The 225412-nt window shown below is 40.8% G+C and overlaps 13 protein-coding genes and 1 long non-coding RNA gene across 18 annotated transcripts; 5 read left to right on the plus strand and 9 right to left on the minus strand.

Annotated features, from left to right (window-relative positions):
• Nucleotides 1-5803: 5803 nt before the first annotated feature.
• On the plus strand, nucleotides 5804-14295 carry LOC113157311 (mediator of RNA polymerase II transcription subunit 15-like). The gene is made up of 11 exons (XM_026352734.1): nucleotides 5804-5976; nucleotides 7794-7881; nucleotides 8000-8051; nucleotides 9613-9636; nucleotides 9798-10004; nucleotides 10138-10207; nucleotides 11739-11826; nucleotides 11970-12021; nucleotides 12677-12700; nucleotides 12828-12992; nucleotides 14186-14295. The coding sequence occupies exons 1-11, from the start codon at nucleotides 5909-5911 to the stop codon at nucleotides 14293-14295; spliced, it is 948 nt and encodes a 315-aa protein (XP_026208519.1). The 5' UTR covers nucleotides 5804-5908.
• A 3363-nt stretch (nucleotides 14296-17658) lies between these two features.
• med15 (mediator complex subunit 15) lies at nucleotides 17659-31854 on the plus strand. 4 transcript variants are annotated; one of them, XM_026362649.1, is made up of 18 exons: nucleotides 17659-17834; nucleotides 19601-19688; nucleotides 19799-19850; nucleotides 21731-21754; nucleotides 21914-22078; nucleotides 22304-22524; nucleotides 23455-23919; nucleotides 24800-24922; nucleotides 26378-26539; nucleotides 27354-27472; nucleotides 27881-28008; nucleotides 28180-28314; nucleotides 28718-28781; nucleotides 28882-28948; nucleotides 29040-29197; nucleotides 29535-29701; nucleotides 29793-29891; nucleotides 30221-31854. In XM_026362649.1, the coding sequence occupies exons 1-18, from the start codon at nucleotides 17767-17769 to the stop codon at nucleotides 30355-30357; spliced, it is 2442 nt and encodes an 813-aa protein (XP_026218434.1). In that variant the 5' UTR covers nucleotides 17659-17766; the 3' UTR covers nucleotides 30358-31854. The 4 variants fall into 4 exon arrangements, with proteins under 4 accessions (XP_026218434.1, XP_026218443.1, XP_026218452.1 ...); XM_026362658.1 differs by having other exon boundaries at nucleotides 24803-24922; XM_026362667.1 differs by lacking the exon at nucleotides 21914-22078.
• Nucleotides 31855-32070: 216 nt separating this feature from the next.
• Nucleotides 32071-37140, minus strand: thoc6 (THO complex 6). Its single transcript, XM_026367282.1, has 13 exons — nucleotides 37013-37140; nucleotides 35495-35586; nucleotides 35329-35393; nucleotides 35006-35109; nucleotides 34709-34746; nucleotides 34543-34591; nucleotides 34047-34118; nucleotides 33659-33761; nucleotides 33522-33571; nucleotides 33235-33297; nucleotides 32770-32880; nucleotides 32423-32551; nucleotides 32071-32275 (listed from the first exon to the last, which is right to left on the minus strand). Exons 1-13 carry the CDS (start codon nucleotides 37025-37027, stop codon nucleotides 32195-32197), a joined length of 972 nt encoding a protein of 323 aa, XP_026223067.1. The 5' UTR covers nucleotides 37028-37140; the 3' UTR covers nucleotides 32071-32194.
• Nucleotides 37141-41477: 4337 nt separating this feature from the next.
• Nucleotides 41478-66153, plus strand: si:dkey-89b17.4 (zinc finger protein 646). The gene is made up of 5 exons (XM_026355648.1): nucleotides 41478-41660; nucleotides 49601-52393; nucleotides 52752-53834; nucleotides 54986-55848; nucleotides 62451-66153. Exons 2-5 carry the CDS (start codon nucleotides 49824-49826, stop codon nucleotides 62870-62872), a joined length of 4938 nt encoding a protein of 1645 aa, XP_026211433.1. The 5' UTR covers nucleotides 41478-41660; nucleotides 49601-49823; the 3' UTR covers nucleotides 62873-66153.
• A 4343-nt stretch (nucleotides 66154-70496) lies between these two features.
• On the minus strand, nucleotides 70497-116977 carry stx1b (syntaxin 1B). The gene is made up of 10 exons (XM_026355554.1): nucleotides 116513-116977; nucleotides 92963-93037; nucleotides 91121-91220; nucleotides 85297-85371; nucleotides 81569-81642; nucleotides 79788-79896; nucleotides 78515-78588; nucleotides 77125-77262; nucleotides 76911-77021; nucleotides 70497-76809 (listed from the first exon to the last, which is right to left on the minus strand). Exons 1-10 carry the CDS (start codon nucleotides 116540-116542, stop codon nucleotides 76729-76731), a joined length of 867 nt encoding a protein of 288 aa, XP_026211339.1. The 5' UTR covers nucleotides 116543-116977; the 3' UTR covers nucleotides 70497-76728.
• Nucleotides 116978-122316: 5339 nt separating this feature from the next.
• Nucleotides 122317-126380, minus strand: prf1.3 (perforin 1.3). The gene is given in 9 exon segments (XM_033326100.1): nucleotides 122317-122429; nucleotides 122431-122593; nucleotides 122796-123166; nucleotides 123615-124113; nucleotides 124347-124483; nucleotides 124697-124789; nucleotides 125287-125328; nucleotides 125523-125769; nucleotides 126318-126380. Coding segments are annotated over 8 exon segments (1656 nt in total). The 5' UTR covers nucleotides 125763-125769; nucleotides 126318-126380; the 3' UTR covers nucleotides 122317-122318.
• A 12380-nt stretch (nucleotides 126381-138760) lies between these two features.
• On the plus strand, nucleotides 138761-159596 carry si:dkeyp-113d7.10. Its single transcript, XM_026355379.1, has 5 exons — nucleotides 138761-139766; nucleotides 149824-150141; nucleotides 150361-150726; nucleotides 152752-152999; nucleotides 153085-159596. The coding sequence occupies exons 1-5, from the start codon at nucleotides 139379-139381 to the stop codon at nucleotides 153328-153330; spliced, it is 1566 nt and encodes a 521-aa protein (XP_026211164.1). The 5' UTR covers nucleotides 138761-139378; the 3' UTR covers nucleotides 153331-159596.
• A 1507-nt stretch (nucleotides 159597-161103) lies between these two features.
• Nucleotides 161104-171145, plus strand: si:dkeyp-113d7.1 (COG5048 and zf-H2C2_2 domain-containing protein). 2 transcript variants are annotated; one of them, XM_026355364.1, is made up of 3 exons: nucleotides 161104-161223; nucleotides 164439-165150; nucleotides 167674-171145. In XM_026355364.1, exons 2-3 carry the CDS (start codon nucleotides 164680-164682, stop codon nucleotides 168814-168816), a joined length of 1614 nt encoding a protein of 537 aa, XP_026211149.1. In that variant the 5' UTR covers nucleotides 161104-161223; nucleotides 164439-164679; the 3' UTR covers nucleotides 168817-171145. The 2 variants fall into 2 exon arrangements, with proteins under 2 accessions (XP_026211149.1, XP_026211141.1); XM_026355356.1 differs by lacking the exon at nucleotides 161104-161223 and adding an exon at nucleotides 161238-161404.
• A 761-nt stretch (nucleotides 171146-171906) lies between these two features.
• Nucleotides 171907-175515, minus strand: LOC113158983 (keratin, type I cytoskeletal 13-like). The gene is made up of 8 exons (XM_026355417.1): nucleotides 174952-175515; nucleotides 174054-174136; nucleotides 173369-173525; nucleotides 173100-173261; nucleotides 172894-173019; nucleotides 172631-172705; nucleotides 172384-172529; nucleotides 171907-172253 (listed from the first exon to the last, which is right to left on the minus strand). The coding sequence occupies exons 1-8, from the start codon at nucleotides 175453-175455 to the stop codon at nucleotides 172160-172162; spliced, it is 1347 nt and encodes a 448-aa protein (XP_026211202.1). The 5' UTR covers nucleotides 175456-175515; the 3' UTR covers nucleotides 171907-172159.
• Nucleotides 175516-181354: 5839 nt separating this feature from the next.
• Nucleotides 181355-184625, minus strand: LOC113159007 (keratin, type I cytoskeletal 13-like). The gene is made up of 8 exons (XM_026355460.1): nucleotides 184113-184625; nucleotides 183816-183898; nucleotides 183001-183157; nucleotides 182680-182841; nucleotides 182469-182594; nucleotides 182235-182309; nucleotides 181992-182140; nucleotides 181355-181549 (listed from the first exon to the last, which is right to left on the minus strand). The coding sequence occupies exons 1-8, from the start codon at nucleotides 184548-184550 to the stop codon at nucleotides 181423-181425; spliced, it is 1317 nt and encodes a 438-aa protein (XP_026211245.1). The 5' UTR covers nucleotides 184551-184625; the 3' UTR covers nucleotides 181355-181422.
• A 6629-nt stretch (nucleotides 184626-191254) lies between these two features.
• On the minus strand, nucleotides 191255-194348 carry LOC113159050 (keratin, type I cytoskeletal 13-like). The gene is made up of 7 exons (XM_026355527.1): nucleotides 193956-194348; nucleotides 193125-193207; nucleotides 192832-192988; nucleotides 192522-192683; nucleotides 192210-192335; nucleotides 191699-191919; nucleotides 191255-191440 (listed from the first exon to the last, which is right to left on the minus strand). The coding sequence occupies exons 1-7, from the start codon at nucleotides 194316-194318 to the stop codon at nucleotides 191332-191334; spliced, it is 1221 nt and encodes a 406-aa protein (XP_026211312.1). The 5' UTR covers nucleotides 194319-194348; the 3' UTR covers nucleotides 191255-191331.
• Nucleotides 194349-201847: 7499 nt separating this feature from the next.
• LOC113159040 (keratin, type I cytoskeletal 13-like) lies at nucleotides 201848-204603 on the minus strand. The gene is made up of 7 exons (XM_026355514.1): nucleotides 204162-204603; nucleotides 203538-203620; nucleotides 203142-203298; nucleotides 202845-203006; nucleotides 202507-202632; nucleotides 202193-202413; nucleotides 201848-202021 (listed from the first exon to the last, which is right to left on the minus strand). The coding sequence occupies exons 1-7, from the start codon at nucleotides 204558-204560 to the stop codon at nucleotides 201922-201924; spliced, it is 1248 nt and encodes a 415-aa protein (XP_026211299.1). The 5' UTR covers nucleotides 204561-204603; the 3' UTR covers nucleotides 201848-201921.
• Nucleotides 204604-210119: 5516 nt separating this feature from the next.
• On the minus strand, nucleotides 210120-213648 carry LOC113158965 (keratin, type I cytoskeletal 13-like). The gene is made up of 7 exons (XM_026355394.1): nucleotides 213082-213648; nucleotides 212213-212295; nucleotides 211690-211846; nucleotides 211276-211437; nucleotides 210921-211046; nucleotides 210608-210831; nucleotides 210120-210392 (listed from the first exon to the last, which is right to left on the minus strand). The coding sequence occupies exons 1-7, from the start codon at nucleotides 213565-213567 to the stop codon at nucleotides 210197-210199; spliced, it is 1434 nt and encodes a 477-aa protein (XP_026211179.1). The 5' UTR covers nucleotides 213568-213648; the 3' UTR covers nucleotides 210120-210196.
• Nucleotides 213649-220855: 7207 nt separating this feature from the next.
• Nucleotides 220856-223884, minus strand: LOC113159123. Its single transcript, XR_003298602.1, has 3 exons — nucleotides 223587-223884; nucleotides 221433-221651; nucleotides 220856-221131 (listed from the first exon to the last, which is right to left on the minus strand). It is a non-coding gene; the product is annotated as an uncharacterized LOC113159123 (long non-coding RNA).
• Between the last annotated feature and the right edge of the window lie 1528 nt (nucleotides 223885-225412).

The following is a 225412-nucleotide window of genomic DNA, read 5'->3' on the forward strand; positions in this document are numbered from 1 at the left end:
GGCACTGTCGCTGTTGCTGCCGCGCGTTTCATTTCACCGCACAGAGAGGAACTTGCTGTGATCTTCATGATGCCGCTGATGAGGACTGGCGTCAACTTCCGCGTTGGAGCAGGGTAGCCTGAGAAGGCGGGGACTAAAACCCCGAATAAATTCCCACACTTGACTCCTGAGGCTGTGCGTAAAGTATCCACTGCAGGAAGACTTTCCACCTCCAGAAACTCAGTGACAAGATTTTGAAAGCAGTGTTTCTCTGGATGAACGACTTAGAGTGATGCTTCACGGTGTCTGTATTTATTTGATGCTATGTTTTATTTCTCAGTCTCCTGCAGTAAAACTCCGTTGATCCGTGCGTAAAACCTACGGGAGTCTTTTGCTTATAAGCTCTTTTTGAAAGCTAAACTCTGTTGAATAAAATGGTGATAATAACTCGGTGGTAGTAATAAAAAAATCTATATTTGATTGATAATTTCACGAGTTTTCCAGACAAGCTGCATTTGTAGTTTCATTGTTTTTCTCTTCAAATCATTCTTGTACTGAGGTTTGACAGTTGGACATGAAAAATAAAAACCATGAAAACCATGAAAAGTTTCATACCTTTATGTTTATTAACATTTTATAATATATCTTTTACTGAAAGTCACAACGTCAACAAGAAACACATGTGACCCACATGAGTCGTGTGTGTCCTGTCTTCACATAAGTCTGCAGGGTTATCAATAAGCGCACCTTCAAACCCCGCTTGGTTCATTTCTCTGTTGAAGACACTGCGGTGGATAAAGTCTGTTTCCCTTTCGTTCCTCCTGCTCTGAGCTGTGACTGTGTCTTCATGTGCTTTTCCGTCTTGAACCTCTAGGAGGAGATACAGCCTCCACAGTCCACACACACCAAACGCTCCGTGATCCCACTCTGTTAGTCTGCTCCGTTGCTTTGGAATATCGCTCTCAGTAGTCCAGTGACTGGTACCACAACAAGCCTCTCTCTGCCGTAGTAGACCACGACGAGCAGCCCTTGGGCTTCGTCAAAGTTTAATTGTACACGAAAGCGGCGACAAAGTGTCGGGAGAAGCAACAGCGTCTGAGAAAGAATCATCTTGAGCAAGCTATAGATCGATGATAATCGTCCGAATCAGTAGATGTTCTACATGAATGGTCAGTTCACAGCCACTTTTATGCTCAACTTTTCGATTAAGGGCTTATCATGAAATGTATGGTTCCACCCTTTAATAACCATATCTGAGGAATTCGGCTCATGAGAACACTTACTAGCCTCCATAATATCTCTGGAACAATAGCTGATGTCAATGTACTGCATCTTATTCCCACGACAAAATCAACTTCAACATCAAATCAATGTTACAGCCGGTAAACATCCACAGAAAACGAGACAAGAATCAGTAGAAACTGTCAACAAACGACGAAAAGCCACTGACTCACAATCTTTCCGGGACCAAAACGGAAAGATTTGGAACCGACTTGAGAGTAAATCAAAGTGTGGACGCTGACAGAGGCAGCAGTTTGTCCGTGCGCACCGACACTAGCTGCTGGCTCTGACATATGTTGCTGCTGCGGCCGCGAGTTTCATTTCTCTGGACAGAGAGGAGCTTGCTGTGATCTTCATGATGCCGCTGCTGAGGACTGGTGTCAACTTCCGCGTTGGATCAGTGCAGCATGACAAGGCGGAGGCGAAAACCTGGACTAAATCCCCACACTTGACTCCTGAGGCTGTGCGTAAAGGATCAACTCCACCAGTAGAGGACAAGAGGAGCATGAAGACTTTCCACCTCCAGAAACTCAGTGACAAGATTTTCAAAGCAGTCTTTCTGTGGATGAACGACTTAGAGTGATGCTTCATGGTGTTAGTATTTATTTGAAGCTACGTTTTATTTCTCAGTCTCCTTCAGCAAACCTCTGTTGATCCGTGCGTAAAACCTTCCGGACTATTTTGCGTAAAAGTTCTTTCTGAAACCTAAACTCTGTAGAAAGTAAAATGATGATAATAACTCGGTGGTAGCTAATAAAAAGTCTATATTTAATTCATAAATTCAAAAGTTTTCCCGAAAAACTGCATTTGTAGTTTCATTGTTTTTCTCTTCAATCATTCTTGTACTGAGGTTTGACAGTTGGACATGAAAAATAAAAACCATGAAAACCATGAAAAGTTTCATACCTATATGTTTATTAACATTTTATAATATGATCTTTTACTGAAAGTCACAACGTCAACAAGAAACACATGTGACCCACATGAGTCGTGTGTGTCCTGTCTTCACATAAGTCTGCAGGGTTATCAATAAGCGCACCTTCAAACCCAGATTGGTTCATTTCTCTGTTGAAGAGTCTACGACCCATTAAGTCTGTTTCCCTCTCGTTCCTCCTGCTCTCAGCTGTGACTGTTTCGTCAAATAACACACGTCGTTTTCACGTGTGTGCTTTTCCTTCTTGGACCTGTGAGAGGAGATACAGCCTCCACAGTCCACACACACCAACCGCACTCTGTTAGTCGGCTCCGTTGCTTTGGAATAGCACTCTCAGTAGTCCAGTGACTGATAGCACAACAAGCCTCTCTCTGCCGTAGTAGAACACGACCAGCGGCCCTTGAGCGTGGCCAAGGTCCAACAGTAATCGAAAGGAGAGGAAAAGACTCCGGAGAAGCAAGAGTGTCTGTGAAACAACCATTCTGGGCAACGGATAGGTCCCTGACAAACATCCAAGCTGGAAGCTTTTCCAAATGAATGCTCACTTCACAGTCACTCTTATATATGCTCAGCTCCCGAACTTTATGGTTCCGCCCTCTAATAACCACACCTGCGCAACGACGCTAGCTGCTGGCACTGTCGCTGTTGCTGCCGCGCGTTTCATTTCACCGCACAGAGAGGAACTTGCTGTGATCTTCATGATGCCGCTGATGAGGACTGGCGTCAACTTCCGCGTTGGAGCAGGGTAGCCTGAGAAGGCGGGGACTAAAACCCCGAATAAATTCCCACACTTGACTCCTGAGGCTGTGCGTAAAGTATCCACTGCAGGAAGACTTTCCACCTCCAGAAACTCAGTGACAAGATTTTGAAAGCAGTGTTTCTCTGGATGAACGACTTAGAGTGATGCTTCAGGGTGTCTGTATTATTTGATGCTATGTTTTTTATTTCTCAGTCTCCTGCAGTAAAACTCCGTGATCCGTGCGTAAAACCTACGGAGTCTTTTGCTTATAAGCTCTTGTTGAAAGCTAAACTCTGTTGAATAAAATGGTGATAATAACTCGGTGGTAGTAATAAAAAAAATCTATATTTGATTGATAATTTCACGAGTTTTCCAGACAAACTACATTTGTAGTTTCATTGTTTTTCTCTTCATATCTCTGAGATATGTTGCTGCTGCGGCCGCGCGTTTCATTTCTCTGGACAGAGAGGAGCTTGCTGTGATCTTCATGATGCCGCTGCTGAGGACTGGTGTCAACTTCCGCGTTGGATCAGTGCAGCATGACAAGGCGGAGGCCAAAACCTGGACTAAATCCCCACACTTGACTCCTGAGGCTGTGCGTAAAGGATCAACTCCACCAGTAGAGGACAAGAGGGGCATGAAGACTTCCAACTCCAGAAACTCAGTGACAAGATTTTCAAAGCAGTCTTTCTGTGGATGAACGACTTAGAGTGATGCTTCATGGTGTTAGTATTTATTTGAAGCTACGTTTTATTTCTCAGTCTCCTTCAGCAAACCTCTGTTGATCCGTGCGTAAAACCTTCCGGACTATTTTGCGTAAAAGTTCTTTCTCAAACCTAAACTCTGTAGAAAGTAAAATGATGATAATAACTCGGTGGTAGCTAATAAAAAGTCTATATTTAATTCATAAATTCAAAAGTTTTCCCGAAAAAATGCATTTGTAGTTTCATTGTTTTTCTCTTCAAATCATTCTTGTACTGAAGTTTGACAGTTGGACATGAAAAATAAAAACCATGAAAACCATGAAAAGTTTCATACCTATATGTTTATTAACATTTTATAATATAATCATGTACTGAAAGTCACAACGTCAACATGAAACACATGTGACCCACATGAGTCGTGTGTGTCCTGTCTTCACATAAGTCTGCAGGGTTATCAATAAGCGCACCTTCAAACCCCGCTTGGTTCATTTCTCTGTTGAAGACACTGCGGTGGATAAAGTCTGTTTCCCTTTCGTTCCTCCTGCTCTGAGCTGTGACTGTGTCTTCATGTGCTTTTCCGTCTTGAACCTCTAGGAGGAGATACAGCCTCCACAGTCCACACACACCAAACGCTCCATGATCCCACTCTGTTAGTCTGCTCCGTTGCTTTGGAATATCGCTCTCAGTAGTCCAGTGACTGATAGCACAACAAGCCTCTCTCTGCCGTAGTAGACCACGACGAGCGGCCCTTGGGCTTCGTCAAAGTTTAATTGTACACGAAAGCGGCGACAAAGTGTCGGGAGAAGCAACAGCGTCTGAGAAAGAATCATCTTGAGCAAGCTATAGATCGATGATAATCGTCGAATCAGTAGATGTTCTACATGAATGGTCAGTTCACAGCCACTTTTATGCTCAACTTTTCGATTAAGGGCTTATCATGAAATGTATGGTTCCACCCTTTAATAACCATATCTGAGGAATTCGGCTCATGAGAACACTTACTAGCCTCCATAATATCTCTGGAACAATAGCTGATGTCAATGTACTGCATCTTATTCCCACGACAAAATCTACTTCAACATCAAATCAATGTTACAGCCGGTAAACATCCACAGAAAACGAGACAAGAATCAGTAGAAACTGTCAACAAACGACGAAAAGCCACTGACTCACAATCTTTCCGGGACCAAAACGAAAAGATTTGGAATCGACTTGAGAGTAAATCAAAGTGTGGACGCTGACAGAGGCAGCAGTTTGTCCGTGCGCACCGACACTAGCTGCTGGCTCTGTCGCTGCTGCGGCCGCGCGTTTCATTTCACCGCACAGAGAGGAGCTTGCTGTGATCTTCATGATGCCGCTGCTGAGGACTGGTGTCAATTTCCGCGTTGGAGCAGGGTAGCCTGAGAAGGCGGGGACTAAAACCCTGCATTGATTTGGGCATCAGGGCAACTGAATTACTGTTGAAAAACGATTTATTTTAATACTGTTGAACTTGATAACATCAGTGTGCAAGTCTGGTCCAGATTTGTTCCAAATGTGACTCATAAATAATCTTTTTGCAGAAATCTAAAACCCTTAGCTACACGAGCTTTAAAATGAGAACATATTTAGTGGGATTTGTTTTTCACATTTATAGTCTATACTGCCTATAGACTGTGTCTGGCAGCTCCCTTCCTGTCTAGATGTTAGAGGATGTAGTGTATTGCTAGGTTGTCTGCATGATCCACAAACCTTTCTGTCCTGTAGCTGCTTCAATTCCTCTTTCCACTTTGTGCTTAGCTTGTCTGTACAGTCTCAATGGGGAGTTAAATAAACTATCATTATCACAGTGTGCAAATACTCTGTTACAAGTCCTACAATGGAAAGTAAAATAATTAAAAATGGAGTGAAAGTACTAAACTTGAAAGCACTCATAATGGGGAAAGAGAGGCACATTACTTAAACTATAGTGTGGATGCAGGACTCCTTCAGCAAAGTAACTAGGAAGGTGCCAAATTAAAACAATGGAGTTTAATATATTTCACCGTGAGTCGTAGTTTTGTCGTTTTGTATTTAATGTTTTGCACAGGTCAAAGCAGAAATAAAAGCTCTTTGAATTGTGCTGCAGCTGCTACAAACAGTCCGTCCAGCAGGAGGCGGTAGTGTTTCACAACACTCCTCCATCCACCCACTCACAGCGCAGCCGCCATTATCCCGAGAGCGGAACAAGGAAGAACGGAAAAACATTAAACCGCTTCAAAAACACTCCTCCAGAAAGAAATAGTCTCAGAGATGGAGGTTCCCGGACCGGACAGCGACTGGAGGAGCCCCCAGTTCCGACAGAAAGTCGTGGCCCAGATGTGAGACATTTTCTAGTAATTTGGTTGTGTTTTGAGTTAGTTAAGTCTCTGTTTCTCTCCTACATCCCTGAGCTAAGCTAACGTTAGCTCTGCTGAATAGAGCGTTACGTCAAAAACGTGCTAAAACATAGGATGAATTAAAACTACGTAGTAATAACAAGATAGACTGAGTCTCCCAAACCACACAGCTTCATTTAAGATCGGCTCGGGTCTGGTCTTTATTCGGCCTAAATAAAATTAACAATAAAATAATGATAATCGTATGGGAAATCCTATAAGATTTCATTATAGGCATTATCAGCTGCGTATGTTCTTTGTTACTTCATTTAGTGTGAGTTACTGTTTCTTCAGTCAACATGACTGTGGACATTGTATAACGTTAATGACTCGACACTAATATGTAAGAGTTAGCATAAAGATTTTTATAGTGATAATCTTAGTCTAAAAGTGAGAAAATCTGACTTACAGCTTAAAGAGAGATATGTTTTAAATGTAAAGTTGTAGAATAAAGTCAGTGCTACAGCTGCTACATTTTTTCATGATCACAACATAAACTGTACCTAATGGTAATATACAAGACATTTCTGTCTGTAAAATAGTGACAGACTGTTACAGATACTTAGTTACTAGTAACAAGTGCTGGATTAAGTAATAGTGGACCATCAAAAGTAGTGGTATCAAAAACAAAAAGACATCTCCAGCAATTTATCATCTAAACTAAAAAAAAAAAAATTCCATTTACTACCCAATCAGTGTTAAACATGAAGGTGTTGCAATGATCTCTTTTTTCCAGAAATGCAAGTATGGATCGTTTTTAATTGATCATGTATGCCCTTCCTTAAAACACATGTTCATGTTCAGTAAACACATAATTTGAGTTGTCATTTGGCTTTTTCCTCCACAGTGATGCTGACATGTCGATTTTGAAGTAAACATTAATTAAAAATGGCCAAACAAAAACGGCTCTACTAAGAAAATTGTCAATGTATACTTGTCTTTAGAAACCCAGATAATTCTCAGTATTAAGAGAGTATTGGCCAAAAAGTTAAAGATCTCTTTAGGAGATGGACACTGTCTCCAGAGACATGCTGCAACTGGAAGAAAAGGTTGCAGTGCAGAGGGGCCAAGATGCACAAACTGTGCAATGTTTATATGACTTGAAGTCTTGTCGACTGATTAGTCCAGGTTTGAGGTATTTGGATCCAAGCAAACAAAAGTAAAGCTTAACATGCAAAAATGATTTGACCCCATTATTCTGTGCTCAGATATTCGTATAATATATACGAATTAATTGCTATTTTTTGTGTTTTGGGATCAGTTTGCAGCCATTTGATTGAATAAAACTAACTATAAAATACATAAGATGGTACGTGTTTACTTTGTCTTGGTAGTGTATACTTAAAGTACCAAATAAATCCATTTTGGAGAAACGTTGACTATCTTATCACTTTAGTAGTACTTAATAATTGTACTCTGGTCTGGTACTTATGAAAACTGGCTAATTGCTAAACTGCATTTACAAAGTTTTACTTATAGGACATAATTTAGTAATTTATTTTAATATCTTAGCAGATCAGCCACAGCACTACAGCTCCTTGATGGTTTTAATGTTGTGGTGGTCAGTGTTGAGCATTTATACTTGTCATTTTCTCATTAGAGAGTGACTCTTTGTTAAAAAACAATTGAAACATAATCAACAGCGTATCTTGATACATGTTCAATGTTCATTATGTGAGAATGTGAAAAAAGATGCGACGTGTTATTTGATGATGTTTCTTTCTAAAAGTAATGAATGTGATTAATGTGTTTCCTTCCAGTGAAGAGGCGATGAGAAAGGCAGGAACCGCACACACAAAGTCAAGCACAGACATGGAGAATCATGTTTATGTCAGAGCTAAGACCAGAGTAAGTACTAGTACTAACATTTAATACTTTAGTCTTTTAAAGTATTCATTGTAATAAACTGCAAAATAACAATGTTTTTGATTCTTATTTTTATTCATTTATTTATTTATTGTTTCAGGAGGAGTATCTATCTCTGGTGGCAAGGCTGATCATACACTTCAGAGACATCCGTAAGTGTTTGAAAGTAGACCCAAAAAAATGAACACTAGTGATTCCTGTGTTGCCTTTGTTCTGTTTACTGACCACAGCACGATGCTAATGATTTGTTATATTGGAGTTCAGCTGACTTAGTTTTGAGTAGTGATGCTGTAGGGTAATTCAGAGGTGCCCACCCTTTTTCAGCATGCAAGCTACGTATAAAATGACCAAGTCCAAATGATTTACCTACTATAAAAATGCAAAACATATATTTATTTATAACAGTATTCTTTATTTGTACAATATATGTTGATGTATCTTGCATTACTGCATGAACCCATATTGTGCAATACAACCCTGTACATTTTTTGTCATTACCTTACTCTGATGACCTGCACTGAATTGAATCAGCCAGGGATGCATAGCCTGGACAGTAGCTGCTGATAGCCAGCCTCAAGCACACTTCCAAATAGTCATGGTGGAACCGTATTTGGACTTAATAATCTTCTTGTGGGAAAAGGCTGACTCACATAAATAAGTGGAGCCGAATAATGCAGCCAAGGAGGTAACACATTCCCTCATGTTGGGGTACTTTTCCTCTGTAAGTCCCAGAACTGTCCATGAGCCCTGGACTTAAGCTGAATGTCAGCTTGTAGTGTCAAAATCTCATCCTCCACTCAGGTGAAACAGTGTTTAAATTTTTGATGCCAGTGAATCAACCTCAGCATAATCCCGAAAGGGGTAATACATAAATGTAGTGACTGGCTCCAGGAAAACAAAGTCTTGAAAGCGTTTGTCAAACTCTGACAAACCATTCTCAATCTGCTCTGTGTTGCGTGCACCGTCAAGTTGCACGCATGTCTTCCCTTGCGTCTCCACCTCTGACGCGAGGTTCTTGAAGTTTGCCAAATCATGGCGCTACAGCTTTGAGGAGAGATGCTGCATGTTCCATTTGAAAGAATTAACTGAGCTGATGATATTGATCACATTTTTGTCTTTTCCTTGCAGCTCTACGTTAAGATCATTCAACATGTTGGTCAGATCATTTAAAAATGCTAAGTCTAGCAGCCACTGATTGTCATTTAGTTGGTTGTATTCTGCATGTTTAGCTACACGGAAAAACTCCTTAATCTCCGGATAGAGCCATGCGATCTACCCACACTACCTTTGCGATCGACTGGTAGATTGCGATCAACGTATTGGGCGCCCCTGGTCTAATTCATTAACATGGACGGTTTTGAAGGTTAGTTCTTTTATCTGTTCTTGAAGGAACTGCGTAGTGGGGTTAGCCAAGTGGACACTATGATCTTGGTGTAACTCTCTTAGTCATTATTGTGCTGTGTGTACTGGTGCTTGTTAGTCCACAAAGAGAGTGAAAGATCTTAGGCTCGTACTATAGTAGAGTAGTACATGTGTTTCAAGATGGCTTTGTTTACAAATGACACTTATGTCACATAAAAATGTATATGTTATTGTTATCAGTGAAGGTGTGGAACATCTCTAGTTAAATAGTATTTTGATATGTACTGGGATGGGAAAATAATGAAAAAGAGTTTAGTGGAAATGTAATTCTAACTTCTGGCTCATTTACAGACAAGAAGGCCCTTGGAGCTCCAAGTAAGTAGACGTCTTTCTCTTTCATTTACTTTCTTTTGTTTAATTTCTTTCTTTGGTTCTGTCCTCTGCTGGACCTGTCACTACCAGACTCATAGTGTTCATGATTTCTGCTGTGCATGTTGGAGCTGCGTAATGTTGTCTGTTGTCTACCCTTCTGCTAGATCCCATGAATGCCTTGACTAACCTGACATGGGTTGGAGGGGGCCCAGGCGCCATTGGCATGGGGTCCGCAGGCTCAGCAGCAGCAGTTTCAAGTACAGCAGCAGCTTCAGGTACAGCAGCAGCTGAGGATGCAGCAGCAGCAACACCACCAGAACCAGCAGCTTCAGCAGCAGCACCAAAATCAGCAGCAGCACACAACACAACTGGTACACAACAATGCTAACATAATTATGTGTTGAATATAATATTATTCATTATAGCACAGACTCATAGTGTTCATGATTTCTGCCGTGCATGTTGGAGCTGCGTAATATTGTCTGTTGTCTACCCTTCCGCTAGATCCCATGAATGAGCTGAATAACCTGACCTGGAGAGGCCCCGAGTTCCGACAAAAAATCGTGGCCGAGATGTGAGACATTTTCTAGTAATTTGGTTGTGTTTTGAGTTAGTTAAGTCTCTGTTTCTGTTGCTCTCCTACATCTCGGAGCTAAGCTAACGTTAGCTCTGCTGAATAGAGCGTCACGTTAAAAAAAACGTGATAAAACATAGGATGAATTAAAACTACGTAGTAATAACAAGATAGACTGAGTCTCCAAAACCACACAGCTTAATTTAAGATCGGCTCGAGTCTGATATTAATTCGGCCTAAATAAAATTAACAACAAAGTGACAAAAATCATATGGGAAATCCTATCAAATTTCATTAGGCATTATTAGCTGCATGTGTTCTTTGTTACTTCATTTAGTGTGAGTTACTGTTTCTTCTGTCAACATGACTGTGGTCATTGTATAACGTTAATGACTCGACACTAATATGTAAGAGTTAGCATAAGGATTTCTATAATGATGATCTGAGTTCGTCTAAAAGTTTAAATGTAAAGTTGCAGCATCACCTTTTTTCATGATCACAACATAAACCGTACCTAATGGTAATATACAAGAAATTTCTGTCTATAAAATAGTGACAGACTGTTACAGATACTTAGTTACTAGTTACAAGTGCTGGATTAAGTAATAGTGGACCATCAAAAGTAGTGGTAGCAAAAACAAAAAGTCATCTCTAACAACTTATCATCTAGACTTAAAAAAAAAAAGACTACCATTTACTACCCAATCAGTGTTAAACATGAAGGTGTTGCAGTATCTCTTTTTTCCAGAAATGCAAGTATGGATTGTTTTTAATTGATCATTAATGCCCTTCTTTAAAACACAGGTTCATGTTCATCAAACACATAATTTGAGTTGTCATTTGGCTTTTTCCTCCACAGTGATGGTGACATGTCGATTTTGAAGTAAACATGAATAAAAAAATGGCCAAACAAAAACGGCTCTAATAAGAAAATTGTCAATGTATACTTGTCTTTAGAAACCCAGATAATTCTCAGTATTAAGAGAGTATTGGCCAAAAAGTTAAAGATCTCTTTAGGAGGTGGACACTGTCTCCAGAGACATGCTGCAACTGGAAGAAAGAAAGAAAGAAAGAAAGAAAGAAAGAAAGAAAGAAAGAAAGAAAGAAAGAAAGAAAGAAAGAAAGAAAGAAAAGGTTGCAGTGCAGTGGACTGGAAGTCTTGTCAGCTGATTAGTCCAGGCTTGAGGTATTTGGATCCAAGCAAACAAAAGTGAAGCTTAACATGCAAAAATGATTTGACCCCATTATTCTGTATGAATTATTGTTATTTTTTGTGTTTTGAGATCAATTTGCAGCCATTTGATTGAATAAAACTAACTATATGATACATAAGATTGTACATGTTTACTTTGTTTTGCTAAAACAAAAAGTACCAAATAGTTCATTTTAGAATAATGTTGACTATATTATCACTTTAGTACAGTGCTTCTCAATTATTTCCTGGTACGCCCCCCCTCAGGAAGACCTAAGCATTCGCGCGATGATGTTTCTTTCTAAAAGTAATGAATGTGATTCATGTGTTTCCTTCCAGTGAAGAGGCGATGAGAAAGGCAGGAACCGCACACACAAAGTCAAGCACAGACATGGAGAATCATGTTTATGTCAAAGCTAAGACCAGAGTAAGTACTAGTACTAACATTTAATACTTTAGTCTTTTAAAGTATTCATTGTAATAAACTGCAAAATAACAATGTTTTTTTGTAGTGGTAAAATGTTTCATAAAGATCCTTATTTTTATTCATTTATTTATTTATTGTTTCAGGAGGAGTATCTATCTCTGGTGGCAAGGCTGATCATACACTTCAGAGACATCCGTAAGTGTTTGACAGTAGACCCAAAAAAATGAACACTAGTGATTCCTGTGTTGCCTTTGTTCTGTTTACTGACCACAGCACGATGCTAATGATTTGTTATATTGGAGTTCAGCTGACTTAGTTTTGAGTAGTGATGCTATAGGGTCTAATTCATTATTCTTGGACGGTTTTGAAGGTTAGTTCTTTTATCTGTTCTTGAAGGAACTGCGTAGTGGGGTTAGCCAAGTGGACACTATGATCTTGGTGTAACTCTCTTAGTCATTATTGTGCTGTGTGTACTGGTGCTTGTTAGTCCACACAGAGAGTGAAAGATCTGAGGCTCGTACTATAGTAGAGTAGTACATGTGTTTCTGTAGTGTAGATTGAAAGGGTCAAATCTCCAGCAACACTTTTGGAATGGAGAACAACTTTATTATAAGACTGCTTGTTTTGGCTCATGGCCTTTATCAGGGTCTCTTTCTGTAGTGTAGAGTCAGAAGCCAAGATGGCCTTGTTTACAAATGACACTTATGTCACATAAAAACGTATATGTTATTGTTATCAGGGAAGGTGTGGCACATCTCTAGTTAAATAGTATTTTGATATGTACTAGGATGGGAAAATGATTCAAAAGAGTTCAGTGGAAATGTAATTCTAACTTCTGACTCATTTACAGACAGGAAGGCCCTTAAAGCTCCAGGTAAGTAGACATCTTTCTCTTTCATTCACCTTCTTTCTTGCCAATGGCGCCTGGGTTCCAGAGCTTCTCTTTAGACCAATTTTAGCTGTACACTGGGTCAGTCTTTCATCTTCTTCTTGCTCTGCAGTTGGTGGTCCAGGTCAGATGCCGATGCAACAAATTGTACAGGCACAACAGCAGCAGCCGCAGCCCATGCAGTTCCAGCCGTTCCAGCAGGTTCAGCAGCAGCAGTTTTCAGGTACAGCAGCAGCTGAGGATGCAGCAGCAGCAACACCACCAGAATCAGCAGCTCCAGCAGCAGCACCAGAACCAGCAGCAGCAGGCCCAAAATCAGCAGCAGCAGAACCCGGTACACAACAATGCTAACATAATTATGTGTTGAATACAATATTATACATTATACTTCAGTGCATCTATTGAACATCCTCATCTGAACTAGGCTGACTGGGAGCCAATGTTTCCAGTTACCTGAAGCACCAGCTTTGTCATTTGGGTCATTGGTTGTGCTATGTGTATGACAGGTACAATACATGAATAACTAATGGGACCAGTTTCAGATCATCTCAGGTTCAGATTTTTATCAAGTACCAAAAAAAGAGGAATTCAATTTATTTTAATTTAATTTATTTATATAGTGCCAAATCACTGCAGAATCATTTCAAGGCATTTCATATAATAATGTCAAAACCCTATAAAATTATACAAAGAGAATCCAACAATCCCCCAAGCAAGCACTGGGCAACACCTGCAGCAGACCCAGGTTGGGATGAGTGGACAGCAGAGAGAGAGAAGAGGATAGTAGGCAATAACGCAGCTTTGAATTAACTTTGAATCACCACACTACTCCATCCCCTCAACAGTGTAAGATAACTTTGGAGAGAAGTTCATTGAGTTTGTCTGTCTGGACATTTCTTTCTGAGGCATCTTTATGTTGTCTCAGTTTGTCACTCCACAGTGGCACATTTGCTTGTCAGAACAGCTGGTCTGAGATCACTGCAGTTGTTTAGATAAGGCAATCAGCAGAAGTAAATGGATACAGGTCAGTGACAGATGTTTGTGCTCAACCAAAAATGCTCAAAAAACACAGCAGAGATGGTTCAGAGGGTTTGTTCTGCCTATAATCACACATCTGGGATGGCTATAGCACTCTCCTAATCAGAATAGAATTTGGTAAGTGGCAGTTTCATTGGGTAGCAAAATTCATGCTTATACTGTATTTTATATAGGAATCTCTATTAATTACAGGGCTTTCTGTTTTTGCCCTAATTTCTTATGGTGTCGTCATGTTTCAGTTTAATGTTTCAAAGAGTGGATGGCTATGTAGCAACAAGTCCAGCCAATTTAATACAAATACTAGATACGATGTATAGTAGAAAGAACGATCACCTGGGCTCATTGGATTTCAGTCCTTCTACTCAATGTGATATGATGTATGCTACATGCATGTTCATAAATCAAGACACTGTGTGTTCCCTTTCTCTTCAGATGCACCAGACAAGGATTCAGCAGCAACAGATGGCGCAGCCGCAATTTCAGCAACAGCAGGCTCAGGCTCAAGAATTTCCACCTCCGGAGACTCAGTGACAAGATTTTGAAAGCAGTCTTTCTGTGGATGAACGACTTAGAGTGATGTATCACGGTGTTTGTATTTATTCCTGTTATGTTTTTTTTTCTTCCATTTTCTAAAATTTACTTTAATTTTCATTGTCATGGTTTCCATTGTATGTACATGTATAAACAGGAAGGAAATGTTAGAAAACTTACAAAGAGTTATTCTTTTACATTAGTTTCTTTCATGAACCTGCCATTTGTTATAACTTAAAGTGACCCTTGTGAAACTTGCCTTTGCCCTTGTGAGATAGTGCACCTGACACAACTGTCATCCGTTAAGTATTTAGTTACAAACGTTAAACCCCCCCCCCCCCCATAAGAAAAACTGTATGTGTTATATTTTCCATATAACTTTCAAACCAGGAATCTACTTTACTCAACAATAGTCTGCAATCTGTAGTTTCAAACGCTTTTTATAAAAAACACCAACTGAACACACTGAATTATTTTTAATTGGTTATTTCTTTCACCATGGTCATTGTTGTATATGTAGTTGTTCTGTTTTCTCTGAATCCATATTGATGTTCACTCAGTAATTTATATTTACCTATGACATTTCCCAGGTATTGATCAAACATTTTGTACACTGTATACTTCTTCCAACAAAGAGATTGGATTTGATCCATCTTGACCGGTTTGAGTAGATGTAAAGAACTAGTCTAGTCTAAATATGGATGATGTATCATTGTTTCCTGTTATGTGAAGTAATGTTTATAGTCACTAACCAAGCTAGCTGGCAGGATTTATGTGCCAGCATGTTAGCATCAAAGCTCTGGACTAGATTCTTGGGGAAAGAGAAGTCTGTCTCCCTCTTGTTCCCTCTTACTTTACATTCACTCACAAACCCATCAGATCTCAATAGGGAAAATAATCAAGCTGGATATTCAGTTCAATTCAGTTCAGTTCAATTTTATTTGTATGGTGCTTTTAACAATTGTAATTGTCACAAAGCAGCTTTGAACAACCAAAGAAACTATTGAAGTTTACATGAACAGTGAATGTGTATGAATCATAATAATCAGATTGTCCCTGATGAACAAACCGAGGGCGACAGTGACAAGGAAAAACTCCCTGAGGAGGCAACAGGAAGAAACCTTGAGAGGAACCAGACTCAACAGGGAACCCATCCTCATATGGGTGATTATATACTTTGTGTTAGGCAGCAGGCAGCTCAGTATAATAGTTAATGTCTTTAAGTTAATGTGAAGTCCAGTTAGTTATTGGAGGCTCTGGTAGACTTGTAGGAAAATCCAGTGCTGGACTATTGAGCGTTGAGTCAAGACCTCAGAGAAACAGCTGTCAACATCAGCCGAGGCCAGGACCGTCGTCATGGTAGCGTGGAACCAACCCCAGTCACCAGACGTATCCCACTGAGACCCCACGGGGAATCCAGGTGAGGAGATCTCCGACCAAGAGCGGGGCACCAGGACAAGTCAGACAGGTCCAGAGGGCAGAGGGTGGAACGACGTGTAGCTCGACAGAGACAGGAAGAGAGAAAAAGAGAGAGAGAAAAGAAGAGGGGAGAAAAGAAGAGGAGAGATGGACTGGGTGATGTGTTAGGAACACAAGGTTGCCACATCGTTTGATGGAAATTAAAAATATCAAACCTACAGAGGGCTGAATTCAACGACACCCTGAAAATCAAATTGGAAAATGATGCAGCAACTCAAAATGGTGCTCAGTAGTTTGTATGGCCCCCATATACTCACATGTATGCCTGACAACACTGAGCATGCTCCTTATGAAATGATAGATGGTGTGTTCTGGGCATCACTGAGCTCCTGGACAGTCTGAGGTACAACCTGGCAGCATTGGATGGACCCAAACATAATGTCCCGAAGGTGTTCTATTGGATTTAGATCAGGCGAGCGTGGAGGTCAGTCATTGGTATCACTTCCTTTATGGGCATTGTTGTCACCAGGAACAACCCAAAACCCACTGGACGAGTGTAGGGTCTGACAGTGGGTCCAAAGATTTCACCTTGAGACCTAATGGCACTCACTTACACTTGTCCTTCAGATACGTTTTGAGATGGTTTAAAATTGTCACTGCAAGAATACAAAAAGATGACCTAAAGCAGGAAAAATGTGTTTTACTGGTCATTTATTTAAAGTGGTAAGCAGGACTGGATGGTTCATGCACAGCATAAAGTAGGAAAAAACACACTGACTCATTCTAATGAATGAGCCACTTTTATTTTGCTTGTTGTGACTGTCTGTCACTGGAATACTGAGGGAGATATTCAACAGCAAAGGAGCAGAATAACACTGTGGGATCAATAAGCAGTAGGTCTGTGCAGACTGTGGGTCCTATGCTTCCTCCAACAGCTTCAAATAGAAATCATAATAAAGGCTGCTGCTACCATATGATGGCAATGGAAATGGAAGATGGAAATCTAAAACCCTTAGCTACACAAGCTTTAAAATGAGAACATATTCAGTGGGATTTGTTTTTCACATTTATGGTCTAAATAGCAAACTTTCAAAGTTAAAAGAACATGTAAAGGTCTTTTACACATGTACATAATTTTATTGTAAAATATTGGACGCAGGATGTAAACACCTAATAGTATTTAAAAGTGACAATGCAGAGATTAAATGACACTGACTGCAACTGGTAAGTAACTAAATGGATTAACAGTGGAAAAAGTAACAGTGGAAGCTGGAAGAAGTGAGCGTGTGTGTGTGTGTGTGTGTGTGTGTGTGTGTGTGTGTGTGTGTGTGTGTGTGTGTGTGTGTGTGTGTGTGTGTGTGTGGCAGCTCCCTTTATCTAGATGCTAGATGGATGTAGTGTATTTCTACATACCATAACATAAAAGCAGTAATGAAGAATGATAACCTACATTACTTAAACTATATTATAGATGCAGGACTCCTTCAGCAAAGTAACTAGGAAGGTGCCAAATTAAAGATAAGATAAGATAAGATAAGATAAAGCTTTATTGTCATTGTACAGTGACACTTGGTACAACAGTACAACGAAATTGCAAACTGTCCCACATTGGTGCAAGGAGAGAGTAGAAGACAACATAATAATAATAAAACAGCTTACAATTACCTTTCATACAAAAAGTATTTAAATATATATACATATATATATATGTACACAATTATATATACAAATATACACATGCACACCAGCTGTATATACAGAATATACATTCTACATTCAAGTCTACATTAAAACAATGGAGTTTAATATATTTCACCGTGAGTCGTAGTTTTGTCGTTTTGTATTTAATGTTTTGCACAGGTCAAAGCAGAAATAAAAGCTCTTTGAATTGTGCTGCAGCTGCTACAAACAGTCCGTCCAGCAGGAGGCGGTAGTGTTTCACAACACTCCTCCATCCACCCACTCACAGCGCAGCCGCCATTATCCCGAGAGCGGAACAAGGAAGAACGGAAAAACATTAAACCGCTTCAAAAACACTCCTCCAGAAAGAAATAGTCTCAGAGATGGAGGTTCCCGGACCGGACAGCGACTGGAGGAGCCCCCAGTTCCGACAGAAAGTCGTGGCCCAGATGTGAGACATTTTCTAGTAATTTGGTTGTGTTTTGAGTTAGTTAAGTCTCTGTTTCTCTCCTACATCCCTGAGCTAAGCTAACGTTAGCTCTGCTGAATAGAGCGTTACGTCAAAAACGTGCTAAAACATAGGATGAATTAAAACTACGTAGTAATAACAAGGTAGACTGAGTCTCCAAAACCACACAGCTTCATTTAAGATCGGCTCGGGTCTGGTCTTTATTCGGCCTCAATAAAATTAACAATAAAATAATGATAATCGTATGGGAAATCCTATAAGATTTCATTATAGGCATTATCAGCTGCGTATGTTCTTTGTTACTTCATTTAGTGTGAGTTACTGTTTCTTCAGCCAACATGACTGTGGACATTGTATAACGTTAATGACTCGACACTAATATGTAAGAGTTAGCATAAAGATTTTTATAGTGATAATCTTAGTCTAAAAGTGAGAAAATCTGACTTACAGCTTAAAGAGAGATATGTTTTAAATGTAAAGTTGTAGAATAAAGTCAGTGCTACAGCTGCTACATTTTTTCATGATCACAACATAAACTGTACCTAATGGTAATATACAAGACATTTCTGTCTGTAAAATAGTGACAGACTGTTACAGATACTTAGTTACTAGTAACAAGTGCTGGATTAAGTAATAGTGGAGCATCAAAAGTAGTGGTAGCAAAAACAAAAAGTCATCTCTAACAACTTATCATCTAGACTTAAAAAAGTATGGATTGTTTTTAATTGATCATTAATGCCCTTCTTTAAAACACAGGTTCATGTTCATCAAACACATAATTTGAGTTGTCATTTGGCTTTTTCCTCCACAGTGATAGTGGCATGTCGATTTTGAAGTAAACATTAATTAAAAATGGCCAAACAAAAACGGCTCTAATAAGAAAATTGTCAATGTATACTTGTCTTTAGAAATCCAGATAATTCTCAGTATTAAGAGAGTATTGGCCAAAAAGTTAAAGATCTCTTTGGGAGGTGGACACTGTCTCCAGATACATGCTGCAACTGGAAGAAAGAAAGAAAGAAAGAAAGAAAGAAAGAAAGAAAGAAAGAAAGAAAGAAAGAAAGAAAAGGTTGCAGTGCAGTGGACTGGAAGTCTTGTCAACTGATTAGTCCAGGTTTAAGGTATTTGGATCCAGGGAAACAAAAGTAAAGCTTAACATGCAAACGCGATTTGACCCCATTATTCTGTGCTCAGATATGCTTAAAAACGAATTATTGCTATTTTTTGTGTTTTGGGATCAGTTTGCAGCCATTTGATTGAATAATATAAAATACATAAGATTGTACATGTTTACTTTGTCTTGGTAGTGTATACTTAAAGTACCAAATAAATCCATTTTAGAGAAATGTTGACTGTCTTATCACTTTAGTAGTACTTAATAATTGTACTCAGGTGTGGTACTTACGAAAACTGGCTAATTGCTAAACTGCATTTACAAAGTTTTACTTATAGGACATAATTTAGTCATTTATTTTAATATCTTAGACAAACGCAGATCGGCCTCAGCACTACAGCTCCTTGATGGTTTTAATGTTGTGGTGGTCAGTGTTCAGCATTTATACTTGTCACATTTTCTCATTAAAGAGTGACTCTTTGTTAAAAAACAATTGAAACATATTCAACAGCGTATCTTGATACATGTTCAATGTTCATTATATGAGAATGTGAAAAAAGATGCAACGTGTTATTTGATGGTGTTTCTTTCTATAAGATGAATGAATGAATGTGATTCATGTGTTTCCTTCCAGTGAAGAGGCGATGAGAAAGGCAGGAACCGCACACACAAAGTCAAGCACAGACATGGAGAATCATGTTTATGTCAAAGCTAAGACCAGAGTAAGTACTAGTACTAACATTTAATACTTTAGAAGTCTTTTAAAGTGTTTATTATAATAAACTGTGTATCAGTTACATACTTATTGTTATTTATTCATTTATTGTTGCAGGAGGAGTATCTATCTCTGGTGGCAAGGCTGATCATACACTTCAGAGACATCCGTAAGTGTTTGAAAGTAGACCCAAAAAAAATAACACTAGTGATTCCTGTGTTGCCTTTGTTCTGTTTACTGACCACAGCACGTTACTAATGATTTCTTAGTCCACACAGAGAGTGAAAGATCTGAGGCTCGTACTATAGCAGAGTAGTACATGTGTTTCTGTAGTGTAGATTGAAAGCGTCAAATCTCCAGCCACACCTTTGGAATGGAGAACAACTTTATTATACGACTGACGTGTTTTGGTTTATGGCCTTTATTGGGGTCTCTTTGTGTAGTGTAGAGTCAGAAGCCAAGATGGCTTTGTTTACAAATGACACTTATGTCACATAAAAACGTATATTTTATTGTTATCAAGGAAGGTATGATACACTTCTAATTAAATAGTATTTTTATATGTACTAGGATGGGGAAATAATTATAATAATAATACATTTATTCATAGAGCACTTTTCTAAACATATGTTAGAAAGTGCTTCACAAAAGAGACAAAATCACATGTAGCCCAACAAGATCAACTTGAGCAAGCGCTAGGCAAACAGTGGAGAGGAAAAACTCACCCTAGAGGAAGAAACCTCCAGCAGAACCAGGCTCAAGTTAAACGGCCATCTGCCGTCTACTGAATCAGCTGATCTTATTTCCTCGGGTAAGCTGTTCCAGAGTTAAGGGGCTCTAACTGAAAAGGCTCTGACACCTCCAGTTTTCATTGTAACATCAGGGACATACAGAAGATTTCTACCAGAGGAACTCGGGCTATATGCAGGCTCATAAGGCTTTAAAAGCTGGGATATATAGCTCTGAGAAAGGCAATGCAGGGCTTTAAAAGTTATTAATAAAATCTTAAAATTAACCCTGAAACATACTGGCAGCCAGTGTAGGAAGGTAGTTAAGAGTGAACAATCTGGAGCCGATTAATAGATTTCTGGCTGAGACAGGTGAACAGACTGTTGCAATAGTTAAGGCATGAGGAAATAAATGCATGTAAGATTACTTCAGTGTCATGAAATGAAACAATTGAATGTATTTTGGAGATATTTCTAAGGTGATAAAAACATACCTGAACAAGCTTTGTGACATGAGTCTCAAAGTTGAGTTTACTATCAAACCAAACACCAAGACTTTTTGCAGTGGGCTTAGAATTATCTAACCCCACTGCAGGAGAGAATCTGTGCAGGGCAAAATGTGTGTCTATATGTTGTGGACTGATAACAAGTATTTGTGTTTTGTCAAAATTCAGCTGCAGGAAATTTTGAGCCATCCAGCTTTTTATCTCATTTATACACTCATGTAAGGAACTCAGTCCTCCATGGTCAAAGATTTTAAAGGGGCAGTACAGCTGAGTGTCATCAAACACTGTGTTTACGAATAATATGTCCCAAAGGGAGCATACACAAAGAGAACAAGATTGGCCCCAGCATTGAACCTTGTGGGACTCCAAATTTCACAGGAGAAAAAGATAACTTGCAGTTATTAACGGTAACACAAAATGATCTGTTGGACAGGTATGAAGAGAACCAGCCGAGTGCTTTAGCCGATCCAACAAAATGTGGTGGTCTACTGTATCAAAAGCAGTACTAACGTCAGAGGCCAATAAAATGTCATTAGTTACCATCGGTAGGGCGGTCTGTACTGTGATGTTTGCGTAAAACCAGATTGTAATTCATCATGTAGCACCTTGGTTCTGGAGAAGCGTTGTCTCATTTCACTATGTATTGCTTCAGCTATATGTGGTTGGAATGACAATAAAGCTTCTTTACTTGACTTGACTTGATCCAAAATGTTATAGTTGTCTGCAGCTAGAAATAAGTGTTTAAAAATGATTGGAAAATTATGATTAAAAAGAGTTCAGTGCAAGTGTAATTATAACTTCTGACTTTTTTACAGACAAGAAGGCCCTTGGAGCTCCAGGTAAGTAGACTTCTTTCTCTTTCATTCACTTTCTTTTTTTTTTTCTTTGCTCGGTTCTGTCCTCTGCTGGACCTGTCACTACCAGACTCATAGTGTTCATGATTTCTGCCGTGCATGTTGGAGCTGCGTAATATTGTCTGTTGTCTACCCTTCTGCTAGATCCCATGAATGCCCTGACTAACCTGACAGGGGTTGGAGGGGGCCCAGGCGCCATTGGCATGGGGCCTCGCCCCACTGGTGCGCCAGTGGGTGGCATGGGGGCCATAGGGCCGATGCAGATAGGCCAGCATGCCATGGCTGGGGTGGCTGGAAACCCACAAGCCAGTGAGTGTGTTTCCTCCGTGTGGTGTGTGTGCTGTAAAGGAACATCTTCAGAGTGTTCAGTAGACGCTGGCTGCATCTAAACAGTGTATTTTGTCATCAGAGCTGGTCTTATTTTCGGTCTCCGCTTTGGCACGTTGTTTGTGTTGTGTGAGGTTCCAGAGCTTCTCTTTAGACTAATTTTAGCTGTACACTGGGTCAGTCTTTCATCTTCTTCTTGTTCTGCAGTTGGTGGTCCAGGTCAGATGCCGATGCAACAAATTGTACAGGCACAACCGCAGCAGCCGCAGCCCATGCAGTTCCAGCCGTTCCAGCAGGTTCAGCAGCAGCAGTTTCAGGTACAGCAGCAGCTGAGGATGCAGCAGCAGCAACACCACCAGAATCAGCAGCTCCAGCAGCAGCACCAGAACCAGCAGCAGCAGGCCCAAAATCAGCAGCAGCAGAACCCGGTACACAACAATGCTAACATAATTATGTGTTGAATACAATATTATACATTATACTTCAGTGCATCTATTGAACATCCTCATCTGAACTATGCTGACTGGGAGCCAATGTTTCTAGTTACCTGAAGCACCAGCTTTGTCATTTGGGCCATTGGTTGTGCTATGTGTATGACAGGTACCATGCATGAATAACAAATGGGACCAGTATCGGATCATCTAAGGTTCAGATTTTTATCAAGTACCAAAAAAAGAGGAATTCAATTCATCTTAATTTAATTTATTTATATAGTGCCAAATCACTGCAGCATCATTTCAATGCATTTCATATAATAATGTCAAAACCCTATAAAATTATACAAAGAGGATCCAACAATCCCCCAAGCAAGCACTGGGCAACACCTGCAGCAGACCCAGGTTGGGATGAGTGGAGAGCAGAGAGAGAAGAGGATAGTAGGCAATAACGCAGCTTTGAATTAACTTTGAATCACCACACTACTCCATCCCCTCAACAGTGTAAGATAACTTTGAAGAGAAGTTCACTGACTCACTGATTTCTTACTGAGCCATCTTTATGTTGTCTCAGTTTGTCACTCCACAGTGGCACATTTGCTTGTCAGAACAGCTGGTCTGAGATCACTGCAGTTGTTTTAGATCTGGGATGGCTATAGCACTCTCCTAGTCAGTTTAAGTATAGCTTAAGTATAATATTCAGAGAGTGGGTGGCTATGTAGCAACAAATCCAGCCAAATTAAAACAAATACTAGAGTCAAAAAATTTGAAAACACTCTTATAAAATGCACTTGTATGTATTTGTATAGTATGAAGAACGATCACCTGGGCTCATTGGATTTCAGTCCTTCTACCCAATGTGATATGATGTATGCTACATGTATGTTCATAAATCAAGACACTGTGTGTTCCCTTTCTCTTCAGATGCACCAGACAAGGATTCAGCAGCAACAGATGGCGCAGCTGCAATTTCAGCAACAGCAGGCTCAGGCTCAAGCGCAGGCCCAAGCGCAGGCTCAAGCCCAAGCCCAAGCTCAAGCCCAGGCCCAGGCCCAGGCCCAAGCTCAGGCTCAGGCTCAGGCTCAGGCCCAAGCCCAAGCTCAAGCTCAAGCCCAAGCCCAAGCTCAAGCCCAAGCTCAAGCCCAAGCTCAAGCCCAGGCTCAGGCACAGGCACAGGCTCAGGCTCAGGCCCAGGCCCAGGCCATTCAGCACATGGTTCAGCAGCAGGCTCAGGCTCAGCCAGGTCAGATGCCTCCACACTCACAGCAGCAGCAGCCTGGCATGGTGCCTCAGTCTCTGCCTGGACAGATGACGTCTGCTCAGCATGTTTCCATCAACTCACTTAGTCAGCAACAGCAACAGCACCAGCTCAAACTCCAGGCCTTCCAGGTGAGATTGAGGAGGTTGCTGCAGAACAGTGGCATACCTATTGCACCTTAACTTCATGAAACCTTGTAAAATCTTTTTCATATCAGGCCTATCCGTTTCATTTTGTTAAACTCTTCAGTGTTCAGTGTTCAGAGTGATTCTTTAGTTCCGTCTGACCGATAGGAGTTATACACCAGTCTGCACCACATTAATGCCACCTGCCTAATACTGCACACAGCCACCTTTAGATTGCCAAAACAACAATGACCTGTTGAGGCATGGACTCCAAGAGGCCAAGGCAACACTTTGAACTCCTTTCTATTCTTGTCTAAACATTACTGAACAATTGTTATGCTGTCACAGGGCACATTATTAGAAAAGAGGCCACTGCCATCCAGGAATTCAGTTACTTAGTCTACAACAATGTTTAGGTAGGTAGGTGAAGCATGTCAAAGTAAAATCCACATGAATGCGAGAGCTCAAGGTTTTCCGACAGAACATTACCCAAAGCATCACACTTCGTCAGCTGGCTTGTCTTCTTCATATAGTGCTGTCTGGGGCCACCTCTTCCCCAAGTAAAAATGGTTCACTTGTTAAAATTGTGCCCATCATATTGGCCCCCATGTTAACCGTATTAAGTGGATCCAGTGTCAGGACTGATAAAGTAAAAGGAGAAATAGTGCTTCTTTAGTCCCTTTCTTTAGTGGTTAGAAAACACAACATAGGGTTACAGTTCCAACTTACAGTCTTGCTTATCTATTCTTCTGCTTGCATGCTTTGGTGTGTGTGTGTGTGTGTGTGTGTGTGTGTGTGTGTGTGTGTGTGTGTGTGTGTGTGTGTGTGTGTGTGTGTGTGTGTGTGTGTGTGTGTGTGTGTGTGTGTGTGTGTGTGTGCGCGAAAGCAGGCCCGTGCAGCCTTGCAGCAGCAGCAGGCACAGCAAGCAGCGCAGCAAGCCCAGCAGGCAGCAGCACAGGCACAGCTCAACGCAGCTGCAGCCGCAGCCGCAGCCACTGGACCTGGTCAGGTGAGACTGGTGCCACTGCAAGCGTAGGTGCTTTATGTGTAAAAGCTCAAAATCCAATCACATGATTCTGAGGCAATGGAGTAAAGGTCTGGACTCTGGTTGTCATGCTCCCTGAACCACTCTTGTACCATTTTAGCCAGTCATATTGGAATATGTCTGTGACATTACGGAGGAAAAAACCCATTGATGGAATAACCTGGTCATTCAGTATATTCAGGTAGTCAGCTGATGTCATTCTTTGGACATAGTGTCGCTTTTCTTAACCTGATCCCATCAATCTGGAACGGGGTAAATCTGCACTCATTAGACCACATGACAGTTCATAACCCATTTTTAGTAGTTTCAACAATCTCCTTAGATGTTTTCTTTGCTGGATGCCAATAATTTGAAGATTAACATGTTTTCCACGACCACAGAATATGTCTTCAGACATGGTTGTTTAAGAAATGAGAAGCTCCTCACTGCCTCAGTAAGGGTTAAATAACTTGTTGCCAGCTGAAAAATAATTATCCATCTAGTAATTATCCAGTGGGAGGTTCTTACCTATTTGATTAGTTAAATCCAGCTGGTGACATTTTTTTTGGGAAGGGCAGTGTTTGGGCAACTTTGAAATCAAAAGTCCAATCAAAAGAAAATGAGTGCATTAAAGTTTATTTATTGTTATGACTAGAATTTGGGTTACATTTTATTTATTTAATGTTGTCTGTTTTAAAGACAGTTTATTACAGTGTTGTTTATCATGCTGTTAGTACTATGTTATTTTGTTGTGAAATGTTCTGTTATGCACTTGTGCACTAAATATATTTAGAATGTAGCCTGTTTGAAAAAGCAAAAACAGTTGCCAGTATGATTATTTTGTCCATATTAGAAGTATATGCATTCTAAATTTAAGTTTGTGTTTCACAAAATTGCTGTCAATGCATAATGACTGGCCAAGAGTTTTAATGTAAACAAACAAAAGGGTCTTTGGTGCAGATATTTACAGGACATTTATATTCCTATATTAGAGTTTATTATTCCCAATGATAACTTCACAGTGAAGACGGTGAATCTACACATGTGTATTTCCTTACATGTTTAGTAATCATGGCTGAAGTAAATGTTGCATTCCTCTTGGTATTGATTTTATGGTTAGGCTTGGGTTTAAGCTGGCACATAATCACAGTGAAACAGTTGCATAGCGTTAACTCTTAAGTGTGAGTAGTCATACTCTGCTCCTCTAGATTTAGACTATTACAACTTCAACCACACAACAGTCACAGTACCAACTGCATTTCCAACCACACAAGTACAAGTTCAGGGTGATCAGGAAGCTAGGCATTTTGTATCTGTCCTCCAATCTGGAGCTGACATCTGTCTGTGTGTGTATGTGTGTGTGTGCGCGCTGCAGTGTCCGTCTGCCTCCTCTCTGCTCACCTGTCCTGTTATGTCTCTGTTATGTGTCATCTTCTGAAGTTGGTTCGTCCTGGGATGCAGATTCCTCCCCGGCTGCCTCGAGCCACCCTCAACCCCTCCATCCCTTCTCCAAATGCTGCAGCTGCTGCTGCCACCGCTGCTGCTGCCGCTGCCGCTGCTGCTGCTGCTGCTGCAGTGGGAGGACAGACAATGACACCACAGGTATTTATTCCTAGTATAAGCCTTGATCTCTGGCATGTCAGTGTCCCTGTCTTGTCCACACTGTGCTTCTGTCTGTCAATGTTCAGTGTCTTCACTTTATTATGTGCTGCTGCTTAAACCTTTTTAAGGTCCGACACACGACTAAGACAAAAAAATGATCTGTGTGTGTGAGTGATCATAAAACATTTGAATAAAGCCTGAGCTAAATATCACCAAACACTTAGAAATATAGTTAAACTCTCTATAAACTTTGTCCTCCGACTCTGTTAAGCTGTTAAGATCCAGATGAGAGAGGTGAGCAGCTAATCAACAGATGACTCACTCACTTTGAATTAGTACAGCGAAGGAACAAGATAAAGAAGCAGAAGTGCTTGTGCTTTGCAATTTCTTGCCCAAGGTTTCATCTGTCAAGCTACACGCAGCAGCTTCCATATTATTGCTAGAGGTTATAGTGCTCTGGCATTCAACTATTTAGAGAATTAATTAGTCTGTTGAGTCTCACCCCATATCGTTCCAGAAGAGAATTTCTTTATTCTCTAGTAAAACAAACAGGACATTTTTAGGTTTGGACCCTTTCCTGCACAAAACAAAATATTAGATCACCTTGTCCTGTGGGGTATTGGAATGCACATTGCATGCATATTTACTGAATAAAGTTACACAGTCCTAATGATTAATTAAGAAAATAAATAGCAGATAAGTTGATGTTATAGCCAGTTGCAATCCATATTGGCCCGACATGACTTATCCATGTTAAACAAATCCCCTTGTGATTGGCTAATTTGCCTTCTCTTCCGTCTAATCCCCTCCACAGGTACAGCAGCACACAATGATGTCGTCGCCATCACCGGTGCAGGTCCAGACGCCACATACGATGCCTCCTCCACCACAGCCTTCACCACAGCCCCCCAGTTCACAGCCAAACTCAGCCAGGTATGACAGGAGTTCACGTTTGAATGGTTCTAATCTTCAGAGCTTCAATTGAAACAAACCGCCAACACCAGCTGTGTCTTAGCTCTGCTTGCAGTGCAGGTTCATGTGCTGCATGTTTCTTTGAACTTTAATTCAAATTAACTTTTCTTTCCTCATACCATATGATCCGTCTCACAATCCTTATTCTGAATGGTAGTGCCCGCCCTCTGGATGACAGTTTAGAAATCCTTAAAGTGGAATAGAAAGTATTAGAATGATGCCTGATTTATTTGTATTTCATTAGGGACAAATCCCAACGCCACATTCTATTCTGGAGATAAATCCTCTGTGATACAGCGCTGCTGGTTCCACATGGCGAGTATGTGGTTAAGCATGTATTATTCTTATGTTTCCTGCTTCTTATCTTAGCTCGGGTCCCACTCCATCTCCAGGGGGTTTCCAGCCCAGCCCGTCCCCTCAGCCTTCACAGAGCCCCGCCAGCGTCAGAACCCCACAAAACTATGGAGTCCCCTCCCCTGGACCTCTCAATACTCCAGGTACATGCACAAAAATAGAGCAACGACAAATGCAATAGCAACACACAATTTAAACAGACATAGTAGGGTGGTATATGTAAGGGAAGAGTGGGGGTCAAACAAAAAATAATCACCTGAAAATCTTTGGTTCTAGACTCTTTATTTCAGTTTAGCTGTCATTTCCTGTCGCAGGTAACCCCAGCTCAGTAATGAGTCCGGCCGGAGCAACATCTTTAGAGGACCAGCAGTACATGGAGAAGCTCAAACAGCTCTCCAAATACATCGAACCTCTCCGCAGGATGATCAACAAGATCGACAAAAATGAAGGTCATTATTAGAGCTGACGTGATTAGATGATTAACAGAAAATGTATGATTAGTTGTAAAACTGCTGTTTTCTCTAGTAAAACGTCAGACTTCAGTTTTTTGGTGTTGGACTGAAAACAAGACATTTAAAGAAGTCTCCTTGGACTATTTGAAGTTATAATGGGCACAATTTCTTCAAGTTTCAGGCACTTAATAGACAGAAGAATTGATAATTGTCAGATTATTCAATATATAGAAGCAGCAGTTAGCAACCTGCAGTTCCATGTCTCTGTTACGTCTTTTTAGTAAAGACATAAAATATTTTTAAATTTCCCTTTTTGCTCTTTAGAATAGAATAGAATGGCCTTTATTGTCATTGTACATCATGTATACAACAAAAGTGGATTTTCTTTTTCTGTTAACAGACAGAAAGAAGGATCTTAGTAAGATGAAGAGTCTGCTCAACATCCTGACGGATCCAAACACCAGGTAAAAGACTGAGTTGTAGTCAGTTTTACCTCGCTGTAGTCAGCTCAGTGATTCACGGTGAACTCCTCTGTAATTGTCTCCTGTGTCCTCTGTCCTGCAGATGTCCTCTGAAGACTCTGCAGAAATGTGAAATCGCTTTAGAGAAACTGAAGAATGACATGGCTGTAGTAAGAACCTCTGCTTCTTTTGCCATTTGAAACTACAATTTTGTTTGTTTTGATATCATATTTCATCCTGAGTTTGCCCGTGCTGTTTCAGCCAACACCCCCGCCCCCTCCAGTAGCCACCAAACAGCAGTATCTGTGTCAGCCGCTGCTGGATGCTGTCATGGCCAACATCCGCTCTCCAGTCTTCAATCACTCTCTGTACCGAACCTTTGCTCCCGCCATGACTGCCATCCACGGACCTCCCATCACGTAGGTCACATTCAGAGTCAAAGAGAGGCTCAGTTCATCATATAGTCATAGAGCAACTAGCTGTTGAATGCTTTAAAGGTCATGTTTAAAGCCGTTGGCAGCACAAACTGTCTGTTCCCCTCTACTGTATTGGGTGAAGTAAAGCAGATTTGACAAAGTAGAAAAATAACATCTGAAAAATAAGAAAGCTAGCATTCTTTACTGAAGGAATATCTTTACACAGGAGTTAATGCAGCATTAATGTGAGGTAGTTTTGTCATTAAACATTCTGAGGTCACGTGAAACAGTGAACAGCTGTTTAAAGAACAGTAGTGATTGATGTATGCTTCCTCTTCAGGGGTCCCAACATCTCTGGTCGGAAGAGGAACCACGAAGAGGACGAGCGACACACCATCCCCAACATCCTGCAGGGGGAGGTGGCTCGCCTCGATGTCAAGTTCCTGGTCAATCTGGATCCTTCCTACTGCAGCAACAATGGCACCGTGCACCTCGTCTGCAAACTTGGTGAGAGTGGAGACTGACTGAGCCTAAATGAGTTCCACTAATACGACCAAGTAGGATGTTTAACCTTGTTGTGTGTTCATTTTGTTGTCAGATGATAAAAACCTCCCCAGTGTTCCACCTCTGCAGCTCAGTGTTCCTGCTGACTATCCTGATCAGAGTCCTTACTGGGCCGACGATGGAGAGCAGTACGGTGAGGCAACAGCACAGGCGGCTGTAGACAAACATTGTTGTTTCTGGTTATATACTTATGTAAGAGAGGGGAGAAGAAGGGATCCATGTGTATATCATATTGTTATAGTCAGATTTAAGAAAAAATAAATCATAGCACAACAATAACAATAAATTAAGAAAATAGAAAATATATGAAGTTCATATTAGATATAAAGTAAAGAATTAAAATGATTATATCAGACAATCAGTGTCTCAGACTGTAGCTATTAAATGAACAGACACAGTGAATGTCTGACACTGGAATCTGCCGAACCCGTTTTGATTGCTTCTCCCTGTCTGTCTTATCAGGTGCGAACAGTTTCCTGCAGACGGTCCACAGGAACATGACGTCCAAACTGCTGCAGCTGCCAGACAAACACTCAGTGACAGAGCTGCTCAACACCTGGGCTCAGAGCGTCCGCCAGGCCTGTCTGTCTGCAGCCTGAAGCATCGCTCCCTCCTCACCTGATATCACCTGCTGCAGCCATACTAACTTTATCCTTACTAACACCCACTCTGACACACGCTCCCACTACTAGAACTTTTTCAAGGACTGAATGAACCTCTTGTTTCCTATAAGAACCACATCAAAGCTGCCTGGAACCTCCTTAATGTCCTAAGGAACCTTCCCTAACAAGCTCATCAACAACCGAAATAAACTTCCTCAAGAACTTTTAAAAACCCTCTCGACACACTCAAGACTGTCAACACCTTTAAAGAGCTTGAGAATGTCTGCGGACCTTCTTCACTTAAAATTTGGGATGCACCTTAACCTCCTGAAGGACACAAATAACCTCCGCATTTATATCTAGAACCATTTAAAGGACTCCTCTTACCTCAGCACCACTTACAACCACTATATAAAAACCTAGAATCTCCTCTAGGTTTTCTAAATCTCACTATTTCACACCAAGAATCAAGGATTAAAGGAGCATTATTTACCCCAAGAATGGCTTTAGGATTCCTAAGATCACTTCAGACACCTCCAGAACAAAAAGGCCTCCCTCTGCCTTCAAATTAAAGCTCCCTGTGGAGTTCTGTTTACCTTCACTGTCTCATCAACAACTGAGTAGATTTTCTTTTTCATTAAACATTTTAAATCCAGGAATATTTAGATCGACTTGCTTGCTGTAGTTTTCTCCTGTCTTTGTTGCATTGCTGTGTGTTTATAGATCAGTGGAGAATGTGAAACCATCAACAGCCATGTGCCACAAAACAGGAACCCTCTTATTCAGAAAAACTGCTTCAAGGTAAAACTAAGGTTAAACTCCAGAGGGAACCTTTAAAAGTACCTGGATATGGTTTTCATCCATATATTTTAGAGCTGTTTTAACTGCCACTAATAATGTGCTGGTACTTCGCCCATGACTGCCAGTAAGTCATGGCATCAGTCTGATGTCGTGTAGTGGGATCCTCATATTCCTCTTGGATTCTGGGTGAATTAGGACTTTTGCAATTCACTTGTTTACACCTGGAAACCATCGATCTTCAAGCATGCTTTCCAGTTTTTGTCAGCTGCTGTTATTAGTCAGTGTTTCTCTGTACCCACTAGCTCTAGCTGATTTCAACAGGTCATTAGTCAGAACCACGAGTTTTACAGTTTGCTTGTAGCTAATATTTATACATGCATGTGTCTGCAGTAGCAGGTTGGTTTAAAGCGCACAGACAGAACACACAAAGGGAAAGTATTAACAGACCAATATGGAAACTGCTCAACTGTCATTTATCCCAATATATATTCTGCTTCCTCAGTTCATTATTTAGTGGGAATAAGTTTCTGTTTGAGATGTCATTTCTGTTTCATATTACAGAAGAGCGCTAATGTGCAGACAAACTCTAAAACTTGTACACTTTGGTTTTCAAAGTGAAAGTATATTATTATTATTATTATTATTGTTTATTTTATTTTTTGCTGTGATAAATAAAATTTCTGTTCAACTGTTTAGAGTCAGTTTTTACTGTTCAGCCACTGAGCCGTTACACTGATGGACACATTAAAAACAAATATACAGAAATTTTACACAGTATCAACATCCAGAATGAATCCTTAAAAATGATTTGTTATAAATTCTGTTATAATTTAAAAGCTGACCCTAAAAGCTGGTAAGTGGATTTTAGTGATTAGATTATCTTATAAAAAAATAAGACTTTGTGTAAAACCAGATAAAAATAGTTTATTATCTTCAGAATTAATGGTACAAAAGCCGCCAAAACACATGCTGAGCTTCAAGTTTCAGACACACACACATTCACACATGACACCACTTCACCCGCTGTGTGTGTTCAGAAGCTGAGTGAAAACGCTCTGTACGACAGGTTGGTGAACACGTCGATGTGATCGCTGCTGCCTCCCACTGTCAGCACCTGCACAGACAGAACACGCATTTACTTTGAAGTGAGCCAGATGAATTTGACTTCAACACCACAGCCTGAACAAAACGGGCTCAGCTGTCTGCCCAATCTCGGGATGTGTGCCTCAGAGTGGATATGGTGCTGCGTTTAAAGTCTTACCCGGTGCTCGGTGCTGTTGGTGTTGAGCTGCAGGGTGTTGAGGCTCTGTGGTGTACAGGGGATCTCAGCTTTGACCTCTCCACCCAGCAGACAGTGAGACACAAATGGACCTTCACCTACAGCTAGGATCTACAACAGGAGGGGGGAACAAAGACGGGTCAACACTAATATACAATAAATTGTTTATGCTCTTGAATCTTCACCTTTACATAGTTTAAAAGATGAGACCAGTTTACACACAGTGAAAAGTTCTGCTGTGTCTTTACGTGTGTTTAAAAAGGGTTTACGAGTTGTAATTGAGTCTTGACGTTGGTACAACACGAACGTCGGCACACTCAGTATCTCACCATGTCCTGGTAGAAGGCGGCCTGTCTCTGACAACCTGTCAGAGGAAAGACGGAAGTCGGAGACAGAGAGCGGAGATGCCACAGAGACAGAGATGGACCTCCACCGCAGAGCTGTAGGAAATAATAAACACTTATTTCATAGTGATATTAAGTCAATATCAGTTCAGCAGGAACAGCCAAGACAAAACATTGGCTGCATAACTGTCAATAAAATATTTTCTTTTTACCAGGAGCACCTGAATGCACCATAATCACATTGCTGTTATTTTTCTTTTCCAAAATTACATTTTGTGACTATATCAGCAAGTGTGAGGAACTGCATAGTCTCCATCAAAGCCTCCATCCACCTGCACGGTTATATTAATAATAATGGTAAAAGTAGTTGCGTGACGTTTAGAAACTGAGGGAACAAATACAAAACAAGGAAGATCTGACCAAAGATATATTCAGTGTCTGTTTTCTTACCATCCAGTCAGAGTCTGTGGTCACACAACTGATCCATTTCCCGTACTGAGGCCGTGCACAGTCCTGCAACACAGCAGACAGTAACTACAGGTGAGCTGCACATACAGAGGCATCTCAGTGTATTTATTTGAGTAATTACACTCAGAAGTACTTATGTGTATTATTACACTGCTGGTTTCAGGTCAGAAATACGATTTACTTCCCTTTTAACTTTCAAATACTTCTTGCAAATGAAGGATAAAGTAAACACACTGTCAAACATCTCCTGTGTTTTTTAGTCGTCCCACCTCGTACTTGTAGACCTCGATGCAGTGAACCGACTGTCCCGTCCTGCTGTCTGTGCGACAGGAGAGAAACAGCGTTATTTGAACCATTTATTGTTGTGTTTTCTGATGGTCTGGTCAACATGTCCTCCGTCACTCACCCCAGATCCTCACAGCTCCGTCCTCGCCCCCTGACAGGATCTCTCCCTCCCTCTCTCGCACAGTGATGCAGTGAATATAGTCAGAGTGGCCGTGAAGGACCGACTGAGCAGAAACATGAGGTGATTAACAAATAAATCCACAAAATGTTGCCTCGATGTTAAATTACTTTTTTCAGACAGGAGCAGGGTCACGATTTCTGTAAAACATGTTCTAGTTTCCAGTAACATCATATAACTTTATAACTAAGAACTAAGTCTATTGAACTAAGAAATGTTTAATAAGACATCGAAACAGCTCTCAACATGATTTTGAAAATGTCTGTTCTCCAAAATGTCTGAAACATTAAAGGGCAGCAGAGGTAAACCCGTCCTGTTAAATGTGACAGACCTTGAAGGCTCCATGTTCCAGGTCCATGATGTGGATGTTGTTGTCTCCTCCACCGACTACAAGACTGTTGTCCTGAAACATAGAAACAGAGAAAAAGAAAGCAGAATGAACCAATTATTATCAATTAGATAGCAAATTAACCCATTCTTGAATTTATTGAATGTATTATAATGAATGTAATAGATAATATAGATATCTATAATGAATATATTATATAAATCAGTTTTGGAACTCGACATTTACACTACTGAAGGACTCACAGGCTTATCAAAATCTGGATGATAAAAAAAAAAACTTTTTTGTAAGTTTTTGTATTGTTGGAATCAGCTGTTAACGTAGTGTAGTTTTAGAGACTAAAGCACTTTAATGTTAACTCTAACATGTACTTTATACACACTGTACAATGGTTAATTAAAGTTCATAACACAGTAACTGTTAGTTGCAGCCCTGCTTCAGATCAGTATATAATGTGTCTGTTGTTTGTATCTCTACGCACTCTGGGGTTTATGATCATTGAGTTGATCTCTGGGATCTCCAGACTGGATCTGTAAAAAACAAAAGACGCACAAATAAACAGTAGGGGCAATAAGTGGTGGTGTTCTCCACGACAGATAAAAAGCAAACAGCAACTAAGACAAATCATGATGTGTGCTCTTTCTCACTTGTAGTTTGGTCTTCTTGTCCACAAAGGTTTGGCGTTCTGAGAAAACAAAAAGCCAAATACAGATATCAGACAAAGAACGACAGTGGAGCTTTTTGAACTAGATGCACAGAGCACAGCATCAGCATCAGTCTACGTGTGCTACATGTGTTTTGTAGTAATGAGTAGTGTCTTTGGTTTATATTTAAAGGATGGATTCACATATTTTCAGGGCTGTTTTAAAACCCGCAGGTTCAAACAGGTGCTTTTGTTGACCTGAAAAAAAAAAAAAGAAGTTGTCCTTTACAGTGATCTGTACCTTCTTGATGAGTTCAGTCCAGCTCCAGGCGCTGATTTCTCCATTTCCTGCACTCAGGAGGTGACAGTCAGTGGAGAGGAGTGAGAAGATCGGACCCTCATGAGCTACAGAGTAGAAGAGTAGACAAGGAGTGTTAACCTCAGGTTCTGGGCTGCTGGTTGGATAAAACAAGTCATTTCAAGATTTCGACTTGGGCTTTAAGAAACTAGAATGGGTTTTTCAAAACTATTTTTGGACATTTTAACAGCCCAGCTGCTCACAAAAAGCTGCATTTGTTTAAATGCTGGGTTACAGGACAGAGAAAGATTAACTTCATGACATACCAGTGAACAATAAAACAGGTTTCTGACTCAGGTTGGTCGCATCTGGACTCAGAGCTGCAGACAGGCTGGAACAGTTGAAAACGATCATTAATAATTACACATTAGTTACACATTACACCTTCACTCTGATAATTTGTTGTTCTGTGAGGGGGTTTTTCAGCCTGACCTGAATATTGCAATCTCTCCGTAGTTGTTTCCAGCTGCCAGGAATCGACCACAAGGAGAAAAACTCTGAGAGAAAACAGACATGTGGAGGAGCTGCGGACAAAAAAACAACATTAGGTTTTTAACATGATTTTATTACACTGGATCAAAAGTTACATTGTCACTCACTGCATTTACATAGAGGTCCTGTGCTGACGCTGATTACAAGAAGCATCAGAGAAGACATATGGGAGGGAAACCTGTCACTTTATCTGACTGACAGGAACAAACCCGCTGCGTAAAGTTATGGTACCCTCTAAAAATGAGACAGCTAAGGTCGATAGATAAACATATAAAATACCAACAACAATATAAACATATATGTATATATTTATATATATAAGTATACATATAAATATTATAGTGTCATTACTGATCCTACCATCAGATGGTGCCAAAGTAAAACAGATCAAACGCTGTCTTTACAGAAAAGGTTCAGTGTTTCTCAAACCCTTCAACTCATTCATACAACACATCCATCCTGACATCTATTAATATTGATATATCCACACACATAGACATGTGATTAGTCAATGTATGAAATTAAAATGAACTGTTTTGATAATCAATGAAGCTTGAATTCCTGCTTTTACACTGATGCACTAAACATTTATATACAAATGATTTGTACATAAAATAGGATTTGGAGTCAAAGCATGATTTCATATGGCCATGATACGAGAAATCAGTAGATACTGATGATAGATAATGATTGTGGCTGATACTGATATGCTAACTGAAAACTCGTTTTTTTTAAATTAACAACTGATGTGGTAGCTACACCAATCAATCTCGACCGTGTCAATTTATCTGTTTAGCTCCATAATACTGCAATAAATTATCATGCAGCCATTATTCAGTGATCCATCACAGTGATCATCACGTGTGCTTCAAATATTGTCAAAGATACATTATAATCAAGAGGTAATGTGACAGTTTCCCAAAGCTGATCAATAAAGTATGACATTATTAATGAGATACAGGCTGTTCAAATCCAACAAGAATAAGAGTCCATTTTCTAATTTAAAACATCCATACACTTATACACAAAATCCCCATTATGGTCTGCTAACTTATTACACCCCAACCCGAATTAACCAGGAGATTCACTTTAACAACAACATTTGAAGGAACGTTTTATAAAACATGAACACATCTACTAATAAGCAGTAAAACCCAAATGAGGCAGAACTATAAACGGAGTTTGGCTGAAGTCTCTCTAGTCCGCTGAAGGCGATATCAGACAGCAAAAATAGATTTTCAAACGACAAAACGTCATGCTTGTTCATTTTCTGTACTTTACCTTTAAATAATTATTACAAATATATGATTTGCTAACGTCAGTGGTCACATTTTAGATAACAACGCAACACAAAGCACGAACTAGCCAAGAGCTACAACAGATTTTAACCTAACATGTTTCTAAGTTTCTTTAATACACTTAAGAACCGACATATTATATATAGATGATAAACTTTACCTCAACGGGACCCATTCTGCTGAATACAAACACACAAAACTGCCCTAAGTGAAGTGGAAATAAACGAATTAAACTAGTATAAACGCGAACGATGCAAAGAGGGAAAACATAGAATAAAGACGACGAAATATGACGTATTGCCCAGCGCAAAGGATTCTGGGACATGTTGTACTGGATGTACGTAGCTTTTAGGAGTTTTGGTCATGGAAATAGCTCACATTTTAAATTACAATTGAAAAAAGAAACAAATACTACATTAAATAAAAATGACATTAATATGTTATCATAATCTGGATCTGTTGTGTGCTTGTTTTGGTAGCCCCTGGCATACAAGGGGTTTATTATGTCAACAACAAGTCAACAAGTCAAGAAGCTTTATTGTCATTCCAACCACATATAGCTGAAGCAGTACATAGTGAAATGAGACAACGTTTCTCCACAACCATGGTGCTAAATAAGACATGGAGCTGAGGACTACTAAGTAGTCCTAGCCACATAAAGTGCATCCTGTGCAACCTAGTGCAAACAGTGCAGTAACACAAAGAGAAAGTGCAGACAGACGTCTGAAGACAGAACACAAAACACAAAAACAGCAGCGAACCAGTAGCTGAAATGTACAATGTACATCTGATGTACTGTAAAAACGATGATGGAAATTATGTGCAAGAACAGCAAGATCAAATGATTTGTGCAAAATAAAGACATGTAAACATAATAACTGATCCAAAAACACCACCACCAACAACAACAACATAATTAAACTAAAGTTATTCATTAATACAAAAAATATTTTAAAACATTAAAAGTCAATAGGCTAAATTAACAATGCTGCTACTACACTTGAAGAGGATGTGAGACAGATGGATTCCTTCGAGACATAACATCGAAACAATGAGTAGCTCAGTTTCCAACATCGACAAGTATGACATGATCACAACTAGAGATCAACGAGGTACAACACAGATGCTACAGCATGGGACACCCGGGACAACAGGTCAAGAGGGGAATATCATTACCCACACATTCCAAGATTGACCAGACTTACCAATCTGTGCACCGCCTGGATTTACTACACATAGTTCCTGGAATGCAATTAGTACTGGAATACAAGTTCAACAGGACTCTAAGAGTCTTCGTCAGAAATCCAATGGGGCTGTGGAAAACAACCCTAGAAGGACAAGTTGCCTTCAAGTGTGGGATTTACCAAGGAAATGACCAGTTCCCACTGCTGTCTGCATAGGCCTAAACCCCATCAGCCAGGTCATCAACAAGACTGGCTACAGATACTGTCTAAAGAATTGATAATAAGCTGTCCAACGGAAGAGGTAGAAGCCACTGACATCAAATCAAGGAAGTTTCTTACAATGAATGGAGGGTACCCTGAGACTGTACACTAAGCATAAGGAAGAGGGCTGAGGCCTAGTGAGCATTAGAGCCACAATTCAGGACGAAGCAACAAAGATCCATGAGTACAACAGGAATATGGCTCCAACTGATGAACTGATGATGCCTAGTGAATACCTTAAGCAGCAGAAACCCAAGAAGGAATAGGGGCAAAAACAGGAACCATCGTGGAAGGAGAAACCCCACAATGGCATCTCCACCAGCAGGTAGAAGAAGTCGCTGATATTGAAAATCCTATTAATGGCTGAAATGAGCTGGATTGAAAGACAGTGTAGAGGCACTAATCATGGCAGCACAGGAACAAGCTCTATGTGCAAGGTCAGTAGAGGCTGGGGTCTATCATACCAGAGAAGATTTTATGTGTAGGCTGTGCAAAGATGCCCCTGAGACAATCCAGCACATAACAGCAGGGTACAAGATGCTAGCATGCAGAGTGTACATGGAACACGATAACTAAGTGGCCTAGTGTATAGGCATAGTGTACAGGAACATTTGTGCAGAGTATGGGCTGTAAGTCCCAAGGTCAAAATGAAATACACCCCTCCTGAGATCCTGTGTGACATCCAGATAGCGACTGACAAACCACTAATGGCTAACAAACCGGATGTAGTAGTGGTGGACAAACAAAGAAGGCCATAGTGAAAGATGAAGAAATCCCAAGTAAAGGTAAAAATTAGGAAAAAAAAAACAAGGCCTGAGAGAAGAGCTAAAGAAGATGTGGAAGATGAAATCAACAGTGGTCTGTGTGGTAAATGGAACACTCAGGACAGTGGCCTAAAAACTGGGAGAGTGTCCCCAGCAGATTCCAGGAAGCACATCCGAGATGTCTGTCCAGAAGGGTGTACAGATACTGCACAGGACCCTCAGGCTCCCAGGCCTCTGGTATAGGACCCGAGCTTGAAGCCCAAAGATGTAATGTGTTAAAACAAAAGGATGTAACATTGTTTGATGGAAATAAAAATGATCAAACTACAGAGGAACTTTAAAAATCAAAGCCAGAAATTATGTGAGGTTGGTCCATTTTGCTGAAATTTTTTTGCAGCAATTCAAAATGGTAGGGGGGGAGGCAGCATAGAGCAGAAGGATGCTCGACAAACTGGTGCAAAAAGACTACACAGTGACTGGAATAAGATTGGACTCACTGGAGACTGGGGTGGTGAGACGCACACGGATAAAGATAGAGAGATCCTAGAATACACAGACCCATCCCTACACAATATCCTGATAGACCAGAGAAGTAGCTGCAGTGGACGACTCACCTCACTGTGTTGCAGAACTAAACAGTACGGCCGTCAGGCTCTACAACACCCTAGCCAGATGATTGCTCACCACTTTTACTATCTTTCTGTCTACAAGACTACCCGAATTTCCTTTCAGGGATTAATAAAGTTTATCTTATTTTACCTTATTTCAAATGTTATAATTTTATACACTCGTCTGATGTTATGAATCATGTAATTCAATATTTTCAGTTATTATGATCTGGACACAAATCATAGAAAAGAAAAGTATGTATTGCATTTTTTAAATCAGATTTTCTCATTTGATATGACAAAAAAACACTGTGTGCATGTAGTCAGTACTAACTGAGTCACATTTACTGAAAATAATAATGTTTAACACACTAATTAAAATTCTCAAATCCACAGTAGTACATTTGATAATGCATTTATTTGGGCCTGCTTTGATATGGTGTCCAAAAGGGATTACATTTTTAATGGTTGGTTGTATTCTGAAGCAGATTTACTATCATCGGTTTTACCCTCACAAGCATGCCATATTTTAAGGCAACTCAGCCAAATATCCTTTGGAACATATAAATATTTTTACTGATTTTGTCATAATGCCACAAGAATTAATAGTAGACGAAGTTTCAGATTTAGAAAATAGCTGTGGTTTCCTACTATGTAACATTTATAATATGTATACAAACATTTAATAAATTGTTATGGGCTAACCCTATTAAACTAAAAGGGGCTCAATAAGATGAGTTTTTGTTAATACATGAATTCACTAACATTAAGTAATTTATTACATATTTGTATGCTGTGGTGTAATATATTATATTCTGTTTTAGTACCTGTGATGAACTTGTTACTGGATTTATTACATTTTGAAACCAGACAGTGATGGCCTTTTGTGGGACAAACAGAATGTTTCAAATGTGATTAACTATTGAGAAAAAGAGTGATGCACAGCTTGATGTTAAGTCAAAATTAAATATCCACTGTAAACTCAAGAATTACACAGACATTTACAACAGTCACCACACTGATTCTATCTGCAGCTAATGATTATGTATGGTTTTATGCTGCTTTACTGGGAATAGTAAAGCATAATACTGAGACAAATGTTTGGTGTCAGAGCTGATCCTGAGGTTTGCATGAAGCATTGCATTAGCACACGAGGAGTGACATTAAGTCACACAAAATATGTAACCAAGCTACATGTTGGTAAAGAGAACTGAAGTCAACCTGGTGTAGAAAATACAAAGTGTAGAAAACTGTTTACATCTCTGCAACACTTATACAGAATACACCACTGTGACAGAGGCAGTAGGGTGGAGGTGTGCAAACACTGCACTCCAGGATTAATTCATTAATTAAAAAGTAAAGGATTGATTTGGATAATTGTTAGTTCCCTCTAGAAAAAGTACTCAAGCCGTGGGTATAGACCCTAAATGTAGGTGCCCTTTTACAGTGAACCCCTCTAATTCTCTCAAAGGATGCACATATGTTTCTGTTGTTATGTTACTTGGTAAAATGACCTCGGAGTGTCATATACCCATGATCATCCAGCTCGGCTTGGTTTGGATCGGCTCGGATATTCCCAGCGGCTGAGAGGCCGAGCTGCAATAAGTCCACCGGTTTGTCTCCAAACTGCGTCGAAATGGACATACATGGCATGAACGAGCACTGCAAGATATAACGTAAGACCAGTGCGCTCCTACAGAAGCTAAAAACTGATGTTAGAAGAAAAAACGGTGTGTTTATAAAGCTGGTGAAATTTTATTCTGCGCATGACGACGCGTAAAAATGTGCGCTCCGGCTCCGCACGGCTAGCAGCGGCAGCGGCAGGAAGTATGCTATCGAAGCCGCGGTAGGGGGAAAACAGCCAAGAACCAAAAGTCGGTGGTTTAATAGGAGGAGGAGGAAAATAACAATGCCTAATTCGTGAAAGTTGCACATTTTGCATCTTCGTGCCGTGCATCGTTCACCCTGCGGGCGCAGAGGCCAATTGAGGGGTAAGTGTGAAGCGTAAAACGGATGAAAAACCAGCTTTTCCATCAGCGGGGGCCGCGGTGTGTTTGTCGAGATCTTTGTGTAGCTCCGGGCTAGCCTCAGGTTGCTAGGGTTAGCTGCTTTGCGAGCTCCTGCAGTGGCGGCAATATCCACCCGGCGTAGCCTTCATTATTTGCTTGTAGAAATTAAAACCCAGCATTTGTTTAGGTCGCTCTGTGTTTCAGTAGTTTGTGTGTTTGTCGTTTTGAACTTCCGTTTTACCCCTTTCATCGCAGGGGGTTGCTAACTAGCCAGGCGCTAGCGCTAACGCTAGCTCGGCCGTGCATTTCTACCTGCCTGTATTTACCTCGTTTCTTCAAAGTGCAAATTTTAATAAAAGTCTGGAATCGTCCAGGTTGCACGGTCTGTTATTTTTGCATCGTGTTTTTCGTGAACAGGACTTTGGTCACTACACTGTTGAAGCTTGGGTGCCAGGTGGTTGTGTTTTGTGGGGCTAAAACGCGAGGTTAGCCTGTTAGCATGGGGAAAATGGCTTGCTGCTCGAAAGCCATTTTCCGATGGAAACGGGGTCTCAGTGAAAGTGGGCTTATGGCTGTAGGTGTTGTCCCCGCTCTGCTGGGAGCATCATGTCGGAGATACATGATTAATACTGTAGCATTTTCTGCGGCTGACTCCTCCGTGGTCTCCTCTCCAGGCGCTCGGGCTCACTCCCCCGATTACATTGGGGAGTCGACTGAAGGAAATGTCCGCCGTGTGTCGGTGGTGAAGATACCCCGCTTTGTCCCGATAAATTCACGCTGGGGCTGAACCCGACCGAGAAAAGACGGGCCAAGGTCAGGGAGCCCTGCTGCAGCCGCGAAGGCTTTTTCTGAGTAAAAATAACTTGATTACGGAGAGTAAATTTTAGCTTTGATATGGCGTTTGTAGAGTATAAACAGCTTGAGGGTGAAGAGCTGAAGCCGGGGATCTTTCTGCTGCTTCAGAACAGTCAAAACAAGGCGTGTGAACGGACCCGGGTTATTTCTGCTCCAAGGGTAAAATGTTTGAATCCAGGCGACTTAAAGTAGTTTTAAGAACCCAAACAGTTAAGTAAATACAGTTTCTCTTTGAATAATGTTCAGTTTCAATGAGCAAAGGCGCGTTTTTTGCAGAACTGACAAGGTTTGTTTACATTATCTGGAGTTGAGGCTAAGAGGTAGAAAGATGAGCTGCAAGGAAAAGTGCAAGGATTGTGATTGGCTGCTGCGGAGAGCCCTGATTCAAATCTGTGTGTGAATGAGCTGCTTAATTTGTTAAATCTGAGCTGGATTATTGTGGTTAATTCTTGAGTACACTTGTAAAGTATTGATTTCCAGCAGGGAAACTTGTCATTGCAGCAACCCAGTGAACACAAAAGACTGAGGACCGAGTCTTAATATGTAGGAACATTATACAGAAACAACTGTTCAGTTGATGCTGTAATAGTATGCAGCATCATTTCATAACATTTGGATCTTTTATTAGCATTAGGTCTGCAGTTATTTTTATAATGGTTTAAGTAATTCATTCAAGAACAATACGTTTAATACTAACACAATTACAGTGATGCTGATTAATGTGTTTCTGAAAAACTACAAAAAAGTGCCTGTGGAGTAACAGACGTGTTTCACCTTTTATCTCTAAATGATTAATTATTAAACTAATTGATAGAATAATAAAAATAATTTCACCTATTTCAGTTCAGTTGAGAGATTCAGAGTTGTCTTTGTGTTTCATCTCCGTCAGTGTTGGTTTGAACTCTGAACTGCTTTTTTTAAGCTTAGCTGTTGATTTTTTTTCACTTTGTCGTGTTTCACACCAAGCATCTATCCTAACTCTGCTACACCTCCCTGTTTACTCTGTGTTCCTGCTTTCCCCAAGCTGCTTTTGACTCTTAATGTGACTTAATAGAAGTATAAATATCATAGTTATTTATATTATGGTGACTAGTGTAAATGTTATTTTAACTTGGCCAAAGACAGCTGCCAACAGAAGGCCTTTTAGCTTTAAGTAAAAAATATGGTTTTAAACATAGTTTTCTCTATTAAAACTATGCAGCTTTCCTATTTGCTGGTATAGAAACTGGCCACCACCACAGCTACTATCGTTTTATATATTAAAAGGAAAATATTATGAGCATCTGTGGTACATTAACCAAAGAGCAACACTAGTGGGCACAGCTTTACCTATAGCAGTATGTCCTTGTGTGGACACACTTTCAAGCCCTTGGCTGTCCTTGGCTGCTGGGCTTTCTGCTTGACTGAAGCCTTAATGTTGTTTTAGTCTGGTTGTTTCTGCTCAGTGTTGGTGTCATCAACTGCAGCTGAAGCTGAGTTGGGCTGTTAAATGCTGGTAACTGTGCTCTGCTGTAGTTCTGTGCGCTTCAGACTTTATTAGAGCGTACCTTTATTGGCTGTTATTGTGTGAATGTTCACTTATAATCGGCAGAATTTAGCCTGATTTAATTGAGATTCATTCATTATAAGTTAATCTACTGCTACTTTCTCAACTAATACATTTCTTTATTTACTTTATTGATTGAGAAAGTTGTTGTTGGACAGCTGCACATAGATGATGGCCCTATTATGAGGAATTAAACTGCCAGTCCTGGGGTTCATATTCTTGTTGATGCCCACTGTACACTGTTTCCCCAAACACACTGAAACCAATTACTACTCTAAGGCTGAAGTGATGAGTTAATTAATCAGTTAGTCATTTGACAGAAAATCAATTGACAGCAATCTCATAGTTTATTGATCAGTTTATTAATTAATGCTGAATGAGTTCTCTCTTGCCTGACTATGTACTATGTAGAATATTTTTTACTTTACATTTACAACTATTTGATAACTCGTCATTTTGGCTGACCAACATCGTGATTGTATTTGAATAGTGTAATTGTATTTTTCATGTTTTTCTTGTTGTAATGCCTCCGTCATGGCTAGGTCACTCTTGGAAAGACGTTGTTACCCATAATAGGATTTCTACCTGGTAAAATAAAGGTTATATTTCAAAAAAAAAAAAAAAAACTGAAACAGTTCAGTCCAGATTTGAAAATGGGTACTTCAACAAATTAGTCATTAATATCTATCTATCCATCTATATTTTTTTAAAGATAGATAGATAACATATATTATACATACATGCATACATACTGCATTAAGATATTAACCTGCGGCTTTAGAGGACCCTGGGCTGTTGGCTGTATCATACAGGAATAAACCTGTAGACTATGAAGTAAACAAATTCAAATATTGTTGAATCAAATGCTGGATCTGGTAGTTCCTAGCAGATTTTCAACATTTAAATACACAGCAACTCAGCTGCAGTGGAGACAGATGTCTGAGTAGATAAAACTCAAACTGTCTGCAGGATACCACACTATGGTTAAAGCAGAAAATGTGTTTTATTTTGTAATGTGGGTGAACTGAGACATTAAAATGTTGATTGATTTGACTGACACGGTTTATTTTCATTATATTTTCTCTTTTTTTATTTAGTATTTATTTTTCAATGTGTGTGATTGTACGTGGTCTTATTTTCCTCCCAGCCTGCCTACCTGTCAGACCACAGCTTGTCAGGGTGTGTGTGTGTTTGTGTTCCTTACCCTTCTCGCTACCCCCTAAAATGTTGCTCTCCTGCCAATCAAATCCTCCTTCACATTTTTATTTTCCATTGCTCCAAACTTGAACAGACTGCCTTCTCCCTCCTTCTGTGTCTCTATCTCTGTTTTATCTACCTTGGCTTCAGAAAAGATTCATACCCCTACATTTCTTGTACACGTTGGTGTAGGGCTGGGCAATAAAACAATAAATTGTGTGTGTGTGTATGTATGGATGGATGTATGGATGGATGTATGGATGGATGTATGGATGGATGTATATCTGTTTATCTATCCATCTGTCTGTCTATATACATATCAAACTAACTTTTAGACATGGTCAATATAACTTAAATAGAACCCATTCCATCCATGGTTTGAAAACAAAGCCAGTGATAATGACAATTGTGCCAATCATGCTACAGCCATGTCAGGTTTGGTTGATGCCATAGGATCAGCTATTGACAGCAACACTTGCTAATGTTTTTGCTTCTGTAGCTGTGCACAGCAGTATGTCAGAAGCTGGAGATTGGAAACTTGAGTGACAGCGTTACTGAAGAAAAACATCCCGAAGAACACAGCCCAAGTGTTCTTGCTCAAATGAAGATGATCTTAAAAAGAAGGGTCAGAGAAATTCAATAGTGTAGCGATATTCTGGCTAGCAGTGTTGTCCTTTATTGCAAGAATTGATGCAAAATTTTACTGTCCCAGATCCAAGCAAGTGCTGATGGTTCCCATAAAACAACCAGTATGATACTAATGCAACAACACAGACTTGAGAGCGTCCACTTTCCAGTGACGGTCTCAAAGCAAAAAATAACAAGAGAGAGACTCTCTGATATCACACATGTAATAGTCTACTTAATTGCACAACACATAATGCCAGTAAGTGCGGTCAAAAACAACAGATTTAAGCGCCCCCACATCTCACTTGAGAGTAAAAGGGAAGCTTTGAACTTGACAGAAATAGTGGTTGAACTGTTATCAAGATATACAGATATTGACTGGAAAAAAAAATTCTGACAGAACTTTTTCTATAATGCCCAGCCCTACTTTGGTGTATTTATTGTAAATTGGTAAAATTTACATTGTATAGAATTTTCACCTTGAACCTAACTGATAATAAAACTAGCTAATTGCAGTGATATCCAGCCCTTTCGTAGCAGCTGGATAGTGTAGTAGATGGCAACCATTCTTGCGAGAGACTACTTACCCTGCCTTGTACCTCGTAACTCACTTTAAGTCACTTTGGACAAAAGCGTCTGGAAAAATGACTAAATGTAAATGCTTTAAGATGAATTTATTATTTCAGTCCTCATCTCTGATGAATAAAGAACATGGAAGAGCAAAACAATAAATTATTCTTTTTAACAATATAAGTGCTCTTTTTTCATAATAAATCAATTTTTTTAGTAAATGAGGAATTTAAAAAACAGATCAAGAAATTGCTCACATGAAAAACAAAAGGTGCTATCTTCTAAGTTGTCTATCCAGATACCTGGAAATAAAAGCTGAAATGTTAATCTTTTGTCTCATATTCATTTTTTGTTTATGTCAAACCCAAATGTTTTCAGTCTAAATAAAGGAACTGGTCTCATTGTTCCAAAACAACAAACTTATGACTTAAAATAAAATAAATATGCATTTTGGAACCTCTATCCATATTTAGCAATCCAGGGATTGGCCAGTACCTTACCATGCCATACCACCTGTGAACTAACTGCTGTCTTGTCACATTTCATCAACTGAATCTTGAAAGTAATTGAAAACCCTTGAATGTGACTTCAGACAGGGTGTTTGAACTGCAGTGTAATAAAAGTGAAACTTGTGTGTTCATGTTGGCAGAGCAGATTAACGGTGCTGCCTGGTTTAAGCCGTTACAGATTACACATTAGCTTGTTAAAAGTGTCACAGGCATTGACTTGCTTTAATCACTCTGGTTCTTAAAGAACTGTTGATCTCATTACTGCCTGGTTAATGAGGGTTGTCTCTCTCTGGATGGTAGCACATGCTGCACTCAAACAGTAAACAGCTTGTTTTTCACCCCTTACATGTGATAGCATTGACTTTAATTCCTAATTTTTGGGGTCCCATATACTGTACTGATTCATAGGACACAAATGTGGAAAAACATTAAAACGGTAACCCTTCAGTTTCACACAAATTGAGCATTCACATACAGAGAAAATACAGATGTCACCATTATATAAAAATAATACATGTTATATTAAATATTTCGTGCTTCATATGGTGTATAGGGTGGTCATGAACAAAGGCATATCTTTTCTTTTTTTTCTCCAGTAAGACAGTTACACATATTTTGTCCTGTGTAATATGATATATGAATAGGTTGACTTAAAAAAAGTACTTTTTTTAGAAATATGTTTATAATAATAATGACCAAATTAATAATGAATTTTGCAAAAAGAGAATTGAGGATTTTGTGAATACTTCATACCCCCCCATAAACGGAGGTAGTAGAGTCAGTGGAGCGCACAACCACACTAAACAATAAAACACGCTCAGGATTACAGACATTGCAGAACTTCCCAGAAATTGAGACTACGTCTACATTATCTAAGTTTTAAAACATAATTTTTGTTTGAAAAAAATCACTGTCAACCCCCATTGTGTATTTCTAAATCTTAACATGCCAAAATTCTTCTTCTATTCTCATTCTTTTCCAGCCACAGGAAACAAGTGAAAAGGAAACATTTTATTTACCAGATGATCAAGGAAACAATGGATATTGGTCAATTACATAATCAGAGATTGTAGCCACTATACAGTTTTCTTTGTTAAATTCACCTTTTAGTCTGCATCAGCTAACAATGTTGGCAGGTGCAGTGTCATGTGATGTCAGGAACAAACAGCAGTATGTAAATATTAGATCAGCAGCAGCACTAAAGACTGCTCAGTCCTCAGAAACAATCATTTAGATATTTATAGCTGGATTCTTTTTTTTCTCCCTTAATGACAAAGGCAGAAGATGTGAAATTTGTCAATTCTAATGTTGAATATGACAGCAGAGTAAAGTATTTTTTCAGATTTAGGAACTAAGTGATCAGCATTGGTCTGAATTCAACCAGACCAATGCAGAATAGCAAATCTGTGTGAATTCTTTGCAACAGTCAAATCAAAAATAGTTAGATATGTTCTTGACTTATTCTTTCATCAGATAGGTTCCAGATTTTGATAAAAAAAAATTATATACATAATTTTTATCAGTTAATCTACTGCTATTACTAATTAGAATATTTTTCTTAACGTATCATAATCAGCTATTAAAATTAACTAAATCAATAATCCGCATGAAATTATATTGCTTAATCAGTGTAGGTGTTTATAAAATGCCAGAAATGAGTGAACAATTGTCTCATCAACCAAGGTGAAGGTGACAGTTTTTCCTGTTTTTTAATTAAATGTACAAAACCCATAGAAATTGTCTGTAATCATAAATTACAAAGAAACAGATACAGACAACATTACAGATTTTGTTTAAGACGGTTATTAGTTACTATTTTATGAGCCTATTTTGTACGGTATTTCTGAGCACTAGGACTTGGTTAGACCTAAAACTGGGTTAGATTTTTCAAATGCTAAGTCTAAAATTGTATTGAACCCTTTAGTTTTGTTCTTAAAATCATTTATTTAGAGTTTTAGAACACTGCATTATCTCACTTCTACAAATATATTTACTTCACTACTGTTTATTTTTCAGTGATTGTGTAAATAACCTTACAGTAAATAAAAATACTGGTATGAGACCAGGCCGCTGTTTATAATTGATCATTGATGGAAAGGGTTGAATGGTGGCCCTGGAGGTCTTTTTGTCCTGCTGGGGTTGGGGATTTACAGCAAGCCTCATCCTTTTTATACTATCAACAAAGGTGTGTCCTGCCTGCTACAGAATAGTGTCAAGTGTGAATAGTGCACGGGGGGTGAAGCTGTTACCAGTTAGATTTAGACTTTAGGAGCTCAAGGAATTGTGAGGGTTTAAAATGGAAGTATTAGTATTGGAAAGGAGGCCTTTTTTAGAGGCAGTTAGATGAACGTTCTTGTGATGTAAGAGCTGAAACTGTTAGTTGATTAACTGAGACTTTATTTGCTAAGGTTTTGATAGTAATCGTCAGGTGGCCCTACCTTGCTGAGTTTTCTCTTTCTCTTTTTGAATTTTCTTAAATTCTAGCATCACCTTTATACTCTTCAAGAATCTTACATTTTACATTTGAAAAAAATAAATGTGTCAGTACAGCTGGACATATAAGCCGCCTTTGGAATTACTGTTAACCCTCTTCTTTTTTCTTTTTGTTGTCTCCACAGTGATACCTCATTGGCTGGCGTGACCCCCGCGGGCCCACCACCTCCCAAGGTGGGCCTTGATAGGCTGGACCTGCACTAAAGGCTCTAAGGGAGAAAATGGCCACCAAAGCTGGCCTCAGCTGAAAAGCTAAGCCCTGCTGTTTCCTCCCCACCTCCTTTACATCACTGTTCATTACTGCGTTGTGAACCGTGATTCCCTCCAACAAGTTTGCTTTAGAGTACTATGGCAATGCATGATATGAGTCGTGCCAAGGGTTTCCCCTGTAAAGAGTGTGATATGGTTTGTCCGAGTACTCCAAGTCTTCTAGAGCATATGAAAGCACATTATCAGCAAGAAGAGACAGGACGTTTTGAATGTGAACAGTGTGGCCGAATTTACAAGCACGCAGCTAGCCTAGCTAATCATAAAAAATCTCATGAAGTGGGTTCATTCCAGTGTCCTGTTTGTACCCGTACTTTGCCCAATGCGGTAGCCCTGAAGAACCACCTACGTATCCATACATTATCCCCCAGTAGTGCACATACTGAAGAAGAAAGCGAAGAAGTACCAGAAGAAGCAGGCCACGACGAGAGGGACTACGGTCTCGCCCAAGACCTCTCTGACGGGTTTGGGCGCTCCCACTTGAATAACAGTGGTATGGGACATAGTGTCCTACAAAGCCACGAGACAGACGATCACGGAAAAAAAGGCTCACCTGAATCTGACGACGCTTGGGACAGGCCATTCAAGTGTGATCAGTGTGACAGAACCTACCGACACCACGGTAGCTTGGTGAACCATAAGAAGTGTCACCAACAGGGAACTTTTAAGTGTTCTGTGTGTTTCAAACAATTTAGCAATCTGGCTGCTCTAAACAGTCACGAAAGAACTCATTCGAAGTTCAAGACTCCTGGGGCATCCATGGTGAGCAGCAGCAGTAGCAGCAGCAGCCTCCACGACTCGGAGCGCAGCAGTGGCACTCAGTCATCCCAGAGTGACAGTACAGCTTCCTGTTTCTGCCACTTGTGCCAGGTAGCACTGCCAAATAAGGCAGACTTCCAGGAGCATATCCTGCTGCACAACACAGCCTCGCCCTCCCTTGGCCTGCCACGCAGTTTCCCAGGCATAATGCCTCACAATCTGAGTGCAGTGCGATCTCCAGCATACACCCCAGCCTTAGGGGACCCCTTGCCCTTGCCACCCCTACCAAGCGAAAAAAGAGGTCCCTATGATCCCATAATGGGCCCTCCAGTCAACAATCCTATTTACACATGTGCGTACTGTGGAGCAGGACACCCAGATCTGGAGACTTTGAAAGTCCATTATTTAACCCATGATCCCCACCCTGCGGCCCATAGCCAGGACAGTTCCATCCTCAACTCAGACACACTAAGTTCTGGATCACAGGGGTCTGTGTCTTCTCCCTCCGGAGGCCGTGTGCCCCAAGCCAATTCTCCAGATGATGGAGAGAGGCGCTTTAAGTGTGGGGAATGTGGCAAAAGTTACCGGCATGCAGGAAGCCTGGTCAATCACAAACGCTGCCATCAGACAGGTCACTACCAATGCACCATCTGCTGCAAGCAGTACCCTCACCTGGCAGCGCTACACAGCCACTTACGAAGCCACAAGGGCCGTTCCTCTAACCAGTCTATTAATAATGACAGCAATGACTGGCTGTCTCCAGAACCGCTAACTCTGGACTCCCAACAGAGCTATGTTCAGGAAGGCAGTGGTGCCACTACTCCAATCTCTCTGCCGGGAAATCTTGGTGATGCAGCTCACTTTGTACCAGACGGTGGACACAGCAGTGGGTTGGACTCTCTTGAGTTCCATGATCGCTTTGATGGCAGTTCACTATCCCAAAGCAACTCTGCTCACCGTCAGGCCGACAGACATGTGTGTGCCGATTGTGGTGAGATGTATGCAGATGTATCTGGCATCAAGTCGCACATGTGTCCCCGCCGTGGCCAGCAGCAGCAGCCGCAACAGCAGCAGAGCAACATGTCCAATGGTTTTATGGGAAACATGAATTATCACAGCTCCAGTGGAACCTCACTGCCTGCTGGAAGCTCCAGCAGCCTGAAGGAAGGTAGCAGCCAACGGCCGTACTCACAGAGTGGAGGAAAGAGAATGGGGAGCAATGATAAAGATGACGAGGATGATGGAGAAGTGTATCAGTGCTCAGTGTGTGGCAACCACTATGCCAGCCTCAGAGCTCTCAGGAGCCACCTGCGCAGTCATGCTAACAACCCAACAGGGCCAGGACCTTCCAACCTGGAGCAGGACTGGAGGATGATCTGTTCAACTTGTGGCCAGAGCTTTTCCAGGAAGCAAGATCTCCTGAATCACCAGTTAGTCCATGGCCCCCAAAGACCAGATGGCCAGCAGCCGGGTATTGGAGGCAACTCGGCTAATGGCAATGACAAGATGGATGGACGCAATCACATTTGCGTTGACTGTGGCATGTTTTTTGCTGACCGTCACCATCTGATCACCCACCTGTGCCCTGGTAAGAATCGTGCCAGCTCACTGAACAAGCAGGGTCTGAATGGAGCCAAAGGGATGTCTGGTGGAGATGGTGTAGGTGGTGGAGTTGCAGGAGGTAGCAGTGATGGACATAGGCCTATGGTTGACCAAAGTGACAAACCACACAAGTGTGATCAATGTGGACGAGGATACAGACACCCATGCTCGCTCCTTAACCACAAGAAGTCCCATAAGACTGGTGTTTTCCGCTGCTTGGTGTGCCAGAAACGCTACTACAATCTACTGGCTCTCAAGAATCACCAAAGGACTCACTTTGATCTAAAGAGGTAAGTTGCAGATCTATTTTTGACTTTATTTGGGTTGGTGTTGTATTCAGAATTAAGATAATTCTGTATTTCATATGTTGTGAAGGTAGATTTTTTTAATTTTGGAATGTGGGAAAAGTTTGCTGCTCATGTCCTGCAAATGGGGAGGGAATGAGCAAAAGAACATTATTCAGTCTACATTTTAATAAATAAAAAATGTAATTAAAACTGGGGGTTTGACTTTGGACAGTAGATATAAAACGGTGACCTTTACAGAGGTAGTGCAGTGGTGCAGTTTAACACCAGTGCTACACAGATGGTAAGATTTATTGAATCCCTGTACTTACAGAGATTCTGTTTTTCTGTTTTTTTGCTGCAGGCACAAGTGTGAAGAATGTGGAAAGGCCTTCAAGATTCAGAAGCAGCTGATCAACCATCTCCGTCTCCATGAGGAGCACCGGGCTAAAGGACTTGTTCGGCAGCCTGGCCCATCTCAAATGCAGACTATGAGAGGAGAGTCATCTAAGGCCCAGGTAATGGGAGTCAAGTACAGTCATCAAGGGTTCAAAAAGCCGTATTCTTCTGCAGGAACTTCAAGGCCTCAGAAGTTTGATCCAGCTGAAAGTGGACGACGGCCTTTTGCCTGTGAAGAATGTGGAAAGACATACCGGCATGCAGGTAGCTTGGCTAATCACAAGAACCTTCACAAAATTGGGGAGTACCACTGCAACGTTTGCAATTCTACGTACCCCAACAGACTGGCCATGAAAAATCATCTTCGTCTCCATTTTGCCCAGAAAAAGCACAATTGCCAAGAGTGTGGCAAGGGCTTTCGTACACAAAGGCAGCTAGCTACTCACACTACAGCTGGCCTTTGCAAAGGCCCACAGGGCCCTGGAACCCAGATGGATTTTGAGTGTGATGGCTGCTGTGAAGGCTTTGCCACGGCTGATGAACTTTCAGCCCATGACTGCCCAGCCCAGCATCTGCCTTCATCCTCCTCCACGAACAGTTCGACCAACATCAGCATGGAGAGAAGCTCTGTAGATCTGGACTCTGATGAGAGACCATATGCTTGTGACTTGTGCAGCTGCACCTACAAACATGCAAGCTCCTTGTTGAACCACAAGCACACCCACAAGACAGGCAACTTCCGGTGTAACTTCTGTGACAAACCCTACACCAACTATATGGCACTACGCAACCACATGCGCATACATACGCAACGGAAGAAGCACATCTGCCATACATGTGGGAAAGCCTTCCGACTGGCCAGGTTCCTCCGCAACCACCAAAAGGTCCATGAAGAGGGTGCTACTCCCTTTGGCTGCCCTACCTGTGGGAAGAGTTTCCAGGGGAGATCCGGTCTGGCCAGGCACCGCTGCGGGGACAACCAGGTAGGCATGGAGGTCAGGAGGAAGGCCACTGCACCCACGGGAGAGGGCGAAGAGTGTCGGTACACGTGAGTTCTCGTCAGTTGTTTGTGATTCTTCGAAGTTGGAAAAAAAAAATAGTGAAGATAAATTTAGGTCTCTACATGTCTATTACAGGTATATGATCTCCAATCCGGCTTCCTTGGGACCATACGCGTGCCGGAATTCGGATTTTTCTGAAGTTTGGACAAATTGAATTAGTGGAGAGACCAGATAAGTCAACCCCGTTTGCTTTCAGTTAGCATATATCACACACTTGAGTTCATTAGGCTACCTGCAATCAAACATTTAATGTTTAGATGTACTGATTTCATGCTTTGCTTTCTTATCACTCAAAGTATTGTGTGTGGAATATAAGCAGAATTTGAAGTATTTATATTTTGTGTTTTTTTTAACTCTTGTCATGATTTTGATTGTAGCATTTTTTTCTTTTGTTCTGGAAATCTCATGCTGCTGGTCAGTTATTAGACTGGAAACTACAGTTATGTGATAGGGCTCTTGCATTTTGATGTCTTGGCAAACACAGAAACCACAGAGAAGATTAGGAAGTATTTGGAGCTAGCTGCACTGCACATATCTAGAGGCATTTCTTTGGTCAAAGTTATAGGATTTTTTTATTGTAGAGCAGCAGCTGTAAGCAACTACAGTTGGACATGGTAGAGGTTCCCTGTTTGAATTTCATCACTGTATTCAGAATGTAGTAATTATTTGAAAGAGAGCTGTGACAGGTCTTTGAAATTGTTTTCAGATGTGAAAGAAGCTGATTGAAGCTTGTGTCCATTTGTGCAGTGCAGGGAGCAGCAGATACCTCCCAGTTCCCTACATGAATCCCAGTTGTTTGTCCATAGTTTCTCCCATGTCCTTCCCTCACCCTGCAGAAGTCCTCTCCCCTATGACTTGTCTAGAAATCATAACTTTAAATGGTAAACCACTTTAGTAGCCTTCTTTAAAAACTTTAAGCCGGATTTCAGATCATATACCTGTATTTGCAACATCTTAAATAAGTAGCTTCATTTTTTAGTAATACTAAACAAAAGTGGTAACCAGTAACTGAGATTAACTTGGCTAGAACAGTAAAACAAACTACCATCTTCCACTATTAATGTCCCTTTTTCTTTCCTTCTGTCTCTTCTCCCATCCTATTGTTCCTCCCCGCTTTTTTCTTTTTGTCTCTGCACAGATGTGATCAGTGTGGCCGTTCATACCGCCATGCCAGCTCCCTTCTCAACCACAAGAACACCCACACTGTTGGCATCTACCACTGTGCTGTGTGCCTCAAGACCTACTCCAACCTGCTTGCCCTGAAGAACCACCGCCGTATCCATTCCGAGACGCGGCGCCACCGTTGCCACGACTGCGGCAAGGCCTTTCGTGTTTCATCCCAGCTCTACAACCATCGACGTGTCCACCAGAAGCAGCGGGAGCTGACGTGCCGGTCCTGTCAGAGAGCCTTTCCTACGCAGGCCAGCTTCAGGCTCCACATGGAGATCACCCATGGCCAGGCACCACAGCCCCGTCAGCCCAGATCCCAGCAGCCCCGAACGGGGGGCTCCCAGGAGCTGGGCTGGGGGTCAGGCCTAGACCACACCTTGATGCAAGAGCAAGGACTCGATCCCAGCAGCATGGCCAGAACCCGCAGCCATGGGGGTAACAGTGAGGTAATGAAGTCCCATGTCTGTGACCAGTGTGGTCGCTCTTACCGCCATGCCAGCTCCCTGCTCAACCACAAGAACAGCCACAAGACCGGGACCTACTTTTGCAACTCCTGCCAGAAGGAGTTCCCCAACCTGATGTCCCTCAAGAACCACAGACGGATCCACACAGAGCCCAAACGCTACCAGTGCCCTGACTGTGGCAAGTCCTTCCGCGTCTCCACCCAACTCATCTGCCACCGTCGCATCCACACCAAGGAGAAGCCATTTTCCTGCCAGCAGTGTGACAAGCGCTTCTCGTCCAAGTCCAACTTGCGGCACCACATGAAGGTGCACTGGAGCAGCTCGACGGCGCCCCCTCCCATGTCCATGGGTGCGCCCAACTTCCTGGGTATGCCCGGCGGCCCCTTCATATAAGCTATGGGATGAGGGAGGGGGGATTGTGCAAAGGGGTGGGGGGTTATCAGTCACATGCCAAGGTTTCTGGAGGTGCCAAAATGTAGCTCTTCCTCCTCCTCACCTTCCTCATTTTCCATGTGTGGCTGTAGTGTGTGCGAAGGACAGTGCTTAGATTCAGCCCAGGTCCTGCATGACAGAACAAACACTGACAGCAGGAAAACACAAAATGGACGCTGCATTCACAGAGAACTGAAAATGGTGGGCATGCGCACAAACACATTTTGTCGCCTACATGCCAACATCTTTCCTAACCTTTTCCAAGATGAAACTCCGACGTTCCCACAAGGCTTTGGTTGTAGAACTGTTTCACACAGACTGAATGACAGGCAGATGGGCAGACAAACATGGACTTTAGACAAGACATGATGTAGTTTTAAAGAACTATATAGACTTCACTACACCTGCCTTACACCCTACTGCATGTTGCCCTGTAAAGCTGAGGTTGTTGAACTTTTTTTGCTCTGGAACGCTGATGACAAATTTGATGGCAGGCCCCCACACCCCTGCAAAGACTGAGCTGTAATCAGACTGTTTTATTAAAGACCAGCTCATAGACTGATGGGTCCTGTGGTAGTGACTTTATGACATACTGACTAGCGGGGCAGAGCTGCTGTGAGTGTCCACATGAAGGCATGAGGAAGGCTGCTTGTTTTTGAGCCATCTTGTCCATTTCAGTCCCAGAAGCTGATGGGTCCACTGTTACATTTGTTTTCTGCCCTCATCCTATTTGTGTTTGCAGGGAGTTTTGTCTTGAAATCTTCACTTGCTGACTTCATCACAATATTTTTAAACCATGTCCTTACTGAGTCAGTCTAAACAAAGTCCAAAATGTTTGTGTACATGTAGGTGCAGTGGATGTGTTGGTACAGATGGCTTTGGTTTATTTCTCCCTTTTTGTATCTTACTAGTTTGAAATAAGACAGCAATGAAAGCTGGGAGTCTTTTCAGCTGTAGACAGGATGCTTTGGTCTTTGAGGGTCTGGTTATATGTGTGTTTGTGTGTGCATTGCAGCATCAAGATGAGCTTCATATTCTTGTAGCTTCTCTGTCAGTTCACTTTCTGACACCTCGTTCACACATACAGATTCAACAGTAGCCGTGTAACTTGTGTACCCAGCCCTGACTGAGCAGTTGTTTTCTGATTTCATTATTACACTGCCAAAGAACAAATTGTCATTTCCCAGGTGATGTATTTTTATACTTCAAGTCACACTAGCTCATAAAAGTTATGAGATTATAGAGAGTTGTGAAGCTGTTGACTGTGACAGTCAAAAGTAGCGATGCTGATACCAGTATTGAGTACTCATGTACTCATGTAAAAATCCAATATAAACAAACCAGTACCAGTTTAGATTCAGCCGTTAATCCCATACAGTGCACAGTATGCTAATTTTAATGAATTGTTGCAAACTCGGATACAGACAGATCATTGACGATCAGCTTTTCTTTTGCTTACTGATAAATTGTTTAATACAGTTAAACAGGAAATGACTGATCTTCAACCTGGCCAGGGGATCAAAATCACTGCTTTAAGGTATTGCTCTGTCAGTGGACATGTTTGAATTTAATGTATTTCAGTCTTCAGCAGGCAACATTATGATTCTTCTCCAGCATTTGAGTCTGCATGTGTGAACAAGTGGTAAGTTTAATAATTTATCAATCTTCCCCTCAGCTCCTCCTGTCCGGTCCTAATCTTTGTCTCAGACTTGTTACTGTTTGATTGAGTAACCAGCTGAACATGGCTCAAAGCTGAAAAATGACAGAAACTGCATGGATGGCTAAAACACAAGTAAACAAAGGTGTTTATTGTTCGGTGTGAGCCGACATGACTGTTTTGTTTTGATTCTGTATTGTAATCATACTTCTGACTGTATTATCTACAGTACCTCTTTTATAAGAAGGAAAAAAGATGACAGATCATTGTAGTAATGCATTTATTTATATTATTATGATTATTATTAACACTTGGACGGCGCTAGTCTTTAGGATGTGTGAGTTTAGAGCTGTGATGATGATGTAAAACACCCACCTGACACCCCCTCCCCTTTCCTTTACCCACAATCCCCTTGTCCTGTGGAGATGATGGACTCTCTTAAGGAACACTGGGCTCCACAGAGACTCTGTGGACACTGTTCTAATGTGTGAAAATGTAAGGAACTATAACTACACGATGGAAAGTGTTTTTCTTGCCTTTTACCAAGTGATGTTGTGACTGTCTATCTCAGTCGAGACTTCCCATCATCCCTCTCTTCCGTATTTATCTCTTTGCCGAGTCTGACTGAATTCCTCTTCACCTCCTCACCCTCCTTCCTTTTTCACAAAAATCTAACTCGCATTCAAAAGGGACGACTCGGTGGTTCTCCTCTTTATTTGGAGTGCTTCAGTCCTCATAATTTGAACATTTTTTATGTTACACTTTTATGGTAACCTCTTGTATTTATTGGTGTTATTTTTTTTTTTCCCTTTTTATTTAATTGCATTTATTGACTATTTGGAAGCCTCTGTGTATGTTAAAAAAACAGTTTGTCAGAGTTTTCAGGAGCACTGGTGCTAGTTTTAAAAAAGAAAAAAAGAAAAAGTCAAAGCCGTGCAGTGACCGTCAAGTGCTGTAGGAGTTAATGTGATCTAGAACACAGAAATAATAACTGTATATTCTCTATTTTTATTTTTGCGTTTTCGTCCACCACATTTTTTTTCTGAGTGTACACTTCCCGCCTGCATTTCAAGTAGTTTTTAGATGAAAAAGAAGAAAAACATTGGTTTGGAACTAGTATAATCCCTTTTTTCTTTTAAGTTCTAACTTTTTGTTTCCATACATATATATGTAATGCTTACTATACACTTTTATAAACTATGTTTTGATAATTCATTTCTTAACAGAAAAACTTGTCCATATACTATAACCCTTACTGCTGAGTACTGAAAATAAATAGCGGAAAAAAAGATTGGAGGTCAGTGTTTTCAATCTGTTCTCCTTCAACAGCTTTGTCAGTTGTTGTTATTATTATTATTATTATTATTATTATTATTATTATTATTATTATTATTATTACTATTATTATTATTACTATTACTATTATTATTACTATTACTATTGTTGTTGTCTTTGTTGTTATTTTTAAGTTAATAATAACAATATTAATCATACTGCACTTTACGCTAGTCGGCCTTTACAAAGCTTCCAGTGTTGAGTATTGTTAAAAACCGCCCCTTCCTTTTCAGTGTTGGTCATCCTCAAACTTTGGAGCTCTCTCTCTCTCTTTTTTTAAGTACTTATTAAGAGTTACAGGTTTCTATGAGGAAGAAACACGTCACCCATGGCAGCAGTTTCACTAACTGATGTGTTTTTAGTAGCCTTTGAACAATAATGTAGTTCTGTGGAACAAAAGAATAAGCTAAAAACAGGTTTTAGATTCACATATGTTAAATGCTATTCAGGTTTGCTTCAAGTCTTTTTATGGAATTTGTTTTTCATAAACAAAAATATAGTATTTTGATACCTGAATAAAACCCTTAGGTCGTTTATCCATTTTGTGTTTCAAGGTAGAAACACATATAGTTTTATTTCACCGTGGTAAAACACCTCTCTGTACCGATCTGGAAATGCATTGTCCCAGTCTCCGGTTTTGTGCAGCTCTGTGCCGCTAGTCTATTATTCAACTCTGACCAGTCTACCTGCACCATGCATCACAGAAGCATCCCCATAGCATGACGCTGCCATTCAAAGTTTTAGATTACACGAAAAGGAAAGCAAACAGAGTGCCCCCATTCCACCATTTGGTGCCACATCAAATGGTTTGAATACTTCTGCAAATGATCAATACATGGTCATATATCACGTATTGGTATTGGGTTTTTATGACACTGTGTGTGTTTTCATTTAAGCTGTTAGCTCAAATGTTCTATTACATTTAACATTTGCTTAACACGAAACGATGCATCCCGTTTACCATGTTGTCTACTTGGATCATCAATCTGCTTGCACATAGTTTTTCTTCCATGTGACTTTGGATTAGTTTAACTTCATCAGGTTCTCAACATGTGACCAGTAGGTTCATAACAGGCTTCATCTGACCGAACACAGATGTGGGTCCCCCGAATTCTTCCAAAATAAATATTAAACGCATAAAAAACATGGAAATTCTCCAGTTATGTGTAACCACTAAATGACTGATAAAGGACTTACTGTGGGGAAAAAAACAGCTGCTGACACATTTAATATCATGCATTAGTGCATTTAGTATCTCAACTCACCTTCGCAGTGCCTGTAAGACTCCACTGCACCTTTAAGAAGGTAGAAGATCCCATCTCAACTTCTTTTGTGGTCACTAACTGACCACACTGTCAACATGGCAAATATCAACACAGAAACCTGTAAGAAATCTCACAGACAGAAGAGCGTCTATACTCACACAGCTCAGTTCAGCGGACATTTAAAAGTGCACCACCACTAAAGTATTTATTTTTTATTTTTCTAAAAAGGAGGAAAAGCTGATATTATCAGATACGGAATAATTTGGCTGCAGGACAGAGTATGCAGAATTGAAAGCTACCGTTGATGGATACTCTCTGTGAGTTAGATTTTCATAGAAGTAAAGTCAAGTCAGTGTCAGAAAAGGAAAATCAAGGGGGAGTGGGGTGGCTACACAAAACCAGTGTTTCTAAAATCGTGTTACAGCCCTGCTTCTAATGTGTCTCTGGGTGAGATACAAAAAAGAGGATTCTTTAAAACGATGCACCGTTATCTGAAGAAAATGAACAACACAACCAGGTCAACAACCTCGGGTATTTTGAAGACCACCCATGTCAAGTTATGACTAGAATGAGTGTTGCTGGTAAAACCAGTAAAATGTTGGAATATAAAATATGTTACCAAAAAAGAATAGGTATTTTTTTTTATTGCTTTTAAGAAGTTCAAATTTGGGAAACAAGTTGTTGTGAAGTCCATTTTAAAAACACAGTATTCTCATTATTTCACACTAAACTGTACTGAACTGTAGCAAAACTGACTGAGAATCCAAAATTCCATTGTGTCATACGTCGGTTTTTGTTGCCAGATTCTGGGATATTTACCACATACGACCTGAGGTCAGACAGTCTGAGGTGAAAATGAAAATCCTTCAGTCACGCATGTTAAGTCCAAACAGCAGACAGTGTCTCGGGGGGAATGAGAGCTTGTAAAAATAATGAGTTTACTGTGATTTAGTTGTAAACTGAAACGCTCAGTGCTGTTCACTCACTAACAAGCTTGATTCTCTTGTTTTATCCCGGAAAACAAAATTAAACCCGTTTCATGGGGGGGGGGGGGGGGAATGCTTTCAGACCTCCTGAGACTGAAACATCAGAGTCTGTTTGTTTTTGTCTTTTAATGTCATTTTCATGGTTTTAAAACATAAAATGAGTTCATGTTGACGTCCTGTAAATCACAACCTGAACGTATAGGGATGTCTATACAGACAGAAAATTCAGTTTGATGGTTTTTAAAGAGCATTTAGTAAATAACGAAATGTTAATAATTCATCATTCATTTATTATTCAGAGTTTCTGATTAATACTTAATAATTATGAGCTTGTGATCTGTATCTGTATCAGATGTTTGGAGATGGATCTTTGCATTATTTTATAATTTGTTAACAATTATACAGTTGTCTTGTTTCATAAGATCTTTTTTTTCCTAACACTGTGGTACAGTGCTTCAAATGTTTGTATTTATGTTACTGTACTGTAATGCAATATGGATCTTGTAAATATCATTATAAAGGAGATTTTGTAACCATTTTCTGTCCATTAAGTGAGGCAGGTTTTGTCATTATGAGACCTTTTCTTGTTACTAGAGCTCCTTTCAGACATGGGCTCCTTTCCACTAACCTGACAGCATCTCATGTCTGAAACCCCGCTCGCGTTTCCTTTAAAGGTGCACCACCCAGCTCACTAGTTCGGACCCAGTGAGATTTACGTGTTACTGTCAGCACAGCACAAGTCTCGACTGCATGCAGTCACATTAACAGGCGGGCATGCACAAGGCGAAGACACAGTCACGAGGAAGTGGCTCATTAAAAGTTGCAACAGAATCCCAGACATTTTTCAACAGCTTAGCTCACTGTAAAACATTTTGGTTTTACAGTGAATGTCCTGAACAACATGTCTGAACAGGGCTTGTAATGCCAGTTATATAAGGTCTCTATATCTATACATGTATGTATATACATGTACATGTTATTTTACATGATATATGCTTTAACTGTTGGTGAGCTCTCCTTGTGTTACTATGAAGTATATTGTGCTTTTGTCTTATCGTGTTATGACCACTTTTTAAAAAAATATAATATGATGTTAATAATTATTAACTAGTTTTCTTTTAATCCTGCAACTTGTTTTAATATGAATGCCATACTAGTTTTTATGTATATGGTAATTATGAAAATTGTTTTACAACTATGAGAGACAGACGTGATATTTGTGATTTCTTTGTGCCTGTTTCCAAGTTCAACCAGAGTTTGTTAGAACTAAGAAAAACTGTTTCTCCTCTCTCAGATAGGAGTCCAGGGAGTCCGAGCAGCAGCTCCAGGAGCTTCGTCTGCAATCAGTGTGGTCGCTCTTACCGCCATGCCAGCTCCCTGCTCAACCACAAGAACAGCCACAAGACCGGGACCTATTTCTGCAACTCCTGCCAGAAGGAGTTCCCCAACCTGATGTCCCTCAAGAACCACAGACGGATCCACACGGAGCCCAAACGCTACCAGTGCCCTGACTGTGGCAAGTCCTTCCGAGTGTCCACGGCGCTCGTCTGCCACCGTCGCATCCACACCAAGGAGAAGCCATTTTCCTGCCAGCAGTGCGATAAACGCTTCTCGTCCCGGTCCAACCTGAGACACCACATGAAGGTGCACTGGAGAAGTCCGCTGTCCAGAGGGATGTCATCTGCCTTCCTCACCGTCTCCTCCAGACCTTTCTGAACATCTTGTCTCCGTCTTGAGGACATATGGATCAGACCCAGACCAGATCTCTTCTGCTGAAGGGTCATGGATTTGAATACACAACTCGAGACCTGGCTGTGAAATTGAACCATGAATACATACTGTTAAATTCAAATACCACCAAACGTATGTCAATGAAATATTTGAACTGACTATGATTTTCTTATCTAAATTTGTACAGACTTTTTATGCTTCATGTTATGTCAAGTCCAACATGTAAAGACATTTACAACCTGGAAAATCTTCCTTCTGGAAACTGAACTAATGTGTTTGTCCTCAGACTTTATCAAGCAGCCTTGCATCTTTTTCTACTGACGTGTATCTTTGACTGTTTCTGCTGACAGTGGTGCCTGAACATGGACCTCCGTGTATTCCCATTGACTTGTTACTCCAGTGATTCTGAGTTGAGCTGATGCCCATTGGAATTCGAACAGTATTTGTTGGGATATATTTTAGGTTTACAGACATATGGCTCCTCTGCAGCATAAAACACAGTATGTACAGTTGGATTAAGGATCTTCTATCGTTTCTTTCTCTCTTTGTGGACTCTTTGTCCAAGTCCACGACTTTCACATCTGAGACCTCTGTAAATATTCAGGATGTCAACATGGACACCAATGAAGATGATTTTGTGTTTTTTATACTGAGGAGGATAAAAAGGTATCTCCCCTTACTCTTACCGCTGACAGTGGCATGAGAAAATGTCTTGCTCTGAACTCTTATGTTTTACATGGTCGATTACTCAAGTCCTCGTCTTCCCAAGGAATACTGAGGTCAAAAAATGACGTGTGGTGGTGGAAAGCATTTCCACCTTTTGCTTTACGAATGGAAATCACAGTGGGACATTACTGGATGATGAGAGTCGCATAATGTCTGGCTCCTCGAGGAGAGCTTAAGTTTTACTAAGTTTAAAAAGCTCAATGACGTGGCCTCAACTGGCTCAAAGTTAAAAAATATAAAGCCTAACTAGGAGCTTGTGTCCGCCATTTGATCCACGACACAAGTAATTTTTATTTTCTGTTTATTATGAGGTATTATGGCAGATATAATAATATAAAGGAATAATGATAATAATAACAGTAACAACAATAATAATGATAACTTTACCTAATTACACTGTCATTACTGTGAGACAATATCCAGTGCTTATTAGATAGATGTTTTTCTCATTGTTATAGTGTGAGAAACTATTCATCACAATTTCTCACTATAAGGAAGTGAGCATCTATTGACTGATTTGAAAAGCTCGTACTGATATTTAAATAATTCAGAGAGAAGAGACATGCATGTGTGTCTGCATCATGCCAGATGGTCAAGGTCCCCATTTGCAGTTGTGACATACAACACAAGTCTGTAGGTGCAGGTATATGGAAGTATATGGATGATGTGGATACAGTTGGATGTCTGCCCATGTCATTATATAGACATTATTAGACATGCAAATCATCATGTATCATGTCTGTACACTAGGGGCACATCTTTGAGGTCATTAGACGCACAGACGTTCAAGAGATGACGTCCTTGACATGTCTATTGTGTAAGACAATAGACATTTTTTAAGTATTATGGTATTGACATTTATTTCTACTCATTTTCTAATTTTACACAGTTTTATTATTTCTCATCAAATTATTAAGAAAGTTTCTCTAGGTTTAGGTCTCATAATTAGAAGGAACTAATTTATTTTGATCAAAATACGAGAAAAATCATTGGAATAGTTAAGATTTGTATCTAAATGTCAAAATATGCTCTCTGAAACATTAAAACTTCATCCAGTAATGAGAAGTTGCCTTCTCCTGAAGTGTCTCATCTCATAATAAAGAGGAGGATCTTTGGTTTGTTTGGTAACTATGTCAGGGTTTTCTTACAATCCTTGTAATAAGTATCTGCAAACTATCTCATAAAAGGTGCGTGTCTTACAAATTCTGATATATCGTATTGTAAAATTGAGAAAAAATATGTTTTTCTAAAAAGTCTGAATTATTAGAAGGTTTTCTACAGGTCCGTGGACTAGGCGTCATTTTTGTGAGACATAAACAGCTCACAATCATGTGAAGATATGTTATGAAAGATTATCACCCAGCGTCTTGTTGCTTTTTAATACAAAGTTTTATTATAACGATTAATACTGAGATCTACGTCTCAGTATTAGGAGAAACTGAAGATCTTACAGGAAAAACCAGAAAACTTCCACATACTGTATATTCACCTATTACACATAATTATGAGACAATGATAGTCTTATAATTAGGACATGAAACAAGACTATTTTCATATTCTTGTCCTTAGTTTCTCATTGTCAATGAGTCAGATTCACTAAACTCTTAATTGCAGAAACTTGCTGTAAGTTGTTTTTTTTTTTCTTCAGACATATATATGTTCTATTTTTATTAACTCAATCAAATTTGGTCTTTCAGATGAAGCTACTGTAATTATTAAATCAATAGAGTGTGTGACTGAAGGCAGGTATCTGGCTGCTGATTTTAGTCATTATGACTTTTTTTCTCCTAATCTTTATAACTAGTAAAATAATGACTATAATTAAAACTGTTAAGAAAAACTATATTTCATACCAAAATATATATTTTGTTTTTACAAGAATGTTTTCTTATAAGTTTGAGCACAAGTTTTGCAATTATGAGATTCATTTTACTAACCCTAAGAATTTCTGGATGAATTAATTTAATCAATTATTCCTCTTTTTCTAATTCTCATACTAGAACCTTTTCATATTTATGCCCAAGGAATGTGTAAGATATTGAGGTCACAATTAAACAAATGAAACATCTTTAATTTACTTTTGTGAATGCAATATTGAGTTTAGGATTTTCAGATGTGTAAAATAGTAAAAGGTTGTTGAGCTATAATACAAAAGTCCCAACTTCATGTGTATGCATTGAACAAATGATCACTCCTGGACACAATGTTGATTTATTTAGAGGAAATGTTAATTTTATGCAGATTTATGGTATCTGCATCGGTCAGTTCATTTCTGCTGGAGATGCACAATGGTTGTACTAGAAGGCGACTAGTAGAAACATAGCAGTAGACTCTTGGTACTGTTTGGTTAGATTAGGTTTTGTGACTGTACCTCTATATTATAACCTCTGTATGACCCTTTATATACAAACATAAGTGTATAATGCCTCTATTTCTATCAAAGTGTAATGATGGCTGTTACTAGATATGAGTGTTGAGTGTTTCACAAAGCAGTTTTTGGTGAGAAATTGTTTGAAAATGTCCCTGAGAAGCACCAAATGTTGACCTAAAATCACTTTCATTAAAAAAAAAACATGCTTCTTTGGAAAAGTGACATTTATTCTTCTTGATGGTATTTATGTTTTTGTGTGAATGAAAATGAAATAAGGGCCGCTAATAAGAATTAATCCACCTCTGAAAGTAGTTCCTTCCAAAATGCAGTTTCCTTCTGTTGCTTTGTTAAGAACTACATGGATCAACTGACCATGGCACTTTTGAATATGAAACTATGTTTTTAAAGAGTTTAAGGTTTCTAGAGATTTACTTCTTCAGTATGAACCAGTCGACTGAGAGCCACAGATGGAGTAGGGAAAGGAGGCTGTGCTTTTGTCTACCGTCATATTGTGACTGTGTTCTTTACTACGTACACCTAAGTAGAATACTGTTTATGAGTTTAAAATGAATCACGTACTATGTTATGTGACTTCACAGGGAGTTTGTAAAAGGGAGTACTGGAGTCCAAAATCAAAATATTAAACAGGGTTGTGTACCTACCCTACCCCTCCTCCCAAGATATAAAGCTTACACAAGTTTCCAGGTAGAGGATGCTGAACATGCAAATATGAAAACTTTGACAATGCAAGAGATGACAAGCCTGAAAATTATAAACCAGCTCATGTGGATGTTATTTTATTCTTTCAGTGTTAGCTTGATGCATGGATGGGTATAAGCACCACAGCCAAAGCTGAACCCATTAACCTGAATCTAAGTGCTGATTGTGGTGAAAATAAGACACTCTGGAGTTGGATTTACTGCTACTACTGCCTCCAGAAGCATGTTCAGTTTTTCATTTCTGAAAACTGTCCAATTGCAGCTGATGGAGATCTCAATTATAAAGTAATTAACAGTCCTCACCAGCACCTGTTGAGAAGAACATTTGCCAACTCTCCATTCATCTTAAAACCCATCTGGTGAGATGTTTCATGTCTGGGAACCCGTGGTGGCCAAAAGTCACTGGACAAGTGTGTAGTGGGCAGGATCACATAGACGAAAACAGAAAGAGATGTTGCAGCCTGGAGTATTTCGAAAGACGGTTTACAGGCTACAGGCGCTGTTGTCTGTGGAGCCAATAATGTCTCTTAAAGTATATCTTTAATCTCTAATGACATATAATACTCTTATATTATTTAGTAAGGTAATATATTAGCCTACATATTGTTCCTGTAAAGTTCACAAATACAGAAAATGTGATTCTTTAAATGTGAAGAGAAGGTGAGAGTGATTAAAGACACAAAGCAATAACGATTCCAACATGCAACAAGAGTACACTGAACAATCCTTTTCTTTATTCATTTTTTGTTATCATTTCAATATTTCTGTCAGGGTTTGTTTTTTTAAGTTTTTATTTTAAATTAAAATTTTGACACACTTATAAAAGACAGCATCTGCATAGAGTTGTCATCTTAAAGATCCATGAAGAGAGAGAGAGGGAAAGAAGGAGAGAGAGAGCAAGAGAGAGAGAAGGGGGCGTGGGGGGAGGGCAAGGGGGAGGAGGCAAATGGGAAAAGAAGGGGAGAGGGGGAATACTGGCACGTCACATGAACTAAACAGAACAGCCAACAGCAGTACGAGAGAGGAGGGAAGAGGGGGAAACAAGGTTGGAGGGGAGTGAGGGGGAGGGACGGGGGGGGCAGGAAAGGTGTCTTTATTTAGAGGGGTAGGGCAGGGAGGGGGGGACAGATCGCTTTTACATTACGCTACGCACACATACACACACACAAAAAAAACGGGACACAAGTTGCATTTCCAGTCAAAGTTGCATTCAAAGAGCGATGGCCCTGTCCTCTTTTTGTTTCATTGTTTTAAAATTTTTGGAAATATTTTTTGTAACTTCATGTGTTCATCTCTCTCCTGCCATTTCCCCCCGAGATAGCTTCTGTCTTTATTTGTCTGTCTGCCACAAAGACAGAGGGGTTTCCTTCTGGTATGCTGCAGAAGGTTGTGCGTTCATGGCATCTAAAATCTGTGATTTTGTAAATGGAGTTCCTTCAGGAGGTCTGAGCTCATGGGACAGGCCTGAACGCCTCTGCATGATAAAGAAAGCCCTTGTTTCTCTGTATATTGCATGCTTTGTTACGTTAGGCCTGTGTGACGCTAGATACTGGGCCCAAAACTAGCTGGAGACTAAAAACCTGTCGAAACTGCATTCATTTTGCTTTTCACTGAAGATGTTTTTGTCACAAAAATGTTTGCACATCAACGCCTGTGAGGAACTGAAGACCCCCTCTAGGAACTCGCTGAGGACAAAACGCTGGTAACATCCACATATTAGGTAGATTGTGGTGGCACTGGGGATGGGGAACATCTGGAGGACAAAGCAGATGTAGAAACACTGGATTTTAAAATTGGTCAGTGCTTCTTTTCCCCAAAAGACTGATGATCTTAACCATAGAAATACATAGACACTATGATCGTGTTAGTTTAAGGGTAAAAGGACTCTTATTTAGATGTTAACTTGAAGTGGAATAGTTTTTATTACTTATGTGTTTATATGTTATTAGAAATCAGCTGATGAATGTGTTTTTTTATTGAAAAGCCTTTAACTTCTAAAAGCTGCTTAGAACTAGATTCACCTTAAAATCTAGCAGGCTGACATTATTAGTGCAGACTACTTAGCATTTGCCTCTCAGGTTGTCGTTTTACTAGGACTGAGTGGAGGCTAAACTCTGGGGAAAACAGGCAGGTAAGAAAAGGAGTTTGGGTGTTTGGCTCGATAGCTGGGGTCGAGAGACATAGCGTCAAACAGAGAGAAAGAGTTCGGAAACCGCTAGCAGGGCTTCCAAAGCGATGGGGTAGGGGTGACCTGGAAAGCCCTGGAGGCGGGGTACGTTTTCCTAATATGGAGGGAAGCACTTTCATCAGAGGAGCCAGTGGGTGGAGCCTCTGGAACTGGGGTGATGGACAGAGGTGTGGTTGTGGCTGTGTTTTCACCACAAAGGCAAACATTTTTGAAGAATACCCACTGATGCACAACATCTTTTCACTTCTGTCTTAACATAATTGATTTGGTATTACTTTAGACAGACGTGAAGAGACCTGACTGACAAAAAAGGTATGACACTGAAGCTCCGTGGGTGGACTACTACTAAAACCACTATCATACCTTTTCTGTCTACATACGTGAACAGAAAGATTTCAGCAGGCTGGTGTAAACACAGCATTTGAACTGAGCATGGCGGACAACGACACTGGAAGCTATGTTTCTCCTTCTCTCTGTTGCTGTCTCTCACCCACAAAGCAGGAACATAAGGACAGCCAAGATGAGAGGGCGGAGGACTGGAGGTGAGGACCAGTGATATTTTAAAGGGGGAAGTGAAAGTGGCAAAAAAGGACAGAGATCGAACTACTTGTCAACTTTGACAGGAATAGATATCTCAGTAGATTTATACATAGACATGCAAGTCATTTTTTCTCTCTTTGAAGTTATTTACAATAATTACATAACACAAAGAATCCAGTTTCAGTTTGACAAAATTGCGAGCATTCAATATTCAATATTACTACTATTATTTATGATAACATAACTCCTTTTGTACGTCTTTAAATCATTGCTATTATAGAATCGTCACAACCTCCCTTTTTAAAGTTTTTATGTTTGTTTGATCACTTTGTGTGAAGCCGTTTGTTCTTCCTCTGGGTTTTTGCAAATGTTTTACTGCATTTTTCTTTGTAATTCATGTTAATAATAATAATAACAACAATAATGATGATAATAACAAAGCTATTTGAGTGTCTTTCCTACTTGCTGTGGCAGAGACTGTATGGGCGTGGGATATTTTCAGGCCCCTCCCCTTGACCCCTCCCACCTCTCCCACTAGGGACAAAAAAACACTGATACAAACCAAATACTGTCTCGTATGATGAGAGAGTAGAAAGACATATGGGAGCATCAAACTAATTGTCATCAGAAACCACAAATAATATAAATTCGCAGCTACTACTGCTGACAAGAGCAGATCGAAGCCAAAACAAACAAATATTTTTATCATCATCCAGAGCAGGGCACTGAACAGGTTTTGGTTTTTGAAAATTGTTTCAGGAAGACAAAAATCATCGTAGAGAAGAGTTTATTGTCCGACAAGGGAGGAAAAAAAGGAACTAACTTGAATCCTTGAACTTGAAACTTCAATTTTCTTTGATCTTGGTGTCTGTCAAGTACCAACTTGGAAGACAGACACCTGTCTGCAGACACTGTGCTGCTGGTTAATGCTTAAATGATTCTTTGCAGAAATAACTGCGTGTGTGACCCCCCACCCTAGTTTTCAATATGTGTGTGTGAAACAACCAAGTTACGTTCACACACAGGCCAATGGCTAACAGTAAGTCAATCTTTTAAGTGTTGGTGTCGCACCCAAACTCCCTCCAGATGATTTTTTCCTGCTTTCTGTACCCCACTCTGACAAAAACTGTACACAGCCAATAGAAGCAGTACAGTTACATACATACAGTTATAGAAATGCAGTATGTTGGTGTAATATATATATATATATATATATGTATATATATATATACATATATATATATATATATGTCTGTGTGTGTGTGTGTGTCTATGTGTATATAAATATATATTTTCTTGCTTATATATGTGATTTCAGTTGACAAGGCTGCAGTCTTTTCTCACACACAGGAAAATGCTGGCTGTAGGTTTACGGGATCTAGCTAGCAATGGTTGTCACTCCTCAATTATCTTCCAGCTGTAATAAAAGATTATCTTTCCCTCTGCTTCATGTGCACAACTGCAATTTGGAAGCCACATTATATAACTGTGATGTATACAGGTAATCCAAATTCAGACCTCTCTCAAGTAGCAGCATCTCCAATTTGTTATGCAGCTCAAATAGACCCAGTGTTACGCTTATTGAAAAAGCAACAGAGCCAGTCGTCATCATCTTACAGAAAAATGGTCCCAGCAGTCAAGTGAAGCTGTAGAGGCCGTTATAAAACAACTTACAGCTCAAACAGCTAATTAGTCAACATTTTTATTTGATCAAATGCTAAACTAACTGCTTTTGGCAACTGCTAATAAGGTCTGCTAGGACACATTGTCAACATGATACTGTTTGCTGGGGGTAAATAACATCCCTTTGCAGGAAGCTGGCAAATGCAAATATGAGTAATAATGGAGCAGTAATATTGAAGTCAGGATGATCAGAATTCTTGTAGGAGAATTACAAGAAAGCTAAAGACAAACACTTTGGGGCTTTGGAGCAGCTGCAAGAGAAGCGGCTTCGTTGGCTTCCACCCATCAGCCATGAAACAAGCTACTTTGTGACGGACTAGCTAGCAAAACCTTCAAACCTGCAGGAAAGCATTTATCCTGTAGTGTGAACACAGAGACTGGTAAACAAGCTGTACAGAAAAAATAATGACACCAAAATAACAAGAATAACAGCAATTAATAAATAGAATAAGAAAGCACCACCTTTGTCTCCATATATGCCTCAAGTGGAGGAGAAGTGTATATATATATATATATATATATGCAAGTTTTTTCACGGATGATTATGCGTTATATTTTTCCACTAATCAGACCACTAACTAACATCTACACTTGCAAAAGAAACAAAAAGAGGGGGTGGAGGCAGACGTTGTTGTGGCGTAAGACGTTGGTTTGATTGGTGGACAAACCAACATGCAGTAAGGGCTAGTGGTGGGCAGAGGGGCTGGGGTTTTGTTTTTATGCTTACGATAGCATTTGATGAGTTGGTATTATTGATTTTTTTTTCACCATTTGTGACGAACTTCTTTGTGTAAACTTGACTTGCGTTGTGCTCTTTGATATTTGCGGCGAACATTTTGCGAACACATGAGGGCAGGGCAAAAAACGCTTTGGTTTGAGTTTTAATAAATAGAATAACTATAACAGTGATTATGGCGTCCATAAATATGTCAAATCGCCTATATCTTCCCATTTTCAAGAAACAAAAGTATAATTCGTCAAACGGCTGCAACCCGTGGACCTGCGATAGGATGCTTCGCACATCAAAACAAACTCGTGCTGCTCTGACACAATACAAACACGCTTTTGCGCAAATGCACTAATCTTGTTTCACTGAAGAGGAAGGGCGGCATGCTGCACACACACAAGGCCAGGTGGAGGGGCGACAGGAAGTTTGCCCACAAGTTGAGGTTTTCAGACTTCTAACAAACAATTCATGTTATTGTGGACAATTCTTTCACAAAAACACAACACAAATGCCACTTTGGAAGCAAAGCACAGAGATCAGCTGATAACAGTGGTGTGTGACCTAGTGGGAGGTTTGGAGGTCAGTGTCAGGGGTTTTAGGGAAGCAGGATGGCTCAAGTGGACAGCAGCATATTTCAAAACTTTGCCATTCACAGGTTCCCATTGAAATATCAACCTCGAACGAAACATCAGTTCATGTTCCAACAAAAAGATTTACAAACAGAGCATGCGTTGACAAGTACCGTCAACATATGTTTAACGTTTAAATAATAATAATGATAAAAAAAAGCGAATGCTGATTAAGTAGGAACAGCTAGTGTAGTTAGCAAACTAGGTCCGATGAGTGGTAAAGTGCATGACATGGAGGGCAGGTTGGGGTTGGGGTACAAAAAACACCATCATGCAAACTCCACAACGTTTTTGCATGCCTTTTTATTATTATCATTGTTACACACAACGGAATGGGCAGGGTCTGCTGGAGAAGGGAAGGGGCAGACCCCCGATCTTTGACGTAGTCTTTTGTACAACCAAACAACACAAATGGGACAAGATAAAAGCACAGGGGGCTGAATAGTCAGACAAACCTCCTGACCTTCTTTAAATTGACCTTAATTCCTTTATGCTTTTGTGATGTTTGTCTGTGTTTTCTTTCCCCTGGCGATGGTGACATGGCCTGATGGATGGCTGCCAGACGGGAACAGAAATGTTACAGAAAAAAACACACACAGGTACAAATGCCAAAGAAATGTCCGTATCAACAAGATGGCTGGTGCTACGACTGCATCCTCACATCACTGATATGACTTATTTCCACCACAATCACCACCACCTAACCATTGCAAGACTACTGCGGTGACCACGATGTCACCTTGACAACGATTCGACCATGGAGAACATTGAGTAATTGAAGTATTGCATGGCTTTATGATGCAGCTGGCAGGTGATGAACACAGCACTGTGATTAGTGGAGTTAGATGAATTGACTTCACAAAGGCGAGTCCACTTGTGGACAGACTGAGTGTTGTTACCATTCTCTCAAGTGGCAAAATTACTTTGAAACCACTAATAATGACAGAACGTAGCCATGACCATTGACAACACAACAGCAGAGAAAAGTTTTGAGTGACTGGTTTTGGGAACAAAATTAAAAATCACTTGTAATACAAATAACCATTTCATTCCAATCCAAACCTGAAGCTGGAATGCTAGTCCCTTTTTATATCGAGCGACTGCACAAATGAACAAACAGTCTAGCTACTACAACTACCCAGAAAACAACATACAAGAAGACGGTAACTTTTCCGTCGTGTCTACAAATTGCTCTTACCAGAAGCAGCTAGTGTCATGTCATGACTCCAGATTTCGGCTAATGATGCTCGTCAAACACCACATGAAGTGGTCCATGTCCTATTCAATGCAAAGTGGTATTTAAATCAAGTTATAGTTAAAGCCTGATAGAAACAGCCTTCTACAAAACAACTCAAGTCTACAGCTTTGGAACGGGGAGAAAATCTAGACACGGTGAGCTAGCTAAGTAAAACGTGTTCTGTCAAATGAAACTGGACTAACAAACTTTAAAGCCAGACTTTATTGCTCTCAGTGTGGTGTGGAGTGGTTTGGTGTAGTATTAGTGGTAACCCTGCCAGTGGTTGTTTTGTGATGGTTCAGGATCACAAACCTCTGTTTAACACAGACGAACGCTCTTCTTTTAAACACCTCCGAAAGCCAGAGTCACAATACTGAGTAGTAGTTTTCAACACGTGTCTCCAGTTTTGGACAACACACACACACTTGTGTTACTTTTTAATGTAAACCACATTAACATGAATAAAACAAAACCCGATTTTACAACATACGCTGTCTTAAAATGTGCATGTTGTTCCAGCCTGGAGCAGTGTTGACGGGTAACACATTATACTGTGCTTACTAATAATGTTGATTTGACTATGTTATAATGAGCTCATTTGAAATCATATTCTTTTCCGTATAGCTTCATTTGTGTAAACAGAAGTTCTTTTTTTTTGTACAAACATACTGCTAACTGCTAATGCTAATGCAATCTGTATACAGGTAATATGTTTTAAATAAAAATGTGGTTGTTATTTATCTTTGTGTATATTGCAGTGTTCAATGGAAAAGTAAAATGCGTGACTACTGTTACAATTTCACTAGTTTGACAAAAATTACTTACTAGCTAGCTAGCTACTAGCTTACTAGCCTTTTCCAGAACTTTCAACCTTCATTTTTATGATTTAATTCGTCCCCTTACTGAGCAGTCACTAAACACTAATGAAACAATGTAGGTAATCACTCCGGAAAAAGCCAGTAAGCGAAACTTATGTGAAGATTATTTTGTCAAACAACTACAGTCTACACGTAACACAAGCTAATGCTACGGCATGCTAAGCGACATAGTCTAACACTAACACTGGCATGATTTGTAACACGGGTTAATTAACAGTGTATGTGTTGAGTGGGAATATCCAGTCTCTGTGTTAAGATGTATATAGGAGTTGTTCGTGCTTGTGCTATGTAGTGAATGTATACGTGGATGTGGATGTGTGGTACATGTTTCACACATGCTTTGGTGGAGAAAATCCACCAAACGAAAGAGCATCTCCTGTTCAGTAGCACCTGTGTTACTCATTCAAATGGCGTGATAGTAATGTAAATGATCGATGCCCAAAATGACACACTCTCACACTCAGGATGGCGATGGAGGGGAAAACTGTAAAACTGTTTCACAAGCTAAACTGTAATCGCTAAATGAAGTCCAGGCCAATACTTCACGGGACACGTCACGCACGCACTAAAACAGCAGCATCACGGAACAACAAAGCAAGAAGCACTTCCCATTGAAAAACGAACAAAAAAAAGCAACATTGTTACTGCAACACTCAGGTAACCAGGGCACGCCAGCATCTTCAGGGTTTCAGCAATGTCCAGCTTGTTTGTTACGTTAGGCCATTATGATTTACTCAAAGTTTCTTTACTTTTTAATGTGTTCTCTTCATTTTTTCGAATATTTCCGGAAGAACAGTTGTGACAGCTTGGAGATGACACCCAGCTTTGATCACAATATTTCTACAGCGAGGTGGGACAAGTCGTCTTCCTCTTATCTAAACTGCATAGATTGACCGTCCATCTCCTCTGAACGCTTCTCCTCCTACACCCCTTCCTTCTTAGTGTTCACCTGTCAGTCAAATGATGGCACGTTTTCTGCAGCTGGCCAATCAGATTGAGTTGGAAAACCAAAGGCCCTCTCCCTGCCTGCTCATTGGTTGGATAGGTGTGACGAGTAGGGGAGGCTGCTCTCATGGAAACCTGCCACCTTACAGTGACACACACACACACACACACAAACCCACGTGGCGTTTTCTCAGTCAATTTGCTTGCTGTGAAAACGTCTCAGTGGGCAGTGTGCCACACTCTTTCCTTGCTGGTTTACAAAAGGCATGTGGCAGGTCAGCTTTTGCCAATTTAAGCTAATTTAACAGGCTGACTGAGGTGAATGACAGGAGAGAGCAACAAATAAGAGGTGGTCTGAAGAGGCGGCTGAGCCAACGGCGAGGTTGGTTCCTCCCCCACCCCAAAAAATACGAGGGGACAATGTTGGTTCTACCAAAGCCAGAGTGTGCTAGTCCTGCAGGACAGCTGTGGAACCTTCTGTTCCAGCGTACAGCACAAGGTTGTAGAGCTCCACAATGTTCTCACGGAGCTGAAGAAGATTGTATTGTCTTGGAGGTGAACGTCCTGCAGCAGGACAAGATGTAACTGGAGCGCCGAGCACATTTCTTAAGAACGTGTTCAATGACATTCTCGAAGGTGCTCAGTTCCAGAGCCTCTATTGGGAAATCACTCTAGGAAACTAATAAACAAATACAGTTTGACTCTGGAATGCTTGTCCTGCAGAACTCCCACCCAGCAGCAATCACCGTCACTGTCCTTGGAGACTCCCGAAAAACGAAAGAAACTTTTAAAAAATAAGAAAAAAGGCAAAACAAACAAACAATTAAATGTCATATTATAGGTCATATTTTTTTACAGGTCGCTAACCCATGTGTTGCTTAATTTACATGTACATCTGTAATAAATAGTATGTTTATTTGTACCCTCTTTTTGTATATGCTATGTATTTTAAGTCAGCTATAATGTGATGGCGTTTTTATTGTGTTTTTTGTCTGTTTTTTGAACCCCACCCAACCCTGTGGTGTTTCCTCTTATCTGTGATTGGACTGTTATCTCTTCCTAGCTGAATGGTTATCTGTCTTGCATTTGTGTTTCAAGTTTTTGTGTGGTTGTCGTCGTTGGTGTTTCTTTTCTCTGCTGGCTGTCAGGTGGACGGTCGGTCGGTGTCGGTTGTCACAGCGGCAGGTGGTGAAGCATCTTAGAAGCCCAGCGTGCCGCCGATGGTCGACGCCAGGACCACGCCCAGAATGACGCAGCAGATGATGATCATGATCTTCTTCTGCAGGTACACAGGAGAGAGACACACATGGGGTTAGTCAAGAACAAATGAGAGATACACTGCAAGTCATAGTTGACATCTCTCCTAAATGAACACGTTACCTTGCGAGCCTGGCTCTGGTATTTGACGGCCTTCTTGGTGTCAGATACGGCTCGCTCCACATAATCGACGGAGTGTTCCACGTTGTACTCAATTCTGTCAATCATCTCTCCCTAGAATCACACGTATCACAAGGTGTAACATGAAATGTCTAAAAAAAAAAAAGACCCGACCCTTTGTAGTCGTGTATTCATTTGCTGTCATTGCGTCACGTACCTGGCTTTCGACCAGCATGGCCATGTCGACGAACATGTCGTGCAGCTCGCGGATGCTGTTTTCCAGCTTAATGATCTCGGTGTGTCGGGTCTCAATCTCGTTCAGGGCTTGCTTAGTCATCTGAGAGTCCATTTTGATCTGCGGGAGAATTTCCACACAAATATGATTTAAGAGAAATATATATTAGTTTTTGTTTTGTAGCTAAGCCACCATCAGAGTGAAACACAACACTACAAATGTTTCAGATCAGAAACCTGCCATGAAGAGATGGAAATATACTACTAGAAAGAAAGAAACAACCCTTTCTGCAACCTTTGAAACCAGAAGCCTTCTGGACAAATGGAGGTTATGTCCTTTGAACCTGTCAAAGATTTTTAATGTGAAACCCTATGAAGTTTTACTGATAGCAGCTTGAAAACTGTACAAAAATGGTGGAGTAGAAATGCTGCTAGTAAATGAGAACCATACTGTATGTTTTTGCTCTCTCTCACTTTTATCAAAAACAGGACTCGAACCATAGGGAAAAAAACAAACTTTTATATTTCTTTATGTAACAGTTGAATTATATTTGCTTATTTCTCTAAAGTATGGCTGGTGCCAGGTATGGGATTCTGGTGCAGCCTACTAAAGCAGTTAAATGTAGTCAAACAATATAAGTCTGCCTTTCACAACCCAGTATGTGTAATAAAGGATGTATGGTATGAGCAAAACATGTTGAGGCTCGGCTTGCTGACTATCAATAATATGATAAAATGCCAAAAAAGAGTTTCAAACTGCAGGTACGTATGCTAGCTTTTTGAAAAGTAAATCAGCATTGCCTATAGAATTTGTTGGTTAAAGTCATGGTTATGACCTTTGACCTCCAGTTTCTGCTGATAGCCGTCTGGTAGTGACTCACTTACCTGTTTATAGAATAAATGAGCGCCGGCTGGTTAAAATAGATGTCAGTACACTGTGACATCATAGGTGGGTGTGGTTTCAACCACAAGAGCTCAGTGAAAACGTTAGATTTCCAGCTCAGCATCCAGTTACAGCAGCCGTCTGTGGAGCTGACCACTTACCACAACATCAGGTCACATGGCTCTCCAATCATACAACCTTCTCCTGCCAGGGGCAGTGGTGTCTGCAAATAGTTGAGCTTTTAATTTGAAGGAGCAGATGACAATATAAAGTTACACCTTCAAAGTAAAAGCTCTGCAACACTGCAGCTGGCTTCTCACTCTCCCATCCTCCCTGTGGTCATGTGACAAAGGCCGTATTCACTTGATGTCTCAACGCACCTCGTGGCCATTCTGCCATCCCGATCAGCTAGTGATAATCATTTAGGGATGCAGAATGACTCAGGTTAAAGTGACCCATAGCTACAGCCGGGCCCAGGTGCGGCGCTTACATCATCAGTGAAGATGGCCAGCTTGCCACTCTCCAACATGTCCTCTAGTTCCTCATTGGTGGTGGTTCTCCCAGCTGCAGACAGAACACACACACACAGATACACAGAGAGTTTAGAGCTGAGAACACCTGAGTATTCACCTGTGCCACGTGGTACATATGTAAACTATAAACTAATAATAATTATCCAGCAATATGAGGATATAACACTGACTTAATTTTAAACTTTAGAAAACACTTAGCTGATATTACTTTTGTACTTAAATTAGTAAAATTCTGCATGCATGACTTCAACTTTGTAGTGTTGGACTTTAAATGATCTGAATGCTTCGACCACAGCTACTTGTATGTGATGATCTAGGTATTTATTGTTTTGCTGGACGTGTGCAAATCCCTTTACTCTTCTGACATCAAAGACTACTCTAGAAATGAATCTAGGTGTGTGTGTGTGTGTGTGTGTGTATTTGAAGGTCAGCACTTGACTGCAGAGAATAAAATAGCTGCAGTCTGTCTGCTGGTTTGTGGTTTTGTCTGCATCAGCTTCGTGAGCTGGTGTTTATCATCTGCTCCTGAGTGTGTGCGTACATGCTGTGTATTCATATGGAATACACCTTTTACCTTACCTTACCTTTTCCATTGTGTGTGTATATATTGTGTCTATTAGTATAATTTAGGAATGTGTGTGTTGCCCTATGATGGTTCAAACTGGAATCAGTATAGTTTAGTTTTGTGATGTAATTTGTAATTTACTGATTGTAGTTCTAGTCCTTAAGGAGATTCTGTGGGATGTTCTTCAGACAAGAACAATTTCATCTGACAAAAGATTCATAGTATATAGAATATATATATAATAGATTAATAAAGCATGCAACCTTGGCTCTCAGTAGGAAAAGCGATGTTAACAGCAGTCTCTACTGTCAAGGTAAAACATGTTGCATGTTAAAACACCCTCTCCAACGTCTTCTCAAACCTGATATGTTGACATTTATGGCTGAGCATCACTGTCACTTTTAAATAAAAAAACTTGTCATTTGTCCTATTCTCAGTGTTCAAATTGTTTGTATGTGTTTGTATGTTGTATGCTGGTGATATGTGAGTCATTTTTGTATTTCACTAACTGATTTCAAACTGTGTATTGTGGTAGATAGTGATATCTACCACAATACAATGTTCAATAGTGATATCCAGCTGTCTGTTGTTAGTATGTTTGTTTGACTGTAAGTTGTTAATATATTATATAGTCACTATGCTATGTTTGCATGCTGCATACTTACTGATCTCCAGCTGTCTCTGGATGCGGTCCTTGCAGCGGTCACGGTACTTGGACTGCGTGGTGTTGTATTCAGTCATCACCTCGACAAACTTACGCGACAGCGTCGAGTGCTGCACAACGACAGCAGAGAAGAAAAAGAGAAAGAAGAAAACTTGAATAATCAATCGTTTTGTGTAGCACCTTTTCAATAGGTTAGTGACATTTTAGTAAATGCATAATAGCCAAAGATAGCCAACCAGAAAAGTTTGGGTATAATTAAGATATGAATGCCTGAATTACATGGTTCTTGCTTTTGAACCAGAGCGATTCCATATCCCTGCTACCTGCAGTTTTTATCCAGGAACGACCAGCAGGTCTAAATGTATCACGTGAAAGAAAAGGAAAAGTTCTCCATTTAAAATCTGTAGAAATACAGAAGTATTAGTAGCAAAGTAGAGGGTCTGCACTGTCACAGTGTTCTTCTACCTTACTGGTACATAAAGTGCTTTACACTTGTAGATTCATCAATAATATTGTGTATGTTAGGTTAACTTTATATCAGCAAAAAAGCTCTGTTTGATTTTTTTATGTGTGTGTGTGTGTGTGAGGTGCTGTCAATGCTGCAGCTGTGAGGAGTTGCAGCTCTCCTCTCCTCCACCAGGAGGCGGCACGGAGCAAATGAATGTGAAGGAGGGGGCGGCAGCAGCCAATGACAGAGCAAAATACTGCAGGGTCATGTCAGCCTGGATGCAGAGCCAAGAGGACACTCAGACAACACAAACAGCATGGATGCACATGTGTGTGTTTTCTCACTTTCACATGCGTTTCCTGCTTTTTTTGTCTGGTAAAATAAAGTGTGATCAGATCTCAGCTCTTAAAATGACAAAAACTCACATTAATGTCATTACCACAGAATTATTTACAGACACTCCCTGAAAGCTCCAAACTGTGAGACGTTTGGGTCTCTCTGGTCCTTTGAGTTGAGTTCTCAGTTTGGCTACTGATTGACCAGTGAGTCAGCAGGTTTTAGATAATGTGATGTAATGTGATAATATTATATATGATGATCAGATAAGAAGTTACCAAAATAATAAAAAAGAAGAGAAATGTTTAGTAAAGTAGCAAAAAAATGGTTTGAACCTTCAAATAAATTATAATTTTTTTTAATGGAAAAAGGTTTTGATATATTACAATTTCAGATGGAGTTTTGTTTTTAAAGGAACAAACAGCATTATATCGGTTAGTAAGACTTTGGGTCACCACATGCTGTCTCAGTGCTCCTTGGTGTTGATCGTACGAGTCTCTAGGAATCTACTGGATTGTTTGAAAATCATAAGAAATTCCTGCGTTTGGTGTTTTCATGGTGGTGGTGGAGACCTTGTTCCAAAATTTCCCATAGGTTTTCAGCTGTGTTGAAATCTCACATGATTTCCCCAGTCATCCTTCTGTGTGCCCCTGTGTTTAATTTATTTCTTTAATAAATTGTTATATTGCTGAACCATGTAACTGTTTATGTCGTCTTTTTTAAGTGTTCCTTGGGACATTTAATTGTTGGCAGATGGAAGAAGGCTGGTGTGCAGATGGTTCCCTGGGTACATAGATTGAAAGCTGCTTGAAATGTCAAAAAGCATAATTTAACCTTCACTGGTTTGCCATTGTTGAGATACTGACTGACAACCAGATGGCAGGCCAAAGGGCCCCTCAAGATTCACAGGCTGCACTGCAGCAAACATCTATCGAATGCCGACGTCATCTATCTCAACACGCGTCCAGTACCTGGACCTGCGGCTGTTCTGAACTCACCTGTGTCTTGCGAATCCTGAGGTCAGCTGATGATCTGTTGAGACCCTCCTCCTGCTCAATACTCTGCTCGATTGCTACAGAAAGAAACAGAGTGGGTCCGTTAGATATACTCCGGTCAGATCATAAAAAACAGCCTCTTTGCATTTTCACTGGTGCCTTTACCAACAGTATGTAAACGGCCTGAAGTGCTGGAGTTCACTCAAGTAGTGTACCTACGAACGAGCTTCTCTAATGAGGTGATCTGCAGCTTTCCGTTCTATTGCAGTACATGTGAACCACATCACTTTTAGCTTTGGGTAACTTCAAATTAACATTATTATTAGCTGCAGCCCTACAAAAAACAGGTACGATTATTCTTCCCTTCTTACCCTGCCTGCATTTGTACCTCGTATCTCACGTTTAAGTCTCTTTGGATAAAAGCGTCTGTCAAATGACTAAATGTAAAAGGTAACATTTTAACACTGAATAGTGTCAGATGTTCCACTCAGGCTTTTCTGCGTGAATTGAGGAAGCTCCTTCCTCCACGCCTTCACATCACAGTATTTAACCTGAAGCCTGCCCACCTGTGTCTCTGAGGAGAGAACAGATGAAGGCAAAACACAACACCTCCTCTTCCTCCATCACCTCCTCACTGCTGCACAGCTGAAACTTTAATACTTTATTATTCAACCAGGGAGACGCAGTTTAATAATGTGTGTGGATATTCTTGTCTGAAGACGCCTACAGAGTGAAAATCACTGCATCGCTTCAAGAAAATGCTCAGAGTCGGCCGGAAGGAAGAGGACAACACTTTAGTCCAGAGCAGATTAACAACATTAACCTGCCACTGTCCCCAGCCATGGGAAATTCACTGAGATATTTTTAAAACTGAAACTATTCAAGAGGTGTGAGGAAAAGATCTCCATCTTTAGTACAACCCAATGGGTTTCAAGCTTAGAGCCACAGACACAAGACAAAAAGCATTGAGAGAAGTACGTAGTGGCACATTGTTGGTTTGGGTCTGCATATGTTTTGCAGAATAGTACCTAAACAGGAGCTGAGCTTTCGCCCCAAAACATAATTGACATGTTATTAATGTAACTGTAACGGACACAAGTAATAATTTTATGTCCACTATTGTCGTTTTGTAGCTGTAATGAATCCCGCAGCCTCTAGAGGACACTACCAGGACAAATTCTAGGTGGAGTTCAGGTGAAGGCCTCTGAGGTCAGGCATACTTTAAGTTGTGTATTACAGACACACTGAAAAACAAATCACAGCTGATAATTAACTGATCGGCTGGAACAATGTGTGTGTGTGTGTGTGTACAGGCCATGGTAACCGGCTGCAGGTCTGTCCTGGTGTCATGTGAATCTATGATGTCAGTTCGTCTCCAGCGAGCGATGAGATGAACTGAAACGCTTATATAATTTTTTCCACTCAGTGTGTTCGCTTGTGTGTGTGTGTGTGTGTTTTTTCCTGGCTCGTGGCCCAGCTGCTCTCTGTTGGATCCATGATGACTCAGCAATATCACACAGCACCTAAAGTGTGTGTGTGTGTGTGTGTGTGTGTGCAGTATTTGTGTGTATTTTTGTGTTTTTTATGTTACGTGAGATGAAAACTGGGTGAGTAAGCAACAGATTGTGAGTCCAGTGTGTGTGTAATTGTTTGAGGCCGCTCTTCGGCCTCTTTGGTTCTGACCATGCTTCTTCCTTCATCTGTAAAAACCTGTCACCATAAAGAAGGATGCTAATGATTTTATTAGCCTCAGCACTGCCAAAATATATGAATAGATTTTGAAGCTCAAGCCATGTTTTTTACCCAAATTATAGTAGATTTTGTTAAATTATACGCATTTAAACTCAGCTGAATTAGCTGTCAGCACTTCCTGTTCGCTGCGTACTCATAGATGTACTTTCAGTTTTCACAGAATTATTTTGTTACAAAAGAACATTTTAAAACATGATAATTCTCGGGCAAGTTTGCCAGTTTTACAGTTTATCTTTCGACTTTGACAAAGTTTGGGTGTGTGGCAAAGACTAAATATCCTAAAATCTAAAAGCCTAAACTTCATATAACTCCCTAGATGTTGTGGAAAGAGATGGATCAGGACCTCTTTGGCTTTCAATCTGAAGATTTGACGTTTAAAACAAGATCAGGAACAACCCCTAACAGTGTAATGTGGTGGCGCTGACTTTTTAAGAACATGAATCCACTGTTGGCGTTGTGCTGTGGGTGATGCCTGTCTGCTCCTACATGTGATCCCCACTCACACCACCCCGAGGATGACACCGCCACAGTTTGCTGCAGAGTGTGTGTGTTAGTGTGTATGTGTGTGTCTGCGAGACGGTACAATAACACTTAGGCCTCGTGGGGTTTCCAATTATAGTTTTATCTCCACCATCAGCTATTCTCAGACTGCGTATGTACAGTCTGTGTGTGTGTGTGTGTGTTGTTTCACACACTTATCAACATAATGTATTTGTGTATCCACAGGTCTGTGTGTGTCTGTGTGTGTGTGTGTGTGTGTGCACGCTGTCCAACCTCTGGCTGTTCACATTAAGGCAGTGATGTCCTTGAACCCTCAGCATGAACCAACACTGCTGCACTGACTATACATATGTGTGTGTGTTTTCCAGTAGCTTTAAGCTCATTGGCCTGTGTGTTTTTGTGCGTGCGTATGTGTGTGTGTGTGTGTGTGAAGCTGTCCCAGTGATTACAACTTGATAAATCACCACCAGTGTTTCTGAATATTTTCTTTGTCTTCTGCAGCTGAAGGTCGACATGCTCTGTCATCCTGCATCCTGAAAACCATAAACCCTCTAATGTCGGACCTTTGCAATACAATGTAATGTCCAATTAACTGTCATGTCATATTCACCACATAGATCAAAACACTTTCTCTAATTAAAAATAATAATGTTCTATCTCAAAAATTAGAGCTACAATGTGCAACCTCAGCTGGAGCTAGCACGAGATTCAGAATCAACACGCTCTGCTCCGCCCATCCTTTCCTCTCCCTGCTGAGCTGCAGCTCTTCTTCACTCTTAATGCACTTCTACGCTCTGCCCAAGTAGTTGCTTTATATTTATATTTATATATTTTTATATAGATAGATTCATATCCAATGATATGGCTCACAAGCAAGAGACCATGTCAGTTGTAATAAGAACATTACCTTATACTGTCTCTTTGGTGGCGCTACAAGAAAACTCTGACGGTCATCAAAACCATCAGACATTTACTGTTCAGTATTCTGGATCAAAATGTTCTACATGTTCAGGGAGGAAAACGTTGATTTAGATGTTCAGGTGAAGCTCTCAGAGCCTCTTTGTGACAGATTAGCGTCCATTGTCTAATAATTTATCACAGTCCCTAAATTCCAACAACTCCTCTGTCATCAGTCAGAGCTCGGCTTTGTCCCCAGACACATAGTCGATATAAACGCCTTTGGAAGAGACAGATAATTTCAAAGTGGAGACACTTGGCAAACCTCAGAGTTTAGAGAAATGATGAGGCTTGCAGTGACCCCTCACCTCACGCTGACTGATCACAGAAAACATCCCGAGGCAGGTGATGTGATCTGAAGTTCTGCAGGTTTGTATGTGGTGATTTTCTCAGTATTCATGAAACGAAGTACAGAAAATGAAGACGACCTATTGAGATGATCGATGATGTTTCTAAGCAGTTTCAGAAGAGTTCAATGCGAGGAAATGTCACTAGCTTAAAACCTGAGTGTGAGCATTTACCTTTTAATTTTGAGCGAACTTTATTGGCTGTCTTCTTGATGTCAGCTGTGAGGTCCTCCAACTCCTGTTTGGTTTCTGCAAAGAACAAACGAGATAAAGTGAACATGGATAAGTTAACAATAAGGTACCTCCCTTCAGAGATGATGTCCACCACACACTAAAGCCTGGCCATCACACAGCACCCCTCATCTTTTGCTTTTGGGTCAGGAAATTTGACATTTTGAGTATCTACACACAAGCAACTATATGTGTCTATAGGGAATGATTACCTTGTATTTCAGTAAGTTCTGAAATTCATTAATAGTAACTCAATGCAGCATCCAATTAGTCTATATTGATAGTTATATGTACAGTGATTTAATGTGTGGGTACTTAACACACCTAAGAGCTAATGTGTGTGTGCAGCCTCCTGAAATCTTGTGGTCATAATGAGGTTGTGTGCTAATGCAGCTGTATTATTCTAAAACCACACAGTGTTTTTTTTTTCCATTTCATATTTTGTACAGAGCAGCCAGATATCAAACAGTGATCTTCAAAGGTGCCGGCAGCTCTTTTATTGACCTTTGGATACTTCCAGTCTAGTTGTTTCTGAGATAAAGCACTGACGGGAACGGACATACATGAGGTCACAGTGATCTTGGCCTTTGACTTTTGACCACCGAAAAAACTAATCAGTCCATCATTGACTCCACTTTGACAATTGGACCAAATGTCAAGAAACAGTTTCAAAGCGTCCAGAGGACTAGATGAACGTGAAGTCAGTGTGACCTTTGACCACCCAAATCTAATCAGTTCATCCCAGAGTCCAAGGTGACAGTTGTGACAAATTTCTCTCCAACACATATTGCGTTCACAAGAACTGGGTGGCCGTACGAGACACATTACAGCTGCAGCATTAAAAAGAAGGATTTATCAGTAGGGAGCTAATTTATAATAGAATGACAATTTATGTATTCAGAATAAAAATACATATAAATAGAAACTGATAAAATCCAAAGCTCTGTGTATTTTTCTATTTTGATTGTGTCTTATAGCATTGAAGGGTGTAGGAGCTTGAGGCCCCACAGCAACCCCGTCTGGATGTGCCTGATCAAGTCTAGTCATGCTAATATAGACATATCCTGACATCTCACTCTGGAGAGGAAAGAGAATAAAATGCATAATATAGTAGCTTCAATCCACAAAATGTGTCTTACAAAACACAAAATGCAGACAGTTTAATAAACAATTAAAATATAATATTTTGACATGGGAAAAAGGAAATTAATAATCAAAAAACTGCATATTTGTTGGTCAGTGCTGTCTGAGTGAGTGACCTGAAATAGTGGCTGCTGGGCCTACAGCAGCGCACCAAGCAGAGGAAACTGAAACGAGTTGATCACGTGAAAACTGTAAAACGGGAGATGGCGTGATTTCAGTGGAAGGAGAAGAAAAGGGATGCGTGGTCAGTGTTTGATGATGTGAACTCAGAAACAGTAACATCACATCATGTCATCCATGTCGGAGGAGGGTAACGATGTGTGTGTGTGTGACTGTAATGCCGAAGTGACTGACACAGTGTGTGTGAGTGTGTGTGATAGCTGCAGTAGTGCAGGCAGATTTACGAGTGCTGCAGTGCTATTCAGCCGCTGCAATCACACTCAGCCTTTTCTACCTCTGACTCACCCTGTTCTCTCCGTCTGACCCCCTCTCCTCATCCTCATCCTCCTCCTTTCTGCCCTGATCAGAAGCTTTTATTAGCAAGTGATGCTAATCCTCAGTAACGATTAAAAAACATTTATATTTTAGTTTACTGAGTTCCTCTTTCCTCCTCTTCACCAAAACAAGATGAAATTGGGAATTAGAGGAGCACAAAAAGTACACAAAATGAAACACAACATGGTGCTATATAACTTTACTGCCAACTTGTGCAATGTGTAATGCAGTGGGATGTTGAATTTATGACAGGGTTTATTTATGGTGAGGTAATGCATTTTTTTCTGAACGTATGCAAAATGTATTCTGAGGGAACAGTACAGTTATAAGGCCAGCCTGAATTACTGCACATGCTTGCTGCAGAACTGTGCACAGCCACAGTCTAACAATTAAAGTGAGGTTGCACGCTGGTTCTCTTTGACACCGTAGTGGCTGCTGTGGACAAGCCTTTATGCCTTTTGTGTGTGTGTGGTTTTTTTTTATAAATAAATGTCTCGAAGTGCCTCAAAGTGTTTTGTGCATTTTGTAAAGAGGCAGAAAAGGAAGCACTTGTGTTGGTTTGGCTCATTGTTCCATAACACCATCTCCTTAAAGGTGTTATACCTGGAGCGCCCACAAGCTGCAGATTTTTAAAGTCTGACAGGCTGAGTCTGGACATTTGGTGACCTGCCAACGGCTTGCTTACTAGTTTTTAAGATAGGAGGCTTTCACTGAAAGGAAATAATCTTTGCTCCTTTTCTCTGTCTGACATGTTGGATAGCCAATGAGAGAAAGCATTTGTTTCAGAGAAATGACGATGAAAGGACGAGCAACTGTAACAGAGTCTGTGAATGGATGTGGTTCAGATGTAGAACTACAGATGTGCTTCTCCGGTCTCACTACAGCTCCCATCATCCATTATTCAGTCTGAAATTAAGATGCATTTTGTATGACAGTCTGTTGGCAGCTGAGAGCAAGCTGACCCAAAACTGAGGAGGAAGAGAAGAAAGAAAGCGACATGTTTCCACCAGAAGGAAGAAAAAAAAACATCTGAATGTTGAACATGAAGTGAAGCTCATACATGGATGATACATGGATGACTACTGTGTATATGACTGTGTTTTTATCATGGCGCTGTGGATTTGATCTGTTTCAATCTATTTCAACATTCAGTATCCGTCTAGATATTTTTTAATGTTAATTCACTGCAGTATTCAACAGCTAATATACAGTAAGATTCACTAATGAATACATTAACATATGAATGATAGATTATTACATGGTAAAATAGGGGTCAAATTTTGGAGCAAACATAGTAATGACCTAAGAATGTAAAAATTAGAAATTCAAATGACTGAAATCATTATTTCATTTGATCATATTTAATGTCCTCTCAGCTCATTTTACTGCATTTTGACTAATCGCTGATTTTGAGTTTTTAAATCAGCAAAAAACAAACAGGCAGCAACAAAAACATACTAATCTACAGAATAAAATTGAATGTTACTACACTGGAGATTATCTGAACACAGAAGCTCCAACTCAGTCTCCTACAAATGACATTTCTCTACAACTAAACTGCAACCACAAACGCCCTGATCGAAAAATATGTCGATACTTATTAAGGAAACGTACACAGGCGACATATTCTTGTCTGTTGAAATATACAGTATCTATTCTGTAACATCCAAATTCTCTGTAGTCGATCTCAGGTCTGTGGTTTGTGAACCCTGCTCACTGTACACCCACCACTCACCCAGCAAATCTCCTTCCAATAATTACTTTTTCGGTAGTCAGTGTTTTGGGCTACTGTGATTTCTTCTGTGCTCATTTCATCTCTGTATCTGTGCATGAAGGAACACCGACAGACAGGCAGGAGTCACTCACATGACCTCAGCGGTTAACCTCTTCCTCCCCTCTGAGGATAACTTCACTTCATGCAGTTTAAACTCTGCTTCTTCAACCAGAAGAAGAGGAGCCACTTCACAGGCAGCATGCAACAGAAAGCATGGAGACACGGAGGTAGAAGGAAGGAGCGAGAGGAGCGATAAAGAAGAGAGAGAATAAAGGCAAAGAGGGGCAGAATCAGACGGGGAAAGGGAAGAAAAAATAATAATATTCACATGGCATGCAACAACAGAACAGAAAATATCAACATGCAGAAACCTGACAGCATGCAAAACCATAAGATACAAGACGGACGAAACCCAGGTTCTTCACATGATCAGTGAAGGTTTCAATTAAAACTATTCTAAATCTACCTTAAAACACCAATCACAGTTTTTGAAACCAGCTCTTTTTATGTTTCCTGTTGCTCTCTCTTCTTCTCACAGTGCATTTGATCGAGACGGAGAAAGGGTTCTGGTTTTGCATTTACTGTCAGTCACATTCAAATGGTTAAAATAACGGGGGAGTCATGTCTTAAAGTGACAAGTTAGAAGTCGCCTTGAGCTGAACTCAACCCCTGTGGCCGCTCTGCTTCCTCCTGAATCAACGAAAAACAAAACAAAAAAAAAAAAACCCAACCCAGTTTTGAAGCTGGACTTTTTACAGCGTAGCGTTTCTGACAGCACAGACTTTGGCTTTAGGCTTCAGCGGTGACATTGAATCATTATTGCTGAGTCACAGTGTGCCGGGGTCAGGGTGAACGCAGCAGAGCTCTCTGAGTCTCACACTCACCAACAGGAGAGACTTTGAATTTTTCCCTCATGTGTCAGGAGGAGGAGGGCCGAAGTGACTGATGCCAGCGATCAGTGGAAGTTTGCCAGCAGACTCATCAGAGGCTCAAACAGTGAGCTGCAGTTCTCATCAGCAAGCCGTTAACAGGATTAGATTTCACTCCGAGGTGCAGGGTTGAGCTACCGAAGGTTACTGATGCAATATTCAACACTTTATATCTGTATTTATAGTCAACACATTGCTGATCGCTTACTTACAACCGAAGCCTCAAACACCGACCGGCCTGGTGATGTTGGGCTGCCGTGCAAGCTGTCCCTCTTTGTGCGATTCATCCCCTGCAAAGTCGAATCCACTAAACCAATAGAGTGGAACCCTATCAGGTTGATTAGACGTGTATTTACTGAAGAACAGCACTGCTAATAAAGAGCTGCTCTCTCTGCAATAAACACATTACATTTCCTGTAATGCGTGAAGCACAGAGCAAATAGGGAGCACTGTCAAGACAGCGAGTGAAATCCTCGGTGAGCAACGCTCCTCTCTGTCTGACATCACACGGAAAGCTAAATCCATCATATCAGATTCAGACCATCCCATCTCTAAAGAATGTGACATCCTCCCCTCTGGGTAGATAAAATTAGATGCAACTGTTTCAGGTTTTAAGAGCTCTTAACACGTTAAACCTCACACTGTTCTCGTTCTGAGCTTTCTAATTCTTTTTTTTTTTTTCAGGATTGTTTGCACATTAGCAGCACTAGCCTGTCTTATTGCAGTTTCTGTTTTTATTGCTGCCCTGCTGCAAACAGGACTTCCTCTTGTGGGGCAATAAAGATGTCAAGTGAACCGAATTGAAATGACTTCAAAATAAAAGCCTCTTGTTGGTTCGCCGGTGGTTTTCCATTACAGTCTCGCAGCAGGGGATTTGCGCTGCGCTGAGCTGCTATGGTGCTGCTTAGCATCCAAGCCGACCATGACGAGCCCATGTCAGTCTCCTTCTCCTCAGCTGTGTCCTGAGCGGCTAAACGCATGAGCCTGTGATGGAGACTTTTGTAGCTTCCTAATCTCTGCAGTGTGGAGTTCGCTTCACTTCAGTGTTTCTACTTCTTCCAGCATTATCCTCCTGACTAGTTTCAGCCATGTTGGAGCTGTGGTCTGTTGTCAGCCTTCCTTTAGGAACTGGTGTACTGCTTTTATTGTGAAGAACACATTTTTTTCACACGTTAATGGAGTTAATAGGTTAACTGGTGACTCTAAATTGCTTATTGGTGTGAGTGTGATTGTCTGTCTCTGTCTCTGTCTGTCAGCCCTGTCCAGGGTGTACGCTGCCTCTCTCCCAGTGACAGCTGGGATAGGCTCCAGCACCCCCTGTGACTCTTAACAGGAAAAGTGATTAGGATGATGGATGAATGGGTTCACAGCTGATTCATTTCAAATATTGCAGGGAGAAATGTGCAACAGTGAGTGTGAGTCTTACTTTCGTCAGGGTTGGGTGCGGCCAGGATGGCGCTGTGCTGCTTCTTCACCTGCTCCACATCCTCTGACAGCTTTTCTATACAGCCTCTGATCTCCTCAACCTAAACACACACACACACACACACACACACGATAGCCGCGTCACAATGATGCCATCACAGAACGCTGCAGTAACAAACCAGATCAGATCCTCGCAACCTAAGAAGATGAATGAATGAAAGCAACTGTTTATATAAAAGTATTAAATAATAAGAAGAAAATCTTTCTGCATATCTTTCTACCATGATATGCAGCATTTATAATGATTTAAAAAGAAGAAAGTAATCAGCCTTCAGTTCACTTATGATGTTGTGAGGGAAGTTGAGCTTGTGTAAAACTAACGTCAAACCAACCAACAAACATCCTGTGTGTCGCTGCAGGTTTCTGCCATCTGCATACAACATAAAAATCTAACCATTTTAAATTTTAACGGGGGACCTATTCTGACTTTATTCTGTCTACTATAATTTAAAACGAGCTCATTAAGATTCATTGTCTCTGATGAAAACTATGAAATATGAAACAGTGAGAGTGAGACTGTCTCTGCCTGCTGTCAGTTTGATGACTGTCAAACCGCATTAACCTGCTCATTACAAATCAACTTTATGACCAAATGATGACTTTGAAATACCATTAAATTAAATATATCATAATAAATAAAGGTTTTCATTTAAAAAAGTTCCACCACCACACTTTGCATCAAGCCGTGGTGATATTCTATGTTTTTCTTGATTGTCTATATGTGGCACGAACACAGCAGGATGAAAACGATGGTGGGAGAAGGAGGGCAGAGAACAAAGTTGAGCCGACGTTGGAAAAATCAGTTTGTCGTTATTGTCTTTCTGCAGACAGTCAGATCTTCACATCTGTGTCAGAGCGTGATGGATCACTTCGCAGAAACACTGTCACTCTGCAGATTTCACACAGATTATAGACAAGTAATCTAATTTGTTCTGATTGAACAGCTTTCCCCCGAACGTCAAACTGACTGAACAGCACCAAGGGAAGTTCACAGTCAGAAAATCCGGTTCTTTAAAACACTGGTTTATGTGAATCCGCAGGTTCCCTCTGATAGGTCGGGAAATCTTCATTTTCATTCATGTGAATCAATTTCAGGCTGAGGGGTTATTTACAGCATTCATAAGAGCTCCCAGCCCATGGCTTCGGTTTAGGAAAAAAGCCAAGAGTTCTTGTTTGTTTGTGCTGTCATTAATTATCCAGTATTTCCCATCCAAAGGAATATTTAGTTATTCCCCCTCCCTGTTGCTTGCCCACGTCTAGCAGTTAAATCAAAGAGTGATTTTTATTTAATTTATTTATTTTTTTTGCCAAATTTGTTAAAATGATCAAATAACTCAGAAGTAAAAAAAAAAAATTATATTTAATAATTTAAATCTCTAAAACACTTACACCGCAAAGGATGAAGGGTAACATTAAGGGGTTAATCTAATATTTCTGTTTAAAATCTAGTCTACGATTATAGATTAGGTTATTTAGTGCTGACTGTGTGAGGCTGGCTGTTGATGATGTTTATCATTTTTGTTATGTGGAGCTAGATAGTCATCAAATTAAATAGCATTACTTTGAATTACTATTAATTGGCCTGTAATTCATTTACTGTATCTGCACTAAACAAAAATTCAATCAAAACAAAAGGACTTACTCCTCTGAGGGAAATGAAGCACATATCTAAAATGTTTGGAGTATTTTTTCAGTGTATGGTTTCCTTGTGACCCTCGGGTCCAGGATGAACACCTGAGGCATAGCTGCCGCCCTGTGTAGGTGTGCTTTTGATGTGTCTTACCTGTTCGAAGAACTCATCCATGAAGTGGTCCCTGTCGACCTGCACCACCTCCTCATCATCATCGCTGTCCTTAGCCTGCAGAGAGACAGAGGAAAAAAACGATTATGTAATGTAACGTCTCCCTCGTTTCTGCTTAATGTTTTATGAATGAGTGGTGAGAGTTCACTTCACCAGTCCCGCTAAAAAATCTCTCTAATCAGTGTCCTGTGAAAATGGATATGACAGTTACGCGCCTCTGATATTATCATTAGGGTGTCAAGAAATGCAAACAACAACTCCGTTTTCCAACCATGACACCAAGTCCACCTTAGTTGCATAGTTCACTGTCATATATTCACAGTCTGTATGGAAACTCTCACACCCTCGAACCTCTTTACAAGCACCAAACAAACATTAAAAGCATGTTATTTCAATATTAAACCAAAAGATATATGAGCTGATGCTTTAACTTGAAAATGTGCAGTTTAACTGGTGGATGATAAAGCTCAGTTCATTTGGTGTAAGAATGAATAAGACGTGTTACGATGAGATGAGGTGAGGTCAGGTCAGCAGGTGAGGCAGACTAAAGCGATCGCTCAATGAAAGTAAACAGCTTCCAGTTACGCTGATTGGATTTCTATTAATGTTAATAAAGAGAAGCCTGTACAGTGTGTGTGTGTGTGTGTGTGTGTGTGTGTCTGTGTGTGCGTGCGATTTGCCCCGATAGTGTGTGTAACTGATATGTTGATTGCAGATAATGAAAAGCTCCTCAGTATCGACAGTCCTTAATGTTCAGCAAAGTGGCAGAACTAAATCTACTGGTTTGAATACCAGGTGGAGACAGACAGGTGGACAGTGAGCTACTGACTGTTGGACCGTGGACAATGTGTTGGACACGAGGTTGAAAGACGAGCACATACATGGATGTTAAGAAACATAGAAACATAGGGAGCCAGACACACAAGAGAGCAGACAGGAATCATTGTTCCCATGGCATCCAGGAGTGATGTGTCAAACAGTGACACCAAAAGGTGCTTTCTAACGTCTGGATGAGATGCCAAGGGAGCCACTGACACCTCAGCATCGTTCTGTACTACAGTGTACGGGTTTTTAACATGTAGCTCTCTGCTTAGCATGGAGCTCAGTCTATGTTTCTGCATCTTTCTGTGCTTCGACTGCAGTTATCGTGCCCCCTCCTCCCCAGCCATCTCCCCTTCCTCGCCCTGCGTCACACTGACTCTGCAGAGGAGAACAGGAACACAGACACAGAGGGAAGGGCAAGCACGCACTACAGTAAGTGCCAAGCATAAACGTGCACAGTTAGTAGGTGGAGGTGGAGTTTAAGAAGAAGCCCAGAAAAACATCAGATGCCGTCTCACTACATTCTGCCACACTTTGGATTTTTCTGTCAAACTACAGTAGGACTATAAACCAGGATGTAGACACAACCTTTCCATATATAATTGTTAAAGTCAAATTTATCCACACAAACTGGGAAAACTATTTCTTACGGAGCTAGTTTTCAGGGCTGCAACTAGAAATGTACTGAGGTCACATGTCTGCTGAAGACTGAAGTGAAGCCTCAACAAATACTGATTCTGGTTGTGTATTACATGTGACTCCATACACTGGCGTCCTCTGTTAACCCCTGTTACACATCATTCCTCATTTCTCTCTCTCACCCTCATGTGTCATCTGTCATTTCTCTGGTGTCATCTGTTTAATAATGCACACAGACATATCACAGACTAATAAAAGGGCAACTGCACATTCAGTTACTGTATGAGCTGTAATGAAAGAGTTATCCGATATTTAGGCGTTTTGCTGAAAGGATCTGACTCCAGTCTAGTAAACTGCAGCATGCCACACGTGCAGAAAATAAGCAGAGTGGAGTGAATTGATTTGAGGTCTCAGGTTAGCCTTTGACAGCAAAACAACAAAACCTGAAATAGTCAACCCGAGCATCAGACTGCAAAAGACACAGTCTTTGTAAAACATGTTGTTGCTGATGTGTTTTTCCCCAAAATGAAACAATTTATCAGCCGATGAATCGTTCTTTTTCTAGCCCAGAAAAATCACTGTGTATTTCCAGGCTTGGAAAACAGAGCAACACTTCTGTTTATCCTGATCTGATCTGAGAGCAGCGGCGCTCTCTTAGCAGGTCAAATAGAAACCTAAACAAACAGTGGAAACCAGGTTAGTGAACGCCTCAGCTGCAGATATAAATAGTGGCGTTGAATCAGCCAGTAAAGCTGTGATGCTGCAGGCGGAGGTCCGTGCCCATCTGCACTGCTGCTGCAGCCAGCACCTGAGGTATTATGGGAACTGGAGTTGTAGCTCTAGCTGCTGTAGTTACACCCAAAGGCTGGAAACCCAGACAGTGTATGCATTCTCTGATAGACACACCAACATGACATGGTAGTATGTGTGCTGCAGCCCAGGTCAGTGTAGCCTCCAGGTTAACAAGAAATCAAAGCTTAAACCTGCAATTAAAATCCCTGTACTTCAGTTTGAACATGGAAAACTGAGCTTTCAGACAACAGTGATGTCCACACAGTGCTGATGTTATAAAGGAGGAGAACGCTGAAACCACTGTACTTAATAAGTGTTAACTGAAGACGTCACAGACATTAAACTATTTGCAAATCAAACTGCTAAATTATCTGACATGGACAGCTCAAATGTCAGAAGTGGCTCGACGAATTGCCAGACAAAAATATATGTTATATCTCATAGTGTCATTTCTCAGTTTTTGCATGCATTGTGGGGCAGTGATACGAGAGACTGAACACGGCAGCTAAGAATGATCTCACAATGTGGGTTTGAAATAGTGAGTTACACCATATGATAGGGAGGCAGCAGAAGCAGAAAAGCAGTAATGAGCCATGTCTGTAGTCTTAAGCTTCACGCAGTACATCCCCAGCAACCTCCGTAATTAAGAAAAGGCAGCTTGTATATACAGCAGCCTGAAAGGCAAAACCCAGGGCGCAGCAGCACATGGGTTACTTTATGAGAATCATTCTTTAGGTCATTACATGAAAAATGTCTCATAAATGACCTCCAAACTCATCTGAGTGCTATGTGTCCTGCTCGGGTGTCTCCCCCTGGATCTGATGTCTCCCACAGAGACTGTCCACCCTGCCAACAAATCTCCCTCTGTCCATGTGTGTGTTTGCTGCTAATGATGTCAGCTAACTACTTGTTCACAGGCCTGACGCTAATCTGGAAAACGATGCCAAAGACCAGAGGTCAGAAAATTCCACCATCCACACACACACACACACACACACACACACACACACACACACTGCAGCAAAAAATGATTGTGCACGTGTGATGCAACACATTCTGTCCAGCTGTTGCTCCAAACAGGTACAAACAAACAGTTCTTAACCAATTATACTGAAATGTGTGTGTTCTGTGCAGAACAAGAGTCAGACTGAGATTAGCTTAGCACAAAGATGAAATACTGTGCCAGGACAAACAAATGTCAAACAAAGCATCGACAGACCTAACAGGGTCTTACGGGGTCTAACAGGGTCCAACTCTGTCTTGAATGGTCTGGTAACGTCAGCAGTCACCTGACACCCAACAGTGTAGATAACACAAACAGCTCTGGTGCTCCCTCAATCTGCCTCCCTGCAGAATCTGTCAGAGTAACACAGCACCGTGTTTCATTTGTGCTTCTATATGTCTGTCGCTGAGGATGATGGGAAACACAAACATTTACACAATGACAGGGAGCAAATCTGTTGTCAGCAGATAAGACCTGTAATAAAGAAACATCTCTGCCCACCAATCGGCTGCTGTCATCAACACACCCAATACCCAACATTGTCCCCAGGAAAACACACATCTCGACCGCCTGTGCGGTCTCTGTCAGAGTGTTTGTAAAGGTTTCACGAGCTCTAGAGAGAAGAAAGGGCTGATGGGGAAAAGTATGTTGAATGTAAAAGACACGAGTGGAGTCCCTCTGTGATCTGAACAGAAAGACCTGTTCATCGCCATCACATCAGTGAAACACTGAAAACAGAATGAGACATGCAGCTCACGATGAGCCAGATTTAGATTTCCAAGTTCTTTAATAAATTGTTTTTATAAAAAGCATGTAAAAGGGTTGACATATGTTTTCCACTATCACTATTTTTACGGTTGTTCTCAATAAAAACATAAGAGATCAGAATTCTCCTGTGTTATTATTTGAGGCACATTGTATTTGTTAATACTCTTCACTTAGATGAAAATCTAATCAGATTTTATAACAACTTAATGTAGAAAACCACGACATTCCAAAAGGTTCACATACTTTTTCTTGCCTCTGTATTTGAATGGTACTACACTTTCCTCTGCCTTTCATCTTTCATATCTCTCTGCTACTAGCTGAAAAAACCCCCTCCAGTTGTAGTGTTGGCCTGCTTCTTCAGAACTCCCCCAGATGACATCATCTAATAACAAGTGACAAAAAATAGTTTAAAGGAGAAACTTGTTTACGTCTCCCCACATCCTTCAGTTAATAAGTGAAATAATCAAGAAAAAGTACCTCAAGCTTGTTTCTAAGTTCATGTCTACTACTGTATGTTCTGTGTCTGAGGTCTCAGTGATGGTCCATCCTGCAGATGGTTTGTTATTCCTGATCCCCACTGGCAAAAACACACACCACACATCTGAAACTGGGTCGCTCTACTTCTTCTTTTCATAGCAACAAAAAAAAAAAAAAAAAAAAAAAAAAAAAAAAAAAAAAAGGAAAGAAAAATAATATGAATTTCAGCATCAGCTGGCAGTTATGAGGTTATTCAGCAGTCAGTAACTCTGACTCCTCGACGAAACTCCTCGACGTAAGGTTGAAACCTGAAGTCAGCTGATAGTTGTGAATGTCTCTTGCTGATCTGACAAGTTTTTTCTAAAAGATTTAAAAAAAGACATTTAACAAAAGGTGAGTAGTTTAATGACACTAAAACAGAAATAGAAAATCCACCTTTCCACATGATTGATCACTCCACACATGCTGCTGTGACCTCTGACCTTTCACCTTCATATGACTGGCTCTTTATATTGACCATAAAATTTCTATTAAGAGAAATGAAGACGGATGCTATAGAGTGCGTGTGCGTGTGTGTCTTTGAATGTACAGACTAAGTCCCTGAAGGCATCACAGTGCTGCTCCCTGTTGAAGGTTTTTTTTTTTTTTTTTTGGATGCGACAGTGTACGACTACATAACCTTCAGAGACTAAAATGATCTGTGAGGACACACCAAAGTGAGCTGGAGGCCACACGGTCACCTCTATAAATACTCTGATACTGTAAGAGCAAAGCACACTGTAATGGTCCACCTGTTCCAGGAAATATTTACTAAGTGTTTTGTTTCTTTGGTTAGTCCAGTTTCCTACGGTCAGCCCGCCTCAGCTGCCTCCTACCTTTCCCAGAGTGCCTCGAAACAAGAGGGACAAATAAAGGATACTACAATAAAGAACATTCAGATATTCTAAGTAAATAAGTAACAGTACAAACATGTAACACGCTCAATCTAATCAGCTTTAGCCTTTGAATTCTTTGCTCTCATAATATCATTACTTTATTTAAACTCTTCTCAAAAACAGAGCAAGTTAATAGCAAAAAGAAAAATACAACTATCATGTCAATAGCATATAATAATAATAATTCAAATGTGTTATTCATGAAGCATAAAAAATTACACAGTGCACATATAAAAATGGATATTTCTCCATCTGGGGTCTGTGGCCATAGCAGCTAACCAGGGTCCTGTGTGTCTTTAAAGCAGCCAGTCAGTGTGTCCGTCTCCAGCCATCTGGTATCTATCAGTATTTATCTCTTCTAGAAATCAATGCTATTTTGCAATCAGTGCAATTAGGAATTTGTCACATAGCACACACACATCCACGCAGGCACACATGCACACACGTACACTCAGAGTTCTGCAGAATGAGAGGTCAAAGGTCAGGAACTAATGGAAGTTTGATTAATAATTAATTAGAGCTGAAATATTCTGCCTCAAAGAGCCATAAAAATCTGCCGCTGATGTTAAGCTACAAAATGGCTGCAGTGGATGAAGCTTGACGGGAATCAAACCCTTGACGTCAGACCTGTACTGAGACTCAGCTCTGCAGTCAAGCGGTTGTTATAGTGTAATATTATCCCTAAAATGATCCCTTAGGTATATTGCTGCCCCACATGAACATCTCACACACACCTCACATAGACCGATGGACAAATTAGCAAACCGATCTTCTGTACCACTTCTTTTTCCATGTTAATGTTCCGCACTGCTTCCAGGAAATAGCCACAGCCTCTCACGCCGATAAATGTTCTCACCTTCTCCCGCCTACTCAGATTTAATATGTTACCAGACTAAAGGCCAGCTTTCACAATGGAACCATCACGTCCTTAAACTGTGCACAAAATGACGGAGGAACCAAGTGCTCCTGGAACAGAATCTGTGTGCTGATAACACATTTGAAACGCAGCGTGTATGTGACTGTACTCAATGTATGAACAAGCAAATCAAACGAGGAAAAGCCAAGCGTTAAATGTGCTTCCACTCTGGACAAATGTTTATCATTCGAGGCAGACAGGAGACATCTGTGTTGGATGACAGGAGGTAATGCAACATGTTTTATCTTCCACACATTATGTGACTGAAACACAGAGAACCAGGGGCACATATCTCTGGGTTTTGAACAGTTTTTCAATCAATAAGATGCTGAGCTCTACTTTTCTCTTTGTGGTTTCTGTAGATCGGTTTTAGTGTAACAAGGAGGACGGGCCTGACTAATATCTGAACACTGTTACATAACAAGAGAGGCTGAGACACACTCTGCTGTTTTCTCTTCATACAACCATCTGAGGAGGAGGAGGAGGAGGAGGAGGAGGAGGCAGTGCAGACCGAAAACAAAAACAGTGAAGAACAGAAGTTGCGCATCCTAAAAATAAAAACCCACATACAGCAGCTTTCTGTTAATTGCTGAAGAGACGACGAGATGCTGCAAAACCCCAACTTTTACTAACAAGCTACTTCTTTTCATCTTCACTGTCTTTAACAGACCGGGTCTGTTCAGACAAACAATGCCGACTGAGATCCAAAATGGAGTCTGGTTTGTCAACAGTGTGCTCTCCTACCTACATGTGGTACTTTTAATTTGTGTATTATATTTTATTTTGTTGAGTGTTTTAATATCTCTTAAAAAAATATTTTTTCTACATGTAATTGCATAGTTTTAATTATTTTGCTGATTACATAATAGAAAATTACAGCTTCATCCTTTAGGTAACTATAGTAACTACAGCTAAATGCAGTGGAAAGATGCTTGTAAAGAATATACAGAGTAAAGTCCAGTACTCGAATAAATATACTTCTACTATTGATGGTGTTAGAGTGATAGTGAGGTGCTTTATGTTAAAAATGTGATGTGCATGTGTTTATGAGCAGATTGAATGAACAGTGACGCCCTGCCATCATGTACACACACACACACACACACACACACACACACACACACACACACACACACACACACACACACACAAAGACAAGAGAAGGAAATGATATGAGATAAAGAGTCAAAGGACGGAGGAAATGGAAGTAGGGCGATGAAGATGAGCGACAGAGGAAGACAGAGAGTGAGACTGGGAGAAGGGAGGGAGGGAGATGGTGGCTGAAATGGGGGAAGGGAGGAAGAGATGGAAAGGATGAAAGAGGGGGGTGGGTGATAATAGAAAGAGCAGTACTTACAGGATGGGGGAGGGTATAGAGAACGGAGGAGTCATGCTGCTGCACTGTAAGAATGACTCCTGTTGTAATAATTACTCCACACAGAGTAAAAAGTAAGAAGTAATGTTCATACGTGTGGGTTTAAAGAAGCTACCTGTGTTAAAATGACAACGTGTATATTTAAGATGAACACAGGATCATTATGCTGTCTATAATTATTTTATCCACTGTCAATTTGGATGTGTGCAGTAGAAATAATTTCTTTCAAAATTACATTTTCAAACCAAACATGCTGAATGAATGTGCTTTGTAATCACCACACCCTGAACGTCATGGCATCAGTACGGCCGTTAATCTGCAGTGTCTCTCCATTCATAACCTTTTCCTTTTTAACTGGTTCGTTCTTCATTTTCCTTTTCTTTTCTGTCTTTACTCTCTTTTCCCTCACCGCCTTGCTTCCGAGTAGAAAGAAGGATTTTGACTAATTAATTAATTTTGGTTCATTCATTTTACCTTTGTTCTTTTTTATTTTATTCCCTTTCTTTCCCTTGCTTCTGATTTTCTGTCTTTCCTTCCTTCCTTTGCTTTTTTTTTTATTATTATTCCTCCATGTTATTTCCCTCCTACTTTTCCCCTCCCTCTCCTGCTTTTCTTCTCTCTCATGTCATGTAAGCTTAAATCAGGACGTTGACCTCAGGTGTCAGAGTGTGTTCTGATGCCAGCAGTGCGTGTGTGTGTGTTTGCATGCATGGATACACACACTGTGTATCTGTATGTGTGTGTGTGTGTGTGTGTGTGTGTCTGTGTGTGCTATAAACCATGCCAGCAGCGAGCTGTGTTACCCATAATCCACTGGGAACTCTGGCTGTACCTAGAGTCCATCTGTGCTCTCTGTGACCGGTCGCTGCAGCTCATGTTATCTCTCAAAAAGACACAAAATCACCTTCATCAATTATTTAAAGATTTCATCACACAAATGCATCTTTTTTTTTATACAGTTTCTATTTCTGTGTTTACGTCCCGCCTTTCACTGCCTTCACAGCACAGTTGAAAATCAAATGTCCAATTTGCCTCAAAGAGTTTTACAGGTGTTAGACGATAGATCTCATGTTCTGCTTGTTTCGCTGATGTCAGTCTAAACATGTCTGCTGCTCGGGAAGTGTTTCAATCTCACAGCAACGACATTATTACCACAGAATCCATGAATGCATTAGAAATTAAAACAGCAAATTCAACTTGCAGCTATGAAAATTCATTAAATAAGTTGTGTTGCAGCCAAATCGCTGCTTCCAGTGAACATTATTCTGTTCAGTAGTAACATTTTGTGACTTGCCAGATGGAAATAATATTTCCTCATTATGTTGATAAAACAATGTCCACGCACCGTTTACTTCAGAACATATTGTATTTCCTGTTGCAAATGAGTTGTTTAAAGCAGGGACTTTAATACCTCAGGCTAATGCTCAGTAGCCCACAATTTATCATAGGAGTTTTTCCTTGGGAACTAACCTGGTCACAAAAAGCCCTCATTTGCTGTATCCTGAGCTGAACTCTTCCTGGTTTGAGAGCATATTTCTACTGAAAGAGATCTAAGTAAAAGTTACTGTAAAGACGAACGTTTAAACTGATCAGCCCCTCATGGTGCAGCGTTTCACACTGTCACCTCACAGGAAGAAGGTTTTGGGTTCAAATTTTTTGACTGGCAGGGACCTTCCGGGATGGAATTTGCATTCACATCCATGTGCTTGCATGGGTTCTCAGACACAGTCCAAAAAACATGCAGCTTAGATGAATTGGCAGCTCTAAATTGTCCATCTGTGCTAATTTCACCTATAGTGTCATCTTGGACAGAATCCAGCCTCCATGCAACCCTTGAGGATAAGCTGCTACAGCCGATGAGTGAATGACTATTTCCTTCCTATTTGTACGTCATTTAAAGTTTACACGTGAAAATCCGTGATTTTAAGACACGCGATGTCCTCACTGTTCACCTCCTACCACCCGGTGCCCTGCTGATTTTAACAGTTCTAATTATTCTTTTTTGTCTCCACCTCATCCAACATGTCACATTATGTAAATGAATCACTGATTGTTGCTTCCACACGACAACGTGTCCATTTGTTCAGTTTTGTCAGCTCAGCATCCAGCTGCAGGAAGAGGAGGAAAATTACTTTTGAAAACCTGCTAGATGCAATCTGTAAGCGAGTAGTGAGTCAAAGTGGGGAAAAACAGGAGAGCATGGGGCCACGCTATAATAAATAATTTATTAAACTTCTGAGTGATTGAGATCTTCCTGCAGATTATCCTTGACATACAACCACAAGCTTAAGATAACATTTTGTACAAACCAGGTCTGGATCAATCTGGGGTGAATTCATTTATATTGTGATAGGTTTAAGCAGCAGAGGCTCATGGGTACTGTAGTATTTAGAGATATTTGAACATCAAACTACACAGAAAGGAGAGAAGCAAAGTAGAAACGGACAGGGGACAAGTCTGTCTTGTTTCTTTATTTCTTTAGGTCTATAAATAAATCGTCAGACGGCCGTTGACTTGTTGTTCTATGCTGAGGAGACGCCAGAGGGACAAACGGAAGAAATAAAGAGAAGAGGAGGAGAAGAAAAGAAGTGGAAAGAAAAAGAGAAAGGGGCTTTTATGGGGTATGGTAATGGACAGAAAGAGGAGAGGAGGGGTTGATGGAGGTAAGAAGGGAGGAGCAGCTGGAGAGGAAGGAGAAAAAAGGGGAAACGAAAAGAGGCAAGACAGAGAAGGAAGCCGGGGGGAGGTGGGGGAAGATTAAGGCAGAGGAGGGAGGAGAGAGTAGGGGACCATGTGACTTTCCAAATGTTATTGGAGCCAGTGGATGAAATTCCGACCATAAAAAAAGAGTCATTTCACTGATTTATGATGCTCAGAAAAATGTATTTATGCCCCTTTTATGTGATCGTGTGTATTTAGTCCAGTGTATGACACATGATGAAGTGTGAAGTTTTAATAGCCTGTGTTATCCAGGGATGCTTTATACAAAGTGCAGTAAACATCTAAATCAAATCAAGATGTGCTGCCACACCGTGGGACGTCTGAGCTACCATGTTGAAACTGCTGCCACTGTGACCCCACTGCAGATAAGCAGCAAGAAAAAAATGGACACTTTGTACCTGGTTTTACTTTTTTCTACTTGGCAGATAAGTTTCAAGCATCATGCAGAACTTGCTGCAGTTCTTCTGAGGATTGAGGCTTTAGCTCTTACCCCCTTTACTCTCAGATTATGTAGTTTGCCAAGATTTCTTATTTAAAAGTCATTTAATGAAACATGTTGCTGCAGTAAACTGGTAGGAATCAGGTAAAAGTCTCACTTCAACAACACTGGTTTAAAGAAATAATCATGCTAGCTAGAAATAACCCGTAGCCCTTACAAGGTTTTCAACATGCTGCTATGAGGACACACACACACACACACACACACACTCTCAGGCCGCCTGCCAGCCGCCACCCGACTAACACTAGAAGATTATCTATTGATTCAGTGACTCAATGCATCCTGGGAAACCTGTTAGATTTCACTGCTGCTGCACTGATGGGGATGTGGAGCTTTATTAATCATTTCTATCATCTAACAATGTGAATAGTAATTAACCAGCAAACTAAACTTTTATCTCAGTTACAACAAAGTCAACTATTTTAGACCAGTCTAGGTTAAATGTAGGTCTGTAATAAAAGTAATTCCGTCCATCTCCTGACGCCCGATTAGTGCTCCCTTAGTTGTCACGCCTGGATTAACAAGCTGCTGTAGCTCAGATGATGAAGATGAATGACTCACTTCTCGTCTACCTGCTCTCTCGGTCTCTCTCTCAGCGTTTGAAGCTGTATAGTGCAGCATTAATGTGAGCGCGTTAGATTCATTCAGCTGATTCTCTAAACAGGCCTCACCTCACTAACCGGGTCACCTGGTTTCCACTCTATTAACTCATTCATCCTCTGCTCATCTTCACGCTCTCATTTCTCTGCTCTCTGTCTGCCTTTGGATAAAAACATGAACACGGCATCCAGTGGTTTTCTTTTACCAGATGGTTGTGTTGGTTGTGAACTTGGAGGGAGGAACGAGGGACACTGTAGAACTCGCTGCAGCTATGTGCAGATATCAGCAGTAACGTCTGCTATTCAGATCTACTGTGTGAGTGTGATTGAAATCAAATTACTTGATGCAGCCAGTATCTATTGCACCTCTGGTCTTTGTGTGTGGTCACCAAAGCTCTCACGGTGTGTCAAGTGCTGACAACCAAACATGTTGTCACATTTCTCATACAGCTGCCATCCTTTTTTAAGTTCATAACATGAAAATGTTTCCCTTCTCTTTTACGTTTCACACTTATGTCACTTCCAGTTTGCCATCTGCAAGCAACCATTGCATGTGTACAGTGTTTCCAGATCCCTCTGTTAAACCAGATCACATGTATTAAATTGCAATTTATAATCAACAGTGACCAGCTTTCACATTATAAGTGAAAGGTGTCTAAAGTTGTTGAAAAATAATATTTTTTTCCCACTTCTCTCTTTAATACTCTGTAACAGCATCCAGTCCCTGGTGCACCTTCATCAGATACAAAGTTAGGAGATAAAAATTAATACATCCACAAGAAACCAGAAGCACAGTAAACCCGATCTTCGAGGAGAGACTAGATTAGACCAGACACTCTGTTGTCCTGTTTGCTCTAAGATCTGAGGAGACAGCTGAAGAAACTGAAGAAGCAATCACTGATGGAGAAATCAGTGACGCCTGGAAGGTTTACTCTGTTTTCACTGAGCAACCCCTGAATACAACAAAACAAAACAAAACAAATAAACAAACAAAACAAAAAAAAACCACACACACAGATGGAGCGACAGGCAGCAGTAAAAAGGTGAACTGTGACACTAAAGGATGATTTTAATTTTCACTCTCTGAGGCTACGGTTATGTGATTAATTATTAGCGGAGCAGGCTCATTATTACAGCGCTTGCCTGATGCTGATTAAACACTAATAAGAATAATATTAATCTTCATTGTTACATTTTTTAAAGACTATATGACAAATATATTTTAGACCTTCACATCTAATAAATTACATTAAATGTTATTTAACAAATAAGCATAATGTGATTCTTAAGTAACATTTCATTTTCTTGTCTCTTCCCTTTGGTGACTGAGGGGTTAAAATGTAAAGACGCAAACGTCCTTCAGGATCAATTTCCTGTGTTCCTGAAATGTTCAGCCGTCCTGATTCCTCCATTCCTCCATCCCTATTCCCCAGAGAGAGGTAACATGTTACTCTGTGTGTGTGTGTGTGTGTGTGTGTGTGTGTGATCAGGCTGCAGGTGATTGCGACCCAAATCTGATTTATCTCTCATACGTGACACAGATCTGATTTTCTTAATGACGGTGTGAGCAGAAAGAAATCCCACTTAAGATATTATTTGAAACACTTTCATCATATCTGCCGCCCAGCATCGTCCTCTCTGGGGTGCAGTGTGACCTCACTGGGAACGTTTGGTAATTTATGCAGTGACTTGTCCTCATTTTCAGCCTATAGAGAGAAGCCGTGGGAGGAGTCACCTTTCAGTCACCTGTCGTGTTGTGATTTCACTTTGAATTTTCTGATTCTTTCCTGACTAATATTTTCACACGGTTGTTCTGAATTCATACACACGTGTACCTACGGTACCCACTCCAGTAGCTGTAGCTATAGACAAGAGTCCTGGCATACGTAAAACACAGCTAGCTTCATCCATCTGTTAAAGTGATGGCTTTCTGTAGGGACTGTCAGGAAATCCTCCAGACATTGGTCACTGTTATGTTCCTCAGGACTTCATTCAGACATTCCCACGACTGTGATGGAGACAGCCACAGTATACATACAATATTTGATATACTGTATGAATCTATGAGGCTGGAGTTGTCTTACTATAAACATATTTAACTATTAAAGGATTAAATACTTTTGTGTTTGCTCTTCCTTTCTCTCTTCACTTTCCACTCACCCCAGCCGGTCGAGGCAGATGGCCGCCCACCCTGAACCTGGTTCTGCTGGAGGTCTTCACTGTCGCCTAGTGCTTGTTTAGAGGTGATTCGTTGGGTTCTCTCTGTAACTGTGTAAAGTTTTAACCTTAATATGTGAATTGCCTTGAGATGAGTCTGGAGTGGCTCTTCCCAAGTTTCAAGTGTTTTGAAAATAAGTCATTTAAGATGGGCCCTAGTGCCTCCTGCTATGTCTCATGTTACTTACTAATGAGTTATTTTACCTATCTGTCCAATATAATAATAATAATAATCCAATATTCAGAACTGTCCTTATAATTCTTTTTATATTATTGTTATGCATCTACTTGATACATCTACTAATTCACCTGAATTCTTCTTTCTCCAGTCACCACGTAGACTCAGAAGAAAGCAGTTAAAGTGGTGTTTTATTTCCTGCCCAGTTCTGCTTTCTTTTCTTTAACATTGTGTATGAGGTAATGGTAGCACACAGCTCAGCTTCCTGTCAGGCATTAGCTGCAGGAATCTATTTAAAGGAAGGGCACACTCTGGCTGAGAGAGGTGAGGCACAGTTAGTGCTACTCGGTTCAGCCATCTACCAACCTTTTAATGCCTTAATTCAATTCAATAGCTGCCTGTAATGACTTTGGGCCAGGACTATTTATACTGTATTTCCTCCACTGGATCTAATATAGACCCACTACACATGCAGTATGCAGAAGTACAGCACCAGGATCATGTCTCAAACCAGAAAACAGATGTCTGTGCTGCTACGGTGTATTTAAACAAAATGTCAAACGCAACAGAATGAGACACCAGTCGCACCAGTATAAACCTCCAAAAAATAACTATTTAGCATCATTGAGAAACATAATTGAATATGAATCATCCAATAGATTTAGAGGTGTCTGGTTCCTGCAGTAAAAATCCTATTAATTTTCTCCAACCTTGTGTTGTGCCACAGGTTTGTTAATTACAAAATAATTTATAATACAGAATTTCCTACTAGTGGTGATTACAACAGCAAAATTAGTATTTTCTGAAAATGTAAATATTTCTGACTTGACAGCAAACAACAGAACATCAGTCAGAGGACATAATATATCACAAGGTCGGTCAAAACAAAATGGAATTTGACTCAGACGGTGATGGCAGCTGGAGCTTACACATGTTTTCTTATCAGACCTGTGACATCAGCATGACATCACTGCCTCGCCTACGTTTCCCATCAGTCTGCAACAGAGGTGAAGACAAACTTGGCTTGTATTCAACACACTGAAAACCATCCTGCTAATAACCTTTCCAGCCCCTGATTAATTAAAACAAGCTGCTGGGTGATTGGCTAAACTAATGAATTAATATTTAGATGTTGAATGAATAAAATAAATCATCCTCAAAGGAGAGGAGGGGAGGAGGATGTTTGCTGCTGCTGCTGCTGCTACGAAGCGGCTCACTGAGCTGTGGATGGGGGATGGGTGCATCTACAATCCATGAGGACATCACACACATAAAAAAGACACACACACACACACACACACACACAGGCAAACACATGAAACGCGCACACAAGATAGAGGCTGGCAATGATTTCAGGTCCATTAAATGGAGATGCTGCCATTAATCACATGACCAACCTCCCACTGACCAATCTGCCCACGCACACACACACACACACAGTACACAGGGTTTTCTTCAGTCAGCATACTGTACACTGCAAGTTCAATAATATGTAGGAGGAGAGTTTGTGTGTGTGTGTGTGTCTTTATTTCTATGTGTGAAAACATTTTGTTCAAATATCATTCTTGTAAGGACATTTTAGCCTGGCATCACAATCTCAAACTGTGTTTTCGTGGTTAGAACTAGGTTTTAGGGTTAGAATTTGGTTTTGGTTACTGGAAAGTGAGGACATTGGAAAAGTTATAAGAATCTTGTGAAGCAAGTTTTAAAAAACAAGATATTTTATGGAAACTGAGGACATTTGCTGCATTTTCTTTTCAAATTTGGGACATTCTTGGAAAAGGGGAACATGAGGATGTATTTCGTGTACATTCTGGGCCACAAAAGCAGCATAAGAAAATGGGGACACGTGAGAGACGTCACTTATAGTATAAGCATGTGTTAGAGTGCAGACTATCTAATCTGACAACAATCTAACCGACTTTATCTCATCTCTGTTTGAGTGGGAAGCATGTGAGCTAAAAACCATTGGCCCGAAACACACTGAGGGTTTAAACAGCTGCCACAAAAGCACCACACACTGATTAATAAACACTAAAATATAAAACAGATCCCAATAAAGCCACCACAGCCAGAGAAGATCATATGAGCAGAGAAAGTCAGGATGTGAAAGTGACCGCCTGCGTGCCAGCAGGAAGGGTTTGTTTGCCCTTGAGTTGGATGAAGGATGGTCACTGGCACTCACACACACACACACACACACACACACACACACACACACTACAGACCTTCGAATTGAGTAGCTAGCTATCATTGGCATCATGTCGCTATAAACATATTTCCAGCACGAACACCAACTGCTTCTTGCAGCGTGCTACAGTGTGCTTCTGTCATGTATGTATGTATGATAGCTCTAAATAAATAGTGCCAAGAGTTATAAAATGGAAGCAATCTGCATATTATTTTAATAAGTCTGCAGATTTTGATTCCTCCTCTGCAGGTGATGTGAGAAATTACCTGAAGAAGCTCATTAGTTGGTGGAGTCTTTGAAAAGAAATCCTGCAGACAGTTAATGACAGGCTCCAATGCCTCAATTCCAAACTACACACAGTGTGCACTGTATTATAATATTATAATATTTATAATATACTGCTTCTGCAGTTAGAGTTTCAAGCCATTAAAACATGTTTCTCATATGATACAGCCATTAGAAAACAGTTAAATTCAGTTCAAAATGATTGCATGTGTTAATGAGAGCATTAACACTTGAAATATAACAGTAGTTTTAGTAATGTCAAGTTTGAAGTCATGTAATTTAATATCTGCTTTAGAAAGAGATAAAAGAAACACAACACAACTTTTTATCTGAAAGTGTCTGCAAACGTCAGAGAGCAGGAAGCGTCAGACCACTGCCGTCAAGGTGCCCTTGAGCAAGTCACTACAGAGAGAGGAGACGAGACGGCAGCAGCCTGCCGTCTGTCTGCAGCAGGTGTCTGTGTGTGTGTGTGTGTGTGTGTGTGTGTGCTCTGCAAAGTCAAACAAACACTAAGCCAAATACACACCCACCCACCTGGTGCTTGCAGGAGGACAAAACAAACCACCCTTCAGAGATTTGATAGACATAGATTTGATAGACATCATTCTATTCTACTCTTTAAGGCTGATGTACTCATTTCCATTTGACACTTTGTTGCATATAAAGATATCTCAGCATTCATCCATCTCATGTCTACACCCTTGTTTCCCAACTACACTGAAAGTCAATGAAAATCAATCAAGTCAAATAAAAACTCCATCTTATGAACCTGCTCACTGCATCATTCATCAGTTTTTCTTATTATTACATTTTAAGTCTAAATCTTATAGCGTGAACACAGATGCTCTTTGTTAAGTGGAGTCTGATGTAAAAGGAGTAATAATGTTATCTCAGGGAAGGTTTCCCAGCATGACTACACTATAGAAGTGGTATTTATATTATCTATATATGATAATCAGGGTGATCTTTCTAGAGGGACCTACATATATTTCAAACAACAAATGATCTTGAAAAGAAGTTAGTAGATAAACATGGGTAGACGTTAGTCAGACAAATGACAACTGCACAAAGCTCCTAAACCTCCAAGGGCTCCCAGATGCTTGAGGCACACTGTGTGTCAACACTGTTTGTGCTCTAGTTTGGAAATGTGCAAGCACAGCATCAGCTGACATGATTCGAGCTTTAAGTTAGATTGGTAGTTTTTAAACATTTGTACACGAGTGTGATTACACACATGCATTTTTGTTTTATCTGAGTTATGATAATGACTAAAAATAGGACCTGTCAGATACACAGTACCTGTAATGCAAATAGAATATTTGAACCTCATGTTTACGTCAATATGGAAAACGTCCTGAAAAAGTCCTTACACTGCTCAGTAAGACATAACGAATACTTTATTTATCCCCTTGGGGAAATTTGCAAGTTCCACAATTTTATGACAACTGAGCAAACTCCATCTGCTGAGAAAGGTCATGTGATATGATACAAAAGCTCCAGAACAGCTACTAAATAGACCTCAGGCGACTTTTTTTTATTTTTAATTTTTTTCAGTAGATTAGATTTATCTGTAGCCTGAGTGATGAATATAATGATGTGATGCGGAGATAAATCTGATTGGCCAGATTGCAAATTAATTTTATTGTTGTGAACAAACTGTATGTGTAAGTGTGTGTGTGTGTGTGTGTGTGTGTGTGTGTGTGCAGCTGCAGTAACACATGGCTTTCTTTTCATCCATATGACACCACTCAGGGTGAATTATGTACCTACTTCCCACCCCTAAACCCCCATCCCGTCCTTCTTCTGCTATAATCAATGAGATGGGATGGGATATGTTGCAGTAACAGCACAAAACAACAAATAATGTGTGGTTTTCTTTTCAAAACTAATTATTTTGTCAAACAATGATGTAAATATGCACATAAGTCTCAAAATAATATAATATACAGTATGAGGCGGTGTTGTTTGGTTGGACAAACAAATATAACTTTGTAAAGGCTAGTAAAAGAGGGTGGGTACTGCTCAACCATCCAGCCACATCAACATCCTACGTGCAGGCTTTAAAGTACTCCACCGAAGTTATACTACTTTCACTACTGATAAACAAGAGTCAAGGCCCATACAACCACTATATCACTATTTTTTTATGCAAAAACATCAAGTCAAATGTCTTAAAAACCTTTAAGTGTTTCTGTAAAATTGAACCATGTTTCCCCAAAATAACCTGATGCAGAGAGTGAACGTGGTCTAACATGACAAAGCATTTGCTGCAGCAAAAAACAGTGAGCAAGCATTTTTTTCCATCCTCATTAGCAGTTATGGCACCCCTCTTGATTCCTAGTTACGTTCACATGCTCGTGGCTTTCGTTCAGGCTCGTTTGGGCTCGGAGCTGCTCGGTGGTGAGGCAGCAGCAGAGGAGGAGGAGAAGGAGGAGAGCGGGCAGATGCGTCACTGTGATGTGGACGATTACATAAAAATATAATTATTACTACTGAGCTGCTGCTTGCTGCTTGCTGCTGCTGCATGATACAGCAGCATCTGTTACCGGCGGGATTATGTGAGTTGGAGGTGGCTTTCACTCCACCTATCATCCAACATGGCCGACGGGGAGAAGAGGAATTCATTTATTTAAAAAAAATAATAAAAAGAAGGGGATACTGAGTGGAGGGACGAGGGGATTTACTCATGGTGTACATTGTTCCTCTGTGGGGTTTGTTACACACAGAGGATGCGGAGAACAGACAGAATAGAAGTGTAGGGCGAGAGAAGTGCAGCACCGTGGGAGAGGAGGCTGGGATGAGAGGGAGAAGAGATGATAGAAAGAGAAATAAGGGACGGATATAAGTGAGGATAGAGGAGTGGATGGTGAAAACTTGCTAGATGCATGTATGGATGGACATGGCTATGAGATACTCCTACTTTACTTGGGTATTTCCATTTGTTTTAAATATATGGGTTGTCTTTGAGGTTTTTTAGGGTTGTGACTGCTTCCAGTAAGTAAGTGTGTCACAGTTGTCAGTTTCCTTGTTATCTTTTCAGATCAGCTTATTAAAACATCTCAGGCTATCTGAAACCCAAAGAACTGAAACGCTCCTGTGCTTCACATAGAGCATAATCTTTAGAAAAACTGTGACTCTTTGGAGGGGACTGACCTCTAGGTTGTGAAGCACCAGACTTTAATAACTAACTAAACAGAAAAAAGTTCAAACTAACTCCAACTTGAGGAGAACAGTAAATTCATTAGTAACAAACTAAGTTATTATAATACCAATGTAGCAATCATGAAGACTAATTTCACTTTTATGGGGTTTTAAATCTGATACTCTACTTTTTTTTTATTGTGGTGATCTCACTACTTCTACCACTGAAAACCTGTTGCGAACACATGCTGATAAGATAAGGAGAGTGACATTATATACATAAAACAAACAGAAATGTTCTATTTCCACCATGTCTTCCAAATGATTTTTAGTTGATTTTAAGTTCGGCAATGACTTATGAAATTTTGCACTGTAAAAACACTGCAGCAGAACATAGTTTTCTGGCAGCTATCTGATGCTTTTGCTTACACCAAACTTCAACAGTAGTTCTGCTTGTCAACGCATATCTTTAACATGCTTCAGCATCATCAACACAAATAATGAACTGTATAAGCGACACCCCCGTCTGCTCTGAGTATACAAGCAATTTACCTGAGGGGGTAACTGTAGATTTTTTGGACTGAAAGTTGGTGCAACAGTGTTTGTGCATCCCTGACACATGTCCCAGCTGTACGGGTCTTTCCAGCAGCCGGACTACCGTTAGCCACAGTAAATATCATGCATGTCGCACCCATCAGGTAGATAATGTCGGACATTTGTATTATATAAAACCAGTCTTTGTGGGAACGCCGTTACCAGTTATCTACTGACCTACAGTAATTATAGCACGTTTAGTGTGGACTGTTGTTTGTTCTCCAGTTAAGCCGACATGTTGTGTAGTACTGTTCATTGAATTTAGTACTTTGGATTTTGTCTGAATGATCGTTAAATAGCACCAGATGGCAGTGGATGGCTCCATAATTTTAAATGAAGTGCTAATTTACTGATTGGATTCTTGCAGTGAACTCTGGTCACATCAGTGGTTAGAGACAGTTTTATTAAGGAGCGCTGTATTTCATTGGTAACGTTTAGCTGATTATTGATTGTTGCTGCAGACAATCAAATAAGGGAATTGCTTGAAATGTGCATTCTCCAGTTCAAACTTGGAATTAAAATGTCGCCAACCAGAGAATTACCTTTAGAAGCTGTTTATTTCCATTAACCAATCAGTTCATATTCACAGAAGGAAACAAGGATTCAATCACATTTTCTTTAAAACATTCTCTGTGAGAAAAATCGACTGCAGCAAAAGTAAAAGAAAGAGGTGAAATAAAAGATATAATATAACAGGAAAGAGAAAAGAAGATGGAAAGATGTCTACAGGAGCATACTGCGATGGAGGTGATTGGTGGGGGATGGATAGATGAAGAAAAGAATGGAGGGAGGAAGAGGATGGAGGGCTGGAAATGAGTAAAAGCAGTATAGAAGATTGAAGTGATAAGAGGAAGGAGAGGATGACGAAAGCTAAACTAAGTAATGAAGCAGTGATGATAGAAATGATAGTAGAAGGATGATAGATGAAGGAAGGAAGGAGAGAAGGCGTAGAGGATGAGGTGATCCAGGGAACGGGAGAATGAAAGAGAGAAAAAGCAGAAAACAAGAGCATGAAAGATGGAAACAAAATGAAATAGCGAGATGGACTAAAAGAAAAAGATGGAAAGACAGAAGGATGGAGGGATGGACCGAGGGACGTGTGGAAGAATGAGGGTAGAAGGTGGAAGGAAGTGATGAAAGAGGACGGGGGATAGATGGACGGCAGTGCGGTAAACTCCAGGCAGCTCAGGGGCTATGACTTTTTTTTAATGCAAATCACTTGCACACACACACACACACACACACACACACACACACACACACACACACACACACACACACACACACACACATTCAGCTGTTGATCTATTGATCAGATAATATTGATCAGGTTTCGACCACCACTAAAAATATATCTTAACTCCCACACCCAGATAGATAGATAGATATTAGATAGATAGATAGATAGATAGATAGATAGATAGATAGATAGATAGATAGATATTAGATAGATAGATAGATATTAGATAGATAGATAGATAGATATTAGATAGATAGATAGATAGATAGATAGATAGATAGATAGATAGATAGATAGATAGATAGATAGATAGATAGATAGATAGATAGATAGATAGATAGATAGATAGATAGATAGATAGATAGATAGATAGATAGATAGATAGATAGATATTAGATAGATAGATGGATATTAGATAGATAGATAGATAGATAGATAGATAGATAGATAGATAGATAGATAGATAGATAGATAGATAGATAGATAGATAGATAGATAGATAGATAGATAGATAGATAGACAGATAGATATTAGATAGATAGATGGATAGATAGATAGATAGATAGATAGATAGATAGATAGATAGATAGACAGATAGATAGATAGATAGATATTAGATAGATAGATGGATATTAGATAGATAGATAGATGGATAGATAGATAGATAGATAGATAGATATTAGATAGATAGATGGATATTAGATAGATAGATAGATAGATAGATAGATAGATAGATAGATAGATATTAGATAGATAGATGGATATTAGATAGATAGATAGATAGATAGATAGATGGATGTGTTGGGTGAGGATTCAGTTCGTCTGTGTCTGACGCGAACCCAGTTGAACCCGGGTGGTGGCGGTGGTGGGAGGCGCGCGGAGGCTGCTGCAGAGTTTGAGCAGCTGATGTGACCCCCCCCCCCCCCTTAATAAATAAAGAAATAAAATAAAATCCCCTTACTATCCTCCGCCCAAACCGCCAGCATCAGCTGTTCCCTCGACCGGCGGCCAGGACGCCCTGTGCCGCACCGCATCGCTCCGCAGAGCCTCCAGTCTCACCCGGTGCAGAACCATACAGTCATAAAATGGGTGAGGCTTCGGTACAATGAACGCCCCCCCACCCCACAACCCTCTCCTCCCCCCCCCCCCCTCCCCGTCCTCCTATCCTTCCGTCCACTATCACCCGTACACGAGCGGGGGCAGCAGCAGGAAGCACGCGGAAAAGGAGCAGGTGAAGCTGCGTCCTCCGCGCCGCTGCACCTGCATCCTGATTCCTCCATCCATCCAGCCGCGCATCGATCCTCCCCCCACCGCCTGATCGGGACTGATGCTCCCACATTCACGAGGCTCTCTATCAGGGAGGAGGCGCGCGCGCTGGATGCAGGATGCGGCCTCGGAAAAAAAAAAAAAAAAAAAAAAAAATCACTGCATTTTGGTCCGCGGCTCATTTCTGTCAGCTCCCCTCCTCCTCATCCATCCTCCTCCTCCTCCTCCATCAGGTCATCCAGGCACACATGAATGGACATGCACCGCCGAATTAGCATGGATGAGGACGTTTTACAACCGAACCCGTTTTCCCATCATGCATGCAGCGCTGCATGAGGAGAAAACCTGAGCAGGGCCTCTGCGTCTAAACCCGCTGAGACGCGCTCAAATATCGGCTCCTAAGGGTGGCAAACAGAGCAAATAAAGGTGTCTGCGCTGAAACCGATGCTCACCTCCCCACAAACCACACATCCACTCCTCCCGACAAGAAAATCATTCAAACGTCTGGAAAAACGCCTCAATTTCAGGCTCCATCCTCTCTCAACTCTGCAGCTACTTTCACATCACTCTGTATTCACAGCATGACAAGCTCAGAGCCGCAACGCAACCTGCCGCTAAACCTCCTCCGCAAAGGCACCAAACGAGCACAAATGAAGCTTTCAGCAGCTTTTTCCTCTCCTCCTCTCTCCTCCTCTCTCCTCTCCTCCTCTGCGCTCCGCTCGCATCCGGATGCAGCGGATGGAGAGGCGGCGAGGCCGCGGCTACAGGAGGAGGAAGGAGAACGAGGGGAAGAGAGGAGGAGGAGGAGGAGGAGAAGGTGGTGGGAATATGGAGGCCAACAGGGATGGAAATAAAGAGGAAATTTTCAGCTTACACTTCGCAGTTCCGCCGTACGGTCCTTCATGGTGCTGCCGCGCCGAGCTGGCTAGAAAACGGAGATCGGCCCTGGTCCGGGAGGGGAGGGGGGAGGTTTCCGACACCGCGTCGTTCGTCGTTTTGCGTTTCGAGATTCCCCAACAAGATTTTCCCCCCTGTTTGTCCTCCTGTTCGTTTTTACCTCTTCTTCAGTTCCCCAGACGAGCGGACGCAGAGAGATGGAGGAAGGAACAGCGCGGTGTGACGCGGCTCAGCCTTCTGCTGCTTCTCCTGCTTCTCAGCTCTCTCTCTTTTTTTTTAATCGTGCGGCGACGGCGCGTTCAAACCCTCCTCTTCAGTTTTTTCTTCTTTTGTTAAATCGTGCCTCTCCGCCGCTCTGGCTCAGGCTGGCCCCCCTTTTGGTCCGCGGCTTTCTCCTCTTATTCCTCGGTGCGGTCGCAGTGTGGCCCCGCAGCGCGTGAAGCAGCAGCAGCAGCCCGGTAGGAAAACCGACCGAGAGAGAGAGAGAGAGTAGAGAAGGGAGGGGGAGATAGAGGAGGAGGAGAGGGAGGGAGGGGGGGGAGTGTGGTACTGATGCTGCAGAAAAAGAGAGAGGAGGGAGGAAGGAGGGGCGGGGCGATGCGGAGGGGATGGAGAGGCAGTGCGCAGGCGCCAGCTTCCTCCTTCCCTCCTCCCTCCATCCCTACCTGCTGCTGCCTCCCCCCCCTCCTTTCTTTTTGCCCCCCCCCCCCCTCTCCGCAGCAGCAGGGAGGTGTGTTCGTGTTTCAGGTGAATGAGGATTAGGATCAGGGAGAGTTGGGAGAGGGGGGAGGATGGACAATCTGTTCGCTCTCAGCGTCCTTATATGTTCAGGGGGTGCGGTGGGTGAATTACAGTACACTATATATCCAGTAGCTGTGCACAAAGGTTCACTTTCAGATGGAGCAGGGTTATACAGACATGTTGAATAAAAATAGAGCTAAGAAATGTGGGGTTGGCCAGAAAACTAGTTTTAAAAATGGATCAATCAAGTTGATCCTTCATTTCAGAAAAGTAACTAATCAGTGAAAAGAACCGGCGACAGATTAAAGAATGCATCAGAAATCTAATCAACATCTAATAATATAGTTCAGCATCTACAGATATATGACACGTGTTCCCTGATGTGATGTGAAGCTGACTTTCTGCCTCTGACACACATGGTATATGTATCAAAGTAAAAGAACAGGAGGGATGTAGGTGAGACACAGGGAGTGCTGGATGTTTGATATCTGAATCAGTCTAACTATCTGAAAAGGAGCGACCATGAGAAAAGACCAACTGCATCTGCTGCAAAATATGCAGGAACTTGCACTGATGAAGACTGGAAACACAAGAGACCATCCATCACTTGAAATGGTAAAGGTAGCCACTACAGGGGAGAATACAGAAAGCCAGAGTCTGCTTTTCCTTCAGCAGCCAGGTCCTCAAGCACTGTGGATGAGGTGAACACACTTCTTTGTACTGTGTGAATTAGACCAGTCCTGATGAGCAGCTCCAGCTCACATTCTGTGCTGACTCTGAGGTCTTAGCCCCGTAACAAAGGAAGAAGTTTGTTTGTTTTTATCTTCCCCTAAGGATTTTTACTGTAACGTGTCTAAATTACTGGTATAGTTTTTCTTTGGTACCTTTTAAATTGCTGCTTTTACTAAGTAATCAAAGTACTTAGTGGAAAGAAAAGAAAAAGTATGTGAATCGTTTTGGAATTTCGTGGTTTTCTGTATTAATTTGTCACAAAATGTGATCTGATCTTCATCTAAATCAAACTATTAATACATATAATGTGCACAAAAAAGTCTGACCTTATAGTGCTAGTGTAGTATGTGAATCTTAATTATCTCAAAAAAGCTAATTGGAGTCAGCTGCTAGCATTAGTTAAGAACATTATTTTGGAGGTGTGGACTAGAGCTACTGTAACTGACAAAAAACACTCAAACCTTTTGAGTTTGTGATGCACATAACAAAATAATGCAGAAAACCCTGAAATACCAAAAGGTTCACATACTTTTTCTTTTTGTAGGTTATGAATGAATGCAAAGACCCTCCTTAAACGAGCTAGAAGAACAGTGTGGTGTGGTAAAAATCCACTTCAAATTACTAAACCTCAAGCATGTAGAGTACGTGTGTGTGTGTGGGGGGGGGTGACACCGTATGAGTGTAAAGAAAACGTGTTTGCTCATAAGAAAGCTCTTCATGTGAAATGAGTACACCACAAAAGTAGCAAGAATTAGTGTCAGTGTATGCAGACCGTGTTGATTAGGTCAACAGCAGTCGGGAAGAAACTGTTTGTACGGATTAGGTCATGATGGAGCGCGGCCTCTAGCTGGAGGGGCGAAGGGCTCATCTCAGAGGAAGGACAGCTCTACTAGACAGAACACTTCATCACTTTCTATACTTATCACTTCGTCACACTCAGGTGAGAACTTGTGCAGTGTCGATATTTATCTCTTTTTAATCTGGAATCATGTTGCTGAAAATGCTGAGGCGGAGACGGGCGCCCCCTGTCCACAGGTACGGCTTTGTGAGAGTGTGGCAGCAGTGATTTACGAGGCCAGCTGCTATTAAAATAGAGCCTTGAGATTTAAAATGGAGTTTTAATGGTGGAGATGAACTCTGGAGGCTCCGGCAGATTGGCTGGATGCCCGGAGGAAACACTGCTGGAATTCCCCCGCACCCCCCTCGTTCTCACCCTCATCCCTACTGTCTTCTCTTTTTTGCTTTAGAGGGGAAAACGAAGTGAGCTTAGCTTCAGCAGACATTAGGTTTTCATTGAGGAGAGTCTAACGTCTGGTTTTGTCCCTTTTGGAGGTCTTTGAAGTGCTCTTGAAGGAAATCGGAGATCTTGTTTCATCTATGATTCACCTCGCCTGGTCTGTCCTTGTAAGTTTAATAGGATGGTGGGCACCCTGAAATGTTATCTGGCTAGACAATATATCCTTTTTGTCCATCTCACTTTTTAACTTTGCTTTGGTCTCAGAAGTGGAGAGGACACATGGTGATGTAAAAAAAGCTGCCCTGTCATGCTCGTGCTCTTTACAGTCTGATTAAGAGCTCTGCTTGTCTACTCTCTTAGATCATGTTTCAACCCTTAAAAAAATGACGTTACCCATTCAACTAAACTTCAAACTCGATTACATCTTTGTAGAAAATGTAGTAACATTATGATTATGTTCTGATATGATATATTTCCTAAAAAGGTGGTGGTTTTGTTTAAACATTATTAAACAACAGTAAATGAAGTGACCGTGAATTCATATGTTCAGTGTGACCCTATTAGTGACATATTTGCCATTTATGTGTGAAGACTGTAAAACATGTCTCCTTTATGTTAATTGAAAAATGTGGTTGCAATTACAAAAACCTGTTTGTGATGAGCTGTAGGAATGGAATTTAAGTAGACCGGGTGTCATGATGAATTAATCCATTGATCGTGATGCGTTTCTTGTCTGCATTTAAGTTAGCAGTGTCAAAAAGCTTTTTAGGTGCCAAAACACATCGCAGTGGTTTGAAATACTAGAAGAAATGATTTTACAACTCTGAAAAGTTACCTTGGCAACAGTTTTGAGGTAAAATCAAGGTAAACAGCATTGTACATGGTAAAAAGTAGACTGGCAGAAATGCACGCTGGCAGTGTGATGTGCACGCTCAGTCATGTGAATCTCAAATATAAGTATGGTCATACGTTAAGTGTAAGTGTTAATGTGAGACATCTTCTCTATTGACATATTGCCGCTGAAGGTCAAAACATGTCGGAGCTGATTCATTAGTCAGACCTGCTCTGACCAATCAGAACACAGAGAGAAGGAGCTGAAGGCCTTTACAGAGCCGGCTGTTAACCTCATATCCACCCAGCCTCTCTCAGCGTTTTTTTATAGTGCTTAAAAAATTAGACTGATGACTATCATCAAGTTCATCAATATTTCTACAATCAAAACTAACCATGACATTTTTCACATTTAAAATGTGAAACCCAAACATGACAGACAGAAACAACAGCTGCCGCTGGACCACGTCTGTCAGCAGATGGCTCAAACTGATGGCTTAACTGCAGCAGCTCTCAGCCTTTGTGCCTGCAGGTGGCGCAGGTCTGGACTGTAGGTCTGACGCTATCGCTCACGCCATCAAACTGTCGCAACAGCGCGCGGCGCCGTTTTAACCATTGGTGATGAGGTTAAGCTTATGTGTGTTTTCTTTAAGATCGCTGAAAGACAAAGAGGAGATACGTTTGTATCATGATGACAAATAGTAAATTAGGTTATTGAAGTTAAAGATTTGAATGAAACCCTACAATGTCAGTACACAATAACACTGGGTCCCAATCCTGTGTGCATATGATATGCAATATGTTTCTGCAGTACATGTACAAGAAATCAGCAACTGCTGTACACTAACAGATGATACAATATATGTGCTGTCACATTTCATTCAAGCTGCAAATTAAAGTGAACTCAACCTCATGCAGAATAATATTAATATGCCGACACGTTAGCAGTGTCACTGAAAGCCTGCTCTAAATTACAGCATAGTCTGGATTGATTTTTTTTAGCATTAGATAGTAACCTGAGGTTCCATTCAGAAATGACATGAGTAGTTTTTATTTAAGACTCAACTTCATGTGACACTGGCTTTAAAACTGTTTTTCAAGGTGCTTGATACTTTGCATAATCAAATATGGGAAACAATGGCAGCTATCAAGTGTTTTGGAGTATCAAGGAAAATATATTTTAGAAATATATAAAGTTTCTTTAATTATTTGTCTGCATCATCAGTGAATAACTGACAACTGCTTTCTGTGTGTGTGGTTGTGTGTAGGTGTTACACAGTCAGCAGTGTTACGCTGAACCGTTACAGTTAAAGCACATAGTCACTACTGCTGACAGCGACTCAGCCTGAGCAACAGGAGGCACAAAGAGAGTGGCCTGAATAGTCACAATTTTTTTTGCCTTTCCACGTCTTGTGTGCATTGTGTTGTTGTGGGTCCTCATCTCAGTCCTTTCCAGTCCAGTCCACATTTCTCCTGCAATACTAGAAACTAAGAGGCAACAACTTTTACTAACACTATTACGATTACTGTAGAATTACTAAGTTTTTGAAGTCCATCTTAAAACAACATTCAGGTGTCCTTGATTGTTGATTAGATTTTGCATTATTAGTTTTGAAAAGGGGATCTACCATTGCCATTACCATTGCAGGAAACACTGAAAAAACGGACTTCCTATCAACAACATAGTGACTTTGAGCGATAACAACTTTACTTATTCAACCCGGTCTGCTTAAACCTTTTGTTATCTTCAGTTCAGAATTATTATTTTTTTGCACAAATAACTGTGGGTCACAGGTTAGGAAACGTTTTGTGTGAACAGGGAGAATTGTTGCAATCTACAAAAATAATGTTTAATGTTCATTTGGGAACAGGATTATTGTTTAAAGGTTGACCTTAAAAATGTTAACTGATCCTTTAAGTGTGCCACAGAATCGTGGAAAAGATAAGTTTGGTCCATTACATCGGAAATTGTTGTCAATTTAATGCAAAATCCAAACTTCTACATTTATCCAATAAGTTCTATAAAGATCAGCTAAATGACATTTTTAATTAAATCACCTCTTAGACACTCTTTAAAAAGTTTTATTGGTATATGTGCAAATTTACTACAAATAACGCTGTAATGCCAACAAGCATGAAGAAAGATTGAAGGAGTAGGCAACGTTTCATCTCAAACATCTAAAACACAGCAACAGGAAATTATCAGATGAAAGAAAATTTAAAGAAAGAAGCTGTTGTGAGTTCATGCAGCATCCTGTATTGTCATTCCTGAACTCTCCTGGTCCTCCTTTGTGTATCTCATTATGTCTTCATAGTTCGGCGTGGCGGCATACTCCTCGCACAGCGACCCCTGTTAGGCTGGGAGCACACGCTGCAGACAGCTCAACGGACAGTGTGCCGTGTTTCAACCGGAACGTCTTGCTGATTTTGGAGCCCACCGTAGGGACGACAGATGCTTTCCCCAGCAGATCGTCATTCCAGACATTGTCTCGGTCCCAAACTTCGAAAAGGACAGGTCTAGAAGGGAGACGTGTACAGTACAGCATCACCAAAAAGTTTAGGTCTAGAGCTTCACATATTTGGGAAAACATAAATCTCTTGGTGTAAAGCTACAGAAAGTGCCTGATTAGCTTAGCCTAGAATAGCCAAGTCTAAAAACTCAAAACAGTCCTAAATTTATTTCATTCCACTCTAATTTCAGTCCAGTACATTGACTCACTGTCTGTGCCGTAGGTTGACAGTCCCATAGTTAATGAGATAGTTCCATCGGGGGAAATCATTGTTCCAGATCACTGGTGTTGATTCCCCTTGTTTCCCGTAGAAGATCTTAACGTAGCCATCTGTCTTGCTGAAATAGTCGCCCCACAACCCTGCAGCTTGGACCACCGTCACATTCATCTGGGCCACTCCTGGCTCAGCAGGGCAGCAGTTGGAATCAACCATGCGGTGCCCTTTGCACTGACATGCACAGTTCTTGTTCTGGTGGCCTACTTTGCAGCTGGCGGGGCAACTGACTGGCTTTGCACTTTGGGTGATGTAGTGGCTGATGGCCGTACGTAGGCTCTCTTGTAGCATTTGGTTTTCTCTCACCTACAGAGAAAGACTTAATTTATAATGAGTAAGGTCTCTTTCTGTCTGTAGATGATTTATGACCCCAGACAGCAGGATTGCATTTAGCACACATATAGAAAAAGCTATGTTCTTGAATTGCACTGTGGACCTGGTTCGTCCAATTTTTGACAAGGAACAATATCAGAGTAAAATGTTTCATGCCTACGTAACGTTTCACTTTGTGAAATTTGCATAGGGAAGAGGACTAATCATTTTGTTTTTTTCCTTTTTTTTATACACACACACAGAATTGGTGTTTAGGTGAGGGGTTTAGCGAAGTTATGTTGTTAACCTTACACGATTGTTAAAAGCATCCCAAGACAGCACTAACATCTTAATTAAGATTGTCAGCACTGTTTGAGAACAAAAGGCAAAATCCCAAAAATCAAGGATAAAAACATAAATAACAAGCTTCCCAACTCCTTACCAGCAAGTGCAATGGGCTGATCTGGTAGGATACCACACCTGGGACCCTCTTTAGGGAACTGAGCCACTTCTTGTACCCTTCAGCCCCTTTGGTGTTAAATAGGATGTCCCCTACATCTCCATCTCCTCCCAGAACCTCAGTGCTTCGATCAGAGAAAGCCTGGCTGAAGGTTGCCCCATTTTTAAGGCTATTGCTTTTGTTTTTGCAGAATGCGACAGATGGGCTGATGGTAACGCCTTTGATGGTTGCACTGGCCTCGACAGAGAGACAGTTGCTGACAGCGTGGACGGACATCTTGCTCATGGCAGCTTCGCAGGTCCTGATGGCTGTGATGGAGTGCACTTGGCCCCCAAGTTGAACCCTACGGATGAAGTGAGTTCCATAGATGGCGATAAACTGTTTGAAGGCTGTCGTGTTCTTGAGATCGTAAGTTGAGGGAAGAGCCTTCAGGGATTCCTCAAACTCTTTACTGACCGGAGGGCTGGAGTGAAGACGAAACCTGAGAGGGGAAAACAAAAGGGAACATGTATGCACATTTTCAAGTTGATTTCTAAACAGAAATAGAGTGCAGTATGTGCAAGAAGGATATAAATCTAATCGATTTTTCCATTACACCATTTTTGTACACCTGTAAGACAGCATTAGTATAGTTCACACCGTTTTATTTGTTCTATAGTGTTTATATGTCTAAATTGGGAATATACAATACATACCCTTCCTCTCATGACTTACGTGTAGTATTTGCATTTTAAATCATGGGTGGCGAAGGAGAACTTGTCCTGCTTGCTGCGGCTCTCTGCAAACTGTGATGACTTGGAGTGTGATCCTCCGATTGCAAACCCGAACTTTCCACCAATACTGAGGCCCACCTGAATCACATCACAACAGGTGACTGCATACATGAGCCCATCTCAGTGCACTGTACATTGCTCAGCGATTTGATCATTTTCAACATTTCTAATATCGCATACACAATAAATCCATTCAAATGGAAAATAATGTGACTGAATCGTGGAGCAATGTACAGTGAAATGCTAAGGTCACAAACTTGTATTAAAACTGAATTCTGCAGAAAATCCCACCTTCCAACTCGTTCCCATGGATGAACTTGTTTCTTTCATCACCGACTGGCTGGACTCAAAGATCTTACTGCTTACACTCTGCTGGCACTCCACCTGAGCCAAAGAAGACACTGAGTAATGATGTTTCATTTACAATACAGGCTTCACAAACTCATACAGTAAGTAGCACAAAATGCTTAACACACCACGAGTCCCATGTTGAGACATCTTTGGTTTTGTTATGGGTTCCTTTGCAATTTCTCACTCATGATTTTTCTAGAAATGTTTCTTTAACGTGTTCCTGAACCCATAAACTAGACTGTTCACTTCTAACAAAACCATGAGTAAACATTTCATATACCAACATTGTTGTGACCTGTTGTGGGTCATTGTTAAACCTACATATTCTGTACAGTATATTACTAATATCTTCATTAAATGGACGTTTTTTAAATGTAAGTCACACACATCACTGCGTGTCTTTGGTTTAAAAAAAAAAGGTTCAAGAAGTTATGAGTCATATCAAGAGCGTTTATCAACAAATCAACTTGTTTTATTCTCCTTTTTTGTATGATTTTTCAGTCAGATACAGTGACACATCTTTTACTGACCTTGATCCGCCAGTCCAAAACCGACACTGGGAGTTTCTGGGTCTAATAGTGGAGGAAACATCAGTAGAGATAAAGTGAATTAAGATGCTGTCAGCTGTCATCGTTTTATTCTTATAATATCTGAAGTTGTCAGTTAAAAGCACTTGGTCTTATATTAAAAAATCTGAATGGCTACTTTCTTGTCTCAAACCTAAATCGGGTGACACAAAAACTGCAAGAACACTTCAAGATCTCACCTGGTTGAGAAGGTGGTTGTAGCACATGGTGCAGTTCCCCTCAGCTCCTCCAACCATAAAGTCTATGATGTTGATCACGTTGGCACCGCTGACTTGCATCTTCACCACATCGAAACCCTCGCCGGCCAGATTGTGACCTGGTACGAAGGGAGCCCGCTGGCATTCGGTGAAGGTGCCGGTCTGACAACCCAGGGAGGGAGAGAGGAAGAGGACGAGGAAGAGAGGGCAGGTGGAGAGCATTGTAGAACTGAAAAGACAGAGGACAGATACAGGATGCTTTCTGTTCCTCTAAACAGAGCTAGAATGAAGTACTGTATATGCTGTACGTCTGGATTTGTGTTTTCTGTAATTCACCCATCCAAAGTCAGAACACATATATTACGGATAATATAAAAATGAACATTTGCAAATATTCATTTGAGAGAAACATTTTTTTTGTTACAAACAACAAACAAATAGTTATCAAAACAGTCATGCATTCAGAAGTATAAAGTTATATTTATGACTTTGCACCCACTATTTTAAATTCAACAGGTTTGTCTTTGTAGCACTAAACATATAGAGCAATGAGCTAATGTTTATGTTTTCTGACTTTACATTTACATTTAAAATGAACTTTCAGAGATAAGCCATTAAGTTTGAATGAAAAATGTTTTCTTATCCTTAATATTACATTTTTTTCTTAAATAATAAATAGTCTAAACTCTGGTTTAAATCTTTTTGAGACTTTAATTTAAGAAATGAAAGCTCCTTCAGGACACTGATGTTGTTGGTAATGTAAAATAGATGACTCACCCTGCTGATGTCCGGAGAAGTCGAAAAAGGAGGAGGTTTACTGTAAACTGATGATGTTGAGTCCTGATCAGTCTGGTCTTGAGTCTGGTGTGTGTGAGAAGCAGCAGTGTGGGTGATTTTAACACTTATTAAGGCATTATTCTGTCTAAGAGTGTGATCACACCTCCAGATGCTCTGAATCCTTCTCTTCCTTAATATCATTCAGCCTCATCACAAACACACAAATCATAAACACTTAGACTGACACATTTTAGACGCACATTAAAAAGTTAAAACAGAAAAAAAAACTATTAAAAGATAACTATAGTTGATATCAAGGCTGTCAGGCAATTTTAACCAATAAGCTATGCTTTACTATCATATTTTGCTGAACATTTGATAATGTTTTGAGACATAAGTTGAAGATGGTATATCATTTAAAAAAAAAAGACAACACATCCGTAACAGAATTATTTGACATTTTGAGAGTAAAGCTGTAATATTTGAAAAACAATGTCAAGACTATAGAGACAATAGATTAAAACAAGATTGTATCATTTCAAAAATTGTATTTTAATATAATAATATTATGTTACAGCCTTATTCCAAAATGAATATAATATATATATAATGAATTATTTTTCTACAACAAATTCCTCATAATGTCAAATTGAATTTTTTTTAAACCTTTACAATTTTATCATAAATAAAAAACAAAAGAAAATCACATCAACTTGATTGCAGTCCACCTGTGGGAAATTCAGTTAATTGGACATGATTTGGAAAGACGTACACCTGTCTATAAAAGGTCCCACAGACAACAGTGCATGTCAGAGCACAAACCAAACCACGAAGTTTGATATTGTCTGTAGACCTGTGAGACAGGATTGTAACGAGGCACAGATCTGGGGAAGGGTAGAGAAATATTTCTATAGCATTGTAGGTCCCAGTGAGCACAGTGGCCTCCACCATCCTTAAATGGAAGATGTTTGAAACCACTAGGACACCTCCCAGAGTGTCACTTCTGAAGGTAACTAGGCACCGCTCAGCACCTGGCCAATACCATCCCTACAGTGAAGCATGGTGGTGGCAGGACTGGGAGATTAGTCAGGATCGAGGGAAAGGTGAACGCAGCAATGTACAGAGAAATCCTTAAAGAAAACCTGTTCCAAAGCGCTCTGGACCCCAGACTGGGGCCATGGTTCTTCTTTCAACAGGACAGTGATCCTGATTGAACACTTCTGTGTATAGATCTGAAATGGCTGCGCACAGACGCTCCCCATTAGAAAAAGTTAGGCACTGAATACTTTCTAGATGATATTATATTTTAAGATTATAGGATTAAAACAGTCATTTTCTACTAGCATTCTAAAAGTACTTTCAACAATCCTCTGAAGAACAAGATCTCCACACAAGGGTTCAGCTTTGTTTAGCTAATGAGCTGTAAGGATACTAGATCTGGTACATCTGATACCAAACTAAGTGTGTGTGTGTGTGTGTGTACAGAAAGCTGTCTTGTGCGTAAGCAACAAATGAAATTCAGACTCAGCAGAAAAGTTGCTGTGGAAGACACACTGGTGTCATGACTGTTACAAACATGCTAACAAGAAAATGAAATTCTAAATAACAAATAAAAATGTAAGAAATTGCTCACAACTACCAACAGATCATTTTTAGAACAGAATATTGCACTGTTTCACACTGTAGTTTATCAATGGGCATGTCAATGTAACCATATAACTGAACTATTCACATAGTGGTACAGTATTTTTCATTTGCTTGAACACACGCAATCTGACTGCTCAATTTCAAAATGAACACACATTATGTTGGAAGTTTTTTGAGTTATATATTGTAGAAGAGAAATGTCAGGGTATCTGTGAACTGAAGCTAAAGTGGACAAGACAACAACCCAAAAAACACAACATGCTTGTGAGTCAAAGTAGTGACCTTAATCCCATAAAAGGTTATTGTAGCAGGATGGCAGCCTACATCCCTGACCTGAAGCTGTCCAGTATGGAGGAATCAGCTAAAATACCTTCATGCCAATAACAGTTCTTAAACAACTACTGGAAAACTTTGGTTGAAGTTACTGCTACAAAAACACAATCACATAAGTTACTGCAGACCGTTTTTTTTTTTTTTGCCACACACTAATGTAAAAATATTTAAGATTCGATAATTCATCTGAACAATTCATATTCTGTTTTTTACTTTGCAGTTTCCATATGAATTTCAAATTGTTCTCTTTATTTTATCTGCTTTATCCCTCCATTCACTCTCTCTGTTGTCTCTTCCTCCCCCTACAGGACGACTGTGCCACTGCAACTGATGGATCTTTTCACCTTGGACCAAGGTTGAAAGGCAAAAGGAAAATATCTGTGTGTGTGTGTGTGTGTGTGTGTGTGTGTGTGTGTGTGTGTTTTCTGAATTCTTTGCTTTATTCAATTGTTGCATTTGTGTTTGAAATAGGATTTTCTGTTTTCAGAGGATTTTGTTCTTTTTCTGTCTGCACATACCCGACAAATGCACACACACACACACACACACACACACACACACACACACACACACACACACACACACACACACACACACACGTTCCCGTAGGTTATCATAGATGGCAGTGATGGCTCTGTTTGTCTCCACAGGAACGTTATGAGATTAAGTGATGCCTCTCTGATAACAATGTCGTATTTAGCTGCGCACACACAAACACACACTCACACACGTTTGTCCTTCTATACTTGTGAGGACACATCATGCATTCCCCAGCTTCTGACCTTTACCTTAACCTAATTCTACTCATAACCCTGAAACCAAGTCTGGAAAAAAGCTCACCGATTACTTAGTTTAGACACGTGCATGAGATTTAGTGCCACTCAAACTCACACCTGAGACAGGTTTGTGTGAATATTTTTTGTTTTATTTGCATTGCCTTCTGCAATCCATTTAAAAAGTGGTGTTTTGTGCACAAAGGAAAAATCATAAAACAAACAAACACACAAAGAAAAAACACAAACAAACCTAAATAAAACATATGCAAACTAATAGTTGTGATTTGTTGTTTGAGGGAAATTTTTGCTTTTCTTCTATATATTTGAAGCTTGTTAGTATTTGAACAACGTGTGAATTTGACCACTCAGCTTCTGGTTCGATCTGTGTGTTCACGGTTTGGAAACTGTGACTGACGTGTTTAAGCAAATGAGAAAAAATGGCCAGTTTAGGGAAACACTCTTACGGGATGCTCTGTGTAACCTGGAGCAGCTTGTCACTGGGCATCGTCCTGTATTTCACTGCATGTTTCTGTGCCTGCTGGAGCTGCTGCCCTTCACCATGTGATGCTGCCACTATATGCGCCAGACATAGTGCTTGGAGTTCTGCCCAAATAATTTCATTTTGTCTCAGCAGGCCAGAAAATCAGTTTCCTCATTCGCTGAGAGCCCAGTTAATTCTGTCGGCAGACTCCAAACAGGCTTCCACCACAAAGAGGACATCTTATATTGATATATCACCTCCCTTCTTATCCAGGTACTTAGGCCAAACAGTCAACTCTAGAGGTTGTTTGACCATCTACAGACAGACACGGTCTGTCTTAGTGTTCAAAAAGTTAAAGGATATAAATACTTTCTGAAGCAAAACAAGTTCATATGTCTTTTTATGGAAGGAAAGAGTTTGTCTATGGTAATACAAGAATTTATTATTAATAATTCATAAGTCGTTTGAAAACAGAACAATTGTCTGTTTTCTATTAAGTTAAAGCCCCAAAAGAAAATCTATTTCCTCTGAGTCTGACGTGAAAAGTCCAGTTGTGACAGATGGGTTACATAACTCTACAAAGGTCTCCTTAGAGGACATTTGTATCTGCAGTCTTTCTGTGTGACTGCAGGTTACACACAGAGAGAGAGAATCGCCAGCAGCCAGTGCACGTGGCTCACACATCATCGTTCATTTCCCCTCTCTGCTAATGACTTCCTCACATTATGCAGTAAGTAACCGTATTCTCCAAGAAGAAGTGGAAATTCATATCAATGAAGCACTGTCTCCTGAACCACAGATTATTGTTCCATAGCTTTTTTTTTTCAACCAGTTTCAATTCAGTATTAATGTTTGAATCTTTTCTGATTATATTTGCATATTGCAGCTGCAGTGTTGAAGTTAGCTAACATCAGTGACACCTTGCTGTCCTCTCTCTCTTCTCTGTGCTCCAGTGCCTGTCTTGTGTTGCTGCTGTACAGTATGTGGCTGTTGTTGGGAACGTCCTGATGTATCTGTATCTGTATCTGGTGTGGACAAGTGCACAGCAATTTATACAACTTACAAGACAAGACAAAATGATCACACAGTTACGAATACAGTATATACTGATAGAGGTGTGCATTAAGAATTACAATGTAAGTGGAGTGGAGTGTATCTAAGAGAGTGGATGACTTTAAGTGGAGACTGACTTAACTGCATGAGAACGTCCAGTTGTGCACACATTGTGTCAGTCTGGGAAGTCAACGGCAGGAAGAAGCTTCTTGTGATGTGAAACAAAATAGAGTTTTCCTAAGGGTTGACCCCTCCCCCTTGGCTCCTGGAGTCCTGCAGGCCCTGAAGTGATGGCAGACAAACTGTAGGCTGGTGTCATGCTTGGCAGTAGTGATGGAGAAGGTCAGCATGGACTGAGTTACTGACTTAGACAGGTTGAACCTCTTCTTTGTCAGGGAACTGTGGAGCCACGTGGGTGATGGAGGCTGTGCTCACTGTGGGTTTTATCAAATGGTACTCAAGGAGGTGAAGCAGCACGAGCATTTTGTTGGGGCCTACTTTCAGAGGTGGATTAATCTACATTTGCTGCAGCAGTGAAAACCGGGCAGTGAGACAAAACTCACTAACAAGTTTTCAAACTTGAGTCTCCCACATGATGCTGTTTTTAGCTCTCAGCTTCTCAGCAACATGTTCACACATTCACACATGAGAGCCGCACGCATATTTAAATAACTCCTCCATAATCTCAGTTTACATACTCAATACAAAGTGTTGGCTCTGGGTTATTTTCTGTTGCTATAGGAATATATGAAATCAAATCTCGGGTGTATTTATTTGACCTTACTTTATTCATGCAGGTCGATAATAACACATTTCTGCCGAGTGAGCAGGAAACTAAAGCTGAATGAAGTGGAGGTCTGATTAAAAGAACAAAGACGCTGGTAAGGTCATTCAATCCGTGCAAGTGGGGGAAGAAGTACCCCGATTCAAATTTAATAAATAGAGGAAAATACCAGTACAACACTGTAAAACTACTTGATTGCAAGTAAATGTTTACTCTAATAAAAGTATAAAGGCTTTATTTCTCTATGTACCAGCAAAAGTAGCGATATTATATTTATTAATATTATAATTTTCATCCTCATGATTATCTCAGGTATGTCCAGAATTTCATTAAATCTGGTACAAAAGTCCACTTGGACTCATGGATGACGGATTAGACAGACATGCACCTAAATTGTAACGATCCTTGTTGGCAGAGTCAGTCTAGTTAAGACCTGAGTTTAGTCTAGTGGTTCCCAACCTAGAGGCCAGTTCCAAGACAAATCAGAAAGGTGGTGGAAGGTGGTTCTGCACACATTTAATGAATGAACTCATCTTTTTTATTAGTTATATTTTGGATGAGTTGATTTATTATTGAAATGAAACCAGATGTTTAGAAATGTTTCTATAAAAGAATCTCAAGACTTAAAAGTTGTGTTTTATATAATATCTTATAAAATGGTATGTTTTGTGTGTAAAATCTTAAATTGACAAATAATAAACAATTATAACTGTCTCGTAAATGTAGTAATGTAAAAAGTAGAATTTTTCAAAGGTATAGTTTTGATGTAATAAACGTATGATAAGTACAAGTATAACATATGACCTCATTTTACAGTACAGTCAGTTTACACAACAGTTGTATTAACTTTTTTTTATCTCTGTTGCTAAGCCAACGTGGATGAAAAATTATTAAAATGCTTTTTGCTGAAAAAACAAAAGGTCCACAAAACTACTCATTGAACCTTGGAGTGATATCACATTTCTTCTCGTATTTTGTTTTATGAGTCACGCTGTAATCCTGAAGTTCTCCGTGGGGTTTAAGAATACAATACCACATCCACTTGTGTTTTCAGCGTCACTGAAGCTGTGTTCAGTTTACCTTGGTGATGAGAGTTGGCCCCAGTCAGTAGCTTAGTCTATGTCAGTTGTGTTGCAGACATCACCAAGACGAAACAAAGACAAGATGAATCACTCAACTAAGGTTAATTCCTACACTTTGAGAAACAATTCAGCTTCTGTTTCCTGGAAACACTCAGTGACACCCACATGCAGTTTTTCATGAACCAACAGATCTTCAACACACAGACCATCGGTGGCTCTTTGCATTAGACTGAAGCTTCAGATTAATTCTATAGTTTCATCCTCTTTTAGACTTTCTCCTTCAGGAGCCATGTGGGTTTTTTTTAGGATACTTTCTCAGGCCGTTCAGCCAATCCCTTAAAAACAAGCATTCCTAAGGAAGGGCTGGTTTCCATGGCAGAGATAATTAAATCTCTGTAGGAGTGGCCTGGAGGACTTGCAGCAGCAGTCAGCTGTAAATACATGCCTATGTGGGCACACAAGCCTCATAAAACCATGCAGGGCCCCTCTGCTGCAGGAAGAAGGCAGAATTCATTCACGTCAGCCGAAACCTTCAGTGTGAAAACTCCCATTCAAAGTCTGTTCAGCAGGTTTTCATCTGTACAGTAGTCTTTCTTCAGGGGAGATGAAACTTTGGTCGTCCCTGATGTGCAAACATGACCTAAAAACAAAGTCGGTCACTGTTAAATTAAATATAATCACATTTAGAGTTTGATGCCAGCCACACACTCAACAAAGGTTGGGACAGAGGGGGGTTTACCACCGTGCTACATCACCATTTTATCTTCAGGACGATCAATCTGCCTCTTGTTGCTGGTTACAAAACTCCAGCTGCTCAGTAAGGTGTCGTCACTGCTGTTCTCCTCCATACATTTTCAATAGGAGACAGCTGGGGACTGCAGACAGCCCAGTCAAACACACACACACACACACACACACACGTACTGTGTCTTTGCAGTCACACTGTACCATGACAATGACAAAGCTGTTCCCTGAATGCAAAATGTTCTTGAAAAAAACAAAAACTAAAGAATCCAGAGCAGTGTTAAAAACTAGAACTTTCATTAAGGCTACATGATGATTTTGCTGGTATAATAAAAATGGTTTTCCTTCGTACATTAGGAGCTTCTAGGGACTCTAACATGCACCTTTTTTTACAAATGAGACAGCAAAAGGTACTGTAAGTTAGAAGTTACAATATTATAAAGGCATTTGCATCCACAAACAGAACTAAACAAGTATTACAAGAGGAAATGGAAATGAAGGCAACTTCTCAACAGTATGAAAACAGTCACCACAGTTTGGGCTCATTCCCTCACATGTTGATTGAAACAACAATCTATGGTATATATGGTAGTTTTGACTTGATTTCTTTTTACTGTTAGACTACCCCCGAAATACAAATGTGCCATGTTACCTAACCATCAGAAACATAATCCCTTCATTTTAATCCTTAAAACCCTTTTAAACTTTTCATGTTCAGTCAAAATGTGCCTTAAAGTTGACAAAGATCACATCAAAGTATCAACTTCTGCAAAGTACATTTAGATCAGGGGATGTTTGTGCAATGTGATGATGGTTGAACCATTCAGGGCTTGTTAAGCGTCGTGTCTGTGAAGTCACGAAGCCACAGAAACAAGAAGGAAATGATCTCCGCCACTTCCTCACTGTTCCGTGTCTGCACCATCATGTGGTGTCAACACACTCGCGTGGCACAGCAGCTTAGTGTTTACGTTAAACGGAAACGTAGCGAGGACACAGCCTCCGTCCGTCCGTCCGTCCGTCCAGTCAGTCAGTCAGTCAGCGCACGGCGGCTTCGCACAGGCCGCCACGGCCAGGTGCAGCTCCGCTCGGCTCTGCTCGGCTCCGCTCGGCTCGGCTCGGCCCTCCTCGACCCCCTCACAACAAAAACACGCAGTTAACCCACCATGATGGTGACTCCGCCCCCACGCTATGTGCTGGCTCGAGGTCCGTTCCTGTTACCGTACTGCCCGGAGCAAACGGGCACGGTGAACTAGGGGGAGTGTCCCTGCCCTGCGGCATGCGCTCAATGCGCGCCGGGGAGGGCCTCTGTCTCTGCGGGCACAAAGCTCAGTCTCTTCCTGTCTCCCTATGCTGCTGCCACACTTTGATGGTACAAGAGATTTAAAGCAGAATTAGGACCACATTTTTTTTTTACCAAATCCACCACTGCCATCACTGCGTTTACACAATGATGGATCCAGACAATGCAATAATTATTTAAATAAAACAGCTGAATGTTAACTTAAAAAAGCTGAAATAGATTTGTTAAAGTTGATAAAACATAGCTGAATTTATCTAAAAAGTTAAAGGTAAAGTTAAATGTATAGTTACAAAAAGCTGAAAACTATTTGCTAAAGTTGATAAAACATAGCTGAATTTACCTAAAATATAAAAGTTAAAAGAATAGTTAAAAAGTTTAGTTAAAAAAGCTAAAAACGATTTGCTTAAGTTAATAAAACATAGCTGAATTTATGTAAACAGTTAAATTTAAAGTTAAATGTTTAGTTAAAAAAGCTGAAATTGATTTGCTAAAGTTGATAAAACATAGCTGAATTTATTTAAACAGTAATTTAGATAAAGACTGAAACGTTTTAAAACGCTGCTGAAATTAGCTGAAGAGAAACAGGAAGTGTTTTAACAGAGATAAACATATGAAGAAGAAGATAAAACAGCTGAATGTTAACTTAAAAAAGCTGAAATAGATTTGATGAAGTTGATAAAACAGCTGAATTTATCTAAAATATAAAAGTTAAACAGTTTTGTTAAAAAAGCTGAAAGTAGAAGAACCTGAAGCAGGTTAGCAAAGAGCCGCTAGCATCAACATGCTAACTACACACGAGCCTGTACAAGTGTCTGACGCTGATTTATAAACAGCCCTGATCACGTGACCCGACACAGCCGTTGCCACGGAGACTGTAATGGAGAGGCGGGAAACTTCAACTGCCAAGATTTTCACTCGTGAAAACTGATTTGGAGCCTTACAAACAGGCTTTTTACAGCCAAACTGCGATAGGTATCGTAAAAAAAAGTTAACTACGTGAGAGCCAAGACTTTAATGAACCACTAGTGTGAATTTTATGTTTGAGGACTGAAAATTGTGGTCACAGGAGCGAGAGATCCAAGTGCACCCTTCAGCTTGTCGGACAGAATCTCAGACCGAATTTAACATTGGAGCTAATGGAAGAGCGGAGGGGGACTCCCGTCACTCTGAGGCTCACAGAGAAAAAACGATTTGTCTCAGAGCTGAGATAAATATCTTATCAGAATCAGGACAAGTTTATCTACGTTTCTGTGAAGAAATTATTCAGATAGAGTGAAAATTGCGGCCGTGCTGACAGTTTATTGAGAAAGATTTCGGTTTTGAAAAATCGGCCTCTCCACTCTAAGCTGTGACGTCATCCACTCTAGCTGCACCAACGTTCCATCATTCACTCCCATTATAAAGTCCAAAATCAGACAAAAACATCAAGTCACAAAAACTGTAATTATGAAAAAACTATAAAAGATATTAAAAAACTGAATGGAAGATTAAAAGAGCAGAAATAGCTGAACATTTTGATACCTGAATGATTTCTGTAGCTGAAAGTATGCTGAAGTAGTTAAAGCTGAAAGAAGAAGAAGTTGAAGAGTTGCTGAAGAGACTCTCCCATAGGAATCCATTATAAAAAATAGTTATTAAAAGTTAAATATTTTAAAAAGTATAAAAGTTATAAAAATTCTGATTATTAATCTTACCCTGTCAGACAAATACTACTTTCAACTTCTATACGTTTAGTTTTGTTATTGGTGGAGGAAGTAGCTTAATCACGTCATTTCCCTAAATAGAAGTAGGCTATTAACACAACAAACTATTAAAGTAGCACCACTGCATTTAAAATGTTATGGAAAATTCAACCTTATTTAAAAATAAATGAAATTATAGCTGTTAATGGACAGGACCCACTGAATGATTAATGGAAGGCGAAACAGTGAGAAGGGACATTTAGTAATTTGGCAGACACATTCATCCAAAGCAATGTACAAGGCAAAGGCAGGATAAGCATAAGGAAGTCTTGCCTAAGGACCCATACTGGAGGTAGGCCACAGCCAGGATTTGGACACCAGTCTCCCACATAGAGGATGGGGGTCTTACCACCACACTAGACAAGATACCCCATGGTAATCGAAACTCCACCACCGGGAAATGATAACAATTACACATATGTTTGAACAAATACAGAAGTATGAAGAAGCTAATTTAACTCCACATCTTCCCGCTACTTGTAGAGAGGATAAACGGGAAGAGGGTGTGACTAAAATGGCATTCTGCATTGTGTGACTACATGTAGATCGTAATCTTACACTTGTGGACACATGTACTGCTTAGTAAGCAGTTGGTGATAAATCTATGGAGCTGCTGGCAGATATTGTTCTTGTTTAATGTGTTAAGAGCAATTGACTGTGTGTGTTTGCTGTGCACAGGGCCAACAGGAGAAACAGGGGAAAACACACAGGCCATTTCATTTACAATGCAAACCTTTATGACGCACTCTGCAGCTGTGACTGCGGGAGCCCTGAGGGCTTTGACTTATTCAGAACACAACACACAGGAAGATTTTCAGTTTTACTTCCACTTTACCCATATAGTATACTAAAGTACAAATTTGGGTAACTTGTACTTTACTCTTATTCAACTTTATACTACTACTGCAATAAATATATGGTATTATTTTTACTGCACTAGATTTACCTGAAAGCTTTATTTGCTTTACAGTTTAAAGTGCTCGAATTATGCAAAACCCACTTTTTGGCCATTTTTGACACAAATACATTTTCTGCTTTTGTGGAAATCAGTCCTTGAGGGGCCCATTCAAAGTTTACTCTCCAAATTACGCATTGTCGAGTCTCAGGGACCAAATCAATGATCAGGCTTGGTCTAGATGCCGCCCATGACAACCTTGGCCAAAAACTTGCAGTCCACCATTGTTTTTTCTGGCTACAGCACATTCACTCTGTACACAGGAAAACACAGCAGCAGCCAGTGCTCACTTGTTGGATTTATGGATGAACACAGAAGTCTCTTCTTCTCTTCTTCACAGAGGTCTTCTTCCTCCCATCCTCTCAAAATCAATGTGACAAAGTGTGTGTGTGTGTGACCTGAATATTACAGTCTTACAGTATTACAGACACAGTTTTGGAGCATGAAATGTACATGCACATTTTAGGAACTACAGGGATCCGTTTTGGTTGTAAAAAATATTCTCTGTTTGGATGGCACAGTATGTTAAACCCCTGAGGGCGCTGTACTGGCTACAATGCTAACATGTTTCTAGCTGTAGTTTGATGCTTGTTTGTATTGTGGTTATATTTTATTATTGTTGCAGTAAAGGACTTTCTGTTGCAACTCCAGTTGTGGCCACTGGAAAAAATAGCTGAATGGGTGAAGTGTGTAGCACTACATGCAGTTCGATTAGATTGGATTAGATACTTTATTAATCCCAGAAAGGAAATTCTGGAAATGGAATGCAATTTGGAAATGCTTATTATACAATATAATGAATTAATACATATATCACTAGTTGGTTCGGATAGGTTGGCACAGACCTCTCCACTGTCTGAATATAGTCATTTTATAGGGTGATGGCTGTTGGAATGACTTCCTGTACCTTTGGAGAAGTCTCTCATCAAAGCTGCTCCCCTGTTTAACCTGCAGGCTGTGGATACGATGTGTGCTGTTCTCCATCACGTTTAACAGTTTGTTCAGCATCCTTCTCACCACAAGGCACTGGAAAAACATGATCCTCACAGTGCTGCCTGGTCTGTCCAGGTGTGAGAGAGCTCTCTGGAGCAGGTAAATGATGGCATCATCTACTCCAACCTGGGGGTCTAAAGATGTTTCAACCCGAGGCCTCAAATGGGTCAGTACCAGTTCTCTTAATACATCCAGTTTTTATTTTTTAATTCTTTCAAGCAGTGATCAACAATGAAAAGGTCAGTGCAGCTGTGGCCGGACTTCCACATATCTGAAATTTCAATGCATCCCTACTCTTCTTGGCACACCATGAACACACACACACACACACACACACACACACACACACACAGTGAGCATACACAAACTGACGAATGAGGAAGCACATGCAAGCACTGTTTTCCACAACAATGTGAACTATTGTGCCGCTGGGCAACACAGCCTTGAAGGCAGGTAATGCAACCACAGCAAGACTTAAAACAGCAGCACAGAGATAGAAAAGACCCACTCCTCAGCATCAAATAAAAAAATGTTTACAAAATGACATTTAAATACATAAAATGACCACAAAGACATGAAATGTTGGGGTGGAAGGCCTTTTTTTGACTGTGGCTGGGTAAACAAATACTATTTAAATTTAAATAGTCTGTAATAGGTCTCAGATGTAAGATTTTACATAGGGTAACAAAAAATAATCAAATTAATATAATTATTTTTAACATAATAAAGCAGTCTGAGGTGAGGTGGATGCCATATCAGTGTCGTTGTTAAGGATGGGTTAGGATGGGCTGCAGGTGCTGTCTGCCCACGGTCCTGACATTTGGGAAAGTCTGCTGTTATGTTGTGAAAGCCAAAATGGCGCGGCTCACCGCGAGGGCGCAGGCGTGCGCGGCGCACGATGGCACAGACATGTGGGCGGAAAATGCTGCTGCGCCTCTACTCGGGGGTTTCCGGCAAACTCGGCCGGGGCTGAGCTCGCGCGGTGCACCGAGACGGAGAGAGCAGCCGCGGCCGCCAGACGAGAAGAGGCGAGCAGCGGACGGAAGAGCCGCCAGAGCCGACAGAGCCGCCTTTTCACCCGCTTTACCGTCTGGGAGACAGGGCAGCTGGGTGGGCAGGGAGCTCGGCTACAGAAGAATGAGAGAGCCCTCACAGCGGAGGGGGCGAAAACATGAACGGGCCCGTGTACATTTCGTTTTTCCAGGGCCAACTGGAGTCCGTGCTGGAACAAGTCGTTCAGCTCGCCGTCCAGGAAATAAGCAAAACGGTAGGCTCCAGCCTGAACGCACTGCTGCTGGAGACGGCCGTAAAGGAGCAAGAAAACCGCCGGCTCAGGCTCCAGCTACAGTCGGGGGAGAACCGGGGCAGAGCCAACCCCGACTCCTCAGACGGCGGGGGCTCCCCGCTGGCTGCTAAGAACAAGGCTGGCAAAGCGGCGGGCGATGAGAAGGCGGACAGTGGCAGGACAAAGCCCGGGCAGCACGCCCCCGGAGGGCAGGGCACCGAGCCCGGCTTACCCACCGACACACGCCGACTGGAGCAGAGAGGACGAGTCGTGGGTAGGCACCCGTTATACAACACACGGTGTTATTCACACACAGACACGCAAACAAACAGTTGTCCGGGGGCACTCCTCCCTCTGTCTCAGCCTCTAACAGCACGCTAACGCCGCGTTGCGTAACTCCGCCGTTTTAAAGGTTTCTGAGTAAACCTTGCAGCAAAGGAACGGAGGCCTGCAGATGATACAAAACCACGATCCGTGAGCTCCCCTGACCAAGCCCCGGTACGAAAACACACAATCACTGGTCAGAGGAGAACAACTTTTAATTGGTGTTTGATCTGTTCAGCATGGGGGCGAAGCACAACACAGAAAAGTCAGATCTGACTTTTAATGAGCCAGACATTTCTCCCCAGAAATGTAGTGTCTGGAAGTCAGGTCAGACCGCATGTGTACTATACTCTGGAGCTTTTGACAGAACAGGTTCATGGAGAAAAGCGGCTAGTCTAGCAGTATACAGTTTGAATAAGAAAGACATAACAAAGTTAAGGGGGGAAACAAGGCCTTAGTGCAAGAACTCTGTTGATCATACAAGATTTGCAACCTTCAGTGATGTTTTCCTCTTCAGGAATGGCGAGGCAGCAGCGTGGCAACACACTGCAGGGGAAGAGGGACAGAAAGTGCCTTGTGGTTTGATAGGATTGTAGACTGACATAGAGACGGACCCCAGCGAGGTTCAGTCAGTGTTTGATTAGAGGAGAAAGTGGCTGAGGTACTAAAGAAACAGGGGAAAAAGATGTAGCATAGATGGTGACTAATCAGATTCTCACTGAGAGTCTTTCACTGGCTTTACGGATGTCAGGTCAGATTTGTCTTCCAGAGCAGAGCTCAAATGCTTTGCTGCTTCAACTACCAAAAACCAAAAATGTGTTAAGGCTCTGGCATCAATTTGTAGGGAGACCTTCTCGTTTTTAACAGGTTTTAAATGACGGCAGACAACAGGACACAAACGTCACAAGTAGGAGGGAATGGTAAAATGGAAACTTTTTTAGTTCTTGAGATTCATATCTGAGGTTTGGTATAGGTGTAAACACAAGCAAATGTACAAGACCTTGGCATACGTAGTACAGCCTAATATAGAGGTAACATAGAATACCTCATACTAGAGGCACATATCAGCCATTCAAAAAAAAAGATTCAGTATCCAGTTCTACATGATATCATGTTTGTGTGAGCAATTCTTATATGTAAGTTCTTCTGGATTTAACGTCGAACACTAGCTGCCTTGTAAGAACTTTGTCGAAAGTAATGAGTTTGTAGCTATTAAATGGCAACTTCTTTGGTACTTGCTTTTTAATATACAGTAGATTCAATATTATTCACTTTTTACACTTTCTTTTTTATTGGGAACCATGCTATTTTCCCAATTAGTTCATATAACGTGTGATCACAAAGTGACATGTCTTTAGACATTTTTGCAAACTCATTAAAAGTCAGAACATGGCCCTTAATTTAGTAGTGTTTAGAAGCCCCTTTGGCGGATATTACAGTAATTGGATAAGTCTCTGCCATCACCTCACGCTTGTTTTTTTAAAGGATGAATTTTCGCTGCATTTGTTTTTCGCTTCAATTCTGTACTGTCTCCCTGTCACTCAGAAGCACCCCCATACCATGATGCTGCCACCACTGTGCTTCACTATGGGTGGTTTTATCCAGGTGATGAGCAGTGGCTCTTGTGCTCCTTTTTGTCCTCACATAATGTGTTAACTGTGGAACAGCTGTGTGCCTTTTATATACTATCTCCAGTCGATTTGGTTTGCCACAGGTGAACTCCAGTCATTTCCCGACAAATTCCATGAATAATTAAAGCAAACAGGGTCCACCTGACAATAATCTTTAGTGCCACATCAAAACGGCTGAATAAGCCTTTAAAAGAGAGAAATTAGTTTTAGATTATTTTTAATCAATTTTCAAAAAAACATATTTTGTTTTCACTTAGTTATAAAACTATAAGTGATTGAATGCAAGGTGGAAATCATAAATGTTATGTATTTGACAATAAATAAATCTACAAGACAAATCATGTAAAAAGTCAAGTGATCTGAATACTTCTAGAAGCCACTGTACTATGGACACACTTCACTCTGTAGAGAAGGATGCTCAATTTCCCTTTTCTTACCTTCAGTACTGAAAACACAGACTTTGTGCTTTCAACCAAGCACATATGATGGTTCTATATTGAACATTTTCATGAGAAATGGAATTAAAACCCAGCATGGCGAGTGGGAAATGGACATGTCCAGAATAGCAGCAAAGCTTGTTAAGCTGGTTTTGGTTCTTTACAGCTGAAACAAGTCTAGGAATCAGTTTCATTTAGTGTCCTTAAGGTTAGCGACAATGCACTGCCTTAGCGACTAGACTCCTAAACCTCTTCATTGAGCATGGACTCAAATTAAGCTAAACAGAAAAGAAGGGTAAAATAGCTCAAATTACCATTGTTTAAAACAGCATTTACTCCTGAAATATACTGCACAACTTAGATGCACTTTCCCCTGCAACTCAAGGTTGTCTCTAGTCACCAGCCCAACTGCCTAAAGGTTTAACCCAACTATTTGCATAATTGTCATCTACAGTCACCTTTCAAACAAAAATACCATGTGAAAACATGTGGTTAAAAAGTACAAATAAGTATTTTTCTGAGCCCACCTGGCTTGTGAATCAGTCGAGCATGGAAGCCTGGATCTGTATTTTCCTCGCCTGTCATAGTTAATTTTTTGTTATTTGACTGGTGAGGTTTTAATAGGAAACAGTGATGTAATCTGCAGTATTGCTAACAGTTGGAAAGGTTAAATTTACTTCAATGACTCATCTAAATAAATAGTGTGTATGAGACGCTAACGAGGTGTGGCAGGTATGTGAAGGTGGAGGGTTTGTGATAAAAGACAGAAGAAAGCCAATCCGGATGAGACTAATCCATCAGAACTAGACTGACCTTCTCCATCACAAACCAGCCAGCATCCTCAGGTGATATCAGTCGCATTCAGAAACTGTGCTTTGTCTTGTTTGGGTGTGTTTCAGCTGCATGACTGCAGCAGTGCTGGCAAAGACACACACACTCAGAGCTTCAGCAGCAGAGCAAATCCAAACACATCTCCACATACAGAGACACATTAGAGAGAGAGAGAAGAATACCCTGGGCAGGATTATGTTAGGATGCTGATGCACTCTCATGCATGCATGCACACATCTGCACGCTCCAACACAAACACACAGCTGACATGCAATGCCTTCTCACTTCACCTTCCCTCCCCTAAAAACAGACACTGATCACAACCCCATGGAGAAAATGTGAGGACAGACAGCGACACTATAGCAGCGATGGGAAGCCAATCCTGATCGGGGGGTTATTTTTATTCTAACAACCAGAAATATATATATTGCTTGCATATTACAATAAAATATGGGCACTGGGCATTCATTATAACAACTACTTGCAGTGAGATAATAGGGTCACTGCCCCAACATGCTCAGATCTAAGGTCATGTTGGCATTGTGGTAATAAAACCTAAACTACATGTTGGAGGAAGATGTTAGTGTAAGTTATAAAATGAACCTCTATAGAGATCTCTAGGCATAAGTGCACAAAAAACCTGCTGCAGTCTAATGACTAATGCAGTGTTCACATATCCATATTCAAAAAGCTGGGCCAGTGACAGCTGCCATTCACTGTCAGTGAGATCTTACTTTGCAGCTGTGTCATCCCCCAGAGCTTGACAGATTCTAAAGGAGCCGAGCTACACAACCGGGAAAAGTTGAGAAAGGATCAGCTGTATGTCCTCTTATGCAGTGCTAGTGACAGCCAGTGTGATTATCTTGATTCCAGCAGAAACCAAAGAAAAGAGTCTGTTTACCACTTACTCTTTACAAAAGAGAGGAAAAGCTGATCTCACAGTCTTGCTTTGCCAATTATTTACAATGTGTATTTAACATATTAACATACTTATATATACAGATACAGATCAATTAAACTACTGATCATTTTCGTGACTACTCAGTCTACGAAATGTCACAAAGTAATGACAAACGTAATGCAAACGTAATGCAAGCACACTTTAAATGATGATGTTGGAGGCTGCAGCTAAATGTTATTGTCATTATTGATAAACTGGTTAAAGAAAATTCAGTTAATCTCTTAGATCATGAATAGGGAGAAATATTCATTATCTTGTTCAGATGTCTTCAATATTAGCACTTATGCATGTTTTCTTACATCTGTTTAATTGCACTTCTTCAATTTGGGAATAAAAAAAATTATAACGCAAGACCAGGGATGCACCAGCTAATCATTATGAATATTGATGAATTAATCAAACAATAATCCACATTAATCAATCATTTAGTCTATAAAACATCGAAAACTTACTGCAAAAACATCTTTCCTGATGTGTGAGGTGTAGAAGTGAAACAGAAATTGGTGAATAAATGACGTAGATGAAGTACTTAACGTCACCCGTCACTTCCACTGAAGAGACAAAAACTGTTGCTCACACAATTTCGGTGAAGTTTCCAATCGTTTGAGCTCTTTTAATAATGTCATCTCATCCTGACTTTCTGTAATAGTTGGGCAAAGACTAGAGAAACGGCTATACCGGCTGTTAGTGTTGAATATTCAGGTAACTCTAGTGGATGGAAACAGGCATGTTCTGGAAATTGAGCATTTGGATGTAACCTGGACTTCACTGATCCTACACGAGTAATTTCTTTTAATGGTGCAAACAAACCAGACTAACGTTTCATTTTGTGTCTTTAATCAAGGCTCGTTTTTTACCTTTCAGTTATGTCCTACATTTAAATCGAAAAAAAAAAACTGATTTTCAACTGAGAGTCAATTTTAAATCGTATTATGAGATTATGATGGGGGGGGGGGGGGAATCATCTGGCAGGATTTCTTTCCCGACCTCACCACAACTGTGTGGTTTTGGAATTGTCACCGTTTTCATTCCACCTCAGTTTGCAGGCCTGTCATGACAGAAGAGCAGCAGGTTCAGCTCAGATCAGCTTATTTAAGTCTGTGTGGGTGCCTTCTGCGTCTCTTTTGGAGGTTGGAGGTGTAATTTATAATCATTCAGTTGCCTGCGGTCTGAGAGCTCTTTATTCTGTCAGCTGCTCTGATTTATGTCAGCTAATACAGCTGCACTCATTTTGTCTCCTAATGACAGTATCATGTCTTGATTTATGCATTTTGTGTTTTATTGTAACCACATATTAATAAGAACAATATTTAGATTCAGTTAGGACAGTTTGCGGCAATATTATCTCTATTATGCAGAACATAAACTGATCTGCGATGCACAGAAGCAGATTGTGTTGCAGGAGGATCGGTTTCAGCTGCTCTCACTAGTTAATCATCTCCTCAGACTCATTCATTCAGCCTAAATTTACTCACACAAGAGGATGAAAAAGCATTTGTGTACTGACGGATGTGTTAGTTGCCAGATATAGAATAAAAAACTGCTCATTAATTGTTCACATAAATGCCAGGAAAGTCCTGGGTCCAACTCTTTAACTCTGAGGATTTCCTGTTTGTTTCAGTTTTATATCACATGAAATTAGAAATATTTGGGTTTTGAACAGTTGGTCGGACAAAAAATATCTGAGGAGATTACACTGGCTTTTGGGAAATTGTTATGAGCAAATATCAAATATTTTAAGCATTTTATTGTTGTGGTTTAGTCCTTCAAAAAGGACCAAAGCACAACATAAAGTTTTAAAGCCAGTTCCCCTCCTCTCCTGTTCCTTGAACAAAAGTTTCTCCACAGTAAAGTTGGTGTTTTCTGGCATTGTGGTGATAAGAAACACAGAGGACCTTCTCTGTGATGTGGAAATTAAATTGTGTTCTGTATCTGTACTCTGCTATGCTGAAGGAGATAAGGTTGTGTGCCTACATTAATCTAATAGTCACCCAGCAGAAAATGAATTCAGTTTTGCTAATTTGTCAAGCAAAAACACCAGACTTATCAGACAATGAGCTTGACCATTAGATAAGTGTAATTGATAAGTTTGTTTATTGTGTCAAGGACATAGGTGCCCAGGCCATATGAACTTTTTACTATTTTAATAATCAAGTAAGAGTTTTCGTCATTTTTAAGCAAAATGGCAAACATAACATGGTCATAACTACTCAGATTTCAGGATTATAGTTTTAAACTAAACATTTTAGGGTTTGTAACTGTCGGCCGTTTCGGAGGTCTAAAACAAGCTATCGGAGTAGATTACTTTGGGGTGTTAGACCTTTTAACATGCAGATTTTCTAAAACTTTTAAATAACGATCACTGTCAGACTCACAAACTCAAGTATTCAGTAGTCAGGTTATAGCTGTGTTGTAGTTCACGCTGTCTGTGTTTAAACTCGGGTAGGATGATGATTCTCACTTGTAAACTTGCGCCACTGCTTTATTTCCAAGAGAAAAATGGAATAGAACATGTAGATAAGATAATAAGTGGGTAATAAATTCAAACCTGTAATGAAGTGTGTGATAAAGGAGTCAGATTTTAGTGCTTGACCAGCTGACATTGACTTGGTTTTATCTCCATTTTACCTCCATTACCGATCATTTAGCTCATAATGATCCATATTAATGGGAATGCCAGTTTGCCTCTGATCTGCTCTCAGGTTTGCGCAGCTCATATCTATGATTAATGAGACATAGAACATAGAAACACAGTGAGGAGGTTTGTTCTGCAACAACAACCCTCACTCCTTCCAGAGCATGAGCTCATTGTGCTCACTGTACAGCTATATGGAATATATGTATATGATGAATAACTAAAGTCTGTGTGAGAACAAAGTATTTTTTAAGAATAAAACCACAAAAATCATGTGAATAACCAGATATCCACCAACTTCACCTCTGTCAAAACTACTGTAGTAACAAACTACAGTAGTTTGTTACTACAGTAGCCAGCCACTCCCTCATCTTTTCTACAAACTATCAGAACAGAAAGGGCTGTATATTAAAAAAAAAAACAAATTATAAAAAACACACGTTTTTAAAAATTTGACTTTTTTATGTGATCAGAATATTCTTTTTTGCAGATGTTCCACAACCAGTTGTGTGTATCTCTCCCTGTTGTACAATTCTTTTGTCTTTAATAAAGCCGTCAGCTACACCTTACTCATGGAGTGGCTCTCTTCTCAGGGAGATGGTTAAACTCTTAATTAAACTTAAAACGTTTTACAGCTTTCTGTAGATTTCCTCTTTCCTCGTTTTCAAAAACTACAGAAACATAATACTCCATTAAGAATTGTAGTTACCACAATTAATTCTCTGTTTGTTGTTGTAGAGCTTAATGTTTTTTGTTATTGTTGTTGTTTGTTTTTCTTTTTTGGACAATAGTGTCACGTTAACACTTTGCCGGATTTTTTAGTTGAATGGAAACAGGTGAGTTGTGCTGAAAACACACAGTAGGCTTGACATGAGTTCCCTCATGTGACACATTTATTATGATTATCCAGTAAGTGATGGGTTAGCAGCATACTTATCAATATCTGTTAACAAGTAAATCCAAAAATTGTCATGAGGAGGAAACTAACTAAACAGAACACAACAAGGTTCAGAATTGTGCATTTATCATTCTTGCTGAGGTAAAACATACAGAACCAGTGTTACAGCAACATCAGGGATGCATACATTGCAGCCCTCTGACTCCATGTTGCAAATCGGATCTAAAAACACCAGTCACTGTGACAACTGTGCAAATGTGGACCAATGAGTCACTGGTTGAATTACAAGCCAGTCTGGATAATAAGGACATGACCATATTCAAGGAAGCACACAGGTAACATTTGTGTACCTCCATGTGAATTGCACCATGTTTCCGAATCAGAACCCTTATTCAAGAGAGACATCTTTTATCAGTGAACAGAACATGGCTTTTGGTAAAAGCTGGCCTGTGATGCACTGCAGAAATCCACCAAGGTAGCAAAGTGGGTCTGTTCCCAAAAACTGAAAGACTGTTACTATGGCAACAGCACCCATAGCATGTGATAGGGTATCCAGCTGATTGGAGACTGCACACACACAGAGCAGGTTTTCCACGCAAGTTGAAAAGTATTATTGTCCCAGTTCCCACAAACCCAATACCAACACAAGAATGACTTCTGCCCAGTGGTCACTTTAGTAGCCAGTAGGTGCCAGTAGAAACTGGTGCTGAGGTCCATTAACAATACAGTGTCACTGCAGTCTGTGTTTGTGTACCACCCTTACAGGGCGGTCGATGATGCAGTACCCCTTGACCTCTATTTTACCCATGAAATGGGTAAATAATAGCACCCATGCACAGCTGCTCATCCTAGAAAACAACTCAGCGTTCTGTACAGTCTGGCTGAGCTTGTGAAAATAGCTGAACTTGGGCATCTATCAACTGTAACTGGATAGTGGACTTTCTAAAGGACAGACCACAGGTAGTGAGGGTGTGTAACAGGAAGTCAGCCGAGCTCACACTGACTACAGGAAGCCCCGAGGCTGAGATTTAATTCCAGAACTATTTTCATAATATACACATGACTGCACATGGTTTCACATTCAGATTTACCGACGACACAACCACACTGAACCTCTTCAGCAACAACAGTGAGACACCATACAGATAGAGACTGACCTGGTCCTGTGCACAGGACTTCAGGAAATAAACACTGTGCAGCCCTAAACCATGAATTGGGCTGAGGTGGAGCAGGTTGACAGCTGTAAGATTGCACATGACACCTAGATGTGGTTCACTGACACCTCAACTCCAGTGAACAGAGCCCAGCAGTGGCTGCAGTTTATTACGAGGTTGAAATTGGACTGAGCTGTTGGTCCCTCCCTGCGGAGGACTTGTGGAGAGTATCATGAGAGGATAATTGGCTTCTTATTTCCCTCCATAGAGACTTTGTACACTGCTGTCACAATAAAGCTCAGACTATCCTCAAGGACCCTCTGCATCCAGGGCATACACTGTGTGTCCTGGACTTCATAAAGGCTGGTATAAAATACTTATTCCTTGACCCCCTCCCACCCCCAGAGACACACATGCACACATTCCCTACCTGCTTTTTGCACTTTACGATGGTGTGCAATTGTCTACGCTCATGTCAAGAGAGTTAAACAACTATTTTAGTGTATTTACTTTTACATTTACTATCTTTAGTATGTAAACAATGCTGCTCAAAGCACATGCTGGAATGATTAAAAAAGTAAACCACAGGCATGAAACACACCTGCACACAGTGACACTGTACAGAAAGATGTATTGTAATTGTGATCCGGCGTCTCTGCTGGATTCAGTAATTAGTCTGTGGTATCTCTTGCCTACTTATGTGACTCAAAGAGCTGTTGTTGCCATGACATTGGGCACAATAACTACTCAGCTGTAGTCTGGTGTTTGTAAAGCTCATGACTTGAAACATGTCACAGACCGGTCTCCAGCTGGTTTTAGGGTTTCTGTGCTGTATGTTCAGCTCAGTTTCCAGTTGTCCATGTGGATTGTGTGATTTGCTACACGGGCCACACTAGGACTGTGAACCAGTCAGTTTCAGTCAAGTTTCAGACTGTTGCAGTAGATTTGCACAGTGTGGGGATAGATTTGTAGGTCAGTGCTGGATTTCACACACTGCTGTAGTGCTGCACCAACACCGGTTCACTGTGTTGAAGAAGTTGAATGCTTTTTTTTTTTTTTAAAACACTGAGATCCTTAATATTATATTATGCTTTAATTCTGCACTTCAGTTTATTTTATTAAAGTAAACCATGATAACCTTGATAATAATAATAAACAATTGTGGGTGACTGTGGTAGACCAATCATGGGATTGATGGTTCGATTCCCAGCTCCACCTGTCACTTCTTGGGCAAGATACTGGACCCCAAGTTGCCCAACTGTGCGTGTGCGTGTGCGTGTGTGCGTGTGTGTGTGTGTGTGTGTGTGTGTGTGTGTGTGTGTGTGTGTGTGTGTGTGTGTGTGTGTGTGTGTGTGTGTGAGAGTGTGAGAGTGAGAGTGAGAGACTCAATGTAAAAGTGCTTTGTGTACCAGGTACGGACAAATTAATAATGACTTTTCCAACTATCTTTCCCCCTACAGACCAGCTGAAGTCAGTCATGGAGCATGTCTTGGACTTTGCTGTGCGTGAGCTGACAAAGATTGTGGAGGCTTCTTTTGACGACCTCCTACTGGAGATCACCAAGATGGAGAGAGAGCAGCAGGTCCTACAGGAGAGAGTTGGCAAAAGCTCTGACAGAGGTGGTGGAGGAATGGCAGGAGGGGGCGAGAAGGGCAGAGGGGGAGCTGGGGGGAGAAGAAGAGGATCAGAGAATGACTCGATCTCTCCTAGTGGCTCAGAGGATGCCCGGGAGGACCCCACTGAGGTCACAGTGTCCAAAGAGAAGAAAGAACCAGATGGTGAGTGAAGAGTAGGGAGATATGGGTCAATTCATTTAACTTCCTGTAGATAAAAATGTGCACTAATTTGAATTGAATTGTGCATTTAGTCAGCAAAATGTAAGGATGACGTTTATCTAGTAAACTAATACCTCTTTCCCCTCTTCTTTCGCCCCTTCCGTTTCTCCTTTGACGCCTTCTCTCCCCCACCTCCCTGTTGGTCTTACCTATCTTGTCCAGACCCAGGGCGTCCCCCGGTCCTCTCAGTCTCTCAAGACTGGGTTCCGATCCTGGACAAAGTCTTTGGTCAGAAGTGGTGCAGTGATGTTTGGCAGATCAAAGAGCTCACTGGGGGAGGACAGGATGGCACTGTAGGTGAAGGTGGTGGGCAGGGAGGGATGGAGCACGTAGTGCCTCTCTCAGCCCCCTCTGTGACCCTGGCACCCTCACCGTCCTCCCTACAGCAAGATCCCCGCTGGACTCCTCTGGAAGACATGGAAGTATTTTCTCCTGATGAAGAGGATGCTACAGAGAGTCAGAGGGACACCGGAGCAGGTACCAACACCTCCACTGGACCCTCTCCTGGACCCCCCCTTAGCCCCACAGGTGAGGCACAAAATACATTTAAAGTAATAAAATATGTTTTCAAACTGATAAAATAAGCTCTGCTCTAAAATGCTGGAAGTGTGTCCTGTAAAACCGCTGAATCCAGCAGTGTTGGTATTTAATGTTGTACCATGGTTTTTTGTACATACCTAAAACTCACCAATGCTCACTAAAGTTGTTACTTTAATGTTTCAGCTGTGATCTCAAAAACAGTGTTCAGTCCTCTCTGTTCAATAGCTCCAGTGCGTCATTGAGAGGAGTGCTTATCATTCACAAAAAGGAGGCATATGTCAGACAGAGCATTGTGCACGCAGTTCATTCAGAACTGAGTGGAAAAACTGAAGGCAGCTGAATTTTAAAGGGCTGCTGCTTGATGGCCAGAGGACAGAGCAAAAATGGAGCAAGAAATCGTGTACATCATGTCTGTTGCTACCTGCGGCTTCTTTGGATTAATGAATTTGGTTGCCACTCAGATGGTGCAGGGAGAGAGTGAATGGGCTTGTGCAACTTTTCCACACTTGTGGCTAATCGGATGAATGAAAAACAGTTTCTGTGTGCACAGAAGAGCTGCAGTCATCGTCACAGTTTACAACGGGGTCATTTCCAAATTATGTCAGATGGTAGCAGTTGGGATTTTCCCAACACACATGGTGTGTATCATGTTGGAAGACCATGTTATTGTCTTTACCAGACACTGCAGCAGAAAAAAGAACCAGAGAGTTGAAGAGGAAACTGAAGTTAGAAGTTAGTCAGAAATCCTACTCGCTCTCGGAGTCATCTGAAAAACACAGACATGAAACACATGTTGATCATTCAGTGTGACTTGCAATCAATAATTCCTTTGTGCACGTTATGTTTACTGTCTACACTAAATCGGCTGGTTGTGGACATTTATTTGCTCAGCTGTCAGGTTTGAATCAATTGCTCAGTTTGTGGCAGTGGGCTAATGGTTGGAGAATTGAATGTTGCCAGTTCAATATCCAAGCCGGATGGATTGAACATATAACACAACTGTGGTGCCCCTGAAAATCTAGGAAGGGTTCGCAATATTACATGTGTTTAAGAGGTAAGAAACTGTTTAGCCTTTTTCCTCGCATTAATATACATGTAGCTGTAAGTCACTGTTGACAGGGACTCCACCTGAAGAGAGCATACACTGTGTTTGACAACATCTTCTAAGTATGACTTTGTCAACATGGTGAATACAAGCAATGCAGCCTCTCCAACATTCACAAGGTCCTGCTATTGTGGGCTTTTTAAAATACATACATCTCAACAAGAAAATGCATACAAAACACAAACCGTTTACAAATAGTGATACAGTGAAAGTAGCATAAAATGACAAGGAGATGATAGTTAAAGAAGCAAAGGGTGTATGGAGAACGAGGTGGGAGTGTGAGGTGAAACGGAGAGATGCATGCAGGGAGTTATTACAGCAGTGGCTGTAAAGGAGATTGAAATGCTTTAAAACACTTAGAACCTTCTCTGAGTCATAACTCAGTCATATTTGAGTACACATCTGTGAAGCACATTTTTTAGATGACATACGTTTGTCTCTGCACTGCCCCCCTCTGGCTAGTGTCAGCAGATGTGCAAACACAAAACAGGTTGCAACTGACAGGCTCAGTGGTAGAAAACCTCTGCAGCTTTTAACTAAGCATTATTTTTAGCATTGATTATACTCGTGATCACTTTTTAAATTAACAGATTAAAAAAGAGACTATAGAGGAAAAGGAACTGGAGAATAAGTTTAGTTTGTTTGTTGATATGAAGATAAGATTGTATATGGTATACACTCAGCCAATCTTGCTCACTCGACAGTAAACTCCAGAAAAGGAACCTGTACACTTTGCTGTAAGTTGATGTCCATTAACAGTGTGTTATTACTAACTTCAGTCGACCCTTCAGACGCCTCTGTAGTGCTATTCTTAAACTGCTGATCAATACGAACTGGTCTTCTGTTGATCCAGTGTGGATATGACTCTTGGTTCTTCTGCCTCCCCCTATTCCACTCTCTCTCTCCAGGCTCTTCAAGTCGTCGCTCCTCCGCCTCCATGCTTCACCGTCTCCTCACTCTGCCGTCTCAGCTGCTGGAAGAGGACAACGAGGATGCCGCAGTCAAGGAAACCTTGGCGACTTTTGCGGCCGATAGCGCCAGCGATGGCCGAGATGGCACCGAACTGCTAGCTCTGACCTGCCAGTCACCCCTGACCGTGAAAGAGGAAGACGAGGAGGAGGAGGAAGAAGAGGAAGATGAGGATAAAGGGAGAAAGGTGAGAGTAGCAGAAGTTGTCTCACAGCAAAAAGCATTGTTACATTTTAACATATATTTATCCTTAGCTCTCTGTGTTTCTGCAGAAGAAGAGGCGGAGGGTTTGGTCGGAGTGTGAGGAGTGCGGGCGGAGATTCAGTCGGATGTCTGTCTTGAAGGCACACCGGCAGACTCACGTCGCTGAAAACACAGTTACTGACACATCATCCCCGTCGTCCCCACCTAGCAGCACTTCCTCAGCCTTACGCTGCTCAGAGTGCGGCAAGAGGTTTTTCTCTGCCACCCGTCTCCACAGCCACATCAGGACCCAGCACCCCGTGAACTGGTCCTGAACCAGGACTGAACCCAGCGGGAACACTGGGCTGAACTGGAAACAGAATTATCAGAAGTCAACAACAAACAACATAACAAAAGCTGAAGAAAACCAGACCAGGTTGACAGACAAGACACCAGAGCAAAACCAGGATCCACAGACCTGAGACCAGATTAGATCCAGTGGTGAAAAACTAAATAAATAAATATAAAAATATAATTCCTCTACTTTGCCACTCTGATGTGACCTTTGACACTCTCAGACCCCATTTACACTTGGTTGTAAAATGTATCTGGTGATTAAATCACATGTGGGGAAAGCACTCAAAAAGTCTAAACCATCAGACCAGGGATCCGAATCTGACCACATGTCAAAAGACACATTTTAAAACCAAGTGCAAACAGAGTTCCAGATGAAGCTCGAACAAACACCTTAGTAAGTCAAACCAGTGATCAAACAAACGGTACTGATTGTTTGATGGTTATTAGGTTTTTAACGAAATGTCAGACTACTGGTTAAACAGAACCAGACATTTGTTTTGAATTCCTGTATGTTATTTAATATATTTTATATAAGTTATTTACACAGGCGCATCAACTGTTTACAGGCAGTGAAATGATCTTGTTACTGGTTGCTCTATCAGTTGTATGAAAAACAAAAAACAAAAAACAAAATCAGTTATTATTGTGCAGAGGGGCATTGTATTCACCCAGGAAAAGAGGCAGCTGAGACATCTTAGAGTTTCTATGTACAGGGTATACAAGTCTTAATCTTGTAAATAATAATAATAAAAAATAGTCATTATAAGGCAGGTATCTCACAATTATTATTATCTTTATTATGTATTCATCTTTTAATTTATCATCGTGTACATACAGGAAATGTATCTAAAATAAGATTTCATTATTACTAGATTACAACAATACACATTTATTGAAATGATACATTATATAATAGTTATTATAATAAAGAATAATGATAGTTTTATGCATTGAAGCAGCTTGAGATGCTTCACAGAACAACAGGGTACAGTAACCAGTTTGACTCAGTAACTCTGAAACAGTGAATATCTAAATGGAGAGTAAGATTACCTCAAATAAAAGACTAAAGAAGTGTCAGAGCGTCGCTGGAGGAAGGTCACATGGTGGATTAACATTTGATGGCTGGTTCTGCTTAGGATTCAGTTCCAGGTGTGCAAATTACCCAGACACAGTTATTCCGGTTCACAGCCTAACGACTCTTGTTGAATCTTTCCTCTCACACAGTATCAAAACATTCAGGTAGCATCTTAGGTGCTCTTCTATTAAGAGCAATGAGGTCCTACATGAACACATAATGCTATATGGATTTTAAACAAAGATTTCAGGGACTTTAAAATAAAAACTTTAAATGCATTCAGTAAGGATTTTGCAAAGATGTGAATGAAACAAAATACTTTTAAGCCCTGGACCAGATTGGAGGAGTAGATCTGGAACAGAAGACAAAGGACAGCAAAACATCAACAGACTAAAATACAGCAGCCTGATCCAGAATAACAAATGGGAATTAAACTGTACCCAGAGACTAGAAGCACTTGACATAGGCCTCAGATAAGAGGTCATCAATGGGGGAATAAAAAAGCATGTTCAACCTGCACACAGACATCTCCTCCTGCTGTACAAACCCCTGTAAAATACCCACAAACCTCCTTGTGAACAGGAAAAAAAAGCTCCAGGCACTGCAGGTCATTTTCAGTTTTTTTTTTTTTTTGCAATAAGCTCTTCGCCTCAGCAGTCAGACAGTCAGAGCTTTGTTTCCTGTCCTATCCCCTGCCTCCTCGTTGGTGATGATGACGGTGCGTGTTTTCTTTTCCTGTGTTGGATGTGTACAGTGTGGAAGAGCCGTTCCACAGGAAGAAGTGACTTGATTTTTCTAGATGTTTGTTTTTAAGTGCCCTTTTCTGGTTTTTCTCAACAGACTCCACTTTCTCTTCTATCTCTCCCTCTCTCTCTCTCTCTCTCTTTTTTTTTAACAATTTTGAATGATCGTCAAGTGTATTTTTGTTGTCATGCTTTACATTTGGATGATATTTGAGAATTTCTTGTGTCACTACTCATACAGGAAAACAAACAATGGAAACTTAATACGTGTACATCTGTGGCATCGTTTGTTTGGACTCATTGAATGTGAATCTCAGTAGTTTGTATCCTTTTCATGTTGTACAGTTTTTACCTTTCAGACGTAGTGAGAGAAAAGAGAGCAAGAAGATGTTTTTTTTTTTTTATTATGCAATGGTTTACTCCTCTCCTCATTTTCTTCTTTCCTTTATCCCATCCTCATCCTTTAATCCAGTGTGGTTTAGTAACCTCTTGTCAACACACAGATACCTCCTGACAAATAACAACAAATATTTTCTGCTGGAAATTATTATGGTAGATTTAACAATGTCTGCGAACAGTCTCTCTGGCTCTAGCTACTTGTTTTCCTTACTTCGATCAATCTGATATGTATGGAAGCCAAATTCTGCCAGGAAGAAAGAAAATTTCATTGCAAATCAGAATGATGTCAATATTGAAAAAATGATTTAATTGGTTTTATACATTTTTCACTTACTAAGTCATATGTATTACATATCAAGCCAAAATTTGGGTTTTTAAATCTGAGTCATGAAAATGTCCAAATTCGTCTTGCCAGGTATTGATTTACTCTATTTAATACATTTTACTCCTAGATTGAGACCACTCCAGCCATCTCAAAAGTTTAGAAATTAAACAGGTGATCTGTGTGTAATGAGTTTTTAATTGTCTATTCTTTTAACCAACAGGTGGCGTATTGAGCAAGTTCAGTGAGTTAAAACATTAAAACATGATGAGATCATTTTTGTAAAGTTCAGTGAAGATTTTCTCCGTCAGATGTGATTATTAAGTCCGGATCTGATTTAAAAATAATTATTGGGCCTTCCATCAATAAGTGTTGCTCTTGAAATTACTTTTGTTGATAACACACAAGAACACATCTCATCTGCATCAACTGCCCAGATATTTTAAGGCATGAAAGAAAAAACATATTGTGATAAGTTAAAAGATGTTTAGGGGATGTCACAGAATAGAAAAGCATGTATGAGATGGTCTGTTAGGAGTGAAAAACAAATTCTGTGGAAACAGTTTATTTAAACCTTCCTGCAACCTTCCAGACTTGACCAGTTATCACAGGCGTGGGAAACAAATGGTCCTTGATGGCTGCTCGCCTGGTTGTTTTGCAACTCAGTCCCTTCCCAATTCACTGCAGATTACCTGGATCAGGTGTGTTCAGTCAATCAGAAGATAGAAGATACCTATTGGCTTTGTCTTCCCCCACTACGCCCTCATCTGAGATGGCATTTTCACGCAGCGCAGCAGCCGTCAAGCATCATGGGCTCCTCACCCCTGAATTACCACTACCAGATTTGAATCATTCCTACCTTTTTATCTGTTAGTTTCTGTGCTGTTAAAAGACTCTGTAATACACTGTATAACTCATCTGACTTATTTTGTAGCACTCAGTTGAGAAGAAGAAACTGGGATTATGGACTGAGACTATAAATACATCAGTGACTCATCCTGACAAATATCGTACATCAGTGTTCTTTCTGCTCTTCAATACTTCAGCACAACCACGTCAGCCGTTTTTATGCTTCGTAAATGTGCAAAGTGAAACTTTTATAGTGAGACAACAATTCAGTTTTTACTCGTCTGAACAAACATTTCAAGCAATATGACGCAAAAACTCTTCTGAGCACCTGGAGTTCATTTTGTAATAGAAAAAATGTAGAAGACAGCATGTTCCCAGCTGTCTAGTAAACGTTCAATAGCAAAAAATAAAAGGAGACCTTGTGTAACAGAAATCAGGAATGAAAAGCTTGCGGTGGGTTTGATTTCAGTGGATCATGAACCTAGCTGGTCTTGGGCACAATCCTACTTTTATTTTGCAATACTTTAATTGTTAATGTAATGTTTAAGTAACTGTCTTTATCTCCGAAGGTTGCTTGTTGTCTGCTTTGCTAACATCTGAATTACTTAACCACTTTTCTACAAAAAAAAAAACATCTTAACAGCATCTAAATTTTCTCTGATTCATCCCATTCTCAGCCTCCATGTTCACATACCTCTTCAATTTCAAGTCTTCTGTTTTTTCCTTTTTTCCACACAGACCTCATTACCTCAGTAGATCGGCTTTGATTTTTTTAAATACAAAAAGGCATGTATTTGGCTTTTATTTTTCTGCTTTGTTTTTTTGTGGATGTCTTAAAACCACATGACTGCAAACACAAGCTTCTCAGGTTCAAATTAGAAATTAGTTTCAAAATGTTTTGACTTCTATATTGCTTTTTAAGGAGTCACTAAGAGACACTTTTGCAGCTTGTGCACAAACGATTTTAAATATTTATGTCCTCAGTGGCAGACATAACTAGCATACATTTAGGTAGGTCAGAAAGTGAGATACTGACTTGAGTCTTTACTTTCTTATGAGATAGTTTGTCATATGTATGATATTAGTCAGACAGAAACTTTTTACTCACTGTTACAACTTCACCTTACAGTATGACCTCATATTTTTGACTTTTGCAACTTATTGCTTACACTAGTCATGAATATTTTCTTGTTACTGAAAAAGCATCCCTTTTTTCAATTCTACTTTCCTGACAGAAATTGGCTTCCATGATTGGGATTTTTGATATCTGAAGGTATAGTTTTCCAAAAACATAAAATATAATAAAGATAAGTTTTAACATTTAAAACACACTAATGATAAAGGTATCTTCTTCACCTCTGCGTTCAGGCTGTAAAATGCATCTGACAGATTTCAGTGGAAAACCTTGTATCTCAAAACATTAACATCAACTTTTGTCAAAATGCAATGCTGTATTTTAAGTGGTTTAAAAAAAATAAGTCACAAAAACAGAATGGTACAGACAAAACTGGATATAGTAAGGAGTATGAGGTTTTCTCCTGACAACCGCCTCATGTGAGTTGTTAGCCACTTAGTGCTGCTTTTTGCTTATAAAGCCATTAATAAATCGAAATGCATCTCTTTGACAATACTTAAAGTCAAAGTAAATGTTTTATCTTTCCCCATTTTTCCACAAGAGAAGAAAATACTGCCTATACTGTAGGCTATGATGACATTTTTAGATTTCCTTTTACACGAGGATGAATGATTGAGGAACATGTTTGTCTGATCACATCACTACAGCTTTCAACTAGATGCATTTCTGTCCAAAGATTGCTCTTTAAAAGACATCCAAGGACATCAGTGTGGAGTTTTAACACTTCAAGCATTGTGTCTTTTTTTTTTTTTTTAGTACTGAGAAGCTCCAGACTCAAGATTCATGCGTACATAACACAAAGCACATCACAATTTGTGTGATTTATTTTATTTGTTGCCAGTTTCAGAAATGTGGTTGTGTGGTTCCAATGTGGGGAAAAAGACAACAATAGTTCAGTTCAGCCTCTTTGTTAAAGAGCAGGCTGTGAAATGGGTGTTCTGCAGAAATAGCTCAAATTTTACCACAAATGTTTTACTGGGAGCTTAAAAAAAATTGAAAGGTTACTTAATGAAACCTTTTGTGGTTGGAGTTTATAAAACTTGTGCCAGTGTTCCTCAGGGAACAATATAAGGTCCTCTTATTTTGTGATGCAAACCTGGAAATTAGGGAATTAAAAAGGATATTTTTAGTCTTTCAGTTTAACTGTTTTTGCTTTAAAGTGGACTGTATGTTTGTAATAATGCAGGGAAACATGACTAATGTTAAAATCCTGTATTTTTATCTTCTTTGTTGCTTTTTTATGTTAAATACCTATTTCTATGTATGATATAGATGAACTGACTTGCTCACTTGTCAAAGAAAGTTTATCTTAGTGTTCGGATTTGATGCAATACCTTTGATCAATGTGCCCTTTTCTGTTATTCAGCTCTCTAAAAAAGACAAACCTAAGAGTTTCCTATTTAATAAAAAAGAAATGCTGGAGTTGAACGATGAGAGTGTGAGGAACAGTTCAACACTGATTTTGAAAAGTAAGTCAAAGTTAATATGACACTTGACATTTTTGTGACCAATATGCCAGCTTTGCATCATTAACAAGCAAAATAGTGAATGTTCACTGATGTGTTTGGCTGTTTTACCTTGTGTCCTGTGTTGGTCACAGCTGCACTGTCTGAATGTCATTTAAGCCAAGATAGAACTGTCTCCCATGATGATATGATGATGGAAAAAGTTTTTAGTGTTAAAATTAAAACAAAACCAATAAATATTCACAACTACAGGTATTCAGGTGTGTTGAATTATTGACACGTAATGCTTAGTGAACATTTTTGTGATTTTGTTTTTTGTGTCAGTTATGAAGAATCTTAAATGACTTAGACACTGCCCGTTAAAAAAAAAATTGTTTATTTGTGGAACCCCAGATCATAGCACTGCCCCCGCAGGCTTGTTCGGTAGACACTAGGCATGATGGGAGCATCTCTTCACCCTGATGCTCCCATCACTCTGGAACAGGGTACATCTGGGCTCATCAGACCACATGACCTTTTTCCATTGCTCCAGAGTCCAATCTTTTTGCTCCTTAGCACATTGAAGGCTTTTTTGTGATTCACTTTACTGATGGTTTTCTTAAGGCAAATGGCTGTTAATCCCAATCCCTTACGTTCCCTTCGCATTGTGAGTCAGGAAATGCTCTTACTTTCACTAGTAAACATAGCTCTACTGTTGTTTTTCTACGATTTGATTTCACCAAAGGTTTAAGTTATTGCTGATCATTCAATGAGTCTCCAGACTGCAAAAATGACAACAGAGGAGGGAGTAAACAATATGGAACATGACTTTAGAGCTACACAGTGTAATGTGGTGGGTCTGGGAAGAAACAAAGCACTGTTAAATGTAACATGGACAGAGATGTAGAGTGGATGGTGAGCCTCTTGTAATGGTGAGCAAGTGCCTCTACTACAAGGTGATCACATTTGTATGTTCCTGTTCAATTTGTCATTAAGGGTTGTTGCATGGATTCATGGGAAAATGGCTGATTTGTTATATTTCATATAAGATTTTCTGAAAAGTGCTCATAAGTGAAGGGACTTGAATACTTTGTAAATCACATTTACAAAACTCTTTTTATGCTAATACTAACGGATCTTGGACTTATAGCTGAACTGAGCTTGATATTTCCACACACACAGTATGTATTTTGTTGGAAAACAGCCTATATCAACATGCACTACATCTCCTGTCACTTCTAACATAATGGATGCCTTTCAGACATGTGTAATCAATCCTTCACAGCAAAATTACTATAAATCGTGCAACATTGGTAGATGTATGAGTTGCATGATTTAGTTTTTATATACAGGCGAGGTGCCCATTATTTGTCCATACCTGGACCTCAGAGAACAGACTGTGGCAACAACACACAGGTCTACAGCAGCCAAGACAGAATATTTAAGACCCCTATACGTGGAATTTGAGGTGTTCTACTGTATTACTTTTTTATATTTTACATGTTTTATTTATTGTACTTTTCAGGACCTGCACATACCCTGTATTGTCCCGGACTGACGTCATAAGTTGCCATTTGACCGCACTGACCCGGCTCAGCGGGGCGCGTGCAGCTCGTCCATTCATTCAAAGTGAGACCGTCCAAACCCCAAACACACCGGGGTGAACATGATTCCGTAACACCGGAGCGAGCGCGCACCCGCTGTGCGCGACGCTGCGCACTGTGGCCACCTACTGCCACCGTTACCGTAGTTACCTACATACCCGCTTGAACGGGCACGTGCACGAGTGCACAGCGAGCAGGCAGAAAGGAAAGGAGGGAGGAAAGGAGGAAAGGAAGAAAGGAGGAAAGGAAGAGTACCGGCTGGGGAAAGAAGAGAGAGAGGAAGGAGGGAGGAAAGGAAGGTAAGAAGGAGGGAGGGAAGGAGAGAGCGGAATTAGTCAGTGATAGAGGGGAGGAGAGGAGGAGAGGCGGCGGGTTGTTCTGCCGAGGTGGACGTGGCGGGTCCGGTGGAGTTAGCTACAAGTGACGGGCAGCGGAGCCGAACCGAGGCGGACAGCCAGCCATGAACCGGACCACCCGCAGGTAACGAAACGTAATCTCCGCCGTCAGAAAGCACTTGCACGGCTCCGCCGCGGACGGTTTTTTCCACTCGCAGCTCGGTGCCGTGCCGCTTCGCTCCGTTTCCTGCCTTTTTAACGGGCTGCACCGCTTTCTGACAGTCAATGACCGCGAGTGTCGCCGTCGGCCGCTGCACAGATTTCATAATTTGACACAGTTGGTTTCTTTTGTGTCAGAGCTGACAGCCGCTCCCCGCTGCGCCCAGTCAGCGTGCTAAATGCAAAAAAGTGCAGAAGACCGCGGAGGAGGGTTAACCTACCGCTGCTCCCCCCTCTGCTGCCTCTCCTCCCCGCTACACTTTCTCCCATGCTAACATTAGCTAGCCCTGCTAGTTAGCTTAGCGGGCTGCAAACGACGTTAGTGTGATAAACAAGATGGCCACTGGCTAGCTCTGCTAGCTAGCTAGACATGGCACCCTGCCCTGTCTTTGTATACCAGAAAAGCGCGTTTAAATGCATTTCTTCTTCTGTCATTGCGTCTTTTCACTCTGAGCTCAGGAATCGCAGAAATAAAAAAAAAAAAGTTCTTGAGCACAAATCGGAGGATGCGGTGTTATTGTGAAGCGGACAGAAACATCCAGAGGAAAAAAAAAAAAATCACCTACAGATTCTTTCAGTCAGTTTGTGCAGAGGCTGCGTGGCGAGTTGAAGAGGCTACCTGAGTGTTTTGTAGAGACAGGTAATCGGAGTCAGGCAAACTTTGCATCTGAGTTGCAGGGTTTGAGCTGAGCGGTCAAACATCATGTTGCATGTTTTACTGCTGAATAACTTTGAGCCTATTTTTGTAAAATTGCAGACCTGTACTTAGATGTTAAGGGATGCCAGGGGTTGATACCAGCCAGACCGCCTCTAAACTTTTTAGTGTGTGTGCGGCGAGGCCGCTGCTGCTCTCAGCGGTTTTTAAATAACTAAAAGTAATTGCTGTACTTGCATATTGAAGTGTCTACATTTACATCTACATCCTGTTTATGATACAAAACAAACAGTTTAAGTGCTAAAACATCATTCTCAAGATAAAACACAACTTGCACAAACTTTGCATTTCAAACAAAGAGGTCAGGCTTCAGCTTCTTTTTCAGAATTTCTTTGACATAGGTCTTGGCAAATAAAATGCGCTTGACTAACTTTTGACTGAAAATAATCAGCACATAATCAAAACATAGAAAACAATTTAAACAATGTATCCTGTTAAGGGTGATAGAGGTGCTGGTGTTGATCACAGCTGCCTTTTGGCATAAGGCAGGGTACACCCCGGATAGGTTAGCGGTCTCTTTCAGGACTGACACAGAGAGATGTGATATCAGCACTTATTTTTATTCACAGACAGGATGTGGGATCATTATTCTAATATATAATACTTCATAGCACAATTGCATGTAGAAAAGCAGAGCTTACACTTCCATTTTAAAACAAACTCATCCAAAAGTAACTTTAATTCGACACGGGCGAGCATTTGCATATTTATTAGACAGCAGAGGCCGACAATGACATGGTTCTTAGAAGTTTTGGAGATAAACCACAAGAAGTGAATAAAGAAAAGGAACTTGAACCTGGGTGTTTTAAGTCTTTATTAAGTCACGATGCACTCTTTACCACACGTTTGGTAAATCTACAGAAATCAGTAATATCTTTGAAATTGTGTGTGTATTACTTCAGGTGCACTTTTTCACAGATAAAATCAGATGAATCAGGCCTGACTTAGTTTGTTTTTACTTATAACATAACAAGTATTTGATGTTTCTGAGCCAAATGTTTTTATGTTACGTCTTCCTAATTTCCTTGTTTTCAACCACAACAGATTCAAAGGGATACAAAAGATTTAAGTTTTATGTTGGTATTTACATTGTATTGTAAAAATATGTCTGACACACATAACCAGCTATAAGGTATATATTTTTAGCTCATCTTACTGTTCACACACAGATTAAAAACTATGCAGTTTCACATCTTTAATTCTTGGATCTGATTTGAATAAAAGTTTAGCTTGAGAAGATCTATAAATGGACATGACATAATCTGTTAGAGGATTCAGCCTATTAGAGAACTGCAAACTTCAGAAATACTCGAAGTGCAGTTGTGCACTTATGGTATGCAGATCACAACAGCCAGATTACATTTTATTCAGTTATAAAGTTACTCACAGAATTAGCATTAATTAGTGAAAATTGAGAGGGCCCTCTGTCAGAGATGTAATTTTAATTGGCAAAAATAAAAACGCTTGCTAAACATGATGTGCTGCTAACTTGATTTCTCTTACACTGAGCATTGATTGAGGGGGATAAGGATGACAACATAAGCACAGACCAGAATAATAGATTTGTTAGGTTTATAGCAATTCTGTGTATTTTTCCAACCTTGGTGTCTCAATTTAGTTACTTTGTCACAAAAAAGTTTCACTTGAGGAGTTAGCCGTCATCAGGCAGTGCAGAGTAATGTTAACAAAACAATACAGTAAAGATATCAGAGTGCTTGAAAGAAACAGTAGAGTACTTAAAGTAAAGATTCTGCATTTGATTGGTTTTAATCAGTGTGGTACATCCCTACTGAGCACTAAGAAAACACAATAAAATAGTGGATGGGTACCAGTAGTGCTTTTGTACACTGTAACTACTAGTTCTACTTTACTTAACCTAATGGTTCACATCAAAACTGTTTTGTTTTTGTTTTTTTTGTTTTTTTTGTCACAGAGAGGTCAAACCTTGAATAACATTGGTAATATAATGAACAGCTGTTGTTATATCAACACAGTTTTGATTTTACCCCTGGCACAAGTTAATACTGCCTGTTTGAAAGAACTTTCTTGGAATTTTCTTTGGACAAACTGACCAGGGGTTTCATGTTACATTCAGGGTGAGCATGCATGGACATGTTATGGGTGAACATAAAGATTGTACTGGTGCAGAAAGAAAGATTAAAATATGTAGAGTGAGTTAATATAATGTACAAGGTTATAAAATGTTTTCTGAAACCATTCTCTAATCTCACCTATGTCTTTGCAGGCTGGTCCCAGTCAGGTGTGGGTGTTGACACTGTTAGTACGTCTTGCTGAACTCCACGGGCTGTTGTTGGTTTCCCAGAGGAGGGCCTGAGGGACAAGTTCCCTACCTCTCAGTCCCTCCTCCCTTAGAACAGGTAGGTACCTCAGCAGCAGAGGGGAGGAGGAGAGTAAGGACTTAACCTCAGAGATATATCAGGAAATATTTCTGAGTGAGGTGACAAGGATTAGCTCAACCTCTTACCATGACAGACTTAGAAACGGAGTGTTTGAGCCTCGGCCTGCCCTCCGACTGTGGCTCCACTCCCCCGCCTTTGGATGCCTCCCTGCAGGTGGACTGTTGCTCGGGTCCCGTCACATCGGCCCCGACACCCACTCTGGCCCTCCTCTCCTCCGACTGCCCGACACCCACCCTCAGCTCGCTGGCAGCAGAGATTGCTGAGCCACTGGTGATGCTGCCATGTGTGAAAAGTGAGCCGGAAGATGGAGACCTGGAGCCCATCCGGACCGTTGACCTGTCTGAGATCCAGCCACTGTCCACCGCTGAGTTGGGCCAGGACCAGATCAAGATGGAGATCAGTGGCCTTGATTACATCAAGTCTGAGCATCATGGTCACCATGATGACCACTTGGGTGTGTTTCACCATACTGATGTGACAGAGCTGGAATACAAGTCACACTACGAGCCCAGCTCCGTGTTTGACTACATCTCCCAGGTAAAAATTACTTCAGGTAAACTTGAACTAACGTGATATGTTGGAGACAATTAGTCAAACATTCTCTTCAAAACATTTGAAATTGGCCCTTTTTTTATCAATTATTTTCCTATTTAGACAAATTAAGAAAATAATGTGGACATTTTATCTGTCTAGAAGTTCATGTCAGAATAAACATGCATCCTCATCCCTTTGGGTTTGCAGTGCAAGTCACTGTGGGCTCCAATATATGTTTAGTATTTTGTGTAAGTTTAGTTATAAAACAATCACAAGGGCTAAACTACATGGCAAAATAGCAGCGCACACATACAGTAGAAAACACCTCCAAGACAAACTTATTCAACCAGTCTGTTATAAACTTAATCTGCATCCCACACAGTTAGTTGGTGTACAAAAGGAAAAAAAAACAGCAAGATGCATGAAGTTGTAGCAGAGTATGCTTTCTCTGTCTGCAAGCAACATTCTTCAGAAAACGGGCAGAGATTTGACAATAAACTCCATTAAATTAAACTTGACGTTTTACTCCAACTCTATAAGCAGTGACGGTCCAACATGCTTCAGCAACTGATGTCAGGTCTAGGTGCCCCAGGTAGCAGTTAGAGGTTGGATCAGCAGATGTGTTTTTAATTACTTCGTTGTTAACACAGCCCTGTGGAGCTTTTTTTTTTTTTTTTTAATGCTGGAGATTTATGATGTTGCCTGGCGTGGTCGCTACCTTAGCCCGACTCATTGAAAACAACACCTATTTCTGCTGCGAATCCTCTTGTTAGAATAGGACCCAGACACCAGTTGTGCGTGTGAGATTTTTGGGTGGTCAGTCAAAATGTGACTGAATTTCATGATTCATTAGTACATACCAGTCTTCTGTGAGAGTGTGGACAGCGTGGCTGTATGCATATTTGGTAAAACGTACAGTAGTAGTTTTCACCTGTGATTAGTTTTAAGGGATGAATGTTAATAGGAACATTGTCTATGTAAGGAGATATTGCTGTTGAATTTTTTTAATATAATGTTTCAGTTACAAACAAACATATTAATTTGTTAATTATAGTGACAGAACCCTAAAAAAGTGCATTCATCTTACTCTTCATAAATAATCCTGTTTTCTCTGCTGGGATATGTCCTGCTGTAGAGCTTCTGTCTGAATGGGATCCTGATTGATGATCTGTTCCCGCTGAGCTCTGTGGGTTTCCAGATCTTAAGATCATTAACTCCTGACTGCAAATCTATTTAAATGAATAAGTGCTTACACCTGAACCGATTAACACATGCAGCTATCAGCTCACAACACTGAGAGAACTACACGATGTCTGCCACACTAGTTTTCTATGGCATATTTCCACAGTTGTTAACTTTACTGAACAAAATCTAACTGTATTCTTAAGGTTTTTCTGAGGTTTAGGGAAGTACCAGGGTGAACTTCATTTGTACAGGGAGCAGCAGCAGCAGCAGTAGTAGTAGTATAAATGTTGTTTATTGAGCTTTAATGTAACAGGTATGTTTTCAGCTTCTTGTCCAATCAAAAGAGCAGCGGTGTGTGTGAGAATGAGAGCAAAGCACAGATGAAATAAGATAAGGAAGATAAAACTTCATTTTGATTATTTAGTTCATTCTTGTAATGACCTAAAGCAGAAACGGCCACTAAGCACAACAGATTTGTCAGTTTTGGAGAGAAATGTTGTGGTGTTTTCAGGCTTCCATTAGAGTGAGACATGTATACGGAATCCATTCATACTTAAGCATCACACCATCCTATGTTGTCTTCCTTAACTTTTTAAATGTATCGTCAGTCGGATTTCCCTTCGTAGTAACAGATGTTCAGGCTAGTTTCATTAGTTTTTTTTTTTTTGTTCAAACAAACCAGAACTCAAAAGCAATGTCTCCTTTTCATGAGTTGATGTTTAGTACATTTATATTTATTATTACTTTTGTCAGTTTCAAGTTATTTCAGTGACCTTTGTAGATTTTTCTTTCTTTAAAGGAAGGGTGCCAATAATTGTTTCAAAGTCTGTAGATATCAGGAGTTCTACAGTGCACATATGAATAATTATTTTTACTATTCATTGTTATCAGATTCTGACATTTGACAACACATCAACCTTCCAAATCCCAACAGTACTCTGTGGGTTTGAGCAAGATTGAAGAGAGAAGAATGTGTGTGCATCCAAAAACCACAAATATTATCATGAATGGTAGTAAAGTGGCAAAACTCTAATTTACACCTCACAAATAGTTTGAAAGCATTTGAGAGTTTTGTGTACTAAAACCTGCAAATGATAAATCACCAATATAACAAAGACTAAGTTTCAAACAGAGCCAGGCAGCATACTGTGTGTGTGTGTGTGTGTGTGTGTGTGTGTGTGTGTGTGTGTGTGTGTGTGTGTGTGTGTGTGTGTGTGTGTGTGTGTGTGTGTGTGTGTGTGTGTGTGTGTGTGTGTGTGTGTGTGTGTGTGTGAGTGTGTGTGTGTGTTTAGACACATCAAAACTTCCTGTCTGATTTGGATGTATTTTTTCTTGCTGCAGGTGACAGACACACTGGAGTACATTAAGTCAGACCACCACGTGGACTTGCAGTGTTACTACACCACAGAGCTGGGCTCCTTGAAGTCTGAATACCCAGACTCTATGTCCGCTCACCTGCAACACAACGGCCTGGAGTCTATCCACATGGCGGAGCTCCGCACCGAGCTCAACAAGCTCCGACCTGACACTTTGCTAATGGATGGCATTGGAAAACTGGACCCTGAGTTTGGAGGGGGCAGCCTGTATGAGCTGCAGCCTGCTGAGGACAGGAAGACGTCTGCATCGGTGTCAGGGGCGGTGACAGGGCAGGGAGGGGGGAGTGGGACTCTTGCCATCACAACCAAAACCCAGAGCCCTACAGTGAGGAAACCTCGTAACATGCAGGGGGAGAAGCCATTCTCCTGCACACAGTGTGGGAAGAACTTCAGCACGCTGGGAAACCTGAAAACCCACCAACGTATCCACACCGGGGAGCGACCGTACACCTGCTCACAGTGTGGTAAGAGCTTCGGTCAGGCAGGAAACCTTAAACGACACCAGCTGATTCACACTGGCCAGAAGCCATATGTGTGTGCTCACTGCCCTAAAGGCTTCACCAAGGCCGACGACCTGCGATCACACCAGCGGCTTCACACCGGTGAGCGTCCGTTCATCTGTGTCACCTGTGGGAAAAGCTTCGGCCAGTCAAAAGAGCTAAAGGCTCATCAGCTGAGCCACACGGGCGAGAGGCCATACTGCTGCCAGCACTGCGGCAAGAGCTTCACCAAGGAAACCAGCTATCGCAACCACGTGCAGATCCACACAGGTGAGAAACCGTTCACCTGTTCACAGTGTGGAAAAACTTTCAGCAACTCCGGCGTGTTAAAAACCCACGAGAAGATCCACACGGGCGAGCGGCCGTTTGGCTGTACGCAGTGCGGGAAGAGCTTCGGCCGCCTTGGGCACCTAAAGGCTCATCAGCAGATCCACACAGGGGAGCGGCCATACGCCTGCCCCCAGTGTGGGAAGACTTTCAGCCAGTCTGGTCACCTCAAAGCACACGAGCAGATCCACAAACGAGAGCGAGTGGACACAGCCAGCACCAGCAGCAGCAGCAGCAGCAGCAGCAGCAGCAGCAGCACCATGGGCAGTGACAGTAGCTAAAAGAAAGTCCATACCCTTTAACCTCTCGGAAAAACAAAGTATTATTCCTCTTTTTTATAAATGCTATATATAAATTTTTTCCTTATGAATTTTTTCTTACATTTTCATACCTTTTGTGCTCTTTTGCATTATATATGTAGGCAGGGTGGACTTTGACTGATTTGCTCTTATGCAAGTGTCTGTATGTGCGTGTACATGTTGTGTACTGTGTGTCTGTGGGTGGGTGTGATACTCTGGGGCTTGTAGATAATCTTTCAACTGGTCTGTCTGAACTGTAATGAGTGTAGAGTATCCCTCTGGAGGACCAAGTACCAGTACTTATTTTCGGAGTATTTACTGATACACAAGCACAAATATTTCAGTGACCAAGTTTAATTACTTCAAGTTTTTTTACTGAAACAGGCCAGCAGCTCCTCAGTGACCAGGACCCCGTTTACTGGTATGAATCCATCTCAGAATTCAACAGTGTTTTATCAAGTCCGTTAAAATTTCAACACATTTCTCAAAGCCTTACCTCAGAGCGTACACGCACTGTTATGATCTTCTTAACGTTGCCAAAATACACTATAAAGTAATGTGGTGTATTTAAATGTGTCTGTAAGATGTATTATGTATTAAACATACATACATAAATCACAAAGCGTAAAAGCTGTAAGATGAGATAAAGAAATGTTTTGTACTCATTCTCAATGAAAATGAGGCCTGTATTCAGTCAACAGTCAGATTTCAACTTGCTGTTTTGCTGATGTATTTTAAGTCGGTTCAATCGAATTGCATCAGTCATTTAGTCAGATTGTACTCCCCCCTCAGTGTAAAGTGGGTGAGAGCTGTGCAACTTTTGCGCATTCATTGTCCAGAAAACCGGACTAGCTCTCTGGATCAACACATCTTAGCCACTGTAACCAATGTTTTATCCAAAAACGTAGCAGCAAGAACGAGGTAAAAATAATTATTAGCTGCTTTCTTGCTTTGATTTTTGTTATTCAGTCAGTAGCTTAGTCTGTAAAAGCTGAGCTGCAACTTTTTTTTAATGGTCAGTTTGGTCAAAACCCAAAGCATACATCCTAACATTTGAGAAGCTGAAAACATCAGATGTTCAAGCATAGAAACAATGAAGATGTTGATAAAACTGGAGATTTAACTTACAGTGATGTAAAACCTTTTATTGTCAAAACTCTTTTCTTGCTTAAGTTTACGTCCTTAATATTTAACAGTGGATTTTATTTGTTACTGACTGAATGTTGTAAAAAAAATAAAATAAAACATAAAAACGCACACAATGACAGATCAGCTGTATGTACGTTGATATAACTTGATAATGGAGATGATAGTCGTATTCAGGTACAGCCACTGTTGCCATGTAAATGAGCCACAAAATGTGCATCTATGCTGGTTAAACGTGAAAAATGTCAGCACAGCACTTTGAACTGTAAGAGGAATGTGGCCAGTTCCAGTGTGAAGCACAAATAAAACCTCAAATCAATCACTAGTGGATTTGTGAATATGCACATTACCAGTGAAGATCACTATACTTAAAATCACTGTGATTAGTTTTGAAAAAGATAAAAACAAGACACACAAACTGAGATAAAGAGGAATAAAACAATAAAAAGTAGCTTTTGCCTTTTTGTCCAATGTGGACTGAAAATAATTTTAATGTCATCAGACTACCTAACAGGATGTCAGTGTTTCTAGTGTTTCAGTTTCTACACTTAAAAATGAAGTCATGAAGTTTTTGTACCCTCTTCTCATCTGGAGCGTCTTTTGATTGTATCATTAAAGCTCAAAGACTGGTGTTATTGGTAAATGGGGCCCTGGTCCAGATTCCTGTCTACGTGTTGACAGCATTACTGTACCCTAACTCGGAGTACATTTCAACCTTTTGCCAACAGTGTGTGAGTACTTTCTTTTGAGTACTTGCTACCAGTATGCTAGTATATTACTTGCAGGTGTGGGTACTCCCAGACGCACACAGTTACTGTATTATTAAAAAATTGATTATATCGTTTTGTTTTTTATTTGAATTTGTTTTTAATTGCCCAGTATTGATTAGTCACGAGACACCACAGTGATCCTTTGTGTTGTTGATGATAATCAGCTGATTCCACATTGCATTGTTTTAGCAGAATCAAAATCATTCCAGTATTATTACGTCAACAGCTCAGTTTTCAGTGATTGGGTTTCAACAGGACCAAACACATCAGCACAATGGAACCCAGCAACTCCCATTTCCCCCTTCCTGTCCAGATCGCTCACTGTGTACAAATCTATCGATAATGTCATTCTGGAGCAACATGTAATGACGTTATTTAAAAAAAAAAAAAAAAAACTTAAAAAAAAAGGCAAAAAAGACAAAGGTGATGCAGCATCTTGTACTGAAAAAGAACTATTAAAGAAACTAATGGCACTTCCTGCTCTGTTTGGGATCTGTTTGTCTATTTGGTTTCAATGTTAATCCAAGTGGTTCGTTAGAATTGCACTTGACTGGACTTCGATGTGTGTGTAATATTCGTTACAAGAACCAGAATCAGTACCTCAAGAAAAAAATGCATTTTTGTCCACAAAGTAAAATAGTCTTGTGTTCTAGGGTTAAGAATGTGAATCTCCAAGTATTTATATGAGTGTCCTGTAGAGGGTTAGGAATATTTCCCATCTCTACTATCTTTCACATGATGTGAACGCGCATTAACACTAAACACAGATCACACCGAGGCTGATGGAAATGTCGATATTTTTCAGGCGTTTGTTTTATGTAATACTTGTGCAAGGAAAGCCTTCGTTCAAAACATATTGTAGTGAGTTCTGTCTTGTTCTCACAGTGACTTGTTTGTCTATTCTTATAATATTCTACTTAAAATTAGGACTCTCAACGCATTGTGACTTTTTATGGAAGTAGTGAGATAAAGAGATTGATGTACAATCATATATTAGATTTTTATTTTAGATGTCAGGTCTCCACACTAATGAGAGAGCTCCTGTTAGAGCTCAGAGTGATGCATTTCGATGTAACGCTTCAGTTTTTGTTGACTCGTCAAACAAACCCAGGTGATAAAGTTGAACACTCTTGCTCAGAAACATGCAGACACTGAGTTGAGTTTAAGCGAGTTTTATTCCTTGAAGCAGCAGACAGACTGCAGACCCCAACCCAGACCAACAAGGAAGTTTCAATCTTGCTCACGTTGAACTCATGGTTTAATGTACAGAAGAAAACAAGTGTGAAGTGACAGATCTGCAGCCTGGCGAAGACAGAAACTCAGGAGGAGGTGCTTCGTCATTCGGCATGCAGACAGGTGATAGGCTGAGATTTGACTCCTCCCAGGGTCAGACAGACAGGTAACTGCGCTCAGATTTTCTCCTCAACGACCTTTGTGATGATTGTTGTGGAGGTGGTGGATGTGGAGGTGGCGGAAGAGGACGAGGAGGACGAGACGGAAGAGCTAAGGGACAGAAAAGGTCAGAGAAACACATGAGAGACGGCTCTTAGATGTAGTTTTAAGATAATGGCAGTCACAGTTTAACAGGCCCAGTCGTGTGCCACACTGGACTGAATCTCTGATCTCCTCTTACCCGAATCCCTCTCCGTCCAGGAGCCTCCTGTACTCCTCAATCTCCTTCTCCAGTCTGGTCTTGATGTCCAGCAGCAACTGGTACTCTTGTCCCTGTCTCTCCAGGTCAGCTCTCAGCTGCACCAGCTGCTCCTCCAAACCGCTCACCTGCACAGTCACACGGGTGGAGACTGTCTCAGTGCTAATGTTTTAATTGAGCAAATAGGCTTTAATGCAGTTTACCACCCTGTCGGGGTCCTGCTGCTCACCTGGTGCTGGAATCCGTTCAGCTTCAGGGAATAGCGGCTCTGGATGTCAGCCAGTGTGGCTTCAAGAGATGCTTTCTACAGAGACAAAGAGGAGTTAGAGGACAGAAAGTGGAGCACTGGACAGCCACATGTAGGCAATAATAGACAGCAGAGGAAAGAAACCACCTTACTAACTAACTGGGTCGTTACTTAATGGTGTAGTTTCCTGCAGTTAAATCTTTCTCTTTGAGACAGTTTTCACTTTACATTCATCCCGTTCTCACCATGCTGAGCTGTGACTGGAGCTCGATCTCCAGACTCTGCAGCTGGCTCTTCACGTCCTTCACCTCTGTGGTTGTTGATTTCAGCGTTATCTCTGTGGCCTCCACCTCCTTGTTGAGGACCTCCGTCTGAAAGGAGAAGGAGAGCAGGATGTCACCAAAATAGACTGTTGTTATGACCCATTACCAGACTGGACTTTGTTTCCTACCTTGGCGTGGAACCAGCCTTCCAGTTCTCTGGTGTGCTTGGCGGCAACAGCTTCATAGTGTTCTCTGATCTCCTCCATGACCCTGGTGAGGTCCTCCTGAGGAGCGGCGTCCACCTCCACGTTCACCTGACCAGACACATGAGTACGGAAGGACACCAAGTCCTGCAAGAGGAGAGAGGCTGGGGTCAGTCGGGACACAACTTGAGAGGACCACCTTTGACCACAGAGGACAAGAACCTGTGCTGTGGATTTCAGAAAGATCTCAGTACCTCCTCGTGGTTCTTCTTCATGGACACCAGTTCATCCTTCAGGCTGTCGATCTGCAGGGCCAGGTCGGACTTGGTTACGCCCAGCTCTCCCAGCAGCAGCTTGAGCCCGGCGATGTCAGCCTCCACCGACTGACGCATGGACAGCTCGGTTTCAAACCTGCAGAAAGAGACGTCATTACGGCTTGTTGAATGATCTAAACCCTCTAGTTTAAATGAGCCTTTGTTAAGCTGTTAGAAATAGAAATAGAAATAAAAATAGAAACACCCATCAAAACTAATACTATACCAAATACTTCTGAAACACAGCACATTAATAAAAGGAGGACTCGCTGAAGGATAGTTATAAAAAGCAGTTGAGATTTAAGAGGCTGCCCTAGAAGATTTTATTGATCCTAATTTGAGGCCATGTTACTACTATTTACTTCCAGTAGTTTGTACTGGGTGTTTTTTTTTTGTTACAGTAGATCAACGTGCTGCAGTTTCCACAGCAGCCACCAGAGAGAGTGATGCATGTACTGTCGCCACCTGCAACAACAAGCTGTAGAAAATCCTGCTGCTGATCTGACATAGAAAGCATAGGAACAACACCTTTCAGATTTAAAAGCATGCATCAACGTGAGTGTGAAATTCAAAAAAGAAAATAACAGTAGGGAAAAATAATAAAGGTAAAGAAAGAGGTTCCCACTTGACTCTGAAGTCGTCCTGAGCCAGCTTGGCGTTGTCGACACTCAGCAGGACGGTGCTATTGGCGATGATGGAGTCCTGAATCTGAAATATACACATTTAAAATTAAGGCATTTTAACCAGATCAGAAAATAAAACATGAGTTCTGTTACTGAAACATCAATCTATAGCAGACAAGAGGTGGAACTTCCATTCAAGTTACACATTATGACTTCAAATAGTAAAATCTATCTTTAATGGTAAAAACCAGTTTGACCAGTACATTTTTTGCTCTTTTTTTGAGTCTGCTGCAGTAAATCAGATGTTCCAACTTTATGGTCGTTTGTGTGACACTTCACATCAGAGTTTTTTAGCTGTGGCAGCCTCACCTGGATCACTTCCACACAGGTGTGGCCAACCTACTTTTACAGAGACATCCATATGATGACTGACAGTCCACTGCCTCAAATTACAGAATCCCCCCTTCACTTTATCACTGATGTTTTCTTTTTCTCTATTTATTGCGGTTTCTTTTTCCTCACCTGCTGCCGTGGTTACATTTTTTTTTCAATATTAACAGTTATTTATCTTTTTCTTGTTGATCTGTTAGATAATGGCAGCATTATTACTAGAAAGCCAGATGGCCTGGCAGTTTTCGATGTATTCATTGGGTGCAATTTTGTATTTTCCTGCAGAAAGAAATACAGATAAAAAAGAACTTTAGCAGCAGATGTCTTGAAGTTCTGTTATTTGTTTTTGTTTAGCTACTTATTCCTTTACTTGTGGTTTGATGTATGGAAGCCAAGTGCTGCCCATGTTTGTTATAATTATTTGACCTACAGCCACTTTTGACTCCCACAGCCTGTGAGGTTGGAAGAAAACGTCCCTTTAAAAGACTTCACAGATGATGTTTTCCTCACCTTGCCCTGAAGGTCTGCGATGGTGGCGAAGAAGGCGCTGTAGTCCCTGGAAGCGGGGCCGGCCTTGCTCTCAACAAACTGTCTGATCTTCAGCTCCAGCTCGGCGTTGGCCTTCTCCAGGGCTGACACCTTGGCAAGGTATGTTGCCAGGCGGTCGTTCAGGTTCTGCATGGTGAACTTCTCATTGCCAATGACGCTGTCATCTGCTGCTCCTCCACCAAATCCGGCACCACCACCGAATCCGGCACCACCACCAAATCCGGCACCACCACCGAATCCGGCACCACCACCGAATCCAGAACCACCACCGAAACCTGCCCCCGCTCCAGCACCGAAGCCAAACCCACTGCCACTGCCACTGGCTGCAGAGAAGCTCCTTCTGGCCTGGGAGACCCTAACACCAACACCTCCTGCTCCTCCTGCCATGCTGAGGGAGCTCAAGCCTCCGCCATAGGACACTCGCCCCCCGCCAATGGAGCTCCGTGAAGCAAATACTGTGGCCATGACGATGGAGTCAAAGAAGAGGAGGTGCCTGTCAGCCTGTCTTCTCCAGTGGAGGGAATAGGAGAGGAGAGAAGTGAGGAGAGACGGATCAGTTTGCTCCTTATAAAGGTGCTCAGGTGGGCTGAGCTGCTGCAGGTGAGGGGGTGGGGTCGCCGAGCCACATCCCTAGATGTGGAATCTAACACATTACGTTTTCTCAGGTATAGTTTGGAGGTATTCCCTTATACTTGCACTGATACTTACTTATTATTTAATGCTCATTTTTCTACCATTTTCCTCCATTTCTGAGGGAGATCATGTAAAAATTAAATCCATCCTTCTCCCTTACACTGCTGTAGCGTGTTTTAGGTTAATCACACTTTTTATAATAATATCTTCACAGTTTGCTTGTTTTGTCTTTTTGTCCTGTGTTGTTTTCGTGTGAGCACCTAGGAATTACAAATAAGTAGGGCCCATTTTCCATCTCCACATCTTCTGTGCATCTTTGTGCATCAATACACTGGGTCCCAGTTCGTTTTAGAACAGATCTTCAAATTATTTTAATGATAGCTACATGTAAAACCCACCAAACAACTTAGTACCACATACTCATATGTACGTGGTGACCCATGGGAGTGCCTGATCTGGAGGCTGCATCCAGCTTCATGTAATTAAAGAATCATCAGTAGAAATGCAGAGTGTGAAAAAGAGCTACTTTTCTATCTAAATAGTATGAGTAACTCTCAGTACAGGTAAAAGTAACGTTCTCAAAATATGATAGCATAAAGTGGAAATACTCGAGTACAGTACTATAATACTTTGAAGTTTCTTTCTACCACCCCCCCCCCCCCCCCCCCCGGTCTTTTTCTGGGTTCTGTCACATATATGTGTTAGATAACACTCCGTATTTGCATGAACAGTATCTCTTGTTCCTGCTTGAGGTGGGTTCTGTCTCACTACAAAGAGCTCACAGTGTGGAGGTGATGGCAGCAGCTGAAATGCCTCCTGGCACCAGCTCTCATCTATCACCTGACAGCGTCACACTGTTCTTTGGGTGAACTGTATGCTGTGGGAAAACGCCCCTGGGTGACAGAGAGGGAGAAGGAGAGTGGATGGTTTGTTGTATTGTCATGGTGACCCACAGCTCGACTGGGCTCTGGTGTCTTATATAGGAGCTACTTAGTAAGTTATATGACTATAACTGAGCTGTGATGTGTGTATGTGTGTGTGTGTGTTATGGCTTTAAACCAACTAACTCGCTATATAGACTACCAGGTATTGTTATTTTTTTTACAGGGATATTATATCTATACTTGAGATGCTCAGACAAATCTTTACAGCTCAAGTGCAATAAATGTTGTTTTGTACATAAACTATACTAGTATTTGAAGAGTGCAATTGAGCTGCAGATTTACAAGCATGTATTGTAAAAGCAAACTGTTACGCCCATGAATACATTAAGAAACTGGATACCAGATTACAACTTGCTCAATTCATTCCCATGAAAGTTGCTCTGTGGTGCATGCAAAGTCTTTTACGCCTTTCTGCAGTCGAACCTCTTGAGTTTATGCATCCATTAATGAGCATAAATCAAATAATCCTGTGGACTTTCCAGTGCGTATCACGTTCAGCATTCAAACCCCAGTAACACTGAGCTTTTACATTAACTGTATCCTCTGTAAGGACTTTATAAGAGAAAGAACTTTAAAACAGATCTAGAGATGAGCGATATTTAATGCACACTACATCAGTCAGGCATTTAGAGTTCATCTGTTTAACTAGCAGCAGAGAGAGTTTTCATCTGCGGAATGACAAGAGGTGCATCTGATTGATGGGCAGCACTCTGCTACCACTTGTACCAGCCCCAACCCTGCAGCCAGTAAAGGGCTTAACCTTGAATGGTGGGAATGATTTGCAGCCAAAAGATTCTTTGCACGCATAAGTGCAGGTATGCATATTAAAAGCTCCTATATGGACATTTTCACCTGCAGGTAGAAGCTACATGTCAGTGCTATGCATTTATGCGTGCAGGTATGTGCAGATAAATCACTTCTCTATGTACCTTTATATCTGCAGGCAGAAACTACATGCCAAGTCACCTCTCTACAGTTTCAAGTGAAATGACTGGGGTCAAGACTTCATGGGTGCACTTTATATGCCAGTCATTGTGAATTGACCTATTAGTGTCTGTCAATGGTCTTTACAGAGCAGTCATTTCACAGGTCCAGTGATGAAAGCATCAATAATCTCGTCTTCAGTTTAATGTTGAGCAATCACAGAACAGTTTGCACGGAAATGTGAAGATACAGTATTAATGTAGATCAGCAGTACAGCGCAGTATTACATGTGTGTATTGTTACAGAGTAACACTCAAGAAGTTTCCGCCATGGTGGACTGGTCTGGTTTTTTCTGTCTCTACATGACAGTGCACCTTGTTTGTAACAATGGGCTCCAAAGGACACGCCCCCTCCACTGAAAGTCAATGAGACCAGAGGTTGAGGTTTTTGATGCACCTCTCTGTTGCAAGAAGTGCTAATAATGATATGATAATGATAATGATATATAATAAATAGCTTCTTTTGGAAAAAAAAAACTGTTTCATTATATCAGCTGTTGTTCAACAAGGCATACTTCAAGATCCGATGTACATCGTTGTCATTACTTACTTTTGCCCCCAACATCTGATGTTTTCATAGAAGTGTGAACAAACAATTTTATTAATTTCATGTCAGATTAAATTTCAGAGTTTGCAGGTTGAGAGTAGGGTTACATAACAGCAGGGAGGCTGACAGGTGCCCTGAGGGGGGGGGAAATCAATTCTATAGAAAACGTCTGATTCAGCTTTTACTGCCATAACTGCAAATCATCAGATCAGATCAGTCAAACGATAAAAATGCACACTATCAACAGCCTAATCTAATTAATTCAACACTTCTCACTGATAAGATATGTATGTCAGCTGCTGTGCCAGCCCATTAAAACTGAAACACATCTCTTCCAGTTTACCGGGCTCACAAGCCATCTGTGAAAACCTGTTTTAATGTTGTAAAGCATCAGATTTTATTTCTCTACCAACCAGCGTTTTGAGAGAATATGAGCGAACTGTCAGGGAGGTACAAGTAGTAAAATAACGCCGGAGGCTGCTGCTTTTCTTTACCGTGTTCAGTGATTCATACACTTAAGTGGCACTCCAGTGTTTGTGTGTATTTCTGAGGGACAGACCGAGTTCAGACAGTGAGGAGTTTCTAACATGACAACATTTTAAGTTACAGTCCCTCTCTGAAATGACTGGAATTCATTTATGTTTACTTTAAAATCACAGGAGGAAAATAAGAAGGAGGACGTTCAGACCCAGCTGTGCTGGACCTGAGAACAGAGGCGCTACAGAAATATAAAAAAAAAAGAAACCACTGGTGTACTGAGCAACGTCCACAGAGTGGGTTGGTTGAGGAAGCACGGTGAGAGCTGTGAAGAGCGTCATAATCCAACCGCTTCAGCACTTCTGTCCCAAGTTCTGGTTTGTTTTTCACTGTACCAGTGTAAACATGCCCCATATTAAGACTATTATTGATGAAGTTTTGGCAAATGTTCAATAAGGAAGATCTTTACAGTTTTGGGTATTTCTGCTAAATCTTCCCTCCTCACTTCTTCTTTCCCACACTAACAGTCAGAAATTGGTTCCTGGAAAAACACTGAGTGTCTTTTAACTTAGGAAGTTCTTTCTATCTATGGATTTATACTTTTAGGGATATGGCATTTCCCCCCACATGCGTCGCACATGGGGGAAAACATTTGGCCAGCTCCCTTTGTCTGGGCGTCCAGACCACACTAAACACACATCAACAACCCGCTGGAGATCAAGTTGAATCTATTTGACCGTGTTTTTTGAGGCACAAACCTTTGAAACAGTTCATCTTCTGTCTGTGTCAGAAGCACCAGATTTCTTGCTGTTTGTCTAACCGATGACATCAACCGATGACAGTGGTAAAAGATCTTTGAAGTAAACACTAACAATGGTCCTGGAGGACAGACGTTTCAGATATTACTTAAGGTTAAGACACTTCTTGAGCACATTCATGGCATATTTGGTGAAGTGTGTGGGAGTAACAGTCACAGTCATGTTTGCTCCTATTATGTGACTGTGTAACGTGAGATCTCCACAGCTTCTAACTCCTCAATTTAGGGATTTAATGCAAGTCAGTACAAGGTCTTTACAATTACAGTCGTATAAATCCATAGATAGACAGTCCATCTATGTTAAGCTCTGTCTCCTGCAGGGCAGTGGTGATTCACATAGTGGATTCACATAGGAACTCATCTCCAGACTTACAGCTAAATTGGTTTCAGTCTGCATGCAGTTTGTTAATCTGCACACGTAAAACAGTGCCAAAGAGTTTGTCCAAAAAGGAAAAGTATTGCTGTCTAATATGTGCTAAAGAATGAAGCCCACAGAGGTGATAATGAATATCTCATCTTTGATGAGGGAAGGGAATTAAATCTCTCCTGATCCCAGGCGTAGAGCAACAGCCTGCAGAGCTGCAGAGGAAGCCAAGGCACCGAGAGGGTTTTGAGGATAAAAAGTCACAAGAATAAAAAAAAAAAAAAAAAAAAGAGACATGATTTCAAAACTGTGACTGAAGAGGATCAACAACAGAGCAAGAACAGAATCCATGTCCCCAGAAGGACCAGAAGAGGGCAGCATGGTCTCTATGGGGAGTAGTTTTAATGTGTCACACAAAGCTTGGAGATAAAAACCTGAGTGTGTGGGACGTACTTATACATGACGAGGGTGAGACTGAACATTTAATCTGAAAGTCTATTATTTGTAAAAACAGGTTCATTGAAAAAAAAAAAAAGATTCTGATTATTTATTTCCTACAGGAGGATACTGTAACTCATTATTTCTATTTCATTTATAATTTATTTAGCATGTTCTATGTCTATTTGTCTTTTATCTTTCTATAGGATTTTATTATCTATTTAGATAGATAAGATATGTTTATTTGTCATATGCACAAATGTACACGTATACAGTCATAAATATATAAACATATAAATATATAAACATTTAAATGTATACCCTCAGATATCTATAACCATCTATGCACTTGCACATGTTCATTTGTACATTTAAATATAATGATGTCTTTACACATATACATAACCTTGTATATACACATGCACACTCATTTACCTATGTACTCACAGATACACCACAACATACCAGTAATATAGATATTACAGAGTATACAGAGTTTTGATTGAACCAGATTACTTGTTTTATGGGTCGAATGGTGGAGTTGAGCAGGCCGATAGCTTGGGGAAAGAAGTCCTGGATCCTCACTGTCCTGGACCTCAGACAGCGGAAAACGCCGCCTTGATGGGAGAAGTGAGAAAAGAGAGTGACCATTGACATCGACACGCACTGTTTGCACAGGTTTGACCAGCTCGACTGCATTTCATGGTATTTGCTGAGAGCAGTGACGCCAGAGCTGAATCTTATCTATAGCTGGTGTCAGAGCTCCCACTATGGTGGAATGTGTTTTTTTCTCAAAGTAGACACCCACGGGCTGTGAGCTACAGCTGCTCTACTTCACTGTGCTGGCCGAAGGCGTCACCATGGATAAGGCCACTGCACAAAGTAGGTTACTAAAAACAATGATGCTTTATGCACACATGGGGTCTTCATGAAAGTCAGTACAATGTCCCATTGGAGACAAAGTCATTTCTTTAAAGAGTTTATTTGTTTGGGAAACATTTAAACGCCATTGAGGGCATTTAATTTTAAGCAACATGTGGAGCAACAGCAGCAGCACTACAGGGTATTTTATTTTATGCTTTTGAGAACCAGATGATAATAGCAACAGGACCCACGCTTCAGTGAAACTATATAAAAAATCAGCACACACAGACACAGTGCAGGGTTTATTTGGACTCTTGTTTTATTCTCTGGTCAACATCAGTTGGACGACTATGAAGACCTGCAGCTCAACTGGTCTTGAAGGAGGAGGAGGTGGTGGAGGAGGACGAAGACACCACCTGCCCATCAACAACCTCCTCCACCACTGTCACCACCCGCTTGGTTGTGGTGGTCGTGCTGGACGAGGTGCAGGAGCTGTCGACCAATCAGAATACAGAAGAGTCAGACTGAGAGCTGCAGATTTTCTCTGGTTTAAGATAAAATGAAAACTTTTGCACAAAACAAGGCGCTAGAGTTTGTCAAGATAGAAAATGGGGACTTTCTCAGATGATATTTACTAGTTAATGAGTTCCATTTAGTTTATTTTAGCCTATTTCTACTGTGTAGTTTCTTTCATATGACTGAAACTAACAAATACCTATTTAAAGTTTCCTACACACATACTTATTAATCACTTCTGTAGTAAATATATCTCACTGTGCACAGGAGTTACTATTTAAATGCTAATTGCTTACTTGTGACTTACATATTCGACAACATATTATTTACAAATTCAGTATTCACACATTTACTAAGGCAGCTAATCTCCCACATAGTGCAGACAAACTACTGAGAGGTTGACCTCAGTGAATCTCACCTGCTGGAAGCCTCTCCGTCCAGCAGCCTCCTGTACTCGGCGATCTCCATCTCCAGTCTGGTCTTGACGTCCAGCAGCATCTGGTACTCGTGTCCCTGGCGCTCCAGATCGGCCCTCAGCTGAACCAGCTGCTCCTCCAGGGACGACACCTGCGGTCAAGAAGAAGAAGATTTCCACTGTACTGTAAGTGAATGGTCTGATGGGACTAATTAAACAATGACCATCAAGTAAACGTTCTCTCACCTGCATCTGGTACCTGGAGAGCTGTGCTGAGTAGCGGTTTTGTGTCTCAGCGAGAGACGCCTCCAATGACGCTTTCTGATGAGAAAAAGAAAGAAAGAAATCAACGTTGTACTTAGTCTGATCTTTTTAAAGCTACATGAACCTACCTGCTGCTGTCACCGACATATCCTCTATCTGTTTCTTTTTCTATGATAAATGCATTGTAAATCAGAGGGATGTAATGGTGACACTCACCATGCCCAGTGCGGACTGCAGCTCAATCTCCAGAGACTGCAGCGTACGTTTGACCTCTGTGACCTCTGTCCTGGATGTCTGCAGGGTGGCCGTCTGAGTGATCACCTCTTTGTTTAGACTCTCAGTCTGCGCAGTACAAACAGAAAAGTGAGATCACTGCATAAAGTCAAAATGATCTCTACATCCACACAGTATGAAGTATCAGCTTTGCCTTGTCGTGGAACCAGGACTCCAGCGCTTTCTTGTTCTTGGTGGCAACGCTCTCGTAGTGCTCTCTGATGTCAGCTATGATCTTGGTGAGGTCTTGTGCGGGAGCGGCATCCACCTCCACGTGGACCTGACCACTCATCTGAGCTCGCATTGCCAGCAGCTCCTACACACGTACAAACAACAAACAGAAGAATAGTGCTCAGAGCACCGTTATTGGAAACAAGCTCAAATAATTCAGTTATGTATTTACACTATTGATATCCCTGTCAATCAGGGTTTGTGATGGTCTTTAGATGAGGTGGGGCGGGTGATGTTCACTGACCTCCTCGTGGTTCTTCTTGAGGAAGAGCAGCTCCTCCTTCAGCCCGTCGATCTGCATGCTCAGGTCAGTCTTGGCCAGGTTCAGATCATCCAGGACTCTCTTCAACCCGGCAATATCAGCTTCAACCGACTGATGCATGGCCAGCTCGTTCTCGTACCTGCAGGAAGAGAAGGGTGGACAGTGTTTAACATTTCGACCTGCTTTTCCCCTGACTGCCTGCGGTGTGTGACTGTGTTAACATCTGTATATCTTCAATTGGTTTCTGAGCCGTTCACCTGCATGATGGAACATGCATTTTTCTCACTGTCTTATCAAAACATGTTATCTCACCCGCAGCACTAACTGTAACACCTGTAGCAGTTTATAAGTTCTGTCAGGGTGTTTCTTCATCATTCTTGATTGACGTGCTCAAGCTGCTGCGCTTTCACTGATTTCACTTTCTCATCTAACAGTGGGAAAAAACATGGTTGCTAGTTATATTACTACTACTGCTTATAGTATAATTCCAACAGCTACTGCAGTTATTACAGCAATGAAGTTAGTTTGCTACTTTGCAGTATTGCTTCTAATAGTACTGCATGCATGATGCATTTAGTACTGCAGCTAAAAAGTCTCAGGACTAGTACTGCTGACACTACAGCCCCTTTAGTTGGCTCTACTGTATTCTTTCCTTCATGGCTGTGTCTCTGTCTTGACATGCAGTGTTAATAGTGGGTTAACAATGCCTGAAGGGCAGGGCAGGATTGATAGTAGGTGTGAATGGACACATGTGCACTTGCTGAAAGGGGGAGAGTGGGGAGGACATTTGGACTCACTTCATCCTGAAGTCCTCTGCAGCCAGGCGGGCATTGTCGATGCTGAGATGGATGGCTCCATTGACCTTGATGGCATCCTGAATCTGGAGACAAACAGAGGCTTCATTACCAGCACTGTTTCATTATCACTTACCCCACATATGAGTAGCAAAATTCAAATATGTTCTAGGAGAATGTAACTAACTACATTTACCCCAGTACTGTACTTACATTTTAGTTTTAGTTTATTTATTCAATTACTTGAAAACTAGACCTGCACAAGATACTGAAGAGGATGAGAGTGAGGATGAACGATACCTTGCCAGTGATTTCAGAGATGGTGACGAAGAAGGCAGAGTGGTCCCTGGTGGAGGGGCCGACCTTGTTTTCAACAAACTGCCTGATCTTCAGCTCCAGCTCAGCGTTGGACTTCTCCAGGGAGTGCACTTTTGCCAGGTATGTTGCCAGGCGGTCGTTCAGGTTCTGCATGGTGAACTTCTCATTGCCGATGAGGCTGCCATCCAAGCCGGACACGCTGTATGAGCTGGAGGATGAGTAGCCGCCACCGTAGCCACCAGCCGTAGAAGCAGAGGAGATGAGGACGCCAGAACCTCCTGCTCCACCATACACACTGCCGGACCTCCTGGATGATATCTGTCCACCACCACCAATGCCAATCAGGGAGCCGCTGGAGCTCCCAACGGTGGTCCTAATCGACTTGGAGGAAGAGCGAGAGACAAAGGAGGAGGCCATCATGGATGTTCTTCTTTCAGCTGTGGCTGGAGACAACACAGAGAGGAGAGTGAGCAGCTACAAGACTCTCACCTCCTATTTAAACCTCAAGTAGTCAAAGACTGTCATCAATCACTCAACAAATGCCAAAGCAGCAGGTGAGGCTGAAAACTAGGAATGCACAGGTAACCTGGGTGTGGCAGGGCATGGCCCAATAAATAATGTGACCTTGAAACCTGCTCACAGAGTGTGGCATTTATGGGTTCTGAGTTTGTTTACCTTACGCAATCTAGTAAAGCTTTTGACCTTCAGTGAAGGCTTTTCTAAATGACAGCCATGGTACTTTTTGAATGAGTGTGCACTGGAGGTAATTATACAGTTAACTGACTTAATGTCTTATGGGACCAAAAGGTTTGTGACTTTAAAAATTACACATCCTCTGCAATTACAGTGAAAAAGGGTGTATTGCTTTATTTACAGAAGCAGAAAATATCAGCAATTAATGTTTTGTGACAAAAGACACTGAGAAAGAATTAGAAAAGAATGTATTATTGCGTGTTATATAACTAGATGGCAGCTAACCACCCAAGGTAATGGTGCTATGAGACTGAGGGTAATAATGATAATGATAACCTCTAGGATTACCAGTTCATATGAGTTTTAATCAAACAGTTAATCAACTAATGAGAACGATAAGATTATTAAGCATAAGGTTCAAGCAAATCTGAGGTTTCAAAACACGTCTTGAATCTGACATGGATTTTTCTTGGGACTTTTTTAACACATTTAGAAAAGAACTTAAAGGAGATATTGGTGATTGAGGTCCATTACCTGTCCGCCTGTTTGCTGAAGGCCGTGTAGATAAGCCAAGTGGCTATTTCAATATTGAATAGCATTTTCTGATATATATTTCTTCTTCTTTTTTGGGGTTATTTTGTGAATAACACAATAATAATAATAATTCTAATAATAATTGACAGCAGCAGCATTTAGTAAGATATGGTTAGTTAGTTAAGCTATGATGATGCAAATTTCAGGCTAGCTATTAATTTCTGTTTTGATGTAAAGACACTGGAGAATTGAGATCATCCCGCAAAATTTCTGTTTAAAAGGAAGGCTTTATTTTATAGGTATTCATTTAACTTAATAAACTTCACTTTGTTTATTTTGTTTTAGTTTATTAAATTGCAGGAACCCCAGTTATTCTGTCTTGTCTGTTCACTAATCTTCCAGAGCTGCATGGAAAATGTTCTGTGGACAGATGAGACCAAAGTACAACTTTTAGCCTTGACTCAGAAGCACTATTCCTGGTGGTGACCAAGCACTGCACTCCAGTATAAGGACCTTATACCATCTGTAAAACATGGTAGTAGCAGCATCATTATTTGGTTGTGATTTGCCAGGACATTTTATATTTGATAAAAATATCAAATGCAGTATGTGGGGGTGAACAGCACAAAACATCAAGTCCTCACCTTAATCTGAAGCATGCGCTTCAAACAAGGAAGCCGACCTACTCTGCTGCAAAGTACTGAGGTGACAAATGGTTCAAGGTTCGTGCAAAATGTCACATTGATAAATGAGTATTTAAAAACTCTGCTGTTCCCTAGAACCACTTGTACTTTTGCACTTTACTAGCTGCACACAAACAGCTTGACTTTCACACTTGAAAGTTACCAATGTAATGTATATGAAAGTCTAAATCTTGGTTGTAATCCAGCTCCCAGTTCCAACCTGAACTCTGCACCTTAAAAACAATCACTGGTGCTTGTCAGTAGCATTTAGTTCTCTCTATGGATTCGTATTATGGATAGCTATTTTAAACCTTAAACCTTTTAAAACCTTAAACTTTACTCAAACTCTTCATGACCACCTCTCCTCATTCCAACCATTGTAAAACCACACACCCAGCTTACAGAGTCTTATATTTCAGAAAGGATCAAGAGAGCTGCTCACACCCTGAACGCTGCACACCAGCTGCAGTACAAGTCACACAATTGAGGGGTAAATAAAAAATAGGCAAAACTGCAACGCTTGGCTTGCAGTGAATAGAGAATCTATAAACTCGCATGTTAACGAACCTGTTTCTAAACCTGATTTCCTGTCCCTCATTGTGGAAATGACATTTGTGACTTTCGCTGCTTGATGGCAGAGTCAACAGAGCCATCACTCACCTGTCAGCAGCCTCTGTGAGTCTTAATGTCAACTTAGAACAGCACATCTATGGGAAGAAAATAAATGCTAAAGGTTTACTACAAATATATAACACATCCTATGTGAATTGTTAGGTATTATGTTTTGGTCTAAATTGGTCTTACATAACAACTAGTCATGCAGAGACATCCACTTGAATTGTTTATCATAACTACTTTCAATTTACTTTGAAAGAATCTTAGTAAATTGAGTTTAAAACTGCAAAAAAGTTATAGTCAACATTGATCATTGATACTTTGTCAAAGCTACAGTTTCTTTATGGAGCCCCTAGAGCTGGTGAAAGATGAAGAGTAATAAAAGCTTGTAGCTAACGTCGACACATTTCATTTGCTCATTAATGTGCCTTCACGTCAACTGTTCTACTATGTAAATGCAGCATAAACAGTGAAACTAAAAAACAATGGGTGCCACTGTAAACTGTAATTGAGCAGTGCACACAAAGAGTATTGTGAATACTGTTCACCCCCACACACTGCATTCCCAGCTGAATAGAGTCACACAAGTTACAATTATTAATAGGTTGGGTTGTGGCTTCAGGTTCAGATCACTTGAGGAACAACAATGTTGAACAACATCTGACACGTTACATAGTAACTGTCAGTGATTTATGCTATTTTGATCTCTGTCACGAAGCTCAAAGCGTCTTACACTGATTACTAGTTTGGCATTTTGGATCTTCTCCAGCATCAGACTGTCAAAGGCATCACAGAGGAGCAAACACAGAACTGTGAACAAATGTAGTGATAATTAGAAATTAGGTTTAGTTTCATGGGAAAAGCTAATTTGCAAAGCAATTTGTTTTATCTTGCCCAGTACAGATAGTGATCGTACATGGATGGTTGGAAAATAACAACTTTAAACAGAATGTGTAAACATGTTGAAACATATCCTTCAACAGCGAGTACATTTGACATCTAATAGGTTTTAGTAGATGCAGGTGTATTTATGAACATTAATTTAGATCATATTAATAGATTGCAATATGAATGTTCATTGCTTTAATGTTAGAGTCGGTCGTGGTGGACTTTGTTTAAATAAGTACTAAATTAAAACTGGGTAGTTTGTGATTTTACCTGCCGGGATCAACACAGTTGTATTTGAACTTTACCTGTAATATTGTACCTGTAAAATTTTTTTTATGTGTTGGCTCTCTGTTAAAGCTAACCATCATGCAGCAGTGACACACACTCAGTCACGAACGGTTCGCAAGCCTGCCAAATGGAAAGGTAGGTTGAAGGGCTGGTTTCAGGTCTTCCACAACTAGTTCTTTAAACATGTTGACACTGTCGAAAATCAGAAGGGCTAAATATGAGACATAAGATCAACAGCTTTGATTTCCAAGTGTTTATGTCTGGATCTGATTCACAACTTAGCACCTTTTGTTTGGACTCACCCATTTTTATCCACTTCAGTCTCCTCTTTAGCAGGTAAAATGCTCTGTAGGGTTTAAGTCTGGAGACTGACATGCCCAGTCTACAACTTAACTTAGCGTAGGGTTAGGGTTGATGAGAGGACTGAAAGTGCGTTAGGCTGGTGCTGCTGTTTCGCTGTCACATTTGAATAAAGAGACCGAAAACCCATGGCAATATGAAATGCAATCATTTAGCTTTTATTTAAACTTTTACTTACAGAAATGGAGAATTGAATTGTCACTGTTGGCAATGAATTGCAGAATGCATCTTAAATTGGGTGACAAAATCACATATTGAATTGCCATTTGAATTATGATCCTGAGCTGAGTTTTGCTCCTACAAAGTAATATGCAAATAGTGAGACTAATTCACCAGTTACTGAACCTCCCAGATGTTTCAATGCTACAGTCACTATAAACACATTCACTGCACTTATTGTTTATTAACATTATTGACTTCCTGAAGCAACTGATTGCAGATGATTTAGGTCAGAGTTACTGAAGAACATTCGCTTTACAATTTGTTATTTTATCCAAAGCGACTTGGGATGGGACAGAGATTTTTATAATTATTATTTTTTCAGGATTTAAGTGCAGAAAAACTTGTGGAAACGTTCTGTTTTCAACAGATGCTGTTGGAATAGTTTTTTAATCACTTTTTTTCAGTTTTATACTTGTAATTCTTTTAGGTTACTGTGTAGAGATTTGACTTTATTTTGAAAGCTACCGACCGATTGATCTAAGTAACAACATTACATTTATTGTGGCGCCACCCTCAGGAGACTTTTCTTAGGATAATGCAAGTTGCAAATTATATACATGTAAAACACAGGAGAACTACACTGTCCGTCTATCAGTTCAATAAGCTTCTGCAATGTCACAGTATTTTTTGCTGTCCAAAATTACATTCATTTTTCTTCAAGATCTTGTATTGATAATGTAAATGTCTCACTGATGCGCAACCAGCACCAGCACATCCCTCTCAGTAGGGTTAAGTTCTGGACTCTGTGGTGGCCACTCTGTGTGGAAGAAGATGTGTTATCCTCCCTAAACCACTGTATCACAAATTGAGCCCGATGAATCCTGGTATTGTCATATTGGAATATGCCCTGTGTCATCAGGGAAGAAATAATTGATGGAATAACCTGGTCATTCAGTATATTCAGGTAGTCAGCTGACCTTCATTCTTTGGACACATAATGTTGCTGAACATAGACCTGACCAACTGCAGCAGCCCCAGATCATAGCACTGCCCCCACAGGCTTGTACAGTAGACACTAGTCATGATGGGTGCATCACTTCACCCTCCTCTCTTCTTACCTTAATGTGCCCATCACTCATGAACGGGGTAAATCTGTCAGAAGGCAGAATGTCTCTCTCATCTCAGTCATTATACTAATCTTAGCTAAACTAGCTAGACATGGAAGTGGTATCAAGCAAAACACAAGCATTGAATAATCCCTTTACTCACTTAGAAATGCATGTGATCACTATGCTCCATCTTGTGGTCTTTAAATGTAAGAATCAGGATTTCTTGCTTGTAATTAAGGGAAATCTTTATTTACCCCAAATTGTCGAGTCTGTAAAAAAGAAGCAAAATTAAAATTAAATCGTCTTTAAAGTCTTTTAAAAATAATGTGATTAAATTGTAACTCCTTTTTTAACAGAAGCTTAGTTGGTTAAGATACATGAAGAGAACAATATCTAATGGTGGCTAAGAATAAGTGATGAATACAGTATGTGGTATCATACATACAAAAAGAAAAAATGCGTGGTTATTCCCTTCAGCCTTCTCTTTAGCAGCTAAAAAAAAAGGGTTTAAGTCTGGAGACTCTCTTGTCCAGTCTACACTCTTCCACTTCTTGCCCCCAATGAACTTCTTTGTTGTTTTCACTGTGTGTTTTCATTATCTTGCTGAATGATGAAGGATTTCCCAATTAGTTTGGTTGAATATTTCTTTTAATTGGCAGATAATATGTTTTTCTTTTCATTTTGCTGCTGCCATCATGTGTTACATAATCAATGAAGATTATTGAGCATGTCCCATAAGAAGCCATGCAGCTCAAGCCATTACATTACCTCCACTGTGTTTCTCAGATGAGATTGTATGTTGGGGTGATGAGCAGATCCTTTCTTTCTCCAAACTAGCCTTTCCATTACATTGGTAAAGGTTTATCTTTGTCTCATCAGTCTATAAAACTTTTTTGGCTTGCACTCCTACCTTGTCATAGCTAGGGCCTATATTATCTAATTTATATTTTCATTTTATTATGCTTGTTTCTTGTTGAAAGAAGTGGGATGCAGGAGAATGTTGCACTAAAGCCAAAAGTGTAGCAGGTACATGTTGATATATAAGAGGAGGATGGACACGTATTTGAGCTTAGCAGCACTGCTACATGAAAACCTACTAACAATGTTGAGTTCACAGCTATGAAGAGCAGGAAAAACCACAGTGAGATGCAGCTGCAGGTTCTTACTTCGGCCACATGAGTGCAGTCATCAGCAGCTCGACTGCTCATGTGCCCTTTAGTTTGTTTTACTGATGGTCCAAACCAATCGAAATCCTCCCTTCGCATGAGCTGTGAAGTGCAACATGGCATGATACCAAGGCTGTGCTAAATGAGCACGGTAAAAAAAAATAAAAAAAGGTAAAAAACTAATTGTATGATTAGGAATTAGTTGTGTAAGGTTGTAGACTTGTACACCCAGAATGTGCAGTGATCCAGGTGAGTACGATGCTATCTGTGGTCTTTCAGGAGAACAAGAGGTGGAGGGATGCTTTGAGGTTTTTTAGGAAGTGCCGTCAGGACACCAAGGAGAGGTTTTTCCTGTGACCTTGTTGGAACTTGTTTTGTTTGTCCTCTGAACAGCAATATTATCTTCGGTGTGTAGTCAGCATGTGTCTTTCTGAAGTAGTTCACAGGAAATATCTTAAAACCTCATAATGCATTATGAAGGTTAATTGAAGGTTTGTGCTGTTGCCAGATGATTCTTCACTTACTCTGAGATATATTGTGAAGAAATTTGATGATTTTACACAGCAATAAAAGCACATGGAACCAGAAACATTAGACTTTTGAATTTCTTTTATTGCAGCCCAGCACAGAGTTGATCAGCACAGACTTAGTTTAAATCATCTGAGTGGTCGCACGGTGCGTGTGTCTTCACAGTATTCTTGGTCTAACTGCTGGAGGAGGTGCTTGTCACTTTTCCTGAGGAATCAACTTCCTCCACGATGGTCACTACCCGGGTGGTCTTGGTGGTGGTGGTAGTGGATGTGGTGGTGCTGCTGCAGGAACACAGATAAAGAAGGAGAAATTCAGTTTTTTTGTTTTATAATTTAACACTTTCACTTGATTTCTTTTCCCTGGTCACATGATGAGAGTTAAATAGTTAAAATAATGTAGGCTCAATCTTATTCATGTTTCAAATATTCAGTTTGATGAGGTGAAGTATCAGAAGTATCAAAATAAAACTACCAATAGTATAATTTGTATGTAAAAGAGTTAATGGTCATAACTTATAAAAGATAAGTGTTTGCATGCACCTCTCTGACTCTCCGTCCAGCAGCCTCCTGTACTCTGCGATCTCCAGCTCCAGTCTGGTCTTGATGTCCAGCAGCATCTGATACTCTTGTCCCTGTCTCTCCAGGTCACCCTTCAGCTGCATCAGCTGCTCCTCCACAGCCACCACCTGCCTCTGGTAGCCTGCCAGCATGTTGGAATACCGGCACTTGGTGTCAGCCAGTGTGGCCTCCAAAGCGCCTTTCTGTTCATGAGAGACGATCAGAACAATAAATTAGTATAAAACACCAGTTTCAATAATCAGTAACAAGCAAACAATGTTAAGTTAAAAGGCGATTATTGCTGGATAATTATATTGTGACTGACAGCTTAAGAGACCTGATGAGCTTGGCAAGTAATTAAAGTAAGTAAAGAGATTTAGGTTTGGATTCACACCAGTGACTAAAAATACATGTATATATACTTTCAGTTGATAGACTAGTGGACTAAATACTCCTTCTACTGTAGACATTTAATGAGTCTGTGTTTTCTCACCTCGCTTATCTGAGCCTGTAGGTTGATCTCCAGACTCTGAAGAGATCGTCTGACCTCCCCGACCTCAGATTTGGATACTTGCAGGCTCTCTGTGCTCACAGCCACCTCTTTGTTCAGCTCCGCTGTCTGTGGAGAACAAGTATTAATACATTATTGATCTGATATAAGGACTCCTACCTAAAAACATCTTATGAAGCAAAATATGACAAAAGATTATACTTGAAACTTCTGAGCACTGAATCCTACATTTAAAACATTGTGCTCTGGGCAGCAGTGAGATTCAGAGCAGGAAAAAGAGATTTGCGGTCTCACCTTAGTCTGGAACCAGGTCTCCAAGTCTTTGCGGTTCTTGGCAGCGACGTTCTCGTAATGTTCTCTGATTCCGGCCATGACTGTGGTCAGATCCTCCTGAGGAGCTGCGTCCACCTCCACGTTCACCTGACCTCCCATCTGAGTCCGCATAGTCAGCAGGTCCTGGAGGAAAACAAAGGTCATACCATCATGTCTGTGTCCTAACATTTAGCACATTCAGACATTTGTCAGATGCTTTTATCTAAAGTGAATTACAAGGGAGATACAAAATATCTAAGTCAAGGAGTGCTATGATTTTTACTGTCCTCACCTCCTCATGGTTCTTCTTCAAATGGATCAACTCTTCCCTCAGACCCTCCAACTGCATCTCCACGTCAGACCGGCTCAGAGTCAGGTCGTCCAGGACTCTCCTCAGCCCCATGATGTCAGCCTCCACAGACTGATGCATGGCCAACTCATTCTCATACCTGAAAAATCACATAATAAGTATTTAAGTGATTAATCCAAATATTGAAGTGGTGCTCGCAAAAATACATAAAATGTGATTATTGTAAGGTTCCTTCACTTAGATTGATATTACAGGGATTTCGGATCTGGACTCACTTGAGTTTGAAGTCATCTGAAGCCAGTTTGGCGTTGTCAATAGCAAGGATGAGGCTGGCGTTTCCCTGAGTAGCACCAATGATCTGAAGGGAGGAAGGAAGAGAAAAACTTTATGAATGATGCTAAAAAGTCAGCCTGATAAATAAATGAGTTAAATGACTGTATAGAGCTCTGCGATCACCAGTCGATTCCAAAAAGAAATAATCAAATAAAGCCTTTTCTTGTGTGTGTTTTACTGAATTGTTAGCATTTGTTAGCATTGTTGTATGTATGTTGTATGTTTAATCCAAAACAAATGTGAATTACCTTTAATTTATATATGTACTTATTTATATTTGTATGAAAATGTAGCTCTGGTGGCTTTTTGTGACAATTTACGGGCCTCACCTGTCCACACCTCCAAGCCAAGCCTCCCACCACCAGACTGGTTTCTCTACTTTCACTTCTCTAATCTCTCAACCCTACTTATCTTGCCATCATCTGGTGCTGAAATGTGTTTTGCAATTGAAAGCCCATATTTACTTGAAACTGTCACTTCACTGTAGAGAAACATTTAAACATACACAGCTGTGCGTTTTAGCTTCAAAAATCTACAGGGGTGCTAAATTTACCTTATTTTTTAAATTCTTCTTTTTTATTCAGGAAATGTTAATGTTTTTTCCAATATTCTGCTCTAAATGTCTGTGTAAATTGCTAAGGTAAAACAATACCTATGTTCAACCAAAATATTTGAAGGACTATCTGCAAAGGCCTAATTCAGGGTAGGGACGTCCCCTGAGGTCTAAGTAAACTCACTAGACCTTAACGTCCTTTTTGTCTTTCTGTTCTCACCTGGTCCTGAAGGTCTTTGATGCGGACGTTGAAAGCAGCAAAGTCGTGACCCTCGGGTTTGGTCTTGCTCTCAAGGAACTGCCTGATCTTCAGCTCCAGGTCAGCATTAGCCTTCTCCAGGGTGCGCACCTTCTGCAGGTAGGTAGCCAGGCGGTCGTTGAGGTTCTGCATGGTGGCCTTCTCGTTGGTAGAGACGTCAAGGGCCTCATTCAGGTTGAAGCCACCGCCAGCAGAGGAAGAGAAGGAGGCCTTGGAGACACGGACTCCAGAACCTCCGGCACCTCCGTACACACTACCAGCAGTCATGCTGCCTACCCGGCGGGAAGAGGAGAAGGAGCTGCTGTAACTGGAGAAGGAAGACATGGCTGCTGGTCGGCTGTTCGTCAGCTGATCGTTGGCTCTGAGAGGAGAGTGAAGAGCTGCTGGGATGATGGCTCCTTTTATGCCTCAAAATGAGGCTGGGTGGGGTGGCGTTGCAGGGGGTGGTTGCTAGTCGGCTTAAAATGCCAAACATGCTGGGGGTGTTGCAGCCTCGCCCTGGGGCCCAGAGAGCAAACAGATCTGAACTGAGAGGGTCAGGTCCAGCAGGCCTGGTGGGATTATACAACAGAGACCATCCCAGAATTTTCACCTGTCCAACATCCTCAGGCCCCAAACTTGATGAACCAGTTGCGTCCGTCCCCAATAAATACCTTAAATACCTCACAGAAATTAAAGAACCAAAGTTGTGTGAGAAGGATAATGGTGTATTTAATTATGTTTATTTTAGATTTAACAAAAACAAAAAACAAAACAAAAAAACCCCAAAAAACCAAAACAGGTTCACCCACAAGGTGGTAAGTTTAGCTCCCCAGCTGCCCCCTCATTTCCGCCCAGTCCATCAGTGAAACCAAACATGACAAACAAACACGAGTAAGAAATCAGAAAAGAACTTCTCAGTCACTCACTCGTCTTTTTTTCTAGTATTTGAGCCCTAACACACTGATGTCTGGCTTTAATATCACATTATTATATTATTATATATTACATCTTACATCTAAAGCTCTTACTGTTAATGAAACTATCACAGATCAGGAGTTTGATATACTCTGTTTAACAGAAACCTGGATTAAACAGGACGAGTATGTAGCTTTAAATGAAGCAACTCCTCCTGGATACAGCTACATTCACCAGCCTCGTCTGACTGGTAGAGGAGGAGGTGTCGCAGTTATTTATAATGATAAACTGACTATCGTACAAAAGCATGTACACAAATTTAAAGCTTTTGAATGTCTTTATAGTAACATAACAAGTATAGATACAAATATAAAGTCTGCTCAGCCGATCCCGCTAATTATCATTTACAGACCCCCAGGGCCCTACTCTGAATTTCTTTGTGAATTTGCAGATTTCCTTTCTAACCTAGTTGTTTCTGTAGACAAAGCGTTAATTGCTGGAGATTTTAATATTCACTTTGAGAATCCAGAAGACCCTCTGAGAACAGCATTTATGTCCATATTGGACTCGCTAGGAGTAGATCAGTGTGTAGTAGGACCCACTCATAAAGCGGGTCACACCTTAGATTTAATAATATCATTCGGTTTAAGTATAAGAAATTTACTTATGCTCCCACTGTCTGAAGTTATCTCAGACCACTATCTTGTTTCAACTACAGTGTGTCATATTAACAATGTATACTCAGCGCCGCGCTATCGCATTAAACGTACATTTACATCAACTACCGCACAGAGCTTTATTAGTAATCTTCCAGAGTTATCAACTTTGATTGGATCACCGTCTGACACCACAGAACTAGACCAGGCGACTGAATATCTCGAGTCGTCATTACATTATACCTTAGATAAAGTAGCTCCAGTTAAAAGAAAAGTCATTAGAGATAAGAAACTTGCTCCTTGGTATAACGATGACACGCGCGTCTTAAAACAGACTACTCGAAAGTTAGAACGTAAATGGCGCCAAACTAAACTGTTAGTATTCCAGATAGCGTGGAAGGAGAGCATCCTGAACTATAAAAAAGCTCTTAGTGCAGCTAGATCAACGTATCTCTCCACTCTCATAGAAAACAACAAAAACAACCCTAGATTTTTATTTAATACAGTAGCCAAATTAACTAGAAAGAAAACCACTGCAGATATCTCCACAACAACGTTGTGCAGTAGTGAGGACTTCATGAACTTTTTCAATAACAAAATTGTAAATATAAGGCAGAAAATTCAAGCTTTAAAACCAGACAATTTAGTTGACGCAGGTGACGAGCTAACCTCAGCAGATCAGTACCTAGATTACTTTACTCCTCTTGAAGAGAATGAACTAATTTCACTCATCTCTTCTGCAAAATCTTCAACCTGTACATTAGACCCTATACCGACACACTTTCTAAAACAGATAGTGCCAGAAATAATAGAACCCCTGCTGACAATCATAAATTCCTCACTCAGCTGTGGGTATGTCCCAAAGTGTTTTAAATTAGCAGTTATTAAACCGCTAATCAAGAAACCTGATCTCGACCCTTGTCAGCTGTCAAATTACAGGCCGATATCAAACCTCCCCTTTATCTCAAAGATTCTCGAAAAGATAGTAGCTGGGCAGCTATCCTCGTATCTTCATAGAAATAACATACATGAACTCTATCAGTCAGGATTTAGGCCTCATCACAGCACAGAGACGGCCCTTGTTAAAGTAGTAAATGACCTCCTATTGGCCTCTGATCAGGGTAGTGTCTCTATGCTTGTGCTACTCGATCTCAGTGCAGCTTTCGACACTATTGACCATAGCATTCTCCTTCACAGACTAGAAAATGTTGTTGGAATTAAGGGAACGGCCCTCTCCTGGCTTAGGTCCTATTTAACTGATCGTTATCAGTATGTAGATCTAAATGGCGATTACTCCACATGCTCTCCAGTGGAGTTTGGTGTTCCACAGGGTTCAGTTTTAGGCCCCCTGCTTTTTTCCCTCTACATGCTTCCTCTGGGCAACATTATCCGTAAACATGGTATTAACTTTCATTGTTATGCTGACGACACACAGTTATATGTTTCATCAAAACCAGATGAGATCAAACTGCTTAATAAAGTTGAGCAATGTGTAAAGGATATACGAGACTGGATGCTAATTAACTTCCTTCTGCTAAATCCTGATAAGACAGAAGTACTAGTTATAGGATCATCTGCAGCTAGAAGCAAGATGTTAGACCACACCGTAACTCTAGATGGCCTTTCCGTTACATCTAGTGCAACAGTCAAAGACCTTGGTGTAATTCTAGATTCCAGTCTTTCATTTGAAGCTCATGTAGATAATGTCACCAGGACAGCTTTCTTTCACCTCAGAAATATTGCCAAGATAAGGAATATTTTGTCACTAAATGATGCAGAAAAATTAGTCCATGCTTTCATCACCTCTAGGTTGGACTACTGTAATGCCTTACTGTCTGGCTGTTCAGCCAGGTGCATAAACAAGCTTCAGTTAGTTCAGAATGCAGCAGCGAGAGTCCTCACTCGAACCAGAAGATACGATCACATCACGCCTATCTTATCTACACTTCATTGGCTCCCCGTGAAATTTCGCATTGATTTTAAAATACTACTTTTGACATTTAAAGCATTAAATGGTCTTGCGCCGCATTATCTAAGTGAACTGCTAGTGTCTTATGATCCACCACGCCTACTTCGCTCAAAGGATGCTGGCTGCCTGTCAGTACCTCGTATCCTAAAAACTACAGCTGGGGGCAGAGCTTTTTCTTACAAAGCCCCAAAGTTATGGAATAGCCTTCCAAATAGCGTTCGGGACTCAGACACAGTCTCAGTGTTTAAGTCTAGGCTGAAAACCTACCTATTTAGTCAAGCATTTGAGTAAATAGATCTGGGAAGGACTCATGGACGTAGAGCTTTATGGTGAACTGGTATGTTTAGATGCTGTCTTCCCAACTCTCACTGATCACTCGGGTTTGTTGATGGTGAAGTGTTCGGTTGCTCTACATCCCAGTGCGCCCTCATGTCTGTGTTTTCTTCTGAACCCACCCTTTTAGTTAGGCTGTCATAGTTAGTCCTGCCGGAGTCCCTGCTGCACTACACTAAATATACATTCACCTCAAACTTTATCTGACTGTGAATACAACTAACTGCAATCTCTCCTCTTCTCTCTCTTTCCCTCTCCCTCTCTCTTTTCCCTCTTCCTGTCTCTCTGTCGAGCTACACGTCATTCCACCCTTTGCCCTCTGGACCTGTCTGACTCGTCCTGATGCCCAACTTCTGGCTGGAGATCTCGTCGCCTGGATCCACCGTTTGCCCTTTGGGATGCGTTTGGAGACTGGATTGGTCACAAGCTACTATGATGTCGGTCCCGGCCTCGGCGGACGTCGGAAGCTGTTTCTTGGAGGTCTCGACTCAACGCTCGATAGTCAAGGAATGGAACTAGTCTGCCTGCAATAACTAACTGGACTCCATATTAACTTAAAATACTTTAACTGTTATACTGGACTGCTGCCTACACAGCATGTAATCACCCATATGAGGATGGGTTCCCTGTTGAGTCTGGTTCCTCTCAAGGTTTCTTCCTGTTGCCTTCTCAGGGAGTTTTTCCTTGCCACTGTCGCCCTCGGCTTGCTCATCAGGGACAATCACATTATTATGACTCATACACATACACTGTTCATGTACTGTTCTTTGGTTGTGTAAAGCTGCTTTGTGACAATGTCAATTGTAAAAAGCGCTCTACAAATAAAATTGAATTGAATTGAATTGAATAATATTGAACAAGATACAATATATATTATAAATATATATACCCCCCCCCCCACCCCGCCACCCCTTTGTCACCCCCTGTACATTTTCTTATATCCACCACTGCTGCTTATAGATTAAACAATGATCTGTCTCCTCTTCAGCTTAATGGTGAAAACCAGAAGTTGTCCTTGACATGAATGTTTTTCGAAGACACATCGCTTTCACACTCTTGACAGCTCCTTCTCCGTTTGTTGAGAGAACTATATTCACATTATACTTTGGTGACATAAAACAACAACGTGGAGGAATGCTTTGAGTTGTAAACCTTGAAAATGCAACACAGTCACTTGTCCATATAGTCGGCTACAAGCCAAGCAAACAATGTTCTCACACCCCTGCTGAAAAAACGCCGTTGATGTGTTGACTGAACCAACCACTTCATGCGTAAGCTTCATTTAACGAGTGGCCAGATTGACTGCATGACAGGGGGGCGGACAGGGTGACATTTCTAGTTGATTTGATGAGTGAACAGACTGGTTAAAGTGCTTCAGGCTGAATTTTCATTTCACTTTTATGTGGCTGGAATGTAAAAGATCAATCAGACCTGAGCATCCTGATCAGCTGCTTTAGCAAAGGGTTAAAACAGTCATTATACTGATCTCAGCAGTAGTTTCAGGGATTGTCTGAATGAAGATGCAACACAACATCTCATTTCATCAACAGCAAACCTTTTCCTTTCTGAACATACTAATGCACATTTTCCCAAAACCAAAGTGATGTTAACATTTCAGACACAGATTGAAATTCACAGACCAAAACGTGGATCATTTCAAGCAATTACAACAGTTATATTGCTACAGATTAAACCCACAAAGTAAAAATAAATGATTTATTCAGTGACTTTGTTTTAAACTGGTATTTAATCACAGGGGTGTTGCTTTTAAACAGTGTAGTAGTATAGATTGTTTAATTGGTGTTTAATTGGGTTTCGTTTTATGTAATAATCAAACTGTTTTTGCTCCATCTGGTGGAAGTTAAAGGATAATGTGGCTCTTTTTGACCAGTGGTGGCGCTGTAGAGAGACCATCACAGGCAGGGTCACACCAAATACAATAATGCACATGGGGTATGGTATAATGCAGTTAAAGTTAAAGTCAGAAATGCAACAACAAGAATAAGATAAGATCAAAGTATCAATTCAAAGCCTCAGAGAGTTTAAAGGTTGGGTTTCACACATTTTAAAGTCCCAGAGCAGAAACAACAGGCAGGTTCCTGTGAGGTTCCTGAAACAGGTTTTTCTCACTGTACTCATCGCTCCTGTTCAACTAAGATCTACTGATACTGTGCTCTCATTGTCAGCTTTCTCCAAGAATAAACTGCAGGGTTTACCTGAAGCTAATGTGAGGCTCCAGCTGTAGACAAATCAGGTAGATAGTTACAACGCTTTAAGTACAGTACAAAATTCCTACTTCCACGGTTTTCCATTTAGTTGCTGTAGTCTTTCATTTAACGTCCACTTGACGTCTGGATTCTGACTAAAACAATCTCATATCAACTTTAAGCTGATGGTACAGAGCCAGATTTCAACTCACACAATTCAATTATTTTTGTTATTATAACATAAAACCATCAAAGTCCAGGTTTCCACTTTGTTCATTCAATGTTTGGGTCAGCTGATACAGGAGGTGTTATCCTCTGTGTTAATTAATGTTTTGAGGTGTCCATACAACATTAAATAAAAGCTGAATTTCTAAAGTTTTTAGTTATGTATAATAAAATATTTGTAGTTATGAATCATGTGGTCTCAGGGTGTGACAGTTGTTGAATCATCTGTGATTAAATTAACCTCTTTGGTAAGTTTTCAAAAGTGGTGGAGAATTTGGGTACGATTGAATGAATGATTTGGGTATGGGTTTGAGTACAATGCATGATCTTTTTGCGGAGAGCAAAGTTCTTTGTATTTAATCCTTTTGTTTTTGATTTGGATCGAATTGTAAGTGTTACTCAGTTGTGCGTTTCAGGTTTAATGCGTTTGTATCTCTAACAGGGAGCCTGCCACAGTTGGATTTCTATCTTTCTGTGGGTTTCTGGGGGGAAACTGCAGAGCAGAGACTTTCTGGACCCACTGGTTTCTAACAGATAAGTGCTGTACGCCTCTCTTTGCAGGAGCCTGGTGGGCAGGGATGGGTCTTCAGTGAGATCCACCAGTCCACCTGGTTTCTGCATTATAAAGGCTGGGGACATTCAGCTAGTCTCACTCTTCCTGACTTCTACTCTGTCTTGTTTGGTTGTTTGGTTTATCTTTGTGTTAGATTGTTGTTTTAATCGTGTAAAACCAAATATTTTTAGCTGCACATTGTGTCTATCAGTGACTATATGTAGCACATGTACAGTATTTATTTATGGGACCTTTTTAGTTACCAAAGCACAGATGAACTCTTTTTAGCCTCACTTCTATTCTTCTTCTGTACCCTGTGAGTCATTGCTTCAATTGGTTCATATGAGTTCTTGTGGCTTAAATGAATGACAATAAAGTTTTGAATTGGAATCTATAATTCATGAGTGGGTTCCCCCTCCTGTGTTCAGCTTTCAGCCAGGCTGCGACGACCTATCTTCCAGTACAGTATTTTACTGTAGGTCCTCTAACACAGAGCTGCTCTGCCAACAGAGCACTTTCAGTACTCACACATATATTAAAATATGGACCAGCGTACTGGTGGAGGTGTGGTTTACTTTCTTAAGATCTTTTAAAAAGTTATCAAACACTCATTTATACAATGTCGTTTTTAATGAATTTGCAGACAAATAGATTCTAAACTATGTTTATTATTATTATTGTTATTATTATGTGTTTTGTAATGTAAAGCACTTTGAATTATGTTTCATAGGAATTGTGCTCTATAAGAAAATGATTGATTGAAATGAACCTTTGACAGGTTTGTGTGCTCAGTTGTGAATACAATATGGTTTTGATCTGATCTTCTACAGGTCACCTGCTACAGAGCAGCACAGGTTACCATGATGATTTACCTCACACCTCATTTCTACCCGTGTTTTCCAGTCCCATGTGTATTAAATATACTTATTATATACATGCATAATCCATAATAATAAAAATAATAATGATAATAATGGATACTAGACAAGAATGGATACTGACACAAACACATATCTCAGTTCATCAGAAGTGTTTTATTTGTGTGTTTCTGAGAACGGTTGCCAGCATGTTGACATGTGTTGTTGTCTCACTTAGACTCCTTAACTTCAGACCGGATCTCTTCACCATCTACGATCTCTTTGGTGACAACCACCACTTTACGAGTTTTAGTGGAGGAAGTGGTGCCGCTGAAAAACACACGAACAAGGTTTATGTTATTTTTGATACATATGATCAGCAAGCTAATGAACATTATTATCAATGAATTTTATATTTGCCGGATGGCCCAGATCATGAAGTATACTGAATATGGATTTAAACAATCCCAGTATGATACCACTGTGATCTAGTCAACTCACAGTGATTGCTCTCCGTCGAGGAGCCTCCTGTACTGCTCAATCTCCATCTCCAGCCTGGTCTTGATGTCAAGCAGTGTCTTGTACTCGTGTCCCTGACGCTCCAGGTCAGCTCTCAGCTGAGCCAGCTGGCTTTCCAGAGCAGATACCTGTCTCTGGTAACCTGCCAGCATGTTGGAGTATCTGTTCTGGGTGTCGGCGAGGGTTCCTTCCAGAGATGCTTTCTAAAGGAGAGAAGAAGTAGTGTGAGGAGATTTCAAAATTAAACAAACAAAAAAGCAAAAGAAAATAAAAAATAGAAACTGGTTGAAACGCACCATGCTGAGCTGTGACTGTAGTTCAATCTCCAAACTCTGTAGAGAGCGTTTGACCTCTGTGACCTCGGAGCGTGATGATTGAAGAGACTCTGTGTTCACACTAACTTCCTTATTGAGCTCCTCAGTCTGTGGAACAACAACAAAAACAGTGAAATAATCACATCTGACAGTTTAATCTACTCAGAATTGAATGTGTACTGTTTGCAGATGGCACTCCTTTTAGGTCACACACGTCTGTGTTTGTATTATCCTGCCCTTATCAAATTAAAGTATTATTATTATTGACATCAATTAATGGCGTTATTCCAGTACACCAGGATTTAGTTTATATTGCTCACCTTGCCCTGGAACCAGGTCTCCAACGCTTTGTTTTGTTTGGCTGCAACGTTCTCATAGTGTTCTCTGATTCCAGCCATGACGGTGGTCAGATCCTCCTGAGGAGCAGCGTCCACCTCCACGTTCACCTGACCTCCTACCTGAGTCCGCATTGCCAGCAGGTCCTGGAGAAATTATGACATAATTTTTAAGTAAATTTGTGGGTTTTGCACCAAATGTCATTAATAAAAATACCTAATCCTTAATTTAATTGACAAATGTCTCATATTGTAATTAGCTTGTAGCAGCTTCATGCTCACCTCCTCGTGATTCTTCTTAAGATGGATGAGTTCTTCCTTCAGAGACTCAATCTGCATCTCCAGATCGGATCTTGCCAGAGTCAGATCGTCCAGGACTTTCTTCAGCCCAGCAATGTCTGCCTCCACACTCTGGCGCATGGCCAGCTCGTTCTCATACCTGTGCAGCAGTAGGTATCACATCAGCAACAACCTCTAGTGGCCATGTGAAGAATCACTATTAAACATTAGAAATGAAATAGGACATTTGCTGGTTCTTTTATAACAGTAAGTGTTGCTTTCTTCTTTCTCTAACCTTAACCCACTACTGCACATTGTCTGAATTACCAGTATTCAAATATTGGCCACACCAAAGAATAATTTAGGTGTGGAGCTTGAACAAATATTTAATATACTCACTTGACCCTGAAGTCATCAGCAGCCAGCTTGGCATTATCAATAGACAGGTAGAGAGAGCCATTGGTGCGGGTGGCATCGAAGATCTGAAAACAGAAGGAATATATGTTTAAACTGGGTGTGTTTAATTGTATCTACTGTCTTGCATTAGACCAGAAGTTATAGGGACAAATTACCTCCTGCTTTGTAACTGAGTGAGTATAGAGAGACTGAATACAAAGTTTGTGAGGCAGTTACACATTTTTAAAAAGATAAGGTCATGCAAATAAAAGTCAAATTTCTCCTCATTGTTTTAGTCGGTTTCTGTTCTCGTGTGCACATCATGCAAAACCAGAGCCTAAGGCTGACTGCTGCAGTTTCAGGTGGCCTTTGTGTGTTTTGGGTGTGGCAGCACCTGCTTTCATCCTACAGGGAACAAGACACATACTATCACCTGCTGCATTTTGTGTGGTACAAGATTTCTTTTACTTTGGATTTTTTAAATATATATATACTTTAAATTTGACGTTCAGACAAGAGCATCAATTTCAGGCAGCATTCTCATGTTGTTGCTTCTACAGGATCTCACATTTCTAGTCTTTCTTTGTGCCTCTCTTATAGTTTAGGATTTAGGAAACCTATGCTCACCTGATCTTGCAGGTCACTGATGATGGCGTAGTGTGCAGAGTGGTCGTGGCCCTCTGGTTTGGTCTTGTTCTCCAGGAAATCTCTGATCTTCAGCTCTAGGTCGGCGTTGGCCTTCTCCAGTTTGCGCACTTTCTCCAGGTAGGAAGCCAGACGGTCGTTCAGGTTCTGCATGGCCGCCTTCTTGTTGTCCGAGACGTCAACAGCATCAGCCAGGTTGAAGCCGCCTCCGGCAGAAGAACCTGCAGCAGACAAACCTGCAGCAGAAAACCCAGCACTAGCTGAGGAGAAGCTTCTTGGAGCAATCACACTGGACATGCGAACCCCACTGCCCCCGGCTCCAGCATGAACGCTGGGGGCCCTCCTGTAAGTGGAGAAGCTGGCAGAGCGAGAGTAGGACATTGTGGAGGTGTTTGCCTGCTCTGAATGGAGAGGAGGAAATGTAGGAGAGGTTGAACTCAGCTCCTTTTATGCTAGCTGATAGTGAGGGAGGGTTTCAGGAACCGGCCCCCACCACATGCCTCAGGGCAAATAGAGCGCTGAGCTAAGAGCAGGATGACAAACAAAGTTTATGCCTGTTGCACAATGACATCCCGTGTTTGTTCTGCTTACTGAAAATGTCTTTCAGGTTACTCATGCTGTGGCCTCAGGTGTATCTGCTTCGTTGGAAACCTGAGGGAATCTTGTTTTTTCCAGTTTACGTTTCATTTTCGCCCATTTTAAACCTCTGACCCTTGCCTGTCCCACAACGGCACTTGGATTCCTCTCTGCACGTCCAAACCTGTCTGCCATTTCTGTGGGTGGTATTTTGGGCCCTGCGGGACTAAACGAGTCTCCCCTTGCTCTCTGTTGTTGAGAAAGCAAACAATAAAATGTTTTGTGCCAGCTCTTCGTTCAAGCTGTATTTGCTATGACAAAACACAGCAGGACAATGACAGTCACTCAAGTTCCTATGAAACTCGAGTGACACAAAGTTCCTATGAAGTTTGAGGTCAAATGTGTTCAAATTTAGGCAAAGAATTATCACAATCACACTCCATTGTAAATAATCTTTAACTAACCACAAAGAATCCCACACTGAAACAAACACAAGAGTTTGAAATAGGGAAAATCCCACCATGAAAACATTCATTTATCTTTGTAATAAAAAAAGTTGTGCAGAAGAAAACGTAAAGTGATGGATGAGGTATTCAGATCCTTCTGTATGGACAAAACAAACAACATAGAAAATGTGTACTAAGCTTTCGAAGTGCTGGATTCTGTGATCTTTGGGCAGTGCCAGGCGTGGTGTATCTCCCTGCTTCCCATGTTTGTGCTAAGCTAACCAGCTAATAAATTCAACAAAGATGCTTCATCTTACACTCCTGTGACAGTTATCACATTGAAATGTTTTAACATTTGAGCTTCCATTCCTTATAGTTTTGAGCATTTGTGCAAAATAAGGACATTTCAAAAAGAAAAGACACATTGGGACGTCTCTGCAATGTGACAGGAGCAGTTCATCCACATTCATCTGTTTATCTGAAGCCGACGTAAAGACTGATGAAACTAAATTTTAATATTGCTTTCATGTTCAGCTACAAGCTGTGATACAGTGATGACACACACTCTTCTTGTATGGTCTTAGCATTTTAAGCCCTTATATGTGAAAACATGCAGCTTTTTCTTCGACCACAGTAAAAAGCGACAGTGTGAACTTGTCTCAACAAGCACAGTAAACCCTGCAGGCTTCGACCTGCACTGTTATCTGGGAAGTTGAAAGTTAAAAATATTTGTACTTTAGATTAGAATATTTTTATTTTGAATAAGTTCATTCTGTATACATATTCAGTATGTTCGTTACATCTCTGCTGGCACAGCACAGTCAAGAGGGGAGCAGAGTTCTTTGATTTCATGTTTCACGCAATTATGCACGTTGTAATTTTAAATTAAAGTGCAAAATTGCGTTAACGCCATGTACACTACCGTAGGTCGAAAGATAATGATGTGAAAGATTCCCGTGAATCTTACTTTCAATATTACGTCTTTGGGCAATTCGAGATGGCAGTTATCAGTCTTCATGCCTCTACTTCTCACTCATTACTGGTTCATCTGTGTTAATCACTAAACACTAACAAATGACACCTCCAGAACATCCTGTTTTATTTTGAAATACTGAGCCACTTCCTGTCTGGTCTTTTACTTATCCATGTTCATTTAACATCCTTAGTCTGATTGATTTGACCTGCGTCCCCCTGTATAAACACAGACTCATGTCTTATACCTGTCTTTCTGTTGTGTTATTTAGATAAAGATTCTCTGGATTGTGGATTGTTTACATCTGTCTGTGTTTTTTTGGAGAGGAGTAGTCAAACTGAACTTCTGGATTTTTGATTGCGGATTTATTGTCACAGTTTTTTGGATGTCTGCTTTGGTGGGAGAGGTAAGGAGAGATTTTGGTGACCTGCAGTACGTGTTTCTCTCTCTAGTGACCACGCAGCAGACACTGTTCCTGGAGGCCACCATCTTGCCACCTTGGACTGATCCTCCATCTTGTGATCACCTCTCACTTGACTTTCCTGCATTCTGCCTTGAAGAAACCACTGTTCTCATCTCCATCCATCTTGCAAAAGGGAGTATTATATCAGCCACATGCTTCCAGGAAAGTATCCCACTTGAGCACCATTTATTGGTCGAGAGAGTTTACTGTCGTCATTGTCACGGCTGTTTACATTCCACCGGATGCTATTGCTAACTCGGCTATCGGCACATTTACACGGCAGCATTAGCAGGCAGCAGAGCAGGTATCCCGACGCTGTGCACATCATAGCATTAACCACCCGGACCTAAAGCCAGTGCTTCCTAATCTGCACCAGCATGTTAAGTGTACCACCAGAGAAGCAAACACTCTGGACAAGGTCTACACAAACATTAAGCTAGGCTATAGGGCTAGACCACTACCTCACCTGGGCCAGTCTGACCATGTGTCTCTGCTTCTAATCCCTGCATACGCCCCCCTTAGGAAAACTGCTCTTACGATCTCATAAATTGTAAAAACATGGCCTGATGATGCCACTCAGCAGCCGCAGGACTGTTTTGAGAGGACCAACTGGGACGTCTTTGAAGATCCAGACTTGGAAGTGTTCACAGACAGTGTGCTATGTTACATTAAGAACTGCATAGACACTGTTACAGTGGACAAGCATATCAGGGTGTACCATAACAGGAAGCCCTGGATGAACTGGGAGGTCCAGCAGCTACTGAGGGAGAGGAACACTGCCTTCAGATCTGGCAACAGGGCTCTCTACAGCTTGACACGAGCCAACCTGAAGAGAGGCAACAGGAAGGCTAAACTGGATTACAAGAGGAAAATTGAAGGCTGCCTGGACAGCAACAACAGCAGGGAGGTGTGGCAGGGAGTCCAGCATCGGACCAACTACAGGACGACCCTCTGTGCCGCCGAAGGCGACTCCTCGTTTGGCGGAGGAGCTGAACCTTTTCTTCACTCGCTTCGAGATAGAGCAACCAGACACACCCACACATCCACATCCTGCAGCCCACAGTAGCCTCAGCCTCACGAGGTGAGGGGAGTACTGAGGTCCGTCAACTCGAGGAAGGCTGCTGGTCCAGATGGTGTCTCTGGACGAGTACTGAAGGACTGTGCGGACCAGCTGGCTGGAGTGTTCACCAGGATTTTCAACCTGTCCCTGGCCCGGTCTACTGTCCCACCGTGCCTGAAGTCCTCCACCATAGTCCCCCTGCCCAAGAAAACGCACATCACCAGCCTCAATGACTACCGGCCAGTTGCAATCACCCCAGTGGTGATGAAGTGCTTCGAAAAACTGGTAAGGGGTCACATCACTTCACTACTCCCACCTTCGTTCGACCCACACCAGTGTGCGTACAGGGCGAACAGATCCACAGAGGATGCTGTAGCCACTGCCCTCCACATGGCACTGTCCCACCTGGAGCAGCAGGGGAACTATGTGCGGATGCTCTTTGTGGATTATAGCTCTGCATTTAACACAATTCTTCCCCACAAACTAGTTAACAAACTGTTGGACCTAGGACTCCCACACTCCACCTGCTCTTGGATCAAGAGCTTCCTCTCTGATCGCAGTCAGAGGGTGAGAGCGGGCGCACACACCTCCAAGGTCCTTAGTCTCAGCACTGGCTCCCCACAGGGCTGTGTGCTCTACACTCTTTACACATATGACTGTACTCCGGCTCACCACAGCAACACTATCGTCAAGTTCGCAGATGATACCACAGTGGTGGGACTCATCTCAGGGGGAGATGAGTCTGCCTACAGAGACGAGGTGAAACAGCTGACATTGTGGTGCAGGGGGAACAATCTGCTCCTTAACACCTCGAAGACAAAAGAGGTTGTCATTGACTTCCAGAGGACGAAAACTGAGGTCCCTCCACTGTACATTGGTGGGGACTGTGTGAAGAGGGTGTCAGACTTCCGCTTCTTGGGGGTCCACATAGAGGAGGATTTAACCTGGGGAGTACATAACTCTGAGCTGATAAGAAAGGCCCAGCAGAGACTGCACTTCCTAAGGGTACTTAGGAAGAACAACATCTCCCAGAGACTGCTGGTGTCCTTTTATCCATGCTCTATTGAGAGCTTCCTTACAAACTGTGTTTCTGTTTGGTTCGGCAGATGTAGAGTGGCTCAGAGGAAAGCTCTCCAGAGAGTGATCAAAACAGCACAGAGGATCACCTGTACCCTCTCCTCCCTCTAGAAGAACTTCACAGTTCCCACTGCCTCAAAAAAGCTCAAACCATTCTCAGGGACACTACACACCCTGGACACTCTCTCTTTGAACTGTTGCCATCAGGGAGAAGGTTCAGGTCCATCAAAACTAGAACTGACAGATTTAAAAAAAGCTTTTATCCAGTAGCAATAACTACATTAAACACTGTAAAGAACGGACTATAGAAACTAGTACTGTAACTGCTCACTTGTGGGAGTGAGAGCTGGTCCGGAGCACAATGTGATGTTCTTTGATTACTTGAAGGGTTGTTTGTGTTTCTGTTTTTTTTTTTTTTTTATTCCTTTTCATTCTATACAGACTGGTTGGCACCTTAATCTCGTTGTACGATATTGCAATGACAATAAAGTTTATCTTTATCTTTATCTCCATCGCAACACCACGCTCCCCCCCCACTTCTCTTGAGTGTAATAGATATCTTTAAACCTGCCTGCCAGTGTCCAGCCTGTTTATGGGTTCAGAATACTTTACATCTTAGAACAAAACAAAACAGAAAGACCCAAATGTTGGCTACATTTCTTCAGACTGTCCCACTATTCTGCAGGCAACTCAAAACGCTATTAATCTTTTCCATAGAGGAGTGTAATTTGAAGTGTAATAATGTTGAGTTAGGCTCCTTTTACTGCAGAATTAGACATTTGAGCATTTAATTGACTTTAGCAAGGTAACTCCAGGACTCCAGGGTACATATATAAGAGCTTGCAGAAAAGATCTTGGTTTCCCAGTCCTAAGTATGTCTCATTCCCAGGGAGGTAATGTCATTTAGTCCAGTTCTAAATATTGTTATGACCAACAGGGGTTGGGTCTCCCCACAGGAGACATATGTTCGAGTCAACTGAAGCATTTTAATTAAACAATGTTACTAAGAAGCAAAAACAACATCACCAAGTTGTTTTTGTGCCTCAACTTAACCAGACAGTTTGATAATTGTTCCATGACAAGAAAAGAATGGCAGAGCAGCCACCATTGGTGTAGCTAGTGCTGCAGATAGCTGGGGCACTATTTCACACTTCCCTTTCAGATATGACACTGTGACCAGTAAAAACTCGAACTATACTGTTCTAATGTTCTGTCTTTCCAACAAAGTAATGAAACATTTTAATGCTTTCATTTCAATTATTTTACCCTGTTTAATCCTTCAATGCTTCTTCATCTAGTGCAGCCTCAGACACTTCACTCTGGACAAAAAATGCAACACACAGGGTTTTATTTTGAAGCACCTCTTCAGAATTTTATTTGCTTGTTTGTTTCTGTACTTCGAGAGTGCCCCTCTGCTGGTGCTCACGAGACTGACTCGCTGACGACCTCCTTGGCGCTCACCACCTTTCCATTCACCATCTCTTCAACCACGGTGATCACTTTCTGACGGGTTTTGGTAGTGGAAGTGGAAGTGGAAGTACTGGAGGAAGATCCTGAACCAGAGCTGGATTTAAAGGAGCCAGAGCCAGAGCCAAAGCCAGAGCCAGAGCCAGAGCCACTGCAGGAGAAAACCAAACTGAGGTTTATTGATTGAACAATCACAATTACATAATATTTAGATTCAATGACTCCAAAGTTCCCAAGTTCATGTTGCTGTGTATATCTTTTTAATTATTAAATTCTTTTTAAATGCATTAATTTCAATGCGTGCACACACACACGCACTAACTTCCACCTAAGCCTTTAATTTTTAGAGGGGTAAGGATCTCTCACCCTCCAGTTCCCTCTCCATCCAGCAGCCTCCTGTACTCGGCGATCTCCATCTCCAGTCTGGTCTTGATGTCCAGCAGCATCTGGTACTCTTGTCCCTGTCTCTCCAGGTCACCCTTCAGCTGCATCAGCTGCTCCTCCAGAATGCTCACCTGGTTCTGGTAGCCTGCCAGCATGTTGGCATAGCGGTTCTGAGTCTCAGCCAGGGTGCCCTCCAAACTCCCTTTCTGCAGAAGAAAGACATTGAGCAGTTTGGTTTGTTTAGCACTCAAACTAACACTGGATGCTACCTTTGACATGATGATGTGATATTCACCATGCTGAGCTGTGACTGCAGCTCTATCTCCAACGCCTGCAGTGTTCGCTTCAGCTCCGTGAGCTCTGATTTGGACATTTGGATGCCTTCTGTGCTGGCACTGACTTGACTTTTTAGAGGTTCTGCCTGTGAAGGACAACAGCAATGTCATAGGATGTTTACTGCAGACAGGAGGTGTGTTATGGTGTCATGGAACACAAATTCTAATTTCTTATTCCTCTGTATGTATCTGACAGTTTTAGTCACTTATTATTTTCCATTTTTCCATTTTAAGAGGTATTTGAACCAGTTATTGAGATATATTAGTCTGGACTAACTTGAAGGAAGTGCCACATGTTTATAATAAGGTCCTTACCTTTGTGTCGAACCAGGCCGCCAGTTCTTTGCTGTTCTTGGCCACGAGACCCTCGTAGTAATCTCTGGTCTCCTCTAAGATCTTGTTTAGGTCCTCCTGAGGAGCAGCATCCACCTCTACATTGATCTGGCCGCTCATCTGGGTTCGCATCGCCAGCATCTCCTACGGGCAGCCAAAAGAACAAGACAAGATAAGACAGGTGAAGATTCAGAAGTCGGCATGTGCAGTACATGTAACTGCACTTAATAATCCACCAAGACAATTCAACTTACAATGTTTTTTTTTCAAATCACTATAGAAGATGATTTGTTCTGACTTACGAATGAAACATAGAGAGTTCACTCAACTCATCAAATGAAGTTTTTAAACAAACCCTACAAAACCAGCAGACTTCTTTTCTGAGTGCTCACTTACCTCCTCGTGGTTCTTCTTGAGGAAGATCAGCTCCTCCTTCAGGCCCTCGATTTGCATCTCCAGGTCAGTCCTGGTCAGAGTGAGTTCATCCAGAAGTCTCCTCAGGCCAGCGATGTCAGCCTCCACTGACTGACGCATGGCCAGCTCATTCTCATACCTGCACAGGGGATATGTGCTTCCAGAGTCAGCATCTAGGGGCGTTCATGCCACACATGCTCCTACCACACTGATAGGCTTTAAAACATGCTTTAACATTTGGCACATCTGTAGAAAAATGTGTCTCCAGCCTGAAAAATACACAGGCAATGCACTACAGCACAAAGTCCCATTTGGTTCAGCAAACATTAGTGGTTGAGAGGCAAGGACACCGCTAGGAAGGTCAAGACTCGCCTATCAGCGTCATAGTCATATGTTTAATTCACACCAGTCTGAGATGTGATATTTTAACAAAATCTAATAGAAAGCAGCCATTTCCTGTTTGTTTTTGTTTTTCTAGCCTTGTATAATGAATGAATTCACTCACTTGAGCCTGAAGTCGTCAGCAGCAAGCTTGGCGTTGTCGATGGAGAGATAGATGCCACCGTTGACTCTGGTAGCATCCTGGATCTGGAAGATAAAAGATGATAGTAGTTTTTATGTTAGCTCTAACTGTATAATGACAAATGAATACAAAGTTAGGATGTTCATCTTTTTTTTGCGTGTGTGTGTGTGTGTGTGTGTGTGTGTGTGTGTGTGTGTGTGTGTGTGTGTGTGTGTGTGTGTGTGTGTTAACACACTGGAACATAAAATGAAAGCATGAAAGATAAACTTCCTGTGAGTTTTATGACTAACTTGAGTTAGTTGGTTTGTATATAGAGTTGCTGTGTCAACAGAGCAAACACTGTATGTCATAAATAAAAAACTCTACTCCTCTGGCACTGCATTTTCAGCAGGTGCCAAGTTCATCCCCTTTAGCTTTTTTATTTGCACGCAGAGCAAATGTCAGTCTCTGTTACACTCTGCACCAAATAACACTTCATTTGACTTATTTCACTTCATTTGACTTATTTCACTTCATTTTACTTTTCTTTTCATTCAGTTTTCTTTCACTTTTTTTATTTGTCCTATAATTTTCCCTATTTTTATTTTGTTCTTTGCATCATGCAGGTTTGCTTGGAGCATATTTTGAACATGTGCTTGTGTGGTGTGTTTAGGTTTTATGAACCTACTTGTGATCGTACTGCTCAGCATGCATACGTACATTTATTTCTTTTGAAAATTTTCAAAGGTTGGAATCCACATGAGACTGGATGCTATGTTTACACTGACGTCTAGAGCATGTGCATGCATCTTCCTGTTGACGTTATGATCTGGTCATCTACGCAGACATTCACATGTCACATGTCAGCTTACCTTTCCCTGCAGGTCTGCGATGGTGGCAAAGTAGGCGCTGTAGTCTCTGGATGAGGGGGAGGTCTTGCTCTCCAGGAACTGTTTGATCTTCAGCTCCAGTTCAGCGTTGGCCTTCTCCAGACTGCGGACCTTGTCCAGGTAGCTGGCCAGACGGTCGTTCAGGTTCTGCATTGTAGCCTTCTCATTGGCAGTGATGTCAGCGTCTCCACCACCGCCAAACCCAGCACCACCACCGCCAAACCCAGCTCCACCGCCGCCAAACCCAGCTCCACCGCCGCCAAATCCGGCACCACCACCTGCTCCACCACCAAAGCTAAAACCATAGCCAGCTCCACCACCTCCACCACCTCCACCACCTCCACCGCCGCCACCACGGCCATACATGGACATGGAGGAGCCACCACTGGAGATTCTGATACCTCCAAGACCACCGTACATGGAGGCACTGCTGCCCCTGTACGTTCCACCGCTCATGGATGAACGCATTGTGGCAGGTGATGAGGATAAAGGAGACTGTCTTTCTGCTTCAGCTGGAGAGGAGAAAGTGGAGAGCTCCAAGAGCAGCTGATTTTTTATACTGTTAGATGAGTTTGTGAGGAGGAGGAGGAGGAGGAGGAGGAGGAGGAGGATGGAGAAATGCAAGGACACACCTGTCCTGGTTTAACTCCTAAACAACAGGCCGGCTTAAGGGCTTGAGGGTGTTTCTGCAAAATGTAGAATCCACCCATCACCTGTGCATTCACCTGTTGAATTACACGGATCATCATGCCAACTCTCACTTCACATAAAAAGCATTAAGAGATTAGAACAAACAAAGTGCTACAGGGCAAGTTGAGACCTGGATGACAATTAAGTATAATCACATAACGCTAAGTTTTTTGGGGGGTTTTTTTCCAGCGTGAAAAATCACATCCAGCCAGTCAGAAGCTTTTCAGCAGTGATCTTTGTCAGAATAACTGCAATTTCAGTTTGAGAGTGGTGTTAGGTAACATTTTGTGAAGCAGAAGCCAAGCTGGTTTAAAGATTAAAGAGTAAACCCCTTATTTGATTAAGTTGAGCTTTTACCTGCTGTCTAATCTTAAGTAAATGGAGCAGGAATTCAATATGCTTGAGAACAATGAAACAATCCAAGGTGCAGCTAAAACTCAAGTGCTGAAGATCCACCGCAAATTTCTGCGTATGCTCACCTTGCACGGAGAATTTATAAAAGCCACACAGCTTAAGAAAGATTATTGTACTTAAAAGGTGCAGTGAAGAATGTTATCAAAACAAAATCATTACAAGATTTATTCAGATGCTAAGATAATTCATGAACAATACATGCACGCACCTTTGATTCCAGCTCACCGGGGACACACCTGGATCAGACAGAGTAAGATTTTAGTTCCCTATGAGACAGCAGCCCCTCGGACAGACCCCCAGTTTGGGGAAACTAGCTCTAGATGAAGAAATGTGGAGAAAAATGATGAGGATGGAAGTGCCAGACAGGAGAAGAGAAAGGCCACAGAGGACGTTCATGGATGTTTGTCTGTGGGGTCAGACCGGATGAGCACCCTTCATTAGTCATGTGCATCAGTACGTTTTGGGCACCCAAAACGTTAGTTCCCCGGTTGTCCTTACTCATTTACATTTACATTAAGCCATTTGGAGGACGCTTTTATATTTTTTTAAGTTTTTTCATTTCATGAGATGCAGCCACCTGCTGCATTAGATGATCAGCCATCACAACCTAAGCTTGGCTGAAGTCTCTCAGATCCTGCTGCCAACACACCAACTTCAACTGCTCACTATTATATCCACCGTCAGTGGTTTTAATGTTGTGGCTCATTGGTGTACTTTAAGAGGTGTTTCTAATGTTTTAGCCCAAAAATTTATGTAAATAAGTTGGCCAAAACATTAGAACCACCTCTTAATATAACGCAATCCACTGTGACCTCAATGATAAACACAAAGTAGAATAAAAGTAAGAGTAAAGATGGAGAAACCGTGACCTTGTAAAAGTAGAATTCATGGCAGAGCTGCTGAATTGGATTGCAGTAAATTGTACAGGCGTAACTTATAAAGTGCACAGTCATTGCTGTGTTGCTCTTCATGCTTAACTGGTTGCCCACACCTGTAATAAACTGGGAAATCCGGGTAAATTAAATTATACAACAAGGTGAAATGTAAGGAAAATAATACAATACAATATAAAAAGACAACTAATATAAAATAACAATAGAAATGGAGCAGACTGTTTCTGGCTGCCTAATCAGAAAACTATTTTAACAGCAGAGAGTTCAGGTTTGATTTCATCCTCTACTCCTCTACTGTCAGGAGTCCTGTCACTAATTGTCATGATGTTTAATAGAAGCTCCATTTAAAGGCCTTGGACCAATGGAAAAACAAAAACGAGAAAATTCAATAGTCACAGTAAAAGACAGCAAAGAGTGTGTGGTAGAGGGAAACTAAAGGTAGAGTGGTATATACAGCCCACACTATAGCCTGCAGTTGAGGAATCAGGTGAAACAGAGGGCGGGAAAAACTGGGGAAGGGTGCGGGGGCAGTGAAATGACAGGACAGTGGAGATGGCAGACAAGCAAGGAATAACTGAACTGATACCGAATGAATTGTGGCTCCTCTGTAGTCCTACAGTAAAGATAACTACCCATAATCATCTTCTTCCTTCTTTAAATGTAGGTTAATGAGTTTAATAGACTCATAGAATAAACTCCACATGACAGGTGAGGTTTGACTGACATGTGCTGAGATTGTGAATGCACTAAACATTATGCCTGCTACAGCTGAACATGTTAGCATTTAGGTCGAAGCATTGTGGTGTACAGATGATCATTACCAGTCTGGAACCTGCAGACTTTCTTTGGGTCTGGGGCTCAAACTAAAAATAAAGATGAAATAATGTATCAGGAAGATTTGTTAGATTAAAATACAGTGAATTGGCATTCTGTCAGAAAAGTTTGTGATACTAAATGCAAATTGAGGATACTCTCGAAAATAATGACATGGATATTACTTTAGCTTCATCCAGGGTATTGAAAGGTGTTTATCTGGTTTTGCAAATGAGCTCTTCAAAGTACACGGTAGATCGCTCCAAGCAACTTGAAAAACCTTTGTTGTTTTATGGATTTCTGTCTATTTGGACAGAACATATATTTTCACAATTTGACTTCCAGTAGCTGGTTTTATTTACAACATCTAGAAGACATTAGTGTACAACGGTTACAATGTGTCGCAATATGATAATGGTGATGGCACAAGAGGCACAAACTCAGGCAGCTACGTCCACTGAATCCATAAATCCATCCTGGAGCAATTTTAGTAATTAAGTTTTAATGATTTGCCTGTTAAAATAGTTTTTGTGCAGTGAGGGTGTAGCTGTGTGGTATTCAGCTGCAGGCATGTTCTCATAATTTGCAGCTGCTGCTCTCTGGCTGCAGGGGAAACTGACAGGTATGAACAACACCCAGTTATTTCTCCTTTAACTTTATTAAAAGTTATTGTTTTATTTAGTCTGAATTTAGAGAATGTTGAACATGTTTTTGTAAGAGGTGTACAGACGGTTTTCTGCCTGTTATTATAGAGAAATTCAACAATTCACCGACTATGTGATGCTCTTCAGCAGAAGCACTTTCTCATTCAGTTTCAGCTGAATGAGCTCCAGTCAAGAGGGAACACTAATAAGATAAAAAGACATGATATCATTTACATAAAGAGGTTAATGTGACTGTGGCACTTTTAGTGAACAGACTGTTTCTGACAAACAATTTATAGTATGCAGCAAAGTATGTGTGTGCCTCTGGCAATATCTGCATACTTGAGTGTAGTTTTAGTGTCAGACGATTTTCCTGGTTTGGGCTTCATAGTACATTTGAAAATGAATATTACTGCTACACTATATATAGAGTTCAAACTAGTACTTCAGCAGTTGCTAACATTACACTAGTCCAGTGGCCTTTTCCATTTTGTGTTGTTACTGTGTACAACAAAAATGTGAGGTGAAGATTAATCTGACGGTGATCGTCAGGTCATCATTTGTATAAAATATCAGGCCACGAGCAGTGTATGACTGAAAATGTAGATGGAGCAGTCTGATGAGTGCAGTGAAGAGCCAGTGAAACACTGGATCTGATGAAAGTGAATGGGAACAGGAAAAGAGAAAGGAACATATTTGAAGTTTGGCAGCTATGAGATGTCTGCATTACAGACAAGTGCAAGTGTGTACACACTGTTGTACACTGTCCTCCCTTTGCTAAAGCTTCACTGGGACATACACACTGTTACACATTATGTGATATCCTGTTTCAACCACATGCAAAACATAATCATATAATTACCATCATCAGGTTACTGTTCACCTGTGTCTTTAACACCTCACAGAGCTCTTCTGTCATTCTTCTGCCGTGGAGCAGGTGTTTTAATACGTTTTTAATCCATCTTTAACTTGTGATTGTCATGGCAACATTTCAGAATACCTTTACTTACATTTTGTTTTTTCAGTCCACAGACACTCAACAGCAGAGCTCAAGATGTGTGTTCACCTGCTCTGTTTGCAGGAGAGCACGAGACATCTGAAACAGATGCAAAACAAACTGATGCTGTTATACTGTATTGTTGCTGGAGCAATTGTCAGTGTGGGATAAAAATTATGGATTTAGACCCCCGTCAAAAATCTGTTTTCTAGAGGCAGTATAGATTAGACCAAATGACTCACTCAAAAGTACCAGTAGGAAATCCAACACCATCATTTTAAAGGTGTAGTCGCAGTTCAGCATATTTTGGCATGGGCTTCATTTCATAGACGTGAGTTCAGTAAAGAATGTGAGAGTAGGACAGGGTAATAGCAGTGTGTGTGTGTGTGTGTGTGGTGACAGTTTGGGACACTTCATGAACACAGCAAGCATTTGTTTTGTTGCCAGAAACATAGAAAATGATCAAAACCACACAGTGACAGGCAGCTGGCAACGGCTTTACTCAGGGACTGACAGCTATTGTCTTATGACACACACACACACACACACACACACACACACACACACACACACACACACACACACACACACCTTCTCCTGCCTGAGGGTAGACTGCTCAGCCCACTGAAACTGCTGCAGGGAGAGCCTCTCAACCCCACGCCCCTCTCCAGCCTCTCCCCAGTGAGCCTTCACCTGACTACATAGCACAGTGTATGTAAGCTGCCTGTGGGGTGACCACAAAACCGCTGCTGTCACCCTCAGGTCCACACGGGTGTGTCTCTGACAGAGCGTTAACTAAATGAAAATTCCTGTTTCTAGAGAACTGGATGAACGGTTCATTCGTGTAGGGTCCAAGTGTGGCACACAGAAATTCTCATTGCATGTGTGTATTTTGTATTTTGTGTATTTTGTCTTTTTCAAGTATGTTGCTATTTGTCTCTATGCTTTAGTGTAGATAATAATATAATTTGTGCAGATTTTGCTTGGAAAAAGAGTCATTATCAGATTTATTCATGAAGTACTGTATGAAAGCCTGGGTATGCTAACTGACACAGTGCATGTGGACTTTTATTTATGGAGAGTCAGGAGACCTTAACCAACTCACAGCAGGTTTATAAATGCAGCACCTACTTGTACATAAAATAATCCTCTTAAAATAATTTAGCCTTCCATCAATTCATGGTGATTCCAGCATAACTGAAGTACATGAAAGGCATTTCTATGAGACTGGGTTGATTAATGTCCTGGTACTGTTTGTATCTCGTCACCTCTGGGACAGAACTGTTCACACTGCGAGTAGTTGAGTGTCACCTGTGCGTGTGACAGACAAGTAAACCACAATCTTGTTTAATGCATTCAAGGTATTGATTTGGACGGTGCTGTGCAGGAACCCTATAAACGAGGGAACTTTTATTTTGGGGAACAGTGAACTGATTTGCAGCTAAAGAGCACGAACATGAGCAGCAACAGCTTCACTTTGCATCTGTGAAAGGTGTTGGGCCCGTTTCATTTTCATGGTGTTGCCTTTGTTGTCATTTGTTGTCTTAAAAACAGCTCAGTTCAGTTATCACAGGCTTGAAAGTAAAATGTCACGTCTACTTTTTGAAATTCTCCTTTATTTCTATAGAAATATTCATTTATGCACAAAACAGATCCTGTATTAGACGACATAAGATTCTCCAGTCTCCCCCCCCCCCCCCTCCTTTTTTAAGGTGTGACAGCTCTTTTCAAATTCTTTCCATAGATCCCCTCTGGGCTTTCTCTTCTTATCGTAAATCTTCCACTTCGTCTCTTTCTTTTTGTCTACCCTAATCTGAACGTCAAAAATTCCTTCAATCATCATCATTCGTTCCCTGTCAAGCCATCCGTCAGCACTTCGCATGACAACCCTTGATCTGGAGTTGCTTGGCGACCTAAACAACCAAGATTATATTTAAAAACAGTTGCGATATATTCACCCAGTTATTATAGAGCTTCCACATGGCTACACAGACATCACTGAAGTGACAGAGTAATAGAGCGTAAATCCCCACACACTTCACCCTGACACCTGGCAAATTAAAACAGCTGAAGGAAAATGGACATGAACATCCTTGACTTCGTTTTAACATGTTGTCCATTTTTATTTTATTTTTATTTGTTTGCTGCGTGATTCTTTCTGCTGCAGAATATTTTCCTCGTTAAATTTATCGCAGCTCTGTTGTATCTGCAGATAAACTGACGTTTTGTTCCGACTTGCCCACCCAGACCTCCTTAAACCTTAAAACACACTTTGCATCAGCCTCACTGACTTGAACACATAGTTTGACCACTTCAAACCACTAAGGCGAAGTTCACGTTACATGTTGAAGTGACTCAAATCGGATTCTTTTGCCCCCAAATGACTCAAATCTGATTTAGTTTGATTTGTGTGAATAGACCAGATCAGATTTTCTTCATATCAGCTGTGGGACACGTCTGCGTGGTTTTCAACACCTCACCCCCATGTGCGTGTTGCCTGTTGTTATCAGTTAGTGTCAGCACCTCACAGCCCAGTAATAATAAACACAAAGGAGATAAACAGAGACGGACGTGAACAGAGAGATGAGGAAATTCCAGGTTTGTTGGACATTTATGCTTGAGCCTCTACACATGTGTTTGTGACCGTTTATGAATACAACAGACTTAAAGTCAGAAATAGATAGATACATGACACTCCTTTCTGCTCGCTGTAGCAGCCATAGACACACACACAGACTGTGCACCATGTACTTTGTGTTGTTGTGCTGGTGCAAATAAAGCATGGACCTAAAAAGCCTTAAAGTCACTGGTCGATGGTAGATTAAGTTAATTTACACTAAACATTAACCTTAACCAAGTTCTGTGCGTGCTCAAACATACTATAAGGGTCATGTATTAAGCTGAACGACTGATACTGTGTAACTAGATATACTGCATCGGTTAAATATTTTGTCACTGATGTAACTATACTATCTTACTATAACTCATTATCTATCAAGATAAGGTCCAATGACTCTGTTCACATTAGGTCTGCTTCAAAACCCATTTACTACAAATGAGGATTTATATAAAGACAGTTTCTGAGTGACACAAAGCTGCAATTGACCGTAAACAGTTTATGTTTGCAGCTTTCATCTGTAATATTTCTGATTATTGGTTTGTTGTTTGAGCTGATTAACAACAGAAAACCCAGACAGAGTCGACTGTAATTCTTTCATTCTAAAGCTTGTTCCCATTTGAAGAAGCATTTTGATTGAAATTGTGTTTGGAATTAAAAGGCAGTGACTTTTGTTTGACGCACACTGTATTAGTACCTGGTTTTATTTAATGTTAAACACACACACATATACACACACACACACACAAGGGTACAATAACCACCAAAAAGGCTGACAGCAGATCTGTTTCTATTCATGTGCTGCCAAGTTTCTGCTCTTTGAAGTTGATGAGAACTCAGCATCTATTTAACTGTTCAGGTCAAGCAGCTCTGCCACTGCTCTGTGTTCTGTGAGTCTGTAGAAGACGCACTGCTGTTTTCATCTGTTCTCAGCTCGCCTGTCTTCAGTCAGTGGACGTTTTCTCTAAAAATTAAAAATAAAATTACAATACAAATACAAATGTGAACATTCTTAAAGATATGAATCATCTTCACAATGTTAATGAGGTAATACAAAGCTGTTTAATGGTGCTCTGTTTTAGGAATAAACATATCTCCAACAAACTCCATTCATTTTTAAATCACATTTAATATGGATGCATAAAAACATGTAAATGAAACTGAACTGGCCACTAACCAAATGCTATATTCTTCTAAATGTCTGTGGTATAAAGCATTGCAGGCTATTAAAAATAATTACATCTCATTATTTGCCACAAGTTTACCTTAAGGGGATTTTCATGTATCCATTCGTCTGATTTCTGCTGGAATAGTACATGTTAAGCCTTTATTTTTTTTACTAGTCCTGAAAACACTTTTGGACTCCAAGAGGACTTGGATAAATGTCAGCTGGAAACAGAAGTGGTTCATGTTGTGTTTGATCCGAGTCCAGGGGGTGTGTGATGTGCGATGAGTGACGGGCGTGTCGTTGGCACGGCAGCAGCCTGAATATGTGAACAAGTGTAAGAAAAATATCGAGATGAAATGATTAAAATGAGCCAAACAGACTAGGCTAGAATCAAAACAGATAGCAGGTTTGAGGTGAAATATTTCATGAAGGCGTGTGTGCTTGCATGTGTGAGAAACAGTTTGAATGTTGTACCAATGGAATTGAGGACGTTTTGGCCACTTCACACTTTCTCACACACTTTCAAAAAGCAGTTTGCAGTTTGGGTTTGGGTAAGACATTCAGGTGTGATAGTTAAAGTGAGGGTAACCTCACTTATGAAATGTCCTCACATTGTGTGTGTGTGTGTGTGTGTGTGTGTGTGTGTAAAATGTACCTTTGTTCTATACACTTTACATATTGAATGCCTCTGTTCCAACAAGCCTCTGGGAAATACCGGCAGTAACGCACAGACAGGCTCAAACGTGCATGAACACACACATATCTCCTTAAAGCAGAGTCAAGAATTTGACATAACAGCTCATGTTATATTACATAACCCATGGACCTTGGAACACATCTGAACAATAGGGGGGGGGGGGGGGGGCACAGTTTTAAGGCCAGGTAGGGGGGGTGTAGGGCACATATGTTAAAACAAACATATGCCTACAGTACTGATAGAAATAATGAGTAACAGTTTTAATCTAACACCACACAGTGCCACACCTATACATGCTTGATGCAAACTCACATATTGAAACACACAGTTAATGAACTTTGAACCACTCTAGGTTGATCTTGCTCAGTATAACCAAGTCACCTGTATCTTTTTGGACACTACATGGTTGATGAGGCTTTGTCAGATACCTTCAGCACTCACTCAACAGTGGACCTTGAATTGATATGCTTTCTCAGGTGCACAGAGCGACTCTAGAACATGGAAGTCCTGTTTGTTTTAGGTGTTTATAATTAATGCACCTTTTTGGTTTTGAAGCTCATAGTGTTTGAATTGTTTCAGTTTAATGATGTGCTGATAAAGGGGTGCTGCACACAACTGTCCTCCCAGAGATAAATTAAGTTAATACTAAACTGAAAAATGTACAATCTGCATACTGCTACTAACAGAACAAGTTTGTGTCTGACTTTCTTTCTGATTTTTCTCTGCTCACCATCAGGGAAACTACACCACCCTGTCATACTATGCTGCTGCATCTTAATGTGCAGACAAACTTCAGTTCAGATCTTTATATGTCACCTGTCCTGGCTTTGTTAGACACTCTAACAAAGCCAGGGTTTCCACAAATGGGGTTTATGTTTTTTATTGTGTAATTCTGAAGTTGTAGCTGCATGTCAATCCCAAATGATGGCTGTATGTAAAAATCAAAGGATCACTGAATGTCTGAACCAACCTGCATCACAATGCATCTTGTAGTTGCTGAGATATTTCAACATGAATGAAAGTGCATGTTATGTAAAGCTGAAGTTAGATGTCATGTCTTGAGGCAACAAAAGGGGTCCAAAGCTTATTGCTCTCCTAAAACATGATCCGACTCGTGGTGAACAGCAATGACGGAGAACCAGAGCTGTTATGTTTTGTACTCCACACATTATTTTTTCCCCCCTGGCGCCTACATTGCTGCCCCTGCAGACCACGGGGTGTGTTACGTTATTTACTGTAAGACAGCATCGTGAAACACACTTTGTTTCTGTTTACCTCTCAGGCTCTGAGACCAGTTGACCCTGACAAATAGCTAACCAGTTCCAGTAAAGAGCCTTAATCGCTGTTGAAACATTTCGTCAATCTGTTGAAACATTTTAAATGACATAACATGCAACAATATCCGTTTAATTATATGAAACTGCTGTATTGTGTGGTGTTATTCTATATTTTCTTACTGTAAACAGTTAATATACTGGGTAAATTTCATTGGAGATTTGCACTCAGTCAAAGCTGGTCAAATGAAGCTCTGCTATCACTACATCTGCCACTTACTCTCTCTCTGGATACTTCTCGTTCAGCAGACTGCAGTCTGTCAGAATGGAAGATCATCCACAACTGCGCGCTCTTTTGGGCTGGAGCCCCACAGGCTGTGTGCTGTCTCCTCTACTTTACTCTCTGTACACCAATTACCGCACCTCCCAGAGTGACTCAGTCAAACTCTTTAAATTTGCCAATGACACCACCTTAATCTGTATTATTACAAGCAGACATGACTGTGCCTGCAGGCGAGAGGGAGGACGCTCGCTGTTACAGAGTGGAGAGAACAACCTGGAGCTGAACACAAATATCTATAGAGATGGTCATTGACTTCAGAGGAAATTAGCCTCCACGCTTTGCTTCTCACTCAGGGAACGACAGCCAGCAGAGCTGCTGAGAACTACAAATTCCTGTGAACCACCATCCATCAGGATGTGAAATGAAACATCACAATATTCACTATTACCTGGAAATGCTGTTAGAGTAAAAATGATTTACTGATATATCATTCTCTTATTACATTTTTGTTTGATTATTGTTTCTTACTTATTGTCATTATGAAGGAAATATGTGATGTTTAATGTATAATGTTGTACTCTGCACACAGACATAAAACAGGACAGGTCAGAAAAAGGTCAGCATTCTCAGAGTTGACCAGTTCTTGTTGCTATACACCTGTAAGCAGTGTTTTATCCTTACATGGAGTTCTTTCTCCTTGTAAAATGATCATCCTTTAACCATACCAGCCCACATCTGTGACTTCAGGGTGTGTCTCATTTGTAATAAAAAGTTTGCACAAAGGGGAGACGGACGGAGTCGGAGATGGGAAATCCTGGGTGAAGCATTTATGATGCTAAGACCTCAGGCCGGCTCCCCTTGCAAGTAAAAAGGCCAAACAGTGTCCTTGTTGTGCTTTATTGTCTTTGTCTCTCAACGTATGAAAAGTGTTGAGGTTATTTTGGACCCAACAAATGCGTGCAGCACTTTCTACAACAACTGAGTAAGTGTGATAAGCGCTGCTGGTGCGGTTTTACAGTGTCATCGTCACTTTGTGGTTTTACTCTTCATTCTCTAACTTTCTTTCAGAGACGCTGGAAAGAGCTCCTGAACTGACTCCTGTCATCACATTGGTTCCCAAATATTCCTGTACAGTGAGATGTCAGACTGCAAAAACATATTTGAGGTCCAAATTTAAACATTAGCTGATAAAAAGCGGTAAAAAATCCACTTTACAATACAGGATTATGACTCCAGATTAAAACTCCAAGGGGAGCAACTAACCCACAGAACAACAAGAGGCCACCGTGGTATTACTGGGGTGGAGGTAAGAAAGGATCCACTCCGAATGGGATTAAAAGTAGTGAGCAGAGGTTGTGTTAAAAATCTAAAGGATTAAGAAAATCTAATTATGTAGATTTACTTCAAATGTGAAGTGTTTGTACTTTACTTGAATATTGCCATTACATGACTGCACAGGAAACTGATATCCACCCTAACAAGCTGTGGAGCTACAGCAACAGGTGATGGAGCATGCTCTCCTCCTGCTATCTGTCTGGTTGGAAACATCAGGCTCATATTGAGCCACCGTGCTTCTTACTGCCCTCTACAGACCACCTGTACAAGCTACACATCATTTGCTTTTTTTTTTTTTAATCAAATAGCTTCATTCAGGTGCTTTGTCTAATGCTGCCATTTGTTAGAGAAAACAAGGTGTAGATTCACTTAGTTGTTCTAAAACAACTGCCTCAGTTCCAGAAACATGCAGACTGAAGCAACTGAAACTGTGCTGACATGGGCATCCTTCTGACTGAAACCACACTGAAAATAACATTTTTTCATGT

This window comes from Anabas testudineus, chromosome 8, assembly GCF_900324465.2.
Source record: "Anabas testudineus chromosome 8, fAnaTes1.2, whole genome shotgun sequence".
Taxonomy (NCBI): Eukaryota; Metazoa; Chordata; class Actinopteri; order Anabantiformes; family Anabantidae; genus Anabas; species Anabas testudineus.

Coding starts and splice junctions, on each gene's coding strand:
- LOC113157311 (XM_026352734.1), top strand. CDS start 5,909: ATGGAGGTTCCCGGACCGGACAGCGACTGGAGGAGCCCCCAGTTCCGA. Junction 7,882..7,999: donor ATGTCAGAGCTAAGACCAGA/GTAAGTACTAGT, acceptor TTATTGTTTCAG/GAGGAGTATCTATCTCTGGT. Junction 12,701..12,827: donor GAAGGCCCTTAAAGCTCCAG/GTAAGTAGACAT, acceptor CTTGCTCTGCAG/TTGGTGGTCCAGGTCAGATG.
- med15 (XM_026362649.1), top strand. CDS start 17,767: ATGGAGGTTCCCGGACCGGACAGCGACTGGAGGAGCCCCCAGTTCCGA. Junction 22,079..22,303: donor GGCTGGAAACCCACAAGCCA/GTGAGTGTGTTT, acceptor CTTGTTCTGCAG/TTGGTGGTCCAGGTCAGATG. Junction 29,702..29,792: donor GCACCTCGTCTGCAAACTTG/GTGAGAGTGGAG, acceptor TTTTGTTGTCAG/ATGATAAAAACCTCCCCAGT.
- thoc6 (XM_026367282.1), bottom strand. Junction 35,394..35,494: donor GGAGAGATTGCAATATTCAG/GTCAGGCTGAAA, acceptor CAACTGTTCCAG/CCTGTCTGCAGCTCTGAGTC. Junction 33,298..33,521: donor TCGAGGTCTACAAGTACGAG/GTGGGACGACTA, acceptor GCTGTGTTGCAG/GACTGTGCACGGCCTCAGTA.
- si:dkey-89b17.4 (XM_026355648.1), top strand. CDS start 49,824: ATGGCAATGCATGATATGAGTCGTGCCAAGGGTTTCCCCTGTAAAGAG. Junction 52,394..52,751: donor ACTCACTTTGATCTAAAGAG/GTAAGTTGCAGA, acceptor TTTTTGCTGCAG/GCACAAGTGTGAAGAATGTG. Junction 55,849..62,450: donor GGGTGCGCCCAACTTCCTGG/GTATGCCCGGCG, acceptor CTCCTCTCTCAG/ATAGGAGTCCAGGGAGTCCG.
- stx1b (XM_026355554.1), bottom strand. CDS start 116,542: ATGAAGGACCGTACGGCGGAACTGCGAAGT. Junction 91,221..92,962: donor TGGATGAGTTCTTCGAACAG/GTAAGACACATC, acceptor GTGTGTGTTTAG/GTTGAGGAGATCAGAGGCTG. Junction 79,897..81,568: donor TCAGGATTCGCAAGACACAG/GTGAGTTCAGAA, acceptor GTCGTTGTGCAG/CACTCGACGCTGTCGCGTAA.
- si:dkeyp-113d7.10 (XM_026355379.1), top strand. CDS start 139,379: ATGAACGGGCCCGTGTACATTTCGTTTTTCCAGGGCCAACTGGAGTCC. Junction 139,767..149,823: donor GCAGAGAGGACGAGTCGTGG/GTAGGCACCCGT, acceptor TTCCCCCTACAG/ACCAGCTGAAGTCAGTCATG. Junction 150,142..150,360: donor AGAGAAGAAAGAACCAGATG/GTGAGTGAAGAG, acceptor TATCTTGTCCAG/ACCCAGGGCGTCCCCCGGTC.
- si:dkeyp-113d7.1 (XM_026355364.1), top strand. CDS start 164,680: ATGACAGACTTAGAAACGGAGTGTTTGAGCCTCGGCCTGCCCTCCGAC. Junction 165,151..167,673: donor TGTTTGACTACATCTCCCAG/GTAAAAATTACT, acceptor TTCTTGCTGCAG/GTGACAGACACACTGGAGTA.
- LOC113158983 (XM_026355417.1), bottom strand. CDS start 175,455: ATGGCCACAGTATTTGCTTCACGGAGCTCCATTGGCGGGGGGCGAGTG. Junction 173,526..174,053: donor CAGGACGACTTCAGAGTCAA/GTGGGAACCTCT, acceptor CTCTTTCTGCAG/GTTTGAAACCGAGCTGTCCA. Junction 173,020..173,099: donor AAGGCTGGTTCCACGCCAAG/GTAGGAAACAAA, acceptor TTCTCCTTTCAG/ACGGAGGTCCTCAACAAGGA.
- LOC113159007 (XM_026355460.1), bottom strand. CDS start 184,550: ATGATGGCCTCCTCCTTTGTCTCTCGCTCTTCCTCCAAGTCGATTAGG. Junction 183,899..184,112: donor TCTCTGAAATCACTGGCAAG/GTATCGTTCATC, acceptor GTTTGTCTCCAG/ATTCAGGATGCCATCAAGGT. Junction 182,595..182,679: donor AGTCCTGGTTCCACGACAAG/GCAAAGCTGATA, acceptor TGTACTGCGCAG/ACTGAGAGTCTAAACAAAGA.
- LOC113159050 (XM_026355527.1), bottom strand. CDS start 194,318: ATGTCTTCCTTCTCCAGTTACAGCAGCTCCTTCTCCTCTTCCCGCCGG. Junction 193,208..193,955: donor TCAAAGACCTTCAGGACCAG/GTGAGAACAGAA, acceptor TCCTCCCTTCAG/ATCATTGGTGCTACTCAGGG. Junction 191,441..191,698: donor CTGGACGGAGAGTCAGAGAG/GTGCATGCAAAC, acceptor GTGTTCCTGCAG/CAGCACCACCACATCCACTA.
- LOC113159040 (XM_026355514.1), bottom strand. CDS start 204,560: ATGTCCTACTCTCGCTCTGCCAGCTTCTCCACTTACAGGAGGGCCCCC. Junction 202,633..202,844: donor AGACCTGGTTCCAGGGCAAG/GTGAGCAATATA, acceptor GTTGTTCCACAG/ACTGAGGAGCTCAATAAGGA. Junction 202,414..202,506: donor TACAGTCACAGCTCAGCATG/GTGCGTTTCAAC, acceptor TCTCTCCTTTAG/AAAGCATCTCTGGAAGGAAC.
- LOC113158965 (XM_026355394.1), bottom strand. CDS start 213,567: ATGCGTTCATCCATGAGCGGTGGAACGTACAGGGGCAGCAGTGCCTCC. Junction 211,847..212,212: donor GCTGACGACTTCAGGCTCAA/GTGAGTGAATTC, acceptor TCCCCTGTGCAG/GTATGAGAATGAGCTGGCCA. Junction 211,438..211,689: donor TCAAGAAGAACCACGAGGAG/GTAAGTGAGCAC, acceptor GGCTGCCCGTAG/GAGATGCTGGCGATGCGAAC.